Source organism: Pleurodeles waltl, chromosome 11 (genome assembly GCF_031143425.1).
Source record: "Pleurodeles waltl isolate 20211129_DDA chromosome 11, aPleWal1.hap1.20221129, whole genome shotgun sequence".
Taxonomy (NCBI): domain Eukaryota; kingdom Metazoa; phylum Chordata; class Amphibia; order Caudata; family Salamandridae; genus Pleurodeles; species Pleurodeles waltl.
Genome location: NC_090450.1, coordinates 801,943,329 through 802,207,196, shown reverse-complemented (window position 1 = coordinate 802,207,196; position 263,868 = coordinate 801,943,329). Strand labels below are relative to the sequence as shown.

The window sequence follows — 263,868 nt, the reverse complement described above, 5'->3', positions numbered from 1 at the left end:
CCTGGCGTCCACTAACGCTAATTCTTGCTGAATAGCAACCATTGCCTTATATAACCGAGGTTTACGCCCCTGATACTTCCTAGTTCTGGGTGTTAACAAATCCTGTAGTCCCTTCCCAAGATCCATTAAAGTTAAAGTCACCACATATAATATAGGGAGGGGCCCAGCCTGTTAGCTCGATAGCAAGGGTATCAACTACTACTGGATCGTCCGTGACTACCCCATATAAGGAACACAATGTAAAGCGACTATGTCCATAACTACATTCTACTATTACCCATCTTACACCCGTATCTGTCTTCAGTCGAGTAACTTTTAGTTTATTGGTTCGATCTAAAATCGCCACTCCCTTAGTTCTAGTCTCTTGTTCTGACCGAGCGATTACTTTCAAACCAAGCGAGCCAAGGATCCCAGAGTTTTTATATTCCACATGTGTCTCTTGTAGGCAGAAAATATCTGCCTTAAAGGTTTTTAATTCTTCGGCCACTCTCCTTCTTTTACGAGGGTCGTTCAGCCCACATATATTGATTGACACAATTCGAAGTCTGGTCATTACTTTTCTCTTTTTTTTTTTTTCCCTTTAGTTTCACATCTTTTCTTTTGGGACCCTTCCAGTCTGCATATTTAACTGCACCTTCTCTCGAGTTCTCTTTTCCCCCTGTTCCACTCTTCCACCTCACTTCTCTCACCTCCATTGGTCCATTCCTTTTCATTTTCTTCCCTCGGTTCACCCCCATCCCTCCCCCCCTGTACCTCACCTTTTTCCCCTCCCCATCCCCCCTTCCCCCGCCCCAGACCAGTCTCCTCTCTCCCCCTCCCCGACCCCTTCCCTCCTCCCAAGACTGGCCTCCCACCCTGTTGAGCAATCAGACCCCCAATGGCCTGAATGTTGGTGTTGTGTATGTATCGGCCCACCCACCCACCAGTACCCTAAGCACCTTTACCTTCCCTGTAATTCTATACTCTATTGTTTGACCCCCATCAAGTATTCTTTTGCCTTGATTTCTGAGGTAAAAACTTTTACTTTTCCATTCATTATTGTTTTAAGCCTAGCAGGGGCCAACAAATAAGCTTCCCCTCCTTTCTCAAAGAATGGCTTAATAAGCTGTCGGAGCCGCCACCTCCGCTCCACCGTGGCATGACAGAAATCGGGGCGGGTAAAGAAGGTAACCCCGTCAAAAGAGCGTGGGGTATTAGGAGGAGTTTTATCAGATATCTCCTGTCGTACTAAATAGTTTCCAAAATATACCAAAATCGCTCTTGGGTATTTAGAGTCTGCCCGTTGACCCCCCTCCCGTCGAATTGTCGGGAACCTATGGACCCTCTGCAGCTCATTACCCCAATCCCGGTCCCCCAGTTCTGGAAAGGCCCCACGCAAAAGGTTAGCCATATATGCCTGTATATTGTTTCCTTCTAGTCCTTCTGGTATACCCAGAAATCGAAGATTGTTCCTTCTCTGTCTATTTTCCAAATCTTCCATTTTCCACATCACATCCGTCATTTGTCCGTCTCTCGCAGCGCTCTGCTCTTTAAGAGTATCCATATCCTCCTCGACTGCCACTATCCGATCTTCCATAGAACATAGCTTAGCTTCGATTTCCGTACATGATTTAGCTACCTTACGAACCGACCCCTGCAGTCTCTTTGTAGCAATCCTTGCACGCCGACTTTCGATCCTAGTCTCAGTTTGTAGCTCTTTAATTGAATTATATATTGACTGCAGGATCCCTGCCTCGGTGCCAATCGCATGAGTGTTATCCAAATTATCAGTATCCCCAGCAGAAGCTCCCATATCACTTATATTTTTATCATTAGCGGGGCCCTGGTTGCCCGCGGTTGGGGATCTGCTAAGCCGATACCAGAGTAATCCCACCTTAGAGTCCTACCGCTCATCGATGCCGCGTTTTCAAGACCCTCTTGAGAGCCAGAGCGTGGTTTAGCGGATTTCCGTTGTCGGATCTGCCGTACTGTAAATTCACAGTTTAGAGATTTATTGCCAGCCTCGGATGTCTCACTCTCATCAGATTCACTAAAACTGCGATCGGCACTGCTGAGATCAGACTCTTCTGTCAAGGAGTAAAACTTATCACTGCTATCTTTAACCCAGTCCGTGAGTTGGGAGTTTTTTCCCCCCATACTTTTATCCCATTTTTTAGGGCTCCCTAAAAGATTGGTGGGGTCGTCCTTTTCTACTGTAGGTCCTGATGTGCTTATAGTTTCTTCCTTACTTTGATAGCCCCACTGCTCACTTTGATCCACTTGTTGTATTTGAGGCTGCCCATTTCTGGGGGGGCCATGCCCCTTCTCTCTTGTTTCCCTGTTAATGTCTTGGATCTCTGACGGGTTCTCTACGTATTGTGTAATTTTAGCACAGAGATCTTTGTTTCCAATACATAACTCTTTATCGCTAATACATAGAGGAGTAGGTTCTTTTCCTGACACATTGCTTTCAGGGGAGGGGGTTATATGTACAGAAGAGCTATCTTGTACCCCGCCTGCAAGGAAAGCCGTAATAGTAGATTGATTTTTACTTTTCAGCTTAATTTCCAACGGGGGGGTAGTGCTGTCACTCATCTTGGCATCTTTCATCAATCCTGACGTATTCTTCCCAGCCACTTTACCAGTTATTGACGCCAAGCGTTTATTTAACCCTACTGTCTCTCCTTTATCCCTGCCAATATGTGTCGTTTTAGCACCCTCACTTTTGTCTCCAAGGTTCCTGATAGTTTTGGGCGCCATATTTATTGTTATAGTATGAGATAACAGTCTGATAAATCTTGTTATGCCCGCCGCTGCCGCTAACACATCCGATATTGTTTGTTCAATCACACTCCTCGGTGGCCATGAGGGAATGAACAGATGCCAAGATGTATTACTATGTACACCCGGGAGCATTTAAGCCTCCTAAGACTCCTCCTCTTACCCCCCCTGAAAAAAAAAAAATAATAATAATTCTTTCTTTTTTTTTTTCCTTCAAAATTTTTGAGCCCCTCTCCTCTATTTTCCGGTGGTAAAAGAAAAGAGCAGGATAAAGATAGCAAAATCAGATACTGCTAGTTAATATCGTTTCTCCTGTATTTGAAGTATTTCAATTGGTTTCCAAGTGCTTAATGCCCTTCCACTAGTAATCAAAAGGGTATCCCAGGTTCCTCAGTTCCTTCCTCCCTTTAGGTGAAGGTCAGAGTAAAATCTTTTTCCCTGCTTTCTTAAACAACCACAAAGTCTAAAAATTCATCAGCTCGGGATAGCGTCCTTGTGCTTTACAAAGTTTTTCTTGTTTTGTTGCTTTTGTATTTCCCCCCCCCCCTTACCGGCGTGCAGCGCTTCGGCGTGTCCCCAATGCTGACTCAGATCTGGCCGCGTCACTCCGGCTGCAGCCGTAGACGACCAGGACGCCCCCCGCGTTCTCCACCGCGGGAGGGAAGTCCTCGTTGAGGTCGCACAGCAGCGACTGTGGCTATGCGCTGGATTCTTGGGGGGCAGTCCTCGGTTGTGGTGGCTACCGCGATGCGAGGAGCGGCGGCGGTTGCAACGACAGCGGCCGCGGAAGCAGTTATGCGCCGGTGCCCTGGGGAGAGTTCTTGTTGTAGTGGCTGCCGTGATGAGGAGGGCGGCAGCCACTATGTGCGGTGCAGCCACAGCGGCAGTGGTAACGGTTACGGCTCTACGCCATTGTCCTGAAGGTGGTTTCTCGTTACTCTGGCCGCGGCGGCAAGGGAAGCGGCAGCGGGCGAGTGCGGCGCTTAGTTCCGGTGGGCGTGGTTTGCAGGCCTCTCCATTACGCCGACACCATGTTGCCCTGGACCTCTTCTAATTCCTATTCAAAAACCTTTCCAACCGGTTTCAGCTGTCACTTTGGCTTGCTGGGTTCGGTTGGTAATGTCTGAATCAGGCATTGACATGTCCTTATATGGTGCTCATTCAACCAGGGGTGCTATGGCATAGAAGGCTTTTCTTTTGGGTTCTAGACTTGAAGATATTCTGAGAGCCGCAGATTGGTCTAGTAATTCCATGTTTAAAATGTTTATGTTAAGCCAGTATTACATGTTTTCTAATTTGGTGGTGGATCAGCTTTGAACCAGCATAATAGGAGCCTCAAGTCCTGACATAGAATACAACATTTTCTAGCTTTGCGTTAAGAATTTTAGATTCCATTAAGGACACGGAGGCAAGGATTATCCCATCCAGTAAATAAAATGAATTGCATACTTTATATTGTTATGATGGTATTTTTACCCACTCTTGAACTTACTGTTTGTAGTGTATTTGAATCTCATAATTGTTTTTTTCTTTCAGAATCTGATTCCAAACAGGGGTAAAGTTTGGTGGATCTTCCGTATTCGTTTTGGCAACAATGGACCTTCAGTCTGTAATTTTCAAGCAATCCAGGAGAGTTTTTCCGGATATGGTCGCTGAATGGTATTGCACTTTAACAAACAAAGAGGAAGTCAGACGGTGCCTCTCCAGTTTCTAGACTGTGTTGGACTACCTTTGGTGGTTATGAAGGGGCGTGGTTCATTAGTGGGCTTTCTGTGTTTACTGTTTTTTTATTGGCTACTGTTTTTTGAGTAGTAAAGACTGAGAAGCATAATCCTCGCCTCCATGTCCTTAATAGAATCTAAAATCCTTAATGGAAAGCTAGAAAGTTTTGTACTCTTCATATTTATGCAGTAGACTCACAATTTTTCTATCTATATCTTATTCTAGCTTTGTGTTTCTTAAAATTGTCACTATTCCAATCCAATGTCGAAATTAAATGGAAGTATGTATGGCCTGCGTAATTGTCTAATTATAGTCCAGGGAGTTTCGTTTTGGTAATTGGGGTTCCAAAAAAAATGCCTTTCAGTGTATTGGATTTACAATTTTAGGTTTTCGGCTTGATATTATTCTCGTGGTTCCCAACCTGTGGTCCGGGGACTCCTGGGGGTCTGCAAAGCCTCCTCAGTAGGTCCGCAACTGCTTAGAAAATTAAATATTATTAACAGATTCGGTCCCCAGCTTTTAGTAATGGCTGAGTGGGGATGAGAGGGGTCACCATATATAAAAAATAATTCAGTGGGGGTCCCCAGGTTCCAGTAGTGATAAAGTGGGGGTCCACAGAAGTCAAAACGTTAGGAACCGCTTAAGAGCGTACATGTCAACAGGCGGCATCATGCATTTTTTAAGGAAAAATTGGTTTATTTTAGCTGTCTCCAGCCTAACATTGCATCAGTGTCAATGTATGGCAATGGGTAATATACAATACCCCGATTTTGTTTTCCAAACCTCCGATTCTATGGCAGGACCGGAGGCGAGGATTATGCAGATCTTTCTTCACTCTTTATTATACAGCAGGTTCAAAGTTCAACAAAAACAAAAACTGAACCCCAAATCCCATGAGCGTTGCCATGACGACCATAGAACACCGGCTCCATTAACATATTGATATAAAATGTCCACTGCACGTCATATCCCCCTCTTTCTTCACTGCTCAGAGGACAGATAAGTGCCTTTTCTGCTCTCTGCACGCCTATGTTTGAAGTGTGATTTTGACTGTAATAGTGTGTTTTTTCCGATCGCGCTTTCCAGCGGCAGTATCCTATTAGCAACCTGGTTGCTAGGACGTGTTACCGCGGTGCGGGAGGCTCCCTTTGAAGCTTGAGCGCTTGAGTGCGGTGGCGCGTCTTTTTCTCCACGCGTTTCGTTGCGCATGAGTCGCTTTGCGGTCGGCACTTTGGGATTTCAGCATGCTAGGGGTTTAAGGGCCCAGGCTCTTCTTTTTAACCCCTCCAACCCCCCCCAATAAACACCGCTTTGCGGTCTGGCTACACACCAGAGCGGGAAGACGCTCCTGTTATTATTTTTCTCACGTGATAAGTGGGTCCTATATACATATATATATATTTTAAGGTCTTGGACCTAGTGGGCCTATTGGACAGACTTGGGGGGGGGGCTACCCTAGTATTTTTGGGTGTGATCTGTCCTTATCCTCGGGGTCCCAGTATGCAGCCCGCACCAGAGCTTGACTCTTTCCCTATCATGTCCCCTGGTGAGGGCCCTTCTCATCGCGTCCTACCCCCAGGGGTGGACATGTTGCTGTTGCAAGCAATTGCGCAGGCTCTCGCTCCCATCAAGGAGAGCGTGGCGCAGCTTGTGGAGCAAGTTTCCAGAGGGCCGGGCATGTCTGGGGCTTCGGGGGTTGCACCTGGTGCTTCTCCCAAGGTATCACGCAAGCACGGGGACAGCTTGGGGATCTTGACTCCCTTTTTGAGCTACCGTTCAAGAGTGCGCAAGCGCAAACTACTCTACCCTGCCGGGAGGGGTCTCTACCCGGAGCAAACAGTGGGAATCTCCACCATAGATTGGACCTCCTTGTGGGGTCACAACCAGGCTTAGCATGGGATTCCGAGGGAGACTCTTCCTCCGTTGAGGAAGTGGAATCTGGCCGTCCCTGGCGTCCGGGCGCCTCATTACCAGATCCTCAGGATCCAGGCGATTCGGATTCTGATATGTTTGAGCCAGAAGGAATGTATCACCCTCGCTCCTCAGAATGGCGCCCGGATGGAAAGGTGGCGGACTACGTGGCGAGCAAGATCCGCCAGCCTTTAGATAAAGAGGTTCAGGCCAGGTTGAAGGCCGAGTGTCCACGTCCTACCCTGCCTGACAAGGTGGCAGCCACCCCGGAGCTTGATCCCAAGATGTCCACCTTTTTTGCTAAATATATGAGGGATCCTAAGAAGGGGACAGACCGGTCCGGGCGGGCGTGCCAGGACAAGCTCCTAGATGTGGTAGGGCCTCTGACCCAAATCATCCAGTTGGTGGAACGCGCCAAACAGTCAAGTACACCACTTCAAACCGAGGTTGTGGCAGGATGGGCACAGAGGGCTATTTGTCTTCTTGGCAACGCCAATTGTGCCATCTCTGCGGGGAGGCGCCGCTCCTTGTTGATTAAGATAGACCCTAAGCTAGGGGAACTCTCGTCCTCGGAGGTAAGGGTGGTGGCTCAAGGCCAGTTGTTTGGAGATCCATTCGTAAAGGAGCTCGGAAAATTTGTGGCCACTTTTTCGGCCCTCGATAAGGCTTAGTCCTCCATAAAAAAAGATTTTTCCGGGCAAGGTTTTTGTCGGAGCCGGGCGAGGCAAGGGTCGCTCTTCCGGCCGCCAGCCCCAACAAGGCCCTGCGCCCTACAGGTAGTCGGGTTGGCGAGACCGCCGCCAAGGAAAACTTTTCCCCAATAGGGGAAAAGGGACAGGCAGAGCGAGCAGGATCGCCAGAGGAGCTTCCAACGCCCCAGGAGGCACTTCGGGTAAGGAGTACCCCTTTTTCCCTCTAGAATTGGGAGGGAGTTTGCGCCTGTTCAAACGGAACTGGGAACTCATAACCTCTGATGCGTGGGTGCTACAGACGCTATCAGGTTTTCACATAGAGTTTTGGGGAACTCCGGTACAGCAGGATCTTCCCAGACCTTTAAGGTTTTCAGCTTCAGAAGCCAATCTTATAGACACAGAGGTTCAGGAACTTCTGAGCAAAGGGTCCTCCCCCTACCTAGTCATAGAGTCGGATGCCAGCCTGCATGGTTGGGGAGCCCGCTGCGGGGATGTGTTCTTCGGGGGACTTTGGACCCCTCAGGAACTCGATATGCATATCAATTGCCTAGAGCTGTTAGCAGGCTCATTTGCAATCAAATCCTTGACCCGGGACCGGGTCTCCTGCGTGGTTCTCCTTCGGATGGACAATGTATCAGCAGTCCAATATATCAATCGGCTGGGGGGCACTCGGTCGAGGGCCCTAGCGGATCTGGCAAAGGATTTTTGGCACTTTTGTCTGGCACACAAGATCTCGGTCACGGCAGAGTATCTGCCTAGCTCCCAAAACGATCTTGCGGATTGGAACTCCAGATTCCTTCGGGACTCCAGTGATTGGAAGCTGGATCCGGCGGTTTTCAGGGCGATCATGGCTCGGTGGGGTCCTTGCACGGTGGACCTCTTTGCATCCAGGTGGAACACTCAACTTTCCCGGTACTTCAGCTGGCGTCCAGATCCGGGGACGGAGGCAGTGGACGCGTTCCTTCAGGACTTGAGCCAGATTCGGGGTTATGCCTTTCCCCCTTTCCTGCTGATTTCCAGGGTGTCAGTCCAAGTCCGTCGCCAGGAAGCGACCGTGATTTTAGTGATGCCCCTATGGCGCTCTCAGGCTTGGTTCCCCATTCTTCCTGAACTCTCGTGCAACTTTCCTCTTCGGCTTCCAACATCCTCTTCGATCCTTCAAGATCCGCTGGGCCAGTTCCATCCTCTGGTTCTCCAGGGCCATCTGCATCTGGTGGCCTGGAAGATTTCAGAACTCGCTGGTTTGATCTCAGACTTTCGCAGGAAGCTCACGGTTACATCGCCCAGGCCTGGGCTCCGGGGACTGGCAAACGATACAGATCGGCTTGGCCTCGATGGGCTCGCTGGTGTATGGACTGGCATACAGATCCCATGGGGGCCCACGTTACTGACACCCTAAATTTCCTAGATGAACTGGCTGCAGCTGGCATGTCTTATTGCACAGTGAATTCTTTCCGCTCGGCTATTTTGCCGGGTCACCCCCTTCTGGACAATCAGCCGGTGGGAGATCATCCCTGGGTGTGTAAACTTCTTAAAGGCATTAGGCTTTCCTGTCCACCGGAACCTAGGTATTCGGAATTATGGGATGTCAATCTGGTTTTACGCCTATTTTCATCATGGCAGGATAATCATCTTCTGTCTCGGAAGGAATTGTCAGCTAAACTAGTGATGTTGCTCTGCCTAATTTCTTGCAAAAGAGTTTCAGATGTCAGGGCTCTGGATGTGTCAGGTAGAGTGTTCTCTCCAGAGGGCGTAACCTTTACACTGGCCTGTAGGACCAAATGCAATACCAGGTCGGTATCTTATCCAGTGTTCCCTTTTGCTCCTAAACTGTTGCTTGAAGGCGTATGAGGAGATGACTGTGGGTTTTCGTCTGATGGACGAAGACCAATTGTTGATTGCGATTAAGAAGCCTTTTAAAGCGGTCTCTTCCCCTACCATTGCGCGATGGGTCCGATGGATTCTAGCAGAAGCAGGTATTGACATACATGTTTTTGGCGCCCATTCGACAAGGGGGGCCATGGCCTCCAAAGCGGTCCACGTTGGCGGTAGGTTGGAGGACATCATGAATGCGGCGGATTGGTCCTCGGAGTCGATTTTTAAAAGATTTTACTTCAAACCGATCCATGGGGCGGCTTCCTTGGTGGTGAGTAAGCTTTGAACTTGCATAATCCTCGCCTCTGGTCCTGCCATAGAATGCAAACTTTCCTAGCTAACGTGAAGGAAAGTTTCAATTCTATTAAGGACACGGAGGCAAGGATTATCCCTCCCGAAACTTATTCCGGAAGCTATGGTTTGGATTCGGTACGATGGTGGTATTCTGATTATCTTTATATGCATGCTCATGTACTGATTATTATTCATAGTACTGGTATATCCATGCTCTAATCTATTGTATTGCACTTGTAGTGATTGGTGATCTGACAAAGTTCCATTGTTGTTTCTCTTAACTGCAGTTTTGCTTACAGTGATTAAGGACAGTTTTGCCTGTTTATTGTTTCGTGGCTTCATGACTTACATTGGTATGTTTCTTATAGGAACGGGTGCAGCGGCCACGTGAAAAGTTGGAGGTCCCTTCGCAGTGAAGTTGAGGGGGATATGACGTGCAGTGGACATTTTATATCAATATGTTAATGGAGCCGGTGTTCTACAGTCGTCATGGCAACGCTCATGGGATTTGTGGTTCAGTTTTTGTTTTTGTTGAACCTGCTGTATAGTAAAGAGTGAAGAAAGATCTGCATAATCCTCACCTCTGTGTCCTTAATAGAATAAAAAAAAATCTAGTTTACACGTCAAGAATTTTCAATTCTATTAAGGACACGGAGGCGAGGATTATGCTATCTCTCTCTTTACTGACCCAAACAGCAGCTAATCAAAATACAGTATACGAAAAAACTACACATCCCATGATGCTTAACATTTAGTCACATGGTCCAATCACCAACATCAACCTTAGTCCATAAATGTCTTGACCCACGATGTCACTTCCTCTTTCTTTGGTTAACTCAGATAATGTTAAAATTGAAATCAAAACTTCTTACATAGGCTTGAAACCAGGAGTCAGGAACAGCTACTCCAACCGAACGTCACAAGAACTCAACAAGAGCCCAACCTTGTAGGGAAAAACTCCCAGGAAGAAATCGAGTAAAGGAATCCTCATCAAGAAGCAGAGGAGATTCAGGAAGTCTTCTGATCAGAACCTATAAATAACATACAACAGGTAGGTAATATCCAAATAATTGAACAAATTTAAATAAAACTGATAACCATTCAGTATAATCAAAACGGGTGGGTAATACATAGTAATCAAATACAATCAAATTAACAGATACTCTTGAGCCAACTAAACAACTCTTCCTATGGGTGGGATAATCCTCGCCTCCGTGTCCTTAATAGAATTGAAAATTCTTGACGCGTAAGCTAGAATTTTTTTTATTCTGTGTCAGGACCGGAGGCTCCGATTATGCTAGTTCAAAGCTGCTCCATTACCACAGTAGCTACATCCAACACAGGCTTGTGATAAAACTTACGAAAAGTACTTTCTGAAGACTAATCAGCAGCCTTCATAATGTCTTCTAGACGAGATCCTAAAGAATATGATTTGGAGGCCATAGCCCCTCTAACAGAATGAGCCCCAAAATGTTTGGTATCTATGCCTGCTTCATTCATTAACCATCTCATCCATCTAGATATAGTAGCTGACGTAACAGGTTTGAAAGGTTTTTGCAAGGAAATCAACAATTGACCATTAATATCTTGTATTAATTCTTCTGTAACCGCTTCATACTCCTTTAAACATTGAACCACACATAACTTTGAATTGTCTGGATACATTGGTCATGATACTGACCTGCAATTCGTTTTTGTCCTTCTGGTCACCGTAAAGGTAACCCCTTCGGGAGAATACACTCTACCAGCTAAGTCTAGACCTTTAACATCTGACACCCTCTTACAAGAAATCAGACATAATAACATGGTCAGCTTAGCTGAAATCTGTTTGCGAGACAAGTATCTATTGGCAGGCCAAGAATCTAAGAATTTTAAAATAATGTTAACATCCCATAACACAGAATACTTTGCTTGAGGAGGTTTGGATAAACGGATACCCCTCAACAGTTTACAGATCAAAGGATGTTCTCCAACAGGTTTACCCTCAATCAGAATATGGCCAGCCAAAATGGCTGATCTGATATTATTGATCTTCCGATAAGCCAAACCTGCACCTGTTAATTCTGCCAGGAAATTAACAATCAATTCTTCAGTATGGCCCTGGGACTCTAATAATGAGAAACGATTAGAGCAAGGAACCTCATATACAGTCACGCTTCCTAATAAAGGGCCAGATGTATCAAAGGATTTTACCCATTCTGTGCCTATGGGAAAAAGCTTTCGTACATACAGGGAGTGCAGAATTATTAGGCAAGTTGTATTTTTGAGGATTAATTTTATTATTGAACAACAACCATGTTCTCAATGAACCCAAAAAACTAATTAATATCAAAGCTGAATATTTTTGGAAGTAGTTTTTAGTTTGTTTTTAGTTTTAGCTATTTTAGGGGGATATCTGTGTGTGCAGGTGACTATTACTGTGCATAATTATTAGGCAACTTAACAAAAACCAAATATATACCCATTTCAATTATTTATTATTACCAGTGAAACCAATATAACATCTCAACATTCACAAATATACATGTCTGACATTCAAAAACAAAACAAAAACAAATCAGTGACCAATATAGCCACCTTTCTTTGCAAGGACACTCAAAAGCCTGCCATCCATGGATTCTGTCAGTGTTTTGATCTGTTCACCATCAACATTGCGTGCAGCAGCAACCACAGCCTCACAGACACTGTTCAGAGAGGTGTACTGTTTTCCCTCCTTGTAAATCTCACATTTGATGATGGACCACAGGTTCTCAATGGGGTTCAGATCAGGTGAACAAGGAGGCCATGTCATTAGATTTCCTTCTTTTATACCCTTTCTTGCCAGCCACGCTGTGGAGTACTTGGACGCGTGTGATGGAGCATTGTCCTGCATGAAAATCATGTTTTTCTTGAAGGATGCAGACTTCTTCCTGTACCACTGCTTGAAGAAGGTGTCTACCAGGAACTGGCAGTAGGACTGGGAGTTGAGCTTGACTCCATCCTCAACCCGAAAAGGCCCCACAAGCTCATCTTTGATGATACCAGCCCAAACCAGTACTCCACCTCCACCTTGCTGGCGTCTGAGTCGGACTGGAGCTCTCTGCCCTTTACCAATCCAGCCACGGGCCCATCCATCTGGCCCATCAAGACTCACTCTCATTTCATCAGTCCATAAAACCTTAGAAAATCAGTCTTGAGATATTTCTTGGCCCAGTCTTGACGTTTCAGCTTGTGTGTCTTGTTCAGTGGTGGTCGTCTTTCAGCCTTTCTTACCTTGGCCATGTCTCAGAGTATTGCACACCTTGTGCTTTTGGGCACTCCAGTGATGTTGCAGCTCTGAAATATGGCCAAACTGGTGGCAAGTGGCATCGTGGCAGCTGCACGCTTGACTTTTCTCAGTTCATGGGCAGTTATTTTGCGCCTTGGTTTTTCCACACGCTTCTTGCGACCCTGTTGACTATTTTGAATGAAACGCTTGATTGTTCGATGATCACGCTTCAGAAGCTTTGCAATTTTAAGAGTGCTGCATCCCTCTGCAAGATATCTCACTATTTTTGACTTTTCTGAGCCTGTCAAGTCCTTCTTTTGACCCATTTTGCCAAAGGAAAGAAAGTTGCCTAATAATTATGCACACCTGATATAGGGTGGTGATGTCATTAGACCACACCCCTTCTCATTACAGAGATGCACATCACCTAATATGCTTAATTGGTAGTAGGCTTTCGAGCCTATACAGCTTGGAGTAAGACAACATGCATAAAGAGGATGATGTGGTCAAAATACTCATTTGCCTAATAATTCTGCACTCCCTGTATGGCCCAAAGTTTCCTTCGAGCTTTCCTGGTCTCTGCATGATTCCTCATTGCTTGTGTTTGATCCTTCAATGGACCCAATGGATTATATCTCTCTGTAGAACCATGGGCATTAATAATCGGCTCTTTGCTCTTAGGATTTGCAGAACAAACACCAATGGTATCGTGGTATGTGCGCTGGCTAGATTTTTAGATGCAATTTGGCACGTAAGAGCAAAGTGCTTAGAGGTTCCCCATGAATAAGTGTATGACCGTGGGTGAAAATGGATACGCTATCTCTATAAGGAATAATTGATATTAATGTTTTAATATTGCTATATTGCTCTTATCTTTCGTTGCTTTTTTAGCCTATTGGGTGAAGATTTTTTGGCATTGTTTTTACATTGATGGATTCTTATTCTGATCATGTCTTACTAAATTTTGTATTTTATTGCTCTTTTGAATATGTATAGATAGACTGTTTTACATTATAGTGTATTGTATGGTTTTAACTCATTCTTTTTTATGTGTATTGTATGATGAGCTTTTATGGTATGTTTATTACCGAAATAAAGCTAATGATGACGAAGAACAATCAATTCAATATGTGCTTCCACTGGATTGACACCTCTTCCATCACACCAACTATTCCATCTACGCCATGCAGAGGAATATCTTTTATGGCTGCTACCGGCCCAAGCCTGTTTAATGTAGTCCGTAGCCAGTTGCGAAATGTATGGGGTACTCCATCTTGATCTGAAATCAACCAAGCCAACAGCGTTAGTTTCTCTGATGAAATCATTGAATGTTGAAGGCCCTCCGGATTCAATAGAAGATTCTGACGGGGAGGAATGAGAAGAGGAGGAGCACAAGCCAAATGCAGAGCTATTGAGAACCAAGGTTGAGCTCTCCAGAAAGGTGTCACTAGAACGATCTCTGCCTTCTGTCTCCGTACCTGAGACAGAACCCTGGCAATCATCAGAAACGGAGGAAAAGCATATCCCCGAAACTGAGACCAATCTTGGAGAAATGCATCTGTCTTCAGTACATAAGGATCTGGGCGCCAACTGTAGAATTTTGGGATCTGGAAGTTGAGCCAAGAAGCAAACAGATCCACTTCGCAACTGCCCTACTCCTTGATTATCTGAGAGAAAATCACTGGATCTAGTTTCCAGTCACTGGGATCTGTCAGGTATCTGGAATTCCAATCTGCTATTATGTTCTGGTCTCCCGGAGATATTCTGCTATGACCAGCAGATGCTGAGTTAGACAAAAATGCCAAAAATCCTTGCCAATTTCTGCCAAAATTCTGGATTTCGTCCCCCCCAGCTTGTTGACATATTTCACTGCTGAGACATTGTCCATCCGTAATAGAATGCAACAATCTGTCTTCTGCAAGGAAAGACTCTTTATGGCAAAAGAGCCCGCTAGAAGTTCCAGGCAATTGATGTGCAGGGTTTGTTCCTTTTCTGACCATCGACCTCCTGTCACTAGAGAGTTGCAACAGGCCCCCCACCCCCAGTGACTGGCATCAGACTTGATCACCACCTCTGGGTGAGAACCGAAACCGCTCTGCCGTTCCAAGCTTCCATGTGATGGAGCCACCAATGAATCTCCGATTTCACCTCGACAGTCAATGGAATCTGTTCCGAGTAACACAGACCCTGTTGAAGATGTCTGATTTTGAGTCTCTGCAGAGCACGGTAATGTAAAGGGGCTGGGAAGATTGCCTGAATAGACAAGGCTAGAAGTCCCACTACCCTGGCTATGTTCCTTAAAGATACAGGGGGTTATTACAACTTTGAAGGAGGTGTTAATCCGTCTCAAAAGTGACGGTAAAGTGACGGATATACCACCAGCCGTATTACGAGTTCCATAGGATATAATGGACTCGTAATACGGCTGGTGGTATATCCGTCACTTTACCGTCACTTTTGGGACGGATTAACACCTCCTCCAAAGTTGTAATAACCCCCACAGTCTGACTGGCCACAACAGATCTCAATTCCCTCTTGATGTTGCACATTTTTTGAGACGGAAGAATTAGTTGACATAGGACTGAGTCTATCTGGAAACCCAGGAAGTCTATCATCTGAGTCGGTTTCAATAATGACTTCCGCACATTGATAAGGAAACCTAAATCTTGCAGAAGATGGATGGTCCAGTTCAAATGAATTAGAAGGGATTGGGGAGACTGAGCCATCAGTAAAATATCGTCCAGGTATATGATCAGACGGACTCCCTTGGATCTTAACCATTCCATCACAGGTCTCAGTAGCTTCGTGAAGCACCAAGGGGCCAATGAAAGAGCAAACAGAAGAGCAAGAAACTCCAGACAATGACCTTGCCACAGGAATTGAAGAAATCTCCTGTGAGGAGGGAAAATTGGGATCGACAGATATGCATATTTTAGGTCCAGGTGGACCATCCAGTCTCCTTCTAATAGAATATCTCTCAACATGTGAATTCCCTCCATCTTGAAGTGTCTGTACAAAATCCAATGATTGAAGTCCTTTAAATTCAAGACTAGGCGATGACCTCCCCCTTTTTTGTCTACTACAAATATGGGGCTGAGGAAACCGGAAGGGTGAGGGGTGGAAAACTGTACGGCACCTTTGTCCAGTAAGGCCTGAACCTCTTTGTCTATAAAATCTTGATTTGCTAGGGAAAAACACATCTGGAGAGGAGGGTTTTGTTGCTTCGGCGTACTGATAAATTCTAGGTGAAAACCCAAAACAGTTTGGAGAACCCAAGGATCTCCAGTGATCTTCCTTCAATTTTTCAAAAACAATCCCACTCTGCCCCCAAGAGTCACTTGTGAGAAAGGAACAATGCTCACATGAGTAACTTGTGTCTTGTATTGCTTCTTGTTGTCCCCTGTGGGAACCTCTGCGGAAATGAGGACGACCTCCTCTGGGGCGTGTAGGGTAGAAGGTGGAGTCTTGCTCACCATACCAACATCCTCTGCCTCTGGGGTGATAGTTCTGAGGACCACTGAACGTTCCTCATCCGGGCATGCGTCCTCTGTAACGACCGGCCCTGACAAAAAGGCCCCGTCTACATCAGCTTTGTCCAGGGAGGAAAAAGTGGAACAGAACTTGGCCATCTCTTTAATAAAGGAAGACCCAAAAAAGAAGACCATTGGCAGAAGGTAGCTAAATCAGACAGTTTAGGGCCAATGTGCATCAGTATAGATTTCCTGCGCTCTGATGATATAGCACAGTTAGTGTTACCAAGTTGACAAATGGCTCTCTGGGCCCAGCCAATAAGAACATCTGTGTCTACAGGAGAGTCTGACTCTTTCGCCAGAAAGGCCATCTCGAGAATTTTTGTCAAAGGGCCTGTCAAGTCTAGAAGTTTGTCTTGACAATTACGCCATGATCTATCCAAACCCTTTTTAGGATCTTTTGCAAACTTTCTCATGAACGTTACCATAGCGGGATCAATCTCTGGGGTATCAGAGACCTTACCTTCTAGATCTGGTCTGGGGCATTCCGCCCGAAGGCGAGACCTTACCTCCTTGTCAAAGCTTTTCCTAATATTAGACTAGACATATTGGGCCACCTCAGGAGGAGGAACCCAATTGGTAGCTCTAGGATGCATGATTTCCGTAGGGTCAAAATCCAAAACTTGGCAAGGTAGAACCACCTTTTTTGCTGGGGCCCGGAGCATCTGAGTCATCCAAGTCATTGGAAGAAGAATCCTTATCCGAGGAGGAAGGGGAAAAGGAAGCATCGTTCTAGGAACTATCGTTGTGTTCCCCACTACATTTCTTGCACAGTTTATCAAAAGCGTCAGTGTGAACCTCACTAGAATCTGTGCGTGAGTCTTCTAAATTTTCTGCTTTAGATTTTAATTTTGTTCCTTCGGGTTGCGAGTGTTGGCCTTGAATCCAACCCTGGGAACGTGCGTAATCAAAAAGCTGACCTGAAAAGGGTCCTAAGGCTCCCACCAGGGCATCATTCATAGACTGTTGAACCCTAGTATCAAGGGCTTCCACTAGGTTAACCTCCAGTTGGTTACCTAACTCATCAGTGTAATATTCTGCCTCTTGGTCATTCCACTAAGCCATTATAGGAATGAACAAATAAAGTATAATATATTGTATAATATAAAGGACCTAAAATGTCCCCAAAAAGCAGGGGGAGTGCAAAAACCCCAAACAGACAATAATATAGCCCAATATAGAGTGTGGAGGGAGCTGCCTGTGAAGCACTCTAGGCTGGAGCCTCCTTTATTTTACAGCCCACGCTATTTCTTTATAGCTGGGCATCAGGGAGCATCCAAAAACACACCAAAACAGGGTTCCTGTCCAGTGCGTGATCTCTCAGAAGAACGAAAAACTGAGGATCGGCTCGTCTCCGACGCGCAAGGGCACGAGGGATAGAAATCGACGAAGGACTACGTGAAAAACACACGTAGTCCGCTCCTACTCCACCAAATAAAAACGGACAAATAAATCGGAAAAAAGGCCAAAAAACACACAGCGCGAGAAGCGCTTTAAAAAGGGAATACAAAGCACGCGAAATCACGTCGCTAATATAGCTATAATAAAACAATGCTATGAAAATACATGCAAAAGTCATATAAGAAAAGGAAAATATGTGTACTTATCTGCTGCGGAGCAGCAAAGAAAGAGGAAGTGACATTGTGGGTCAAGACATTTATGGACTAAGGTCGATGTTGGTGATTGGACCATGTGACTACATTTTAAGCATCATGGGATGTGTAGTTTTTTCGTTTACTGTATTTTGATTGGCTGCTGTTTGGGTCAGTAAAGAGAGAGATAGCATAATCGGAGCCTCCGGTCCTGACATAGAATTGAAACTTTCCTTCACGTTAGCTAGGAAATGAAAAATTTCCTAGCTATTGTGAAGGAAACTTTAAATTCTATTAAGGACACGGAGGCGAGGATTAGCCAGTCCTTTCTTCACTTTATTTACAACAGCAAGTTCAAAGTTCAAACAAGATCAGAACAAAATAAAACTTCAAATCCCATGATGCCCCAGTAACCATGACAACCCATAACCAATCCAATGTCCATAACGAGTAGTATATATATAACTGATTGGCGCAGTCCTTCCTCTTCTTCACTGAAGAAAGTTCACCGCCTACAAAATAAGGAAGAGATCAGACACCGGAATACACATACTTCAAAAGCAAGACACCTGCTAGAATACTCCAGATGATAATGAACAGACTAGTAACATTAGAAGCATCATAATAATAACAAGGTCATCACCAAATGGAAACGACAAAAGAATGCATAAAACCAATAACCTTCATAGATGAGACAAAATTACCACTGACCTGTAAGCAAAAAGGTCTCCCACAATGGAATAACTTAACTCGGGTGGGAAATACTGCCACAGTAAAAAGGGGGGGGACAATCCTCGCCTCCGTGTCCTTAATAGAATTGAAAGTTTCCTTCACGATAGCTAGGAAATTTTTCATTCTCTATCAGGACCGGAGGTGAGGATTATGCAAATTCAAAGCTTACTCACCACCAACGAAGCCGCTCCATGGAGTGGTTTAAAATAGAATTTCTTAAAAACCGACTCCGAGGACCAATCCGCTGAATTCATGATATCCTCCAATCTCCCACTGACCAAAATGGCCTTGGAAGCCATCGCACCTCTAGTGGAATGAGCCCCAAAACGCCGAATGTCAATGCCAGACTCTGACATGACCCAACGAACCCACCTAGCAATGGTAGGGGAAGACACAGCTTTAAACAGTTTCTTGACAGCAATCAAGAGTTGCCTCTCCCCCGGAGGTCTAACCTCTTCCATGACAGCCTCATAAGTCTGTAAACATTGTACCACACATAACTTAGGGTGAGAATCAAAACTGGGATACGAAACAAACCTGGTACCTGTTTTGGTCCGCCTAGAAATAGTGGAAGTAACCCCTTCCGGGGTGAAGACCCGGGCTGACACATCCAAAGCGCGCACGTCTGAAACACGCTTACAAGAAACAAGGCACAAAAGCATCGCCAACTTAGCGGAAATCTGCTTCCTGGATAGGAAACGATTCTCTGGCCAAGAGGAAAGGAATTTAAGAGCCTTGTTAACATCCCATAACCCAGAGTATCGAGGTTCAGGAGGTCGAGATAAAAGAGCCCCTTTTAAGAGCTTACTTACCCAGCGGTGTTCCCCAACCGCAAACATCAGCACATCAAAGCAACACAAACTTACATTACACTCATCATCATACCCACTCTCACCCCCAAGACTACACAAAGGATACAAATTCCACCCTATCTCCACCCCTACCCCCCCACTCTTCACAAACACCTACCACTAGCACCCCATCCCAGCAACCTTCATTCACTCGCCTCTCCTCCATTGCACAATTTAAAGCCTTACATCATGATCCACATGCTCCTCCACCACCCCTAACCCATACTCCATCCACACTAAACAAACGCAAACAAAATAAAAAACATGCCACTCATAGCAACCTCGCATCCCCTTGTTTGTTTCATAATAAAACTACCCTACAAAAAACACTACACTCCTCATGGCTCTCTCAGCCACCAAGTTCACCACCCACACACACAGACCCAACAAAATGCCTCCTTAACCTGCTGGAAGAGGAACACTATGTTGAAAAGCAAGACTATTGTGAGCCTCAAACAGTTAACACAACTAGCAACACTCCTGCTTCAAGCTCACATTATATTACTTACCCTTCTACTAAACAAAACAACACTACCACTAACACACCCTATCTAAACTGCCAGCTCATAAATGCTCGATCACTCTCAAAAAACAAGCACCACATCTACGACCTGCTCACAGACACACAACCTGACTTACTATTCATTACGGAAACCTGGTTGGGAGATGACATGGCACCAGTATTGCACAAAGCCCTTCCTCCAGGCTATCAAACCATCACACAAAACCGTATAGGCAAGAGGGGAGGCGGACTAGCTATTATATTCAAACAGGCAATAAACCTCAGTAAAACAGACAACATCTCCATACAAGGTTGTGAAGCCCTCCTTACCAGATGCCACCCTACTCCAACTTCTACCTGTAACTTTCTCCTCCTTTACAGACCCCCACCTAACAACTCCACTTTCCCAGATGCCTTTCTTGACACAGTCTCAAACCTTATTACACTATACTCCAATCTATGCATTCTTGGGGATCTAAACATTTGGTTTGACAAACCCAATATGCCCCATCCAAAAGCTATCACCACTGGCCTACTCGCATTGAATCTACATCAGATTGTACACAATCCCACACACATCGCTGGTCACATCCTAGATGTAATTTTTGCTAAGCCTGAACTTGTTACTATTCATAGCATCACACCAACCACCTGGTCAGACCACCATCTGATAACTTTCCGACAGACAACTCCACAAATCAACACACCCCACAACCACTTACATACATACACCTATCGACCATGGAGAAAACTCAATTTGGATCACTTAGAAACACAACTAACAGCAAACACAGATCTAGATACAATCAATTCTGTACCTAAACTTTATGAGTGGCTACAGGAAGCTTTTGATGTCCTAATACCACTCAGAAAAACTAAACATGACAAAAGAAAAACAACACCTTGGAGAAACACAGAACTTAAAAAGATTAAAAAACAAATCAGAAAGTTGCAGCGGACCTGGATCAAAACAAACAACAGTCAAGACAAACTGCAGCTACACAAACTTAACAGGATATACAAATCATCAATCAAAAAAGCTAAAAAAAGATACTACTCAGACAGAATTCTAAATGCTCAATCTACAACCAAGGAATTTTACAAAATCCTCAATGAATTTCGAAAACCCACATGCATGGAAGGAAGTCATCCCACCACTCAAGATTTCACAAACAAATTGGCAACTCACTACACAACCAAGGCAGACACATTGGACTCCTATTTAAAACAGAAGAAAACCATCAGCACCAACCCCTTTACTAAAATACCCTTAAAGAATAAACCATCCCAACCTCTACAGTCCTTCAAACACATATCCCAGGATGAATTTATGGATTTGGTCAAAGCAAGCAGACCTTCTGGTTGCCCTTCTGACCCTTGCCCACCACAGATCTTCAAGAACATCCTGCTATCTACTTCCGCTGCCACACCTGTAAGAAGAATCATCAACAACTCTTTAACTTCAGGAACTTTTCCTACAGACCTGAAAAAGGCATACATACGACCATTATTAAAGAAAACAAATCTAGACCCGCAAGACCCCAACAACTACAGACCTATCACAAATGGACCTTTCCTGGGCAAATTGATAGAAAGAGCAGCATTCGCCCAGATGTCACAATTCATTGAAGACAATTCTATACTTTCAGACTTCCAAACTGGATTCCGCCCAGGAAGAAGCACTGAATCGGCACTCATGGCAATCTGGGACGATCTTAAAAACACAGTTGACCGAAATGGAGTTGCTGCACTACTTCTCTTGGACCTCTCAGCTGCCTTTGATACGGTTGACCATGACACCCTAACTCAAAGACTCCACGAAGCCGGCATACAAGGGATTGCGCTCGACTGGATTACTTCCTATCTCCAAAAAAGAGCAAATATCATCCACTCACCCCCCTTCTCATCCGAACCCTACCTCACAAAAACAGGGGTCCCCCAAGGGTCAATCATCTCACCTTTGCTTTTTAACATCTACATGATATCTTTACCAGAACTGATCAATGATTTCCATCTCACATGCTACAACTATGCAGATGACACACAAATACTACTTCAATTAGAAGACCCCAAAAACATTGAAAACTCACAAATCTTCAGTTGCCTCAGAGCCGTTGATCAGTGGATGACCTGGAGCCATCTCAAACTAAATACCTCCAAAACTGAAATACTCACATGTGGTGACTGGAAACATTATGACCCTCTGTGCGTCTGGCCTGACGATCTCGGACCACCTCCTCAATTATCCAAGGAAGTGAAAAACCTAGGAATCACCATGGATTCCAAACTAACTATGAATACCCAAGTAGACAAATTAGCACGCACAAGCTTCATCACCTTAAAGACTTTACGACGCATTTTCCCTCACCTCGGATTTCCACACAAGGTGCAAGCTACTATCTCACTTGTATTATCCAAACTGGATTATGCCAATAGCCTCTACCATGGATCATCTCTATCTGTTATGAAAAAACTACAACGTATCCAGAATTCCGCAGCCAGGCTACTACTACATATAAAGCCGCAAGCCCACATCTCCCCTGCCTTGAGAGCACTACACTGGTTACCCGTTGCCAGAAGATGCACTTTCAAGCTGCTTTGTATCACCCACAAAGCTATACATGAAACAGGACCGCTTTTCATCAGAAAAAAAATTACCAAATACATCCAACAAAGAACCCTCCGCTCAAGACTGGCACCCCGCCTTAGAACACCACCATACAAGAAAAAGACCGTAGGTGGTACATCCTTCTCCGTCCAAGCAGCCAAACTATGGAATTCATTACCCCCAACTATAAGAGCCACAGATAACTTTCTTGTTTTCAGGAAACTACTCAAGAGTTGGCTCTTTCCTTCATAACCACCTTTTTCAAACAACTATGAACTGCATATGCCTATGTGGATAATTATTTTTTCAGATTATATGTATATTTCTATTTATTTATAGTTTCTTTGGAAACTAAAGCAAGGCTGTGCGCTCAGAGATCCCATATCAGAATAGATCTAGAATCCTTCCTGGAGGTGAACTGATGATGTACTGGAGCGTAAGCTGTATCTGACTGTGACGCGCGGTTTCTATCCTCCTCTCCTGGAGACACAGAGTAGAAGGTTCTCCCTTTATAAAGCACCTGTAAGCTCCGCCCGCTGAGCCACGCCCGTCCACCCTCGAAGTAGGTAAAGGAATTCCCGCCTTTTACCAGGATGATGGACAGCCTTCCAAAAACGACCCCAATGCGTTTTACAGCCGATTCAGGTGGTGCGTTGTTGATGCTCTGAAGCACGAGGACATCTCCACAAAGACGCACTAGTAACAATCACATTGCCAAAGGAACACAAGGTTGCTGGAGACGTTTACCCCGTGACCCATCACGTACCCTTAGGGTACAATATAAACGGGGCGTATATAAAACATGCTAGGTTACGCTTACTGACATACTCGTAGAAATACTCCAGTTGGGTAGGCCACGATGCTCATTTTTCAGAAACTAAACCTCAAAGGAAGCACTTCCAAATATAAACATAGCAGGTGCCACAGTTGAAGCTCAGCTTCTGGAAAGGACAAGCCACCCTAACTCTTGGGCTTGGCAAAGATAAAGCAAGGCTATGCGCTCATAGATCCCATAGCAGAAATGATCTAGAATCCTTCCTGGAGGTGAACTGATGATGTACTGGAGCGTAATCTGTTTCTGACTGTGACGCGCGAGTTCTATCTTCCTCTCCTGGAGATACAGAGTAGAAGGTTCTCCCTTCATAAAGCACCTGTAAGCTCCGCCCGCTGAGCCACGCCCGTCCACCCTCGAAGTAGGTAAAGGAATCCCCGCCTCTTACCAGGATGATGGACAGCTCTCCAAAACGACCCCACTGCGTTTACCGCCGATTCCGGTGGTGCGTTGTTGATGCTCAGAAGCACGAGGACATCTCCACAAAGACGCACTAGTAACAAGCACATTGCCAAAGGCACACAAGGTTGCTGGAGACGTTTACCCCGTGGCCCATCACGTACCCTTAGTGTACAATATAAACGGGGCGTATAAAACATGCTAGGTAACGCTTACTGACATACTCGTAGAAAATACCCCGGTTGGGTAGGCCACGATGCTCTTTTTACAGAAACTAAACCTCAAAGGAAGCACTTCCAAATATAAACGTAGCAGGTGCCGCAGTTGAAGCTCAGTTTCCGGAGAGGACAAGCCACCGTAACTCTTAGGCTTGGCAAAGATAAAGCAAGCCTGTGCGCTCAGAGATCCCATAGCAGGAAAAGATCTAGAATCCTTCCTGGAGGTGAACTGATGATGTACTGGAGCATAAGCTGTATCTGACTATGACGCGCGGTTTCTATCTTCCTCTCCTGGAGACACAGAGTAGAAGGTTCTCCCTTCATAAAGCACCCATAAGCTCCGCCCGCTGAGCCACGTCCCGTCCACCCTCGAAGTAGGCAAAGGAATTCCCGCCTTTTACCAGGATGATGGACAGCTTTCCAAAACGACCCCACTCCGTTTACCACCGATTCCGGTGGTGCGTTGTTGATGCTCAGAAGCACGAGGACATCTCCACAAAGACGCACTAGTAAAAATCGCATTGCCAAAGGAAAACAAGGTTTCTGGAGACGTTTTTACCCCGTGGCCCATCACGTACCCTTAGTATACAATATAAACGGGGCGTATAAAACAGGCTAGGTAACGCTTACTGACATACTCGTAGAAAATACTCCGGTTGGGTAGGCCACGATGCTCATTTTACAGAAACTAAACCTCAAAGGAAGCACTTACAATTATAATCGTAGCAGGTGCCGCAGTTAAAGCTCTGCTTCTGGAGGTGAACTGATGATGTACTGGAGCGTAATCTATATCTGACTGTGACCCGCGGGTTCTATCTTCCTCTCCTGGAGACACAGATACAATAGTATACAATATAAACGGGGCGTATAAAACATGCTAGGTAATGCTTACTGACATACTCGTAGAAAATACTCCGGTTGGGTAGGCCACGATGCTCATTTTACAGAAACTAAACCTCAAAGGATGCACTTACAATTATAATCGTAGCAGGTGCCGCAGTCGAAGCTAAATTTCTGGAGGTGAACTGATGATGTACTGAAGCGTAATCCGTATCTGACTGTGACGCGCGGTTTCTATCTTCCTCTCCGGGAGACACAGAGTAGAAGGTTCCCCCTTTATAAAGCACCTGTAAGCTCCGCCCGCTGAGCCACGCCCGTCCACCCTCGAAGTAGGTAAAGGAATTCCCGCCTCTTACCAGGATGATGGACAGCTTTCCAAAACGACCCCACTGCGTTTACCGCCGATTCCGGTGGTACGTTGTTAATGCTCAGAAGCACGAGGACATCTCCACAAAGACGCACTAGTAACTATCACATTGCCAAAGGCACACAAGGTTGCTGGAGACGTTTTTACCCCGTGGCCCATCACGTACCCTTAGTGTACAATATAAACGGGGCGTATAAAACATGCTAGGTAACGCTTACTGGCATACTCATAGAAAATACCCCGGTTTTTTGGTAGGCCACGATGCTCTTTTTACAGAAACTAAACCTCAAAGGAAGCACTTCCAAATATAAACGTAGCAGGTGCCGCAGTCGAAGCTCAGCTTCTGGAAAGGACAAGCCACCCTAACTCTTGAGCTTGGCAAAGATAAAGCAAGGCTATGTGCTCAGAGATCCCATAGCAGGAAAAGATCTACAATCCTTCCTTGAGGTGAACTGATGATGTACTGAAGCATAGGCTGTACCTGACTGTGACGCGCGGGTTCTGTCTTCCTCTGCTGGAGACACAGAGTAGAAGGTTCACCCTTTATAAAGCACCTGTAAGCTCCGCCCGCTGAGCCACGCCCCGTCCACCCTCGAAGTAGGTAAAGGAATTCCCGCCTCTTACCAGGATGATGGACAGCTTTCCAAAACGACCCCACCGCGTTTTCCGCCGATTCCGATGGTGCGTTGTTCGTGCTCAGAAGCACGGGGACATCTCCACAAAGACGTACTAGTAACAATCACATTGCCAAGGCACACAAGGTTGCTGGAGACGTTTTTACCCCGTGACCCATCACGTACCCTTAGTGTACAATATAAATGGGGCGTATAAAACATGCTAGGTAACGCCTACTGACATACTCGTAGAAAATAACCCGGTTGGGTAGGCCACGATGCTCATTTTACAGAAACTAAACCTCAAAGGAAGCACTTCCAAATATAAACGTAGCAGGTGCCGCAGTTGAAGCTCAGCTTCTGGAAAGGACAAGCCACCATAACTCTTGGGCTTGGCAAAGATAAAGCAAGGCTGTGCGCTCAGAGATCCCATAGCAAAAAAAGATCTAGAATCCTTCCTGGAGGTTGAACTGATGATGTACTGGAGCGTAATCTGTATCTGACTGTGACGCGCGGTTTCTATCTTCCTCTCCTGGAGACACAGAGTAGAAGGTTTCTCCCTTCATAAAGCACCTGTAAGCTCCGCCCGCTGAGCCACGCCCGTCCACCCTCGAAGTAGGTAAAGGAATTCCCGCCTTTTACCAGGTTGATGGACAGCTTTCCAAAACGACCCAATGCGTTTTTAACGCCGATTCCGGTGGTGCGTTGTTGATGCTCAGAAGCACGAAGACATCTCCACAAAGACGCACTAGTAACAATCGCATTGCCAAAGGAAAACAAGGTTTCTGGAGACGTTTACCCCGTGGCCCATCACGTACCCTTAGTGTACAATACAAACGGGGCGTATGAAACATGCTAGGTAACGCTTACTGACATACTCGTAGAAAATACTCCGGTTGAGTAGGCCACGATGCTCATTTTACAGAAACTAATCCTCAAAGGAAGTACTTACAATTATAATCGTAGCAGGTGCTGCAGTTGAAGCTTAGCTTCTGGAGGTGAACTGATGATGTACTGGAGCGTAATCTGTATCTGACTGTGACGCGCGGGTTCTATCTTCCTCTCCGGAGACACAGAGTAGAAGGTTCTCCCTTCATAAAGCACCTGTAAGCTCCGCCCGCTGAGCCACGCCCCGTCCACCCTCGAAGTAGGTAAAGGAATTCCCGCCTCTTACCAGGATGATGGTCATCTTTCCAAACGACCCCACTGCGTTTACCGCCGATTCACGTGGTGCGTTATTGATGCTCAGAAGCACGAGGACATCTCCACAAAGACGCACTAGTAACAATAACATTGCCAAAGGCACACAAGGTTGCTGGAGACGTTTACCCCATGGCCCATCACGTACCCCTAGTGTACAATATAAACGCAGCAGATGCCGCAGTTGAAGCTCACCTTCTGGAAAGGACAAGCCACCCTAACTCTTGGACTTGGCAAAGATAAAGCAAGGCTGTGCGCTCAGAGATCCCATAGCAGAAAAGATCTAGAATCCTTCCTGGAGGTGAACTGAGGATGTACTGGAGCGTAATCTGTATATGACTGAGACGCGCGGGTTCTATCTTCCTCTGCTGGAGACACAGAGTAGAAGGCTCTCCCTTTATAAAGCACCTATAAGCTCCGCCCGCTGAGCGACACCCCGTCCACCCTCGAAGTAGGTAAAGGAATTCCCGCCTTTTACCAGGATGATGGATGGATGACTAAGTATTTTTTACCCATGATTCTAATTATGTATTATATGTGCATATGTGTGTTGTATTCATATGTGTGTGTGTATAAATATATATATATATATATATGTATATGAAAGAAAAGATGTCCTGATCTGCGTGTTACAGCGCACTTAATTCTCCGGTGGTGCTGGTTTGAGGCAGGACAACCATATTTTCGAGGAACGGGATTCTCTTTCTGTTTTGGCGGGAGGGGGCCGCACTCTGTCGTTGTGCCACGGCGGCGGAGTGCGTTTTTTCTCTTGCTGGGGCAGGGGGAGAGTCTTGTTTTTTTAAATATATATATATATATGTGTATGTATGTGTATATGTTGTTTCTGTGCCTGGCATGTTTGTGGATCTTTGCATGGCTCCTGGTTTTTTGGGTTGTTATACTAGATATCTATGAATTTCTGCTCTCTTTTATCACACTTATCTACTCATCACTCTTACGTCATGTCTCTATCAAACTATCCTCCATTCTCACTCGGACTCATCCCAAATCCCTTCGACCACTCTCATCTCCTAAAAATCTCTGCCTAAGCTCTTCCCTCCACCTCCACATCTAACTCACCAAACCTCACTGTACCTCTGTGACCTCCCACACAACCCTACTAAATTCTCCTGCATTCATCTCACCCTCCTACTATGCTCTCCCTAACCCTTCCACATCCTCCTTCCCCTCCGCTCCCCCTTTTATTCATCTCAAGCCTTTGGATTGAGTAAATGAAGGATAAACTCCCAATTAACACTTCTGGATTTCTTTCCTCCTCCACCCCTCCATTACTCCAGTCAACCTAACTAACAAACTCTCATATCCGCAACTCAAATTAACTCATAATAATACTAAAACCGTACTCCTTATTAAATTATACTAATCCATCACTAATTCTTTTGGGTACCGGAGTAGCGTGCTACTCATCGAAAAAAGCGCTTCAACGCCTCGTCAGGGGTAGTAAGCGCTATATAAATACGATTACAATACAATACAATACAATACAATAAGTCTGTAAACATTGTACCACACATAACTTAGGGTGAGAATCAAAACTGGGATACGAAACAAACCTGGTACCTGTTTTGGTCCGCCTAGAAATAGTGGAAGTAACCCCTTCCGGGGTGAAGACCCGGGATGACACATCCAAAGCGCGCACGTCTGAAACACGCTTACAAGAAACAAGGCACAAAAGCATCGCCAACTTAGCGGAAATCTGCTTCCTGGATAGGAAACGATTCTCTGGCCAAGAGGAAAGGAATTTAAGAGCCTTGTTAACATCCCATAACCCAGAGTATCGAGGTTCAGGAGGTCGAGATAAAAGAGCCCCTTTTAAGAGCTTACTTACCCAGCGGTGTTCCCCAACCGGGACATCATTGATCGTATTATGTCCTGCTGAAATCGCAGAACGAAAAGAGTTAATGGTACAATAACTCAGACCTGAGGTAAAAAGTTCAGCCAAAAAATTGACTATGAACTCAACGGGGGCCCCCACGGGATCCACTTCCCTCTCCAGACACCAAAGAGCCTATCTGTTCCAGGCCGATCTATATCGCTTGATGGTACCTGGAGCCCACGACTGTCTGATAAGGGCTGCAGCATCCCGTGAAAGGCAGACGTTTTCCCAACGTCACCTAAAATCCTCCAAGCCATGAGATTGAGGTGGCCTTGAAGCACCAAAGGATGATGGCGACCCAGCTGGTCTTGGAGGAATCCTGGGGTACATGGTACTCTGACAGGAGCCATCCAAGACAACTCCAGAAGAGTGGGGAACCACGGTTGAGATTTCCAAATCGGAGATATCAGGATCAGTGACGCCCGCTGACGTCGGACCTGAGCTACCACTCTGGGAATTAGCAGAAACAGAGGAAAAGCATAACATTGGTCGTTCAACCAATCCTGCAAGAACGCATCCACTGTGCTTGCCCCTGGATCGGGCTTCCAAATGAAGTAAATCGGAAGCTGGGCATTCCAACGAGAGGCAAATAGGTCCACAGAATAAGGACCCCAATCAATCATCAGAGACCGAAAGGTCTCTGGGTCCAGGTGCCAATCGCTGGAATCCCTGAGATAACGGGAATTCCAATCCGCTACCTGGTTCTGAATCCCCAGGACATATTCCGCTGTAACAGAAATCTGTCTCTGGAGGCAGTAATGCCAGAAATCCTTTGCCAGATCCACCAAGACCCTGGACCGAGTGCCCCCCAGTCTGTTTATGTACTGGACTGCCGAGATATTGTCCATCCAAAGAAGGACACAGCAAGAAATCTTGCCTCGTGTCAAGGACTGAATCGCAAACGACCCTGCAAGAAGCTCTAGACAATTGATGTGAAGGTTCAGCTCCTCTGAAGTCCACTGACCCCCCATGGAGATCTGACCACACCTGGCTCCCCAGCCCAGTCTGCTGGCATCCGATTCTATCACCAGGTCGGGGAGAGAACCAAAAATGGCCTTCCCATTCAATGCATCCATGTGGCTCAACCACCATTGCATCTCCGAACGAGCCTCCGAAGAGAGCTCCACTAGAGCTGAATAGGTATGACCTTTCCGGAGATGAGAGGCTTTCAGACGTTGCAGGGCCCTGTAATGGAGGGGACCCAGAAAGATAGCCTGGATAGAAGAGGACAGAAGCCCCACAATCCTGGCAATCTACCGGAGAGAGGTCCCGTCCCTGCGGAGCACCTTGGAAATCTCCTTTTTGATTTTGGAGACCTTGTGTTCCGGAAGTTTCAGCGTTGCGGACGTCGTGTCCACCACAAAACCCAAAAATGTTGTGGATTGAGATGGGCAAAGTGAGGACTTCTCTGTGCTGATCACGAAACCCAGGTCCTGCAACGACGCAATAGTCATGTTCGCGTAACACAACAGCTGCGACTTGGACTGGTCCATCAAAAGGATGTTGTTAAAGTAAATAATCAGTCTAACACCCTGAATCCTCAGAAACTCGACCACCGGCTTCAGCAACTTTGTGAAGCACCAAGGTGCTGAAGAAAGGCCGAACAGGAGACACATGAACTCGTACATCTGGCTCCTCCATTGAAACTGCAGAAAACGGCGGTGAGGATAAATGGGGACCGTAAGATAAGCATCCTTGAGATCCAAACGGATCATCCAGTCCCCTTGACACAAAAGATCCCTGAGGAGATGGATTCCCTCCATCTTGAAATGACGATAAACCACTCATTCGTTGAACGCCTTGAGGTTTATCACCGGACAGAAACCCTTGTCCTTCTTCTCGACCAGGAAGATGCTGCTCAGCAACCCCCTCGGATGGAGAGGAGCCAAAACAACGGCCCCCTTGCCCAGAAGAAGTTGGACCTCTGAATCGATCAATTGAGAGTCCTGGACGCTGAACCGAATGGGAGGAGGGTGAACCGGTTGAACAGGGGTCCCATAGCGGAACCCCACCCTGTCTCCAAATCCCAAGGGTCGGGCGTAAGCTGTGCCCAATTTCTTGCAAAGAGAGCAATACTGCCTCCTAGATCTTGAGGGGAAAAAAGGGGGGTGCTCGCCTGTGCTTCCTCCCTGCGAATTGGAATTGCCTCTGTGGAAACGCGAGGAGCGTCCTCGGCCAGAGCCTCTGTTGGGAAAAGAAGGTCCCCTGCAGGCCATCGTTCCAACCGTTATTCCGCTTTCCCTGGGCTCTGGAGGGGCCTGACTGCTGAGAGCGGCCAGATGAGCAACCCCTTCCTTGTCCAGCCCCGGCAAAAACCTTCCCCGGGAAGATCTTGCGCATGGAAGACTGCGCTTTATCCAAGGCGGAGAATGTGGACACAAATCTCCCAAGCTCCTTCACGAAGGGGTCGCCAAAGAGATTGCCCTGGGCTATCACGCCAGCCTTAGACGCCGCCAGTTCCCCCAATTTAGGGTCGATCTTAATCAGGAGAGAATGCCGTCTCTCCGTAGAGATGGCAAAATTGGCGTTGCCCAAAAGACAAACCGCCCTTTGTGCCCATCCTGCAACCAAATCCGTCTGTAACTGCTCCCCTGAGGTCTTAGCTGAATGTGCCAATTCAATAATCTTTGTCAATGGACCCAACACATCTAAAAGTTTATCTTGGCAAGACCGCCAAGAACGATCGATCCCTTTCTTAGGATTGCGCATGTACTTCGAAAAGAAAGTGCATAGCTTAGGATCCAGCGTAGGCGTAGCTGCCACCTTGTCCCCAAGCGCAGGCCTGGGGCATTTTGCCCGCAAATGGGCCCGATCCTCCTGCTCCAAAGGATGGCAGATAGCTTTAGCCACATAGGCCGCCACCTTGGGGTTGGGGACCCATTCGGAGGACCGAGGATGTTTGATGTCCACTGGGTCGAACATATCCGAGTCCCAACCTTCTTCCTCAACACTAGAGGTGTTCGCAGATGGGCGCCAAGGTCTACCCATAATGCGACCCTCTTCCGATGAGCCCTCGTCATCGGAGTCACCCCCCCCCCCCCCAGAATGGGGTGATCCCACGAAGGGATCCAGTGCCAGGGCAGAAGTGCTACCATGCTCTCCGGGCGAAACGTCCTCCCGGCAGGGTACAGGGTATAGCGTTTGCGCACTCTTGCAGAAGGCTTCCCTTAACCGGGCGAAACCTTACAGGTGCCCCGTGTCACGCTTCCTGGAGGAAGAAGGAGTCCCAGAGGTACTAGCCCGAGGGTCCAAATCCCCCAAAACACTAGGCGAGTTGGACACCTTAAGCATGAGCTTGTCCACTCTATCTTGCAGGGGTGCCAAGGCTTTTGCCACCGCCTGCGAAACCAACCTGTCCATCCCTCAGGAAGATGGCGCTGAGGAGGCCAAACTTCCTCCGACCCCAAAGTTGGTGCGTAGGCATGATCCAGGAAAGAGTCCATTGAAGGGGTAGACGAAGACATCTCACCAAGAAAATAACAACAAACCCCAACACTAAAGGACCACAGGAGAAGGACCCAGGACCAGATCAGAACAAATATGTCACCTACCCCACCAAGGGGCGTCAATGAAAAGGGGGTGAGAGCACCAAAGAATAAACGCCCAACCTAATATAACTGCTTGTACCGCCACGCGGTGTAGGCAGGGGTTGGGAGCCGTAAAAAATCAGGAATCCCTGAGGTCGGGCTCCTGACAGGCTCAGAACGATTAGAAAACCCAGCGCGCGAAGCGCTAGGTTCTCTGATCGGTATGTGCGATATGCGCCCCCCAGTGGTGACAGGGCATCACCGCACCACACGCTCGGGCGAAACGCCTACCGCGCAAAAGTCAAATAGGCGAGGAATGCGAGGACGTTCCTCACGCCAGCAAAGCAAACAGAAATATGCCAAGAATGCGAGGGGCGTTCCTCGCACAAGCTACGCAAGCACAAATGTCACGGCTAACAGCACAAAAGCACAAGGCAATCCCCGATGCCCCGAAAGCACGAGAAGGAGCAAGGACTTAACTGACGGGCAGCAGTGAAGAAAGAGGAAGGACTGTGCCCATCAGCTATATATATATATACTACTCCTTATGGACATTGGATTGGTTGTCATGGTTACTGGGGCATCATGGGATTTGAAGTTTTATTTTGTTCTGATCTTGTTTGAACTTTGAACCTGCTGTTGTAAATAAAGTGAAGAAAGGACTGCATAATCCTCGCCTCCGGTCCTGATGTCGAATTTCGCATTTTCCAATTGTAAATTGTTAGCATGTATGCTAAATGAAGATTTCGAAAAAACGGGGATACACGTCTCAGGTTGACTTACATTGAAGTAAAATATATTTGCGAGCAGAAGAAACCTAAAATAAAGCAATTGTTTCGATAAAACCGGCAGCGTAGGTTTATGGACAGTCTACGAAGAAACTTTCATCAGCAGTGTTTATTTAAATTCACGCTCTTTAACTCCTCCTTAACCGAAAGCACTTAATCCCAAATCATGCAGTGTTTCCCAGTCTAGATCTAAAAAACAGTACTAAAGTAAAATAAATATTTTTGAGAAGTAAACACACCAGCTTCACGACTGAAAGGAACGTCTCATACATAGAGCATCAGACTGTCATGGAAAGAAAAGTAGATCCATTCTCACGCAAGTCATGGGAATGATATCGTCATTTCCTGTGACGTCTGTTGTATTGTCTACCCTAATGAGTTTACACACGTTTTTTTTGGTACTTATAATTTTCTACTGCACTTTAATCCTCTCGCCCCCTCCTCACAGCCTCCTCCTCGCCCTTGGGTCGGCATCTCTCATGGCTCCGCCCCTCACTGCTCGTCCTTCCTCGTCCAGTCTCCGCCTCTTTCTCCGCCTTTGGCCACATGATGCGGCTGCTGATCAGAGTCTGCAGTTTGTGTACACCGGCAGCTGAGAATGGAGCAGCTTTCGACCCGCTGGTGGCCAGGCTCCCAGACCATCTCTCTTTTCCTGGTGCTTCTCCTCCGCCCGGGAGCCGGGGAGCCCCCGCTCCGCTCCTCGGTGGTGCTGGACCCTTCTGGACAGCTCCGGACAGTCGCCGGCTGGGTACCAGGGGCTGTGGCCTGGGCCAATCTCACCGACCAGATCGAAGCAACGGGGTAAGGTGGAAGTTTGGGCAGACTGAGGGCATGGTAGGACCAACAGCGTGGGGTGCTGCTTAGGTACGGTGACCAGACGTCCTGGATTTCCCCGGACAGTCCCGGTTTTTTTAGAGGACTGTCCCGGTTTCTTAATTTTAAATAAACAAATGTCCGGTTTATGGGACAAAGGTCAGATCATTAAATAAATGTCCCGTTTTTTTGGACAAATGTTAGATCACCTAGGGAAGCACAAGTTAAGGACGCCTTCAAAATATGAAATCATTAAAGTAATTTATGTGTTACTGTCAGGCAACATGGTCCCCTGTCTGCTCCCAGCAGAGAGACAAGTGGGGAGCGGGTTGGGGGTGCAGGGTGGGAGGTCAAGCCATAGCTAATTTTATATATGTAATGTGTGTGTGTGTATATATATATATATATATATATGTGTGTATATATATATATATATGTGTGTGTGCAACTTTATTTTGGATGCAACATAGAACTTAAGGTTGCTCAATGGCCCTGTTTGGATATTTCGCTACTAAACTAATTAATTTTATTAAGCCCTGATGAAGTCCTTAAGAGATTAACTTCTCATGGGATGAAACACGTGTTGGCTGTTCTGTACTATACTTATGGAGAGTTCCAGACATTGAGAATAAAATCTGGACTCTGAGATGAACATGAGTCGGTGATTGATTGACTAAGACTGGATACATCAATAACTCCTAATTAGGAATACCATGAGTGCTCTGACACCTGTTCTTTTTATGTGTGTGTGTGTATGTGTGTATATATATATATATATGTGTGTGTGTGTGTGTGTGTGTATATATATATATATATATATATATATATATAAACACACGTGTATAGGCACACATTCACAAATCTACGCCAAAAAAACGGAACAGGCCAGGTATAAAAGTGAGAGTAAAGTCTTTAGTCTTTATTTTATGTCTGACCTGTCCCGGTTTTTGCTCCTCAAAATCTGATCACCCTATGCTTAGGGGGCAGTACAGCAGTAATATCCAGAGTTTGGGGGCAGGAAGATCAGGGTCCTAGTGCGACACAGTGAGGTAAATGTGTTTCTAAGTCTGGAAAGTTGTTGGAGCACGGCCAGTAAGAGGGGGTAGAAGGGTCCAGAAGGAGTGAGGGCAGAAGATTCAAAGACCGTGTGTCATGGTAGCAGGACCAAGGGATAGGGCTGGTGGCAGCAAGCCAAAGGGGAGTGGGGGGGGGGTGAGTGGTGACAGCAGGGTAAAAAAGGGGAGGTGTCAGGAGAGTGACAAGTTCAAGGTAGTGGTTGAGTGGCGGCAGAGTCAGTACTGTGGGCAATGGTTCCAGCAGAATCAAGGTGGGGTTAGTGGTTGATGGTGGTGCCGGGGTCAAGGTGGGGGCTGGTGGGTGATGGAGGCAGCAGGGTCAGGTTAGGTGACAGTGACAACAGGGCCAAGGTGAGGGTGGATGGATGATGTCAGCAGGGTAAGGGAGGGTGATGATGGTACGGCCAAACAAGAGTTCAGTGGTGGCAGCAGGGCCAAGATTAGGAGGTTAGTGAAGACATCAGGGCCAAGAAAGGTGGGTGAGTAGTGTCAGCTGGATCAAGAGGAGGGTAAGTAAGTGACGACAGCAAGGCCAAAGGGGTGCTGGTGAGTGGTGGTGGCAAGAGAGTGGGGGTGTTGACAGCAAGGGGTTGGAGTGAGTGGTAGCAGCGGGGCTAAAGGCGGAGGAGGTGAATGGTGACAGTAGGGGTCAGAGGTGGCAGTGAGTGGTGCAGCAGGGCCTTGGGAGGTGAGTAGAGGCAGCGGGATCAAGTGAGGTGGAGTTGAGTGGTGACAGTAATGCCGAGTGGGGGTGGAGTTGAGTGGTGGCAGCAGGGTCAAGTGAGGTGGAGTTGAGTGGTGACAGTAATGCCGAGTGGGGGTGGAGTTGAGTGGTGGCAGCAGTACCAAGGGAGATGACGTTGAGTGGTGATAGCTGGGCCCAGGGGTGGAGCAGTGGCAGCTGGATCCGGGGGGAGGTGAGTGATTCAGCGGTGTCCAGAAAGGTGGGTGACAGCAGCAGCTCAGGAAGAATTGGCAATGCCAATAGGTCTGGCTTATGAATGCACAGCCAAGCCAGAAATAAAAATACATTTATGTTAATGACTGCCGTATGTGCTGCTGCCAGAGAAAAACTCCATAAAATATCTAGTTATCTAAGACTCTTCAATAGCAATACAATTGTGTTTGCCTCTGAAAATTCAAGCTCAGGCGGCTAGATAAATAAACAAAATGATCACAGTTGTGTGGAGGGTACTTTGTGGAAGCACAGAACTTTTACCCAATCAGAACATGGACTCTTGGCTCCCAACATGTGGCTGGAGCCAAACCGATCTTCTGGTGATCCTCACATAATTGTCTGGCAAGGGTTGACTGTCAAACCAGACTATAAAAAGGGAGCTGGGTGTGATGGCAGCAGGTCAGTGGGGGCATAAATGAGAATAGCAGATTCCAGAGGGCTAAGCGTGTTGGCAGGGAAGGGAGTTTAATACTTTCTGATGCTTAGAGCAACAGCTTTCAGACCCCGACATGTAGAGTCACCTAGATAAAGTAGGACAGTGCATCGGGCCTCCGTCCAACACCTGTAGCACAAACACACCGTAGATTGGCCTGGAGTCTGGCTGCACAAAGAAGTTGATGGCAATCTTTTCACAGCTCCCCCAACTCTTCGTGCTGCCAGCTTCTGTATCTTGGTCTCTCTCTCTCTTACTTTTTCTCGACCTATTCCTACCTCATCTCATTTCTGCTTGCCTCTCTATCCATACCTGACTGCAGGTGACTGTACAGGGTGACCATTGAGCGTGGCCATGTAGCGCTGTAGGGACGCAGCATTCTGAGAATGTTCTTGACTGTTTCCTTGTTTGGATCTCCTTCTGTTGGCCTGTCCGCATGAATTTTTGGGGCTGCAGTTACTGGCCACCTAGAGAGGAGACAGCAGGCTGACATAGGGTGGGGCGAGGGCAACTGGACGGAGAGTAGAGGATTCAGAACCATTGTCAGGCCAAAACAGATATGTGTGTTTTGGAATAGCGTAGAACTGTGGTGTAAAGGAGTGGACGAAAATGCAAGATATGCAGGGGAGTAAAACATTTCCCTCCGACAGGCAGTTCACAAGTGGGGGTGCTTTTCTACTCTGCTGTAACCATTCGAGATATAAATTCATATTCAAAACTAGTGAAATCTAAAACTACTTTCTAATAGAAATGTTACTTTCACAGTTCGCTTGTTGTTAAATATATATTCACTGGAGTGGCTACAACACAAAACCTAAAGTGATTGATCGATCACTTTGTAAGGTCGTAGCTCAAGCATTACCACTCGCGTTCTTAAAATGTGAAGGCCAGATGCAAGTGACAGTCTGAGTGAGTGCATGAGTTTCAGTGATTGAGTGCCCAGGTTGATGGAGAGAGATAAAGTGAATTGGTAATTGTGCTATCGTTTTTTGTCTGTTCAGTATTATTTACCACAAGCTTGCAACATGGAGCACATGATCTTTAGGCTTATTTTTATGCTGATCACATGTCACAGTAAGTCATCCTTAAAGGGGAATGTAATGAGGAACAGTCTTTGACTAAGGCATTATTTAAAGGTGGTGGCTCAAGTCAGTGACAATTAATCGCCCAGTTAATGCTTGGTGCCCTAGGACGTCCAGCAGTTACTGGCCTGACCGCATTGCTAATTTTGGCTCAGCTTTGGTGGTTGCCTTTAGAGCAGCGTATTAAGTTCAAATCGTTTGTGGTCAGTAAAGTACTTTTTTATTGATGAATTCTTTTTTTGATTAATTTCCCATCCATTAAACATAGCAACAATTAACATTACATCATTTCTCATTTGTGAGTCCTCATTTCAGCCATCTCACCAGGCTGTTTATAATCAGCTGCATTAGTCATAAGTGTCTCCTGTATTGAGGGCATCTGCATCTATTTGCAACACGTATTCCGCCCTTATTCCACCCATTTCCTAGCACGTCTTATTATGGTGAAGATTCTTTAATATTATATTGAAGGTTCCTTTATCGTTCTTTCAGCTTTCCCCATCATCCCCAAATCTTGGCAAATGTCTTTGGGTTTCCTCAACCATAAAGCACCAGTCCATGTTTTCCCAGCAAGATTTGAATTCTGGCAGCACCTGCTCAGCCCACAGTATCTCTTCTTGCCATCTTCAGCCCATTTTCATATAGCTGTTTACCATATTTGGTGGGATGACATCACCACAAATCCCCAGTAATCGCAGCCATGTGCTTAAATATACTGAGTTTTCAGTCACCTTGTACATATACTTCTCTTCTCTATTACATGATATTGTAATCTGAGGGCAATTCCATATTCTGTGGAGAAAGATTCCATCCCTTCCACATCCTGTCAGACATTCACCGTTCTTGATCTTAACAAATGTTATCAGTTGCATTCATGTGTAGTAAATACAGTGCAAAGTTTTTCAATTATTCAGTCTGAATCCCATTCCTGTTGCTGGTTCCCACGGCTGTTTACACACTTGTTCTCGGTCTGCATACTTGCGTGTTTCTACATCACTTTCCAATGTGACTTGGAATCTCCCCGGCATATTAGGTATTATAAATGAGCCTTTTGTATGTGTTGGAGATCGCTTTTGTCAGCATTAGTTCTGATAACACTTTGCATTTCAGTAGAGACCTATCTGTGAGCTCTATCAATATATCTTTATAGCCGTAGAGGACATACACAACCGGTCCGCTTTGGCCCTCCTTCTCTACGGGGGTGTCGTGTTTCAATAGGCGTGGTCCCCGGCTCCAAATCCTACAGCACAAAGTTCCAATTGCGAAACTGCACACTCTCGATATTCACCGTATTTATTCCAAGAGTTTACCCAGCTCAGCAACTCTTGGGGAAAATCTTGCAACAAATAAGGCGAGTACCGCTGACCTGAGCTCACATTGTTTTGTAAATGGGAGGGAGGGGGAGGGGGAGGGGGAGAGGGGGAGAGAGAGAGAATACACGCATTTCACTGAAAAACAAGCATTGGCAAAGCCAATAGGTTGCACCTTTGTTTTTTCTTTTAATCTAACTGGATTACAAAATATTGGAAAAATGTTATAATAATCTTTGTTTTAAATTTGATAAACCGTTAATAGTTTACGTTGTGGTTTATTAATTCAACATACATCACAACTATTAATGGTTTATCAAATTTAAAACAAACATTATTATAACATTTTTCTAATATTTATAATCCAGTTAGTTAGAAAAAAGACAGAGAACACGGCCGCGAGGAAAGAAGGGCAGCGAAGAAAGACGATAGAGAAGACCGCATGCAGCGAAGAAGAAGGGCAGCGAAGTAAGAAGACAGCATGCGGCTAAGAAGAAAGAAAATGGCAGCGAAGAAAGAAGACGGCATGCGGCAAAGAAGATGGTAGTGAAGAAAGAAGACAGCAGAGACAAAAGAAGACTGCAACAAAGACTGAGAAGATGGCAGTGAAGAAAGAAAAATGGCTACGAAGAAAGAAGACAGAGAAGCTGGCATGCAGAGAAGAAGAAAGAAGACAGCAGTGAAGAAAGACGACTGAGAAGACGGCATGAGGTGAAGTAGAAAGAAGAAGGGCAGTGAAGAATAAAAACAGAAGATGGCATGCGGCAAAGACTAAAGAAGAAGGGCAGAGAAGAAAAAAGACAGAGAAGACAGCATGCAGCAAAGTAAAAAGAAGAAGAGCAGCGAAGAAAAAAGAGAAGACTGCATGCAGCAAAGAAGGCAGCGAATAAAGAGGGCGGCATGTAGAAAGAAAAAAGTACCTTCAGCATCATAGCAAGTGGAAGGACACTGGCCAGTGTCCAATGGCAAGTGACCAGAAGTAGTACTTGGTCCAGAGGAAGCATAACAGTATGAACGGCAAAAAGACAGTACAAAGTGAAGCAGATGACGTGCTGGCCAATCAGAAGCATGTAAATTAGAGCAACGTTGGACCAAGCCAATGGTAAGTTCAAGTAAGTAAGGGATGATTTCTAAGCTCCATTTAATTATTATTATTTTTTTATTAACAAAAGATTTTGCAAGCAAGGTAAACGTGATGTTATAATTGTCAATTAAAACCTAATGATTTAAACTCAGTGTGGCCACTTTCTGATACGTTGCCACCCAGGATGTCGATACTCCTTCGGCAATGTGGGGTCGGGCATAGGACCCGGTCTGCGGCCACAGCCTACACCAGCAGACAGCCAACTGCCTACCACACACAAATTTTGGCTGTGTGGCCAGGCCCTGCGGCCAGCTCCCCATGGGCTGGCAAGACCCCGTTGCTTGCAAACCCCCATGGCCTTGCAGTGCACCAAGGCCCCACGCCCTTTTATCTGTGGCACCAAGTACTACTTTGAAATTATACAGGGCAAGATGCCACAACTTTAAAAAATCCTTTTAATTGCCCCCAGAGGGTGTCCCTCAAAAACCCGCCCCCCCCCCCCCCCAAGTGCGAGGGGGCCAGGGTACCCCTGCACTGCCCCCTTAAATCCTTAGTTTTATCTTTTTTTTTTTTTTTTTTTTAAGTCAAGGGGACCAAGTCCCTGAGTCAGAAAATGGTGGCTGCCACTTTCTATTCCTGTTGCGGCCATTCAGATTGCATGTTTGGTTCTCAACGGAATGCCTGGACAGGTAAAGCATTACCAGATATACAGACGTTTTGAACATTAGTTCTCAAAATTTATTGACCAGATTTAAACAAAATCATAAAAGGCGCACTTTCTTTATAAAGATCAAGTTTTCTGCTAAAATTGGTTGAATTCTGAAGCTGTTTTTGCTGTCTCGCTGTGGAAAAAATGACGGGGAAACATGTTTTGCCCCCACCCCTTTTTTTTTTTTATGGGTCCCCACTTAATGGTCACCCATGGAAGTTTCAAGGAAGGAGCTGCATTGGCTTAATTTCTTTGTGGAAATATTGAGGAAGATTTGTCAAACGCTGCCAAAGTTATTAGCAAACAAAAATAGCACCCATTTTCTAGAGAACCCAGCCCTGATTAGACCTGTAATTACACAGCGGTGACTGCCACTGTGTAAACACAAAAAAATAATATGTATAATTGTACATTCACTCTTGCTATTTTTGCCATATTTTCGCTTTTGTCTTTTATCTGTACTATTGCATGTGGCCTTCCTCGCATTTGATTGGCCAGTGAAGTAATATACTGCCTTTATTGCCTACCTCTTGTTACCGGAGTTGTGTGCAATGGAAGTAAGCATTGGCTTCATTTTGTACAATAATTCTAAAGTTTACCTTGAAATGTAATAAATGTTGTTTGAGTCATATGTTCTGGTTTATCAGATAGTTACCTTAGTTGAACCTGTTGTCTCTTTTTCTTGGATCATCCATGCCTTTTCCAGACTTTTTTCTATATGTTTTTACCCGTCATCACTTCTTTAAAGTCTTCCTCTTTGAGGTCACTCCCTCCACTAATTCTACATTTTCCTATTAATCATTTTCAGCTTCCATCGTCGCACCCTCCAGTATCTTCCTATTCCCTCAGTTCCACACAGCTAACTTGCAGCCAGTGTGTTTCCTTATGGGCCTGGGTTTTAGCATTGACATCAGAGATTAATGATGTCAGAATCTCCTTCGCCAGATATGTTGTATCCCCAGATCTGGAGGTATCATCAAGGGACAAATAGAAAATCCAACCTTAATAAGCAGTTGCAATGCAATGGGTCTCGCGTTTGCTCGAGTTAGAGCTATTAGCGTTGTAAATTCCTAACTGGACTTTTCTTGCCACATATATTGAAAATGAAGAGTAAAACAGTTGACAGAAGCAAGTCAGTTCAAAGTGCCACAGCCGCCATGAGCGCAAGAGTTTGTTGGCTTCCTGCGTGAATGTCTTGCTCGGATGAAAGGCAAAATGAAACCACAGTAGGAGCCATTACACGCTGTAACAGGAGGAAGCATGACATAGTGTGATGGGCAACAAAAATGTTCACTTAGTGAAATCGCCTGGGAGGGAACTCGGCACACAAGGAGGGACATTTCACAAAACGCACCAATATAAATGAAGCATTTAAGACAAACACCACAAAGAATGAATAGCAAGAGTGGGTGTGATTAAAAGCCCACAGAGATAATACAATAGGCCAGAGCGCTTGCACGCTCGACCCTAAAAACGAGCTGTTAGCATTTGAGTTAAACCAGTATTGTCTGTCATCTCTATGTGACTTCCTCTAGAGGCCTACCAGGCTAAGGGCCTTGCTTCTGACATGCTTCTTTTAATCGTGCAGATTTATCAAGTAGCAATTCTGTGAAACTGTTCGACTGATGCAGATATGAAACCGTACTCATTTAATTCTTTGTGAATACCATAAAAGTCTTATTTCAAATGTGCAAAAAAATCGGACTTTTCCAGGAGTATCATCTTACATCAGGTCCTGAGAAAGGAAAGTCTCATGTATGTTCTGGATCAGAGTACGCTGAATACACCCAATTATTAAACAATTTCCATTTAGAGGTCATTTAGAATCTCTTAGTAGTGCTCCAGATAGGGGGAAAATTGACTTCATGGACATTTCTCCCCTCCGGAGCATGACAGATATTTTCAGACATCTTCATGAGTTGCAGCAGAAAAATTAGGAGCTGTCGTGGTAAAGCCCAACACATTCTAATAATCTGAAATGCTTCTGCTGCACCGTTTACTGATCAAGACAACCTGTGTAATGACCAGCAGAAAAGTTTCCTTCTGCTATTCATCAAAGACCCCACACCTGTACTGAATATTGTTGAAAAGGTTGCTGGTGATATGCAGGCCAAACTATTTCTGCAATATTTTACAGACATTTTATACTTTACAGATGTTGTTTCTCGGGGCAACGTTATTTGCAGAGTAAGAGCTTATTCCTGGTCCTGGTTTTATGTCTCATGTTTGTATTGTATTGAAACATTTATGTAGCACTCGCTGAAGCCCTTACCTGCATGAGTAGCATGCTACGCCGTGTAGGGTGTCTGGTTGGAAGGATGTTTTTGTTTTGATCCTATGTGAGAAGTGTTTCCATGCGACGCGTTATGACCAATGAGGTGCGGATGGGACAGTGTGATGGATGAAGAAGTTTGAGAGACAGATGCGCACTTTTACGATTTTCAGCTGGTAACTGTGAACAGTATTGACAAAGCATTTCTAATTTTGGATCTGGGGTTATCTTGCCTAATTTTAGAGGGCTTTATGGCACCACAAGATCACCTCACAAAGCTGGAGTGGAGTGAGCAGGAGTTGGCAAAGAGGTACCTGGATTGAGAAAAGAGGGGGTGATAAGGCAATAAGGCCAGAGGATCATGGATTGCTTCATCATACATAATTGTGCATTATGAGTAGCTGGCCCACTAGGCGGTAGGAGAAGTAGAAGAGGTTTTGGGAAGGAGGTGGTGACATGCAAATTAAAAAGATTAAAAAAAATGTTGGAGGTGGGGAATAGAGGAAAGTTGAGCTACCAGCGATGGGGCATGACTGAGTTGGAAATCATGGTACACTATTCGAAAGATACCAGGGCACTCTGTGAAAATTCCTGGGTGCCATTCCCCATCTCCTACTTCTGTGTGCTTTTATACCAACCTGAGATTAAATTTGCATAGAGGAAGGATCTAGAACACGAAACATTGCCCACTTGGCACTAGTAATCAGGAGGCAGTGTCAAATGTACTGATTATCATGAATTTGACTTGAAGCTTTTCTGCTGCTGTCGCAGCGAATAAGGAGCTTGGATTTGCAGGACAACGCAGTGGAAATTAATGAAAATCTGTTATTTTCACAACAAGTCTTACAAGAGGCCTTTCAGGTAAAACTCAGCTTCTTGGGTCTTCTTACAGGCAGCCTTAGCAGCTGGCAGGGCCTATTGTCGCTGGACACCTACACCCCGCAAGACATAGGCGAAAGGCGTAGAGGTATCTCTGTGTGCATTTATGCTGTTCTTAATAAATAGTCGTTCAATTTCACCCTAATAATTCATGTTTTATTCTTTGTTTTTAATATGTTCAATCGCAACCTGGCATGATCACTAGGGCGTGTTACGGTCTGCGTGCTGTCTCGTAGCCTTAAAACTGTGGGATCAGCCCCCCCCACCCTCCCCACCGTCCATTCAGCCTGGGAGAGGCTGCTGCCGGGCCCCCTCTTTTCACAAACCCAGTGATCAGAGAGCTCCCAACAGCCTCTCGTAATTGCTGCCGCTGGGATGCTCATTCACTCTCTCAGCGCCCTGGGCTGCACTTCATAGGCATGCTGCTTCCCATGATGCTTTGCTGCTCTGCCATACCCCCTGCAAGGCTGCGATTCGTAAAACAGGTGAGTTAGCAACTGTAAAATATGTTTCTTACCATGTACTAATCCAATTTTAGGGGTCGGTAAACATTTGCCACCGCATAAAATGGGATTGCATATGGATACCGATTCACAATTTGGAAGGGGCTTGCTTTAGGTGTCCCTTCAAATTATTAACCGGTATGAGGTGTTACCAGTGTTTTGTGACCATAATTTAGTCGCAAAACATTGAAAAATTACAGACTCCTGAGTTGAGATGGTAAGCCATTCACGAAACAGAAAGGGTCCTCAGGGCCCCCTTCTCTTGGTGAATACAAAAAAAAAAGTTTGTCGAGGAGTAACCACTGCCAGCTCTCAAACAAATAAAAAAACATAGTTTTTTTTTAACACTGCCCCATTTTCTTAGAAAAGGTTTACTTCATGTAAATGCGATCACAGACATAGTGGTCTGCGGAACCCAGCAGTACATCATCCCTGTGATGGCATCCAGTTGGAGTAAGTTGCAATTTGCCAACTAACTCATTAATATTCGTGACGAAGGCCGGATTGTGACCCACTCCAAAAGGAAATTTTCCCCACTGAGATATTAGTGCTGCTAGGCAAGGGGACCATGGGCATGGGCCGTGCAGGGCCCCACCTGTTCTCTGCCAGCCTTTTCATGGCAGTGAAACCACCATGAAAAGAGAAACCGGTTGTAATCAGCAGGCGGCGCGGAGTTCAGTGCCGCCCTGGCCGACTCCAACCTGCACCGCTGTCAGCCCGTTGGGAACATTGTTCCCGGCGGAGATGGTGGCTCGACCGCCAGACTCTTAATTTGGCGGTCGCAATGCCAAACCGGTGTCAGTCATGACCGCCACTGTAAGTCTGGCGGTCTCTTGACCGCCAGACTCATGACGAGGCTCTGTATTTTATGCAGACTTCAAAGACTGAGGACAATGTATGGTTCCTTTAGGGACGCTCGAGCTAAGCCTGCAGATACTTTCGTCTAAAGAGGGCTTTTTCACTCTTACACCGGAGGAAGTTTTGTTTTTTATTCTATTTTACAGCTTTGGAGGAGGCGCTCATCCCTTGTTTCATTACTGATTATGTTTATACTTTGGCTTGGCATGTTAAAGGTTTTATACAGTGATGCGCTTTTTTCTGTGAATAGGCTCGTGGTACAGATTTCATGCGGGTATGTTACTGGCTGCTCAATTGGTCACATTTTGGTGTGAATTTCAGGATCTTACTATATCTGTAGATGCTAGAGTTGGGTTTTGGATGTCGATTTCCTTCCATGACATAAAGTGGGTTCATGCAACCGATTCCTTGACGCTCAGACGCCGTCTCTTTTCAAAAGAAAGGGGCCGTGTTCGCAGCAGGGGGAGATGTGTCAAATAAATGGGCACTTTCAGCAGCAGAGTGAAACGTGTTCAAAGAAATGGACACTGAGCTGTTGAGAGATGTGCTCAAAGAAATGAGTTCTGTGAGATGCAGGGAGATGTGTTCAAAATTAGGCACTGAGATCAGTGGAGGGAGATGTGTTCAAAGAACTGCATACTGTAAGCAGCAGAGAGATGTGCTCAAATAAATGGGCATTGAGACCAAGGGAGAGATGTGTAAAAGAAATTAGCGTGGTGAGCAGCAGAGATGTGTTCAAAGAAATAGGCACTGAGCTGCAAAGAAAATTGTTCAAAGAAATAGGCACTGTGAGCAGTAAAGAGGCGTGTTCAAAGAAATGGGCACGGAGCTGCAGAGAGATGTGTTTAAAGAAATTGGCACTGTGAGCAGCAGAGATATGTTTTCAAAGAAATAGGCACTTTGTTAGCGGAGAGAGAGGTATTCAAATAAATGGTCACCGTGAGCAGCAGAGAGATGGGCACTGTGAGTAGCGGAGAGAGAGAGAGGTGTTCAAATAAATGGGCACTGTGAGTAGCAGAGAGAGAGGTGTTCAAATAAATGGGCACTGTGAGTAGCGGAGAGAGAGGTGTTCAAATAAATGGGAACTTTGAGCGGCAGAGAGATGGGCACTGTGAGTAGCGGAGAGAAAGGTGTGCAAATAAATGGGCACTGTGAGTAGCAGAGAGAGAGGTGTTCAAATAAATGGGCACTGTGAGTAGCAGAGAGAGAGGCGTTCAAATAAATGGGCACTGTGAGTAGCGGAGAGGGAGGCGTTCAATTAAATGGGCACTGTGAGTAGCGGAGAGAGAGGTGTTCAAATAAATGGGCACTGTGAGTAGTGGAGAGAGAGGTGTTCAAATAAATGGGCACTGTGAGTAGCAGGGAGAGAGGTGTTCAAATAAATGGGCACTCAGTAGCGGAGAGAGAGGTGTTCAAATAAATGGGCACTGTGAGTAGCAGAGAGAGAGGTGTTCAAATAAATGGGCACTGTGAGTAGCGGAGAGAGAGGTGTTCAAATAAATGGGCACTGTGAGTAGCAGGGAGAGAGGTGTTCAAATAAATGGGCACCGTGAGCAGCAGAGAGATGGGCACTGTGAGTAGCGGAGAGAGAGGTGTTCAAATAAATGGGCACTGTGAGTAGCAGAGAGAGAGGTGTTCAGATAAATGGGCACTGTGAGTAGCGGAGAGAGAGGTGTTCAAATAAATGGGCACTGTGAGTAGCAGGGAGAGAGGTGTTCAAATAAATGGGCACTCTGAGTAGCGGAGAGAGAGGTGTTCAAATAAATGGGCACTGAGCAGCAGAGAGATGGGCACTGTGAGTAGCGGAGAGAGAGAGGTGTTCAAAGAAATGGGCACTGTGAGCTGCAGAGAGATGGGCACTGTGAGTAGCGGAGAGAGAGAGAGGTTTTAAAATAAATGGGCCCTGTGAGTAGCAGAGAGAGAGGTGTTAAAATAAATGGGCACTGTGAGTAGCAGAGAGAGAGGTGTTCAAATAAATGGGCACTGTGAGTAGCGGAGAGAGAGGTGTTCAAATAAATGGGCACTGTGAGTAGCAGGGAGAGAGGTGTTCAAATAAATGGGCACCGTGAGCAGCAGAGAGATGGGCACTGTGAGTAGCGGAGAGAGAGGTGTTCAAATAAATGGGCACTGTGAGTAGCAGAGAGAGAGGTGTTCAGATAAATGGGCACTGAGTAGCGGAGAGAGAGGTGTTCAAATAAATGGGCACTGTGGGTAGCAGGGAGAGAGGTGTTCAAATAAATGGGCACTGAGCAGCAGAGAGATGGTCACTGTGAGTAGCGGAGAGAGAGAGGTGTTCAAAGAAATGGGCACTGTGAGCAGCAGAGAGATGGGCACTGTGAGTAGCGGAGAGAGAGAGAGGTGTTAAAATAAATGGGCCCTGTGAGTAGCAGAGAGAGAGGTGTTCAAATAAATGGGCACTGTGAGTAGCAGAGAGAGAGGTGTTCAAATAAATGGGCACTGTGAGCGGCAGAGAGATGGGCACTGTGAGTAGCGGAGAGAAAGGTGTGCAAATAAATGGGCACTGTGAGTAGCGGAGAGAGAGGTGTTCAAATAAATGGGCACTGTGAGTAGCGGAGAGAGAGGTGTTCAAATAAATGGGCACTGAGTAGCAGAGAGAGAGGTATTCAAATAAATGGGCACTGTGAGTAGCGGAGAGAGAGAGGTGTTCAAATAAATGGGCACTGTGAGTAGCAGGGAGAGAGGTGTTCAAATAAATGGGCACCGTGAGCAGCAGAGAGATGGGCACTGTGAGTAGCGGAGAGAGAGGTGCTCAAATAAATGGGCACTGTGAGTAGCAGAGAGAGAGGTGTTCAGATAAATGGGCACTGTGAGTAGCGGAGAGAGAGGTGTTCAAATAAATGGGCACTGTGAGTAGCAGGGAGAGAGGTGTTCAAATAAATGGGCACTGTGAGCAGCAGAGAGATGGGCACTGTGAGTAGCGGAGAGAGAGATGTTCAAATAAATGGGCACCGTGAGCAGCAGAGAGATGGGCACTGTGAGTAGCGGAGGGAAAGGTGTTTAAATAAATGGGCACTATGAGTAGCGGAGAGAGAGAGAGGTGTTCAAATAAATGGCCACCGTGAGCAGGAGAGAGACGGGCACTGAGTAGCGGAGATAGAGGTGTTCAAATAAATGGGCACTGTCAGTAGCGGAGAGATGGGCACTGTGAGTAGCAGAGAGAGAGGTGTTCAAATAAATGGGCACTGTGAGTAGCAGGGAGAGAGGTGTTCAAATAAATGGGCACTGTCAGTAGCGGAGAGATGGGCACTGTGAGTAGCGGAGAGAGAGGTGTTCAAATAAGTGGGCACTGTGAGTAGCGGAGAGAGAGGTGTTCAAATAAGTGGGCACTGTGAGTAGCGGAGAGAGAGGTGTTCAAATAAATGGGCACCGTGAGCAGCAGAGAGATGGGCACTGTGAGTAGAGGAGAGAGAGGTGTTCAAATAAATGGGCACTGTGATTGAGCGGAGAGAGAGGTGTTCAAATAAATGGGCACTGTGAGTAGCAGGGAGAGAGGTGTTCAAATAAATGGGCACTGTGAGTAGCGGAGAGAGAGGTGTTCAAATAAATGGGCACTGCGAGTAGCAGAGAAACGTCTGCTGAGAACATTATGCATTGTGAGCGTTGGGCAGGTTCTTCTCGTAAGGAAACACAAAGTAGCGCAAACGTTAACACAAACCTACTGGGCAGTATATTGCGTGTTTTGTGTACACGTGATTGTAGTTATTCGCGTTCAGCACCTCTTCCACGTTACTTTGTGTCTTTCATGCCTGTTATTTTGCAACGAAATGTAAACAAACACTTTGTGGAGCACACCTCAGATAGCTAACAAAATATTTTCAGTTCTTCTAGGTCTTGTTGGTAATATTTATTTAGTGTGAGATGGCTGGACTTTTTTTTAACCCTTGTGTCATCACAATTTCAAATTACTAATGAAATTCTGCTTTTGCTCTCAATGAAGCGCACCCAAGAACAGAGGGAGCACTTAAAAGCAGCAGAACAAGCACACACCAGTTTGTCTCTTCAAAAAAGATGCAATAAAAGTAGTTTTAATCCCATCATCGGTTGTTTTTGCACCCTCGTGTGTGAAAAATAAGTCCTTTGACTCTTTCATATGGTTCTGTTTATCCACCTCAGCTGCACAGTTGGATTTACTCATATACTGATGGCACAGAGCTGAATCTAAAAGTTCTATGGAATGGGGTGGTTTTGGGAGAAATTTGGCATCCGGCACCCAGACATCTCACTAATATGCATGTATTCCTCGCAGACTTGGACTTAACGCTGCACACCCATTTTTGAGCCAAGATATCCTTGTATCATTTAAGACCACTTCGAGGCATCACCCTCTCTTTTCAGGGTAACGGTGATCTGCAGTGAACAGACTTTGACCAGCTGCTATCATGGATGAGGTATTTTCATTTAGAATTAATAACAAATACAATATGATTAGATGTAACCACACTCGGATAATTGTATTTAGAATAAATTACTGTTAACAAAACAAGCGGCTTGTAATGACCATCACCATGACCTAGGTACGTGCATTTGGGAAACTAATTAGTAATCATAAAGAAATTAATTTGAGATTAAAACAAAACTTCATTTACACTGTGCAAACAACTGAATCTCACATTTTTCAATTGACGCTTTCTTTCTTTCCATTGACAAAGGTCTTCAGAGTAACAGAAAATTGTCACTGGCAAACTCATCCTCCAAGGAGAGTATTGCAGTGAGTACTAGCCCAATAAAGACATTGTTAAGGGAAGGTACTTCTGTATAGTTTTAAATATCAGTTGCTTCTCTCACCAGAAACCACTGTGGCTAAAGTATTCAAAGTCCTACGAGTTATTCTTTGATCTAATATAGAAACTGTTTATTGCGTTGTTCAAACCTATTCAAGAAATCTGTGGGTAATTCTTTTTCAAATTCACAAGGAGGTTATTGCCCCTCATAGCTGAGCAATCTTCTTTTTACCTGGAACATGCAGACTCTGCACAGGGCCATATTGGTTCAATTTCCTTTGTTGATGCCAGAGCTGTTGCTTCCTGTAAACCTTTATCAGTCTGCCATGCCTTTAGAAAACGTATGTGCTTCACTGAGGCTGCTGCTACGGTTCTGTTCTCACATTAGCCGGGGCACTTAAGTTTGTCATGTAAGATTCTAGAATGTGGGAAGGGTAGATGGAGGCCATGCCTGTCAAGGATTGGTTGCTGTGGGCATCTCTCTAATAATCTCCTTTTTATTATAACCAATGTGTGCCTCATTTTAAATGTGGCAGCGAGGAGGACCTCTTACTAGACTGCCTTCTCCAAGCGAACTCCAACCCCATTAATATTAACCATATTGGAAAAGTAGCTCAGTTTCCTTTGATAACGGACAAGTACTCTTGTTGGGGGTCATTCTCCCCATAGTCCATGTTGCTTGGATTTGATTTTAATTAGATTATTTTGATGTGGTATTTATTGGTCAGGCCTATCTTGTTCCCTTTACCCTTATGGGCCCAGCTGTTGCTTTGTGCTTGTGCCTCCATAGTCTGTGAGCGCTTCGCCTGCCTGCACCAGAGCACTCGATTCATGCTTCCCTGGTTGTGTGAGGCTATTCCCTTCATCTGCTTATTGTGTGACCTTGGTGTAGCCCTTGCAGTAAAGCTTACCTATTACTGAGTCTAGGAGCTCTGAGCTGTGCCCCACTTGTACCATGTGACCGGTCAGGTGTGTCTCTGATAAGCATCGTTGGCTGTGTGTCTTTAGTGTGACCTGCCCTGCTGATTCGCTAACAGGCAGAAATTTGGTACTTGACAATGTAAAAGGGCTATCTGGCTGATTATCCGCCATGAAAAAGAGAGCGCGGGCAATTTTTGGTGGCTCATCAGGGACAATGAAATGTAAAGGATTGTCCATGGTTCTATGTGTAGTGCTAAATCGCACATGGTGATGTAGATTACACCTGAGCTGGTGGAATTCCCCAGGAGGGCTTAGAAGAAGGTACATTGATGTTGAAATATGTGGGTCTTTTGGAGGTTGTGTTGGGAGGGCAATGCGCTTTATTGCTGCTTACTTCTCTATATTTCCAGAATCCTTTTTGCAGAAGATTAAGGCTTCTAATCTGGTGAGCCTCTGTAAAGTGGTACACAAGAGAAAAGGTTGTCCATGTGTGGTGAGGACTGACAACAGGACGCAGTTCGTGATGAATGAGTTTGAGGCATTCTTACTACTCGAAGGTATTAAACATCACAGCTCTGCATTGTATCGTTCATGGGAGAGCGGTCTGGTAGAGCATTTTAGCAGGGTGCTGTATGAATGCTTCTAACTTGCTCAATGCAGTGTGATGGATTGTAGGCAAAAGTGAAGAATATGTGGAACTATAGGGCCACTCCACGTTCGTTCACATGAGAGGCACCATTCCTCATGTTGAAAAGTAGGGTGCTGTCCACTACTGTTGGACCAGCTTGGATAGTAAGAGTGGGTGAGAAGGTACTTAACAAGGAGGGGACTACTGATAAATCTAAGTGCAATCAAAATCGTTGTGCTTAGGCACAATGGAAAGTTTAAAAAAAAGTGTGTTCAAGAGAGGAAAATTTGTAAACATGTGAATGCCGCTGAAAGAAAGGTTGGTCTAAATGGTCTTATCCCAAGGAGGTAATTGAAATATGATTAAAGGAGGAATGCAAAGACCTTCTTGACATGTAGTGATCTTAAAGACTAGTTCTTGTCTGAAGGTTTGAACATAAAAGTGAGAGCCAGCACATAGGTTAAAGAGAAGTCTCAGGAAGTTAAAAGATTAGCTAAATGATAGAGTTGTGTGTTGTTCTGCCTTTCTAGAGTAGTTTGTATCTTTACTTACAGTTGTCTTTTTGTTTGTTACATCTTATTAACATTGCTCCTTTTGTGTGTACCGCAGTTTCCTCTTTTTCCGTACTGTTCTTCTATTTACTTTTTTGTTTTGTCTTATTTTGTCTTTTTCAGACATATTCTTCGTTTGGGCTTTCACCATTTGTATCCTCTCTTAATGTTCTTTTAGTATATTTTTGAAGACAGGCGATATGTTATGTTCTATTCTCATGTAAGCATGTAGGGTTCTAGAATGTAAGGATGGGAGACAGAGGCTGTGCCTGCCAGTGTTTGGATGCTGTGGACTTCTCACCAGTAAACTCCTTTTTATAACCAACATGTCTCATCTTAAAAACAGCAGAATGAAGCAGGTGTAAGTCTTTACTCTGAAGCAGTTTCTGACCATATTAATTAATACTTTGTAGTATGTTGAGGCAAAACACCATGGCACCCAGAAATGTCAAGCTTTTGGTGCCAGCATTTCCACCTCATATCTTGTAAAGCCGCAGTTGACTCTAATGTCTTTGAAGGTAAATTTTCTAATTCGGTGAAGGGCTTCAATCCTGCAATATTTAGACCTTTAGAAAATATTTCTGAGTTTGATAGGTTCTGTGGGTATTCAAAACACATCATGGGTACACTGAAGACAAATAAAAATGTAACACCTGCTGGATATTAGACAAAGGTACTCTGGATCTTTACAGGACAAACCAGTTATCATTAATTTCTAGACACAGGATTAGCATTCCAAAGGGCAAATAATATTATTCTACTCAAGTAATCTTTTCTACACTGAGTGCTTGTCTTTTATGTTGAGTCTTTGTCATAACTCTGATTATTTGTACCTCAGCAGGTATTCTTAGCCTCTGTAGTTCCGTGAATGCATTTTGTAAACTTGGCATCAGTGAAATCATGAGGTTGGATAATTCCTAGGACTCGTTAGACCAGTATGAACATTGGAGTGCATACGTCTACAAGTTGCAATTAAAATATTTCTACTCATGTTCAACCTTTCTGGCATCTGAAGTACGTTCAAGTTTAAGTGATGAGTATTTTTCAGCAGCTCTAGAAAGTGTTGGGCAAGCATCTTTGACGTTTTTTCCAGTCTCGGATTATCTCTACAGTAACATTGTCCACAGTTGTACCGATTTTTTTTTTTAAACAGGACTCTGTTTTTAAAAGAATATATCCACCAATACCAAATAGTCTTTTCACAGTTACCCACTGAATTGGACTGATGAGAAATGGCAAATAGTTTAATCTCCAGTTTATTGACAATTTACTTTGGGCAGCAAAGGCCCTTTCTGTGCAATTTTTAGTCGCTAGTCAGTCAGCCTTGAAAATTGTCTAGTAGTAGTGGCTAGAATTACTTGAAATTTGAAGTACTTGAACTCTTAACTCGACCCACATGGCCAGTGAATTACTCTGTCTACAAGTGAATCCTTGTAAGCTTCTAGATATTCTGCGGGCTTTGGACCTTTGAGAGGCAGCGGAAAGGTGACTCGTTTCTGACCTTTCTTTTGTGTGAACTTTCCATGTGCTAATCAGGAAATTAAGTGGTCAGTGGTTAAAGCAAAGGAATCTACGGCTCAAAGTTGTAATTAGTGTATAATTTTAGTAATTCTTGCACTTACTTGGCAATACGTCTCACCTGTCTTGCTAGAAACAGTTTGCATTTTATTGCATATGTCTCTTCCTTTCGCAAACCTGCCTCTGAAAGCTTTGTAGTGCTAGAGGGTATTCACCTTAATTATGCGGTAAATAGTCCCATGTCAAATGCAGTATCTGCAACATATCACCTGTAAAAAATACCTAAATCCACATATGTAACAGAAAAAGGCAAAATTAAAAGTCCAAGAAGAGCTGCTGCATTAAGTTCCAGGTTGGCTGAAGTTGTCGCATAGCATGGCACCACCTGGCAGCACAACAGTCAACTATCATATTCATTCTAAAGATGGGCAATCGTGGAGCATACTGTACCATGTTATCCTTTTTTTGGGAAGTCTAGCTGGTGTGAGGTATAGCCAAGTGCATGCCAATATCACCTGTGAAGGTCTGCAGGATTGCGTATGAGCCAGTTGCATGACAGACTTGCTTCTGAAACATTGTTGGCCCAAGCTTGCTGTTAGTGTTAGATATTTAATGGCCCACTTGAGACAGTAAGTTGTATTTTGCTGGACTTTTTCAAAAACTGTGCTGTACCTCCACAGAAGAATGTCTTACGAGGAAACATGACTGAAAGTTTCTTCCCTCCCGTCCCCAAACTCAGACCTGGAAAACAATTGTATGATTGTGAAGGGAACCTGACTGAGATGAAGAGGAATCTCTGTTGATCAATACATGAGGATGAGTGGCCCCTGACCAGAAGAAGGAGGCTAATTTGTTTGACACCTGAGAGGAGGTGGTCTTGAGACTGCAAGCTTCTCTGTAATTGTGAGGTACATATAGCCCAGCTGGCCTCAGCCAATCTGAAGTCCTCTGCTTTGTAGAGGATTGCAGTTGGAATGAGTCTGCATCACCTTGACCCACCCATGCCTTTACTTAACTTTGTTGTAACCCATTTAACTGGGAGTAAAGGACATAGTGATGTTTGCTCTTCACCCACTATTTTAGGGCACGTCCTGTAGGCCAAGGCTTGACAACCTGGTTCTGAAACTAAGTGAACTACCTTTCAGGCTATGTGGCTATGGAGGTATTGTGGTTTGATAGAGTGACAGGACCCTAATCCTGCATCCCAATTGCTAATATGACCCACTTAGATCTGTGCATGCCCCATGTCCTGTGGAAGGGTGCACACCATGGAATCTAGACCGCAACCAACTTTTAACTAGAAACAGAGTAGCAAGTTCATTTCCAGCACCTGTAATTACCCCACTTTTTAAATATATCTTTATTTGCATTTTCAGAGTATCACAACATTAGACAGGGTCCTGGACATGTACAAGCTAACCAACAACCCATAAGGCAGGGAGTAAACATACTAATAGTACATCAGGGGGTCAGGTACCTAATCCGGCAAATCACCTTACAAAGAATATGAAGATGTCTCCAGCTCGGTTGAGCTGTCCCTGCAAGGGAAGTGGGTTAGTGACCTACGATCTTCAACAGGATGCCCCAACAACGAAGTTTGTACTCATGATTGTGCACATTATCCCAAAAAACAAAACAAAAAAAAAACAGCTGGGTAGCTGAGGGCGGGCACAAGATTTGTAGGTTTCCTACATGTTTCCAGGGGGAAGGGAGTAAGTGTTGAGAAGTAGGAGCAAGAAGACCATACGTGCAGAGTTGCTAGAGCATGAGCATTTGCAGACCATCACATCATGTCACCATTATTAGGAGGAGGGCAATCACTTGTTCTTCATGTATGAGGCACCCAGGTAAGTCAATTATGGGTCTCCCAGGGCCAGCCACTTTGTGACGAACCAGTGCCAGATAATCTTTGGTAGAATCTTGGCCTTCTGTCGTCGGTCCGGCAAGAGCCTCCACCTTCTCTTGTAGCCAAAGCACATATATGTCCCACATGGCCTCTGCGCCTCCCGCACCCCATATGCATGTCGTGGTCCCTAGCTTCAGCCTCAGCCGTTGCCCACCAAAGTGCTGCTTGAAGCCAGCCATTAATTGAGGACAGCTGCACTGCCTTCCATAACTATCAGGTGTTTAAAGAGGATCATAGCTATATCAGCAAGCCTTAGGTAGTGTTTGTTTTGGTTAGTGCATTTCTTAATGCCCAGGAGGCAGAGTAAGGGATCAGGCACCAACTGCACATCCACAATTGCCGAGATATGCACAATTACTTGTCCCTACACCTGGGCAAGCGGGGGGCAGTCCCACACCATGTGATGGAAAGTGGCTTCATGATACTCACATCTAGGACACACCGAGGTCGCTCCTGGAAACATTCTGGGGTGGCGATGAGGCGTCAAATAGGTGTGGTGCAGGTAATTAAACTGAGTAAATTTCAGTCAGGCATTGCGCAATACTTTCTTCACCTGTGCAAGTGCCATTCTCCATTGTTTGTCCACCAATGCCGCCCCAAGACATTTGTCCCTCTTTGGTTTGGCCAGCCTCGTCAGGTCCACACCAGCAGTTTGCAGGGCTACATCTAGGACCGTAACCATACCGTGAGTCACTACGCACTGTAAGCCATGATGGAGGGGTGGGTTCCCGATTCTGCCACCTCTGCCCGCTCCATCTCCCTCAGCAAGAAAATGCACAACTTGTCCCACTTTACCCTAAGACCCACCATATCACTGAAGAGGCCTAGGAGGGTGTAGAGTGCTGGCAGGTCCCGCCTCGGGGTTACCCAAATAAACCAGGACATCATTCACATATAGCAAAACTACGTGCCATTGGGGTTCCATCCTCACTCCCCAGTCGGGGCTCTTCGCCCACGATAAAGCAGCCAGCAGCTCCATGGCCAATGCAAAAATCACGGTGGATAGAGAGCACCCCTGTTGTATGCTCCTGCCAATATCAAACGGTCTGGAGATCTGACGTCCCATCCAGACTCTGGCCCATGGTGCAGTGCACAGCAATTTGACCCACTTTAGGAACTCTGGCCCACCACTAATGCCACCAAGACCACCGTCAGGTACGACCACCAAGGGTGTCAAATGCCTTCTACAAGTCTAAAGCGATGGCCACCGGGAATTACTCGGACCTTGCTACGCATCCATGATGTATCACAAGCGGCGTCTGTTATGTGAAGTAGCAGTTTTGGGGATAAACCCACATTGGTCTGGGTGGACCAGGGCATGGAGCATCGGGATTAATTCGTTGACCAAATCTTTGCTCTGTATTTTATAATCAATGTTAAGCATTGATAGTGGGCGATAGGAACTCACCACGTGGGGGTCCTGACCTGCCTTGGGCAATACGACTATAAGGGCCTCACATAGGGAAGCAGGGAGCCGGTCCTGCTAATGTGCCGCCTGGTATATCGCGAGCAAGCTGGGATCAAGGGTTGCGCTAAACCATGAATAGTATTCAACAGGAAACCCTTCCATACCTGGAGTTTTGTTGCTGGCCATCTGTCGTATAGCGGCCTTCATTTCATCCAGTTGTATCGGCTGCACCAGTTCCTGTAAATGGAGAGGGAGAGCGGCCCGGCAACATAACGCTGGAGGTGCTCATCGAGCGGACCAGGGGTGGGGTGCTTAGAGTTGCTCATGGTATTCAGTTGACACAATGGTGCCCGCGGATGTATGGATTGCCCATATAATGGTTCTGGGGACCGCAGTACTCAAAAGCCATGCCAGCGTGCGGCCTGGCTTGTCTCGGTCTGTGTGCCTGTGGGTCAGAGTTGCCCTTAAATCAGTATTGGGGAGTTTTCACGACTCCTTCCTGTGCTGATTCATCAGCCTGGGCAGTCGCGCCCTAGCTTCAGGTACTGTCACTGCCTCCTGCTCCGCTGCATGTATCCGCCCTTCCAGCGTTGGCACACTGCACAGGAGGGATGCACTCTTCCTCCCCCCCCCCCCCCCCCCCATGATTTCTTGATACAGTGTCCCCTCATGACCACCTTCACAGTGGCCCACTCTACTCCCAAGAAGCCTGCGGTGCCCTTATTCTCCTCAAAATAGTGGAGCAAGTGTGCGCTGATGGTGTTTCTGTACGCAGCACCTAACAGAACCTCGGTCTTGAGGTGCCAAGTCAGAATGGGAGCCCTGTCCACCCCCCATTGGAATGTTGCTTTAAAAGGGGCTGTTATCCGACAACGTCCTGCCCAGGTATTCAGAGTCTCTGATCTGGGGCCAGGGCTCTGCATTGCAAAAAAAATAGTCCAATCTGACATGGACCTGATGCCTTGGTGCATAGTAGGAATATTCAGTGTCTGCAGGATGGCCTAAGCACCATATGTCATAGAGTTGTGTTATGGACGTCCAATCCTTCACGTATTTTGTCGCTTGGTGTCCAAGGTCGTGGGGTACCAATCTGGGTGAGTTTAAGCATTAAGTTACAAAGTGCAAGGCATGTTTTGTTTTTCTGCTTCTGGGCCACTCTTTCATACTGTCATTTCCATGTGTTGGCTACAAGATACCACTAGTGTCCCTGTGCCACCTCTACTCATGCATGCTTTAAGTAGCGACTGTCCCTAAAACCTGGGGTGAACCAAAGGAACATCAGTCTCCTTGGGCTGGGTGCAGATAAATAGAAGGTCTCTTGGGGTGATAGGCTGCTTGAGGATGTTTTAGGTTCACAAACATTTTAGTCTTGAAAAGTGCATGTGCAGCTTCTCTGCTTAGGCCCCACAGAGGGTCTTGTGGATATCTTGGTAAGATGGGCTGCAAGTTTCTCATGGCTTTTTGGTGCTCACTTGTTATGACTATGTACTCATACAGTTTTACATTTAGCTTGTGCTTCTCTTTCTTTGTCAGGCACTTGCAGTTTCCTTAGAGGAAGGTACAGCACAGAATCAATATATAAGGTTTGCTCTCATTACTTGAAGAGAGCAGCAGGCAGGGCCATATCCCCCGTATAGCATCCCTAAAACTGGTTAATAGGCTTGTCTCATTCTGCACATATGCACGTTTTTGTCACCTTGGTACAGTGTTTATTACACTTTGGTAGCATTTTTGGGTATTAAAGTTTTGTAAATGTGGTCCAGATGGCTTAAGCTGATCTGAACACTTCAAGTTGGAATTCCAACTGGGCAACCTTAGTCTTCCAACCTTGCTATGTCTGTAAATCGTGTACCTTAAATTAGTTAAAAGTGTAATGTTATTTACAATGTTTAAAATGGCAGAAGAATAGTTATATAATATAACGTAACTCAGTTTCAAGCATGATTTTAGAGTAAACTGTGGGCTCTTGGGCTGTCTATCCCTGTAGTGTAACCTGGTTATCAAATGCAAGTGCATTAGTTCCCGATTTATTCAATGTAACTGACCCAATACTTTGAGAAAATGCCTCACTTGTAACCAGATTTGGACATCCCATTTGAAACTATATAATTCATGAAGAGTCTTGGGTGATGTCAGTGTTACTGCTAGATAATGTTGTAATTATTTTCTGCAATCTAAACATATAATTTAGTTTTCTGGTAAAATTGTGCTCTCTCTAGAAATATATAATTTTATGGTTTTGTTTCCTTTAAAACTGTCTTTGGTCATTTTTCCCACTGGACATTTTTTTAATGTAAAGATAGGCAAGACCTTTTTATTTTTGATTAAATGTCTGTGACAATTGTACTTGGCAGTTCAGGCTTTCAACCAGCCCTTTCTCAAACGTTAGTCTGTTCAGTTGTCATTCACATTTAGCTTCTGCCCACCACAGCTTAAAACATGGCCAGCGGGTCAATCCACTTGAGCCATTGGTTCCTTTCTCTTTGATAAATGGCATTCTGCTGTACGGATGCCATTGTCACTACAGAGCAAATAGTCCCTTTCAGTGGCAGGGATGTGTGGGCTTTAAGATCAAATATCCTTGAAAAAAGTGTGTGTGTGGGCATGTATAGCCCACGCTGTGAGGACCGGTTCAGTCCTCATAGCGTTGGTAAACACTGAAAGTTCAAGATAAACACTATCCTTGTGAGTAGGAGTGCGTTATGAGGACCGGTCCCCGTAGTGTGTGTAGGTTGTTTCAAGTGAGTGTATCAAAAAACTAAAAGTGCAGTTATATTTTCCTCGGTTGCTTTATAACTTTCCCTACTATCAAAGCACGTGTGGAGTTAAAATAGTAAATGCACTAGAGTGTGTGTGTGTGTGTGTGTGCGCGCGCGCGTGTGTGCGTGAGTGTGTATCAAAAAACTAAAAGTGCAGTTATATTTTCCTCGTCCGCTTTATAACTGTCCCTGCTATCAAAGCGCTTGTGGAGTTAGAATAGTAAATACAGTTGTGTGTGTGTGTGTGTGTGTGTGTGTTAGTTAGTTAGTTAGTTAGTTACCTACTGGCGATAGCCAGGAGGTAGTTCTAGTTTTTTCCATAGATGGAGCTTTTTTTGTTTTGACAATAACTTTTGCGCTGTTCGACAGATCAAACATTTTTCAAAATACCCACTTTAGCTGCTGTCTTGAAAGTTTTGGGGTGATCTTTCAAGTGGGAGCAGTTTTGGAGTTATTTGATGGTAAATATATATATCTATATCGTCCCTAGAGCCACCTGTGGTGGGTCCGTGGATCCGAGGGAGAAGCAAAGCCCTGATTGGCTGGCCTTAACCTGACAGAAAAGTTGCGGCCACCATTTTGTTTGTTGCATCGGCTGGGGGGGTGGGAAAAAATTACTGCAAAAACACATAAGGGGTCAGGATAATGGTATCCTGACCCAATAGAGGGGGTCCCTTAGAGGCCCCTCATGGGCAAAAAATTGCCCAATTATTTGTTTTGGGTCGATCCTTGTATCTTCTGCAGGGCTCAGCGCCACTCCCTGTGTAAATCCGTGGATCCAGAAAAGAATTGAAAAAAAAATCACCCACTGCATCCATCCAGATGCTGTGCAAAGGCTGTGCGCATCTTGGGTTTGGGTGAATGCAAGAGAGTTGGCTGCTGGGCCTTGCCATAGGCCAGGCTCTGCGGCCAAATGCCGTTCCTGGCGCTGTTTATATTAATGTGCGTGTAAAAAGTTTAAAAAAAACAAAAAAAAAAAAAAAACAATAACATAACAATTCACTGAAAAAAAACAGGGATGTTATAGTTAAGTTGAAGTTTACCTGTACAAAACCATAGAAATTCAGCAGTTATACTAATACTTATCGTTTTTTTTAATTTTTTTTTTTACATTTATTTTTGCATTTATTGATATCAACACCAACATACACATCAGTGAGGTCATTGAGTATGTACTATAGTCACAATATAAAGTAAGGAACATCAGAGTCTTATATCCATCAGATGTATAACTCAATAAGAAGGTGGACTATCGCCTTTGACTGCAGTGTTATCAAAACCGCATCAGTGAGATCTCCCTATGTGTAAAACAAAGGAAATGGAAGAGACATCAACGTAGGGAAAGCAAAGAGCAGAAAAAGGAAGCAGGCAAAGGAAAAGAGAAGGTAACAGTATGTAGCAGAAAAAGGAGGGGGGAATAAGGACATTGCAGCCGTCAGATCACCAATACAGATGCAAACAGTGGTTCAGTAGCATGGCAGGGGAGTGTGACTGTTGCGTATTTGCTGGGGAGCGATGGGCTAATGTGTGTTGTTCGGTGAACGGGTCTCCAAAAAGGAGCGAAGGAGGGCCCATATCTCTTGGTCGGAAGCCCTCCAGCATAAGGTCCCAGTATATCATTAGTTGTTCCTGACAATACGAAGCGTTATGAAACCATTCAGAGCCCTTTCCTCCTCTTGCCAGTGTGTTGCATCCACTGCGCACAGCTAGCAGTAAACGTGTTTTAAAATGGCTTTTTAATCCATTCCACAATGGTGGAGCATGCTGGGGTGGCCATCTTTGAAGGGGCTTTCAACCCATTTCATATTGGCTAACTTTGTGTGCACATGTTTGCACGCACATGGATGGAAATCTTTGATTTTTAAAAAAAAAGTTATTTATAAAAACATTCAGACACTTCGTCTTCAGCCTTTGCTGCACAGGCAGCCGTCCTTTAATACTTTAATTAAAAGTTTAATATTATTAAGAGTGTGGGCTGTACTTGTGCTTGTGAATGCATGCACTGGTTCTCTTTTTTTTTTTTTTTTTTTTTAAATTGTGAAAAAAAGAAATATTTTACAAAAACATTTAAAATCATCTTCATTGGCAAAGCCCGTAAGCTAGCAGCCAAACCCAGTGCCATCTGCTTTGCCAATACATGTTTTACTTATGTGAATTTATTTTGTTTTGGTAAGGTTACTAACTGTCTACAACTTGTAGTATTTTTTTAATGTACTACTTGTATATGTTTTATATAGTTATTATAGAAGTACTGTTGCACGTTATAGCTTCATAGTAAGTAGCATTTCAAATACTTAGGTTTGGTGAATTCCATGGTAGGATCTTTTGAGGAGGCAGTGCTGTGTTAACAACTCGTTAGAGCCGATGTGAACAGGAGGTGATTGTTTGGTTGAGTGTTTGTAGTTGCACAAATGTTTACTAAGGAGCATTACCTGGTAGTTTTATGTGGTGTTGATCCGGAACTTTTTTTTTTTTTTTTTTTTTTTTTTTATAGCTGGTCCTTCCTGGAGTTAGAAAGCAACAGCAGCTTCAATGACAGTCTCCAGGCTTATGCGGCTGGGGTGGCAGAAGCAGCAGTTACAAAAAAGGTAAGCTAGTGCCTGTCAGCCCACTATCCCCTAAAGCTCCTTAAACAACAGTCCAGGTGGTCCCTGTGCACAATCCTTGCAGCGGCAGGACTGCTTGTGCTGCCTTCTCCCCACTTTTGCAGTAATAGTTGGGGTATCTATACTGCACTGAAGGTGTGGCAGACTCCTGAATAGTGTTGTCCTCAGTGCTCAGCCAGCGGACAGCCTATATTCCTTTGTCCAACTATTCTCCATTACGAGATCTTGACATAATTCATAAATACTGAAAAGGTCACAAAATGTTAGGACCCCAGAATGCTTCACAGAAGAATCTCTTTTTTGGTAATGCATTTATAATTTGGTTAGCCTATACCTATCTTCCTAGTTATTGTATTCTTGTTTTTTTTATGATGGCAAATGACAAATTAAATCCCAGTAGTGGCGTTATAGAGACAGCAACCTCCAAACTTTCTTTCATTTTTTATACGCTTTAAGAAAGTGGGTTAATAGACTGTGTTGCCTTGCATATAGACAGCAGTTCATTTAAGTCCCCAGGTTGGACTAGCAATACTGAATGGTGCTGCTTTAGCCGTTGACTGACAGTTTGATTTTTTCTTGAAATACAGCTTTTCAGCTTACGAAGACCACTCTGCTTCTGGTTTTGTTCCAGCAATAGTGTTGTGTCAAGTAGGGATTGGGTGAGGGACAGTTTAAATTGTTTCCCAATCTTTCTTGGTTCCCACCAGCATTTTTTAATCTGCAATGTCCTGGCAGTTAGTATTTGTGCAGTGCCCTTCTTGTAACAGGAGCATCAGAGATGAATCCATGTGCTGTGCATTGATTTTTTTTTTTCAATGGCCTGTGCATTTTTTATGATTTAACAAATAATTTTCCTCAAGTAGACCTATGGATTTGAAAGTCCACTTGAGTGCTCAATCTGTCACCAAAGTAAGTTTGATTACAAAGCACAGTGTGTTTCTAAAGAGATAAACAGTCAATACTAATAAAGGTGGCTACGGCTTACTCTTACCAGGCAATGAGATGACTAACAATGGTACAGTGTATTAACACATAAGGTTATGGACCTTTTTGCCTGTAGCCCTCTTGGGAGGATGTCTCACGAGGGAGTTGAATATTGTATTGTCTTAACTGGTAAGTCTTCAGTTTGAACTGGTAAGCAAAGACAGTTTGTAGCATCTTTCCTAGAAAAGTGCGTTCCCACTTCCATCACTTATACATGAGGTTTGTTTGGTCCAAACCAATAGTACAATTTACACAGAGAGCATATGCACTTTAGCACTGGTTAGCAGTGGTAAAGTGCCCAGAGGTCAAAAGCCAACAACAACAGGTCAGAAAAAATAGGAGGAAGGAGGCAAAAAGTTTGTGGATGACCCTGTCAAAAAGCCAGGTCCAACACCTGGCCTTCAGGGAGCTTTAGCATAGGAGTAGGATGAAAGTTGAAAGATGAAACCTTAGTATATTACTAGCTACTTGTTTCCACACCCCTTCTCTTGGCAAAAAGGTTTCTTCACACCAGGGGGAAACATGCCTTTAAGTTTTAGGGATAAAAAAGGATATTAGAAAGCCTTAACAATTTTTGTTAGTAATGAACCCATTCGTATATGATTAGTAACGTCCAGGCAGTTCCGAAGATATTCAGAATATATTGTTTTAATTTGTTTTAATTGTTTTAAAATTATCTGGTGGGAACATTGTTGGGACCGTTTACATGCTGCTATTTTGATCCTTTACATATTTGAGTCTCATTTAATTTGCTCTCTGGTCCGCCACCAGCATTGCCGTTTGTTGCTGAGAGAGTCTATTACTATTTTTGCTTCCTATAACTTTTTGGGCCACTAGACCACCACTATTTTGGGCAGCTCAGCGGTCTAGATTCTGCTGGCCTCCTTGATAGATCACCAAATTTAAGCGGCTGTAGTGCGCGGATGTGCAGCAGTTGAGCACAGCAGGCGCTCCACTGGCATGCCAAAGGGGCGCGAAATGCACGCCCGTCTCTGCCTGTCCACATCGAAATAGAAGCTAACACCAGCCCCCCTGGTCGTTTTGCCCTACTTTTTTACTAAGATGTGTCAGTATAATAGAGAGCAGTTGCTGAATATTTACCCTCTAGGTAAGAGTCACCTATGTTCTATTGATCCTCTTAAACTTTTGAATCCTACAAAATGTATGGGTGGGCTGTGACATCAAGTTTGTAAATAACAGTATTAGTACTAAGACAGATACAGAGGTTCCTGGAACTAAACTACTGATAAAGCATCAGTCACTTTGCAGAGTACTTATCAATGTTAGATCATTGATTAAAAATAAGTTGGAATTTTGCAAGTTCCTACTGGCTCAGGGCCTGGATATAGCTCTTATAATTAAAACATGGGCAGATGCTGGCTCAAGTCCTGACTTCTTGTTGGCTATTCCTGAGGGATTCTCAATTTTTAGGCATTATGAAGTTGCTAAGAAGGGTGGGGGGCTTGCAGTTATTTAACACAAATATCTTTCGGGTATTTTTACTCCTGTCTTAGAAATATTTGAGTTCAAAGCATTATCTTTCAAATTTGTCACTGACAACAATTCTACTTTCAATGGGCTTTTAATCTATTGCCCACCTGGCTTCAGAGCGCAGTTTGTTCAATCCATCATCTAGTGGTTGGATAATAAGGTTGACTATGCAAACTACACCATTTTAGGGAACTTTCATTTTTATTTAGAAAATAATCAGGATAAAAAATCCGGATCCCTTATCGATCTAATGAGTAGTCTTGGGCTAGAACAGCTGGTCAGTACACCAACGCACGTGGCTGGGCACAGACTGGATGTTTTTTTTTCCAGATAACAGCTTGCTCTCCTTCAGAGATTCATTGCCGTGTACGTGATCAGATCACTATGCAGTGCTGTTTAAAATGAAATTTGCAGCTAGTCCAGAGAAATTCTAAGTACTATCTAAATCAAGGAAAATTCACCAATGGCACAAGGTAGACTCTACTAAATTAAATTAAATTAGCAGAAACTCTTACTACTTCGATACCCACTCCCTGTACCAACCTTGATCATGCCACCACCAGCTACCATTCATGCCTGTATCCAGGCCACTAAACAGTTAGCTCCTGAAAACACCCCCTTGAATAGGAGAGCCTCTCTGTCACGTTCTTGGTTTTCAGACAAACTGAGAGAATGTAAGCAGGCTTGTAGGAAACAGGAACATAAATGGAGGCGTAAATATCATAGCTGGGAAAATGAACACTATAAACGGAAAATTGGGGAATACAAAGCCTTAATTTCTAAAGAAAAATGAGAGTATTTTACACATAAAGTAAAAATGGTGAATAATTCAACCAAGGAGCTGTTTTCTACTTCAAAAAACGATCTAAAAGCGAAGTAGCCAAAGTGCCCAACAGTAACCAATCTCTGTGTGATTCAATCGGCGCCTTTTTTTGCAACTAAGGTGGAAGACATCTATAATGCTACACCAGAAAGACCATACCAGCCTCTTTATTATCTGGGTTGGATGATATAGAGCGTAAACTAGAAGACCCCTCTGCCTCTAAAGACATAATATTAGTTTGAAATTAGTATTTTTCCTTCTTTTTCTATCTTGTTAGCTGATAATGTTGTGGAACTTTTACTAACAATAAAATCAGGCTCTCCATTGGACCCCTTCCCGCCCAACATTGTGTATTAGACAATCAACTGACAATGAGATGATCAGTCAAGGCTACCTACCAAAGGCATGGAAAGTACCATTTATGCTTCCTTTTCATAAAAAATCAAATTTGCCCCTGTTAGATCATAACAATTATCGGCCAATATCCTGCCTTCTCTTTCCTGCCAAGTTTATTGAGAAGGCGTTTAACGAAGAACTGATAACAGGTCTTGAATCTAATCACTTGTTGGACCATTCACAATTTGGCTTCAGGGCCGAGCATAGCATGTAGTCTGCTCTGTTAGTGGCTTCAGACGAGATGCGGTCTACTTTGGACTCAAGATCAATGGCAGCCTTGATCCTGTTGGATATCTTGGCTGCCTTTGATATAGTCAATCATGCCATATTGATTGACCAGTTCTATTCTTTAGGCACTAGGGGTTCTGCTTTGGCTATTTTTAAATCCTTTCCCTCAGAGAGACAGCAATTTGTGGCTTTGGACAGTTTCTCTTCAAGTACCTTTTCACTTGCATTGTCCCGCAGGGCTCTTCATTGAGCCCTGTGCTTTTTAATCTCTGTTACCTCCCTGGCCAAGCTTAATAAAAAGCTTGGATTCTCAGTCGTCAGTGCAGATGACACACAGATAATAGTATCTGTGGCTGGTATCCAGAAGTTACAGCAAGCAGATTTTATAGCTGCATGCAGGAAATTAGCAAGAGCTTGATGTCCAACAACTGCTAAAAATTGTATTCCAGCAAAACTGAAGTTCTTTTGTTGGACAATAAGCTGTGCTTTTGGTCCCTTTTCTGGTGGCCTCAAGAACTTGGTGCTCTTTCTTTGCCAGCTTCCTCAGCAAAAAACATGGGTGTCATCTTTGACAACAAATTGTCCTTTGATAAAAATATCAATTCAGTAACTTCTTCAGCTTTTTTTGTGCTCAAAATCCTGAGGTCGATCTGTCCATTTATCTCTCAAGATATGCAGAAATTGGTGGTAACCGCCTTAGTGCTGTCAAAACGTGACCATTGTAACGCGGACTATATGTTAATTTACAACAAAGACTTATTAACAAACTACAAGTCTTGCAAAATTCTGCAGCACGCCTGCTACTTAAAATTCCAAGGTTTCACTCAGGCTCTCAAGCCTTAGCCTGGCTGCATTGGTTACCTATTTGTAAGCATATTGATTTCAAGGCTCTTTGAATTACATTTAAGGCATTGTCTACCCATTTCAGGAATTTCACATATCATGACCTTCCTGGAATTACATGGATTACGCTAGCGTAAATTAAATTTAGTCAAGGCATAACTATTGCTTACAGTTGACCCCAAGTGGACCAACGTTCTCTCCAGAAACTGTTTGGTTAACTGATGTTTTATCTTCTGGTTGTCTGTCCACTTTTCTGCTTTGATATTAGTACTAGATTTATTGGGTATAATCTCATTTTTGTGTTAGGAGTTTGAGTATCCCTGGGTATCCCACAATAGAAAGACTTGATATTTACTTGTAAATCTAGTTCTTCAGAGTGGAAATCATCATTAAATTCAGAGATGGTGGGTGTGCCTCCCCAAAAGTCAGATTGAAGCTTTTGTAGGGCCTCTGACACCCACCAGCTCCTGCTGTTCTGTCATTTGAAAACAGACCAGATGAATAATGGCTGTGCTTTGCCTGAGGTTTTGGCACATGGTGATGGGATCCATGGAAGTGTTGGGGTAGTGCTAACCACACTCCTTTAATCACTGTTTGCTGGCTTTCCGGACAGTCACGAGTGCCACAGAGTGGACTTGTGTAGTCAACCCTGTTGCCTTATTTGAACTACCAGCTGCTGAAACTTTGCCCTCTGGGATTGAAGGATGAGCCTTGGTGCTAAAAGATAAAGTCAATTTTTTTATCCCTGTAAATTATGGTGACGATCTGCTGACTTTTCCACTGTTTTTTTATTATTTAAAAAAAGTAAAGTTTGTCTATTGTAACTAAAGCATTATCTGTGTTGTGGTTTATGTAACTCAGTGCTTTTTCTCTCTTTTAAAATCTTTTGAGACCACATACATAGGTGGTTGCGTTAGGCTTTAAGGATTCACAAAACAGTCCAATGATGGAAGGCTAATTACAAGTAACAGTTATCTTCTGATCCCTGGTCCTTACTTATCTCTTGTGATCTACCCTCATGTGTAGAGATTTTATGTCCCCTCTCCCAAACACCTACCGCCTCCTTTCCCCTAAGATAAGCCTCTGCACAAAAGAAAATGAAGATATGTCTAAAGTTCAGAATTCTTCTTTGTATGCTTGTTTAGAGTGACTTTTGGGCAGAGTGCAATATTCTGAAAAATGTATTAGGCTTGTGTGATTATTTCCATGAAGCCACTCTGGGATTTAGTGAGTGTCTTAGACTGAAGCAACTTGCTGTGTATGTGGCTTCCTATACTTTTGTAGCCATGCCAGATGTCGTTGCCCGAGTTTTAAAATCAAGTCTCCTTTAAAAAAAAATCAAGTCTCCTTAATCATGACACTCTTCATTGACCCAATATGTAAGGGCCAACTCCAGGTAGTTCATTAATTTGTTAGGATAAGACTTTGCTCTGCGCAAGCAGTACCTGCTGACTGTCTGGGAGGAAATACAAAGGAAGGAGAACAGATTTTATTCTGTTTTACGCTTGCTGGGATGGCTTACTGGGGAACCCTTTGTGAGAATTTTTAGATCAGATGGTTGCTGCATACATTCACTTGTGTCCGTTGCACTCTCTCTACAGCTGATCTACATGCATTGGATGAATACGCTGATGGGATACTGTGGGCCATACAAGTACCAGACCCAGTATTGCGAGAAGCTGCGTGCCTATGTAAAAGACAACCTAGCATGGATGCAGGAGCAGATGCAGTCTGGAGAAGAGCCAGAGTACTGGCATCAGGTGGGTCCATTGGAAGAGAGGGAAGGTGCAAAGTGTTCACCAGGGATCAGGTTGGTCCATACCTTGTTTTCCCGACCAGCCATATTCCTTTCCTGCTGCTAATGGGCGGTGCTTTCCTGGTATTGATATGTAAATTGCCTTTTTCATGAGGAGCTGGCTCGTATGCCTTCCATGCTTCCACTTCCTCCACCACCCACTCCTTCAATACTGCCTTCCTTCTGACATATTTATTCTTTTTTTTTTTTTTTCATTTCTGACTTCTTCTGCCATTTTTAAGTACCATGGCTGCCCTGAGTTTTGCTTTGAGGTAAGTTGTTCCCTTCAGCCAGACTCCCCCACCATCACTTCGTGGCTGTACTGACTTGCTTCTAGGGCCTTTTCTTGTCATTTCCTCTCCTTTCTCTTTTTTTTACATTGCCTTTTCTATATATCTTTGGGAATTACCTTTACTATCTCACCTTCTGAATCCTTGTTACCTTTATGTTCCTTTACTACCTAATGTACCCTTAGGTAACTAATCAATCTGTTTTATCCTTCCCACAATGTTCTAAACTCTACAGTTGCAGAAATGAACAGTGAAAAAAATGCTTCAAAACCATTCCCTGCCCATTTTGGAAGCTTTGTCATTGTGTGAGTTTGTCCCGGAAATAGGCTCATTTGCTAGATGTGCAAAACCACTTCAGGAAAGGTTTTGCTCAAAAGAATTTACTCACACACTGGTTTACTCACACACTGGTAGGAATAGATCTGGTCCTTTGGGTGGGAGGGAAGTGGACACTCCAGGGTGGGAATGCACTGAATGTTTGTGGGGAAGTTTAAAGGTTTGTGGGTAATCACAAATCCATTTAACCCGTACGCACCCTTGAAAAGGGAAAAGATTTATTTCTGTAAGAACAAGAAGAAAAAGTAAACAGTTTGACAGTAAATGTGCATTGGTGCTGCAGGCGTTCTCAATTGAAAGTCTACATTTGTGAAAAAGTGTAATTCTCAAAGGTTCTTGAGAACTAGTTGAACTATTTGAAGATTTACGCTTGAGATTACGATTGACCCTCGTAACATTGACCACAGTGCGTAATGTAGAGAAAATAGTCTTGTAAGTCATAAGTTTGTTTTGAAGGCACTAAATTGTGGGCTGCCTCTTTTTGATCACAGCTTTGGCAAAGGATGGAGTAGGCATGCAGAGAGCACCTTATTGTCACTGATTTATGATCATTTGAAAGAGAGTAGTGATTAGGTTGGTATGAAGGCTGAAGTATTTTGTAACCCAATAAAATGATTCTCCCAATGAGAGATCAATAAGTAACTCTGCCTTAACACCAGTCTTTTCTGAACCTCAATTTAAATTTAGTGAGTAATAGATATAGGTGTTAGGTGAACATGAAAAATCCATCAAATATCCTTCTGTCTGATCATCCCCATCCGTCTTTTTGTGATTGATCGTGTGCTGGCTAACTGCGTATGTATTTCGTGGGACTGAATGTGTGACAGTATGTTTGTTGCCAGTGATAGTCTGTAATTGTTAGTTGTGAGACATGGGTACCTGGCTTTCATTGGCCGTTAGTGGGTTGCTAGAGTATCTTTCTAACAGCGTACCATTCCTAACTCTGTTAGACCTCTCAATTCATCACAGTTTTCATTTCTTGCTTTACTCCTTCCACCCTATCCTGCTCCTTCTGTCTCCTGCAGCGCTTTTTAGGTCGAGTATAGCAGTGCTCAAGCGCTGCTCTTCTCGACATGTTCTGATCTATTCTGTGGGCTTTAACCATGCCCATCACGTTCATTTTTTCCTGGGCCTTCCTTTAAAAAATCCATTGATGTCATTGGTAAATGTTTTACTTTGGTACCGCCTTGAGACTGGTTTGTTACCACCTTGGAGATTGACCCTGTTTCAAGGATTATTGCACGATCGGCCATATAAATTAGTGTACGGCACTATTTTTCTCTTACGTCTTCTTGTTTCTTGGAATCTTGCTGCTTCTTTGCTATGTCTGCGAAGTCTTTTTTTATGTATTTATTTGTTGCAGTTTTATGTAGCACGATCTCCACACAAAGATATTGGAGCACTTTATTTATTCTTTCTGCAGCTTTATGTAGCACGAACTTGATACAAAGTAATTGGAGCGCTTTATTTATTTTGCATTTGTATATAGCGTGAACTCAATTCAAAGGTAATACAGCGCTTTGCCTGAGCACCGGGTACATTACACAAGAACAAATTCATTTTCGGTAGCAAAGGGAGATTCAGTGATTTGGCCAGAATCACCGAATGTTGAGCCGGCGTTGAGACTCGAACCGTGTCCCCAGCTCCAAAGTCGGCAGCTCTGGCCCTTACGCCACATCCTCTCCCCTATGGTTCTTTGTCTGGTGCATTTTGGGGAAGTCTGAGAATAACTTGTTTTTTTTTTATAGCGCTTGGTAATAAAGGTCCTGCCATTGCATAGCGGTGCAAAGCAGGTGCGATTCTTTAAAAAATCGCTATAATTAATTTGCATCGACCTTGCAGAGATGAAGGGGTGAAAAAGCTATGTCAAGATTGTAATCTGTGACATTCTCGTTCAGTTAAGACCTCTGCAGTGGGTGCATTAACCAACTGTCTTGAGTAGAGCTTAACACTAGGCGATAGCACGTACTCTTGATAACCTCTGGAGGGTCACCAACCAAGCACATAAGTTAGTTGAAGGCAAGAAGATGGTGAAAGGTGCTGTCTCCAAAATGGTGGGAAAGAAGTTGTGACTCCAGACCCAAGCACTTCCCGGCCCTAGCTTGATAGCAAAAAAACATCTATCCTTTGAATGTAAATTGGGCCTCTTCAAATAGAATTCAGTTAGTAGAGGCAGCCATTTTCCTACCCCTGTAGAGCAAAGAAGCTAACACCAGGGTGCCACAGTGAGAGGAGCAGCGTATCATAGGGTACAAAAGTGGAGCAAAGTCCATCACTTCCTCCTGTCAGAATTCACTGGTGTCATGGCTTTGACAGTCCCCTCACAGCTACTGCGACCTTGCAGATGCCACTTCCTGAAGCACTGTCTAAAACAACGCTCAAATAGCACTGTTTCCTGTTTGAAGAGGCCCCACCTCGAATATCCTCAACAGACGCTGTCGCAGGCGCAGATCGCTTCCCCATCACCTTCTGAACTCCTGTTAATAATATCACAGACATTCAGTAGGAATGAGGCAAAAACACTCCCAAGATGGCGGCCATGTTGTGCCCTCTCTCCTGCAGCAACAGGCCTGGGAGAGTTGCTGTGGCACCTGCCATACATCCACTACTCTCCAAACAAAAAAAAACACATAGGTAAAAGACATTGTCATTTACAATGCCAATAACTCTCACAAATGCAAGTCATATTGCATTGCAAATGCTTGTTTCTTTTATGGTTCCTGCAACAATGTGCCTGAAATTAGCTACCATTTCCTCACTTACTGTCCCTAAATCCCTTCTTCCACTTTCTTGTCATATGCAGCACTTTGAGATGGCATTAAAGCTGCATTGAGTGAAACACATGTATCAATGTGATGTAACACATATCTGTATGTATGTGTGTGAATGTAAGCTGGTCTGTGTGTACGAGCATACTAAAGGTCTCTGAGCATAAGTGACAGTTTTTCTACTGGTTTGTGTGTATGTATTGCACAGAATTAAAACCTGTTGGTATTGCCAGTGTTTGTCTTTCATTCTCTTACTTATCATAACATTAAAGCATTATGTTTTTTTCACATCTGAAAGGCCACTCTCACCTTTTCAAACATCAAAACACACTTTAACCTTCAGTGCTCCTGAAGTCAATTGTTCATGAAAGTGGCTTTACCCTGGTTTCGGTACATAGCACCTTGGAGTGGAGGCTGGGGGTAGCATTACAATGACCGTTCCTTTCCCGGCAGTATAATGATATTTAATTTAACTTTTACAGTTTGGGGTTTGACAAACAACATTAAGAATAATTTTGATTCTGTAATCTCTGGTTGTTTTTGTTCCATATTATTTCTTTCAAAGAATGTGCGTGGTTGCATAATGCCTGCTGTGATCTTTTGTAACCTAGAAGGTATTATCCATGCATGACATTCATTAAAATAATGCTACAGTACCCCTCCATTTTAGAGAGCTCTTGTGGCCTGGGTTTGGGACTTCTGCTTTCCATCACTACTATTACCCGGCAACAGAAGATTGCACCCTTTCTCCACCATGTGAGGCCAGGACTCATTCCCTGCTCCCCCTTCTTTCTGCCTGACACCCCTGTGTTCCCACATGGATGCTCATAAGCCAAGATCCTGTTAGTTAAACATTCCTGTATGGAAGGCTGCTTCTTGCTGTACCTGTAACTACTGCAGTGTTGCAGTCATGAACATTCTAGTATGTTTCTCTTTATACAGCATACTTGTTCTTGCAGTATAGGTAACTTGCAGGTCATTTTGCAGAGCTAGGCCTAAGCAGTGGTCCCTCAAATCACCCTCCGTCCTGGCTGACCATGCTCTGAAGCACCTAGAAGCGCGTGAGTTGTGCTGTATGTTCTACACAAAACAAACCTGATATGGTGCAAATTTAGGGTAGGCTGCTAAGTGTTCATTGAGTAGTGATGTGTCTCCCTGTTAACACACACTTGCCACTACTCTTCTCCTCTTGTTCAAAACAAACATAGAAACCATGTGGGTAAATATTGGGGAGGCTGCCATTTTTTTAAATATATTTTTTACTGAGAGAGTTCCAGTAAAATAAATCATTAGAACATTACATTCATAAAACATCTTAGTCATTACTTATTAAAGTGTCATAAATCAGAATTTCACATATAGTATCACCTAAGATAAAAACAATCTGCCTCCATAAAATTAAGATATCACATATCAAAAGTTATCATTGCACCTTACCCGTCAAACTTAATTTATTCCCCCTGATGAGAGATGATCCATTATAAAATATGATTTCCTCAACTCGTTGATATTATTCCGCTCAGCGGCTGTGAGCTGGATACCTTCTTTGGCCTGCCATTCGTCCAGAGGTTTTAGATATAATATGCTGGCCTTTAGCTGTCTAAAAAGAGTAACCCAACAACTAATAGACCTAAGTGTTCTAGACTCCAGCAGATGTTCCGCTAAGTCTAGACTCTAAATTACTGTTTTTTAGTCAATTTCTTTAAAAAAATAAAAATAAACGAATTTGGATAAAAGACTGTTTTAACTTAGCGTTAAATGGCCTCAACTTCACTCCAAACCATCCAGAATTCACCTTCAATAAACTCCATCACTATGTGGAAGCCATTGCTTTCTCAATTGAAAATAATGTTTTTCTCAAGAAGGGGTTTATTCCTATTAAGTATGCCTGCCAGTTGGGTAACACCATTAATGACGGGCATTTGGTAGTGCTTAAATAATTGAGCCTTATGCTTTAACAACCACTTTAGAGTCTTATATCTCACTTCCTTAGGGGTTTTCGTGAGCCTGAGGAAATCAAAAATCTGATGGGAGGCTGCCATGTGGTCACTAGCTGTTTGCTATTCTTCGAAATACTTCTTGCTTCACATTTCTTAGCAGGGTTTGCACTAAACTCTGCTAAGAAATAAACAAAAACCCTAAATAATATTTACAAAAAAAAGATGTGCACTTGTGTCTATGGCATTTTTTATTTGCTTGGCCAAACATGCAAATTTGCAAAAATAAATTTCAAGATAGCAGTGATAAAATATATCTTTAGAAATCCTTATTAATTAATGATGTTCGCCATCATACCATATCTTAATATTGCAAAAGCATCCCAAAACTTACCTGATTAATTATTGAACTGTCAGCTAATTAAAATTAGCAGTACACCTCAATACATAAGTGATTATCATAAATAGCATAGTTATAACAAATCAAAGATTGGGCTGGACTATAGAAATGAAAAAGAAGGCATCTATACTTAATTTAGACATAAAATATTCCAAAACAGGCATAATTCGAGCTAATGCCTATTCTGAAACCGTTAATAAACATGCTAACTACATGGTTGAATTCAAAATTCACATATGTAACTCTCAGTTCCTAGACGTCAGGCCTTTTTTACTCTAAAACATAATCTAAATATAGAATACATGCTGCCACAGATGAAGAAAATCTTTGTTGATTTTTTGCCGTACATCTTATCGTTGAATGAACCTTCACTTTGGGGAAACGCAGTGGCAGGTTCCTGGAACTCTGAACAGTTGGAATCTGTATGAAACTGTGGTGTGTGTGGTATGTCGTGAACCTATGCCAAAGAAGATAATCAAACCTTATGCGATTCATGAAACTATAAAAATGGAAATGTTTATACTTACCTACTACTTTAGTCTCCACAGAATAGAGGTTTCCCTTAGCAGGACTTTACTTATAGTCTGTAGCCATCTCTCAAAAAAAACACTACTCAAGCAACAAAGGTCCCTCTCAGTGAAGTCAGTTGTCTGATCCATGTTGTTTTATTTTTTTGGCCTCAATGTTCATTAATACATGAAGCTCCTTTTGCCAGTGGTTAGGGCAAAGTTCCTCTAACATTGTTTTTGAATGTGGCCATTTTGTATTGATTCTTGCAGTTCTTTTCACCTTATCATGAATCTATCAACTGATTAATTATTGTAGCCTTTCTAACATTGATATTTAAAAAGAGATTAACTGCTTAACTGTGGTGGATGTACCATTTACGTCCACTGGAGTAACTTTAGAGTGCGGTGGATGTGAGCAGTTCGGATATTTCAGTGCTAAAGAAAATTCTTCTGGCATGTGCACAAAAACAGTTTTTATTTTTAGAAAAATGTTGGTAATTGAAGACATTAGGAAGAAGTGTGAAGATCTGGAGGATAGATCCTCTGGGGATAACATTACAATCAGCAGTGTGAGAGAGCACATGGAAGGCATTGACCTCACTAACTTTTGTTCCAGACTTTATTTCTCTATCCTAGGCCCAGAGGCTACAACTGATATTGGAATTATTTGACTACATAGGGCAGGCCCACTATGTGTAGGCTTACAGCCTATAAGTGGGATAGCTAAGATGACATCATCAGACATAAAAAACAGGATCTTAAGCTAGCAGCCCGCTGCATGAAGGACACTAAATTCAAACAATGCACCATTCATATGTTTCAAGATATCTCTCAAACTACACTGCAGAGATGAAGGGCCCTGACAGAAATAACAATGGAACTTTGAAATAGACCAATCAGATGTAGGTGGGCTTATCCCTTCGCTCTTGTTTGTGAACTTGGAGGAAGGACAAGGATGATCAAATCTCTGGAGGAGGGGAGGGAAATGTTGAACCTCCGAAAGCATCCAAAGATTTGAAAGATCCACCCCACCACAAGAGCAGTGGGAGTCCGTGAATGAATGAAACAGGAAACCAAAATAATCCAACATAAGCTGAAGGAGGAGAGCAATGATGAAATGATCGAACATCAAGATGGGGAAAGATGACAATGACAGACTCAGACACCACATCAAGTAAAGAGACTGAAAATCGTTTGGCGGGATGGTAGGATGAATCGGCTGTTGGCCAGCTGTCTACGGGTATGATTCTCCACACACCGAGAATTCGATCACCTGCTTGGGCAGCTATGTTTAGGTTAGTCTTAGTTAGCAGTTTTTTTGTTCTTACTTTATTTGTTTTTCAACCGATGGGAGGCATGGGGCGGGGAAGGAGTCCACATGCCCCTCCAAGGCTTTAGTACAATCCGGAGATGCTGTAGTCCCAGGATCTCGTGATAGTCACATGGGCCTAGGAAAAGTTGACCTTTGGGGATTAGACAAAGGTTAGAGTGATAACCTGGAAACTGAGGGTGTCTCAGTACCCCGATTAAGCATCACAAAGTATGGAGGGTAATTTGGAATGAATTCTCTGACTTTGTGTGTCTTCAGGAAATGCACTTCCTGGGAGGGACAAAAGCTGTATGTCTAATAGACTCCATCCTACACAGTAACTCGCGTCCACAGTAGATAAAAAAAAGCCTAGGGTGATGGTAGAGGTCTACAAACAATTACAGCTAGATATTTATAAAGTGCACACACCAGAGAGCCGATACATAATTATAACGTGCAAGCTCCAGGGCTGAGCTATAACAATAATAGCTCCCTATGCCACCGTCTCTAGCCAGGAAGACTTAATCAACGAAATACTAGACAAGATGCTGGCAAACAGCGACAAGAGAGAAATTATAAGTAGGAGATAGCACTGTACTAGTGAGGGATGCCCCAAACCCTTTGCGATTGTCTCTTCAACTCGTGCTGTATGGCCCTTGGAGAGATGCACCCCACAGAGGAATAGTATACTTTTTTTCCACAGTCATATTACTTTCTCAAGAATTGACCAGATATGGGGAATGCACTTTTGCTCACACAAATAGCATAGTTTGCCATTGGTCTTCTAGCCATATTAAATCATGCCCCAGTGATCCTGGAATTCAGTTGGGTTAAGGGTGCTACCCAGGGGAAGCCCTGGATATTTGACCCAATTATTTTGAAAGATAAACTATACAACACGGAGAGCAAAGGTCAAATAGAAGAATATTTCTTGATCCACAGCATACCGACCTACCGCTGGCTGTGATATAGGAAGTCTTTAAGACAGTTTTTAGGGAAAAGGCTGTAGCATTCAGAACACTCAAAAACTGGTATGGTGCCTGACAAAAAGCAAGCTAGAATTGGAACTAAAAGATTAGGAAAGACAATACAAAGACTAAAACCACTTTTAAAATACATAACAACATTTAGGGGCCAGTTAGACCTTTTATTGACTGAACAGTCTGAAAAAGACCTACTAAAATGCAAACAAATATTTTATGAAAAAGCTAACAAAGCTGACAAGCTCTTAGCAGCATGTTTGAGACATGCCAGTGATGTCACTCGCATCCTCAAATAAGGCGACCAACAGAACTCTGAGTCAGAAAGAGAGAAAACAAGAGACATGTTCCTAGACTTTTATGAACAACTCTACCGGAGCCAAAATCCTCAGTCGCAAATAGTCTCTGAGTTTTTTCCAACTCATCCACCTACCCACTCTCCGAAGGAACACAAAGTTGGAACTCGAGAAAGAAATCACAAATGAAGAAGTGAGAAAGGGAATTAAAAACTTACCAGCCTATAAAGGTCCTGGCTCAGGCTGCCTCAGTAATACATTTTTATACATTTTTTGTCTCTGAATTGATCATGGCGAAAAATGTAATTCCTTTCAAGCAACAGGAGAAATGATGCACTCTGTTTAAGAGGCTGTCATTATCCTCATACCAAACCAGTCAAGACCAATGTATTGTATAAAGACCCATCTGACTCCTTAACTCAGGCCTAAAGATAAACACAAAAGTGCGAGCAAACATAATGGAGTCAATTTCTAATAGTCCCAGACCACTCAGGTTAAAAAATCTCCAAGTGTTTGATAATATCAGTAGGGTCATGCACTTGATTGAAAAAGCATTCTGGTCTTTGGGATCGACAAAGAAAAAGTGCTCGATAGTGCAGAGGGGCATTTTTTGAAACCAGTCTTGAGGAAAATGGAGATAGCCCCCTACATGCAGCGCTACACTTTGGCAAGTATAAACTACGATGGCAAGAATCCAAATTAACAGGGACAAGACTGTTAATTTTATACTCTCCTGTAGGACTAGACAGGGGTGAGCTCTATAAAGTAAATTATCCTCTCCAAATGTATGAACTAAAAGCAGATATGACAAGGTGGTGGATGCTGTTTGTGTTGTGTCGTGGTTAGGAAGAATGGCCACGTTGAAGATAAATGTTCTCCCTCGCCACTTCTGTCTTTTTCAAGCCCTACTTGTGTCTAGCCCTGCTCAGGAAATGGCTTAACTATAAGCAACATTCACCAGATTAATCTGGCAAAACAATAAAAGTATAGTAAGTCAGGAGGGTTGGGAGCCCTGGATTTAAAAACCTACTACACAGCAGACCAACTACACATTGCCTTTGAATGATCACTGAACGAAACTGAAAAGCCCCCATGCCTGAAAAACACTAGCCAATTATGGAGAGGAATCTCATTGACAGAACACACTGTGATCTTTGTGGCTCAATAGACTTTGAGTGGTCTATGTATCATATATTACTCACCAACTGATGGATCTGTGGAACCCCCTCACCAGAAATGATAGCCTGGACCTGTCAATTATGTGATTTATTGCCTATGGAGAAGCTGATGTACAATAACCAAGACGAACACTAAAATTTGACAGGTTTTGGCAACCATTAATTGACTTTCTTCAAGGATAGACACTGGGTTTTAGGTGTCCGCAGACACGACAAGCCCCAAGATTAAACACCCTCTAAAATAAGGTGTTATATGCTGCAAGCTTATGTCACACTGATTAAAAGTGACACCATTCGGTGCCATTAATGCTAACTGTTTTCACCTAGGTGCTTAGGTGCATATTTCAGCAACCGAGCACCAATCCAAGCATGAGAGGCACTGCTGGAAAGGTCACTGTGTCTCCTTTCCAGCAGCACCTCTCCTTAGTTGATCCTTAGCAGAAATCCCAGAAGATATCAGGGAAAAACAGTAAGGTGCTAAGAGCAGCCCGTCCAGGCATCGGGCCGAGCTCTCACCCCATAACCTACTCAACAGTCTTTCTGTCAGATTGGGTTGGGGGTTAGCATGCATCACATCATAGCCCCGATGCCTAAAGCTCGGTTTCTCTGCTCCCCCCAAATATTAGAGGAGTTACCCCAATCTGCCTCAAGGATGGTGGGTCGGGGAGGGGCAGCCAAAAGCCCACCGGTTGCTAGGGATACTTTTAATAATACGGTGTGTGGTCTGTGCCTTTCTGACATCAGGTCGCACCCCCACATCTAAATCCAGAGCTGTCGACTTTGGAGCTTGGGAACACGGTTCCAGTCTCAGTGCCGGCTCAACATCCTGTGATTTTCGGCAAATCACTTAATCCCCCATGCTACCAAAAATGAATGTGTTCCGGTGCTCATTTAAAGCGTTGTAATGTCTTTGTATTGTGTTCGCACTAACTGAACTCTATTTGAAGAGGCCCTATTTACATCCAAAGGCTAGATGTTTTTTGCTATCAAGCTTGAGGCCGTGAAGTGCTTGGGTCTGGAGTCATGAGTTCTTTTCCACCAATTTGGAGACAACACCTTTCGCCATCACCTTACCTAGAACTAAACTATGTACTTGGTTGGTGACCCTCCGGAGATCATCAAGCGCAAGCTCTACTCAAGTCAGTTGGTTAATTCACCCATTGCAGAGCTCTTGACAGAACAAGAATGTCACAGATTACAATCCTGACATAGCATTTTCACCTATTCATCTCTGCAAGGTCAATGCAAATTAATTTATCGATTTTGTTCAAATAGCACCTGCTTTGCAGCGCTATGAAATGGCTGAACCTGTATTACCAAGCACTATTTAAAAGAATATAAGATATTGCCAGACTGCCCCAACAAGCACCAGACAAAGAACCATAGGGGAGAGGATGTGGCGTAGGGGCCAGAGCTGCCGATTTTGAAGCTGGGGAACACGTTCGAGTTTTGGCACCAGCTCAACATCCTGTTTTTCTGGGAAAATCACAAAATCCCCCTTTGCTACCAAAAATGAATGTGTATTGTAACCAGTGCTCATGTAAAGCATTGTATTACCTTTGTATCAAGTTCGCGCTAACTGAACTCTATTTAGAAAGGGCCAATTTACATGCAAAGACTAGATGTATTTTGCTATCAAGCTTGAGGCCGTGAAGTGTCTGGAGTCATGACTCCTTTTAAACCATTTTGGAGGCAACACCTTTCGCCATCTTCTTGCCTAAAACTAACCTATGTGCTTAGCTGCTGATCCGCTGGAGGTTATCAGGAGCACGTGCTGTTGCCTAGTGTTAAGCTCTACTCAAGTCATTTGGTTAATGCACCCACTGCAGAGGTCTAGCAAGAACAAGAATGTCACAGATTGCAAGCTTGCCATAGGTTTTTCACCTTTTCATCTCTGCAAGGTCAATGCTAATTAATTCTAGCAATTTTGTCAAGAATGGCACCTGCTTTGCAGCGCTATGAAATGGCAGAACCTGTATTACCAAGTGCCAAATTTAAAAAAACAAGTTATTCCCAGACTAGACTGCACCACCGCGCACCAGACAAAGAACCCTGTAGGAGAGGATGTGGCGCAGGGGCCAGAGCTGCTGACTTTGGAGCTGGGGAACATGGTTTGAGTCTCTGCGCCAGCTCAACATTCTGTGATTCTGGGAAATCACTTAATCTTCCCTTGCTACCAAAAATGTGTTCTGGTGTAATGTGACTGGTACTTATGTAAAGTACTGTAATACTTTTATATCGAGTTGGCGCTATATAAAACTGCGGGGGAAAAAAGAGGAGAATAAATAAAGCGCTCCAATACCTTCATGTCAAGTTCAGGCTACATTAAACTGCAACAAAAAAATGTATAGGAAAGCTCCCACAGACATTGCAAATAAACAGCAAGATGCCCGAAACCAAGTAAGACGAAGAAACAACATACCGCCATGACTGAAGTGGCGAGGCAAAAGAAAAAATAGTGCACCAAACAAAGATATCTCGATGATCGTGCAAGACATGGGGACTGGAAGGATCTGAAGCTCAGCAGACACTGTAAATACATCGAAGCAAACTACCTTCCCCTTTCCTCCCAAAAACTATATGTTTAAAAAGAGATTAACTGTGGTTAGTTCGACTAAATAAAATAATTTGTGGCATAAATCTGCAGAAATTCGGTCCTCTTCCTAGAGTGTAAGAAGGCTGGGTAGTTACTCACTATGTTTCTCTCAACCTTCCAACTTCTCTTTCTCCATTTTAGGTACGCCTGGCTTTGCTGCAACTGAAGGGCCTGGAGGACAGTTACAACGGACTTGTGTCCTTTCCTACCAAAAACTTCACACTCAACCCTTTTGGATTTCTGTGAGTTTGTACACCCTGAAATGTAGAAAGTGGGCTTTAATGGTTTCAGAAAAGCGCAAAGGAACCAAGGAATTAGCTACACAAAAGTCTGTTGTGTTGTACTTTTATGCCTTCTCCTTGTGATGTAAGCTGTGCTGCTCGTCTTAGTGAAATGCGTACTTCGTACCTCTCTTTCTATGGAATCCAGGTATAGCTCTTCCACTGTATGTGGTACATTTTGTTCTCCGACCTCTCTAGGTTGCTGAATGTGTTGTCTAAGACTCGCTGTTTGCAGTTGGAGGTGGGCCTCTATTTTTTTTCAGGATAAATGTCTTTCTTACTGCTCCGTTATTCCTCCAGGTGCTCTCATTCTATTTTTGTGTTCCATGCTTTTCCTCTCCCTTCCTTGAGAGGTCTAGAGCTCTTTGTCTAAAGCCTTTCATCTCATTTTCTTATAGCTTGTTCCAGCTTGGTGGTGATTTGGAAGACTTGGAATCTGCCTTAAATAAAACGGATTCTGCACGTGTCCTGGGTGCTGGCTCCTGCTCTGCCCTTATCAAGCTGCTGCCTGAAAACAAGGACCTACTGGTTTCCCACGATACCTGGAACACTTATCAGTCTATGCTTCGTATCATCAAAAAGTATGCCTTGCCATTCCGAACCACACCAGGAGGTGAGTTGCCTTTGCTTTTAGTAAATGCAATTATGTAATGATTGTGTGCATGTGTAGGATGCCATTTTTCCCCTTGCAGTCCCATAGGAGGATGTTTCCTGCTAACAGGTGTGCATCAGTTGACAAGTTTTTTAGCTCTGTGGAAAGCCCCTGGTCTTAATCTTTTTCCTAACGCTTGTGGAACTTTTTTCTGTGACTTGTCATTCAAGGCATTGAGCTGACCAATGAATACCTCTGGCTGTAAGTTATTTGAAGAAGCCTAGGCCCTGCTTGATGAACTCTTTGTGTTCAATACAATGGTTTTCCTTTTGTAACCATGAAGACACCGGCGTGTGACATGGTGTTACTTCAGTGTTCCAATACCAGTACTTAAATTTCAACAATATGGACATAGCCATTAATGTTTATAAGCAGTTGGCAAATTGAGAATTGTGCAAACTCTGGTAATGGAAGGAAATGTGCCTGCGGTAGACATTTTGGCCCTCATTACGACTTTGACGGGCTTCCATGAAGATCGTCAAAGCCGCGGGCACCAGGAGACCGCCAGCTGTATCACAGGTACTGCCAGATTTCCGCCACACTTTGGGCGGAAATCCGGCAGTAGTCGTGCTGGTGGGCGGAGGCTCCCTGGTGGTTCCACCACCAGCCCCGCCTCGCCAGTAGGACACCGCCCCCCATATTAGGGTGACCTGCTGGCGGGACGCTGCTGGCGGTGGAAGCGCCCCTTCCCATTCCCTGCCAGACGATCTTCTACCCAGAACGGGTAAGGTGATCGTCCAACAGGGGAGGGGGGTGGGAGGGTAGGGGGTGTTGTGTGCGAGTGTGTGATTTCTGCGTGTGTGCATGAATGTGTGTGTATGTGTGGTTGTATGCATGTCTGAATGTTGGAGTGAGTTCGTGTCTGCATGTAAGTGTGTATGTGTGTTTGGATGGGTGTGAGTATGTGTGCATGAATGTTTGTATGAATGTTGTTGTGAATGCTTGTATGAATATAGTTGTGAATGCTGTATGGATGTTGTGAATGCGTGCATAGATGCGTGTGAGTGGATGCGTGTATGTAAGTGTAGGTGAACGGGTGTATGCGTGGTGCGTGTGGGTGTCTGTGTGCATGTATGCGGGAAGGGGGGCACAGGGTCAGAAGGGGAGTGGGAGTTGGGTGGAGGGGTTGCTGTGGCTGGATGGGGGGTCTAGTGCTTGTTGAGGGGTGGCGGCAGAGCCATTTACCGGTGACAGGGAAGGAATTCCCTGTCACCGGTAGCTCTTCCACCATGGTTTTCGTGGCGGTACTACCGCGGCGGAAACCATGTCGGAAGGCTGGCTCCTAATACCTCCGGCAGGCTTCTGTGGACCGCTGGGTCGGAGATGATCATTTCCAGCCCGACGGTTCAGACCGTCAAGGCGGTATGAGTGGAGATTCTGCCAACCCGACACACTCATAATGTGGAGGTCTTCACCGCCAGCCTGTTGGCGGTGGGACCACCACATTTTACCCTGGCGGTCGGAAGACCTCCAGGGTCAAAATTACCCCCTTTGTCTTCTTTCAACAGCTAGCACAAAGTATAAAAAGCAAACTGGAAAACAATAAGCGAACACCAGAAAAATGCAAATAGAATACACTTTGGTCCTAACCTGGACAGAAACAAAAGTTTTGCTACCAAAAACCTGTAACTCAAGCAGCCCAAATGCAAACACCATTCAACAGGTTAACTAACAGGCGGACTTACAGGAACTGCATTAAATAAAACAAAGCATGGAAAATAATAAAGGAGGCTAACAAGCAGTAAAGGAAATTTGAAGTGCACAGCATAACCTGGTCAGTAACCACTCTAAAAAAATCTATAAATGCTACCAAAGAAGCCAAAAAGGTGCTATAATAACGGTTTACTTCACTGATAACCACAATAGCTCATCAAAGTACAAAGCAGACTAATCTAGAACAAAACAAAGAATTGCATTGAATTGCAGCAGGAACATGGTGATTGAGGCTCATGGGAAGATGAGACCTGGAAGCTGATCCACTACAAGCACACATGAAGCAAGGTTATGACTTGGGTTTAGGAAAAGTCAATCCATTGGTTTCCAATGGAAGGACAACATCTTGTACTGTCTTGCTAGGTCCACCACCTGTGTGTTTTAGAAATTTGTAAGGTTTTCTGGTAATCAGGTTTACGTGCTGTTGATTCTGTCTGATGGATGACTGCATTAGATTTTTTTTAGACGTTTGATGAAATTGATATTTTGCCCTATTGTGCTTCCACAGGGGATGATGTGGTTCCAGGAAGCGTCCAGTCCTTCTCTTCCTACCCAGGCTCTATATTTTCTGGGGACGACTTCTATACCCTGAGCAGCGGGCTGGTGAGTAACTGACTGAAATGTGATGGATGATTTTATGTTTTTAAATGTTAGTTCCAAGTTGGTCTTAATGAGATCCATTTGCAGCCACCACACTTAGAAATGTTGTAAAAACAAAGATCGTGCAGGGGGAACCTTTTCTAGTCCATATTTTGTGCAAAGCTGCCACGTAGTGGTGGAGTTTAGGAACTTTTTTGTTTTTGTTTTTACTTTAATACGATTTTTCAGCGTCAATTATAGGTGATGTCTGAATAACGTCTAGTGGTGGCCCATAACCCCATTTCCCTCCACTGTAGATTCTATTTTTCGTTTGTAATTTATGATAGTTGGCTCGAAAGCATGCACACCATTGAGATCAAAGAAGTGAAAAAGTGACTGGAGTTTATTAATTGATATATGGTTTTGGACTTCAAAAAACAGTGGTTGAGTACCTCTCCCAAATTTCAACATTGCATGGCTTCTAACCTTAATTTTCAGTCTCAAGAGTGGACCAAAAGGCAATGACGTTTTGCCCGAGCTCCCCTTCCACATCCTTGCATAGATCTACAGTAGATGTCCAATATGTGTTTCTGATTGATGTGTGAGGTTTGCATAAAGTTCCTTCAAAAAACTCTGAAAACGTGGACAGAAAATGTTATGAGTGTTATGTGATGGTGTCTAGACTGTAACCAGGTTGCAATCAATTTGAAAATAAGGGCCTGATTTACAGTTTGGCAGAGGGATTCCTCCGTCACAATGGTAACGGATATACCGTCCGCCAAGATGTAAATCCCATTATATCCTATGTGATTTATATTTCGGCAGACAGGGTATCCGTCACCGTTGTGATGGAGTAACCCCTCCGCCAAACTCTACATCAGGGCCCAAGTTCCTTAGAAGTGGAAATAACAAAACTCCTTATGACGGAGAATTGAATTGTAGTGTTAGGGCACAGATATGGACTCATTATACAAATTAGCTAGGTGCTTCACCTTCTTTGCAGGTGTTTGATGAAATCCTATTTAATATATCAGTTTGAGAGGGAATTAGTCCTCTGTGGTGCCACTAACCACAAAGCACTACAAATGCTAGTTTTTTATCAGTCATTTTTATCAGTTATTTGTCAGTTGGGATCTTCCACATGAAAATTATTTAAAGATCATACAGTGATGCCATTTCGGATGTATTTAATTATTTTTATATTTTAGGGCATTTGTTGAGTGCAAACCTTGTCCATGGGCTGCAAAAGAATGCAGATATCAAGAAGAGTTCAGACACAAGGGATAAAATGGGTACCTTTATGGAGTTCTCCATATAGTCCTCCTTTATCTCAGTTGTTGGAATTGGTATTCAGTCTTTTGGCCCAATACTTTTGTGAAGGGTCTTAAGGTATGCACAATATTTCTGATGTTGCAGGACATTTATCCTTGTTTCTGAGGCCAGTTTTCTTGGATTGATTGATGTGATGGTGAGAGCAGGTTACGTGTCAAAAGTAAGGATCTGCTGAGGTAAGTGCTAAGTAGGTGGCTGTAGAGGCAGAAGTTGATGGGATATGGATGTTTTTGGTCCTTTTTTGAGCTAGAAGTGAGATTGGGTGGGAGATTTTGAGTTTTAGAGTAGATCCGTTCAGAGTTGCTTGTACTGCAGGAAAATGCCTGTTTTACATTTTGAATCATTTTCGATTTATACAATGCACATTATTCCGCCATCTAGTAGTTGTGTCCAGAACCTTCACTGTTCTTTTTTTTTTTTCATTTTGGATGTCGACCAGTGGGGGCAGTGCTGTTCCCCTATGACTTCTTGTATAAGCCCACAATGCCGCAGTACGCAGCCACCATCCTCAGATTATCTTTTTCTGAGGGTCCAGAGTGCTGGGCCGAAAAGAAGCTGTAAGAGGCCAGGGCCTAGGGCGACGCACCGCAAGAATTTCAACATTGAAACAGCAGATGACATAAAGAACTTAAAAACATACAGGAGAGACATGTATTTTCTGTTGGGCTTTGACCACTTGGGATCAGAGAATGCATAACCGGGCAGTGGTAGTCCTTCCTAAGCCACCACTGACTGTAGGAAATAATGGAAACTACTTTATTTAGATTCTGCCCCAACTACCATCATAAACTGGCACATATTGACATCCACAAAGTCTGCAGTTTATGCTCACCAAAGGACCGTAAGTTGGAATTATGTAAAGCGTGTGAGGCCTTTTGACTAATTACTTTCAAAGTCAGAGAGAAACAATTGTGGGCACACTACACCATGGCCCAAGCACAGCAAGTATCCCTAAAGGACCTGGCACAGGCTGACAAAGTGGATGTCTTGGTATAAGCAGAAGTGACCCAGTTAGAATGGGTTGGTTGTTTTAGGGACCAGAGTTGTGGCTGAAAATGCACCAAAGGAAAATATGCCGATGGTGAAGAAGTACCCACCCACATTGGCTTGAGGGGTCCAAGCTGAAGTTTGCAGACTTGAAGACCCCAAAAGAACCATTGCCTCCAAGAAACTCTCAGTCCACACAAAAGACCAGAGAGCACCTGGAGTCAAAGTCAAAAGACACCAGAGTGGACAAACATTCAGAGTACGCCTGGACTCTGAAAGTAGATAGAGCTTGGAAGGGTAAAATATCTTGATACCACAGAGAAAGGGTGGATCAACGCTAAGCAACAGGTGATTGACTAGGAAGAAATGTCTCAAAGCTCAAATGACAAAGTTACTGTAAACAAGCAGTTTGGCCAATTTAGGTCTTATAGGATACCCTTTGAGGCAGATGAGAGCAAATCAATGGAAGGGGCATAGTAACAGTGCCCCCCGGTGACATCAGAACCACAGGAGGAAGACCAAGAGGAATTCTGTGAGGAATATGTACAACCCAAGGCCAAAGACAGCTGACATTGGGAGGAGAGCATACAACAGTACCTACAGACTCAATTCCCTTAGGAGGAACTTCTATCATTGAAGATGATCACCCTCGGACCTATCATTGTACAATTCAGTGCTCAAGAGGGCATAAGATACGTAATGGGTATAGCTGGAACAATAATAGGTGGAGACCTGCTCCCTGCATGAAACACTTCTGCCACTAAAGAAGTACAGGATACTGAAGTGAGAGGAAGGGATACAGTGCTCCTTAAAAAAATTGACAGGGATTTTGCTTGAAAAGAGCTACAGATTAGTCTTTAACAGTGCCATTTGGTGGACGGTAGGTATGATGGGTGGGACTGAAAACTCTGTTGTGCAAGGTTAGAAAGTATTTAGGCAAAGCGTGTCCTTCTGTCTTTCCCTGATTATTCCTTCAGTTGTCCTGATGACAGGCAGGTGCAGAAACTGCGTACATCTTTGTGCCTCTGTTGTATTTACTCCAGGTTGCAGACTGACTAGTAAGACTGAACTATGACTGTGAGAACAGAGTACACCTATCTGGTATTGATAGTCTGCACCTGAACTTTATTCATGCTACTACCTTATAATTGTTGAGGAGGGGTGTTTTGGGGGGGAGTTAGGGATAAAGTGGGGAGAGACACACTGCCGGAATAGTACTCAGAGACACTAAATTGCATTATGTCTAAGTAGCGTTTAGCATTACTTTGTAGTGTTTATTAGGGTACAATTTCGGTTTAAAAATAAGCATTGTTGTTGAGTTATTGTATGATTGTTGAACTTTGAGCTTGAGCATTTCCACACTACCTTCCTGAGAAGTCTGTGACTGCTTGCCAGTTGCTGCCACTGAGTTTTCAACTGAGAAAGGCATTGTAGTTTGAAGAGCCATAATCGGAATGTCCCCGGGGCATCAGACACAAATTACCTCAACCCTCACAGTTGAGGCCCATTAGCCCATGCTTGCCCTGTAGTCCCTGGAACGGGTTTGACTGTGACCATCACCACAGATGCATCCCGCCCAGATAGTATTCTGCATGAGAAACCTGAGAATTGGGGGGATAGTGGATATCTCCAGAGGCAGTAAATAACATTGATGTCTTGGAATTGAATACAGTTTTCCTGGCTCCCTAAGGCCTTTTACAAACATATTTGGAAGGGTAGTACAAATCTAAACTGACAACACAAATGTGAGTTGTCTCTGAACAAGCAAGGGGGGGACATGAAATCTCAAGTGCAATCCAGCCTACCGCAGAGTATCTGGAAATGGGCAATTCAGGGGTAGCTCTGATTAGTAGAGATACATCTGCCAGGGCACTGAAATGTAGGAGCAGACAGATTAACCAGACAAGAAGGGATTTCACACAAGTGGAAGCTAGACCAGTGGCTGCTTAGAACATTCACCAACTTGGGGACCCCTGTTTGCATTACATGCAAACTCAGAATACCAAAGCTTCACATCCAGATATTCTCGTTGCCTATCCCATGGAAATGCCAAGTCAATAGAATTGTAACATAGATATTTGCTATTGCCTTTCCAACGATCCTCCGCTAACAGTGGTGATAAACAGGTGCAAGCAGACAGACTTGCCACTGATCCTACTAGCCCTACAATAGGCCAGACAGGCATGATGGTTGGACCTAGTATAAGTGACAGAAAGCAAAATGATAAACATACTAGTATTTCAAAACTTCTTCACATCGCAGTAAGAGAAAGTGTGCCAGCCTCCACTTACCAGCATAGCTCTAGAAGACCTACATGTTGGAGACGGTTGTATGGACGCAGTGCGCATAGAACAAGATGCAATTTGGGACATGTATGCCCTGAGTGACAATCCGAAGAGCTTCCTGCGGGAGGCGATATCTTAGACCGCTTCAACCCCCAAATGCAGAGATACTTATCAAAAGGGGCTTCAACATGGTGAGGGATGCCTCTTGGGACCGCTCATTACAGAGGGTGGGCAAGACTGGAGCCCTGTCACGGCCAAGGTGGGTCTGTAACAGATCTGGGGCTGTACGATATCTGGAACATTTGCCACCCATGTAGCAAAGATTACATGTTCTGGTCCGCTTTGTAGCAAACATATGCCAGACTAGACTACTACTGGGGCACAGCACCAATACTGATGTGGGCCTCCCAGGTGGAAATAGGGGTTCTGCTCTATCGGACCACGCACCTGTGACTCTCGCAGTTCAAGTTCCAGACAGTCTCTGCACCAGAAACACCAGTGATTCATTGTCAGTCTACTACGCCGCTCAGACATCATGAATATTATACGAGAGCGCATCACTACCTGGACAGTTAATGAAGGCTCTATCTCACAGACGGCCACTCTGGGATGCACCTAAAGCAGTTTTGAGGAGGGAATTTATAGCTGTTGCAGCCAAACTAAACGCTGACCGCAGAGTTAAGCAATTGGTACTAGAAGAACAAGTGGGAGACCTTGAATCAGCATAAGACCTCTAGCTTCAAGAAAATTTGGAGGCAGCTTACATCTGCATGCCAAAAGCTTAAGGCACTAGATTCGGACGCCGCTGAATTTGCCCTGCTCTGCACAAACATAGATAATATGTGGGGTGTGACAAGGCAGGCAAATTACTGGCCTGCAAGCTTCGTACTAAACAACAGTGAGATAACGTGGCCCAGATTTCAACACGCATGAGGGGTGGGTTCGGTTTCCTCCTCAGAAAAGATTGTTGAAGCATTCCAGGACTATTACACAGAACTATATACCTCCAACCCAACTCCAGCCAGGGACATTCAAACCTACCCTACTAAGTGTGACTCTTACCGTCCAATCTCCTTGCTTAATATAGATGCAAAGATCTTTTCAGACATTCTAGCTCGAAGGTTGGGTCCCCGCATGCAAGACTTGGTGAATCCGGATCAAACAGGTTTTATCCCTGAAAGAGAATGTCCAGATAATACCAAACACTTACTCAATATTATTGATTAGGCCATTCATGCTAGGAATCAGACTATCCTGCTGTCCACAGATGCTGAAAAGGCTTTTGACAGGGTCCATTGGCTCGTCCTTCAAGATATTCTCTGCAGAATAGGAATGGGGCTGGGATTCTGGAACTGGGTCATGAGCGGCTACTCTCACCTGGAGGTCAGCTTGAGGGTTAACTGGGTAACGTCAGGGCCTACTCAGATACGGCCAGGGACATGCCAGGGCTGACCTCTGTCCCCACTGCTTTTCACCTGCTACATGGGGCTCCTTACAAAGACACACTGTCGCAATGCTCAGATTATTATGTTAAACTTTGGCAAAAAGAGAACAGAAAATAGCACTCTGCAGGTGAGATCCTCCTGACTGTTACTGGCCCAATGTCCACACTACCCATAGTTTTGTGAGAAGTGGAGGCCTATGGCCTGGTGTCCAGGTTTAAGGTGGATGTACATAAATCCCAGATATTGGGGATAAGGGTACCCGGGGAGATTCGGGCCACCCTGCAAGGCACATCACCTTTCCCTTGGCCACAATGGCATGTCACATACCTTGGTATAAAGCTTTGTTCCACACCAGAACACACAGCAGAACAGAATTATGCGGATCTCCTCCAAACAGCCCACAGAGATTTGCAGGTCTGGTGGAATAGGAGCCTCCCCTATTTGGGGTGTATAAGAGCGCTCAAGATTACCCTCTTAACCAAAATAATATATATATTGCACGCCCTCCCTCTACAGCCACCCATAGATAAGATACCTGCCTTACAGAAACTAAAAGAGACTTTTATCTGAAAAGAGAAGAAAGCACAACTTTCTAGTCAACACTAATACGCCCTGCTGGAGGTGGGAGAACTGAGGATACCTTGGCTTAAATAACACTGTGCAGCTGCCCAGCTCAGATATATAGTTGAATGGCACTACGCGTCATCTGAGAAACACTGGTACCAATTTGTAGCAGGCATGCATGTTTGGAAGCCTCTATGGCTTAGGGAGAAATACAGGCTGTGGGGAATCTTTAGCTCTGATAATGAGGCCTGTTATGCGGTAGCACTACGCCTAGGCATGACTTCCATGCCTTCTCCAATGACTCTGATCATAGGCAACCTAGAGTCCACACTAGCTAAAGAAAACGCAGATTTCCAAGCCTGGTAGATAGCAAATTGTAAACGGATTGGGGACCTCTTTGGGTGTGATGGGGTGCAAACATTTGAGCAGATGCATGAGGGCTATGGCTTGGAGGAGGAATTAATCCAGTATCTGCAGATCTGCTATTAAGTTATCCACCCTAATGTGTTTCACTTGGCATCATGCCCGCTAATGGCCTTCGAGAAGTGGCTGCTCATCAAATTGGGCAATGCACAGCTGGTGTCTAACCTGTGTATACTCCACTAGAAGGCGGTCCCCGTACTCCATGCAGCAAAGCAGAAGAGATGAGAGGAAGAATTGACAACCCTCCTTTTCCTGCATAAACTCACCAGAGTATTCTTGCCCATTGGGGCAGAGGAGCCCCACTGAAGTACAGTGCCTGGCCCAACCGCCTATGGCAGACTTTGGGATGGAAAAGATGACTGCCACTTTTAAGGTGAGGGAGTCAGCGTTTGAGAGGTCCTGGGGTCTATACATTGCCTTCCTAGCACAAGAATATAGGGAGCTGACTTGCCCGAAATATCTTAGGGTGTTGCGCTTAACTTTCTACCCCCTCCTAGCTTCAGAGGCCACTATGTAGTGGGTTACTGTCCTTTGAGGGGGGGCTAAAGGTGCTACTTTTGGGTGAGAGTCACGGATAAGAGACTTTAAAGATTTTGACGAGCAGCTTGAGAGTGGTGGGGTGGGTGGGGGAGGTTTTGGGGGTGACAGGCTGTCCAGGTTGGATGGCAGGTTTGTGGGCTTGGTTCATTTTTTTTTTTTATGTTAATGTCCCCACTGGCCTTTGGATGTGGGTGACATATGTTGTAAATCAATAAACAGATGTAAACCGTCAATGGTTAATCATTGATAATTGTCTGTTAGATCATATCCAGTTTGTGGTAATGTGTCCTTTTTGTTACTTGTGGATATTGTAGGTGTCTGTTGGAACACTGATTTGAAATAGATTATTTTCCCTCTAGGTGACCCTGGAGACCACAATTGGAAATAGCAACCCAGCTCTTTGGAAGTTTGTGAAACCAAAGGGCACAGTTTTTGAATGGCTGCGAAATATTGTGGCTAATCGTCTGGCGAAGAATGGGGCTGAGTGGGCCTCCATCTTCACCAAGTTCAACAGTGGCACGTAAGTCATTCAGGGTCATGTGTTCAGTGTAGATTAGTTTAATGCAGGACAAGAAGGCCTAAATTAGCTTTTTATTGATTTACATTTGTGCTCTGTGCTTGCTGCACATGGCAATGTTGTGGTTGTTGCCTGAAAATGTCAGACTACACATTACTTGCAGAGAGGAAGATAAGGAATGACCTTGTTGCTATGTGTTCTTTAGATAATAAAAAAATGTATAAAAATGCTGCAGCTAACGTTTCCCAACAATTGACAGAATTCAACGGGTTTAACTTGTATGTATCATTACAAATGTGGATCATCTTTCAGTTAGCAAGCCACGTTCTGCGTCTGAGCCACGGGAATCTTAATTTTTTTTGTCTGTTTAAATTATTCCACTGGTGCCTTTTAGTGTTCTTCCATTCTCCTCCCCACCACCAGCCCACAGTGTTAGTGGATCTTGTGCTGCCTTACACCATTAAATTTGGTACCCAAACATAATCCACCAATATTGGCTCGAAAATCCCATCAAACCTGCCCCTTATACTCTCCACATTTAATGGAAATTATTTGTCTTGTTTAGGACGGGGAGCACTCAGCGGTTGGTGCAGCCCAAATGACCGGCCATTAGCATTGTTTTGTGACTCCTCCCACTCTGTGCTTCCCCTTGGCTGGAGTGCAGGAAATGGTGGTGCGATGATGGACCACGGCGTTCTGGCTCATTTTCACCGGGGAACCACCCGGGTGCTGCTCTCAAGCTAGCCGATACATACTGGAGCATCGGGAGTTACACAGCAACTGGTCACCGCCAGTCACAGCAGAAGGAGCAAGCTGCCGATCCCACAGAGTGGAGGCTACAGTTAAACTCTCCTTGACTCATCCAGCCTCCTGAAGTAAGTGAGTGTCGGTCACAAGGAGTTGTGACCGGGAGCTCCTTATAGGTTAGGTCCCTTTGACAACCTCTGCAGTGAGACATCAGTTTATTAAGGCAGCAGTATCAGGAACAGGAGCAGTTGCATCTCAGGGGGTGGACAGATTTAATCGATTTGCAGCGCAGGGCCGACTCATGGCAATGGCCAGAAGAAGCATTAAAATGATGGAAGCAACAGAAGCAACAGAAAGGACCCTAGTATCCACTGAAGAGAATCAGCAAGTGCAAGATGGGGGTTTCCCTTGCCCCACGGACCTCGCAGTAAGTCCAGTGGCAGTTGCAGCCCAGCCTAATGGGGAGCAGCAGGATGGCCCGAATGAGAATCTTCCAGCTATTAGGGCCAGAGGGAATGCGGACATCAGGGCTAGCATGGCCAAAGGGAAGGACTACCCAGGGTTTTATAAACCAGTGACTAACTGCTCAGACAGAGGGCATAGTAAAACCACAACATGATAAAGTCTATAGTAATGAGACCAACATAAACCCACAAGTAATGGTTGCAATAGTGTCCAGGAGGGAATAGGAGGAAACAGCAACTTGTACACTGGATGAAAGCTCTCCACCAAGCCAAGTGGATAATATCGAGCTCAACCCCAGGACACAGAGGGATATGAATCAAGAAATTCCCTTTTCAGCTCTATGCTCAGAAAGATCCGGTGATAAAAACCCGGGTTGGGCCTTCATAGCCCAACCAGAGATTTGTGAGACCTTATTTGAGACAATTTTGATGGATATCTGAGACTTGAAGCAGCAACAAGCTTATGAGATAGAGATACTTAACCAAAGGTTGCCACAAATTGAGCAAAACCCATCACAAATACCGCAGAGACTGATGGAAGCAGAGCAGAGAAGCTTGGATTTAGAAGACAAGTTCTTGTCAGTGGATATAGAGGCAATAACCAGCCATAAAAGATACATTCATTAGAAAATAAGCTTATTAAAATGGAAAATCGGGCAAGACGAACACATCTTAGATTCATGGGCATACCAGAAGGTAGCGAGTTGCAGGGAAAAGCTAATGGGCTCTCTGATAAGGGAACATATTCTACCAGATGCACTTCCAGATTTAACAATTATGAAGATTCATAGAGTTCCAGGCAAAATATTCTCGGACAGTTATAGTGAAGTTCCCAGACTATAGATTGAAAGAACGGATACTGTTGATGGCTATTCAGAAAAAGTATTTTCCTCTCACTAGCAACAATCAGAGGCAAGGTTTTTTTTAATCTTTCAGCAGCTAGAAGGCAAAAGATCTTTTAGGGGATGATCCGAGAATTCCAAGTGAAAGGAGCGCAAACCTCTTTGGTGCAGCAATCAAAGCTTAAAATTATTTCTGATTGCCAATTCCAATTCCATATATTTACGTCAGTGGAAGAGGCACAGACTTTTTTGGCAAAAATTTCTAAAAAATTATTTGAGTGGCAATATGTTTCCTCTTTGAATGTTGGAGTTTTACAAATCAGCTTGAATATGTGTGTATTAGGAGCCATCAATGCTAAGGGTGCTTTGATGATGATTTTTTTTTTTAAAGTATATTCCAATTGTTAAAATATTGCACTTCTCTAAGAGGGACTCGGGGCTGGGTCACGCGAGAGGCACGTGGTGCAACAAGACGGCACCCATTGATGGTGTTACCTTGGGCGGGATAGTGGGTCAGTCCCTCAACCAAGGACAGGAGGGGAGAGGTGGGAGATACTGGGTTTAGGGATATGGGAGGAATGGGGGGATTAGTAAGCAGTAACAATGAGCAGGATGGGGTAGGGTGTTTGTTTGGTTTATTTCTTCTTGTTTATTTAGCTTTAGTTGTAAGATACAGGCAGGAAGAAGTGCGAGTTCGAAATGTAATGTATACTCAGTGAGAAAAATTAGATTTTGTAATGAGGATGCAATGTTACGATATAACCAAATATATGGGCCAACAGATTAAAATCATCACATGTAACAGGAATGGGCTGCTAAATAAGAAAAAGGCTGGGGATCTACTGAAATGGCTCACCTCATTTAATCCCAAGGTGATTTATCTACAAGAAACAAGCCTTAAAAGTAATGCACCCAAAGTGCTTATCGCTACAAATTACTCATTGGCTCTTTGTCTAAGCAGGGGTAGCAATGTTGGGGTTGACCAAACTATTTTCTAGGCGATTTCCTGGGAGTTAAAGTCTATATAAATAGATCATAAGGGGAGGTGGATCTGCGTTAAAGTAAGTTTATCAGGCGAGATTCTCAACTTCTGTAATTATTGTGGCCCCATCTCGGACGACACTGAGGCTCTGCAACAAATCTATAACGTGGTATTACAGACAGAGGGTGTCTTGGTAATAGGGGGATTTTAATTTCATTCTAAATCTGAGTCTATGTAATGGGGATTGGAGACAGATGAAGCCAAAAACTGCTAAGCTTACTAGTTTAATTAAGCAGGACCTTGCTCTGGAAGATCCCTGGCTGACGGCCTATCCCAGATTTTCTCAGTATACCCATTATTCTTCAAGGTTTTGGTCAGCTTCACGCTTAGACTTTTTTCTTTTGGTACCACTATTAAGAAAGGGTACCATTGAAATAGAAGCAAACCCTTTCTCAGACCATTCAATAGTTTCCTTACCTTTAATTTTCGATATTAAACCAAAGGCAAGGCCAAGATGGCAATTTGATAGAGCGCTGCTCTCAGATCAAGTGTGGGTGGAGGACACTAAACAGTTTATTTGGGAATTTTTTGCAAATGTGAACTCTTCTCCACTCTTTACACTTTGGGAAGCTTTTAAAGCCACATTTAGGGGGCAGGTCATTTCCTACAAAGCAAAACAATGTCGAGCTAGAGCAGGTAGGATTCAGCCACTCCACGCAGCTTTGAAAGATGCCCGTAGCCACTTTTGGGGTTCGACTTGCACCGTTCCTCTCCTACATTGTCGTCAGGCTCTCCAAGATCAAGTGCATAAGGTACAACAAGAATTAAGCAACTTTTTTCTTTTAGAGGAAATTGCAGGTAGTAGGGCGTCCCAACAGAAGCTCTACAAAGAGAGCCAACAGGTGGGGATATTTCTAGCATGGTCAGTTAAGACTCAGAGAAATAAACAATCAATAACATTTAAAAAAAAACATAGCTGGTAATTTGGAGATGAAAAGCACTGAAATTGCTGATGTCTTCTTTAAACATTATCGGCTTCTTCATAAATAGATTTATAGAGTGGCGGAAGGTGAGCTAGAGTAGTATTTTGAGGGGGCTGCAGCTTCCATAAATTTCTGATAGTGAGAAATCCAGCCTAAACAGGGGAATAAAGTTGCGTGGTATTGTTACAGCACTGAAGAACATGGCTAATTCCAAAGCTAGCGGAGGGGATGGAATCCCAAACAGAAGTATATAAAACCTTCTTAGAGGCGCTTCTCCCATTCCTTTTGCTTCTCTTCAGCAGTATAAAAGTGGGAGTTGCAATTCCCAAAAAACTTCAAAGAATCAGGGGTGATTTGTTTTATCAAGAAAGGTAAGGATCCTATGAACCCTGGTTCATACCACCTCATCCATTTCCTGAATAAGAATTCTAAATTATTTATGAAAATCTGGGCAGACAGGTTCGCCTTATGCATGCAGTCACTGTTCCATTGTTTTATTTATTAGAGCACTCTGCCCTCTAGTGGCAGAATATTCTAATAGCCTTATAGCCCTTCGTAGCTGGGCTATACCGGCAACTAAAGTCCCGCTTCCATGTTAAAGGCCCTCGCTGAACACCAGAGCGGGCCTTTAAGGGCCAGAATAGCCTGCTACGGCAGTGCTATAAGGCTATAATAGAACCCCTGGCATCCAGGATACGTTTGAATGAAACAGTTTTACCACCTATCGAAGGGATGGCCAAAATCAAATTGTTTGCCCACAATATGATTCTGTATTTAAGGGCTAACAATCTTAATATCTCAAATGATTTGAATTAAATTGGTTGTTTTACGAGAATAGGGGGCTACAAGGTAAATCAGGCCAAGACTGAACTTCTGTTATTTAATTTGCTGTGTTCTGAGCTTCCTCTGGTATTCCGGAAGGTCCCACAGCATTCTGTAAGATATCTGGGTGTTTTTGTAACAAATTATATTACGCTAATATTCCCTTTAAATTATGGGGCTTGAAATTTAGTTTAACTCTCACACCAATTCGAGCTGAATTGACAGTGAATATTTTCTCTTCTCATTGAATGGCTTAGCATGGTCCATGCTTATTCCAGCGCTGAAACTGGTCAGTGTTATTGAACTATACTTCTGTGTGTACTTCTTGTACAAGCAATCATTTTTTAACATTCTGGAAAATCTCCACAACAAGCCTGCCTCATTAATGAGTGTATTTTTTCAGTTTGTATGTTTTGCTTACTCTTACAAAAATAAAAATGATTCACAGTATGTATACAAATTTTAGAGTTTACAGCCTCCAATCATACCTCCCATTCCAAGGGTCTAGCGTACCTTCTTCCTCCTGCATCAGAGGAACAATGCCATTGGTGCTCAGGTTGTTAATACTTGGATGATGTGAATGCTTGGTAACGTCATAAACTTGTTTCTGCCAGATGGCACCGTAGGGAATGTGGTGGTGTTGTAGACATATTCAACAGCCTATACAATGTGGAATAAAATAAAAATAACTATGCAAGTACTTAAACTATATGAAGTGCAAGCAAGCCAATATAGGCAATTCTCGGGGAGCTAATTTGGACTCTGTATACTCATCTTCTTAGGGGGCCAGTTCCTGTTCTGCTTCTGTTCCTATTGTCGGTACTTGTTACCTGGGAGTAATGCAGTTTTGATCTTTCCTCAAAGATGTGAATGAGCAGACCCAAGCTAGTGTAACCAGTTCTTGGCAAACATCTAGAAATAGTAGTCTGATCTTAGATATTTCTTCCTCTCTGTTATGGTTTTGTTTGGACTGGACCTCTGTCCTGACCCAGTGGCAATCAGTGGACATTTGTGAGAGTGTTCTGCTGCTGCTCATGTTCTTTCAGTGTTCTTTGAAGATCTTCATACACATGCTCTGCATATATGCTGTACTTTTTTGCATGTTGTTGTAGCTAAGGACGTCCGGGGATAAGGGAGTATGTGTGCTTCATCCACCCAAGTTTCCTTGATGGGATCAGCAAAGTTGGGTATATTTCTCTTCCTTTGATCATGCCAACACCGAAAGAACATCAATATTCATTGTCATTATGGAGTACTGTGTCTACCTTGGTAATAGACATGTATCTAGTTCGAAAGAGTTTTCCTTCTTGCTACAATCTTAGACATAAAGAGCTTCAGCCCTTCCACTGCTGGGACATCATATGGAGGATCGACACGGCCTTCTCCAGTTGTAATAATTTCTGATGCAGTGATAACTGCTTCTGGTGATGTCGGTGCGGCAGTGGATTTACAGTTGTAGATTCTAAAACACAATTGTTTGAAGCATCCCTTAGGGCAAGCTGTGGTGTGTTCTTGTCTTTTTATCCGGTTATGTTTCAGTCTGGTGAATTGCTTAGCTGTGAATGGTGATTGCAGTGCTGTAGTCAGACACTGTTGCTCAGTGAGTTGTACGCCACAATAATATTAATGCGAGCCTACTTAACCGGCTGACCAAGTCTTGAGTTTGTCCCATATCGCATCAGTATTTGGCGGTTTGGGAGCCAACTGAATGTCTCAGTCCTTAACTAGATCTTGTATATGTCATGCGCTGGTGATCGTGGCTCCAATCACAACTGCCTTGTGCTGATGGCATACCTTCATCACACTGTTTTGTGCAAGCACCAGAATTCTTCACTTATATCCCCTAGTTTTTTAAACAAATGTGCATTGCATGTTCTTATAAGGATGCCTCGGACAGTGATTCATTTCTTAGTCTCCATGCCATTGGCTGCCACCTTTTTGACAATCTGTTGAAGGTGCTCCTGAGGGATTTGAGAGATCATCTTGGCTTACAGAAAAAAAACTAGAAGGGTTTTGGGCTGTGGCAGGAAAACAAGTGAGTAGCATAGGGTTCCCACTCTCTACCTTTACTTGTGTTGACTGGGCTAACCCTATAGGGAGGACTTTGAGTTCCGGATAGTTTGGTATGGGGATCAAGCCTCCAACAATCTTTAAACAGAGATGCTCAGTCTACTGTTGGATGAGTGTGGTTGAGTGAACCTCATCTAAGGGCTCAGAATTTCTATAGGGTGAAGGAAGTAGGATGTGCAACAAGCCGGGCTCCTTCAACAAGAGAGAAGGGGCAGTCCTCACCAAAAAACATCACTAATTTAACAGTACTTTGTTTATAAGAGTTGAATAAATACTCCTTTGTTTACTAACATTTGAGGAAATAATGATTAGTTCCAACAAGAATGCATTAATTATATTTAGTCACACATTGGTCCAAATAAACTCTGCCCTACTCTGAAACGAATCCAACCCCAGTATTCTAAGGCAGATAGCAAACAGGTAGGTCCCTTTATGTATGTGAATTGTCCCTCTCTGGAAGTGTGGACTGACCTAGCCCTTTTGGAGGAAGGTGGAAAATCTGGTTGGGTATCATCCCCTTTACCTCCTGACCTGCCAGGGCCTGATGTATACTTTATTGACTCCCCAGGGGGCTATCAGAGTGTAAGGTGCCATTAGTTCAGACAAGGACCTTGTGTGTTTCAGATGGAGGAAAATAGATTTAGTAGAGGACTGAGGATCGTTTCGGTGAAAGGAAGTACCCTTCTTGTTCAACAGGATCTATCCTTGCCACACTCAGATTTCTCTTGGCCCTAAGTACAGGTATAACAGATTAACATTCAGAGAGGGAACAAAAGACAGGTTTGTCGTAGTTAGTATCTTGCTCTAGGCAAGACTGCTGGTTTAGGGATGACAGCACTTTTGTTTGTAGGCTAATCCTACAATAAGTCGCAACTGTCGGCCCAACCCTCCTGGCTCACAAGCAGTACCTCACCAAAAACCCAAATAGTAAAAGGTGATTTCTGGCAGCCTTTATGCATGGACTCCATAGTGCGACATCTCAGGGTAGTCGTGGTTAAACGGAGATTACCCTTTTCTCACTTGGGCCACAAGTCTCAGTCACACGCAGGCAATGAAGGAGATGCAGTAATGGTTTCAATAGGTTTTATTAACAAGACTGCAATCTACTGTGAAATGCATGAGCTGCACTGATTAGGATAATGAACAATGCAAGAAACAAAATTGAAAAAAACGAGAGTCATGAATATAAAGACCCTCACCATCTTTCAACAGCATGAGATGTGAAATAGGCCCTAATACCCTAGCATGGAGAACCTAATCTCTAACCTAAAGAGACTTAGGTGTGATAAACCTAATCTGCCTGTACCATGTCCATGAGAAGAGCCCCCCAACCCTTGTTACCTTGGAATGAGGTCTTTAGATCAGACTCCGTGGTGATAAGAAGGCTGGGGCTGCAGCAAGGCATAGATATCATTGTTGACATCTGTTAGGAATCCCTCTAATAACCTTGTCTGCGTGAGATGTATTTATCCAGATCTTGTAGGACCCCTGACACTGGCATGCTTGGGGCAGAAGTTACATAAACAATTCCCTACAAAGTACATTATGTTCCTGTTACAGGTAAGTTGGAAAGGGACATGATGTGAATACCTATGTATATCCCTTGTCTTTGATGCTGATAGTGACGCCTTCACAGAGTGGAACTGATAACATGAAATCAAAACATCTGCCTAACTATAAACCTAGCAGCTATCTTGGAAGAAATAATCAAATAAATGCGCTAAAACAGCAGGCTAAGAAGGTTAAAAGTCAGTAGGTGACGGGGGCACAGGCCTGCAAGCCAGAAGTCTAAGCTAAACTCCTGATTCCCATTAAAACTAAATAGGATCCACTACACCCTCCCCATTTTCCGGAACAAGTATGACGCCATAATGATGATGCCAGCGAAGGAGCACAAACCCAGGCTAAAATGCTCTGAACTAAAAACAAACTAAAATATTATGAAAAATACTATTAAAAACAGTTTTTAAAAACAGCTAAAACGTGCAAAGAGACAAAATACCGACTGTGATGAGCACAGCAGGCCAAAGTCAATTCGGTAAAAAAAGGCATTTTTTTGACGTGTCTTTGGAATTTTAGAATAAAGCCAGTGGTCGAATTCATCTAACAATAGTCGTGAAGAATGCATCCGAAGACATCGATAGGAAGGGCATCAAGGAATCAACATAGTCATATGTCAGTCTCATGGGGCAATATTCTGGATACCAGTTCTCCAAAGTGCTGTGTGAAGTTGGTATTTAATAGGGATTGCATCTTGGCTGATGGTTTTGCTATCTGGAGAGCATACGACTCTCTAGCCGATGTCAACGCAACTTGTTGCTGGAACACTAATGCCTTTAGTTGGCTCAGCCTGTCATAAATTACATTAGTAGTATCAATGTGAGGCCGCATTTCTGCTACACTTATCTCTTGTGTGTGTGTGTGTGGGGGGGGGAATAAAACATGTCTGCAACAAATTACAATTTTGGAGAATGAAATTGCGTAGGAAATTCCCGGTCTCATACTGCAACAGCTCTGTTCGTTCAGGACCACATAACGTCTATTCGAAAGTATATGAAATGCCTGACAAATCAAAGAGACAGGAGCACCGTTCAGAAACGGGGCCAAGTTTGCAACCCCCGCATTGTAAAGACCATGAAGGACACCTGTTTGCAGATCATTGAATGACTAACAGTAGTCTCACATTCGCATCCGCTGAGAAAGACTTCTGTTTCACCGTTCAGACATTTACATTCAAAGGGCAACTCCAACTCTACTTTAATATAGCTATCTCCTAGCCGCTTGTATCTACCCACTGCGAGATGTTTTAAGCATTTCGAAAAACAAAAGGTGGAAATGGGCAGATTTATAATGCCATGGGTGAGCCATACTGTTGATGGACTTTCTCCAACAGTGAAAGGCAACTTGTCTAACTTTTGTATATGAAGCATGGGAAACTTGCTTCCCTTTTAGCCATTGTCTTTTGTTCCCTGGATAAATTAAAAGCAGCAAGTAAGTCACTTCTGTTAACGTATTTCCATGGAATGCAGACATTTTTCAGAATCTGTAGTGTCCAACCTAACTGCATGATGGAACGCAATTGACTTTGACCATGGTGTAAAAAGGACATGTCATTCTGAAAGATGTCTATCGCAGATGACAGTATATTGTTAATGGAGTATATTCTGTTGGAAAGAGTATTCATGCCATTATCGACAACAGCTAAAGCCTTTTCCAAATTTTCCTTATCAATCTTCCTTAAACATGCAGCCGCTTCCATTTGAGAAAGCTTCCAGATCTTATTGTATGTAGCATTGATAAATCTTTTAGAGCGTGGCTTTCTTAGACCTAACAAGAAGTCTTGCAAGTCTGTGCCTTCCGATAGGGTATTAAGATGTTCTTTAACTGCTGCTAAGATGTTAGTCTTTAACCATAGTTGGCACAGTTGACCCACACTGTATGTGGTAACTATACCCGAGACAAAGCGAGAGTCTGGCCGGCTAATCTTGAAACCCACTGGGGAATTAACTAAACGCGCCTGACACCTATTTGTGTCTATTGGCCAAAGTAACCACCTACCGGGACTGGAAAGTGAAGAATTATAGGCACCAGCCTGAACCTTTGCATCTAATTGTTCCTCTGTGACGTTTAGGAAGGACAACCAATTGGTGAATTTTACTGTTGTGGGACTACTAGGTGCATTAATTTCCTGCATTTTTGCTAATCCTAGACAGGATGTCTGTTGAATTGTCATTGAAAAAGATCATTTGGACAGGAATAAGGCATGCTCTAAACAAGGCTTCCCTACCCTGAATTTGCCAATATTGTGTTCCCTGTACACTTTTTACATCAATAGTGTTCTTCCAGTGTTCGTAACTTTCAACTGCAAGTCGGGGAAACAAAGGAATCAGAATAGATCCATTTTGTGTTAGCAAAATGTTCCTAATTTTTGAAGGTGGTAACTTGAAGTAGTATGATTCTGCATTCTTAATGTCATGCCCAGAAAAATATGTGACTTTATCTGAATAATGCTTTGGGCTCCCCACAGGCGTACTTGAACACTGTTCCCACTGTGTGTAATTAAATACTGATCTATGTCTGGATGCTCGGAGCGGGTAATAATGTCCCCAATTATTATAACAGAACATTTCCCTATAATTCTTTGTGTTAGTGTACACACCATCACTTTCAAATACTGTATAATCCTGCAGTTCAGCATGCATTTAATCAACTTTTGGAACATCACAGTCATCAGAAACAACACCAGGTGTAATTACATCATTCATTGAAATTTTGAAAATATATGGAATTTGAATGACCTCAGTAGGCCCGTATTAATCAAATGGAACTTTGTCCCAAACAATCCCCTCTGGAATTGGTACTGCTGAAATATTCACAAGGGACAAGTCTCTTCGAACCTTATGCGAGGAAAGATATTGAGTTAAACCTTCGTCCACTGGCTCGAATAGTTATTCTTAATCCATATGCACATCTTGCGTGGCTTTGAAACAGTTTTAGTTGTGGATACAGTTGAAGAAAAGTCCTCAAGATCAATGAAATAACCGGAAGCAGTCTCTGCAAACACGGGGGCCGGTGTGATGGATCCACTTTGCATGGAGGTTCATAGTAGTTACCATATTCCATTTGTGTTGAGTTGGAGTAGAAGACAGCCACATCTTGGACAGTCTTTGTCGGTGAATTGGTAACAGGAATCAGCAAAAGCTCATTTTCTGCCCTCCCCATGCTCGGGAAGGCATTCGTAGCATCGTTGTACATGCTGTTCTAGTCAGAAGTGTTGTTGTTTCTTCTTTGAAGAGGTATGTCCTGTTGGGTAGTGAGAGGGGACCGGGAACTACCTAAGGGACCTCTGGGTCTACTATACAGGATCGGCCACATGGTGTAGTTTGATGTTGTCAATAGAGACAAATCGGTTTACTTTGAAACCAGGCAGCCGTGGTAGGATGACAGTTCTTGTACCTTGTATTCCTCGGACATGGACCGGTGCTCTGTAGAATGGACCAAATTCCTTCTTCACAGCAATCTTCTCACAAACCAGATCCCTGACTTTAGAAATCCAGCCTGTAGAGGTTGTTGGCAAATCCTTTAATCCTAAAGTGGCAGCTCTGGTGGATGAATTATCATCTCAAAATTGCTGAAGCTCCTGTAAACAGTAAAACGTTAATTTATGTCAAAATGTGTGTCTGCTGACACCATACCGGGGCCATCTAGATCTGGGACATGCATAGGTATCCCAAAAAGAACCTTGTAAGTAGTGCGTCCTCCCAAGGACTGTCTTGGCAGATTATTCAGCTCTCTTTGGACCCATATAGGTGATGAAGCCAACTACAGCCAGAACCTAATACTGTAGCTGTTCAGGACTGCTTTAGATCTTGATTCCTCCTCTCCACAACTGAATTACCCTCGGGATGGTAGGGTGAGGAGTAATGAAGTTCAACACCCAATGTCCCCATGAATGCCTTAGAGGCAAAGGCAGGGCCCTTGTCCAAATGGAATGCTGCAAATGCATATGTACAGATAAAGATCAGCAAGTCTTTTATAACAGTTCAAGTGTCAGCCAACTGTCGAGACAGGGCCACTCACCTGAAAAGCAGGATGTTTGCAAGGGCAATGGTATGCTCCCGACCTCCTGGAACACCTCTCTGCACTTCCTGGTGGGCACAGAAACCCCGGCAGGTGTCCCAAAAGGAAAGGAAAGGGAGAGTGGAAGAGAAAGAGGCAAAACACTGCCACGTCTTGCCGGTCCTGCCACGCACCCTGTATCTTTGGGGGGCAGGTCGTTGTTGACAGAGTGATAGTAGAATTAGTGCACTCAGCTTCCTTGAAACTGAATCTCTCTTTCTGATATGGGCACAGGAGCGTTAGAAAAACACCGGGACGCTCCAGCACTTTCTTGGATAATAACTGTTGGCACAATTAGTAACACTGCATTACCAAACACCCAAACTGAGTACCATAACAATAAGTACTGCCACACTAGGGCTGGCTTCACAGAGATTCACTGTTGCACACTACAATTAGAACTGTGGTTGCACTTAACATGCACAAGAAAGACAAACAAGGGCATTAATTATATCACGTATAAATTTCCTGCATGCATAGGGTTAAACTAAAAGGAACAAAAACAATCCAGGAAATACAAATGTCTACTCTGGCTTTAAACAGTTAGGGTGGCACAGTTTGGTTTGGTTTCCCTGTGTGTGTGAAAAATCCTTCAAAAGCAAATTCCTCAAACCTGAAACACAGGCATAAATTACACAATTTAAATCCAAGAGTTATGCTATTAGAGAAAGAAAAGTCACTTAATTACTCTTTTAAAATTGCACTGTCACTTTTTGTAGTACTTGAGCTCAAGCATATTTCGTGAAGCACATTTAGGCAAGTAACTACAATAATGTAGATTGTTCAGAAATGCATTTGTCTCTTCAAGATGAGCACTCTGCCAAAATACGAGGTCTGAAATACACCAGCTGTTCTTGGAAGGCGCAGCGCTCAAAGAACAAACTCCCTGGAGAATACTAGTCACTTAGCTGTAGTCTTTTCCGGAGTGCTGGAGGAATGCCTGGTGTCAGCTGGTACAGGAACGAAGAAAAGAATTGCCTCAAAAGTCCTGAATACGAGGATGACAGCAGGGGCTGGACTGTCAAATCAGATGCTGAGATCAGGAAGCAAAACAAAGCCAAGCAGGGAGGCATACTTCACTCTGCTTTTTATAGTCAATCAGGAAAGCAGTTGAGGTTCCACATGTGAAAGAGTCACCACACCCAGTTAGAAGCACATGTCTACACCTGCTCACATTAGCAAACAAGTATTGGTAAAATAAGCATTGATAAAACCAATTGTGTAACACAGCACGTCATGTTTCCTTAGAAACACGAAGGTTTAACCAAGAACAGAGATAAGATTGAACCCTAATCCCTGGGGATCCTAACAGATAACGCAGGAGGCACCTTGGGGATTCCTGACCCCAACCGCTGAGGCCATACACACAGGAATCTAGAACAAGAATCTACAGTGACTAAGATGTATTTGTATGCATCATTGGGTTGAAGGGAACCACAATGGTCCAGGTACACACATTGCAGTGGACTGTTGGACACTAAGAAGGATGTCTGCAGAGGGCGTTTGATATTTTAGCCCTTTATTTGCTGGCAGATGTCACAGCAAAGAACATATTTCTTGGTCTGCTTGTATAGGCCCGGCCACCAGAAGCATTTCTGTAAGAGTATTATTGTGGCCGCAACGCCAGCATGTACAGAGGCGACACCCTCATGCGCTGCTTTGATTAAATCTAATCTCTGGTCTTGGTTGGGGATCACATGCTCTCCAACCCCAGGAACTGTTACAAAGACAACATTCTGTGCACTGATGTGGTATGAGTATTTTGTAGGCTTTTCTTTTGGGAGAGGCTTGCCTTCAGCCGAAGCTTTCATGGCAGCCAGTATTTCATAATCGAATCCCGTGTGAAAACAGTCACTGCAGCAACAGAAGCCATAGCTACTGCTTATTTGGCCGCTTCCTCAGCCAAAGTGTTGCCCATAACGTGTTCTCCTACACAGTGGCCCAATGTATGGAGTACATGAGCATTAGGTAGCTGATCCAGAAGATCAGCAACCCTCCCCCACAGTGTTGTATTGTGTTCTCCTCTGAGTCTCAGGACCCGTTTAATTGCCAATGATCAAGGTAATCATTGTAAGACTGAACACAGTAGTATGAATCATAGACAATCAATGTGTGTTGTCCTGGATCTGTATGTTCTAGTGCTAGGATAAGGGCTTTAAGTTCAGCCAGCTGAGCTGTACAGTCCTGCAGGGTCTGCGTGTAGGTATTGTGAGGGTGGAACATACCGTCCTTCATCACTCCGCTCACGGCTGCACAGGTGGCTGAGTACTGATGTTTAGTACCTACAGCTGGTTGTGCTGAACCATCATTGTAAATGACAGAATGGTATCTGTCAAGCAGCAAGATATCAAGAGATCCAGGAGTACTCCTGCTAGTACTGGAGAAATTCTTGTGAAGTTTTGGATCAAAGATGTAATCAACATCGGTGGCAGTCTGGGAGGTTGCCCCTTGAATCTAACATGAATGTAATGATTTAGTGTTAGGAATGCTAGCTTTGGTGACTGCCTCTAGGGTGGGCACCAGGGTAACAACAATACTGCGTTTCCCTTGGGCAAGTTTCCTCTCCTTGATGACAGCCAACTGTACTGCTGTTAGAATTTTTTATGTGGGTGCAAATCGTTGTTCTGCATTGGAATGTAAATGTGATTTATAAGCTATGGGTACCGTGTTGCCTTCGTTAAAGGTGACATAAGTGAACCCAATGGCACCAGCAATTATTCTGATGATCAAATTTATTTTGTTGTCAAGTGTGTTAGTGTTTTGCTTTTATCATGTCCTGTTGCAATCCTCTGAAGATGTGTGTGGGTTCTGCTGTCCAGTGTCTGCTAGAAAAACCTGGGTATATTAAATCATAAAGTGGCTTGATGTGTTGTGCGTAATCAGGAATGTATGTTCTGCCAAAGTTAAAGAAACCAAGTAAAGACTGTAATTCCTTGATAGTATTTGGTGGCTGGAGATGAGCACATCTTTCTAAAAAGAGCGGGGCCAGGCTCTTGCCCTCTGTGGAAGCTTATGGATGTGTTCAGGAGGCCAGTCTCTTTCGCCCAATAGGATATCACAACTAAGTTCATCCCAGAAAAGTACACTAATGGTGCTCTCTTTGTCTCCCTCAATCGGGATACTTCAATCGTAAACCCTGTCAGGTGGGAGAATGTGCCCATACGCAGTCTCGACTACAAGAAAGTCGTTAGTTGCTGTCGCATCCAGATGATCTTTCAGACTCTGGTGACGTATCATGACTTCTGCCGCAGTGTCCAGCAGGGTCACCGCCCACGTCTTGTTCTTCAGCAATGTTCTTAAGTTTGCTGGCATGATTGACAGTGCTGCCACGTTTTTCTTTTTAAATTGTGGCTTTTGTTGTGGGGATTTGTCTTCTTTCTTGTCTGAAAACCGTTGTGGGTCTTTCTTCTGTTTCACATAGTCACGACATTGCTCTGACTGGCCCACACTCTCGCTACACCTATCCAGTGCATCCTGAAAAGAACAAAATATGTGCATCAGTATATCTGTCAGGAGCTTTTATACTCTCCCTATTTCTGAGATTATATCTCCTTCCGGAGTTCTCCACGTGTGGAGAGTCTGCTCTCTGACTTTGTCTATCTTTAATTTAGTTTTGTTCATTCCAGCGCTTTTTGGAACCGCCCTGTGCTTGTTTGGTAGCTTCTTTAGAGGTGGTACTCTGTGTTTCAGGCTTTTTTCAGGCTTTTTTGGCTTGGCTCCCAAACTATCCCGTCCTATGGTGGTAGAGGTATCGGAAATTATTTTCTGTAGCTGTTTCTCCTGGTCCTTCAATGGTAATGAGTATTATTAAGGAAACCGCGTTGAAGTTACGCATTAGTTTCATCCCTAACTCTAGAGCTGGAGCAGCCCCGTGTTTGTTCTGAATTTGTTTTAACACTTCTGGTAAATTGGCAAGTGTCGGGGTATAATGTGTGGTAATACAGGGAGTGCAGAATTATTAGGCAAGTTGTATTTTTGAGGATTAATTTTATTATTGAACAACAACCATGTTCTCAATGAACCCAAAAAACTCATTATTATCAAAGCTGAATATTTTTGGAAGTAGTTTTTAGTTTGTTTTTAGTTTTAGCTATGTTAGGGGGATATCTGTGTGTGCAGGTGACTATTACTGTGCATAATTATTAGGCAACTTAACAAAAAAAAAATATATACCCATTTCAATTATTTATTATTACAAGTGAAACCAATATAACATCTCAATATTCACAAATATACATTTCTGACATTCAAAAACAAAACAAAAACAAATCAGTGACCAATATAGCCACCTTTCTTTGCAAGGACACTCAAAAGCCTGCCATCCATGGATTCTGTCAGTGTTTTGATCTGTTCACCATCAACATTGCGTGCAGCAGCAACCACAGCCTCCCAGACACTGTTCAGAGAGGTGTACTGTTTTCCCTCCTTGTAAATCTCACATTTGATGATGGACCACAGGTTCTCAATGGGGTTCAGATCAGGTGAACAAGGAGGCCATGTCATTAGATTTCCTTCTTTTATACCCTTTCTTGCCAGCCACGCTGTGGAGTACTTGGACGCGTGTGATGGAGCATTGTCCTGCATGAAAATCATGTTTTTCTTGAAGGATGCAGACTTCTTCCTGTACCACTGCTTGAAGAAGGTGTCTTCCAGGAACTGGCCGTAGGACTGGGAGTTGAGCTTGACTCCATCCTCAACCCGAAAAGGCCCCACAAGCTCATCTTTGATGATACCAGCCCAAACCAGTACTCCACCTCCAGCTTGCTGGCGTCTGAGTCGGACTGGAGCTCTCTGCCCTTTACCAATCCAGCCACGGGCCCATCCATCTGGCCCATCAAGACTCACTCTCATTTCATCAGTCCATAAAACCTTAGAAAAATCAGTCTTGAGATATTTCTTGGCCCAGTCTTGACGTTTCAGCTTGTGTGTCTTGTTCAGTGGTGGTCGTCTTTCAGCCTTTCTTACCTTGGCCATGTCTCTGAGTATTGCACACCTTGTGCTTTTGGGCACTCCAGTGATGTTGCAGCTCTGAAATATGGCCAAACTGGTGGCAAGTGGCATTGTGGCAGCTGGACGCTTGACTTTTCTCAGTTCATGGGCAGTTATTTTGCGCCTTGGTTTTTCTACACGCTTCTTGCGACCCTGTTGACTATTTTGAATGAAACGCTTGATTGTTCGATGATCACGCTTCAGAAGCTTTGCAATTTTAAGAGTGCTGCATCCCTCTGCAAGATATCTCACTATTTTTGACTTTTCTGAGCCTGTCAAGTCCTTCATTTGACCCATTTTGCCAAAGGAAAGGAAGTTGCCTAATAATTATGCACACCTGATATAGGGTGTTGATGTCATTAGACCACACCCCTTCTCATTACAGAGATGCACATCACCTAATATGCTTAATTGGTAGTAGGCTTTCGAGCCTATACAGCTTGGAGTAAGACAACATGCATAAAGAGGATGATGTGGTCAAAATACTCATTTGCCTAATAATTCTGCACTCCCTGTATAAATTGTAGCAAAAGCTGTGCCTCCTGTGGAGCAGTTATCCACTGAGGGAACCATTCTGAGGGTAAGCACATTGTGAGAATTCTATGTTTTTCCTGTGGTCCCGTTTGGGGAAACACAGCTTCGAGCTGGTTTATTTTTTGGACTATCAAGAACAGTATTTTCTCTCGTTCTGTGGGCACTTTGCCCATGATAGAATGTACTGTTTGTGGTTTAGTCCCAGTAGCGGCCAATCTGTATCCAGCAGGTACTGGACGCACTGGTATTGTGTTCAACAAACTGAACAAGTCGTCTATATAGTGTTACTAGCTAATTGTAAAGATTGCATAGGTCAATTGCCCACATGTTTTGTACTCTGGGGTGAGGTGTATATCTGGCAATCATTGACCACAATAGTCCGTCATTACCTAAAGGACCTAATCGCGCGGGTTGTATTACGTGTGGTATGGTGCCATTAAACCAGTTCTGATGTTCTTGATAAGTAATTGGTATTTCAAGATACTGGTATGCTTGGTACCGCTGCGATATGTTTGGAATTCTGTATGTATGGAATGTATATGTTCTAGGGTCTTCCTCAGGAAAGGTGACCCAGGAATAGAATGTTTCTGTTTGATAAGCTTCATTAGCTTCTACTGTGAATGTGACAACCCCACCCTCATCTCTTAAGCCATGCCCCATCAGATGTAGTGTTAATGCATGTCTAACATTCTCTGGAATATCTATGGCATTAACCATATTATGGAATGGATAAAGAGACGGAACACCAAATGGGGAGAAAGTCCTTTTATGAGTTCAAGCTCGAACAATCTACAGCCTAGTTAGGTGTTCCCTGTTCAGCTGAAGAGGATTATCCAAAAGACCACGGACGTCTCTGTATAATGGTACTTAGGGTAGCTGTTGTGTGTGAGACAGAGATACTCAGGGCATCGGTAAATCTGTGCCAAAACACATCGTTGGTGGTGTCATGTCGCAGTTGGACACTTGCTCTAGGCAAGACTGCTGGTTTAGGGATGACAGCACTTTGGTTTGTAGGCGGCTAAGCCAATCCTACAACAAGTCGCAACCATCGTCCCAATCCTCCCCGCTCACAAGCAGTACCTCACCAAAAACCCAAATTGTAAAGGTGATTTCTGACAGCCGTTACGCATGGACTCAATAGTGTGACATCTCAAGGGAGTCATGGTTAAATGGAGATTACCCTTTTCTCACATGAGCAAGTCTCAGTCACACGCAGCAATGAAGGAGATGCAGTAATTGTTTCAATACTTTTTATTAACAAGACTGCAATCTACTGTCAAATGCATGGGCTGCACTTATTAGGATAATGAACAATGCAAGAAACCGAATTGTAAAAACAAGTGTTGTGAATATAAAGACCCCCACCATCTTGCAACAAAATGAGTTGTGAATTAGGCCCTAATACGCTATCATGGAGAACTAAATCTCTAACCTAAAGAGAGCTAGGTGTGATAAACCTAATCTGCCAGCACAATGTTCTTGAAAAGAGCCCCCAACCCTCTTTACCTTGGAATGAGGTCTCTAGATCAGACTCTTTGGGGACACGAAGGCTGGGTCTGCATCATGGCGACATGTAGCATAGATAGCGTTGTTGGCATTTGGTAGGAATCCCTCTAATAACCTTGTCTGCATGAGATGTATTTATACAGATCTTGTAGGACCCCTGACACAGGTATGTTCCCAAACAATAGATAAGAAGGCATGCTTGGGGCGGCAGTTACATAAGCAATTCCCTCCAAAGTACATAATGTTTCTGTTGCACGTGAGTGGGAAAGGGATATGATGTGAATATCTACGTATATCACTTGTCATTGATGCTGATAGTGACGCCTTCACAGAGTGGCACAGATAACGTGAAACAAAACATCTTGTTAAGTATAAACGTAGCAGCCATCTTGGAAGAAATAATTAAATAAATGCGCTAAAACAGAGCAGGCAGGCTAAGGAGGTTAAAAGTCACTAGTTACAGAGGCACAGTCCTGCAAGCCAGAAGGCTAAGCTAAACTCCATATTCCCATTGAAACTAAATAGAATCCACTACAGGCTGTGTCCCACAAACACTAGTGAACCTAACGCAGAGTATTTGCGTTAGGAATGCAACATTGTCTGTCAGAGACACGGGTATTTAGGTGGACTCCCATTCCCCTTGCTCCTCAGATAACATGCACAAGATTTCGTACTATCATTTTATAATGTTTTATCAGATTTCATACGTGTGCAGAGTATATGCATGAATATTTTAGCGGATATAAAAATGAAGTGTGGTGATTATGAAAAAGCAAAGATTAAATACTGTAAATGCAGATGGTACATTACATTTTTTAAATTTCCTTTTTAGTGAATTCTAGATAATAATAATTAGTACTGAAAGGTCTGCCATTGTGAGTGGTGCTTCCGGTATGTCGCTTTCCTGAAAGCAGAGCACAGGCTGGCTTCAGTCTTTAATGTCCCGTTCACTTTGAGAATCCAGTGTCCTCCCATTCAACAACCTTGGGGAATCGAAAAGGCCAAAGTTGAAAATGCTAATCTCTTCTGACAGAGCCAAAGACACTGTTTTTATATAGATTCTCAAAGCCTTCGTGGTAACTGTCTCCGTTATTAGCGATATATTGTGAGAGAAAAATTGGTATTTTTCTGCTGTATTACACATACAGTTCATGTTGTTATGTATTCAGTCACTACCCTTTATTTACACTTGTGAAGTAAACGCACACTATCGGAGCTTATACAACACACAATATCCTACGATAATAAAATAACATAAAAGTAATCAACATTTGCAAATATAAAACAGCATGCAAGACCCTTTGGCTGTGGAGGATTAGTGGACAAGTGCTCTATGGGGTGGGCACCCGATCAAGAAATGAAAACCCATGACACCCTCAAGGGACCCCATATTCATGTTTCTCCTGTCTTTTGCAGAGAATATGTATGTCGTGGTTCTTTTATAAACTGATACAATTATCAAAAATATAGCATCAGTCATTCTTTTTCTCCCATCAGGTACAACAACCAATGGATGATTGTGGATTATAATTTGTTCCGCCCTGGGTACCCAAGCCTTACTCCGGGGCTTCTCACCGTGTTGGAGCAGATCCCGTAAGTTTACAAAGAGTGAATGTGGTTAAGGTCGACCCAGCATGGAAGAATGCTGTTAGGTTTTGGAAATCATGCATATTGTATCGTCACTTTTAGTGGACAGTTAAGCTTGCATATGAATTTGCACTCCTCTGCATTTTCTCACGCCCATGTGATCCTCCCACTTGTCATCATCTTGGATGATCAGAAAAAAGTATTTGACTTGTGATGCTTCACTCAGTTCATTTATTATTTTTTGACAGTAACTCTTGCTAATGTATGGTTACCTTTCCAGCAACTCTCTGTATTTGTTGTGCTGCATAAATCTTCTGGCATTGCCCTTTGGAGGGCCGATCCAGCCTGCATCTTTTATTGTACAGGGGTTCAGCACCAAATATGAGTTGTATCTGAGCAAGACTCAACTTTGTGTCAATAAAGAAAACTTCACTAGACTCTTGCAGTAAGGAATACAGTGGCCACATTATGGTTTTAAAAGGAACGAGATTCAGGATCGAGGAATAAATGGCTTTAAAAAGCAAGTCTTTAGGAACACAGATATTGGACTTGATTACCCAATATGCACTCTTCATTTGTGATAAAGTGATCCTTGCAACTGACCAACTGTAGGTTTCTTGAAAGAAATTTTTTAGGACGTTATTGTCGAAGCCGAAAGATAGTTAGTCACAAAGTGTTTGAGAATGGGTAAATGATTGACATGCTAACAGGGTTTGCTAATGAGTGTGAAATCAAAAATGTTTTTTGTTGTATTTAGGGGCTTCAAGAATTACTCTTGCAAAATAATCCGTTTTTAAAGCTGCTTTTCATTTTAGTCCTAATTCAGTGGTGTCGGTCAGCCCCAATTTTTCAGTTTTCCTACAATCCAGTGTAGCCTGTCGTTCTAAGAAGGCCCCAAAGGCTGTGAATGTTGCTGTATTTTCTTTTCTGGAAAGACCTTGTCGAAGGCCTGCCTAGTCCAGTTCTGGTAAGTTAAGAGGGCTCTTCCTCAACTGTATCGCCAGATAACATGGAGAATGTAGCAGCAAGGGTATCGGACAGTACCTTGTTTGGTAACAAACTATGCCCACAGAGGACTCCAAAATACTGGACTCTGGGGTTACTACTAGTAGAGGTCTTCAATCTGAGGACGCACCAGGAACAGTTTATGATGATTACATTTCTGTCTTTGAATGTGGAGAGCCTCAGTTCAGCTTCAGGAAATGCACTTCTATATACTTAAGGGCTACTTTTTCCTCGGCGCTGTTAAAAAAACAAAACAAAAAAACAATGGTACTTCATTTCTGCATTGCCAGCTTCTCCTTTTTTATTCCAGATACCAAATTGATTATGGAGGACAGAGTCCTAATTCGAAATGAACCCTAGAGGGCAATATAATGTCACCGGCAATGGTTTATTCCTCGACTAGGGACAAGATGCCTTCCTTTTGGATTTCTTACTTCGCTTATTGGCTTTTGCTGATGGCATCAGTGTCCTTTAAGGCGACACCAACTCTTTTGGGATGCACCATGAGACAGATCAGATATGAGGAAGGGATATTTTAATGCTTTCTGAAAGAAACCTTCAAATGCCGTGGCCCTCAGAGAAATTCAGAAGGAACAACATAAGCACTTTCTACTCACATGTACATAGATCTTCATTAGGATTAGAAAACTTGAAGAAATTTTACACCCGTGTAGAATCAGCAGAATTCTTTTAATTGATGAGGAGCTATCACTCCTAAATCAAGCAGATATCCAGAAGCTTACACATTCCCAAGCAGCAGTCCTAGAAGCTTCAATATCAATAGATGGAGATTTTCTAGCCTTATATTCAATCCATCCAATCAAATTGCAGATATGTCGATGTTAACACCCTCCAATAAAGTCTGAAATATGGATGATATTTAAGCCGGGGAGAACTTCCTCCTCTTCTCTTTATATAGACCAGTTGACCAACTCAACATTGATGAAGAGATATCTACAAACCCCACACACAATACATATGTGCAGAAAGGTATTGGGGGTAGCAGGTTGATGGACATTTACCTGGATGAGCAATTGGCAGGCCTCCAGCCAGCTTTAAGAAAAAGCCCTCAAATGCTGGAACCACCTCTTCTCAGTCCTTCAACCCCGTAGAGTGATTATGATAGGCACTAGACACTCTAACTATTGTTCGAGGCATACTTTGGGTGTACCTTCATCCAGCAGAGCTGTGTGTCATGTTCGGATAAGAGAGTATCGCCTCTGAGCCTGCAGATTGTTGAGGTCTCTGGGGGAAAAACATAAAACAGATCAGAAATATTAATAGAACATGGTGGCACTACTTTCCCAAGCCATACGGAGGACTTGTGTTCAAACAGTGCAAGCACCCCTTTTGTTTTAGAGCAAAGGGCATAACACGCCCCTAGCCTACAAATCCATTCCATCTATGGCCATTTCTTCTACTGTTCTTGGGGGAATTATGTTATCACATCTTCCCATGCCATTGATGGAGGTGTGTGGTGCCTCCCCAGTGGAATTCAGATGTACCTTTCTTTTTCTGGACTAGTCAGTTTTTTCCACTGGTAGTCTAATCTAGCAATATTTTACCCTTAATTGTGCTCTGGTTCTACTAGCCTGCAGAGGAGAAACTGTTTTCCTGCTTTTTTTTATTTTTTTTATTTTTATAGATCAGGGTGCATTGCTTCAGTTTATTATGTATACCATCACTGCCTTAGGTCTTTTTGTTTGGTTTTTACCCAGGCGGTTTGCCTTTTGCCAAAAGGGCAGTGCCATTTCAGATGAGAATGTGTCTTGTGTGCTGAAATAAGCTGTTTCTTTGGTGAAGTCTTGTCAGAACCTGGTATTCTTTGTGAGCGCAGCCACCTACTCAGCAGTGCTTGTGGGTGTGGTGTTGCTTGTGTCATCTGTGGTAGTGGGCTCCTATGCTTGTGTCTGCATGCTCTTTGTGGGGGAAGTCCAGGAAAGCACCCTCTTGGAGTTTTCTTCCAGGACTGAAAAATATATATATTTGTTTTCTTTACTCAGTTTAAACCTCCTCCACCCTTTTTGGCTGTCACCACTTGCTTCTCTTTACTTTCACCTTCTGTTCGTGCTTTTTTGTCTTGATCCACTTGCTTTCTGCTTGCATTTTCCCTTTTTAACCCTTCCCCTCTTTATCCTTCAGTCCATCGTTCCCTACATGTGTGCCTTCTTTTTTCTACTCACTTTCCCACATACTTGTCCTTGATATTGCCCACTCTTATTCACTTGATGTACATCCGCCTGTTCATTTTTCTTTTGATTTGATCCTCTTTCTCTCCCCTGATGCTCCTCGATATCTGTCCCTCTTTGGCTCTCTTTCTTAAGATATGGATTTGTCAATGTTCTCTTTGTTCCACAGGGGCCTTGTGGTCTCGGCAGACAAAACAGACGTGCTCTCTCAGCAGGGATACTGGGCCAGCTACAACATCCCGTAAGAATGCTTTTTATTTTCTTTTAGCTTGTTACCTATTGTGTGTGGCTGTTTCCCATCTTAGATGCACCTGAAAGTGAGAAGTGGGGCCCCACAAGAAAACACAGCAAGAAACATTCTACAGGGCAAAATAAGCTTCACTCCCTACTTTTTACAAATCCTGACTTCCTCACAAGTTCTGGAGTTTAAGTGACAGTGAGAGAGTGGCGCAGAATGTGGCTTACCTGATGGCAAGAGCTCAGTGATTGTGATTGTAAATAAAACGGGGAGGTGGACTAAGGGAGGTGGGTGTTCCTCTTTTGAAGGTTGTACTAGTTTGTGCTGTAATTGTAAGTGAATGAATGTTGGTTAATGCTTAGTAAAAGAAGATTGTGTGGGAAAGAGAAGGTACTAATTGGTTATCATTAAGGACATTTAGTGATGGTTAGTACGGGGTGCCTAATCACGAGAACCTAAACAAGCAGTGAATAAGGGGTTCAGAGTATAAATGAGCTGTGTAAAATCTGACTATGTAATGAGCTGTTCGAGCAGCTGTGCTGAATTAATTTGAAAGAGCTCTAATCTGTGGTACCTGGTGTAAAGGTCCTGTGTGCTGGGTCTTGCATAAGTACAGGGGACTAAGAGTGAATGATCCCGTTTTTCTAGTTTTTTTCTCCATTTTCTCATTGTGATTCTTGCTTTTCTTATGCCTTCTTCTTCGTGGCATTCTTTTATGTTCTTCTCCCCATGCCCCTTACTTTGCTTGACATATTTCTTCTCAGTCTATTTTCTTTCCATCTGTTTATACAAGTCATTGGTCTACCAACTGTAAGGAAATGCCTCCTTGGCATGGTTACATCCTGACTTTTTGCCTTTTGTTGATGCCAGTTATGATTGAAAGTGTGCTGGGACCCGGCTAACCAGGCCCCAGCACCAGTGTTCTTTCCCTAAACTGTACCTTTGTTCCCACAATTGGCACAGCCCTGGCACACAGATAAGTCCCTTGTAAATAGTACCCCTGCTACCAAAGGCCCTGATGCCTGGGAAGGTCTCTAAGGGCTGCAGCATGTCTTAAGGGACCCCTCACCCAGCACATGCACACTGCCTCACAGCTTCTGTTTGCTAGTGGGGAGACAATGTCTAAGTCGACATGGCACTCCCCTCAGAATGCCATGCCCACCTCACATTGCCTGTGGCATAGGTAAGTCACCCCTCTAGCAGGCCTTACAGACCTAAGGCAGGGTGCACTATACCACAGGTGAGGGAATATGTGCATGGGCACTGTGCCCCTACAGTGTCTAAGCAAAACCTTAGACATTGTAAGTGCAGGGTATCCATAAAGAGTAGATGGTCTGGGAGTTTGTCAAACACGAACTCCACAGCTCCATAATGGCTACACTGAAAACTGGGAAGTTTGGTAACAAACTTCTCAGCACAATAAATGCACACTGATGCCAGTGTGGGATTTATTGTAAAATGCACCCAGAGGGCGTCTTAGAGATGCCCCCTGAATACCAGTCCGACTCCTAGTGCTAGGCTGACCAGTTTCTGACAGCCTGCCACAACCAGACGAGTTTCTGGCCACATGGGGAGAGTGCCTTTTTCAAATTGTGTCCAGGAACATAGCCTGTACTTGGTGGAGGTGCTTCTCACCTCCCCCTGCAGGAACTGTAACACCTGGCGGTGAGCCTCAAAGGCTCATGCCTTTGTTACAGCATCCCAGCTAGTGGAGATGCCCGCCCCTCCGGCCACTGCCCCCACTTTTGGCGGCAAGGCAGGAGAGGATAATGAGAAAAACAAGGAGGAGTCACCCACCAGTCAGGACAGCCCCTAAGGTGTCCTGAGCTGAGATGACCCCTGCCTTTAAAAATCCTCCATCTTGAGTTTGGAGGATTCCCCCAATAGGATTAGGGATGTGCCCCCCTCCCCTCAGGAAGGAGGCACAAAGAGGGTGTAGCGACCCTCCAGGACAGTAGCCATTGGCTACTGCCCTCCTGACCTAAACACACTCCTAAATTCAGTATTTAGGGGCGACTCAGAGCCCAGGAAATCAGATTCCTGCAACCTACACAAAGAAGAAGGACTGCTGACCTGAAAGCCCTACAGAGACGACAACTGACTTGGCCCCAGCCCTACCGGCCTGTCTCCAGACTCAAAAAACCTGCACAGCGATGCATCCGACAGGGACCAGCGACCTCTGAGGACTCAGAGGACTGCCCTGAAACTGAAGGACCAAGAAACTCCAGAGAACAGCGGCACTGTTCACCAACAGCAACATCTTTGCAACAAAGAAGCAACTTTTAAAGAACTCACTCTTCCTGCCGGAAGTGTGAGACTTCACACTCTGCACCCGACGTCCCCAGCTCGAGCTCCAGAGAATCAACACTGCAGAGAGGACTCCCAGGTGACTGCGACCTCGTGAGTATCCTGAGACGACCCCCCTCATCCCCACAGCGACGCCTGCAGAAAGGATCCAGAGGCTCCCCCTGACCGCGACTGCCTGGTAACAAGGAACCAGATGCCTGGACCCAGCACTGCACCCGCAGCCCCCAGGACTGAGAGGAACCAAACTCCAGTGCAGGAGTGACCATCAGGCGGCCCTCTGCCTAGCCCAGTCGGTGGCTGGCCCCTAGAAGCCCCCTGTGTCCTGTGAGAAGCTCCAGTCCCTCAGATTTTCTACTGCATGTCATGCTAGAGAGTCTCCACTGAGCTCTACTCAGTTACATCTTCAAGGATCTATTTCTAGTGCTTTTCTACTAGAGAAAGAATATGTTCGATGGCATCTGTCGCTGTAGATACGCATGTTCTGCAATAGCTCGCCATCTGGTGTTGGGCCGGAGTGTTACAAGTTGTTTTTCTTCGAAGAAGTCTTTCGAGTCACGGGACCGAGTGACTCCTCCTTTTGTCTCCATTGCGCATGGGCGTCGACTCCATCTTCGATTGTTTTTTTTCCGCCATCGGGTTCGGACGTGTTCCTGTCGCTCCGAGTTTCGGAACGGAAAAAATAGTTAATTTCGGAAGATTTTCGTCGGTATTGTTGCGTTCGGGATCGGCGTACTTAGATTCAACACCGCATCGAAGATCGAAGAGCTCCGGTGCCCTTCGGGGTAGTTTTTCGATCCTCCGTCGGGGCCTGGTCGGCCCGACCGCGTGCTGAGGAACGCCGATGGAACGGACCCCGTTCCGTTTCTGCCCCAAATGCCACAATAAATACCCCTACACAGACCAACACTTGGTCTGCAACCTGTGCCTGTCACCTGAGCACAGCGAAGACACCTGCGAGGCCTGTCGTGCGTTCCGGTCCCGAAAAACACTCCGAGACCGTCGAGCCAGAAGACTTCAAATGGCGTCCGCACCGACAGCCCGACGGGAGTTCGAGGAACAGGAAGAGGAAGGTACCTTCTCGATCCAAGACTCAGACTCCGAAGGATTCGACGATACACAAACCGTGAGTAAGACGTCGAAAACCACACAAAGAAACATTTACAAGGCCCAGGGGACGCCACTGCCACCAGGCCATGGCTCCACCCATAAAATCGGTGACCGACCGTCGGCACCGAAAAAGGCCCAAACAGTGCCGAGATCGTCCGACTCCGGTCGAGACACCGGCACGCAGCCTTCTCGGGACCGAGAAAGTGCTGGAGACAAGCCTCGACACCGAGATGCCGGTGTGGACACGGCTCGACGCCGAGACAGCGGCACCGAAACAGATCGACGCCGAGAGGTTTCGGCCCCGAAAAGGAAAAAAGTCACCTCGGAGCCGAAAAAACACGCAGACAAAGTTTCGATGCCGAAACAAACTGCAAGCGACCCAGCTTCAGGCTCTTATACAGAAGAGCACTCGCTAACCTCCCAAATGCAGAAGCATAGGTTTGAGGAAGAGCTACAAGCAACTGATGCGGACCATACGCAAAAGCGTATCTTCATTCAGCAGGGGACAGGAAAAATAAGCACCCTTCCCCCCATTAGGAGAAAGAGGAGGTTGGAGTTCCAGACGGAACAAACACCACAACCAAAAGTGGTGAAAAGAGTTACACCACCACCCTCACCTCCGCCCGTGATTGACGTTTCACCAGCACAAACTCCATCACACTCCCCAGCTCACACCACCATGAGCCAGGGTGACCAAGATCAGGACGCATGGGACCTATACGACGCCCCAGTGTCAGATAACAGTCCGGAGGCATACCCTGCGAAGCCATCTCCACCAGAAGACAGCACCGCGTACTCTCAAGTGGTGGCTAGAGCAGCACAATTTCACCACGTAAGCCTCCACTCAGAACAGGTCGAGGATGATTTCTTATTCAACACACTCTCCTCCACCCACAGCTCATACCAAAGCCTGCCTATGCTCCCTGGTATGCTCCGCCACGCAAAAGACATCTTTAAGGAGCCGGTTAAAAGTAGGGCAATCACACCAAGGGTAGAAAAAAAGTATAAGCCGCCTCCGACGGACCCGGTTTTCATCACTACACAGCTGCCACCAGACTCTGTCGTTGTAGGAGCAGCTAGGAAAAGGGCCAACTCTCACACATCTGGAGATGCACCACCCCCAGATAAAGAAAGCCGCAAGTTTGATGCAGCTGGTAAAAGAGTCGCAGCACAAGCTGCAAACCAGTGGCGCATCGCGAACTCCCAGGCACTACTTGCGCGCTATGACAGAGCCCACTGGGACGAGATGCAACATCTCATTGAACATCTGCCCAAGGACTTACAAAATAGGGCAAAACAAGTGGTTGAGGAGGGACAGGCCATCTCCAACAACCAGATCCGCTCCTCCATGGACGCTGCAGATACAGCTGCACGGACAATTAATACATCTGTCACTATCAGAAGGCATGCATGGCTCCGAACGTCTGGATTTAAACCAGAGATTCAACAAGCAGTTCTCAATATGCCTTTTAATGAAAAAGAACTGTTCGGTCCAGAAGTGGACACAGCGATTGAGAAACTCAAAAAAGATACGGACACTGCCAAAGCCATGGGCGCACTCTACTCCCCGCAGAGCAGAGGGAATTACAGCTCATTCCGTAAAACGCCCTTTCGAGGGGGGTTTCGGGGTCAAAGCACACAAGCCAGCACCTCACAAGCCACACCGTCCAGTTACCAAGGACAGTATAGAGGAGGTTTTCGGGGACAATATAGAGGAGGGCAATTCCCTAGAAATAGAGGAAGATTCCAAAGCCCCAAAACCCCTACTACTAAACAGTGACTCACATGTCACTCACCCCCTCCACACAACACCAGTGGGGGGACGAATAGGTCATTATTACAGAGCATGGGAGAAAATCACTACAGACACTTGGGTTCTAGCAATTATCCAACATGGTTATTGCATAGAATTTCTACAGTTCCCTCCAAACATACCACCAAAAGCACAAAATTTAACAACACACCATTCCAATCTCCTAGAGATAGAAGTGCAGGCACTATTGCAAAAGAATGCAATCGAATTAGTGCCAAACACACAAATAAACACAGGAGTTTACTCACTGTACTTTCTGATACCAAAGAAGGACAAAACACTGAGACCAATCCTAGACCTCAGAGTAGTGAACACTTTCATCAAATCAGACCACTTCCACATGGTCACACTACAAGAAGTATTGCCATTGCTAAAGCTGCACGACTACATGGCAACTTTAGACCTCAAGGATGCTTATTTCCATATACCAATACACCCATCGCACAGGAAATACCTAAGGTTTGTATTCAAAGGAATACATTACCAATTCAAGGTACTGCCTTTCGGATTAACAACCGCACCAAGAGTCTTTACCAAATGTCTAGCGGTAGTCGCAGCACACATAAGAAGGCAGCAGATACATGTGTTCCCATATCTAGACGACTGGCTAATCAAGGCCCATTCGTTAATAGAGTGCTCAAATCACACAAATCATATCATACAAACCCTCTTCAAACTAGGGTTCACCGTCAATTTCACAAAATCCAAAATTCTGCCACGCAAGGTACAACAATACCTGGGAGCCATAATAGACACATCAAAAGGAGTAGCCACTCCAAGTCCACAAAGAATTCAAAATTTCAACACCATCATACAACGCATGTATCCAACACAAAAGATACAAGCAAAGATGGTATTACAACTCCTAGGCATGATGTCATCATGCATAGCCATTGTCCCAAACGCAAGACTGCACATGAGGCCCTTACAACAATGCCTAGCATCACAGTGGTCTCAAGCACAGGGTCACCTTCTAGATCTGGTGTTAATAGACCGCCAAACTTACCTCTCGCTTCTGTGGTGGAACAACATAAATTTAAACAAGGGGCGGCCTTTCCAAGACCCAGTGCCACAATACGTAATAACAACAGATGCTTCCATGACAGGGTGGGGAGCACACCTCGATCAACACAGCATACAAGGACAATGGAACGTACATCAAACAAAACTGCATATCAATCACCTAGAACTTCTAGCAGTTTTTCAAGCACTAAAAGCTTTCCAACCAATAATAGTTCACAAATACATTCTCGTCAAAACAGACAACATGACAACAATGTATTATCTAAACAAGCAGGGGGGGACGCACTCCACGCAGTTAAGCCTGCTAGCACAAAAAATTTGGCATTGGGCAATTCACAACCAAATTCGCCTAATTGCACAGTTTATACCAGGGATACAAAATCAACTCGCAGACAATCTCTCTCGAGATCACCAACAGGTCCACGAATGGGAAATTCACCCCCAAATTCTGAACACTTATTTCAAACTCTGGGGAACACCTCAGATAGACTTGTTTGCGACAAGGGAGAACGCAAAATGCCAAAACTTCGCATCCAGATACCCACACAAACAATCCCAAGGCAATGCCCTATGGATGAACTGGTCAGGGATATTTGCTTACGCTTTTCCTCCTCTCCCTCTCCTTCCTTACCTGGTAAACAAACTCAGTCAAAGCAAACTCAAACTCATATTGATAGCACCAACTTGGGCAAGGCAACCCTGGTACACAACGCTGCTAGACCTATCAGTGGTACCCTGCATCAAATTGCCCAACAGGCCAGATCTGTTGACACAGCACAACCAAAAGATCAGACACCCAGATCCAGCATCGCTGAATCTAGCAATCTGGCTCCTGAAATCCTAGAATTCGGGCACTTACAACTTACCCAAGAATATATGGAAGTCATAAAACAAGCCAGAAGGCCATCCACCAGGCACTGCTATGCAAGTAAATGGAAGAGGTTTGTTTGCTACTGCCATATTAATCAAATACAACCATTACACACAACTCCAGAACAGGTAGTGGGTTACTTGCTTCACTTACAAAAATCTAACCTAGCTTTCTCTTCCATTAAGATTCACCTTGCAGCAATATCTGCATACCTGCAAACTACCTATTCAACTTCCCTATATAAAATACCAGTCATTAAAGCATTCATGGAGGGCCTTAGGAGAATTATACCACCAAGAACACCACCTGTTCCTTCATGGAACCTAAATGTTGTCCTAACTAGACTTATGGGTCCACCTTTTGAACCCATGCACTCCTGCGACATACAGTTCCTAACCTGGAAGGTGGCATTTCTCATCGCCATTACTTCCCTGAGAAGAGTAAGCGAGATTCAGGCGTTTACTATACAGGAACCTTTTATACAACTACACAAAAATAAAGTCGTCCTAAGGACCAATCCTAAATTTTTGCCAAAGGTTATTTCACCGTTCCATCTAAATCAAACAGTGGAACTTCCAGTGTTCTTTCCACAGCCAGATACCGTAGCTGAAAGGGCACTACATACATTAGATGTCAAAAGAGCATTAATGTATTACATTGACAGAACAAAGAACATCAGAAAGACTAAACAACTCTTTATTGCATTTCAAAAACCTCATGCAGGAAACCCAATTTCAAAACAAGGTATAGCCAGATGGATAGTTAAATGCATCCAAATCTGCTACCTTAAAGCTAAACGACAGCTGCCCATTACACCAAGGGCACACTCAACCAGAAAGAAAGGTGCTACCATGGCCTTTCTAGGAAACATCCCAATGCAAGAAATATGTAAGGCAGCCACATGGTCTACGCCTCACACATTCACCAAGCACTACTGTGTAGACGTGTTATCCGCACAACAAGCCACAGTAGGTCAAGCTGTATTAAGGACACTATTTCAGACTACTTCCACTCCTACAGGCTGATCCACCGCTTTTGGGGAAATAACTGCTTACTAGTCTATTGCAGAACATGCGTATCTACAGCGACAGATGCCATCGAACTGAAAATGTCACTTACCCAGTGTACATCTGTTCGTGGCATCGGTCGCAGTAGATTCGCATGTGCCCGCCCGCCTCCCCGGGAGCCTGTAGCAGTTTGGAAGTTACCTTCAATTATTTATATATGTGTCATCTCAACCTTAAATAGGTGCATACTTAGTCACTCCATTGCATGGGCACTATTACTACAATTCAACTCCTACCTCACCCTCTGCGGGGAAAAACAATCGAAGATGGAGTCGACGCCCATGCGCAATGGAGACAAAAGGAGGAGTCACTCGGTCCCGTGACTCGAAAGACTTCTTCGAAGAAAAACAACTTGTAACACTCCGGCCCAACACCAGATGGCGAGCTATTGCAGAACATGCGAATCTACTGCGACCGATGCCACGAACAGATGTACACTGGGTAAGTGACATTTTCATTACTCGACAAACAAGGCTTCAACTTTATTTCCTGGTCTGGGGAAATTCTATTTTCTCAAATTTATATACATGTCTGACAAGGAAAAGAAAAGCCTCTTTAGGGCCTGCAAAACCTGTGGAAAAAAGAGACTTCATTTCGAAGATCCACACAAGGACTGCATTTATTGCCTTTATCCTGATCATGTGGCCAAGGGCTGTAAGGTATGCAGAACTTTCTCTGACAAACCCTCAAGGACAGGCAGGGCAGGCTACTGATTTGGCTACAAAAATTGAAATCCAGATCAAACCATGTTTCTGGTTCCGATAGTGAGGAGTTATCTTCATCATCAAGAAAGTTCCACAAGAGGGGCAGATCTCCTCAAGCTCATCATTCTGAGGATCCACCCAAAAAAGCTTTCAAAAAGACAAACCAAGTGTCTTCCAAAGCTTACAGCCCTTCTAGTTCTCCTCACAGGAGGTCTGTATCCTCCAAAAGAGACTCTAAAGAGCATTCTGTTTCCTCAGAACATAGAAAAAAAGCCTTTTCTGAGCCTCCAACACCACCTCCTGTGATTAAGCATACTTTTAAGAAACCATCTGGGAAAAGTACGATGACGGCACCGTCGACTGTCGGCAGCGTTGAAAGAAGTGTATACGGCCTCATCGTTGACTGCTACAACGTTGACTATCTCTACAGCATGTACTGCTTCAACGATGGTCCTCGTCAACAGGATTTTCAGTCACCTCGTCGACTATCAATGTAATTATCGCTTCGTCTTGGTCGACGAAACCACCAGTAACACCGTCGACGATGACACTGTTACCGTCGTCGACTGCCTCGTCGACAAGAGTTTCACCGTCGTTGCAGCTGACTCCATTGACGTCAACGATACCACTGACAACGATAAAAAAATATAAAAAATCTGAATTGCTTTCTTTATTGCTCACATCACCAAGTAAGGTATCATCATTGGTACCTACACATCTTTTAGAGGAGGAGGACTCGGAGGATGAGGGCCCGTTTGGGATTGCACATAGCCCTTCAGAACTGCATGTGAAGTGCCAGGACTTGGAGGAGGATAACCAGCATGATCGCCAATCCTTTTATTCACAGGCACACCAATATCCTTACCAGGAGCAAATGGTCCCTTTGCCGGGGTCCCTTATGGCGGACTTGCAATTGATGCTTGACGACTACAGAAGGCGATTTCCGCCGGCCGGAAGTACGGCAACCATCTTTGCCTTCTTCTGTACCTCTTCCTTCCACACCTATTCAACCAGGGGTACTGCCGTTGGATGTACCACCACACACGCCCATATCAGTTCCAACACAGGATCTGTCAACATCGGATGATGACAGAGAAGAAGGAGAGTTGCCGGATGCAATAACAGAGTGGGATGATAACCAAATTCCACTCCATATTCACCCTCCCCTGTCCCGATAGATTCCCCTCCGGGTGACATCGTAGGTTTTCATAGTTTGCTAGAAAGAGCTGCAAAGAGGTATGCGCTGCCCATGCCAACGAAACAAATAGATTGTTTCCTTTATGATTTTAAAGAACCTTTTCAAAAGAGTATAAAATCGATGCCAATAGTGGACTACATATGGAATGAAGGCATCAAAGTTATGAAAAATCTGGCTACCGTCACTCCTGTCCTGCCTCGTCTAGATAAAAAATATAAGGCACCCGACGACTCCCTGGCCTGCCTCACCGGGCACCCCAAATCAGACTCAGTCATTACCCAAGCAGTGCAACGCAGGTCCAGAAACCCTTCGGCACCAATATTGGCTCCACCAGACAAGGAGGGAAGAAGACTAGATAATATAGGGAAATGTTTCTCTTTGATGTTTTCTCTTATGATAAGGGCCTCTAACTCTTTGGCTGTAATTGGCAGGTACGACAGACAGTTATGGGCAGACATTGCTCCCTACTTAGATTAACTCCCAGAGAAATCAAAGAAGGAAGCGAGAAAAATCTTGCAAGAAGGGGAAAGGTCTTCCGCCAAAGTTATAGACTGTGTGATGGATATCGCTACCACGACGTTTTGGCAGCTGGCAGGTGCGGCTGTTTTAAGGTTGGCTCCGTGCACATTTTTAAACCGGAGGTTCAAAACAAGAGTCTAGACTTTCCTTTTGACGGAGAAGCCCTCTTCGGAAAACATATTGACGACACACTTCAGTCCATAAAGACCGATACGGACGCAGCTAAGTCCCTTAGCACCCTACAATTTAGACGGCAGCCCTTTCGGGGGCTAGAGGTCAGGGATATTCATCTTACAGGGGAGGTTTCCAACAATATAAATACCCTTCTGTCACTGCTACATCTCAGTCCTTTCGTCCTCAGTACTAACAGAGACAGCCTCCGCAAGCAGCATATACGAGAAGAACGCAAAGGGGAAGAGCAGGAAGACAAGCGAAGGATGCAGGCAATTACTTTCTAATGTCTCCGGCTACGTACATTTTCTCGGATACAAAAATAGGGGGAAGGATTTCCCACCATTTTCAGAATTGGCAAAAAATTACATCAGCCCAATGGGTCTTAAACCTGGTCCAATTTGGCAATACTTTGGAATTCCTACAGATCCCACCTGCAAGACCCCACCCCTTCCACGAATGGTGAAACACCTATATCTACTCAAACAGGAAGTTTAGTCAATGCTCCTCAAGGGAGCTATAGAGAGAGTTCCACATCAAGACAAAAGGAGGGGGTTTTATTCTCGGTTCTTCCTGATTCAAAAGAAGTGGAAAAATTGGCATCAAGTCTTAGATCTCAGGGATCTCAATACTTACCTCAAGAAGCAGTCAATGTGTATGATTACCTTAACAGATATCCTGTCCCTTCACAATCCGGGAGATTTTATGTCCACCCTCGATTTGCAGGATGCATACATTCATATCCCTATACACCCTTCCCACAGGAAATATCTCAGGTTTGTGGTAGCCGGAGAGCATTTCCAGTTCAAAGTACTTCTTTTCGGCCTGAAATCGGCACGATAATTTTTACCAAATGCCTGGCTCCAGTTGCAGCCTTCCTCAGTAGACCCAACCATCAGGTCTTTCTGTATTTGGACGATTGGCTCATCAAGGCCAAATCCAGATCTCAGGTGCTGAAGTTGACATGCGCCTGAGTGGAGCTTTTCACAAATCTGGGCCTAACCGTCAACTGCAACAAATCAGCTTTCCAACCTTTAAGAAGAAGAACATTTCTGGGGGCACAGTTTTGGACACATCCAACAACAAGACAACTCCTACAGGGGAGAGGCTGAAAAAGCTTATATCCCTGGCCAGGCTGCTGCAAAAAAGAAAGTCTGTTTCAGTTCGCCTCTTCAAGTCCCTGTTGGGCATGATGTCTTCCCGCATTCCCCTGGTACCATTCTGTCGTCTCAGAATGCAACCCCTCCAGGAACAACTGGACCTACAGTGGACGCAGTCCAAGGGGTCTTTCGACAATATAATCAGGATAACAAAATTCATGATAACATCTCTGGCTTGGTGGACTCAACATTCTCACTTGTCAGTGGGACTATCTATTCTCCTCCAACCAGCTCTGTGGGTGATCACTACCGATGCATCTCTCAAAGGTTGGGGAGCCTTCCTTCAGCACTTACAAGTCAGGGGCAAATGGAAGCCACATCAGAGGTCTTTTCACATCAATTACCTCGAATTGAAGGGAGTCCCCCTAGCGCTTTGCGCTTTCCTTCCAAAGATAAGGGGTATCAGTGCTCATTCGGACAGACAACACTACAACTATGCATTTTGTCAACAAGCAGGGAGGAACAAGATCTCTCCTCTTATCGAGAGAATCTCAGCGCATTTGGAACTGGTCCATCAGTCACGGAGTAAGTCTTAGAGCAGAACATGTCCTGGGCGCTCAGAACGCCATAGCGGATTCTCTGAGCAGGTCGGTGTCATCCAACAAAGAATGGGAACTGGATCAGGGGGTGTTAAATCGTGTTTTCTCCCTATGGGGAAAACCAAACCTGGATCTCTTTGCCACCCCGCAGAATGTAAAATGCTGGTTCTTTTTTTAAAGTCAGGATCCCCATCAGGGCTCTTGGTGGAATGCGTTTTCAATGGCATTGTCAGGAATTTATGCTTACGCTTTTTCTCCTATTCCCCTCATACCGTGAGTACTGGCAAAGATCAAGAACGAACGCTGCAGACTTCTCCTGATCGCTCCAGCATGGCCTCAGCAGTATTGGTATACAGAGCTGCTTTTCCTCTCAGAGAGCCACAGCACCCCTCTTCCAGTGATGCCGTCCCTCCTAACAATGAGTGAGGGTCAAATTCTCCACCCGGATCCAGCTTCACTTCACTTAACAGCCTGGCTCCTGAACACCATGAATTTGCACACCTAAATGTTCCTTCAGACTGTAGAGTCATCCTCTCCAGAGCTGTAGCTGATAGCACCAACAAATGTTATCGCCTGAAGTGGAGAAGGTTTTGCACATGATGTAAACAGGCTCAGGTACATCCTTTCTCTTCATCGCCGGAGCAGACACTACCTTATCTTCTCTATCTGGCCACATCAGGTTTGGCAAACTCTTCGATTAGAGTCCACTTAGCAGCAATTTCCCGCTATAGGCGTAAGGACAACGCTCCTCTTTTGTGGTCCGCAAGGGTCATAAAACTATTTCTTAAAGGATGTTTTCGATCTTTCGCACCAGTCAGGCCACCGCCACCATCGTGGCAGCATAACCTGGTTTTGTCCCTATTAATTTAACCTCCATTCGAACCGATTCACAAAGCAGCCTTAAAATTTTTATCCTAGAAAATTGCTCTTCTTATCGCTCTTACTCCAGCAAGAAGGGTGAGTGAGATCCAAGCATTTACTATCCAAGACCCTTTCTTACAGTTCAACACAGACAGGGTAGTCTTACGAACAAATCCAAAGTTTATACCTAAAGTTCCTTCGGATTTCCACATTAAAAGCATTTACTATCCAAGACCCTTTCTTACAGTTTAACACAGACAGGGTAGTCTTACGAACAAATCCAAAGTTTATACCTAAAGTTCCTTCGGATTTCCACATTAATCAACCTGTGGTACTAAAATCGGATTTCCCAAATCCTTCAACACCGTCTGAACAGGCTCTTCATTCATTGGACGATAAAAGGTGTCTTAAATGTTATCTGGATAGAACTAGACATTTTAGAAAATCAAATCAACTTCCCGGGGCATTCAGTGCTCCTAGAAAAGGCCAGTCGTTGTCCAAGCAGGGGATTGCAAGATGGATAGCCTCTGCTATTGATTGTCATGGAGCGGCAGGAAAACCTCTGCACAGACCAACTCATGTTCATTCAACAAAGGCAGTGGCTGCATCCCCAGCGCTCTTTGCGGGCGTGCCCATTCAAGACATTTGCAGGGCGACCACCTGGAAATCAACGTATACGTTTGCAAAGCATTTTTGTTTGGAAGAAACACTGCAGGGGGATGTAGCGGTAGGACAATCAGCATTGTGACATTTATTCCAGTAACGGTGAGCTGTTGTATTTTCTTAATTTCTTTTTCCCGCCAGCCCAGTTGTTTGCGGACATTGTATAATTTTGTATTCTTCCCTTGATAATGCACTATTCATCATTTATCATGCTACAGTGATTTTTTTTCTTCGCATATTAATTGCTTATTTAACGTTTTTTCTTCACTCATTCATGGAGATGTTTATTTCAGTACTTATGGTAATGCTTATCATACAATGTGCATCATTACTGCTTGCTATTCTGATTCAAGCATGTGAATCTATGAAAGTTCCAATACTGGAGTAAGAAAATTAGTTACTTACCTGTAACTGTAGTTCTCCAGTATTGGAATCTTTCATAGTTTCACATGCGACCCTCCCTCCTCCCCTGGGAAGCTCACCGTTATCTTTTCTCTTCAGATATTTTGGTGCTCGTGCTTTGGAAAATCTGAGGGACATGAGCTTCTCACAGGAGGGTTCTAGAGGGAGGGGAAGCCTGATTGGCTGAAACTTGAGTTTGGTCCTTTTTTCTCAAAGAGACAGGGATGGGCTACTAAGGTGGAAGCCTTTAGGCCTTTTTCCATTATAGTTGCTACTACATTGCTATCATAATGTATCTTGGACTCCCATCTTGACGAAGGGGAATGATTCAAGCATGTGAATCTATGAAAGATTCCAATACTGGAGGTCTACAGTTACAGGTAAGTAACTAATTTTGTTTTTCTGTTTTTCTCAGCTCTTTTCTTTCCAGTGTTTCTTATTGCAGTTCTCTTCACCATGTTTTTCTCTTTTTATATCTTCCCTTTCTTTCAGTTTTTGTTCCCATCCTCCACAAACCTTTTCTGTCTTGTCTCATTCACTTCCTGCCTCTCTGTTTTGCTTCCTACATTTTTAACTACTCTCCTTTCTTCAGTTTTCTTCCCTGTCCTACTATTTGCTTTTCTTTTTTTCAATGTTTTTATTAATATTTGCTAGTGATACACATAATAGAATTAAAATCAAAAGATGCTACACATCCTGAAATAATCACTCTCCCATCTTCCCCCTTAGACCCTTAAAAAAAATTACGATCATTCATTACCCAATCCCTCGCATTACCACACCCTCCACCATCCATAATTATTATACATTTTCATCTGTATTTATAGAGGCTAGCATCATCTTATCAAAGGGCTTCGACTTGTGCCCAACATCTTAATGCACTTGAGGACAGCCCCTTGATTTGCACACTGATTCCTCACTCAGAGCACAGCTACTGACGGCACAGTGAGGGGGATCTCCAGTGCATGGCTGTGTCCCTGTTGGCTACTGTTAACCCAATTCCTGCCTGCAGTCTTACCCCTTATTCCCATCCCAGACCAGCTTCACATGAAGAAGCCATAATGTGGGAGTATGCTCCAATGGAATACCAGCCTCTGTGCTCGGTATCAGAGGCGCTTGGTCCCAGTAAAGTCGTCTAATTGGACAGTTACACACTGTGTATATAAAAGTGCCTACATCTGCACCACATCTCAGGCAATCAACTTATTGCTTTCGTACCTATTCTCGTCCTTAGTCTACCTCTTTCCTTCTTCCCAGTCTCCTAAAGCTTTACTTATTTCAATGCTTACTGTGCTTGCTTCCTCAGTTACTTTGTGGACATCTTCAATGCCAGCGGTGGGCCGGACTTAGTAAGAAAGTTTGGTGACTGGTTCAGTTACGACAAAAACCCACGTGCTCAGATTTTCCGCAGAAATCAGACATTGGTTCATGACCTGCAGTCCATGATCCGGCTCATGAGGTAAGTTTGCATCCCAAGTCAAGTATAGCCTGGGGCCTCCACATCGTGACATAAGAGGTGATTGCACACTGTCAGACCCCATATTGGAGGCCATGTACCAGGTTGAGGCTACTGGGCCACATCAGTAGGATCTGCTTCTGCCGTCCAGAGTCTATCCTACAAAGGCTCTGCAAATTGGGCCATGTAAGACCTTCTTAGTACTTGACTCTCGGTGGGAGCGATGGATAGCACTCGCAGGATTCTGAGGGGAGGTTACTCGGGCTTAGCACTCAACAGTACCCTTCAGCAGCACAATAAGGTGAAGGTCCTGCCCAGCCCCTCTCTTTATAAAAGACAAGTACTATGTTATACATAAATCAAAATATACTCCACAATATTTCTAAAATACATGCTTTGTGGGTGTGAGTTTTTTATGATGCAAAGTGGGACTTGTCCTCCTCGAGGCACTGTACCCCCCCCACTTCAATGTGTTTCTGTCTTGTGTTCCCGGAGTTTCTCTCTAATATGGGTATGGCGCTCTTACCCCACCTCTCTCAGCATAAGTTCATAAAAGCAGTAGTGGGCCCATTTCAGTCTTTCAGCGTTATCGGTGATTGCGCTCTGGGGCCAGGTTGAATCTTCCCCCGGTAGTAGGTTCACTTGTGTTAGGCTGGGCCATAATAATGATCAAAATCATCGTCCTGTTACACCTCGTTCTGTTTACAAAATTTAAGAGCATACAATATTGCATTGCAGGCTGAGCCAGAATATCGAAGCATTTTAAATTAAAAAAATTAGAACCTGCTACAGCATGAGTTTCCTCAGCTATACTCATTGCACTGGATGTCAAGAAAAGGCATTTTCTAAGAACTGTGAAATGTACCACAATCAGTCTGGAAAACTATTAAATGCTTTTACTGGGTTCTTTACTATATGGGGGCTACTCAAATGTAGTCTATGTTAATATAACCAAAAGATATTAACAGTCTTCAAGTCAAAGTTCTGGGATGATAGCAACCTCTAACAGAGAGAGGTTAAAGACCAACAGAGAAGCTAACAATGTACATCTGTAACCGACTGTGGAAGAAACCTGATAGAAAATTACACTGCAGAGATGCAAGATGGGTTTCCTACACAGTTCACTGTCCTAATAAACGATTTAAAAAATATTTTCTATCAATCCTATGAAAAATTAAGTGGCATGCAATATTTATGGTGCAGCAGCACTTGGTGTATTCAGTGCCACAGGACAAACGGAGATATACATCACTTTCACTAAATCTCTCAACCAGGAATTTATGGCATTCCTACAAGTTGCTTTATGTCTGAACGCCAGTGTTTTAAATATCACACAAGAGGCCTCTTGCAGCCACTGAAATTTCATCGACCTGTGAGACATGAGCACATCTAGTAAAAGTGAGCATGATTTGGCTGGCATATTCTGTACAAGCTGAAGATTTCTTATATTAGTTTTAGAGATTCCAACTAGCATGGCTTTGTCTTTGAGCCAATAATGTCTCTTGCCACCATGGCTCAATGTGTTTCTAGGAGGAGATACCTATTTTTCTCAGCATCTCCCAATAGAAGTGTGAAACTGAGACTGCACTAAAGGTATGGCTGCCTGTGGATATTCATGAATCCAGAATGGCACCTATTATTCTGATTCCACTCACTGGTCTCACATAACTGACGACTCTAAAGGAGTTGTAAAGACCTCTGTTTATTTTCAGACAGCTGTCTGTCACACTTAGCAGGAATGCAGTCTTTGCTGCACTGAGTCTCAGCCAGTTGTGCTCCATCCATCTCTTTACTGCATAAAATATATCAGAAACCTTTTTTCCTTCCTAAATTGTATATAGCATCATGTTTAAATCAATCTTCTGCATCATTCTTAAGCTGTTCACTTAAATCTAACAGGATTTGCTGCATGGGTTGTACTTACAGATTAAAAGGTGTGGAAGACAGACTTAAACCCCTGTGGCAGCTTTTGTTCTGCCTCATAGGATCTTTATTAATAGTCATAAACATTAGAATACCTCCTCAGTGCTTTTGGGGACACCAGAGCATTCCATCAGCATTGTTTTTAGCAATATCCATTAATCCTCAGAAAGAGAGAAATATCCAGCATGTACTTTTTTGCTGATCACCTTTTGGAAACCTATGTAGGTGTGGATATTCACATTGCTGCCAGTGGAAACATGAGAAAAAGCACCTTTTCTCGAGGTTACATTGCAGCCCCGGTCTTGACCATCAGTGGGAATAAGGAAAAATGCAGCCTGATAGACTTTCATTATTAGAATTGTACTATGTGTTTAAGGCTCCAGTAGCCTCACTTCCCGTAATGCCTTTTACTGGCAGATGGACCCACAGTTCTTTTTCTAGCTCGTGTGACAGGAACTGAGACCACACTGGGTGTTTTTCATATTTTTTTTTACTGTCAGAAGTGTTTTACACAGAATTTGAACTTTTCTTGTTCTCACTTGATGCCTTAAGATCACAGCTTGAGTGTAAACCGTTTCCGAGCTTTTTTTTAGTCATGTCTCATTTAATAAATGCCATTTTTATTTGTCACCTTCCTCTCCGGTGGGAGGAAGAAAGCTGCTACAGGCTCTCATAATGTCTATGTGGTCTGCCTGCCTTCTTCTCACTCTCTCACGAAGTGGGAATTTTGCCACTGTCGAAAAAGACTCTTAAAGTCAAAGGAAGGTATTAGTCTCAGAGGCAAGCTTTAAGACATGAGAGCTGAAGATGCACCTACAGCGATCCAAGGGCAGCAATGATGACAAATACGATAAGAAACTGGATTGCCTTCATCCTCGCTACAGGCAGACCCGTATGCTTTCAGTAGCGTTAGTATCAAAGACTTTGGCACCAATATACAGTTTGTTGAAAGAATCGTTGTTGACACATCACTATTGATACCATTCTTCAATATTGCCACTATTCTGCAAGATTTCCAATGATGACATTCGAGGCTGCTATCTGCATCCTGATCGCCATCTATATAGTCCATCATGTCAGTCTCTGCACCCCTCTTCAACAGTAATACCAGATTCAAAGCCTCTCTCAACAACGCTGAATAGATAGACAATGAGAATCTCAACGTCCGAGTTTATACCATCTCCAAAAAAAGGGTTGTGTCCAGACATACCAACACCTTTACAACCTTTGAAACCACTGAGGTTTATGGTCCATTCCTGAAGATTGTCTGCAGATATCTCTGGAATCTCTCAGCCTGACGAAAGCAACTCAGATGGCATCAAGGCAGACATCAACGTGTCTACTTCAGAAGATGGCTGGCCGTTTGGAGGTCAGAGTTCACCTCCAGTTGAACGTTCTTCATGATAAACCACAAGCTCTTGGTACTCAAAGAAAAAAGGAGACTTTAAGCATCACTATCTCATTCCCAAGCTTCCTCTTCTTTATCAACTCCTTCAACATCATCCTCATATACACCCACCTCTCCAGCATCACTGACAAGTGTCTCTCTGGTGGACGACATAATTGTTCATAATAATGAAAACTGCAACCAGGAGCAAGTCTAAGACCTCTACTTCCTCCGGTGCCAGGCTTTTTTAAGCTAGTAGAAGAAACGTTTCTGTAGTCATCAACATTAAAAGTAGCTAGGCCTAGACAAATTGAAACATACAAGCCCCCTCCAGAACACCTGGAGTTTCTTATAGGTGGCCTGACTACCACCTCTAATGTGGTGTGGTGTCATATGTCAGGCTTAGAAACACTTCCGCTCCTGAAACATATGCTCCTTCAGGTCAGGAAAGCGACAACATGACACAACAGGATGGAAAATGTATGGTAGGACAGTCACTGCCTTTACATGCTAGTGACACTGCACTTCTTGGCAAATATGGTTTTGAAATGTGGGACAGACTGAAACAGTTTTACCAGATCTTCAATGAGAAGACTAAGGGAATCATGTTATTGCCATGAAGTCACACTCAGCAGATCGTCTTTGCTGAGGCTAGCATTAATAAAACCTGACGCTCAATTGAAAATGTTCAATCCATCTCTGCCCCCTTCGACAAGTCAGAGGAAATGACCAGAATGAAAAATGAAGCTGGAACGTTAAAGGCTGTAGGCTCAGGGGAACTAAAACGTTATTTCACGCCCCAGTATGAATACACAGACACATTTTCCCCATGGGATGTTCAGTACCCTTGGTGGCCCTGTCGGCAACAGCTCCAGCAACATGAACAGGGCTGTAATACCAATATCTTGAGAAAGGGTTGAAAGAAAAATAGTCTCAACCCCAGGGTTCTTCACCACAGACTGCTAATCTGTGAACTTCAGACAGTGACATCTTAACCACCCATTCTGTTTGCCACTCTAGTGGGTGGGTGAGGGGGGGCAGCTTCATACTACAAGGAAGAGTAGGGGAAATAACAGCAGGCAAATTGGTTCTGACTATCCCCAAGCATGGCTACTTGCTTTGATTCAAAGAGAAAGCCTCCAGCACCACCAAAAAACGCATTGATTTATATCTTGCCCAATTGAAAAAATAAACTGGTGTCTCATCTCCAGAAAAAGAAATGTATTCCATAAACTCTCATATCCAGAAAAAAGCCTGGAAAGCAAATGTCGACCAATATTAGATCTGCGAAACACGAACAAATGTATCAAGTGAGAGAGCTTTTGTATGTTAGCCTTCCATGAGCTGTTCTTCACAAGCAGGTAGCCTGGATGTGCACAATAGATCTCTAAGATGCATATTTCCATATACCTATCAGAAAGACACACAGTAAATATTTGAGATTTGTGGTGAGGTGAGCACCTCAGCAGTTCCTAATTCTGGTATTAGGCCTGAAATCAGCTCTTCGGATCTTTCTCAATACTTGGCAGTAGTCGCAGTCCATCTAAGACACTTTGAAATATTTGTCTACGTTTATCTTCATGACTGGCTAATAAAAGCTCCAAAGGCAAGACCAAGTTCAGCAGGGCTTCAGCACCCTAAAACCATTATTCCTGTGTCTAGCCCTGTAGATCTACCTACAAAAAGTAAAATCAACACCAACAAAAGTGATTTAATATTGAAGAGCAGTACTAGACACAATCCTAGGAAGAGAGCCATCGCTTCTTAAGGACAACCGATTCATCCTTGAGGCATATCTCTTCCATCCTGGTTGCATGACTTCTCGCATTTTTGTGCCCCAAATTTGTGTGCAAGGCTACATATAAGGCCTCTCCAGCAGTGTCAAGAAGGCCAGTGGTCACAGAAATGCAACAATTGGCGCAATAAGCTATTTCCCATGACAGTGGCAAAGCAATCCCTGTCCTGGTGGTGATGGATAGAAAACATGATTTAAGGGGTTACTACATTCCAACAGGAAATTCTGCACAAGACAGTTTTCTCACATGCCTCACTTTTGGGATGGGGTGTGCATCTGGAACCTCCAGGAATGTAAGGTTAGTGGACAAACTAGATGCCATGTACCACATCAGCTATTGAAAGTGTGAGCAATCGGTCCGACTCTCAAGGCCTTCCTGTTTGTTTCTGATGGAGAACATGGTCCTTATTCAAATGGACAGTTCTACAATGATGCACTGCCTGAACAAACCGGACGGCATGAGAACAAGCCATTTCTTCCAAGAGTCTCAAAAGATCAGGGCTTGGCACTGACCAGCAGTCTGTTTCTAAAAGCAGTCCATGAGCCAGGAACTCGCAACCAACAGACAGATTTTTGCCTTAAAGTCTGTAATGGGTTTTAAACAATGCACTCTTATAGCAAATCTTCGTAGTGTGGGGCGCTCCAGAAATAGATCCTCTTGCCATGACCGAAAATAAAATAAAAATGCTAAGCCTTCACCTTTAGGCTACTGGAGCCAGGGTCACTGGGCAATGCAATTTTGAGTCCATGGTTGTTGCTGGCCCTCGTACTGAGCCTATTCACAAGGCTTAGTCGCAACACCTATCATGGACAACTACTTTCTTCATAGCTATGACATCAGCACATGGAGTTAGCGAAGCACATGCATCAGCGTGGAATGCCTTTTTAAGCTATTTCACTGATAACAGGGTGGTTTTGAAGACATACTTTAATTTTCCCTAAGATGGTGTCTGATTTTCACAAACCATTACCCGTTTGACCTTCTTTCCCAATCCTAGCAGAACGTGCTGTGCACTTTTTCAATGTTACCTCGCTTTTATTTAGATAAGAACAAAGCATAAGGAAAGTCAAAAGAGCTATTTGTCAATTATGTTCAAATATGTCATGGTCTTGCTACCTCTAAACAAATCATCTCCAGGTGGATAGTAGCTTTCCTAGTTATATGAAATCTGCAAACAATCCTGTGCTATATAAACCATAGGCGTACTCTACCAGCAGTAAAGTGACCCACACAGCAGAGTTTTTAAAGCACCTGCTTGGAAGTAGGTGCATACGTTTACAATAAACTCTTGCCTTGATACAGATGCAAAGGCCAACTCTGTAGTTGGTCCCGCAGCTCTAAAGAATCTTTTTAATCTAGAAGATGATATATGTGACCTTCAGTATTTTTCAGTCAATTGTTGTTTTCTTATGCCCATGATCTCCTAATTGTTTTTTTCTTTTATTGGTTTGCTTTCATCTTTGTGCCCGCAGGTATAATAACTTCCACAACGACCCCATGTCCCGATGCGAGGGATGCGATCCTCCTCAAAATGGAGAGAATGCCATCTCTGCTCGATCCGACCTGAATCCTGCAAGTGGAACCTACCCATTTGGTGCCCTAGGCCAGAGGCAGCATGGTGGCACCGACATGAAGGTGAGAGTTTGGGGTACATGTATCTATAAGGTATAATGAGTGAGTGGCTTAAATCTGAGTGTAAGTAAGCATATTTTAGGGCAGTGGGCAAGCTGACCTTTCTATTGAGTAGCGACCAGAATGTAGGGTCACGTCTGTTGTGACTAGTGATATTTCCATGTATACCTAATTTGACTAATTAAATTATGTGAATGGTAGGGTTCAGCTTTGCTGGAAATATATGCATGTCGCTCAGTAAATGAGTGATACCCAGATTTAGTGACATTTATAGAATTTGATTTGTGCCTTTTAGAAGTGGGAGCATTACTTTGAAATACCTTGTTTAAAGCCTTTTTCAGAGGTAGAAAAGACCTTGATCGTTTATTTAATGGGTGTCTCTGCAAGGGGTATCAGCAGCATCATTCTCAAAAGCTTTAGGAGACACTCCTTACCTAAATAAGGACGATGCGGTTTCTGGGTCTAGGAAAGTAGTGGAACGGCTTAGCACGGCAGCAGAGATGACGGTGTGCCGCTTTACAGAAGCAGAACTCGTTGGCAGGAACCTATAGATCCCTGGTTTACCAAAAGGTTAAGGTTGCTGGGGAAAGGTTGTTGGCGACAAGAGCGCAGATGGAGGAAGCTATATGAGGATCATGACAAAAGTGTTTAGAAGAACCTCATCAAATAATATAAATTGGCTATTAGAGAAGAAATGTCTCTCTTTTGTACAAACAAAATTCAGTCTGCTAGTTCCTCCAAAGAATGTTTTAAGTTGATTCAGCAACTTGCGTTCCTTACTGCATCCTCTGAAGTTGAGGGCTCAATTGAGTTTTGTAACATGGTGGCAGGATTCTTTTAGTCTAAAGTGGTTAACATCTCCAAAGAATGTACTTCAGATAAGCAAGAGGAGCTTCCTGACTGCCACAGCTTTGCCTCGTAGCAGCTAAGTTGGCAAACTGTGAGGCAGAGAAGGCACATCCCATATCTTTACCAGAATGTCTCCCCATAACTGTGGACTAAACAGAAACTCATCTCCAGAAATAGAAGTCAGGGTCACCTTTCGAACCATGGCTCCCTAAAGCTCTCCAATTGGCTGCGAGTACAATAGCTCCGCCCTTATCTGCCATCATGAACAAAGCAACCAATCTGGGTGGTATCCATAATTGTGGAAAGAGTCAGCGGTCAGGCCACTCCTCAAGAAACCCAATCTTGATCCCAGTGAACTGAAGAACTATCGCCCAATCTTGTTGCTCCCTATCCCAGCTAAGATCCTGGACATGCATCTCAATCAGCATCTAATGATGCACGTGAAGCAACGGGGAATGTTGGGCAGCTTGCAGTTTGGGTTTAGAAGTCAACACTGCACAGAAACAACCCTGATCTTCGCAACTGACCACATTAGGTGGCTTGTGGACACTGGCCAGGCCGCAGTTCTATTCCTTTTGGATTTGTCTGCGGCCTTTGACACCTTCTCCCCCACCCTACTGATTGGGCGTTTACAGGCTCTAGGGATTGAGGGTGTGGCCTTAAAACTGTTGGCATCATTCTTAACTGATAGATCCCAATTGGCAACCAAAGGGGAATTTAGATCTGACCCCTTTTCACTGCTTTGAGGGGTGCCGCCAGGGTCCTCCTGGAGTCAGACGCTCTTTAATTTATACATCTCTCCATTGGCCAGACTGATTCCGTCATTCGAGCTTCAAGCAGTGTCATATGCTGATGATACACAGATGATTCTATGTATCTCGGAGGACTTGAAGCCACTGCGGCCAGTTTTATTAACTGCATGAAGGAAATGGCCTAATGGATGAGTAAAAACTGCCTAAGGTTGAATGGCAAAAAACGGAGGTGCTGATGTTTGGAAGGCATTCATCAATATGGAATCTGAATTGGTGGCCGGAGGAGTTAGGGATATTACCCGTCCCTACAAATTCAGCAAAAAAATGTAGTAATCTGGATGGACTCTGGACTAACTTAAGAGCGACAGGTCACCCACACGGTGGCAACCTGCTTCTGGATAATCTGAATGCTATGGAATATTTTGTCTTATGTGCCCCTTACGGCTCGGAAACATGTGGCCATTGCCGCATTTTACACAGAACTGATTATTGCAACGCTCTTTTAGTAGAAGCTAACAAGACTATCCTAGCCAAACTCCAACATCTGCAGAATGTCGTGGCAAAGCTGACATTAGAAAGCCCAAAATATGTTTATTTCCAACGAACTGAATGACCTTCATTAGCTTACAATTCATAAATGAGTGATATGCCCATTGTGCATAAGGCGCTGTATGGTGCCGCGGTGAGTGGGCTAGGGGGCATTAAAGCCATGTTTCAATAATAGCCCCCGCCCGGACCTCTGATATCAGCAAACCAGAGCCTAGTTGTTATTCCTTAAGTGCCAAGGAAGAGATGGGGGGAGGTGGGCATTTTTGGTGGCAGCTGCCAAAACTTGGAATTCCCTCCCCCGTCACCTAGCTGGGATAAAACTGCTTCTGCCTTTCAGAAAAGCCTTAAAAACCTGGCTTTTCTCTCTGTAAGGTCCTGGTTTGTGCCTGGGTTAGGAAGCTGCGACTCGTCTGTACGTCATGTTGGTTGGTCGTTTTTCTCTAGCTCCTGTATAGGTTCGGAAGATGGGACAGATTATCTCAGAGTCCGCATTCAGCGTCTAGATGCGTTAGGGCATTGTTGTGCTATATAAATTTATCATTCATTCATTTACTTCCGAGTATTGGACATGTGCTTTGATGGAAAGCTGTTTGAGCTCCCAGACGAAGAATTAAATTAGATATTCAGACTAAGTGCTGCATTCGGACCCAATGTGTTAATCCCAAGCGAGGCACCCTTCAGTCTGGCTTTCAGATTGTACATGTTAGCCAAAGTACCCTGATGACTCTCGTTCTCGGACATATCCTAGTATCTGTACCCGCCATGCTCGTACTAGGAATAGTTCCACTCATTCTGTAATGATCTCTAGTTTTTGTCTACATGTTACTCACTTTTTCACTCGATGTTGACTGTGACGCTTTTCTGTGCTTGCAACATATTATTTATGCTGCTAGGGTTGCAGAAAACTGCACCACCCAACCAGCAATCTCTGCTATGTAAAAGAGCCAGTTTGCATTGTGTCACACCAAGGCCACCTTGTGATGGAGGTCACTGGTCATTTCGCTGTCATGACTAATGCCTATGGTCACTAGTATACCGGTAACCTCTCAGTTCCAGCAGCGCCCAGCTCTTAAAAATCCTGTCGGAAGGCAGGAAGAGTTGACGCCTGGTGGATTCTGTCATGTCCCCATGAATAGACCTCGAAGTATTCATACGTTTAGGTGTTGAACCTTTTAAACTAGGGATTATACACCGTTTCACTCTCCGGATTGAAAATTTGTTGTTGTGGGAAAGGATAGACCATGGAAGGGTAATCGTGAAGTTGCTTCCTGTAATGGGTTGTGGAAGAAGTGCTTGCTTTCTGGGAACTGGGGATTGTTCTTGCCATACTCCTGGGCTCCCATTCTTACCAGTTTGCTGGTTAATTCTCCCGGTTTGCTGTTCTCATTCACTGATTCTTTCGGACAGTAAATGTACTCGCCTTCTAATCTGTGTTTTTTTCTTTATCGCCCCAGGTCACCAGCTTTAACATGGCCCAGGTGTATGGAATGGTGGCAGTGAGCGGGCCCACCTGGGATGATTTACCCCCATTCCAGTGGAGCACCTCTCCCTTCAGTGTCCTGCTTCACATGGGCCACCCCGACCTCTGGCAGTTTGATCCCGTGGAGGTGCTTTGGTGGCAGTGAGACTGCAGGCCGTGCCAGCGGCAGTTTACCTGAGCTTGACAGAGCATGTGAACTGACTTCCTCTTTTCACGTACTTGCCTCCTTCCCCACACACCATCGATTACCAGACTCCAGTACTAGAGGCTAACAAGGGTTGCTTTGCCTTTGTACCGGGATCGGTGCAAGGGCGCCTTAAAATATTGCATGGCTATTGGAATGCTGTGGAGTCTGTGAGGGCCTTACCCCACCTCTCCCCACACACGTGAACAAGCTGGCCAAGAGAGATGCCTTATGTGATGATCCAATAAAGATAAAGGGTAGAGGGGAGTCGGGCAGTGTGATCAGCCATTCCTTTTAAATAAAGGAGCTGTGGTCTTTCTAGCTTGTTAACGTGGAACATGTCCAAAGGTCTCATGGTAACCTGGGGGCTGGATTAAGTGAATGGAGGTAACAGCGTCATGAACACGCATCCTCATTTTTTTTAGTTTTTTGCTAACCCATTTTTGACATCACACTTGTGTCCACCTGTGCTTTGTGGACCTTCATCCTGTTGGTTAAAAGGTCGCCTGGTTTCCCTTGCAGGTCTGTCTCATTTCATAAAATGAAGGCCAGTATGAGACTGGACTTTCAAAGTTGTGCACAGTAGACCATGTACACAGCTGTTCGTTTTAAGTCTGTTGTGGTTCATGGCCCACAGACTCGTCTGTGGAGTAGGAATTCCTGAATTAAAGTATATCTAAATAGGTGGTGGTGTATTTCTGGGGTGTTTGATAGTACTCGGCTGACGATAGGCAAGTGAAAGCAAAGCGAAGCTTTCATTTAAAAAAAAAACATTGAAAGGGAAATTTAAAGTGCCTTCTATGCTTGTCGGGGATTTTTAGTTCAACATAAAGGGACTTCTGGGCTGCGGGGGAGGGGGTGCGGACAGTATGAGCTATATGATCCTTTTTACCAAAACCTGTATGACGGCATCTGTGCTGGAAAATATATCAACTACTTTCTGCTGGGACAAACAATGTCACCTCTTTACTGTAAGAGGTAGGATCCCCTGTACCTCGACGGACATAACCTCTTAGGTAGTGAAACAGAGGTGGTCTCCACTACATCGGAATTTGAAGTCCAAACACAGATGAGACCTTTGCACAGTCGCAGGCATCATCATGTCTCCTGCTGCAGCTACTAGTCTGTCTGTCGTCCTTGCTTCTGTACTCGAATGGTCATCATTTCTGATCATCGTCACCAGTATCAGCACGATCTTCCTATCCAGGAACTCATCTGTTTCCTCCTGTACCATGGCGGACATGGTGCCCTCTGTTCCTGTGTATGCTTCAGCAGGCATCATCCCTCCTTACTTACTAAAGGAATGATGACGGCTCTCAACTCCGAAAATCATAGTATCCTCTGACCTCCTCCTCCCTTTGCTAGGGCAAGCATGCTCTTTATAGGTAGGTGGCAGTTATATAGTTAGCGCGTGTAAGGCCCATTCATGCAGTGGAAGTCTGATCTGTTACTGCATAGTCAGCATGTTCAGGCAGGGATTAAACTTATTCAGAGATACCTCGTCCATAAGGAATTGTGTTTATGTGAAATACAATGCTTGCAATGAAGCCAAAATGCATATACACAAATCAACATATGCACTTTTACCCCCCCATTTGTGTGTGTGTGTGTGTGTGTGTGTATATATATATATATATATATAAATATATATATATATAATTCATTCACATGACTTTATGAATAAATAAGTTTGATTTGATAATAAAACGTAAAACCATGTGTTGATCTTTATTTGTATAGTACAGTATGTATGCATGCAACACAAACCTAGTTACGAAGCAAAGAAGCACTGTGCATGATGGAGGGTGGCATTGCTTTCAGAGGTTGTACAGAAGAAGAGGGATGGGCCAGAGGCAGCATCTAGGGTGATAATTCTAGTGGAGAGGGTAGCAGGCACGTGTGAAGGAGTGGCAGAGCTGCGGTTTGATGTGAGGTTCTTCAGGACTGGTCTGACATCCTGGTGGTTAGCTAGTGATGAGGTATTCCTTGAAGAGCTGGGTTTCAAGCTCCTTGCAGACATCAGAAAGGGATGAGTCCTGTTCAGTCTTGTCCGATATAGCATGGGGGGTGGGGACTGGGGAAACGTAGAGATATAAAGTGCATTGAGTGTGTGACATAAGCCTTGGGGTAAACAAGCATATGTTATTTGCCCTTGGTCAGTGGGCAACCTAGCCTTTCTGCTGAATGGTGACCAGAAGTTAAGGTCACTTCTGTTCTGACTCCCGATCTTTCAGTGTACAGCTAATTTGTGCTCATTCAATCATGTGAATGGTAGAGTTTAACTTTGCTGTTAAAAGTTGCATCTTACTTAGTAAATGAGTCATAAGCAGATTTAGGCCCTCATTACAACCCTGGCGGTCAGTGTTAAAGTGGCGGTAATACCGCCAACAGGCCAGCGGTAAAAAAAAAAAAAGGGATTTGGACCCTGCTTTAACATACCGACCGCCAGGGTGGTAACGACCGCTGGGATGGAGACTTCGGTCTCCAGCCGGGCGGCCGTCACTAGACCGCCGGCGGTAACAGGACCCCGCATACCGCCCTGGATTTTGTGGGATTTTCTAATGCTACGAAATCCATGGCTGTATGTACCATCAGTGCAGGGAATTCGTTCCCTGGCACTGATTGGGGTCTCACCCTCCCCTGAGTCCTCCCCCAACACCCACGACCCCTCACCACCCCCCAAAGGTGGTAGGATCCCCTCCCCACCCCCATGGAAACCCACACACTTACCCCCCACAACCCCTACATGCACGCTCACACCACTCACACACATACACGCGCACACACATGCACACATACATACACATTATATATCCCATACACACATTACACCCCTGCATTCATACACACACTCACTCAACCCCTTTACACACGCACACCCCCGTGCACGCACACAACACACAGCATCCCCACAACCCCCCTCCCCCAACAGACAATCACCTTACCTGTTCCGGTGATCCTCCGGAAGGGAACGGGATCCATGGGGGCTGCTCTGCCGCCAGCACCCTGTCAACAGAACACTGCCAAGCCGAATACTGCGTCGTATTACGGTGGGCGGTGTTCTGATGATGTGACGGTGGACACCTTTGGGGAGGAGCACACTCAAGAGGAGCCTCACCAGGCAGATGAGGCCCTCTCCATTCAGGACAGCTTGGACTCGGACATCCAGTCGGAAATCGAAAGCCACAAAATCACCTTGGCTCAGTGTGTGATTACCGTGGCCCCTCCCACCCTCCATAGGACAGTAAAAATTACTCTTCAATCCTTTCTTGAGATCGCCAGTTCGTCACTGCCACTAGGCCAGGGTCGGTGCCGAAAGGCTGCTTCAGATGCCCCGCCCTCCGTCTTGGCACTGAAAACATCTGGAAAGTCCAGGGCTCGGTCCTCGGCACCGACCTCCTTCTCCTCAGATTGAGAGCTCATCTGTTTTGATTCGAGGCTCAGCACCGAGCTGTCAACCAGCAGCCTCCACTTCGGTGCCAACCAAACCACACTGACCGAAATCTTTGCTGCCGAAATCATTGGAGCCAAAATTTTCAAAACATAGAGACTCGGGCCAGTCTTCCACTACCCCTTCTCCAGTGGAGCCCATATTGGAAACCATGGAAACTCGTTAGCACCACCTCTAAATACAGGAGGTTACAAGCTGGATTATTGCCACACCTTCTTCTCCTGTTCCCCTTAAGCGGAAGCTCTTTCAAGGAGGCTTTGGATGTTCCTCTACCAGCTGCAAAGAGGACCCAGGACAAGGCTACAAGTCCTCACATAGACCTTCTCTACAACCTCTTCCTCCACCTACTCCTCTGCCTCCTTCACCTCAACCTCCTTCCCATTCTCCCACTTCTCCTTTATTTGCCGTTGTGGGTTAGAAGGGACTCCTGATGACATAGACCCGTGAGACCCTTATGGTCCTGAACCTATTCCCTCTAATGACCGAACTTCTACCCTACACGTCCCTCACCACCTGAAGACACTACCTCATACCAGCAGATAGTAGCTAGGATAGCTGCGCTCCAAGACATGGAGCTGCATAAGGACCCTATTGAGCAGGATTTCCTGTTCGGAACATTGACTACCACTCAGAGGAACATACAATATCTCCCCATGCTCCCTGGCATGCGTCGCCATGCAGAGGAGATCTTTAAAGAGCCTGTCCACGCTAGGGTTATCTCGCCATGGGTGGATAAGAAATACAGTATAAGCCAGCTCCTTCTGATACTCTGTACATTAGGTCTCTGATTCCACTTGACTCTATTGTAGCTACCACAGCTCGCAAACAAGCCAATAGTCAGGACACTGGGGACTCTCCTCCCCCTGAGAAGGAGAGCAAAAAGATCAGTGCTGCTTGTTGCAAGAGAGTTGCGGCACAGGTCGCAAATCAGTGGAGTCTCGCCAACTCCCAAGCCTTGTTAGCCCGGTATGTCTGTGCTCACTGGGATGAAATGGAGGAGCTCCTCCATTTCTTACCAGATGAGCAGCATAAAAGGAGGCAACAGATAGTTGTCGAGGGGCAAGTTATTTCTAACTCAGTTCGGTGCACCCTGGACGCTGCTGATACAGCAGCTCACTGCATTAATACCAGCATCCTTCTCCGGAGGCATGCTTGGCTGTATTGCTCCTTTTTTTAACCCGAGGTCCAGCAGGCAGTCCTTAATATGCCCTTTGATAAGGAACATCTATTTGGGCCTCAAGTAGACACCACACCTAAGAAAACTTTAAAAAAGATACAGACACCAATAAGGCCATGGATGCCCTTCAGACTACCCAAAGAGTCATTTTTTGTTGCCCTGGGTTCAGCGGTTCCTACAAACCCTTCACCGCTGAAGCGTCCACCTTCCATCCTAGTTAGCCTCAATCTGCCTAGTCTAGAGATTTTTACAGAAACCCTTTTAGAGGTACTAGTAATAAGGGAAGAGGAAAGACCACCACCTCACGTGGCTCCTCCACTGCCAAGCAGTGACTACCTCCGCCTTTCTCCCTTCTCATCCTACACTTGGTGGGGGAAGACTCCAACTTTTTTACTCACACTGGGACAACATTGCGACAGACCAATGGGTCCTCTCCATTATTCAACATGGTTATTGTCTGGTGCTTACAACCACTCCTCCCAATATTCCCCCTCGAACTCACAGACTATATCAGGAACACCTGACCCTTCTCAGAGGTCCAATCCCTTTTTCTCAAAGGGACCATAGTGCCAGTTCCACATCAACAACAACAACAAGGGACATTAGTATACTCCCTATACATCCTCATCCCCAAAAAGGATGGCTTTCTCAGATGGATACTTGACCTCAGACCCTTAAACAAATACATTCTGTCAAAACACTTCCACATGGTCACTCTTCAGGATGGTATTCCACTCTTACAGTAAGGCAACTTTATGACAGCTCTAGATGTAAAGGACACCTGCTTTCATATTCCAATTCACCCTGCACATGGAAAATACTTAAGGTTCGTCATTGGAGAGAAACACTACCAGTTCAAAGGCCTTCCATTCGGAGTCATTACCGCTCCCAGAGTCTTCACAAACTACTTAGCGGTAGTTGCTGCACTCCCGAAAAGGCAAAACAGTCACGTGCTTCCCTACCTTGATGACTGGCTCATCAAAGCCAGTATGTTACACCAGTGCTGACAACACACTCCGTTGACAGTGGACCTCCATTTCAAACTGGGTTTCACTCTCAGCATTCCCAAATCTCAGCCTCTTGAGGTAAACCTTATTTAGGGGCCGTCTTGAATGCAGAGCTAGGGTTAGAATACTCCAAACCGGCTCATTTCCAGAACTTTTGGATTCTACTCCCTCAAATTCAGGAGAACCATACTTATACAGTCAGGACCATTATGCATCTACTGGGGATGATGGCATCTTGTATCATCATATTCCCCATGCCAGACTTCACATGCGTCCTCTGCAGCAATGTCTGTCTCGTCAGTAGTCGCAGTCACGGGTTCACCTGGAAGATCTAGTGTTGTTAGACTGCCAGACTCACTGCTGTCTGGAAATGTGGAATACCACAAATCTCTTCAAAGGGAGACAATTTCTAGACCCTGTGCCTCAGGTCACATTAACCACAGATGCGTCACGCAGGTTGGGGTGCTCACCTTCAAGACCACACAGTACAGGGCCTCTGGGATTCCAATCTCTAGTCCCTACACATCAGTTACCTTGAACTTCAAGCAGTATTTCTAGCCCTGAAAGCATTTCTGCCTCACTTGTCTCACAAGGTTCCTTAGTCCGCACAGACAACATTACAATCATGTATTACTAACAGAAACAGGGGGACACGCGATCATCTCAACTATCACAACGCTCTCAGACAATATGGAATTGGGCCCTCCACCACCACATTCACCTGGCGGCAGATTATCACCCTGGGACGGACAACAACTATCCAGACCTGCTCAGTAGGATGCAGCAACAAGTCCACGAGTGGGAACTCCAACCACAAGTCCTTCAGTCATACTTTGCGAAATGGGGAACTTTTAACATAGACCTGTTTGTCACATCAGAAAATGCTAAATGCCCAAGCTTCGCCTCCTGTTATTTACACCCTCTATCAAAGAGCAATGCTCTATGGATGAATTGGTTAGGGATATTTGCCTATGCTTCCGCCCCCTCCCTCTCATTCCATTTCTGGCTCGGAGGATCAGGGAAACATCTCTCACAATGATCCCTGTAGCTCCCACTTGGGCGCATCAACCATGGTTCATCACACTTCTGGACCTCTCAGTAGTCCCCCACGAGAAGCTCCCCAACGTGCTGGACCTCCTCACTTAAAAACCAAGGACAAATCAGACATCCCGATTCCAAATCACTCAACCTTGTGATATGGCTCCTGAGGTCATATAGTTTGGTTATTTAGGCTTGCCTGTGGAATGTATGGACATTCTTAGGGAAGCCCGCAATGCCACAACTAGAGCCTGTTATGTGGCAAAATGGAAACGTTTTGTTTGCTACTGTCAACCCAAACGTATTGACCCAATGAAAGTTACTGTTCAAGAGATTGTTTGTTATTTGCTCCATTTACAAAATGCAAATCTACCATCTATTCGCCTACATCTCACAGCTATATATTTCCTTGTTCAGAATTCTTATCATTAAGGCTTTCAAGGAAGGCCTTAAATGTGTCATTCCAATAAGGTTCCCTCTGCACCTTCGTGGAACCTGGACATTGTGCTCACCAGACTCATGGATCATCCATGTTCACTTCAGTACTTTCTTAGTTGCCATCACATCACTCAGACGTGTCAGAGAGCTTCAGGCATTACCTTGGCCGAAACGTTATTCCAGATTCATGGTGACAAAGTAGTCCTTCGTACTATCCCGAAGTTCCTACCTAAAGTGGTTTCTGAGTTTCACATAAACCAGTCCATTGAACTAACCGTCTTCTTTCTGCAACCCGACTCTGTTGCAGAAAGAGCCGCTCACACTGTTGAGTGAACTTCTGTTTTACATGGATTGAACCAAAGAGTTTAGAAAAACTAAACAGCTCTTTGTGGCTTTTTCACCACCTAATAAGGGCAGTCCAGTATCCAAATCTGGCATAGCCAGATGGATAGTTAAATGTGTACAAACTTGCTATGCTAAAGCCAAGAGGCCGTTACCCATTACCCCTAGATCACATTCTACTATGAAAAAAGGTGCTACTATGGCTATATACATCCCTATAGCTGATATTTGTAAGGCTACATGGTCTACACACATTCTCAAAACACTACTGTGTTGATGTGCTAGCACACCACCAAGCCAATGTAGGCCAGGCAATGCTATAAACACTTTTTCAATCAACTGCAACTCCTACAGGCTATCCACCACTTTTACCACTTTTATTGAGGGACTGCTTTACAGTCTAGGCAGAGCATGTGTATCTACAGCCACACATACTATTGAACAGATTATGTTGCTCACCCTGAAAGCATCTGTTCGTGGCTTGTAGTGCTGTAGATTCACATGTGCCCTCCTCCTCCCTTGACGTCTGTGGCCATTGCAGTTATATTATTTTCTTGTATATACACATATATCAATCAATCAAAAAATGTATAGAGTGTGCTACTCACCTGTAAGGGTCTCAAGGCGCTGGGGGGGAGGGAGGCCGATTAGTGTTCGAAAAGCCATGTCTTGAGGTCTTTCCTGAAGAGCAGGAGGTTCTGAGTCTTGCGGAGGTTGGTGGGGAGGGAGTTCCAGGATGAGGCGGGCGGCTGCGTTCTGGATCCTCTGGAGTTTTCACTTAAGCTTGAGTGTGGTGTCGGCGTAGAGGGCGTTTCCGTAGTCTAGCCTGCTGCGGATGAGTGCATGGGTGACTGTCTTTCTGGTCTCTATGGGAATCCATTTGAAGGTTTTCTTAGCATGCGCAGGGTGTTGAAACTGGAGGCGGTGATGGCGTTGAATTGATGGGTCATGGAGAGGGAAGAGCCTAGGATTATGCCGAGGTTGAGTGCGTGGTTTGCGGGCGTTGGTGGGGATCCTACGGCGGGGGGCCACCAGGAGTCGTCCCATATGGTTTTGTTGGGCCCGAAGATGATGATTTCGGTTTTGTTGGAGTTTATCTTGAGGTGGTTTGCTGTCATCCATTTAGCAGTGTCAAGGAGTCCAGCGTGGAGGTTGGTTTTAGCGGTGGTAAGGTTTCGGTGAGGGAGATGTCGAGGTGGGTGTCGTCTGCGTAGGATATGATGGTAATTCCGTGTGGTCGGAGGATGTTGGCGAGCAGGGCCATGTAAATGTTGAAAAGGGTGGGGCTGAGGGAGGACCCTTGGGGGACTCCGCAGATGATCTTGGGGGTTGTGGAGTGGAAGGGAGGGAGGCGGACTTTCTGGGTTCTTTCAGTGAGGAAGGAGGCAAGCCAGTCTAGGGCCTTTTGTCGAATACCTGCGTTGTGGAGGCGTGTGCAGAGTATTTGGTGGCAGTATCAAAGGCAGCGGAGAGGTCCAGGAGGATGAGTGCGACGGTTTCACCCTTGTCGACTCTGGTTCTGATGTTGTCAGTACAAGCGATGAGGGCGGTATCAGTGCTGTGGTTCTTGCGGAATCCAGACTGGGAGGCGTTGAGTGCGTTGCTTTTCTCTAGGAAGTGAGACAGGCGGGTGTTCACTAGTTTTTTCGCGACTTTGGCGGGGAAGGGGAGAAGCGAAATTGGGCGGTAGTTGGTGAGGTCATCAGGGTCTGCTTTGGGCTTTTTCAGGAGTGCAGTGACTTCTGCGTGCTTCCAGAAGTCTGGGAAGGTGGCGTCGTCGAAGGAGCTGTTGATTATGGCGCGAAGCTTGGGTGCGATGGTTGGGCTGGCTTTGTTGAAAATGCAGTGGGGGCAGGGGTCTGAAGGGGAGCCTGAGTGGATGGAATTAATTGTTTTTTCGGTTTCTTCGTCGTTGGTAGGGGCCCAGGTGAGAAGTAGGTTGGGTGGGTGGGTGAGTCATTGCTGATCGTATCGGTGGTGGGGGTGTCGAGTGCCTGTGGTGTGAAGCTGTTGTTTATGTCTAAGATTTTGAGGTGGAGAGGGAGTCGCAGAAGTGTTGTGTGTGAGTGGGGTCGATGTTGCTGGCTTTGGGTTTGGAGAGCTCTTTGATGATGGTAAAGAGTTCCTTGCTGTTGTGTGTTACGTCTATGCGTTCCTTGTAGTATGCCTTTTTGGTGGTGCGTATGAGTTGGTGATGTTTGCGTATGGTGGTTTTGAGGGTGGAGAAGTTGGTGGTAGAGTGTTCCTGTCTCCAAGCTTTCTCTGTTTTGCGGCATTCACGCTTGTTTGGAGGCTTGGAGTTCAGTGGTGAACCATGGGGCGTTCTTGATATTGCGGGTGGTGATGTTTTTTCTAAGAGGGGCGAGTGAGTCTGCGCAGGTTTTGATCCATTGTGTGAGGTTATGGGCGGCAATGTTGGGGTCGTCTGTGTTGGGGGGGGTTCTGTGCGAGTTGGGCGTTCAGGTGTTCTGTGGGGATCTTGTCGGGTGGTGTGTTGGTGGTGGTGTGTGGGGGTTTGGAGAAGAAGTGGACGCAGTGGTGGTCAGTCCAGTGGAGTTCGGTGGTGTGGGTGTAGGTTATGTTGTTGCTCGAGGTGAAGATTGCGTCTAGTATTTGTCCTGCTGAGTGGGTGGGTGATGTGACCAGTTGTTTGAGTCCGAGGTTCGTGAGGTTGTCTAGAAAGGATGTGGAGTTGTGGTCATGGGGGTTCTCCAGGTGGAAGTTAGTCACCAAGGAGGATGTAGTCTGTGGAAGTGAGGGCGTGTGGGCTGATGGTGTCAGCGATGGCATCACAGAATGAATATGTACATACATATTTATTTATTTATTGCATGGACCTCTTTCTCTATACTTTCAATCCGTACACTCCTTTCTCACCTGCCTGTGGAAATACAATCTAACAAAGGATTGATGCCCAGGCGGACCTAGATTACCATCAAAAAAAGAGTTGGCCCGAGCGCCTGAATCAGTGGCAAAAAGCAAGACGCCTTGCAGTTTGGTGCACTCTTAGAATGCACAATGGCTCCTGAAATCCATGCTTTGCTGCACCAGATGTCCTGACACTGATAAATATGTGACGGCTCATTGGTGGACTGTGATGAAGCTTGCCGTCGTCTCTCAGCTGGACTCCACAAGAAGCATTACACTGCTTTCAAGATTATCAGCTGCCCCATCTGAAACCTGCCTTTCTCAAGTAAAATAGTTGAAAAGGAAGTCATTAAGCATCTCAGAGAGGCATGGTGGTCAGCATAATATTCTGTGGACAACATTTAGGCTTCATACCATCGAAGGAACCAAAATATGTCTAAACAAATATCTGTTAGCACCTAACCATCCTTGATGAAGACCAGCTAGCAGCCTTTATCCTTCAGGGCCCTGTCAAGCATCTACAGAATAGTTCATAGTGATAGACTACTGGATTGATTGAACAGGATGGCTCTGGTAGTTACTTTTGCTATGTGGTAGTCAGTAGAAAGATATGAGATACTAGGGATAACATTCCCTCCCCGCTTGTGTTCAATGTATACATGCACCCGTATTTCTTGATGACCGTATAACCGAATTATACATCATTCAGTTTGAGATGGAAATGTAATTTGAAAATGATAAAATTGACCTTCTGATGGTTAGAAGACACTGAGAATCTGAACAGCGTCACCAGGGGCCAGATGTAGCAAGCAGTTTTGCCCTTTCTGTGTCTATGGGAAAATGTGTTCGTACATATGGCCCTAACTCCCTTAAGTATTTGTGTTTTTTTCTAAATCCAGGGAGTCTTATTCTGCTTAAAAAGAATAAGAGCACACTCCCCAATTCATGCCGCAAAGATCGTAACTTTCAGATAACCCACTGTTTTGCTAGCTCCCTTGAGGATCCTTGCTGCCCCTGCGCATCTTCAAGGACCTTCTGAACTCAGAAGCATGGCCACAACCACAGACCTCATTAACCGCTCCCTCATCTGTGGCTCCTCCCCCAAAAATCTAAAGACTTTCTTCATCAAATCTCAAAAAACTGCATTATCCAGTCATACCTAACAAGCTACCAGTAGCAAACTGACTCTTAGACAAGCTCATTGAAGAACAGCTTTCACAGAACTCTGCTTTTTTCCTGAGGAAACCACGTATTTTGTGAGTGCCAAAACCATTTCGACATTGTACTGAATCATCTTTAATCACCATCAGGGATAAACTCACATCAGCCCATAATCGGAATAGAGTTGCAGTGCTACTCTTACTGGACTTACCCTAGGATTTAGATACAATGCACCACCCAATGGTGGAGACGTGACAGCTTCATAATTCAAGGCGCCACACTGGGATCATAGTTTATAAAGATATGGTAAGTAATCTTTCTCCCATACCTGACCATGCCATTGTTTTGCTGATATGGTTCCAACATTGCACCTTTTCAATGAATACCTCAGCCCTCCCAAAGCTTTCAAGTTATTTACAGTATATATTTTGACAACAGTAACTAATCCTCAAACTACAAGAGCCTTTGGACATAAACTTCTGAGTTGTAGGACCCTGCTTATTCGAAGTGGATGACGGCCATCTACACTCAACTCATCCAGAATAGATATCCTCACTTGTGGAAGTTGATCCATGCGTCATCCTAGATCCTTATGGCCCATAGATAGGACTTCCACAGTGGGCTGATCATCAACCTCTCTTCCATCCCCAGTAAACCTGGTTAAAAACCTCCTTAGCCATGAGACCTTGCAATACAGCTTCTCATACCTTGGTGTCCCAGGCTACTATTGCTTTACTTCCTCCACCACCCACAATACACAATAGACTAAAGCTTGTTGCCAGTCGTTGTCGGTAGCAGATAGTAGTAATCGGAATGTGATCACCAGACTTCCACTGCTCCTTTGTTGCTGTGATCATTTCACACCCTGCCCTCTAAGCTCTTTCTTGCCCCTGGAGTATCTCTTAACACTCCTTGTATCGCACATCAAACCATCTGTGGTTCTTCCCTATTTTCCCTACAATACAAACTCCGCCTACAACCACCAAGGACCATAAGATCAACATTGGATCTGCTTTTGACCATGTCCAGAACGTCGCTTATTGATGTAGACTCCTTTGTGGCAGAGATGACCATACTCTGGGATTCTCTTGCATGATTAATCAGAACTTTTACTAGTCCCACCCCGCTGTACTGATTTGATCAGCCCTCTTACACAACACATCAGTTCAAGATTACCCTACAGAAAACACTAATGAGCCAAGTTTCACTTTAGTGTGCAGCTGGCTTGGTTAAGTTTCAACCAGGTGATCCTGGCAACCTTTTTTCACATCACTGACCAGTTGAGGCACAGTAACCGGTTCAAAACGTGTCTGGCGCCCCCTATCAGCCATCATGCTCGAAATGTGATGCTTCCCACACAAGTCAAACTATAAACATACTGTTCACTTTTCTGACAGAGCATAGAAGGCAGAATGCTAAGTGCAAGCCTATCAACCTCACTCTACGTGCCTCACTGACAAGTAGAGTGCCACATCAGCAGCACCATGTAAGGAGCACCTGTCCTGGTTCTTCATCAGTTCCCACACAAATTACACTATGAACCTGCACTGGACTAACAGAGCATACTAGGCATGGTGCAACCAAGCACAACCTAACCATTCTTTATCTTGTGCATCACTGGCATGCCTTAGCACAGGGCATAGTTCACAAAAGCTTGATTGGAGCACCCCTTCAGCCCTCACCCAATTACTTCCCACATGGATCAGATTACCAACGTAATCTGGTTCAAACATGTCAGGGTTAATGTAAACTTCACAGGTATACAACAGCGCTTTGTGGCCACATCATTGGTATGAACGTGCTACATACTTTTTGAAACACAACACAATGCATTATAATACTGTACCACCTAGGGCTTGACCTGTTTGGTCACGTAACTAGTAGCACTTGTTGTTGAGCACAACATGTCTAGGTTTAAACAGTGGCTCCTTCACAAAAGACATTGTTCCTGCCAAGCTAAAAGAGAGCACTTCTCAAAATAACCATCCATAGGTTCATGCGACTTCAGTCTTTTTGCCCCATATCCCAATTCAGTTAAATTCACCCTACTTATAAAGTGCATGGCTACCCAGTGCTAGAGAGAACAGTGAGGGAAGAAAGCAAACCAATTATGGAAAGAGGTGAGTTTTTAGCTGCTTCCTAAATGTTCAAAAAGTTGTTTTCACTTTTAAGATTAAGGGGCAAAGAGTTCCAGAGCTTGGGGAAAAAGATAGGAGAATGAGCATGTCCCAAATCTAGCTCTGACTATTCTGGGCACAACCAAACGATCAAGGTTATAAAATCTGAGAACCCTATTGGGTTGATACAGAGTGATCAACCGATGAAGAACTTTAGGACCCACCCTGTGTTTGGACCGATGTACAAGGCAAATAGCCTTAATCTGAACTCTGCTGTTTATGGGCAGTCAGTGAATGGGTTTTAGAGCTTCCCTAGCTGATTGTGATTTAGGAATACTTAGCAGTGTCTGGGCTGCAGTATTTTGAATAACTTAAAGTTTTCCTATCACTACTTTAGGACTACCTAGCTAAAGTGAATTGCCATAATCAAGGAGTGGTAGGATCAGCCCCTGGATCACTATTCTTCTTGATTCAGCTGGAAGCCATCTGAGAGTTTGTCTCAGTGATCTCAGGAAGCCGAAGCGGCTACCAGCTACCTCGTTCACCTGTGAAGCTGCGGTGAGCTGATTGTCTAAGGTAAAGCCTAAGCTCTTCATCTCCTTTTTAGGTACTGGGCGTTCCCCCAGCAATGGGGGCCAGCTAATCTCTTGCCAAAAGGATGGGTTGCCCACCACCATGACCTCTGTTTTCTCCCCATTTAAGGCGATGAGTCTTGTCAAGATGGTGTTGATATCTGGAGACAATGAAACGGCCAGTTGTGTGTCATCAGCCTATGACACCATCAAGAATCCAAAGGAGCCGATGATGTCAGATAACGGGCAGACACATATATTAAACCGTGTAGGGCTTAGTGATGAGCCTTGATGAATCCTCACTTCAGCTGGTCGGTACCAGCTACCTTACATTGTCAAGCTAATGGAGCAAGCAGTTATTCCAGATGCCGGCTTGTGCTGACATTACAAGTGTTATCAATACTATTATTGCATCTAGCAATCTACCCTGGAGTAAGTACTGAACTTGTAGTCTCATCAGTGCTGGGCGACCTCTGAGTGGAGGTGCATTGTAGGTATCACAGGTGCACTGTTCCTGCTCTATAGGTTGCGTTTGTCACTGTCGACAAGGCCCTCCTCCTCTATAGCATGACATTGGCTGGAGTAACATTTCTAACCCAGCAGTACAGTAAATCCTTCAGAAATGAAGCACAGTGGACAGAGGTCTTGCTGACAGAAATAAAAAAAAGCATCACTATGGTAACCAGGCCTTTGCCCTTCATGTGTGGACGTCCTGCAAGTGTAGTGCACAATGTGCACGTTGAATCAAGTCCAAGCCATCTCTGAATACTCCAAATGAAATTTGAAGAGTTGCTTTTGTTTAGGTTTACTGAAATGCAAACTACTTTTCAGCTGCAGCTCATCTAACTGAAGCAGTAAATCATTGTGTCCAAGTAAAACTTCATTATGGAAACCATTGTCACCAAATCTCTATTTCATGGTATTAATCATCACAATCCACAGAGCTAAAGCAGTAGGTCTAGAAAAAAATAATATACAAATGCACACTGTGTGACATAATATGCACTTCTTTTTTTATATTTTCAACTGTTGCCACAGGAGTGTGCTTGGTCCTTCTAGCCACAGAGCCCTCCGTGTGTATGCTGCCTGCTGCAGTCACTATAAGCACAGGTGTACAGTTGAAGGTCTCACAAATATTTTTCAGTTTTCTCACTTGAATCAAGATTTTACCACTGACCCCCTTAAGGCATGGTAGACAGGACACATAAAGGTGGTGATGCAGGATTTGAACTGTCTATTAACGTAAGTCACTAGATTGGCACGAATAGTATGTTACATTTTCCATTTCATTCACCAAATGGCTAGCAGCTAATCTCACTTGAAGGTTCGAATTGTTTCTAGTAGACGTCTTACTGATTTATCACTTCACCATAGGCAAGCTGTTTAGATTAAATTGACTTTGCAAGTGGACTTTTTGCAGGTAACATTTTCAAGGTGTGTGGTTCTTCACCATCGACCACCTTCTGTCTTTCACTGCTATTGCCATTTGTTTTATTGCATCTGGAGGACTGCCCCACATCTCAATCGTGCAGATCTCTTTAGAAAACTTAAAAATAAGGGGCAGCTACGGTATAGACCATTGATCTCATAAAGAAAATCTGAGAATAAAACGAGTGCAACTACGGAAACGGTGTTATTTCAACATTTGTATTACAACTATCCCAAAAAGGCATGGTTCAACTGGTTCTCGGCATGCACACAATGCACCAGCTTAATCTGCACTATCTCTCTTCACTGGCGATATGGAAAAGAGAGGTAGAAAATCAATAAAAAATAAAGGCACCCCTGTCTCAGTCATTTCGACACAGTAATGTGGGGAGTGCATTCCCGTTCCAGCCCACAATAGCCCGCAACCATATTTCCAAAGTGGGGAATTTAGTACCTACAGTAAGTCCCTCCATTAGCACAGAATCACCTTGGGATTGTCTTTAGAGCAGCCTGGCAATATTTTCAAACGCTGATCTGTGGTCGATGAATGACAAAACAGTCACCCTTCATATAGAACACTGATACTCCAAGTAGGCCCAGGGTCCATATGTGGCCCTCCTGACCTTTACATGCGCCCCCTGGTCAATGGCACCACTGCGGTTTTGTTCACCCGACTCCGCACTAACATTAAAACGATGTTAAATAACCAGGCACGCATATATTTATAGTTTAGTTGAAGATGAACAAAGGAAGTAATTAGGTTGTCCTGCATTGCTTAAGTTTAGAAACACCTTTATTAAATACATCTTGCAACAAAAGTGTAAAAAATATGATAAAGTCTCTTCAGAATTCAAAAATGGTATTTCATTAACATGTAGAAAGGTTCCACCTTAATACTTCAGATTATATCAGTTCATTGAGAAGCATTTTTTGAAAGTGATAGTTTTCGAATGTGATTTTAGAAATATTCCTTTTCCTTCTACCATGACAGCAATGCTAATAGTGAAATAAGAGGGAAGTAATTTGTTATGTGCACTCTTTGGGTGGTCTGAGTTTCTATTATACATGAACAACATAATAGTTTATTAACCCATACACAGGAGAAGGCTTTGTACAGCCCATATCCTGAAGTCATGTATTTTGAGGTCTTCTTGTATGTGATAATGAAAAAAGAGGAGGGAAGGTGAAATAAAACAATTGCCCAGTATCACACAATTTGGTAAAGTGGGTAAGCGAGGTTTAATCCCAAGTTTTCTGGTTTCACATTGTGCCATTCAGCCAGTAGATGTATATACTTCACTTCCCCAACACCCATCATACCGCACATACCCTCACTGATAAAAGCACTCACCCAGTCTCCCCCAGCCACCCTGCTGGCATCAGTGCCGCCATTCAGTACATCTTAGACAAAACGTTTGACCACAACAAAAATGTTTGCGAGTACCCATGTTCTAGACTGACACGTCTGATAAGTTGGGTGTTGCATGAGCATTTCATTGTTTTTTTTTATTATGTTTTTTTTTTTTGCCTAGGTGCAGCCTTGTATACCATACTCCAAAGAGCCAATCCTTCCTCAAGGTTGGATGGCTTTCTTGTCAATCTCAATTGCCTTGCTCATATTTGTTGCTTTCTTCTCTTTATGTGTTTGACAACCTAACAGAGCTTTTTCGTTTCGCCATAAGTGGATTCGTCATTCTTCCTGCTTCAAAAGCAGATTCGCATATGCAGCTGCTTTTAAACACCAGTTTGCCATCTTCCACTGCCACCTAGTAGTCACTAGAAAAACTGCAACTGAAATGTGAACTACATCGTTCTTGATAGACTGCTCTAAACAAGCCTTGGCAATACCAATTTGTCATTCTTGTAAGTAATGATGACCCTGATGCTTGTTTTAAATATTGTGACACAGCAGTCCACCATGAGGGGAGTGCATCACCTGCTCTAAGCATGTGAATCAACAGATTGGGTAGTGTAACATCCCAAAGTTTTCCTCTTGCTTGAACATCTATAGGGATTGCAGAAACGCCCTTCTTTTGAATTTCTAACAACTGGATCACTTGATTTAGCCAAACAAAAGCAATGGTGAATCCAATGGGTCTGGCGTTGTCCGCCAGCATTTTGCCTATGTCAATGCATGTTTTGTTTTTCCAGAACTGTATTGTTGAAGAGCTATTGAGCCATCGTCGGTCTAAAAAAATGTCTGAAAGTAAAACAATTTTTTGGTCTGTAAAAGCGCACATTGCCATAGTATCTCTGGCACTGAAGGGAGGTTTTGTGTGTGGAGGTGCTCCCTGGGAAAGGACAGAATGCTGTCAATTACAGTGAAGGCGACCAAATTTGAAGAGGGATGACCGTCTGTCCCATCCTATATGACATAGTAGGCAGAAGAAAAATGTGAATGATGCAGTAAGTAACAGCAATGGTAGAAAAAGGCTGGCTGAAAGCTCCATTAACTAAGTGTATTGAGCATATAATTTTAGTAAAATCAAAAGGTCTTGGCTATCCTCAAGAGGAGAATTTAACCTCTGCTTTATCTGCCACCACCCATATGACCGAGACCAAAAGATCCCAATTAAAGCATAATTTTTTCTGAACGACTCTGTTTGATCGGGATACACGTTTGTCACTCTCCCAACATCAAATATAGGAAAACCCAGCCCAGCCAGACCAGAAACATAAGGAGGTGAAGTATGAAGACTAGTATCCTGTGTCGTGTGAAAACAAGACATTGCTTTGGCCCAAAGACAACAAGGTGATGGAATGAATGCTTGAATTAATCTCATCCACTGGCAGTCGCTTGGGCTGCATCCCAATCTATAATTTTTCCCCCATCATGCCACGTCAGTTTAGACCCAGCCATACGCAAATCAGCATTTACCCTTTTCCAAACGCAACAGTCCAGCCCGAGCTGCCAGGACCTCCCTAACCCACAAAACAAGCAACCCAGGACCAGTTTTTTTTTCTTATTATGGGCTCATCAGCTAGCTATAGCTTGATTTCAGTGGCACAATGAGCACAGGACCCACGTCTGGGTCAAAACTGGGGTTGCATGGTTTGGGCGAAACATAATGAACTGGGAAGTGACCTGAGCGATTGCCGTGGCAGAGATTAATTCAAGCATTCTATCAATCACCTTGTTAATGGGTCAAAAACAGGAAAAAGTCACACACCCAAACCCCTGTGGCCTGAATCTCAAATAGAGTTGTCCACAAAGATAAACACCCATATCCCAAATCTTCTTGCTAAAGTTTTAGCTTTAATAAAAAGCAGCCTTGATCATAAGAGAAAGAAATTTCCTGCAGTGGTTCAGGAAGGGAGCCCCATTCAGCTCTGGAAGCACCAGCAGAAAGTCACAAAATAGAACCATAGGTTTAACTGTAGGCCATACTATTTATAATCTCCTCAAAAGAAGGGAAGCATAAACTTGTACGGTTGACAGGCTCCCCCTAAGGTCACTATACACTCAAATTAAAGAAAACTCAGCTTGCAAATATGAGGAGGACCACACCCAACTCAAATGCATCTTCAATGAAGAATAAAATAGGTAATGGGTGGCAATGTAAGGGAGAGAAATTCATGGCTTTGCAACAAGTACAGAAGTACTTCATGTTCTACTTGTATGCCCTTGGCATAGAAGGCCTCCTAGATGGTTGCCCTTTCCCCCCTATCTTTTCACACAGTACTTTGTGACCGATTGTCCTTCTTGACCAAATGGAGTCTCCCTGAAGCTGAACAAACAAGGACTGGTTCTTCATCCAAATCACATTCAGTTATCTCTGGTTCAAAGAAACACCAGCCTCAGTGACCAACCATAGAATTCACATACACAGCTTCCCAGGCTGCGTGCATTTTCCTGGTTTTTCAGGGGTTAATTTATTCTGAAACCATGTTTTTAAATTACAGGCCTGGTGGGAGTGAAGCAGGCTTTATTCAACATCAGAAACAGCAATTGCTACAGCATAGCCAATCCCACCTAAGACACGCTGCGCACCATTCTACAAAAGACACTTTAAGATCCAACTCTTAAAACACTTCAAACACAGCTCAAACATGCAACTAACTTTTCATTATGGTACACAACATCGCATGCCTCCACCAGCTACTTAACACACGTACGTCCCACCAGGCAATGGGCATGCGGGCTGACCAGCGTCCCTCTGTGTTACACTAACTCATTCAAACTACTGATAACATCTCCACAAATCGAATCAAACTCCAATCTAAAAAACACACAACCTCACAACTATTCAGAGTAATATGTGGACAATTAAAAGCGCTGTGATGCCATAGTGATTATCAGATTGTGCGCTATACAAATACCAAATCACAACAACGGATCCACTGAACCACGAGGTCTCCATATTTTGCACACATACCAGGCTAAAGTGGCCTGCAGCTACAGATTCCACGAACATGACGAAAAAGAAATGTTACCTTTGCCCGCATAAGGCCTATGGCCCACGAGACTAGAGTAACACACGTGCACAGTGCCTGTAATCTCTAAGTTAAAGTCCGAATATTTATTTGTCTTTCAACAATATGTCATCTACAATGAATTCAACACAATAAGCAATAAACGCTGACATTGAGACTATAATCTGGATAATCATTATACAAGGCGAGAGCGCCTAAGAACAATAACGATGACCATAAGATGCCTGGTTACATCAAAACTTTGAAGTACTGTGTAAATAAGAGATGTCCATACATGCATTGCAAGGTGGCTTGCAAGATGTGCCCATAAGTATCTCATGACTAAAGGATGCCATAACAAATTAGCAGAGAGCATGACCCCGAAATAGGGTGACCAGAGTTTGAGAAACAAAAACCCATAAAAGTAGCACTAAAGTATTTCATATTACTTTTATGTCTGCCTGGTCCGGTTTATGCGTAGCCATGTGAATGTAAAAAAAAAAAAAACTTTATATAAATACATACATATATTGTCACACGCATTTAGAAGACTGTTTTCTATAGCATTATCTGTAGCAGGACCTCCACCATTGGACCCCTGCCCTCCTCCCTTTGTCTCTCTTCTGCTGCGAGCAAGCAGCCGACCTCCTCCTATGCTGTCGGAAAGAAACAAATAATAAATTACATCACTTTAGAGGCATCTCTTGAAAGGAAAGCATAGTATTATTTAAGCTTTGCAGAATGACTTTATATTTGTCCCAAAAACCGGGACATGCATTGAAAATTAGGAAAACCGTCGGGGTGGGGGACAGTTCTCTGAAAACCAGGGGAAATCCGGGCCATCTGATCACCCTATGCCAAAACCTCAGAAAAGTAGATGGAGTCAGCCTGCTTCCAAAAGCAAACAAGAAAAACAACAAGCATTGGCAAAGCCAATAGGTATCACCTATGCAAGAGCTATTGGCTTTGCCAATGTGTTTTAGTCATGTTATGCGTGGCTGCTTTTGAGCATGGCTAAAAGTTAGTGGCATAGAGGAGAGTGGCATGGAGTGTCGTACAGTGGAATGGAGTAGAGTGTTGTAGAGTGGAGCGGAAGAAAGTGTTGTGCATTGGAGTGGCATAGTGTGGAGTCACGTAAGTGACATACACTGGAGTGGCATAGAGTAGAGTGGACTGGTGTAGAGTATATTAGCATAGAGTGTTGGAGAGTTTAGTGGCGTAGAGTGCAGCGGCATTGAATTCAGCAGTATACAGTGCAGCGTCTAAGAACATAGTGACGTAGATTACAGTGGTGCAAAGTGGAGCAGCGTAAAGTAGAGTGGCACAGAGTAGAGTGGCCTAGAGTAGAGTGATGCTGAGTACAATAGAGGGGTGTAAAGTGCAATGGTGTAGAGTGAAGTGTCAGAGTGGAGTGGTGCATAGTGGAGTGGCATAGAGTAGAGTCGAGTGGCATAGAGTGCAGTGGCGTAGAGTATTGCAGACTAGAGTAGCATAGAGTGGTGCAGAGTAGAATATAGTGCCTTAGAGTGCAGTGGTATAGAGTGGAGTAGTGTAGAGTAGCGCGGCGTGAAGTTCAATGGGGGACGGTGCAGTGTTGCAGGGTAAAGTGTCAGAGTATATAGAGTGCAGGAATATAGAGTGGAGTGGTGCAGAGTAGAGTGTAGTGGTGAGGGGTGGAGTGGTGCAGAGTAGAGTGGATTAGCATAGAGTGGAGTATTCATGGTGTGATATCACACTGCCATTACAGTCAGCACATTTTAAATTTAAATTACCATTACATTTGCGCAGACATACAGCCTTTTTAATAAAATTATACGCCGCACAACCGAAAATGTGTGGAAATTGCATCACCTACTTTATTGATTCATTTTGATTATATTAAAGTACTAGTTTCCAACACACTTCAGAAATAACAAAAAAGGTGCTTTATTTATGCATTTCTAATACTGATATATTCTGAAATGCTTACACTGTTCATTTAAATGTTGTGGTGTGCTACAAAAAACCTCTTTACTACCACCAGTATCCAGCAGGATTGTCCCAAACAGACCCTCGCTTTGATATCAGAGATAGAAAAGTGAACAGCAAATGTGACAGTTAAGAACAAGATTTAAAGGCCTTTTAACAGAAACCGAGTTCATTGAAGAATACAGAAAACATAGTTTAGGCAACAAAGGGAACAAACTAAACCTGAAGAGCCTAAAGCAAATAAAGCCAGGAAATGGATAGCCAGAAAGTGTGAATTACAAAGCCAATGGTAATCAATGAGCGGAGTGCATTTCTCAGTCAACTTTCTGAAAGTCCCCAAGATCTCTTTAGCAGACCAGACTACTGCGCTGTCTGGTAGGCTGCATTCTAAAAAGCGCTCTGGAGGGAGCTGCAGGCAGCGTATCAGTACCGTCACGGTGTTACTTTAAGCTTGTAAATACTGTTAAAACTGTTCCATTGACATCACACTCTGAAATGACCAGAAAGTACATTATGGAACACATGATAAATGCATAAATTATATTCCCTAGCTATTTGCTTCTATTTTGGGAGATTCCCTAAAACAGAACCCTTCTTCAATTAAGGAAGAACGTCCCAAGACTCTCAGGGGGTCACTAGAAAAGAGGCACCACCTTGCTCCTAGAAAGTAACATTACATGATTGTAGAGAAAGAGGATGGCAAAACGTTACTTAACCAAAAGGCAAGAGGTTGGGTGGGAGGTCTGACATATTTGACTGCCTAATTGTGGTAACAGGCCAAAGCAGAATATTTTATTTTTAGGTGTTCATGGAGCACAACACAGATCACACTGAACTGAAACTAAAACTGTAAAACACATCATTGGAAAGGTACTTGAAAAAGAGGGCAGATGAAGGGCTTGGCACACTCAATATAGAACATTAACATTTTTTCAGGTATTTCTTATGGGATGAGCAGGAAAGGCTTTTGCTATAAGTATGTTTCAATTGCAAGATTGATCATTCTGCATTACAGATCATTAAGTCAGAGCAACACATCTAAAGCCAAATTGTATTTTTTCTCATGACCTGCGTAATTTGTAAATGTGTACAGAAGTAGAAGTAAGCTTGTATCTGATAGAAATATCTAACCTCAGATTCCTTACCTTTGAATTTCCCCAGGCATCAGACTGGATTCGGAAGATTTTTCGTGAGCAGTAACCTTGCACACCGGTAGGTGGCTTCGTTTGGTTCTGCGTGGCATCATGCATGCCAGAAGTGACATTGCGGGTCACATATATATGTGCCATCTCGGAGCGTGGACGTCAGTTCTTTTCTTTCCATGCCAGTTAGTGCTGGTTCAGGAAAAGCTACCCCTCTGTCGATTTTTGACCACATTTTTTTGATGTTTTGTCGAATGCTTTTTTCGGTGTGTCGAGGATGTCTTCAAGGAAGACAGGGTTTAAGCTGTATGGCGTCTGTCACTCCCATGTCGGTTACAGACCCCCAGTTGGTCTGTTTATGCATAGAGTGTTGCAGAGTATAGTGGCTTAGAATGCAGTGGCATTGAATTCAGTGCCATACAATGTAGCGTCTTAGAATGCAGTGGCATAGATTAGAGTGGTGCATGGTAGAGAGCAGTGGCGCAGAGTGGAGTGGCGCAGAGTACAATAGAGTGATGTAGAGTGCAGTGATGTAGAGTGCAGTGGCGTAGAGTGAAGTAGGGTGGTTCAGAGTGGAGTGGCATAGAGTAGAGTCAAGTGGCATTGAGTGCAGAGTAGGGTCAGGTAGCATAGAGTGAAGTGGCATAGAGTAGTGCAGAGTAGAGTAGTATAGAGTAATACAGAATAGAATATAATGCCTTAGAGTACAGTGGCATCTGGTCTGTTTATTGTGTCTTGAGCGCGACCATGACTCCAAGTCGTGCTTGTACTGCCGGGCTATGGCTCCAAAGGCTTTAAGGGAGTGGTTCATGAGCCTACCAGTGGTGCGGCAGGCAAAACCGTGTCGCGTGACTCCCCAGAGGTCTCGATCCTGTTAAAGGGGAAGGTTGCGGGATGACTCCAGGAGCCCCAAGTCCTCTTCGTCCCATTCCAAGTCCTTGGGACACTCTGTGAATAGGCATAAGTAACATAAGAAGTCGGAGTGTGCTTTGCCTTCTCCTCATCCGTTGGCTGATGCGACGAGTAAGGAACATTGGCGTTCCCAGTACGGTTCTGCAGAGCCATCACCTGGGTCGACTTCCCACCTTCCCCCGTTTCCAGGAGCCCGAGTGACCCTGCTCAGGTAAAGAAGTTTTAACGAGGACATGCACCATGTATTTGAGTGGGCCGACTCCTCTGGAGCGCCTTCACCCCCCAACCGGATTGGAGGGGGCCCCCATAAGTTTCTGTGGTGGTGGCCTTGGCTCCAAAGGGACCCCATGGATCCAGTCTCAGATCTGGACTGGTGCTGGTCATGCTATCATGGCCTTCCCCAACACCGGTCTAGACACAAATGCTCCTGGCTCTGCTGGTGCCCACTGGCGGCACTAGCCCCATTCTGCTACCAGATGAGTAGGAGTCAGAACAATGTCGATCAACGCTAATTCCGGTGCCCACAGGACTCAAGGGTTATAGGTTGCCACCTGAGCCCTATTCTGAAGGGCTAGGCATGGGGGGAAGAATGGGAGGGGTCTCTGGACCCTTTAGAATATCAGTTGGAAGGACAGGAGTCAATTGACTGGTGTGAAGAACTGGGAGATGCCAGTGGAATGGACACCTCTCTAGATACTGGCTTGCTTTCTACCCCTACTGTGACTATGGGAGCAACATCTTGACGAAAGTGCTTCCTCTTCTGAGCCCCTGCTCCCCTTTAAAAAAGCACTTACAGATGCCCTGCTGAGAACCTGGTCCAAACCCAGCACAAGGGCTCCTGTGAACAGGACAATCACCCGCCGCCATCACCCATCCCCAGGGGACCCATTTTTTTCTCACCCAAAACCCCACAACCGGAATCCTTGGTGGTCCAGGCTTCCTCTTTCCATGGCTCGTTCCCGGTCGCTTCCCTAGACAGGGAATCCAAGAGGCTGAATACCTTAGGCAAGAAAATGTTTTCTTTCACCAGTGTGTCATTGCGGTTGGTGAACACCACATGCCATTTGGACTGCCACTCCCACACATTGGTGTACACAGTTGTGCAAGTGCTGCCACAGGTCCCGGAGGAGGCCCAGGCCATTCTCTCCCAAGCAATCAAGGACTGGAAGGTTGCAGCCAAGTTCGCCATTAGTTGTGTTTTGGATACAACGACTTGCTGGGCAGAGCAGGTTTATCGACGGTGGCAATTTGACATCACACCTGGCTGAGGACATTTGGTTTTTCGGTGGATGTCCTGGCAAACCTTATGGACATGCCCTTGGATGGTGCTCGTCTCTTCAGAGAGAAGGCAGACTTGGCGCTGGCATGCTTTAATGACTCGCGGGCTACGATCCTAAAAGATCATGGGTGTCCAGCTGGTGGGAGAATCCGCCATCTTCTCTACCACTGGCAGTCCATTACATCGGATAGATAGGTCTTACAGATCATTCAAAAGGGCTACTCCCTCCCCCTTCGAACCCTCCCATCCCCCTATTCCTCCAACACACGATCGGATGACTGAGGATCATTTGACCTTGCTCCATGAGGAAGTCACAGCTCTCTTGGCCAAGAAAGCCATAAAGAGGGTTACGATATCAGACGTAGGCAGTGGTTACTACTCCTGCTACTTTTTGACACCAAAAAAGAACAAGGGTCTTTGTCTTATCCTAGACCTCCGAACCCTCAATCTCTTTCTCGGAAAGGAGAAATTCAAGCTGCTCAATTTGGCTCAGGTCTTGTCTGTCCTAGACAAAGGAGACTGGATGGTAGCAGGACTTGAGGATGCGTATTTTAATATTCCTATCCTTCCTGCCCACAGAGGTTACCTTCGGTTTATAGTAGGCCATGAGTACTTTCAGTTCACAGTGCTCCCCTTTGGCCATACTAGCCAATGTGTTCACTAAGGTGGTGGTGGTGGTCGCAGCTCATCTGTGGAGATCAGGGGTGCCTGTCTTCCCCTATCTTGACGACTGGCTGTTGAAAGCAGGCCCGCCCGAGGCTGTTATCTTCCACCTCCACACTATGGCGGACCTCCTGCATTCTCTGGGGTTCATTATAAACATGCCCAGGTCACACCGGACTCCCTTTCAGATGCTCCTTTTCATCTGAACTGTTCTGGACACAGTACAGTTTCAGGCTTATCCTCACGAGCAGCAAGTCCAGGATATTCAGGTTGTGATACCAATGTTTCAGCCTCTTTCCTGAATTTTGGTGAGAATTACTCTGCTGGGGCTCATGGCCTCCAGAATCCTGCTAGCTACTTATGCCAGATGGCATATGTGGGCTCTGCAGTGGGACCTGTAGTACTAGTGGATGCAACATCAGAGGAATATCTCTGACATGGTCCAGATCTCGGAGAGAACTGCAAAAGATCTGCAGTGGTGGCGTACAAACCATGATTGGGTCAGAGGCAGATCCCTCTCCCTTCCCTTACCAGATCTCACAGTAGTGATAGATGTGTCACTCCTGGGATGGAACAACGATCTAGGAGAGGTAGAGATCAGAGGACTCTGGTCCCTGGCAGAATAAGAACTCCACATCAACTTGCTGGAGCTCCTACCAATCCGACTGGCATTGAAAGCCTTCCTACCCTCCATCAAGGGAAGGCTAGTGCAGGTGTTCACAGACAACACCACTGTGATGTGGTATTGCAGCAAACAGGGTAGGGTGGGGTCATTGACCGTTTGTCAAGAGGGCCTTTGTCTCTGGACATGGCGCGAAGAGCAGGGCATGTCCCGGGTGGTTCAACATCTGGCAGGTTCTCTGAACGCCAGATGCGACAAACTCAGCTGCCAGTGCCTAGCGAATTATTAGTGGTGTCTCCATCTGGAGGTTGGGCAAGGTCCCTATCTGCAGTGGGGAGAGCCTTAGTTAGAACTGTTTGCCTCCAAAGAGAATGTGCAATGTCAGCAGTTTTGCTCACTGGATTTTCCAGACAGCTATAGCTCGGAGACGTTTTTCATCTTCAGTAGAGCCCAGGCCTTAAGTATGCCTTTCCACCCACACCACTCCTGCACAGAGTTCTCAAGAAGATCAGTAATGACCAGGCCCAAGTCATCCTTGTGGCTCCAGACTGAGGATGGAGAATATGGTATCCTGAGCTTCTACACTTGAGTATCGATTTCCAATCAGGCTGTCCCTTCAGGAGGAGCTTCTGTGGCACCAGCAGAAGAGGATCCACCACCGAACCTGTCAACTCTCCACCTTCTTTCGTGGAGATTGAGCAGCAACAGTTGATGACCTTTGATCTTCCTCCCGAAATCTGTAATGTTATTTTGGCAGCCAGACGTCCCTCCACTAAGACAGTGTACGCCTGCGGATGGCAATACTGTAAATTATTGTACAGCAAAGTCTATCAACCCTCTTTTCCCTCTCTGATGTTCTTCTTTTCATTCTTACCCTTGCCCAGCAGGCCTCTGCTCTGTGTACTCCTAAGGGCTATCTTTCTGCTTTGTCTGGCTTTCTGCGGCTGCCTGACCAAGCATCTCTCTTTCAGATTTCTTAAAGGACTTGTCCATATGTTTTCCCTTTCACCATTCATTATGCCTTAGCAGGACCTCAGTTGGGTTCTCACCTACCTAATGTGTGCTCCATTTGAGCCTCTGCATAATTGTCCCCTCTGACTGCTTACCATCAAGACAGCCTTCGAGTGGCAATAACATCTGCCCGGAGGTTAAGTGAACTAAAGGTTTTGTCATCCAAGCCTCCATTTCTGTCTGTTTTCCCAGACAAACTGGTGCTTTGCACCAGAGCCTCTTTCCTCCCGAAAGTGGTGACTGCATTCCATGTGGGCCAGACAGTTACACTGCCCACCTTCTACTCTTCTCCACATTCCTCTATAGAAGAGGAGAAACTGCACCGTCTGGACCCAAAAAGAGCATTGCAGTTCTACCTTGACCACACAAAAGAGTTCTGGGTAGATAGCCAACTCTTCGTGGGGTATGTTAGAGCAAAGAAAGGTTGGGCAGTACAGAAGTGAACCATTTCACGCTGGGCCATACTCTGTATAAAGATCTGCTGTGCTGTGGCTAAAAAGTAGCTTCCTGAGGGCTTGAGGGCCGAAAAGCTGCACCCTCTGCATTAGCACGTGGAGTTCCGGTCCTGCGCACCTGCTAGGCAGCAACATGGGCATCCCTGTACATGTTTATAAAACATTACTAGCTGGACAGTCAGGTCTGAAGGGACGGGCATTTTGCCCATTTGATCCTGGAGGACCTCTTAATTTAGAAAATTTGTTTTCAGCCCACTGCTGGGGAGGGTATTGCTTGGGTATCTATTCAAAGCTGTACACATTTGTGAACTAGTTACTTACCTTCGGTAGTGAATTATCTGATGGAGTCAATATATAACCGTAGATTCCTTACCGACCCACCCATTCTTCTTTGCTCTGCAGACAGATTTCTAAGGTATGGGGTGATCCCTCTCAGGGCCCTAGTTCAGACACATCAGTGTCAGCGCACTTCATGTCTCTGCACTACTGGTGTGGTAAGTCACGAAAAGTAACTGACGTCCACATATGGCACATACATAGGTGACTGCGATGTCACTTCCAGTGCGTACAATGCCGACAACGTCACGTGGAGCCAAACGAAGCCAGTTACTGGCGCGCAGGGATACTGGCCACAAAAAATCTTCTGGATCCAGTCTGAGGCCTGGGGAAATTCAAAGGTAAGGAATCTGTGGCTAGATTTTGTCTCGACCAGTTAGCTTGTTACCAAAGGTAAGTAACTTTTTATTGAGCCATTTTTATGGGGCATGCACTTTTAATGCTGGCGTCAATTCTTTTTAAAACACCTTTGTCCTCCTCCTCCCACCGTCTGATCTTTTTATCACACCACCCCCTTTTTCTTTAACCAACCCCATCTCCCTCCTTCCGCTGCACATTATTTGTTCCCCGCCCTCCTCCTTCATGTTGCTTGCTAACCCCAAAGCCTCCTTCCCCATTTCCTCTTCCCCCTTTTCTCCTGCTGTTTTAAAATTTTGCACTACACGCCGCACAGCAGCACAGTCGCTAAAATTAGGGAAAAAACGCTATGACATCGTCAAAACTGGCTGCATCATAGCTCTTTTTTTCTCTCTCATTATTCTTTAAGTTGCTGTTGTGCTCTTGTCTACAATGGAAGCATTGACTCAGATATACATTTGATTGTTCCCATTCTCGCTAGCTTATGCCCCCTGGGTCTTGGTTGGTCAGGCCACAGGGAATTGTAGCAGTATCTGACACTTCAAGCATCCTTTAAAGTCTTTGGCCCTCATTACGACCTTGGTGAGCACTGCCGGGCGGCCGCCAAGGCGGCCGCACTTCCGCCGCGGCCATTTGGAGATCCCTGCCGGCCCAGCGGGGATCTCGGCCGCAACACAGGAGCCGGCTCCAAATGGAGCCGGCGGTGTTGCGGCTGTGCGACGGGTGCAGTTGCACCAAGCTGCACGGGCCCTGTCAGGGAGCCCCTGCACTGCCCTTGCCAGTGGCAAGGGCAGTGCAGGGAGCCCCAGGGGCCCCGTGACTCCCCCGTACCGCCAGCATTTTCCTGCCGGTTCAATCCACCAGGAAAAGGCTGACGGTAGGGGACTCCTAATCCCCTGGGCAGCGCTGCAAGCAGCGCTGCCCTGGCGGATTAAAACCGCCGGCCCCGGCGGTGTGACCCGGCGATTCCGCCACAGTCGTAATGCCATGGGAAGCACCGCCAGCCTGTTGGCGGTGCTTCCCTCAGAACAGCCCTGCCGGTCTTGGACCGCCAGGGTTGTAATGACCCCCTTTGTGTTTATTTCAGATTTTTTTATAGCAGTATGCTTAAACTGACCTCATTTCGGGTCGAGTTGAACGTGCATGATGTTCAAAACTGCTCGAAATAAAACTTGAGTTTACTGTAGGGCCATAATCCCACGCCATCCATTTTGCATTGCCATAAATTCTCATGGGGGGATAAGAGAAGCCGGTGACCAGAGTAAGGAAATTATGTTTATTTCATGTGCTCTTAGTCCAGAGGTTCTTTCCCAGACTGGGTTCGGCTGACGGAGTGAATACACACCTGTGGGATAATGACCTGGGAACGAAGAATGCATGGGTTGCGGTGGACGGAGCACTGACTACTCACATCAGTGGCCCCCGCAGTGCAGGGGAAGTCCCTGAGCTCCAGGGCCCCCCCTCAGCACAGTACACTGTGCACGGGCGGCACAACTCTGATTGAGTCCATGGGGAAGGGAACCCCCTCCATGTACTTTGCTGGGGGGGGGCCTCAAGTTTTGTTACGCAACTGGCTCACACTCCTATGCCTCAAGTGTGTTAAAGCTGCAAAATCTCTCTGTGCAGTGTTCCATTGATTACTGAAATGGCAATAGATTAGTTAAGAAGGGAAGTAGAATCACGCTGTAAATATTGCATTTATTTATGTATTTTGCCCAGCAACCTTATAGAAGAGTCTTCAACCACCTGTAGCAGTGACCTGAATAACGAGCGTGCAAAAAATGGCGAGTAGAAATAAGCATTTCTTTAGCTGTATGAAAAGTGACCCCTCCTTATTTTGCAAGTCAGCATGTCTTGTGTGCTGCTCAGGGGAAGCTGTACCCTTGTATTTCTAGAACACCTTTCTGCCCCCTGCTGAGGATGAGGTCACAGTCATTGTTCTACTATGCCCCTGAAGGTTTCATATTTGGAGCTAATTATGGGTTGGCTAGTGTAGGGAGCTGGGTTCTGGTTTGAGTACTGTGAGCACGTCCGGCCTTATTTAGTTTCTTAGCTTTAATTTATAAGGGTACGCATTAGAGGTTCGATGGACCTTTTGACTGTGCTTAAAGTAAATCCCACCAAAGGATTTAAATTCAATACATATCATTAACAATATCAATCAGCAGTATCAGTAATCTTTGGAGTCAGTAATATCGCGCACCATGACCCCTTTTGCCATGAATAACCACACCTTTATGTAAAAGTTAGAATTTTTATTTCCCTATTTTAACAATACTAATATCACATAGCTCAATCTCAAAATCAAATGACATATATAGAAACAACACCGGTTGACCAAACCTTCTAAAGAATCTCAATCTAACCAAAGCATGGATGGTTAGGCACTCTAGAATTACAGTACAAATCAATAGCAAGAACAATTGCACAATAGAAATCGAATACATCTAGGTTCAGCAATCTGAGTAACATCAAATATTTATTAATACCAACTTATTAGCATTTTAGGATTTCCTCTACTAACCTTCTGATTAGAATAGCATGTTTGGGCTTCATGCAAAACAATTTTGTCAACATAAATTTGTAAAAACATCTAGCTATGGCTATACCAAAATTGCGGTTGGTACCTAGAAACAAAAGACAAATTACAACAACACAATGACATTTGATTAATACCTCTCCTCGATATGGATCAGCAAGCTGTGATTGTCTTCATCAATTGGACATCGGTTCAGTCAACATCTGCATCGGACCATAAAAGCAAATGGTTCAGACGAAGGGGACTCTAAGCTATCCAAACCATTGGAAGGCAATGTCTAAGGGATCAGTATTCAGCATCAGAAGTTTAAACAATAAAGTCAAAGATAGAAATAAAGTCCTCAGGAACTGTCCAGCTCCTCAGACAGAATAAACAAGCTACTCTCTGGAGGATGTCAAAGTGGGAAAAAGCCTTCTTCTCAGTTCAGCCAAGTTAAGTTAAAATCATCTAAAATCTTCCCACGTCGCCATTGGTCAAAGAATCGTACATTTACCTTTAGTCCAATGAAGATAGACCTTTAAATCTAAGATATAACTAAACTGTCTTTCACATGTCGATGATTGGCTCCTCTTTTCCTGTTCCCGTTGTCAGGTATCAATTTTGTATCACTCCATTCTCTAGTCAGGGCATCCATTGTTAGCTCCTGGGAACATCGCTTTCTCACAAACTAAACTTTATATAGTAACAATATCTAATAAGCATATTCTAGCAAGCAGTTCTCATGAGAAAAGAAAGTGTCTACTAGCGTTTGGTCAACTCAGTGAAACAATGAAAGAATTAATTTCTCTAAACAGTCATTTTATGCAAATTATTTGAACAGTGCAACTTAACAAGAGGCTGTGCAACTAGGCCCAAGACCTCGCTAACTTAAAGCCTACACTTAATAAAGCACATACATAATACATAATCATTAATATAAGATACTACTACGTTAATCTAAACATGAGCACATCATTTTATAATAATAAGCAATTAATAAGGACACTTCATGATCATTGACAGCCACTCAAGTAGGCATATTTTCCAAATTGTGCATTATTTTCTATATTCATTTTCAATGCAAAGTCAACATTCAGAGTACAAGAATATTTATTAGTAAAAATTCAGCGTTCTCAATCCCTCCTCTGATGACTAAATATGTCATCACACTTATATCTTCCCACACAATTTTTTATTCAATTAAATTTTGCTCTTCTTAAAATTTGTATTACTTCTTTTCCTTCTCGAATTTTCCCTAAACAATTTCTCCATTTTAATTTCTTCCCTCCTCTGATCATTTTTCATCTTTCTCATTTTAATCACATGATACAAATTACATATTTCCCATGCTCCAATTATGCAAATCACAATAATCAATATCCCTTGTATTATTTTCAATATTATCACTTTCCCTCGGTTGCCAAGCCAATTTCCCACAGAAGCAAATCCTTTGCAAACATTTTCCCAAACTCCTGGTTCTTTCAGTTCTTTCACATCAGCACTATCATTAGTCAGATTGTTAATCAAGCTTCTAATTTCTCTACTATTATCAGGAATATATGAACAACAATGTTTTGAGTTCAGCATTTTGCAAACTCTGCCATCCTTTGCTAAACGAATGTTTAACGCAAGAGTCATAGATCTTACCGCATCCATTTCTGTATCCATCAGGATGATGGCTTCTGAAAAATTTATCAGCATGTTATCCACAATAGTAGACAACTTTCAAATCTTTATAGAATTTAGGATAACTCCTACTGAAGGAATTATTGCTCCAAATCTATCTCCAACTATAATAGAAGGAGACTCTCTTTTGTCTAACATGATGTAATTCAGTCATTTTTGGTAACTTATTCAAGTTCTCAAGTTGAAATATCTTTGGGAAAACTATCCCCAAGTAACATGTGCCATACCATCCTCTTGGAAGACGGTAATATGCATTTGGTCCACATATGTAATAAACTCCTGGAATTGCAGGATCCTGTCCATTCAACATGAATGCCTATTTACTCTGAAACAAAAACATGTGTACATTCACTCGTTCCCACAAACAACCTATCAGTTCTAGATTTAGGCCTATATACACACAGCTTTCCTACGTTTTGTGCATCTAAAGCTAACCTTCCTTGTATCTTTATTTCACTAAATGCATAATCATTTCTAAATGTCCTTTTCTCTAATCCCTTTTCTAATTTCTCCTTTAATGCCTTTCTTTTATCATCTGTCTGGTCTAAAAAGCTCTTTTGTATGGGTGTAAGCAAGCATTTTAAACTGTTGAGGTGTGTGTAAGCTGTACAAAAAGTCAATGTAGGTTCAAAGAACCCTCTCACTAATTCTATGCTGTTTTCCTTAGCTCCTCTACTCAGATATTAAATTATGGGACAAACAAAAATATGACATCATAATTGGAATAGAAATACTGAATGTACTCCTGGTTATAGAATCTTGTTAGTAACAGACTACAACATATCCCATAAGTAAGAGGGAAACTATGATAAGTAACTCCTTCCTCTACTGATGAAGGAATCTGTGTGCAGACCTAACAATCTCTTGCATCCATCGTCTCACCATACTCACTCAATAAGTGATCGAACACTTTAGAAGAAAGTTCTCCTTGGGTGCTATCTACATGCAAATATTTCTGATCTAACCTAAACTTCTATACTTCGGTGAGTGCAGTAGTTGTCTCTAAAGCTGATGTATGGTTGGCCACACCAGTATCAAGAAGAGTCATACTCACAATCAACATCAAACACAATATCATGCATACAATTGCAAAACCAATGCCCATGTATTTACAGCATCTATTCTTCCTACCCTGTTGGCTAAGGTTACTCATGATCTGTAAAGAATCAGAAAATAGAAGAGGACAAGCAGCAAAAGCAAAAACAAAAATCTTCAATCTTTCTTTAGCAGTTATTTACAGCTTTCACTCTTTCTTTCAGGCTCCTTTTGTCAAAAATAGGTAGCTTGTCAAAATCCATTTGGCAGCTTGTCAAATCAGGATATCAAAAGTATTTTCCATTACTTTTAATAGTCTCTTTCTCTGGCACTTTCTCAGTTTACAGTTTTTCAACAGTTCAGTTGATTGATTTCCTTCAAGTGCCAAAATATTGACCTATTGCTCTGCCATTCACTATTTGTTGCATATGCCCTTTCAGGATCTGTGTACCTTCGACTTGCAATTCTCTTCCTTTTTAATTTGCGATCTCCATTTAAGTCTTCATCGCTCAAATCTTCTCTCTTTGTCGTGTCGACTTCTTCCTCAATTGTTGTCACTTTAATTGCTTCTTTTCTCTTTGCTTGTGACTTCAGCCACTTATCTCCTTTCAGTGGACCTTTCGTTAATGCTCTCTTCAGTGATGGGCTTGTAATTTCTATTTGTTCTGCAGGATTTTCTCTTGACGTTTCTGCAACTGGTTCAGGAGGAGTCAGACCACATTGGCTTTAATCCACCTCAAATCCTCCCCCCTTGGGGGTCTGTTGTTTGCTCTTTTTGTCTCTCAAGACTGTTTGCTTCTGGGAGAGCTCTCCTCTGATTAGACTCACCTGCTGCTTCAGTTGAGGTTGGTTCATTTTCACTTTCCTGTGGGCCTTCTCCTTCGTCTCTCACAGGAGTGGCTGAACCGGTTTGTTTGCTCAGTTTCAGTCTCTGATTCGCCTTCTCCCCTCTCCAGTTCTGGAGTTGGTCTGAATGTTGTTGGTAGCCTCAACAACTCCTCTTCATTTTCCAACGTATGGCTTGCGTGGATCCAGTTCGGAACCCCAGCGTACTTCACAGCTGTAGGAGTGATCAGCACTACTTGGTAAGGAGCCTTCCACCGAGGCTCCAAACACGTCTTCCTCATGTGCTTTCTGATCACAACCCAGTCACCTGCTCATGTTGTGTCCTTGATCTTGAGACGGTTGCAGTGTGGTGGATTCCACCTGATGAGAAAAAGAGCGAACCACATCAGCCAGACCCTTGCAGTAGTCCAACACCATATCATCTGTCATGTTCACAAGAGCATTGGCAGGAACCACTTGCAACCTCATTGCTCTGCCCATGAGCATCTCATGCAGTGACAGTCCTGTTTTCCTGTCAGGTGTGTTTCTTATTGTCATCAGAACTCACTGCAGTGCATCGGGACATTTCAAACTTGTGGACACACACATTTTTGCCATTCTTGATTTTAAGTACCATTCATCTGCTCCACAAGTCATGAGGTTTCAGGGCGGTAACTACAATGCAACTTCTGCTTAATGTTTAAAGCAGAACATATTAATTTAATTACTTCGTTGTTGAAGTGACTTCCTCTATCTGATTCTAAAGAGATTGGAAACCCAAAACGTGGTATCAGTTCCCTAAGCAGTAACTTTATTACTGTAAGGCTGTCATTTCTTTGTGTAAGGTAAGCTTCAGTCCAATGACTAAAGATGCAGACAATCACCAACACATATCTCAATCCTCCACATATGGGCAACTCAATGAAATAAATCTTCATTCTGCTGAATGGACCTCCTGCTCTTCCAATGTGCCTCAAATTGGCCACTGTCTTCTTACCCATGTTCATCTGCTGACATATGACACAGCAGTGGCAAATTGCTTCGACAACCTGTCTAAACTTTTGAATGAACCAATATTGTTTAAACACTGGAATCATAGCATCCCTCCTAACGTGTGCTTGAGCATGATAATATCTAGCCATTTGAGTCAGTAAGCTATTTGGCGAAACCAACTGTCCTTCTTCTGAAACCCACAGTTCATCCTCACGTTGAAGACATTTCAATTTAATCCATGTTTTTTTTCATCCCTTTCAACATTATCCTGCAATGTTTTCAATTCTTCTAAGTTATCTATAACATGTAATGCATAATTTGGGCACATCTCGTCTTCATCAGATAACAGTTCCCATTTATCCTTGAATGATATACAGTTCAATGCGCAAAATCTTGCGACTTGATCTGCATATCCATTTCCCATTGACACAAAATCTTGTGATTTCAGGTGTGCACTGCACTTCACCACAGCAATCTTCTCTGGCATTTGAACAGCTTGTAACAATTCATGAATTATCTCACCATTTCTAACTGGTGAACCAGAAGAGGTCAGGAAACCTCTCTGTGACCACAGCTGGCCAAAATCGTGAACTATTCCAAATCCATACTGGCTGTCCATATAGATAGTAACTTTGCGCTGTGCAGAAACGTGGCATGTTCTAGTAAGGGCTACCAGTTCTGCCACTTGCGCATCATATATACTCCTCGAAGCCAAGACGTTTCAAGTATACCGGAAATTGTGCACACAGCTTATCCTGCTCTCCATGTTCCCATGTTGTCTCTTAAAAAGGAACCATCAACAAAAATAATTTGGTCATTTTATTCCAATCGGGTATCTCTAATGTCAGGTCTCGGTTTTGTGCACAAATCAGTTACTTCGAGACAATCATGTTCAACTTCTTTCAATTTGTCAATTTCAACATTATCTTTTTGGAGTAAGGTTGCTGGGTTAAGCACTGTACTCTTTTTCAGTGACACATTTGGGGACCCCAGGATGCTCGTCTCATAATTAGTCAGCCTGGCACCTGTAAAGTATTGCGTTTTTTTTCGGGTAAGTAAAACTTCAATGGAGTGAGGGACCATGACAGTTAATGGCTCATTCCAACCGCGGCTACTGAACGCAGACAGCCTGGTAAAGCTGCTGCAACTGGATCCAAAGTAGCTGAAAAATATGCTACTGGGCGGTTTACACCACCATGGACTTGAGTCAAGATAGACAATGAACATGCATCACACTCATGACAAAACAACATGAAGGGTTTTGTGTAGTCAGGCATTTCAAAAGCTGGGGCTTTGCACTGACTTTCCCTCAACTCAGAAAATGCTTTCATACAGGCTTGATCTCTTGATCTAACACTAAGGGATCAGTGACTTCTTTGTGTGTCAGCTTCTGCAATGGCTTCGAAATAACTGAAAGTTGGGAATCCACTGGCGAAAATAGCTTACTATTCCCAAAACCATCCTGACATCTCTCTGGGTTGCTGGGGGACTCATCTGCAGTATCGTTGTGACTCTCTGTCGGGAAAGTTTCCTAGTTACTTTCTCACTTCGGTGACCCAAATATTTCACTTCTATCTGACAGTACTGTAATTTTGCTGGGGACACTTTATGTCCATTCTACCCTAAATGATTCTGCAATGCAACAGTAACGTACTCTCAGGCTTCTCTAGTCTTTGATGCGAACAATAAGTCATCAATGTACTGTACCAATGTCGATTGGAAAGGCATCTCCAATGACTCCAGGTTCTTTTTCAAGAGCTGATTGAAAATAGAAGGTGACTCTGAAAACCTGTGAGGTATTCGACACCAACAGTAGACATGATCCAAAAATTTGAAACATAAAAGAAATTGACTATCCTCGTGAAGGGGTACAGAAAAGAACAATTGTGACAGGTCTACTACAGTGAAACATTCAGCATCGCATGGGATCTGAAACAAAATCACTCCTGGATTTGGCACTACGGGGCAACATTTAATCACAATCTAATTTAAAATTCTCAAATCCTGAACAATTTGAAATTTCCCACAAGGCTTTCGCAATCCCATGATCGGTGAATTACATGGACTGCTCAACACCTCTTTCAAAACTCCTTGGTTTACAAACTCTGCAATTATGGGTGCAATCCCTTCAATTGTGTCCTGTGTCATGTGGTATTGAGGGCTCTGGGGAAAAATCGCATTTGGCTTGACTGGGACCTTAACTGGCTCAACCCCTCTTATTGGACCAATGTCTTTTTCTATAAAATCCCACACTTTCATTTTAACTGTTCCCTGTAAGTTAGAAGGAAGATCTCTCACTGTGAAAACTGGAAAGAAGTTAATCAAAGGGTACTCATTCACTGTGTCACAATCTGTTTCTGGGGTTGGGTCATCTTCGTCATCACTTTCTGAATTGCAATTCCATTATAAGAGCAAGGAATTGAGCATCTGGTTTTACACTAGTCCCTTCCTAGTAAGGATATCGGACTCGAGTCACAAACTACGAATTTGTGCAATCATTTAAAGTTGTCAATCTTAACCTGAATTGGTTCTGTAATTGGGTTGGTGAAATATTGATTTGGAACTCCTACGATCTGAACTGTTTTCCCTGAAAGGGGCAGGTTTGGAACTTCTGCAGTTGTTACTTTAGAGTGTGTAGCTCCTCTGTCAACCAAGAATCAAACTTTGTGACCCATTACTTCCCCTTTACATATGGGCCTTTCTGATCTACTTCTAGTGAAGGTGCTAACACACATTCCTCTTCATCCAAACTCTCGCTCACCCAATCATTGTTTATTTTACCCTCGATCGTTCCATGTGTAAAGGGCATTGGTGCACTGTGTTATTTCTTTGATTAAACCTTTGACCTGTGACCTGTTGAGGAAGCATCACATGCTGCTGCTTCATTGGTGCTTGAAGTATTTGAATTTGCTGTCTAGGTACCATCTGAACTTGAGGTTGTATTTGCTGTGACTGGGGCATCTGCAAATGTGGCATCTGATTCATACAACTTTGAAAATGTTGTTGTGACCTCTCATTCTCGGTCCTCTCATGTTTTGAAAAGAACTGATTTCACTTGTTTGCTGAACAAACCCTCCCTGTACTAACGTCAGACACTCCCGTTTCCAATGTCCGAGCACTCCTCAAGCGTGACATGGCAACAATCTATTCATTCCCTGCACATCATTCTGAACCACCAGTGTTCAAATCAGGGCTCTGATTCACATTTCCAATTCCTCCATGACCTCTACCTCTTGCTTGATTCTGAAACACCACGTTTCCATGTTGCTGCTTTTGTGGAAAACGTTCCTGCCTTCCTGTTTGTGCCACTTTAATTTGCATCACCATTGCCTTTTCTTTCAACTTTCTCTGCTTCAACTCATTCTCGTCACTACAGTACTTCGCATACTGCAATACTTCATCAATTGGCTTTGGTTGCCAGCAAATCAAATGACTTTTAATCATCTGGTTAATTTCAGGTATCAATCCGAACACAAAATGATTAAATTCTTTCGGCTCAGTTGTTTCTGTACCACTGTAATGTTTGAATGTCTGCAACTATCTCTTGTAATAGGCATGTATTGACTCTTTTGTTTCCTGTGCTGTCCTGTCTATTCTCTGACAGTCAATATTCAAAAATGCAATCAGCTTATAGTAATATTTCATTATGTCAGGAGATGGGGCACCTGTTGCTGGATCTCTGAGGTTCTCTTGTCGGACAATCTACGCTCCTTTTGCATTCAACCCATAAGTCTGCTGGAACTAATATCTCTTAAAGGGTATTCAAATCCCCCCACAGGCATCTGTTGGTACCATTCCACTGGCTTCTCTCTCAACCTGGGATAATCATTTGTAAATTACAGAATGTCACTTCTGCTCCAGGGGACATGGACAAACTTCCCTCCTGGAATCTCTCTCATTGGTAGAATTTTCATTGGGTCTTCAACCTGCGGCACATTTGCAGTACGATTCGCGGAATCCCCTTTCTTCACCCATCTGCCTTTCCATTTGTCTAATGCTCCCCATGTTTGAATGCTCTGAATTAATTCCCTAGGGTCAATTTTCATTCCTGGGATTCTCATGTTTTCAAAATCCTTTGAATCAATGTCTAATCTGTAACTCCTCTTTAAGTGCTTTGTTTTCTCAACCTCTATGGCATATTTCTCTGCTAGATCAGCTAATTTCTGATGTACAGTTCCTGCTTTGTTAGTAATCAATGTGCACAAGTAACGCAACTCATCTTCTTTGAACATGTCAACCCTGTCTAACCCTATTGTTCCCTCAGTTAGGTCTTCTGCCTCTAGTCTTGGTCAAATTCAGTGCCCTTCCTCAGCTAGGATCTCCTTGTGTACTACTCAACTTCTCTAACCATTCAGTTAAGTGTTGACCTGTCAAACCTTGTAATGTAACATTGTTGTGACCTACACCTGGCACTCGCTGTAATGTTAAATTCTGGGTTTCTGGTGTCACCATGCTTGGATTTGGACCTATGTATGATCTCACCTCATTACTTGGAGGAGTCCTGAAAATACTTAAATCAATTAACGGACCCACTCAGTCAAATGTCAGTCTTATGGGAGTTGTCATTCTTTCATTTGCATTGTATCTCTCCCATTCTTCACTTGGGCTCAGAGTTTTCAGCTCACTGTTCCCGTTCCTTCCCTGGGCGAACAGTGGTATGCCCGGACCTATGGTAACTGATACTGACACTGTATCTGGACTTGGTCTGACATTTGTGTCTCTCGGGTATGCTATTCCTGTAGTATGACTCATTAATGCGGACATTTCCATCTGTGATCCTGCTATGGGGGTGTACCTCGGGACTGTCTGTGATAGTATCGGGGACATCAAGTTCGAGGTGGACTCTATCTGGGCCAAACTCTGCTTCTGGTAAACCTGTCCTGTTGGCACTATCAAGTTTGTTGCAGTATCTACGATTGGTACATCTGGGTAAATTCTGGGAACATTCATCTGCGACATAGTCATAGTGTTCCAGTTACTCCGGAAATTCAAAGGCCTAACCTGTATCTGGATCTGGGTCGATTCAACTGATGTCAGGGCTGTAGGATCTATGGTGCTTGAGCTTCTCTCATGTGGCATGTAGTGGGGGACAATTTCTCAATAACTGTAAAATGAATTCATCTTCATCTGATTCTTCATCGTGTGTCAAAGACTTCCTAGACCTTGTGGATTTCTGCTCTTTGTCATTAAAAGGATACAAATCCCTCTTTCTAGTGCTCTTTATAGCTTCGTTCTCACCCTCTTGTATAATTTCCGAAAACAACTTAATTCCCTGTAAAGTCTCAGTTCTCCAAAATTTCTGATCACTATCCTATCTAGCCTCTGTTAGTGTCTTTTCAGCTTTTCTCATTCTTCTCTCGAATTTCATTTGCTGTTGCTGTCTAGCTTCTAGCTCCGAAATTGCTGAAGCTTCGAACTGTGCTGGTCTCAGAGGAGGTTTCAAATCATACAGTACTCTCCTCAAATTCTCTAAGCTCCTCAAATTAAATATTCCATGGACAGGAAACGCTAAGCTCCCATCTTTCTCTGTCATTTTGCACCACTGGTTCAGCCAAAGACATGGTGCAGCACGCTGCTCTTCGAATACAATACAAGGCGGGTGTACCTTCTGGCAGTGTTATTTCTCCTATACTCGTTGGAATATACGTATCTCCCCTCAGGGCACTCTTTAAAGCTTTGAAAAATGTAATCTTTGTACTTTTACGCTACTTTCAATCAAATCAGGAAATGACTTTCGATCCCAAAATCCTTTTCCTCAACCTTCTTACCCAATTGCGCTTCACGGTTGTCCACCAATCCGTGCTCGACCCCTCTCACTAGCAGGCCTTTCCTAGTGCGGCTCTAATGACGTCACACTCACACGTACAGCGTCTGACAAAGTCTTTTGGCTTGTTCTTCTCAATTCAAACTCACGCAAACTAATGCAAAATTATTGCGAGCACTAAACAAAATCAAAACCCAATGTGGCCATTTACTACAGGTAAGGTAACACAATCGCGTCGGAAACCGTACGGATTTTTCACTGATGGCCTTTCGCTCTAGCAGCTAGTCTTTCTTTCTCAAATTCTGTGACTCGCAAGCAAAATTTGACCCGCAAATTTTAATCTCAACTTATCAGTCTGTCTGTCCTGGTGCTCATAGGACTCGCCAGATCTCAGTCGAAAACCTTTCTCTCACTTTAGCATGCACTCTCGAGTTTGTCAACCACTCCTGATTGACCTATTAAACCAGACAAAATACAACAAAACCGAGTGTCTCATACACTCTTCAGTATACTATACCAACAGCCATGTGGACAATTTTTTAGCACAAAGCGCCACACACATGTGAAGTTCGACAACTTCCCTACTCTCACACTTCGGAGTATGTAAACTCCTTCAACGTCTTCATTGAGAGTACGCAAACAATTTCATTTGGAGTATACAGACTCCCTAAACCCTCACAAACATCATAATTCACCTGCGATTTGCTTAAGCTGTGCAAGCGCAAAACCTATTCCATTCACACTGTCACTAGAACGTTGATGACATCCTCAAACAATCATTGGCAGGCTCCAAGGTTCTGGGAAAGTCCTTCAAAGTTCTTATGGACACATTTTCTCTCCACTTTGTATCATCGAATCTGAAATCTTAACCTTTACCAATTTCTCTTACCAAATCTGCTAATTACTTTGCTCTCTTTTAAGAGACTAACCATTACCCCTCTACCATTTCTGGGAAGACCAGCTATTTCTCAAGGGGAAAACTTTTATTGTGGCCTCTTAAGAAAACGTAACCATCCTACTCTCTTACCTTTTCTAGAGGGCAAGTGCAAATGACCTTATGATGATGGGCTCTTAAGGAGACAAACCATGTACTGGGTCTTATGATGGGCTCTTAAGGAGACAAACCGTCCTCTGCTACCATTTCTCTGAGCGTGTCTGCCCTTCTTTAGTTTCTTATCTTTAATTTATAAGGGGACGTGTTAGAGGCTTGATGGACCTTTTGACTGCGCTTAGTGTAAATCCCACCATAGGTCTCAATTTCAATACAAATCATTAACAATATCAATCAACAGTATCAGTAATCTTTGGAGTCAATAATCGCACGCACTGTGACCCCTTTGGCCATGAATGACTACACCTTTATGTAAAAGCTAGAATTGTTATTTCCCTATATTAACAATGCTAATATCACTTGGCTCAATCTCAAAATCAAATGGTATACATACAGAAACAAAACCGGTTGACCAAACCTTCTAAAGAATCTCAATCTAACCAAAGCATGGATGGTTAGGCACTCTAGAATTACAGTAAAAATCAATAGCAAGAACAATTGTGCAATAGAAATTGCATACATCTATGTTCAGCAATCTGAGTAACATCAATTATTTGTTAATAGCATCTTAGGATTTCCTCTACTAACCTTCTGATTAGAATAGCATGTTTGGGCTTCATGCAAAACAATTTGTAAAAACATCTAGTTATGGCTCTATCAAAATTGTGGTTGGTACCTAGAAACAAAAGGCAAATTACAACAACACAATGACATTTGATTAATACCTCTCTCCGAAATGGATCAGCAAGCTGCGAAAGGTTTGGGCCCCCGATTCCGCTTCTGGGTATGGTCCAGCTATGCCGGTCCTCTGCCTCCATCCGGATCAATGGGCTGCTGTCTCATCCTATTCCCATCTCTCATGGGACACGCCAGGGGTGCCCACTATCACCACTCTTGTTTGCTCTGTACATGGAGCCCCTAGCCGAGTAGATTCAGCAACATTCCCTTATTGAGTAGCTCCTGGATATGTAAGTATCGGAGGGCAGATGTCCCCCACTTGCCAAGAAGCAATCTTACTTGCTGATGATGGTGGGAGGGTTTGGTAACCTACACCTGGTACACTATTATCAGTTGGCCGAGTTATGCTACCTGGTGGGATGGCAGTGACCGAGTACAGTGTTTCAATGATCAGTTTATTTCAAGCATACCCATATGGAAAATCCCTTGGCTCCTTAAGAAACACCGCCCACTGGAGTCTATATATCCCTGGTGGTAAGGACTACGATGGGGACAGGGGATAAAGTCTGCACCTCTAAACGCTTCTCCACACCCATTTCTCTGCTTACATCAACTGTAGGAAACCCAGCCTTCCACTCTGCTGCTACACGATTCCTCCTTCCTACACTAGCAGGAGGCTAATTGCAAATGAGCTTGTAGTGCCTCTGGGAAGGAGACCCTCCTCAAACTAGGCCACTATTCGTACTATACACCGTTATGCATAGCAAAGTGGAAACACTGCAGTGATGGCTGCTGTTGGCGCCAATGCAACCACACAGGTACACTGACCCACCTATTATGGCATTGCCCCAAACTGCACCGTTAATGGAGAGATGTCCTAGCAGACATAGATCAGATGTTTGACACTGAATTGCCATGCTTCCCTAGTTACATATACTAGGACACTCCAATGCCTTGACCTACCCCCTGCGGTCCCCAAAAGGTGGGGGGGGTTCAATTACTTTGGCGCTATGCGCAGCTAAACAAGTCTTTTATCAAGATGGGGAATGGAGACCACACCCATGCACACAGATCTAAACTCTGGTACTATCTGGTCATGAAGAAACTGACAGCCTTTGCCAATCGCACCTTCCCCTGAGTTGAGAAAACCTGTGGTCCTTGCCTTCGATTTCTAACCCAGATCTTTTGTGAACTAACTTGTCCAGCATACCTCAGAGTGTTGCATCTCACAGCCGAGACCCCACGGTCCACTTAATGATCTGCAGATGCCCCCCCTTTCCCCTGTCTGCAAAAAACCTGAGAGACATTAAAATGTGTGATCACCATTTCCCTCCCTCTCCCCTTCCCTTTTAATCCTATCCCCAGGACTTTTTGGAACATTGGTTATATCCCTCCACCCTCCCCTCCCCTATCCTTTCTCACTGTTGTTTTTTCTGTATTGTTTCTTATTCCTCGTCGGCCAGTGGATGTAGGCGAGTGGTTCTGTTATCCATGGTTTCTGGCTCACTTTACAAAATTAATAAAATAGATTTAATCTTAAAAGTATACAGCACACACAATGAACTGTGTGAAAATGGTGTCACATATTGTATTGATTTGTTTTTGTCATCGTAAAATATTTGTTTCCACTACACATTACAAAAAAAGTTCTTCATTTGTACTTCCCTACTTCCGACATATTCTGAAAATATATGTCCAGTTCATTTACAGGCGTAAATATTGTTGTGTGCTAAAAAAGGGCCTTTTTTCCCCCACACCCAGATTGTCACATAAAGTCTCTCACTTTGAAGTGAGAGAAAGAAAAGTGAACACAAAGCTCCCTCAGAAGACAAAGTCTAACATTTGCACTATGTCCTTGAATGTGTAGCAAATGTGACAAGATAGGAACAAAATCTAAAGGCCTGTTTACAGAAAATGAGTACTCGTGGAAAAATATAAGGAGTGAGTCAGAGAGGTGGAAGACAGGCTATATTCCATGGGAGGAACAAAGACATGAGACATGCAGGACAACCTAAAACAAACAGAGCCAGCAAATAGAAAGCAAGCAAATATAAGTTACAAAACACAAAGCCAAAGGTATGCAATGGGTGTAGTGAATTTCTAGGTCAGCTTTCAGAATGTTACCAAGAAGTCTTCAGCAACCAGACAGCTTCCCTGTCTGGTAGGCTTCGACCTAAAAAGGCTTTTAAAATTAAGTTACCTTGCCTTTGCTATAGTTATGGTGTTGTTTGTATGTCAAATAGAGTTCAGATGGTATGGAAGCCCACATTATTGATGTAGATAGAAAGGAAGGACTATGTGTGAGAACATTGCATCATAGATAATTTCAGACCTCTGGCACAACTTAATGGGAGCAATGTGGCTCACTACCAACTACTATGTAAGGGCCATCCTCCCTATTTACTTTCTCTGATTTTCTCGCTAGAATAAGTTTAGATTCTATTAGATGGTGGTCCCAGGCCTGGATGCACTGCAGCTCTCATAAAATGTTTCCTCATACACATTGATGTTTCTTTTGGGACGGCGTACAGCCTCACAGGCGAATACACATGATGTTATGTTACTAACGTTGTTTTTTTCAGGTTTGGTTGAGCAAGCCCCTCTCGCTGGACCCAGTATTGGGACTTGTTATTGTTTTTGTTTATATTAGTTTGACATCTTTCCACTTGATGCATATGTATCGCTATGCTCCTTATTGGCACATGCACAAGACAACACATTGAATGGCAATGTCGTTTGTAGATCAATATAACATACTTACCTGGAACGTATGTAGTATGGGATCTATACATAAACGGCACAGAATATTAGCCCAACTACATCACCGCCAGGCACATATGGTATATGTGCAGGAAACACACTTGACCAGTCATAAGGCCCACAAACTATGTAAGAGGTGGAGGGGACAATTGTTTTACACCTCATACTCTGCGTTTGCACTGGGGGCTGTGATATGGATATGCTCTGGGTTCCCATTCACTGTCCAAGGCACCACGATAGACACAAATGGCAGACATGCCCTACTCCATGGCACATTGGACGAACTGCCAATGGTATTAGGAAGCATATACACTCCAAATACGGAACAGGATCCATTTCTGGCACACTTGCCCACAATTGTGGCAGAGTGGATACATTGCCCATGGATCGTGGCAGGGGGGTTTAATGCAGTACTAGATATACACCAAGACCGTTCACAACTTCTGCTGCCGGGTACCTGCTCTGTTAAACAAGCAAATGCCTTATAGAGCTGGGTACAGGGCTGGGCACTATCTGATGTGTGGTGCAATCGCAATGAAGGAATGCATAAATTTCTCCCCCACATATGCTACATGCATGCCTTGACTGTATTCTTTGCACCACATCTCTCTAAACCCACATAACGCGTGCAACCAATCTAGGGAAAACCTTATCAGACCAAAACCGTCTTGAGGTGACACTGTCCTGGGGATGAGGCCCCTCACCAGTACTCACTTGTTGCTTGCAGCCATGATTCCTAGAAGACACGGCATTGGGGACTCATTATCCACGGCAATAGACACTTACTTCACAGAAAATGCAGATAAAGTGTCCTCTTCGCTAATATAGTGGGAGACTTTTAAAGTGGTGATTAGGGGAACAACCATAGACTCGATTGTGGGTGCTTGACAGGTGGTCCTTCATGACCTCACCCGGGTCAAGGAAAGCCTCAGACACCAGGAGAGAGCGGCAGACCCCTCCTACTCTCCAGACTTGCAGACAGCTAGAATGTAATATGCAGAGCTTCTAGAGTATCTGCATGTCATAGACCATAGAGCGTACTTACATAGACCGCAGAGCAAGGCAGATAAATCTGGTACGCTACTAGCACAGATGATCAGGGAGATGCCTCAAAACACCCTGCTGCTTCAAATTATTACACCCCAGCATATTAGCGCTGACACACAACTGGATACCAACATAGCGTTCTGTGAGTATTATATAAACGTATACACGCCCCTCCCGCCTAGCGAGTCCTGAAAAGATTCAGCCATTCCTACAGGGACTGACCCTGTCCCTCTTACACTCTACAGATAGAGCAATTCTCATGGCCCAAGTCACTGCAGGTGAGATCCGGGAGGCCATCAAAGACCTGCCACATAATAAGTCCCCAGGAACGGATGGCCTACCAGTCGAATTTTATGCCACTTATAGTACACAGCAGGTCCCACCATTAAAGAGACTATACAAGACCTCCCTGGAGGAGGGTGTGCTACTCCCCACAACTAAACAGGCATTGATGATGTTGATACTGGTACCTGGCAAGGCCTCTACTGACATGTCCTCCTATAGACCACTGTGGTTGCTTAGGGGCATATTTATACTCCGTTTGCGCCGAATTTGCGTCGTTTTTTTCGACGCAAATTCGACGCAAAACGAACTCCATATTTATACTTTGGCGTTAGACGCGTCTAGCGCCAAAGTTCATGGAGTTAGCGTCATTTTTTGGCGTGAACACCTTCCTTGCGTTAATGAGATGCAAGGTAGGCGTTCCCGTCTAAAAAAATGACTCCCAGGCATGTGCGTGGTATTTATACTCCCGGGCAAAAATGACGCCCGGGAGTGGGCGGGGCAAAAAACCCTGCATTTGCGTCTGAATTTAACGCCTGGGTCAGGGCAGGCGTTAAGGGACCTGTGGGCTCAGAATGAGCCCAGAGGTGCCCTCCCCTGCCCCCAGGGACACCCCCTGCCACCCTTGCCCACCCCAGGAGTACACCCAAGGATGGAGGGACCCACCCCAGGGACATTAAGGTAAGTTCAGGTAAGTATTATTTTTTTTTTTTGTGGCATAGGGGGGCCTGATTTGTGCCCCCCTACATGCCACTATGCCCAATGACCATGCCCAGGGGACATAAGTCCCCCTGGGCATGGCCATTGGGCAAGGGGGCATGACTCCTGTCTTTGCTAAGACAGGAGTCATGTTAATGGGAGATGGGCGTCGTAAAAAAATGGCGCAAATCAGGTTGAGGCGATTTTTTTTTACTCAACCTGACTTGCCCCATTTTGAGACGCCCATACGCCATTTTCCCCTACGCCGGCGCTGCCTGGTGTACGTGGTTTTTTTTTCACGCACACCAGGCAGCGCCGGTCGGCTAACGCCGGCTAACGCCATTCTATAAATACGGCACCCGCATGGCGCTTCAGAATGGCGTTAGCCGGCGCTAATTTTTTTTACGCTAAACTGCGTTAGCGCAGTTTAGCGTCAAAAAGTATAAATACGGGCCTTAATGTCGAGTATAAAATCTTAAGGAAGGTATTGGCCGACAGGCTCCTCCCACTATTACCCAAACTAATTCACTTAGACTAATGTGGATTTGTTCCCAGCCGTAATACCTCCCTGAACATCTGAAGACTGTATCACATAATGGACTCTGCCTGTGACCAGTACCCATGAGCTGGTTGCCCTTCCTTGGACCTCTGCCTGGCCTTCAACACACTGGGGGGGATTATATGCTCACGACGCTTGGCAGATTTGGGGTCCCCTCCTGTCATATATACAATGGGTATGACTATTATATACCTCATCCACAGAAAAAGCATGAACCAGAGCATTCATCAGATTCCTATCCTATTTTTTTGAGGGACCCGACAGGGCTACCCACTGCCCCCTCTGCTATTTGTGCTGGCTTTAGAACCACTATCTGAGGCAGGAGGAGGGGGCTGGGGGATACCAATAGAGCAAATGGTACTCTCTATTTCTCTATATGCAGATGATATGATCCTATGCATGAAAGATCTCCACCTAAACTTGTCGGTTGTGGCCTAGATTTTTTCCGACTTTGCGTCCCTCTTGGGCCTTTGAATAAACATCAATAAATCCTATGCCTTCTCAGTCACAGAAACCACAGTGGGCGAAACTTTGCCCTTTGGTGAGGTGGAAATTCCTGTAGCACCTAATACCTTTTGTTACTTAGGAATACAAATTTACAGAACACTATTAGACTTACTACACGGAAACTTGTAGAAAGCGATAACCTCCTTCAGATCCCAAATTCACTTCTGGAACACGCAACCACTTTCTGTGGCGGCCCGCTTATAGCTCGCCAAAATGGTAATTTTGCCTCAAATACTATACTACTTTGTGAACGTGCCGGTAGTAATCCTAACCTGTGTTTTTTAAAACACTGAATACACTTCTTATAGACGTTGTGTGGGGTAACGGCAGATGATGGGTCAGCCTAGGTAAACTGCAGCTGCCCACTGAGCGTGGAGGGATGGGGGGCCCAGACTTTAAGGCCTACTGCATAGTGGGCCAACTTCAGTGGCTTTCCTACTGGCTTGAAGGGCAGTGCCTACAGGAAATAGGATACTCGCAGAATATGGGAGACAGGTATGGTTCACTGCATGATTTGCCCCAGATCCTCCATTCCCCCGCACAGAGCCCATATGGCTACATATCGCTCTGAAATGGTGGAGCAAGGCTTTTGCTGCACAGAATCGACTATATCATACGCCCCGGATGTACCTCTGGAGAGCATCCCCATGGCTGTCGGAGTACTCTCAAGTAAGAAGATGCGCTCCTGGGAGTAGGGTGGAGTGATGACGGTAGGAGAACTCTTTGGGGGCCACTCTGTTGAGCCATGCCAATTTTATATATTAATATACCGAACTCCCTCTTTCTGACACATGTTCATGTAAAACGATATATTAAACGATACTGGCCCCTGGACGGTATGGATCCTCCCACACATGAGCGTATACAAGCAATGTACATCATGGAACATGGCAGACACCTGATATACTCGCTCTACCAGCACATCCGGGAACATTTATTGATATCCATAAGACCCTTACGAACTAAGACCCGTATTTATACTTTTTTAGCGCGTATTTGCATAATTTTTCACAAACTCACAAAATATAATTGTATTTTATAAGTTTGCGCCATTTTTGCGTCAAAAAATGTCGCAAATGTGGCGCTAAAAAAGTATAAATATGGGCCTAAATAGGAAGGAAATCTGGGGCGGAGTTCCAGGAGAGGGAGTGGGTTTTCATGCTCGCATACCCCTAAAGAATATCCCGTAACTCCAAGTTGAAATTTATACAGCATTCAGTACTCCATAGAGCGCACCTTACACCACATACGCTACAGGTGATGTACCCTACGGTCACCTTGGAGTGCCCCAGGTGTAGAGCAGAGGATGTAACATTAATACATTTGCTCTGGAGCTGCCCTGCTTTATTGGAGCCATATCCAAAACATACTAGCAGACCTGACTGAAAGAGATGCCTGCCACACATTTGAAACCTGCATATTAGGGCTGTTCCCCTGACCTAGGGGACGAAAGTGATGTCACGATTAGCTGATTCATCACTATTACTGGCTAAACGCCTATTGACTGGGAGATGGAAGTCAGCAGTGGTACCTACAGTGGTGGGAGGAAGTGGAAAGGGGGGACTGGCAGAGAGCACGGCTCTACGCTGGAAGGAGTATAGGGGACTGTGGAGGAAGCCGATTGCAATGGAGTGGGGTGCACTATTGGAGTCCTTCAAACCTAAGACAATCCTAACAAAGATATCACTTAATCAATCCATACACTGGGCTCAACTGTGACTTGGTCCCACAGGGTAGCCGACATTACAATGTCAACGTGGGTAAGCAAACACGGGCTACGGAGGGTGAGGGGCCTTCTGAGTCACAAGTTATGGCCTTGTCTCCAGTACCATGACATTCCAGGGCTCTGGTGACCATATTATATATTGCCTGATGTCATAGCCACATAGTTCACAAAAAAAGTGATTATAGAAAAGATGACCAGTTGGAGGGACGTTGGGGGGAGGGAGTTGCACAGAGCTGATTGTAAGATGTAACAGACGAAATTTACTGTGGCCACAGCGGTATTGTATGTTTTACCTACTATCTTTCTTTTTGAAGCTGTGACCTAACCCTCATGGTTCCACTGTACTGAAATGGTCAACGTTTTGAACTACTGTTTCTTGTACCGAGCAGAAGGTCTGTATAACAATGGCAATACTTGTTATAAAAGACAATGTTTGTTTTAAAGAACGATAGAAATGAAAGGCTATAATGAAGCTCTTATGCCACCTAATCTTCATTTGACACAGAAACAAAACAGGACTGTATTTAAACCAAGGGAATCTTCAATATAGACACCCTTTCCTTTCTTGAACACAACAAAAATCCTGCCATTTGCGCTAATGAGAAACTGCGGAGAGGGAAACGCAGGCGGTGCGTAACAATATTGAGTGCAGGTTCGGGGACCAAGAAGAACATGCAAGGGACTAGATGAAATAACAAGGATGTGGCTGTTGAGGGGGAATGAGAGTTGGTGGGTGGGAGCTAGGATCACAAAGGGGAAAGAGTTAGGGGCAGGAGGAATGAACGAAAGGGTTAGCATATGAGGGGAGCGAGGAGCAGGTGAAGTGGACTCTCATGCAGTTCAATGCATGCAGGTCAGTGCAAGCACTTCACCGACGGTCGAAAGATGCACCTTTGTCAATAGAAACAGGTGAAGAACTACTCCTCCGAGCTAAAGCAATATGTGATTGACAGTGTTTGAAGTTAATGGCATCAAGAGGCTGGCCAAAAAACATAATGATGGAAAGAAGCAAACCTAAAGCACACTCACAAGGAGGCAGACACCAAGCCCTCAAGTATACTATAAGCAAATTGACTGTTTGACAGCTATGCGGTCAACTCAGACCTAAAAAGGGATGCGAGTGCAAGTGTGACTGTAGTTGTAGTGATTAAATGAAACTTATTTTTCCATCAAGTGCTAAATAACTATGGAGAAATAAAAGCAAAAATAAAATTTGAAAATGATATTTGGAAATGTTAGAAATAATGAAATGCAATAAAACAATGAGCCTTGTTGTGGGCGTATTTTTGCCAGAATTATGTTTAGGATGTATTTTACCCTATAGTAGAGTGCACGAGAAATCTCTTGAAAATGTGCTCTTGTGAATGTCCAGAATAGAGAGTGGAGTATGTTTAATCCATACTTTTTTATATAGCTGTGCAGCTAAAGTGATATGGATTTCCATCAGTTGTGCTGGGCAGAATAAGAATAGCAAGGAATTATTCTTGATTACTATCTGTTGCTCCTTGCCCAGTGTTTTAGCCCACTAAAACGGTCAAGCCATGCCCATCTTATGCTACTGCAATAACATCTTTACAGAATATCCAAGTATCTTATTTACAGGTGTGAAGAATTTTGGAGTGTGCGCATTCTGCAAACATGCTGGCTAAATTAGAGCTTTACATAACAATTAATATTGTACATAAGGTTGGGTGGCTCACATGCTAAATGAATAACCAGCATATTCCTGAAACACTTACACATTGCACTTCTACTTGGTATAGCTGTTAGCATATTTACACGCTGTAGCATCAGATTTTACAGTTGAGATAGGAGATGTGGGGGATTTAGCTGTTATACTGAGTGCAGGAAGAGCAGCTTTGAAAGAATGCTGAGAGTGAGAAGTAGGAATGGAGGGTAGGTTGCATTGCAAGTAAGAGGCTCTGGAAGTAGTATTTATGTATGTGTTATTTGCATTGTGCGAACGGAGCCTAAAGGCAGCAGAGCATTGTACAAGGTCTAAGCCAAGGAAACAGTCAGCAGGTGATTGGAGAGGCAACTGGTTTCTGGGAGCAGGCGTGTACGTCTACTGCAACTTAATGTAGTAAAGGTGCATCTTCAATAATTTCCTACAGTGACGGAGCCTTGTGGCAGACACATGGTTGTTGCTCCCGATCCTCAGTGCACAAATGGAAAAGGCCTGCTGCCTTGTTTTTCTCTGTTGTCAACACTTGTGTACCAAAAGCCACAGGAGATGGTGAGCTCCCATCAGCCAGATGGGCAATGGCGTTAGCCATGTTGGCTTTACCGAGGATGCAGCTGGTTTTGAGTATGGTGTCACCTGGCAAGGAGAAGAGTGGAGTTCCATCAGGGTGATGTGATCATATTAGTTCAGACTCGAAGTGAGATGAGCTGTAATGCTGTAGTTGTAAGATGCCCTTCAAGGGTGCCTGTGTGGAGTCTGGGAGGCTGTGGAGCAGGGCGTTTCCAAATGTGAGAGCACCATGGCTTAAACAGAAGTACCGCAGTCACTTTCTGGGAAGAACAGGCACAGTGCTATTTAGGAATAGGTTGGATGTCGTTTTTGCATTGTGGTTACCAGGTGAGCATCACAGAGGTGGTGTACTAGCATGTGAAGTGGCAGCAAGAAGCATTTGCATTGTGCAAAGAAGAACAGTGGGTTCATCGAAAACTGCTGTAAAATATAGGCCGGGGTAGGTATACCTGAGTTAGTGAGCTATGCCACAAAAACTGTTCCCTGATCCGATGTAAACATGGTTCTGTACGATGCATTTCATGCACTTGTTTTATGTTTTTTTGTTTTTTTTTATAATTGTAAAAAGTCTGTCGGAAAAGTAATTCAAAATCTTTAGTGATAGACATGTTGCTTTGCCTAGTTGGAAAACATTGTTTTCGCTTCAGTAGAGTTTTTTGCTGTCTGCCAAATGGTGATGTAGGTAGGTGAGGCACTGCCACTCACACCAAGTCTGAGCCAGCCCGACTGGCTCACCCAACCCTTTTCCTTCTGTTTCTAAGCAGCCTTTAGTAACTATCGGAACTACAGTAGAGGAAGCCAGAGACCATGTCAACAATCATGCACTGTTGTTGGATCTGGTTTTGAGTACCTCGACTCATAAGCCAGGTTATCTTTATGACAACAATTAAATGTGTTTTTAATGAAAAGAATACTTTTATTAAAAAAGACATTATTAACAATAGAATACATATGAAACAAACAAAAAAACTGTATTAGACTGGGTTATTTGGACTAGACATCAAGTGTAAGAGCTAGGTTTCTGGATCACTCTTCTGCAGTGGTCTGGTCGTTATGTCTTTTCTCCTGCACGGTTGCAACCAACATCAATTATTCAATGACTGAATATGAAGGAGAAGTGCCGTGGAAGTAACACATGGGACCGGTGCTGTGCTATGTCTGCATCAATGTTCTCCCGAGGTGCGTCAAGAGCCACCATGTAGGGTTGTTGCCCAATTCTTCCATTGGCTATCACTTTATTCAAGGTTCCCATCTGTCGGCTCATTCAGTCTTGTTGCAATTTAATCTCCTGGATTTTCTCATGAAACTGTCTCTCATGACCTCTGAATCTCGACCAGTTAATCTAGGACATTCGCTGAAAATCTTCAGACACATTTTCCCCAGGAAAGAGAGGATATGAAATTTGGGTGACAGCACTCACCTGAATTTTGAGTGCCACTTTGCTGGATGTGGGTGCATAAATCACAGTGTCAACCCTTCATAGGACAGTTTGGATAATGAGGTACTAACTATTCTAGGAAGAGGCGTATATGGAGAACCACCCTTGGCATCTAGGTGAGCCCTATTTGGTCTGTCTAGATTGAATTTAAACTCTTGAACAGTAAAGGTGTGATCCAACACATGAATGCATGACATTTTAAGGACTGACCCCTGATTTAACAGTGTACTTGGAGCCTTGTGCCCTAGGCCTACAGCATCTTTTGTTAAACTAGCCATAAATGGATTGAGCATGTGCCGTGACTTGGGGATGAGTAAAGATGTGATAGTACAGTACACGCTCGGAGCAGACCTTGGACAGTACAGATTGCTGAAACAGCCATAGCTGGACTGTGCAGACTCTTCAAGATTTGGGAGGTTATGAGCTAAGGGAGATTCCAGAGAGATCGAGCTAATCTGTGGTTGAACTGTACAGATTTAAGTGAGCCTGCATGGACGGCGGAGAGTATAAACCAGAAGCCTGGTAGGATAGTAGAGATAATAAGCCAAGCCCTGCTTGGCCAGTAGGGATGAGTCAAACCATTTATTGCACAAATGAACTGTGCCCTAGTTGAGTACGAATGACAGCACAGTCCCTGGATAAAACTCCAGTGGTAATTTAGGTGCACATGAAAAGGCAAGTCATGTGGATAAATGGGTCCTCTATGCCCCCTGTGTGGTGCGAATTCCTAGTTGATCTTTCAGCCTTGCCAGCTGTCCCAGGGTGATATTGTTTCCTCCACAGACCACAATCACCACAGGTCCCAGCTCAGCCTTCAGCTTTCCTTCCTTCTGCAGTCGTTGCACCACGTTGCTGTACACTGCAGCCAGGGCAGCCCCACACGCTGGCTCAACCAGAATCTTCTCATCATCTGTGAAGGAGGTAGACAACATGGAGGGAGTTAGACATCATATGGTAGTGGGAGGTTCCAGCAAGTGTCACAAGGTTGGAGGAAAATCACAGGAGAAAAAAATGGGAAGTGTACCTCAGTAAGCAAGAGAACACCAGGAAAGGAGAAAGGAGGACCAAGAGGAGCCGGGAAGAAAGAAAAGGGGAAAAGCCAAGTTGAGCAACTCTGAATGGATGGAGGCAGAAAAAAAAAACGAGAAAGTGGAAGAAAACCACTAGCTTTGGTGCATGATGTGCAGGTGACTATGGCCCTCCTTACAATTGGCCAGTAATCCAGACATTGTCATCATTTATAGGGATTACAATTTATGTGCACATTTCGCAGACAATGGTTTTTATTAACGCTAAATTTGCCATGTTAGAATGGGGGATGGTGGTATGAAAAGTAAAGGATGGAAAAAAAGAACTTGGCAATTGTACCTGGATTCTAGGATGGTGTGAATTGTTCCCTATAAATACCACATAGGTTTGTGCTGGAAGCTGTAGAGTTCAGGGTGGAGGAATATGAAATGTAACAAGAGGAAGAATGAGGACAGCACCAAAGAAATGGACTAAGAAAATGAAACGACAATCCAATAGGAAGGTCAAATGAGAGCCAGGAAAAGGTATAAGGAGCCAACAAGCCACCAAAATGAAGGTAGTCAATAGCCATAAGCATGTGGTTATCTGAGCACTGCTATGCTTCCCTGCATGTTTTTCCATATCCTAATATCAGCCACATTCCTTGTCACTTTTTAGCTTCACAGACATCTTTCTAGTTGCAGACTCCATAATGCCATCTCAAAATGAAACAGCACAAGTTCATACTATTCAATTTAGTTGAGGTTATTGAAATCCGGGTGCACCTGACAAAGCTCAAAAGGTCCTTCTCCCACATAACTCCACCTACTCCACTTACATTCGAATTTAGGTTCTGCAAGGTCTCTTTTTTGGAGGCTGGAATGTCAGATTATTCCATTATTAAAGGACTAAACAATACCCCTCTCTGATTGTACCTTGTAAATTCTGAGTGATCCAACACTTTAACAAGGCAGCCCTCAAAGGTATAGAGGGCACAAACCTTTGCATTGTTCACATAGTACAGTCCTGGTAAATGTGCAGAAAGAGACACACGCTTCCTCTCCAGAAACAATAATTATCCTCCAATTCTCCAATTCCGCCCTTAATTTATTCTGGTGTTACTACTCTCACCTTAAAGTGGTGTACAGCATTCTTATTCAAGTAATATTGCTTCTAGGTATTCTAATAAACCATACATTTAAGTGAGGTCTCCTCACTTATTTCTGTTTTGCTTCTACCTGCATCATTGCAGCCCTGCATCACCAGTGCACCCACCTACAAACCGCTCGACAGCCATGACTGCTTCCTGATCAGTCACCACCTCAGAGAACACTGGATGTGTCTGGGCCACCTTCAGCGTCTGCAGTCCCACTGTTTTTGCTCCCAGGGTTTTTGCCACACTGGAGAGAGAAGCAGAGCATGTGAGTTGCACAAACTTGAAATGTGTTCTTGGCAAGACATAGAATAGGAGGTGTGGCCGCCCAATGTCTGTTGTACAATGTTATTATGATTTGCAGTTATAGGCTGCCTTTTGGTTCAATTCTTGTGTGCAATAGTTGTGATGGGTAGGAATTAGTAGATAGGGGTGGGTTAATGATGGTGTACTTTATGTTGAATGATAGTTAGAATGAGTCTAGATTGATTAACAGCTGGGGTAGGTTTATTATATAGAATGGTGTTTGTTGCAGGACGAATTGATAAGTTTGATGGGGAGTTGGATATAGATTTGTGGGATAGGGTAGTGTATCTCGTAGGCTAGGTGGGATTTATAAGGAAGGACAGTTGAAGATGGCTTTATGTGGCACAGTTAGGGGCATATTTATACTCTGTTTGCGCCGAATGTGCGTCAAAAAGTTTGGCTCACATTTGGCGCAAACCGTGCACCATATTTAAACTTTGACGCCCGAGCCCACGGATGGCAAAATTCCTCCGTGTGAGTAATTTTTTGGATGCGGGAAACTGCCTTGCGTTAATGACATGCAAGGTAGGCGTTCCTGCCCAAAAAATGACTTTGTGGCCTGTGCGCCTTATTTATACTTCTGCGTCATTTTGACGCACAGGAGAGGGCAGGCCTTAAAAAACGGCGCGCAGCCTGATGTGCGCCGTTTTTTAACGCCTGTGTCAGGGCAGGCGTTAAGGGACCTGTGGGCTCACTTCCATGGTCTCTGACCATGGAAGGATTCCAGAGCTGCCCTTCCCTGCCCCCAGGGACACCCCCTGCAACCCTCGTCCACCCCTGGAGACCCATCCCAGGTAAGTACAGGTAAGGTGAGGTAAGTATATATATATATTTTTTAAGTGGCATAGGGGGGTCTAATTTGGGCCCCCCTACATGCCACTGTGCCCAATGACATGCCCAGGGGACAGAAGTCCCCTGGGCATGGCCATAGGACAAGGGGGCATGACTCCTGTCTTTGCTAAGACAGGAGTCATTTCAATGGGGGTTGTGTGTCAAAATATGGTGCAAGTCCGGTTTGAGGCATGATTTTTGCCTCAAACCTAACCTGCACCATTTTTTGACGCACAACCCCTATTTTCCCCTACACCGGCGCTGCCTGGTTTGATTCATTTTTTTTACTCTGACCAGTCCGCAGCGCCGGCTAACGTCATTCCTTAAATAAGGCACCTGCATGGTGCGTAGGAATGGCGTTAGCCGACGGTAAAAAAAAAATTGCGCAAACGAGCGCCGGCGCTGGTTAGCATCAAACAGTATAAATAGGGTTGGCTACGTGTCTGATGTATGATGGTATCAGTTTGGTTGAGGATGGGTGTCTGCGGTAGGATGGTTAAGAAGGTATAGAAAGACAGCTGGGAGCATATCCCTTTCATAACAATTGGTAAGATTAAAGCTGAAAATGTCATAGCATGGCTTGATGCCTCAAGCAACTGTGGTTGGGTTTCTGGATAGTTGTTAGGATTGTAAAACTTGAGCAGCTGAGGCTGGGTATCTGGTATATGATCGCAAGAAGGGATGTGTAGCTGAGAGTTTAGAGTTGGGGTGAACGGCTACGGTTGGCTGTCTGGTGTAGAATAGCAAGAAGCAGTGGAAATGTAAAGCTGAAAGGTGGCTGTCTGGTGTAGGGAACTACATAGGGGTGAGCATGGACTATTGTGGTGGCTTGCCTGGTGTAGGATTGCTGGGAAGGTGGCAATAAAATCCGTGGCCATACGTAGTAAAGGAGGTCGTTGTAACGTAGCAAGGAGAGGTGGGAAAGAGCAACTGGTGTGAGTCTCTGGTGCAGGATAGTTGGCAGTGGAGATAGGCAACTTTAGATGAATTTCAGCATGAATCAGCAGTGGAGATAGGCAACTTTGGATGAATTTCAGCATGAATCAGTAAGGGTGGGAACCTGTGATCCCATTCTGTCTGTACCACCTCAGCTTCAGATCTTTTGCCTCACCTCTTTCATTGTCCCTAAGCCCATATCCAGTCTCTCCCTTTAGATCTCACCCTTCAGTCCCTGAGCCCATCTCCCCTTGAGTCTCTGCCCATTTTTGTATCAGGTCCTGTGCCAAGATCAGCTGCTGAGTGCAACCGCTATTCTCTAAACCTACTCCCTCAGCTGCTCCGATACCCATCCACACCTATTTTCTCCATTCTTCAGTCCCTGTGCTTATGCCCCTTCTTCAGTCCCAGTGCTCATCTACATAGCTGTGCCCATCTTTTCTTCAAAATGTGTGCCCATCTTTCTTCAGTTCCTCACCTCCACCTCAGTAACTGTGCCATGTGGTGTGCATCCCCTTTCACCACTCCTTTACCATTACCTTGTGATCTCAGGTAAGGTCACCAGCTTCCCAGCTGTCACTGCTGCATTCAGGCTGTCTGCCCCTTGGGTTTCCATGGCAATAATGGGCACATCATCCCATCCCACTTCGCGAAGGCCCTGGACCACCCCGCACAGCATTCCACCTCCGCCTACTGACAGGGCGATGGCTCCAGGCTTGAAGTTGTAGACCTTCTTCAACTCTTTAACAATGGATGCGTGGCCTTCCCTGGAATAGAAACAGCAGGATCATGACTCACAGTAGACAGTCAGTGTGGACAGCACTAGAAACTTTAAAGAGAAGACGAGCCATATTGGGAGTTGTGGGTAAGACCTGGAAAGCAACCCAACAAGGAAAATGGCCCTATCTAGAGAAGTGGGTGAGGTAAGCAAATGTGGTGACCCAGAAATAGGATGCCACATAGAAGACACTGGAGAGGCCAGCAGATGAGGTGTCCCGGGAATGGTGACAATTGTTCAGCGAGTTAGACATGGATGCTTTGCTTCAAAGGCTACCTTGGATTTGGCCAGTGAGCTCTCACATTAGCTGCACCAGGGAATAGTTATGCCTGTGAAGCACTGGTTAGGCCAGCAATCCAGAGGGAAGAGTCTTAGGCCCATATTTATACTTTTTTGCACCACATTTGCATCATTTTTTGACGTAAGAGAAGCGAAAACACAAAATACAATTGTATTTTGTAAGTTTGCGCCGATTTTGCGTCAAAAAACAGCGCAAATGATGCGCAAAAAAAAGTATAAATATGGGCCTTAATTTCATATTGTCAGTGCAAAGAGAGAGATTCGGGATCTTTATGAAAACTGCAGCTTTCATTGTGCAGTACAGACTCGAAGGGCCACTGTTCACGTCTCACAGACCCTCCACCCTAGTATCCAAGCCATGCCGTTTGGTCTTTGTGTTACATTTGGACCACGCCTGAAATCATCCACCTAACTAAATTCCCAATGTAGTTCTTCTTGTGTCCATTGGGTCGTCCCTGTGGCAATCACTCCTAACATCACATCCCCTGGAAATTACCCAACTACCATGTATTTGCCCCAAGTGAGACAGCCTGAGCATTCTAGTCAATTCAGGAGCAAAGTTTGCTCAGCCAGCTACAAAAAAAATACCCCAGCCTACTCCCAAACCACCTCTCCCCATCATTCACACATGAGGTTTTCACAGGTAACCTTGGTGCACCATCTCTTTAAAAAAACATGCCACACACACATTCGACATACCAGATGAGTGGGTCATCAAAGGGTGGCACATACACCCAGCCAGGGTTGTTCTTCACCAGTTCTTTGGCATGTTCAATTGTGTCATCCAGCATCTTTAGAGGAAAGCAGACATTTACTAAATGGAGAGGTGGAGACACATTTAAGATTGCTAGCCCACCAGGCACATACACTCATAGCCAACAACAGAGGAGCACACAATCCTTGCCAGCACCAGACCCATGCATTTCCAGCCAGTATCACAGAAGTGCAATAACAGCCAACAGCTTAAACTCAGCCACTCTTAATGAGCACCTAAATTATGTGCATCGGCAACCAGCGCCGGAGACCAGAGAACATGCATTTGATATTTCTACATGGTATCCAGATCCATCCATACCTAGCCAGCAATGCACAGTCACACATCCCCAGCCCCAGCATTCAAGGTCCATAGATGCCAAGTTTGAACCTCTGCTTCAGAAGCACATTCTCCAAGTCAGCACCCCTATCTAATACCATAGATATCTGCACCACAGTATACCACTGCATTCAAAGCCAGCAGCTTCCTCCCACATTCTTCGAGATGTGCCATAGACCCGTGCAGCACCAGTGATCTCTCCAGCCCTGTACACCCCAAGTCTACACAGTAAACCACTGAGCTAAGTGGCATCACTCACCTCTCCCACCACACACACTTCTGCCCCTTCATCCTTCAGCCGGTCAATTGTGAAAGAGGGAGTCGTACTGGGTACCAGGATAGTGGCAGGGATGCCCAGTTTACGGGCCGAATAGGCAGCTGCCAGGCCAGCATTTCCACCTACAAGAAACATCAATCAGCAAGGTTAATGGAAGGGGAGCAACACATGTTTTACAGAGAAACATCTATACTGGGCAAAGAGGACGGAGGGACCACCACCAAGACCACTCAATCCACCATTGCCTTTCTGGCACCATTCTTGGTGTCTCTTTACTTGTGTTCTCAAAGTTTCTGTTTGTCTTACACTTAAAAGTATTGATTTAGACCTTAATAAAATGAAGATGCCCCTGGGATGGATGAGCAATAATGAAAGCTACAAAGAGCGCTTACTGATCTAATACCTGGAATTTAAGGTTCCTCGATGCTGGTGCATTAACTTTTACATCCTATCTGCTTTCTTTATGTGCCATAATCTGCATGTGGTGGGTCTTCATAGATCCTTTCCCAAGCAAGACCTGCAGTGTGGGGTGCTAAGGCTAGGAATCCATGCGTCACCCTTGGTATACACCGCATTCCTGCTAAACAGCGCTGCTGGGGACGCATTATAATACGCATGTGCATTAATACTGATACCTATTGTGCATCCCTGGCCTAGGTCTCCCCGTCCTAATGCATCCCTTTTGTCTTCTCCTTGCTTCTCCCTCGTTTTTACTGCATTTTCCTTGCTTTTCCCTAGTTTTTCACCGCTTTCTCCGGGAATTGCAAGCTTCTGGTCTGGATACCCTGTTGGGCGATTTGCTGTGCTTTACAATTCCTGACTGATTGAAAGACCCATGTTCTCTCAGATCTGAATAAACATTCCTACAACATTAAGGGCCAGCAGTTTTTTGACAGATTTGTTCATACCAAACTCTTGCACAGGATAGGCTCTGGTGTTTGAGGCTGCCACCCTTACCACAGCAGAGGAAGATTACTTATTAAAACAGAGGCATCTGCTTCTTGCCTGGGACCAAACTGAGCCACGTTTTGTCTCAGTGGCTTGAAAGGCTTGAAGGAATGGTAAGAAAGCAACTGGGACTTGTTTTTGGAATACAGCAGCCGGGTGAAAAAGTCAGACTTAGGGGACTTCAGCTTGTGCTGGTCCGTTGAACTGAGAAATACGGGTGTTGCTTGGAAGTGTGAGCAAGGACAAGGGGGTATTGGTGCCCCGCCTATATTTTCAGAGCCTATGGCGACACCCCCCACCCCCGTCCAAACTGCTGCACTCACCCGAGGAACAGACGAACCTCTCGCAGCCTCGGTCTGCCCACTGTGGAAAAAACAAAAGGCGGACATGAAAGGGGCAGCTTATCACCAGACCTGTGCCTCCCCTACCCCTCACCACAGCCAGCACTCTCACCCTACACTGAAACTTCCTCTCACCAATACACCCCACCCTATTCAGTGTAGTCCCACACTTTATATTTCACCCCTCTCAGCACAAGCCCTCAGCACCCACCCAATGGCTCGTCTTACTACAACTGTGCCCCCTCTCATTGTAAACAGAGCACAACGTCCCCACGACCCTCCCCACCCCCCAACCACTGGACCTGTGTGGTTTCTCAACTGTATTTTCATCAACACCTGTCTATTGCCTAACAAAACCCGTACACTTTGTCTACTTTGATGTGAAAACATTTATCAACTTCAAATGTTATTATCCACCATTGCTAATTATTCCCAAAAACATTTACAAGGCATAAGTGTGAGAAACACTTGATTGTCCACATTTTATAATTCATTCAAAAGTATGTCTATTATTTCCGCACTGTTGTTTAGCGCTTGGTGGATCTAACAACAGTCAATGCACGTTTCGGCGCTACTTTATTTAGAATGCCACCTTCCTCATGATCAAACTTAAAGGGTCTATACATCACACAGGTGGGGCTTGAGGCTTATTGGTAATATGTACCCACACTTAAACGAAAAGTCCATAGATCAAAACATACTTAACATACTAATATAGTTCTTATTCACTAATATGAGAACCACCTTGCATGGATGAACACTAATCATGGAGCTGTTGGTGCCCACCCCACCACATGGAGACCGGAGTAGATGCACCTCTAGGAATGGTCACAAAAACATCACAGATGGTAAGAATGAGACACACCAGAATTATCTGACCAGATGTTACCACTGAGACCTGGGCATGAACAATCTAATGCACAGCATATGTTGTAGTTCTATTATATGCAAACATGACTTCATGAAGTCCCCAGAAGGCTGGACGAGTACAAAAAAAGCAACCTGGCGTGAGGAATCCCAGTCAAGTAGATGAGACTGTGCTTGGTGGGTGTTGAGACTGCTGACGAATGAGTCCTGTCAGATGGTGGGTACAGCCGAGGTGTGGATGCTTAGGTAGCTAGGTTAGCATAGTACGGGAGTGTGCAGCAATCGGGTGGAAAATGAAGGTTTTGTGGGCAACTCAGTGGCGGATGGATGCTGAGACAGGTAGGTAAGATAGTGCTAAGAGATAGGGTTGGGTGGGTAGTGGTTGAGGGGGTCTCCATTTTACAACTGGGGGTTCTGGGTGCACGTTTGTGACTTGTTGTGGTGCTTGTCTGATATGTAGCTTGAACATGTTAATCGAGTCGTTTCTAAGTCTCGCTTGGCAGTGCTTCTCTCTGCTTGACATATTGTTACCATAACTGCTATGGTGTCACTTAAATATTAAAACATTAACTATAAATAAAAAAGGAAATAGAAAACAAAATTGCCCAATTTGAATCAACTTTGTCACTGAAGAGAAAGTAGTAGTTTTAAGAAGATGTGAACAATGTGCACAGCAGCACATGCTTGTGCAATAACTCACAGTAATGGAAGCCGATAGGTAAATTGGGCTGACCCGTTTCCATACTGTATGTCGAGGTGGGCTGAAGCAAAATGTGATGTACAACTTAAATAACGAGGAATTAAACTAGTTGACCAAAAGCCTCCCTAAATATACATAGAGTGGGCTCTGGCTCTACATAGGGGAATATTTATCTCGCCTCACGTTATTGGATCTTTATTGTAACCTTGTTTATTTTTTTAAAGAAGCGGTTCTTTGGTATGCGCGAGGGACTATTTTGTATTTGAGAAGTGTTCTCAGTCATCATGCAGCTTGTGACGTTGTCTTTTATCACCACGCAGACCTTGTTGCTACTTTCACCCGACAGTGGCAAAGCCAGTAGAGCAGGCTTTAATGTGATAAACAACATTGTTTCATGAATCACATGTAAAAAGCATTTGGGCAGGGCTGCGTTTGCATAGCTGGACACATTAAATACAGACATATTTGATTTGCCAATGCTTGGTGTCTCATGGCCCCAGTATTCTTTCCCTCGGTCGTTCTCGTGCCCAGAAGTCATCTACATACCGTTCTACAGAAGTGCCCGATGCCCCGGATCTTGAAGGAGCCCGTGGGCTGTGCATTGTCCAGTTTGAGGTAGATGCTGGTCCCTGCCCTCTTGGTAAGGGGCACGCTGTCCCTCAGCGGACTGTCCACGTGCAGGCTTCTTTGGCACGGCATGACCTGGCTGTGGAAAGGGGGTCAAACAAAGAATGGATTTGTGAACAGACTCGCCTGATTCCAAGAGCATACAGCGCCGGGTCGCAGACCATTACCTCACTACGGCGCCTCGTGCGCCCAACAGCGAAAACAAAACAATATAGTCAGGTACTAAAACATAGCTTCGCGATTATACTACCACTGGAGGTTGCATTGTAACAGGGGGATCAAAAACCCGGAGCGTGAGGGGAGCGGGGGGGGGCTCTACAGTACACGGCGCATAGACCAGAGTCCACAAATCCGGGATCCCTGAGACATACCATACTCCAAACCCGCACCACATATCTGAGAGACCTGTTAGAAGAACAAGCCAGAATCACGGCGCGCTTTATAAAGTAACGAGGGATGTAATCAGCTTACACAGACAGGTCAGCTCTAAGGATGCGCACCGGTTTGGACCAGGGAGGCTCGTAGCTAGAACTCTTTATGTCTTGTTCAGAAAGCACTGTCCACATATGTGCCCATGGGGAGGTAAAGGAGGGGGCGCTCTTGGTCAGGGACACGGTAACATCATGGATGTAACGCGCGCTCTTCTTACCTTGGGCAGGTTCACTCAGTGATGCTGCAGAGGCCGGTGACACGAATGTGACTGACGTTGCCGAGAGCCCGGCACCACAGCAGTGGTTTCCCCGCAGTGGCTGGTGCTGCTGCTTTCCCGGTTAAACTTTGCTGCCTTGTCTGTCCCAGTGCTATTCGATCCCTCCTGGATGTGCTGTATCCACGGCTACCTTTTGGCCTTTTCGACTTCTTGTTGTGAACGCCGGCCCCTATTGGCCTTTATAGCCCACGACCCCCTCAGAGCAGCCAATCAGCGATCAGAATGGGACACTCCTCCAACACCCCCTCCTCGTGCCCTCTGATGTAACACCCCCCTGCCCTTGCCCCTGCAAGTAAGCTGCTAGGTGATTTCAGCAGAAGCGTCGAGCGGCAGATCAACAACAATACCAAAAGGGGGGTAGTGGCGCGAGCGGGGGGAGGGGGCGGCTCAGAGGTCGCAAAAGGAAGAGGAACTATTTATGGGTCATCACTTCCTAAAGGGGGTTGGGAGAGTAGAGAGGGGGGGGGGGACAAAGGGCCTCCCGGAGGCACCATCCCCAGACCGGCTCAAACAGGCTGTGGAGCTCAGAGCGGACTTGGCAGAGAGAAACTGAAATCCCAAGCATAGCAGTCTCCTCAAACCGGTCCGGTTCAGTGCAGCCTGCTGACATTGCACGTCACAGCCTCATCTCCCGTAAAATACATCACCCTTATAAACATGTTTTCCCGAAACTGAACGAGCTCATCGAACTGTGCCCGGGACCCCTTGCACGTCATGACAAACGCTTCTCTCTCCCCTAGCCCCACGTTAACAAATCTATATGGAGAACAAATAGGACCCCATCTCGTGGAGTGTCCCCCCAAAAACATATCGTTTCTAGGTTCAAACATACCGCGCTACAATAGGAACGAACCGGCCGACTTGAGGCTTGAAGTGCACAACCCCTTAGAAAATATCACCCTCTAAACATATTTATTCTCAAATACAAACATGATAATCTTTCGTGATAACACCCCACGAGCAAAGACCACCCTTTAAACATATCTACTCTCAAGTACAAGCATTTGCAATGCAATAGGTCTCACATTTCCTTGAGTTAGAGCCATTGGCATTGTAAATTCATGACTGGACTTTTCTTGCCACATACATTTGTCAACCCTGCCTCATAATGTTGTCTTTTCCTGCCATATAGTTCCAGTGGCCCAGCATTTAACTAAAACACTTCCATTTACATTCGTCCTCTATCTTAAAACATATAGAATTATCATATAAACCTTTATCAGAAATAACGTTTTGGCATTACAGTGTAATGCTCAAAACACCATAACAAAAATATCAGTTGGGTCGGATTGGAGGGTGAAAGAGGGAGTGGGGAGTAAAGATGGAGAAGACAAGGGGTGTAGTAACGGTGTCATGGGCAGTGGAGGTTAAAGGAACATGGTTGACTGGAATTTTGGTAGGAAAATACAGCAATAATTACAGTTGAGTGAGATCTGTAGGTCTCTGGCCCCAGTGCCACTGCACCGGTTGCCCCACTGATGACTAGGCCTCAGGAGAGATAGTGGATGGGGCAGAAAAGAAGAAGCAAAAGGAATACAACAGACAAAAGGAAGAAAGAGAAGTGTTCGCAAAGAAATAAAAGATGGGAAAAAAAGAACAAGAAAATGAAAACACAACTAAGAGAAGAAACAGAGCAAATGTGTGAGACAAAAGATAAAAGGGAAGGTAGCTAGCAAATGAAAGATAAAGAAGAAAACATAAGGAAAGAAGTCTGAAGAGAAAGAGAAAAATGAACATTAGAGGAAAAAAAAGAGATATGGTGAGGGAAACAAGCAGTGAAAGAACCAGGGCATGTATGTACAACACGTGTCTCACAGACACAGAATGGGAAAACCACTTTGACATTTCGGGTCCTGAAAAGTAACTTGTGGCTTCCACATACAGACGGGAAAAAGAAAGATTTATAGTAAAACAAGAATTGACAGATAAAGATAATAAAAACACCAGAGAAAGGAAGGAAGAAAGATCTAAAAAAAAAGTGAAAGGACGCATACCGAGTGAAAGGAAAGAACAAATAAAAAAGACAAAGAAAGAATGAAGGGAAGAGAAAAATAGCGAAGGAATGAACACTTGAAGAAAAAAGAGAGGAACGAAACAAGGAAAGAAATAAACAAGTTTTTGAGAGTTTGAAAGAGGGTGTAGCAAGGGGAAGAGGGAAATAAAAAAGGGAGATGAGTATAAATAAACAGTTGAAAGAAAGAGCAAATGTGGACTTTAAGAGCTGGAAAGAGAAGAGTGGGGGAGAAAAAAAATATTAAGAGTAAACGGAGTAAATGAAAGAACGGCATGAGATAGGTGAAACAGACCTTCCCAAATAAAGATGGCAGCTAAGAATAGATTAAATTGGCTCCTACCCCGTCTTCAAATAGAAGTCAAGAGTGTGGAACAGCAGGGGTACGCAGAACAGCAGGCAGTACATTAGCAGAGTTGTATATCAGCCCCAATACAGCAATATTGAGGCGCTTCAGATCAGGATTGAGGGTATAGACAATCCTATACGGTGTCCCAGCCCAGTGCTGGAATAACAGAAAGACAGCAGGTGAGGAATGAGAAACAGAGTGCTGTGTAATTCCTGGTATTGGAAACATTTTGTGCTGTATGTTATGGTTGAGGTGCACTGACAGAGCTGTATGTGGGCTGCAGTACTGGAATAGTAACAGGCACACAAGGTCAGAAGTGAGGTATGTTAATGGAGCTATGTGTGGAACCTAGTATTGGTGTGCCAGTGTTGTTGAGTGGTAGCCTGGAGGTGCCCTGGTCAAGCTGCGAGTGGGGCCCAGCATAGGTATGGCATTGTCTCTGAACCAGAGAAGCAATGTGTCCGGAAAGGCATGTGTGTGAGCCTTAATCCTGAGAAGAATGGTGCACTGAATGTTAGAGTTGATGGATTCTGGTGGAGCTGTGATGGGTCTCATCAACAGTGCGTTGGATGTTAGACTTGAGGTGCACTGGCTGAGCTGTGTTTTGATCTTTTGGGTCCAGCATTGGCTTAGCAGTGGGACTGAATATTAGAATTGAGCTGCTGTAATGGAACTGTGTGTGAGTGGGGTCCCAATATAGGAAAGGAAGTGACCTTGCCAGGGTAGAACTGAGGTCCACTGGTGGAGCTGCGCCTGAGGTACCATAACTGGAGTAGCAGAGTGTACTGACTGGAAGAACTGAGGTGCACTGGCAGACAGCGTGTGTGGGGTTCCTGGCACTGGCACGGCTGAGGGCTCAGAGTGTGTGAACTGAGGTGCACTGATGGAGCTGCACCCGAGGTCCCAGTACTGGAGCAGCTGAGTGTACTGACTGGAAGAACTGAGGTGCTCTGGCCGAAAGTGCATGTGGTGTTCCTGGCACTGGTATGGCTGAGGGCTTGGAGTGTGTGAACTGAGGTGCGCTGATGGAGCTGCAAGTAGGATTCTAGTATGGAGCAGAAGTGGGCACTGTCACTAAGGATTGCGGAGCCCTGGCAGAGCTGGATGCCTAGGCTATAAGCAACAGGCAGGTACACTTGTTAAAGAAAATCCAAGCCAACGTAAGGTGTGAGCCAGGTAGCTGAGAGAGGATGCAGAGAGCCCACAAAGACTGAATGTGATCATGATAACAGTCTGATTTATAGCCTTGTTTACATCTAAGCTCAGATCAACAATGCTCTGCAAATGAACAGGGAAGCTTCCCTGGACAGGAGGCAGAAACAAAGTTAAAAAAAGTCCCCTACAGACCAGATAAACAGGAAAAAGCGTAATTATACGGTAGTTGATCCCTGCTCCCACACAGAAGAAGGAGGGACATAGAGACATGACTGACCACTTTGTTAGTCTCAGTGTCATTTAAAAGCAAGGATTTTTAAATTACACTGAGACTAACAAATGAAATAGCTGGAAGCCCACAGAAGAAGTATGCTCAAAAGTATACAAGAGGTTGTACACGTACGCCCGACCTAAAAATGATCATCAACCCTTTAACTATATCTGTCTCTAATTGCAAACATTAACATATCTATTCTCAACTAGAAACACAAGCATCGTTTAGTGATAAAACACCCCCACCCTGTGAAAGGACAACCATTTAAATATATCTATCTCTAAATACAAACATGCCCGTGTTTCTGAGAAAAGACCCCATGTTAATTAATGTATCCCCAGTACAAGCATATCCTCTTTCCTCAGAAAAGCCCTCCACCCTCCATAAACATATCACCCCTACTACAAACATGCCGACCTTCTTGCGGCAAGAACACATCAATATTTTAATCTTAAATTCAAACCTGAGTCCCTTACAGTGAAAATACTCATAATATATATTCATTCTGTTTATTTAGGCTCTTGATGTATAATATTATGATCCAAAGCACAGGGTGGCAGGGCTCTCTACAGAGCATTCCAAACAAATAATAGTGAACAAGCTAAACTTATGATATAAAAACAGGAGTTTCAATTCTCTGAAAGATGATAGTGCCTCTTGTGCAGGTTGAAGTGGACCAGATTCAATAGATGAGTACTGATTGTGGAGGCCTAGTAGCAAGTCCTGCTTAAGGGCCTTTTTAAAAACAGAAATCGATGTGGCCTGTTGGATATATGTCGGTAAAGCATTCTAGAGCCTGGATGCATTGCCAGAAAAATGACTGTTTCAGGGTGGAAAGCTTTCTGAGTCTCAGAGAGTTCAGCCTGAACAGAACTTTGATTTTTGAAGTTCTGTTTTTGCCAGAAAGCTGAATATTTTGAGATATGTATTCAGGTTTGTTCATTAGAATTGCCTTATAGGTTATCAATGTGGTCTTAAAAGCAGGTTGATGGTCTGTGAGAAGCCAGTCTAGTGATTTAGGCAACTCACTGAGTTGCAGAGATCTTTTTGCATTACAGACCAGATGTGCTGCAGAACGAAGGACACATCTGAGGTAAGCAAAGCAAAATTTAGAAGGTCTAATCAGTGGTGTATTTCCAAGGTGTATACAAGAAATGACTATGACCAATGCTTGTTTTGAGCTGGTGATTGCCAGTGTGGTCACAAGCACTCATTTTTGGGGACCAGCACTTACTTGTCAATTTTCCCTGAGGAGACATTTCCCAAGAGCAAGAAACGCAAAAACACACAAAGCAGAAAGACAGAGGAAGAGAAAGACAGAAAACCATCACAAAGGGAGAAAGCATGAACCTAAAAGAGTGTGATAAAAGGGCAAGGAGTGCCCTGGAGTGGATTAAAGAGGTATGAGATTGATTTAGGCCTACCATCCATGATATTCGGCGTGCCAATCTTTAATTCCACCAGCTGCAGCCTTCAGAGCAGAACTTTGGGCACAGGCATTCATTCTTTTACAAATTAGGCACTGACTAGGGCTTGGATGACCAGTTTAAGATCTTGTTTTGGAAGAGAAGGCTTGAGGCTATGGATACGTTTTAGATTAAATCTGCCATTCCAGGCCATTTCTTAGATCTGTAAATCAGCATGCCATATTTTCTCAAATTTAAAGCCAAGAGATTAAGTTAGCTTATGCCACTGAGTGTAGTACACTTTTCAACTAGAAGTTCCTGCCCTTCAATGAGAAGAGGAACAATTCAGGCTTCTGAGAGTTTAACTTTAGTTTTATGTTGATCATCCAGTTGTGAATGTCCAAAAGGAAGCAGGTGACGGTCTTGAGGCTGTTGGAGCACTCACTTTTAATGTATAGCTGGGTCTTTTCCGCCTGTTGTAATAAAGAGATACCATGTTTTCTTAGCACACTGTCTAAAGAGTTTTACATAAGGGTTGAAGGTGAGTTGCATTTCCTGAGGAATATAGAATCTGAACCAAGTTAGTACTGTACCTTCAATGCCAATTCTGCTTTTTAGGATTTTGAGAAGGGTATGGTGATCAACAGAATCAAAGGCTGATGATAGGTCAAGGTGATCTAGGAGGCAGCTATTACCTTCATGAAAGAAACACAGAGCACAAGGCACAACTTTGAGAATAGCAATTTCAGTACTGTCCTCACCGTGAAAGACAGAGTGGAAATTGCTAGTATATGGTTCTTTAACTGGGTAGCTACATGTCTTTCAAGGATCTTCGAGAGAAAGGATAGACCTTTGATGGGCCTGTAGTTTGCAAGCACATCTGGCTTGGCATTCAAGGTTTTAAGCAGGGAAACGACGTCCTATCCTGAAGGTATCTGGGAGAGGGCCTGGTTCATGGAGGATTGGTGATTTGCAGCTTGAGAGGGTGCCAGCATGTTGGCAAGAGGAGGTTGTATTGAATCTGAAACAAAATCTGGTGGCTTTGTTTTCACAATGTGTTATCAGCATATCTAGGATGATGGGAGTGAAACCATTCCTCAGATACCTTCTGATAATATAGATGTATTTTTTGAGACATGTTTTGTGACTGCAGACCTGAAGAAACAACAAAATAACATAACTAAGAGAAATCACATGGTAAAAAACAGATAGAAAGAGTATAAAGAGTGATTATGGACTTGTCCAAGAGACAGGACACCATCATTAAACCCTCTGATAAGGATGGGAATGTGGTCCTTTGGCCAAGAATAAGGGACCTACAGGACGTTTACAGACAACTGAATGACAATGAGCGTTATGAGAGGATTAATAGACAACAATATACAGACATGGTGAAAGATTACCACAGGGACCTTAAGAGTTGATATGATAGTGGCCTCCCAAATGAGGATGAGTATATGTTCCTGAAGCAGGAGCATCGCAAACTGCCTACATTTTATATGATCCAAAAAAACATGAGTATCCGGTCAAGCTACCCAGTAGGCAAATGATATCAGTGCAAGGGAGTGTATTTGAAAATACTTCTAAATATATACATAGTTTCCTTAGACCATATGTTCAAAGTCTACCATCCTACATAGAGGACACCGGTGATTTCCTAAAAAGCATCTTTAACATATCTTGGAGGGATGATTTTGTGCTAGTAACAATGGATGTGAATACACTGTACACTAGTGTTGGAAATGGCCCTCTCTCCAGGAGCACCCCAAACATTTCGCCTTTTTCCCTCCACTTTTTGCTGAATTCTTTTTTGTTGGCCTTAGGACTCTGGGTGCTTTACCACTGCAAACCAGTGCTAAAGTGCAGGTGCTCACTCCCCTAAAATATAGTAACATTGGTTTATCCACAATTGGGTTATTTAATTTACTTGTAAGTCCCAAGTAAAGTGCACTATATATGCCCAAGGGCTGTAAATGAAATGCTACTAGTGGGTCTGCAGCACTGATTGTGCTACCTACTCAAGCAGCCCTTTACGCATGTCTCAGGCCTGACACTGCACAGCCTGCATGTACAGCCCCACTGGCATGTCGACTTGGCATTTAAAACCCCTTGCCAAGCCTTAAACTCCCCTTTTATGACACATAAAACACTCCTAAGGTAGGCCCCCGGTAGCCCACAGAGCAGGTTGTAGTGTAAGTAAAAGGCAGGATATATACTTTTTAGTTTCACATGTCTTGGTAGTTAAAAACTTCCAAATTTGTTTTTCACTATTGTGGAGCTCCCCTCTCATAGGATAACATTGGGGATTCCTTAATACATGTATTAAGTGTAATTCCTGATTGAGAAGGAGTAGGGCCATTGTGTTTGATACCTATAGACTTGTAAGGATAAATCCCCAATACTGGTAAAGTTGAGTTTACGATTACAACTTAAAAAATGTCACTTTTTGAAAGCTGGCATTTTTTCTGTTCTTAGGCCCTGTGAGCCTGCTCCCTGCCTCCAATACACATCTGAGTTGCGTGACAGCTGGGCTTTGTGCATTCCCTCTAGACCAGTTGTCTCCAAACTTTTTGATGTTGACCCCCCCCAGTTGAAAAATAAAAATCATTGGCCCCCCTTCAGAACATTTCACAAATGTTTTAAAAAGATGGCAATGTTTAACTATGTCCAGACATATTTGAACATTGCAGTTAAGTACTGTTATCTTTTTAAAAATGCAATAACATGTTTCTCCTTAAAACTAAACGCTGTTATCTGTGTAATGCTTCTTTTGGCCAGAGCCTGGCGCCCGCCCTGGGATCACTTGAGCCACCCCCCTGGGGGGCCGCCCCCAGTTTGAAGACCCCTGCTCTAGACAGTCACACACAAATGAAACTGAGGTATGCCATTTACATCCTGATGGCCCGTTACCAGGCTGATTGGTCTTCCTGAACTAGATGGGAGGAAGGAGCTGACACTTGCACCCGAATAGGGCTGTTCCTGTCCCCACAGAAACAGAGGCATAATCACCTCTAGTGTGTCTGGAGCCAGAGAAGGATGGGCACAGACTTTTTGCACTTCAAAGGCCTCTCTTTGAAGTCTCCCCACTTCAAAGACACAACTGAGCATAGGCACTGGACCCCAAACCTCACAAAATCAGTACACTTCCCGACCGGAGGACATTCTGCCAGGAAAAAGGACTGCTGTGCTGCTAAAGGGGCTGTTACTCTGCTGGGAACTTTGCTGGACTTTGCAGGACTCCTGCTTTGCTGTGCCTGAGCCTGCTGCCCTCCTGGCCTTGGAGTAAGAATTACTGGACCTGAATCTCTACATCCTCAGAATCAAAGTGACTCCAAAGGCTTGCTGGCGTGCCCCCTGTTTTGAAGCCTCAGGGACATCAAAGACTTCACTCACCTCTGCTCCATCTTCTGGACTCTGCCAAGTGGTGCCAATCCAGTCGTAGGACCTTGGAAATGGGTTCTGTAGCTGTGTTCTGAAAAAACATCCAGGCATTGGCGTCACTGCATCCATCGGAACCACTGCATCTCTACTCAATGTCGATGCATCACCGATGCCACTGAGGATGATGACTTTGCATCATTGAGTGCATGGCCCAAGACGTACGCATCGCCATCAGACCCGGCACATCACCTTCCCATTGCCAGCTGAGTGGCTCCACAACAGGGCATCGCCTTTAACGTAAAGGATTTGTCACTGCCCCTCAAGGACTTCGCATTGACGCCTGCGCATCTCAATGACAACACATCCACTGACTGCGCAGATCAGAACCAAAGCATTGCCTTCACATTGTCTCCTCTGCTCTCTGCATCAGATACTTAACGTCAATGTAACCCTCCCCAAAAGGTACTATTGTCAGGGGGACAAGGTTGATCCATGTAGCGGGCTTCATCAGAGTCAGCCTTTACTTTTGAATTTTACCCAGTCTAGCACAGCCAGACAGCCCCAGTTGGTGCTTTATGCTTTTAGGCACTATAACTAGGTTTAATCTATAAAAATGTGTATTTCTACTTATTGGATTTTTGTTGTTTTGGTCTCATTTTGTTCATTAAATTAAGATTATTCTGTGTGGAGTTTTCACAATTTTTCTATATTACATTTTGCACAAATGCTTTACACATTGCCTCTTAAGTTAAGCGTGACTGCTCTGTGCCAAGCTACCAGAGGGTAGGCACAGGTTAATTTAGGGTGTGTATCTGACTTACCCTGACTAGGATCGTGGTCCCTAGTTGGACAGTTGGCATACCTCTGCCAACTAGAGACCCAATTTCTAACAACTATTATAATACATAAACAAGGGATTAGGGCATCAAAACATTTTTTGAGATTCCACCTGTTGAAAATTTACCATCATACACAAATGGTATTACAAAATGTCTGAAATTGTTTAGAACACAATATGTATATTTTTAACAACAAGATCTTCCAACAGAAAAGGGAGACAGAGATGAGAACCTGCTTTGCTCCCAGGTGTGCTAATTTGCATTTAGGCTGGTGGAAGGAGCAAATGGTCCACAAAACCGAGATGGAAAAATGGTCCAACAACATAGTATTAGGGTTAAGGTTCATTACCAACCTTTTTTTGATATGGCAGAGAACTGAGAATGAGATTGTTGAGTTTGTCAATATCATTAACACCAACACATTAAATTTGAAATTCACAGTGACTATGTGTAAAGTGGAAGGTGAACTTCTTGCTGGCGGGGTCTGGGAGGAAGCAGGGAAGATCACTCCATGCCCATAGTTTTAATTCCACTCTTTTAAAGAAAAGTGTTCATGCGGTGAACACACACATGTCAAAAGAAACTGTAGTAAGGAACAAGTGTATAGGGAGGACAGCAAGACATATTAGCTAGATTTTAAGCAAGGAGATACAGAGAGAGCACACTTACAGGGCAATATACAAAGCAGATAACACAAGTAGGCATACGATTTTATTTGGAAGGAAACAGGCAAAGCAGAGCCAGAAAGGTAGGGTATAATCTTGAAAACACTAATGCCCACAATGTAATGAGGAAACACTGGATTCTTATTAGAAATGATCCAGTATTAGGCTGAAAAGTTCCTAAGAACCATTTGATCATCGTTCATAAGTGAAATTAGTACATGAATATCTAGTAAGAAGTGAAATGTTCAATAAGAATCCATGCAAACCAGGGTTTTATAAGTGTAGGGTTTGCAAGGGTTGCAGGAATGGGGAAAATATTCAAATACTGATGACCTTTTCTCTGGATATAATAAAGCCGTGAAGGACTACCCCCACCACTCATGGCCGAAGGTTGGATTAACATAAGGTAATTTAATATAACTTAGAAACTCAATGAAAAAAGGTTACAAGGATGTTATAGTTAGGAAATATAATTTTTTTAAAAAGTTAGAAATTCACTGAAAAAAAACAAAGGTTACAGGGATGTTATAGTTAGGAAATAGAATTGAAACAAAATGTAGAAATTCACTGAAAAAAAAACAAAGGTTACAGGGATGTTATAGTTAGGTTCTGAATTTACATGCACAAAACCCGAGAAATCCAGCTGTTATAGTTAGAGTTCTTTTAAGTAACTATAACTCGTGCCCTAAGGTATCTATAATTCGTGCCCTCGCCATGTACTGCTAATTACCTCACACATTACATCAGTAATTGCATCTTCTATGACATAATGGGTAATATCATTTCAACATTTGCAGTAAAATTATTGATCTGAAAACTGTACATGATGGCGGCATGAGTTATAGGCACGATTTGTAGATACTTGAAATACCTCTATCTATAACAGCTAAATTTCTATGGTTTTGCGCGTGTAAATTCAGAATCTAACTAGAACGTCCCTGTATCCTTTATCATGTTTGACTGTCATGATTATTTGACTCCCCACAAAATTGTAAAATAATATTTGAATGTGAAAACCAGTAGGTGTACTGCTTGTGAAAGTTGAAGCAGCGCACGGCTCTTATTACCAGTTAACCCTCATATTATATATATGTCAATTTTAAGAGACCTGCGGGAACCCTCTAAAATATGGGTATGGTTAATGGCTTGAAACAGTCTGTCACATGTCAGGAGTCAGACAGTGTCAATCACACGTCAGGGCAGGCTGCCCCCTTACAGTCCAGCAGGTAGTGCAAAGGCCGCCCCCGCAGGGGGCATAAAGGGCCTGTGCCATAATGGCGGCCTTGGCCCGGAAGGGACCGGTCAAACCGTTTTTTGAGGAAGGTGCGCGCCAACTTGTTGGTGACACCCCCCTCACCCACCCTCCAATGGGGGTGAAGGGGGAAAATGCAAAAACAAGTGACCAATGGGGGGGGTCTGGAGTCATTCAAACCCCCCCAATGGCGTTCCCAATAATTTTCAAGGAGGGGGGGATTGTGAGCATTTAAGGGCGCGTTTGTCTTGAGGGGGTCAGTTCGTGACCCAGAAAACGCTCCTGTGATGCCCGAAGGAAACAAGCGGCCAATTTATCCACAACTAAAAACATTGTCAAGTGCTGTTTCTTGCATGCAGATATGCTTTATGTAACGTAAACGCGAATGCATAAATGTGGATCCATGTTGCCAGCTCTGGAGTGTGACAAGTGCGGGTGTTATTGGGCATGTGACTGACTTTGTGAGTCAGTCATACAAGTCTGTCTAAGGCAGTCACCCTGCTGGTAATCAGCATACATCTCTGGATGGAAGTCTTTTTCCTGATGGACCGAAGTGAGGGGAAAAGAAGAGATCGCGGGATAGCGTGTGTGCTGCTTGTATAACCACTCTTGCCGCGTTCGCACTCTCCGGACCCCTGTCAAAGCCCCTGTAAACTGGGGGTCAGTAGCTAGACAGACGCTGGCTCCAGCAGCGCTCGAGCCACGAACGCTTCGGCCTTGATGACGATTAGTGCCGTGGTCACTTGTTGCCTGGGCGAAGCCGAACTGGGGCGGACTCCATTCACACGTCAGCCCGCCTCTGCGCCCCACCAGTAGGCGTCCGCGACTTGGCTTTCCCATTTTCTTGCCTCTCACCTCTGGGAAATCGTAATAACAGCCTGTGATTCATTATGAGGGCGTTCAGAATTCGGGCTGGGTCTGGCAATTGTCCTATTTCAGGTAGGTAAGTGTGCGATTATGTTTCGCAATTAGCGCTACAGGTAACGTGTCATTCAAAGTCTTTTAAGAGCTGATGTCTCAAAGGTGGCCTCATCATGACCTTGCCTGTGACAATAAGCGCTCTGCGAGGTAGAGGTGGGGTGTTAATTGTCATTAATGGTCCTCTTTCAGGGCTCAAGACGCCGTGCCCCGATGGAGACATAATCCACCAAATCAGAGGCCATCACTCCTACAGAGGAGGTCGCCAGGTCACAACTTTCCAGTTCTGTGTTCCCTTCTACCAAAAATTATTATGTAGTACTTTAGACCAATGGGTTCTATTCAGGTGACAAGGAGTATACCAATCGGAATATATGGGCTTCCTCCCACTTACGCAAAAGTCCAGAACTAGAATATTGCGTAACATTTAGAGTGGGACGGTGGCGGCAGAGTGAAGGGGGATGGGGTGGGGGCGGGATTAGGGAGACTTGGGGTGCGGGGTTGTCATCTCCTGACTCCAATTGAAGACACTGCTTCATACATCTCCCCCCAGTCACATTCATCTCGGCGTCTTCTATTTCGTACCCCCCTTCTCTGCCAGAGAGCGCCACAGATCATCCAAGCATAGAAGTGAACGTCTAGCATCTCCAAACGTGTTTCTATGTTCCCATTCCTGCACCTTAGAAGGCTGGGTGCTATGGCTAAAGCAGTTTGACAAGGACACAAAACCTTCCTTGACTCACACAACGCAGGTGATGAGATAACCACACCACCCCCTCTGTGAGAGCAGATGTCAGCTCCTAGGAAGCAGACCCTCCAACCGCCCCCGTAAGAGCACATCCCAGCTCACAGGGCACAAGTACTTCATTCCTCCCTGTGAGAACATTCCACACAACTCACAGGACACAAGCACTCCATCTCTCCATCCAAGAGTACCCACAGCTCATAGGAGACAAACACTCCATCTCTCATTGTAAGAGCACGCCAAAGCTCGTGGGAGACAAGTATTGCACCCCTCACTGTAAGAGCACACTACCAGGGCCGGCTTCAGCGCTGACGCACCTTGTGCCTTGTGCGACAGTCTATTTTGGCACTAACCCCCACACCATGACCACCTCCTCGGATTTCCTCACTACCACCCGGCAAATGTGCACCTCATCTCTCCATAACCCCACTTTCACATACATTCATTTGATTGAAAGAGCTTATAAAGGCTCGCTTTACTCATCCACTCAGGTATCCACATAAAATACAGCTCTGTTCTTTGCAGCAGGCACATTAACCCTCTACGCTACTTTATGGCGAGTCAAAGCTGCCAATAGACAAATCTCTCATCTCTACCTAGCAGGAACATTAATCACAAGAGGTATCTTGACATTTTAATTGCTTCCGGAAGGCTGAAAGCACAAGGACATTTTCAGCAGGTGCTTTATATCGCAAGTTTCGTAAGTTATTGCTAACCCCAGCGCCCCCTGAGGTCAGCGCCCTCAACCTGCACACTACAGCTCACAGGAGACAGGTCTCCATCCCTCATTGTAACAGCACACTACAGCTCACAGGAGACAAACACTCCACCCCTCTAAGAGCACACTACAGCTCCCAGCAGACAAGCACTCCATTCCTCATAAGAGCACACTACAGCTGACAGGAGACACGTACACCATTCCTCTTTGTAAGAGCGCACTAGAGCTGACAGGAGACACGTACTCCATTCCTCTTTGTAAGAGCGCACTAGAGCTCACAGGAGACAAATACTCCATTCCTCTTTGTAAGAGCGCACTAGAGCTCACAGGAGACAAATACTCCATTCCTCTTTGTAAGAGCGCACTACAGATCACTGAAGACCAGCACTCCACTCCTCACGGTAGGAGTACACTACAGATCACTGGGGACTAGCACTCCACTCTTCACTGTAGGAGCGCACTACACCTCACAGGAGACAAGCACTCAATCCCTCATTGTAGGAGCGCACTACAGATCACAGGAGACCAGCACTCCATCTCTCATGAGAGCATGCTACAGCTCACAGGAGACTAGCACTCTATTCCTCACTGTAAGAGCACACTACAGCTCACAAGGAACAATCACTCCATCCCGCATTGTAAGAGCGCACTACAGCTCCAAGGAGGCAAGTCCTCCAACCCTCTCTGTAAGAGGACACCCCAGCTCACGGGCCGCAAGTGCTCCATTCCTCCCTGTAAGAACATTCCACATAACCCACAGGAGACAAGCACTCCATCCCTCATTTTTAAAAGCACATCACAGCTCACAGGACACAAGCACTCCACCCCCCATTGTAAGAGCACGCTACATCTCACAGGAGACGAGTGTTCGAGCCCTGATTGTAAAAGCTTACCTTAGCTCACGGTAGACAAACACTCCACCTCTTATCCAAAAGCAGACAGGAGACAAGCGCTTCACCCTGCCATCCAAGAGCACCTCGAGGCTCACGGGAGACAAGTGCTCCATTTCTCATTAGAACACACTGCAGCTCACCGGAAACTAGCACCCAGTCCTGACTGTAGGAGTACACTACAGTTCACCGTAGATAAGCACTCCATTCCTCATTCTAAGAGCACACCCTAACTCGCAGAGCAGTGCTTTGAATGGAAATATAGAAATGCTGGTACTCTCTATTCAGAGTACTTATTTGCTCTCGAGTAGTGCCAGTACTCTCCCAATAAATGTTTTGTGGCAGAGCTAAAACGTGCAAGCACTCTCCCTTTCGAATCAAAGAAGTGCAGGTACTCAGTACTGGACACCCCCTGCCCATTTGACGCGCTGATCACAAAAGTCGAGCACTCCAACCTTATTTTAAGAGCACACCACAGCTTACAGGAGTCTAGCCCTCATTGTGAGATCACATTTTACTGGAGACAAGCACTCCATCCATTTGTCTAAACAATCCCCTTGCAACCACCATTCCGAATATGAAAAGGTTTACTGAAAAATGAAAAATAAATAATAGTCTTGTCAGCCAGAGACACTCGGCGAGGTGGTCTCACTGAAGCCATTGCTGGAAGCAAGCTTGCTAAGTACAGGCAAGGCCCACATTTATACTCTTCCTACACATGTTTCTAATATTGTTTACTTGCCAAGACTTCACGTATGGAATACAAGCAAGTGCCCAGTTGAGCTCATGAGAACTTTAGAACTACGTTCCACAGTAACAAAAATGCAAACAGTTTTCGACTGAGAAAACCTTGTAATTATTTCTCACCATCTAGAGCTAAAAAAACATGGGGGTATATTTACAAAAAAACTTGCATCAGTCCCGATGCGCCACTTTTCTTGCGTCACCCCTGCCCCACCTAACAACACCATGGTTACGCCTTATTCACAATGATGTACACCATGGTGGTCGTTAGGACAATAGCGCCAACTTTTTTGACACTATTATGGCACTTTGCTGCACAAGCATCAAACATTTTGACACTAGTGCAGCAAAGCACAGGGAGGCCCATTGATTAAAATGGGTGCGTCATTTTAACACCTGCTCCTAACAGGCATTAAAAATGACGGAAAAAATGGTTCAGTGAAATGTTGTAAATGACGCAGGCATAATATGGCACAAGGGACTGCAAAGTGGCGCAATGCAAGCATTGCACCACTTTCTAAATACAGTGCAGGGGAAAAGCCACTTTAGAGATGCCTTAGCATTAAAAAAAATGACGCTGCGGCTGCGCAAGGTGGCGCTAGGGGCTTGTAAATTTTCCCCAAGACACCTTAACATCAGAGATGGGCACTTCCTGTAGGCAATGTTATTCTGAGACAGGAAACGTCAGAGGCCGGTTACAGTCACACTAATATGGGGAAAACACATTAAAAGTTGAGGTATTTATTTGCAGAATTCAAGACACTTCAGAGTTTGTTAATCAATACACTCTCTGCTCCACATCTCTTTCACAACATTCTACAGTACCATAATCAAACTTTCAATCATCAAGTCGTTGTCATTTTCTTGGATTGTCAATAGGTAAGGTGAGGAAGTGCCCTTGCCTCTAGCAGTGCTTGTGATTGAGGCTATACAGGCTTGGCCGAGGGTGTAAATCAGTAAGAGAGCAAAAAAAATGATGAAGACAACTTCAAAGATTTTCATAACCCATCCTCAACAGATATTTTTAAACCATGAACAATGGTCCCTGTGATAGGTTTTTTTCCAGGGAGATCACTGAGGCTTCTCCTTTTCCCTAAGAAATAGCCAATACTAGGGAGGACGATCAAAACGGCTTTTATTTGAATTTTTAAACAGTGCTCTGCTCAGTTAATATAGTCTGTGGTATATCTCTGTAAGTCCCGTCTTTCTCTTCCCCTTGGTCTGACAGTTTCTTTCATTCCTTTGTCTCTTTAGGCCGTCGGGTTTCTTCGTTATCCAGCCCTCAGGTAGCTAGCGTGAGAAGGGGAGAACAAAAGAACAAGCCATTGTCAGGTAAGTGTTTTTCTTGTTGTTCATTGCATGCACTTAGGGGTTGGGGTAGTGAGGGGATTCCTTCTGTGGGTTAGGGATAAAATGTTTACCCAAGTGAGTGCTACACACATGGAAAAAAGAGAAAAAACAAATAATGAGGTGGCAAAAACCGTGGTTCGACTGGGGGGGGGGGTGTTTTTAGTTTCTCTTCTCCTTTCATATGTATATTGTTGTGTTTCTTTTCTTTTTTTAATTATCGTGCCCGTGCTTAGTACTGATTAAGGGTGAGTGCCCAGGGTTTCCCTCAGTTTTCTCCTTTATAGTGAGTTTCTTCGTGCCTGGTTTAATCGTGAGTGCCCAGGGTTATTGTAGAGTTTCCGCCTGCGCTTTGTTCCTCCCTGCTTCCTCCAGACCTTCCCTACCAGCCTCGTAAGCTGGCTGTGCAAGCCGTCACATAACTGGTGTAGCCACATCCCTCCAGGGTCGCCGCTGGCTTCCCCGCCTATCCCACTGTTCTCTGCAGCTCATCAGCTCTTCTGCACTGGTCCGGGACTGGGTTGGGGGTGTTCCATCATGCCCCTGTCCATGCTAATTTTCCCTCTCTGTTTGCCTCCTTCATCCTCTCCGCCTTTCCTTCCTCTCCCGTGTTCCTCATCTGCGCCAGATGTTCTTCCTTCTTTGCTCGCTCTCCCTGGCGATGGATCTTTACGGATGACACAGGCATGCTCCTCCATGCATGTGTCCAGTGTTCTCATTGGAGTCCCCCTGGGGGACCCAAACATTGGGCCGGGCTTCTCTCGTTCTTGTGCTCTGCCACACTCGCTTTCCCCAGAGAGTGGCTGTTTTAGCCACGAGTCGGCAGGATGCCGTGATAAATAGTCAGCGGTGGTCAATAAGGATCCCGGGGTATGTCGTACCTGCAACATAAAAGGTTGGAGGGATAAGAACCACCTAAGAACCCTTGCATTTGTATCTTTATGTTGAGCCATCCAGGTCAAAGAGACATGATCTGTGAGAAGCAGAAGAGGTCTACCTTGCAGGTAGTATTGTAGAGCCTCAACAGCCCATTTGATAGCTAAACATTCCTTTTCCAGGGTGGAGTAGTTTTTCTCCCATGGCAATAATTTCCTGCTAATGTATACTATAGGGTGAGGATGTCCTTCCTCATCGTCCTGTGAAAGGACAGTCCCTAATCCTTGGTCGGAGGCATCTGTCTGTAGGGAAAAATGTTTGTTAAAGTCAGGACACTGTAACACAGGTTTATTAGTCAAGAGCTCCTTTAGTGTCTGATAGCTGTAATTCTGTTTTTTAGTTAACTGGGTTATTTTGTTAGGTCGGAACTTCTCTCAAAGGTGTGTTAAGGGTGCGGCCTGGGTGGAATAGTGGGGTATGAACCTACTATAATAACGCGCCATCCCTAAAAAAGCTCTTATGTTGCGTTTGCTTTACGGGACAGATATTCATCTGATTGCTTCTACTTTATCCAATTAGGGTTTAATTAGCCCTCCCTCAATGACATATCCAAGATAGTTGATGGAAGTCTTGGCTATGCTGCATTTTCTCACATTTGCGGTCAAGACTGCTTTTTGTAATGCTTGTAGAACCTTGGATAGTTGTTCCAAGTGTTGGCCCCAGGTGCGGCTATGTATAACAATATCATCCAGATATGCCTAATGGGGGTCTCAAAATTATGTCCATTAACCCTTGAAAGCTAGCAGGTGCCCCATGAAGTCTGAAAGGCAACACTGTGAATTGATATAGTCCGGATGGAGTAGCGAACACTGTTTTCTCCTTATCAGATGGATTCAGAGGTATCTGCCAGTATTCTTTAGTTAGATCTAAGGTAGTCAGATACCTGGCCTGGCCTAATCATTTGATTAATTCATCTACCCTGGGCATGGGATAGGTGTCGAAATGAGAAATAGAAATGAGTATCCGAAAATCAATGCAAAATCTGATACGCCGTTTGGTTTTGGAACCAAAACCACTGAAGAACACCACAGACTATTGGATGGCTCTGTAATACCTGCCTCTAACATGTCCCGTACTTCTTTTTCTACCAAATGTCGTCGGGCTTCGGGAAGGCGATAGGGTTTCTGTCTAGCAAACTTCCCTTCTTCCGTCCTAATTCGATGTTGTATTAAATTAGTTGTACCAGGTATTTTTGAGAATAGTTTCTTATTTCTTGAGATTGTCATCCTGCTCTGAGTTCTTTGTTCTTCGTTTAACTCTGAGTTATAAGAAGTTTCTGTTTCTTTGTCTTCTTCTGGTAAATGGAGTAATGGGATTTCTAATTTCTAAGGGTTTTGTTTTAGTAATCTTAAGGTTAGGAGTATCATCCTCTTCCCAAGTCTTCAGCAAACTAATATGATGTATTTGGCTTTTCCTAGAGTTCCCAGGGATTTCTATCCTATAGGTTACTGGGGTTACTTGTTCCATCACCCTATATGGTCTCTGCAATTTGGCTAGAGGCTTGTTGTCGTTTGTAGGTAATAGGTAATAGGATCAGGTCCTTAATATCAACAGATAAGTCTCTTAGTTTCTTTCCAACATCGTACTGTTTCTTTTGTCTTTCCTGACTCTCTTCTAGATGGGACCTTACATCCTTCCATACAGTGTGGAGGTTTTCTTTTAACTTTCTAGTATAGGTTAGTATGTCGCAGGACTTTTCTTCTATCTGTTACCACTGCTCGGCGGCCATATCTAACAGTGTCCTTGGTTGTCTCCCAAAAAGTAGTTCAAACGGACTATGTCCAGTGGGGCCTGGGCATGAGTCAGAATGGCATATAATACGAGAGGTAGCTTTTTGTCCCAGTCTCTCCCTGTCTCTGTTATGGTTTTTCTTAGCAGGGCTTTGATTGTTTTCTTATACCTCTCTACCAGCCCGTCAGTTTGTAGGTGATAAACAGAGGTACATATTTGCTTTACCCCTAGCAACTGACATACTTCAGTCATTAAGCATGACATGTACGGGGTTCCTTGGTCAGTAAGAATTTCTCTAGGAAAACCTACCCTAGAAAAAAACCCAATCATGGCCTGTGTTACGCTTTTGGTAGTCATACTAGTGAGTGGTATAGCTTCGGGGTATCTAGTGGCATAATCCACTAGGACCAATATATATTGGTAGCCTTTAGTTGTTCCTTGTCTTTGGCTCATTCTATCTCACCCTCGGAAAAAGGGGCATTGTGCAACCACAACTTCATGGAGTTTTGTGTAATTGTAGTTTCTAACAGGGATTGGAAATCAGGATAATCAGTCCCTATAATTATGTCTTCTTCTAGATTGGGAATCCCTCCAGCACGGATCTTTTCCTCCCAACCCCTCCAAATTATTGTTACCTCCGCTACAGGATATACCTTGTTGTCCTCGTGTACTCAACTGATAACCAATGTCTCTTTTCTGATCCTTGGGTAATCAATTTTTCATTAACAACACTCTGACTACACCCGGAGTCAATTAGCGCTAGTCGAGCTATCTGATTTACAGTCAACGTTGTCATATACTGAGGGGTTTGTCCTCCAGCCCACAATACTCTTTCCTTGGTCAAGCCTATTTCCATGGGTTCAGGGGTGGATGTTTATGGGGACAATTCCGAGCTATGTGTCCCCACTCAGCACAATTGTAACATTGAGGAGACTGGAGGGGTTCCTTAATCGGAAGTGTCCGGGTAGTGTTTATTCTACGGGAAACCGTGTAACAGTCTTTGGGGTTGTAGGAGGATGTAAAGGCTTTTGACCCTGTGTTATTCCTTTTCCTGGTGTCACCCTGAAGTCTGGGGCTCTGTGAAATGCGCAAGCTAATTCTATAGCAGAAGGAATGGTAATATCGGGATGTTGTCTTATCCAGTTTCGGGTGTTTACTGGTAGGGCGTCTAAATACTGTTCCAATAATATGGCCTGTAGGATTTCCTCTTTTGTGCTCTCAGTGGGTTTCAACCATTTATAACTCTCATCTTGTACACAGAAAAAGAGAGGTTTCTCTGAAGGTGTCCACTTAGTTCTACAGAACAGGAGTCGGTTTCTTTCCATATCCAGCCCTATTCTCTCTAGCTGTTCTTCCTCCTTCGCTAGATCTTCCCGGCGATGGATCTTTATAAATGACGCAGGCATGCTCCTCTGTGCATGCGTCCAGCGTTCTCGTCGGAGTCCCCCTGGGGGACCCAAACATTGGGCCGGGCTTCTCTCATTCTTGTGCCCTGCCACAATCCCATAATTCAAAACACCAAATTCCAACATGAATAATAAGTCCTTAATAGGTTAACATATTTTATCAATCTAGTGATGATTACCAATTGAGCTATATGGAATATAGGTGCAACATTCAGTGCAGATTATGATATAAATGCCTCCATTAACAGCCAGGACAAATTCCAGAGCAGTTCTGTGGGTCACTATTTGGATGGTAATCCACTCTAGGGCATTTGAAGTTGAATTTGTCACCTCTCCCAACTTCTTGATGAATCACCATATCTCAGACATACACAGTACCATTCCATAACCTGGGATCCATATTGGAAAGAATTGAGTTCAGGATAGGAGATCGATCAGGGAAATTTGTAAACTCAGGATAACAGATCCCAGACCTGTCCTTAGGAAGCAACAAAGAATGTCTGTTGCTCTACACATAGTAAGTTCCAATTTGATCAGCAGTACCATTATAGGTAAACAGAACACCATGAAGAAAGACAGACTATAGGATTTTAATGTGGGGAAAGGCTGGAAATGGAATTGGCCATATTTGGTGATGGACACAATGCAATCATGCTATTTCATGAAGCTGCTGCTGTTTCCGATTAAGCAGACCAGTCCTTCAGCAGTTGATGCATGATAAACAATAGTAAGCAAAATCTGATGGCTGGGCAAGGGCATTATCAAATCAGCAAGGATAACACTGGCAGTCTGCTTGTTGAATTAAGAAATAAACTGCCTAGTCAAAAGGAACTAGGATCATTGGCACAACCCTGGTGAAGTCACTTGGCACATGGGAGTACAGCTAACAGGATGAACGATTCATATCCTACTTGTATTGATCTAGAATTTGCAGAAAACCTATTGTTTTGTGGACTGAATGTTTGTTTTGGAAGTTGCTAGTTTGCTCTATGTTGTTGATTTCCCTTAAACCACAAACTGCCCCCTACTAGCATAGCCACACAATGACTCAACCAAGCCAGCTTGCAGCAAAGAGGGTTAGTCAAACCATTGAACGCTCAGATAGCTGAGAGGCTTCCCGTTAGTGGGTTAATGCCTTCCTCGCAGTGCACTTGCAGTAGCTGGAGCACTTCAATTAGTAGGTCTGTTATCTTTCGGTTCTATGGTCCACATACAATGTGACACGTGTATCCAGATGAACAGACCATGACATTTGTCAGCTAGTTGGTGATAAGTATGGCTTCAACTGGTTCTCAACACTTGGTGGAGTGCAGCTTTGTGCTCAAGGATCTTAATGTGGATCCCATAATCAGGCTGTAGATTATGACTGAAGTTGTTGAGGAAGTGAATCAGTTGTCTAAAGTTTTCCAGAGTAATTTCATCAGATAATTACAAATCAAGTAAAGCTGGAGATACAAGAGGCGTAGGAGGAAGAATCCTTGGCCTAGCCATTAGAGTTTTGTACATGCTTAACTTAGGGCCTGATTTAGATCTCGGTGGAGGGGTTACTCCATTGCAAGGGAATGCAAGGGCAAGACCTTGTGTAGCTCTTCATGGCATAGTAAATCTGGAGTAATGCAAGGCAGCACAAGTCTCTGCCTTGCCCTACTCTGCCCTATGGGTGGAGCATGGGTGTTCCTTCGCATCTACCCATGATTTTTGGCACATTCCCATATTTACTAACTCTAGTAAACATGAGAATGCGTCAAATTGGTATGCATTCCCATGGGAGGCGTAATGAGAAGAACAATGTTTAGGTCTCATTCTTTTCTTCTCTTCCTACATAAACTGCATTCTGCAGCACATATAGAAAGAGGTAAGAGCCTCAGCGGACTGATTTTGTGTAGGAATGTGTGCCTTGGTACACAAATACAATCTTGGCGGTAACACCAGTGCAGAGGGAGAGCAGGAATGCTCCATTTTATTAGATGTGGCACATTCCTCCCCTCTCCATTTGACACAGTGTAACAAGTTGTCTTGCTGCATTGTACCAAATATTGGTAAATATGCCCCTAGTTTCTCAGAGTTCCATTATACCTTTCGTCTTTACCCAAGGACTCAAGGTGATATGAACATTTTGTTAAACCCTTAGAACTTTACCCAGTTCCTGAATTACAGTGGAGAAAAAATGATTCTCTTTATCACTTCCGACCCTGAGCCGGAACCTGAATCTGGGAATAATGTCTTGTAGCAGACTGTTAACTATAATAATAACATCAGGTCGTGCACATAAGTAAGCTTTTATCCACCCAGGAAACATGCACACTAATATTGGAAAAACATCGAGGCATCTGAATGAAATCTATCTGTACATGGACGAATGGAACCCATAGGTTGCAGTGTGCAGCTGGGGAAGTCTGGATACCTTTCCTAACATTGTAGGTGTTGGAAATTGCCCTTCCTGTAGGGTTATCCAAAATATTTTTTGCCTTTCTCTTCCTGTTTTTCTGTATCTTTTTTTTGGCCTTAGGACTCTGAGCACTTAACCACTGCTGAACAGTGCTAAAGTGCATGTGCTTCTCCCCTAAAACATGGTAACCTTGGTGTATCAACAATTGCCATATTTAATTTACCTATAAGTTCCTTGTAAAGTGGTATACCATATACCCAGGGCCTGTAATTTAAATGCTATCAGTGGACCTGCAGAACCGATTTTGCCAGCCACTTAAGTAGCCCTGTAAACATGTCTCAGGCCTGCCACTGTATAGCCTGTGTGTGCAGTCTAACTGCCACCCTGGCTTGGCATTTAAAACCTATTGCCATCCTGTAACTCCCCTTTTCCTATATACAATTCACCTCTACAGTAGGCCCTAGGTTGCCTATAGGGCACGGTGCCTTGTAGGTAAAAGGCAAGACACATACTTTTAGGTTTTTATGTCCTGTTAATGAAAAACTCCCCAAAGTCACTTTCCTTTACTGTCATGCCTACTTCTCTCATAGGCCCGCATTAGGGATTTCTTCTAATACCTTTTCTCTGTAATTCCTGATTGGAGAGGAACAGCTGCATCATGTTTAGTACCATTGGAATGGGAAATTAATCCTCTTTACTAGTAAAGTCAGCTTCATTATTACTACATAGAAATGCCACTTTTGGAAAGAAATGATGGTGGACGGAATACTGAACAATGCAAACATTCATCCCAGCCACAAATCTGGGTTTAATTCATTGTGTTTTTTTGCCCACCACGCCACCCCAGTTTTGACTCTTTCCCTGCCCGGGCCCCAGACACACTACAAGGGGTTTGAGACTGCTTTGTGTAAGGACAGACACACCCCTATTCAGGTGTCAGTGACAGCCCCTTCCACCACTCTAGCTCAGGAAAGCAGACAGGCTTTTTTCTAAAAGTGACATTTTCGAACATGCAATTGAAAAAACAACTTCACCAAAATATGTATTTTTAAACTGTGAGTTCAGAGACCCCAAACTCCATATCTCTAGCTGTCCCCAATAGGAAATTACACTTAGAGGATATTTCAAGGCAATCCCCTAGTTACCCTGTGAAAGATATAGGCCTTGCAATAGTGAAAACCAAAATTAGTAGTATTTCACTATCAGGGCATGTAAAACACACCATCACATGTCCTACCTCTTAATACCCTGTATACTGCCCATGGGGCTAACTTGGGCATACCTTAGGGGTAACTTACAGGTAATAGCAAGGGGAGGTTTGAGCTTTGCAAGTGAGTGCACTTGCCAGGTCAACATGACATGGCAGTTTAAAACTGCACACACAGGCACTGCAATGGCAGGCCTCAGATATGTTTGCAGGGCTAATCATGTGGGTGGCATAATCAGTGCTGCAGGCCCACTAGTAGCATTTGATTTATTTACAGGCTGTGCAAAGTAATAGGGGCTTACTTGTAAATCAAATATACCAATCATGGAGAAACCAATCACCAATACTATTTAGATAGGGAGCATGTGCACTTTAACATTGGTTAGCAGTGGCAAAGTGCCAAGAGTCCTAAAGCCAACAAAAACAGGGCAGAAAAAAATAGAAGGAAGAAGGCAAAATGTTTAGGAATAACCCTTCAAAAAGGGCCAGGTCGAACACCATACATCATCTGGTCTATTTACTTTTAGAAGGTAGGTATTCCTCTGCACTCACTGCCCTGTGTACCTACAGCCCCTCTTCAATACATGCCTGGCTTGGGCTAGGTGACAGCTGCACTTGTCTATTCCCTTCAGACACCCACAACACACAGTACTCAGCTGCATGTATCTCCATTCTGATGAGTCTTCCGGAGGGGGAGGTTGGGAAGGACTCACACTTACACCTCAAAGGGTACTGTCTGCAGTCCTCACAAATGGGGCTCATTACCCCCCCACTGATAGTCTGGAACCAAGACTGACCTGTGCACTACACAATAACTCTTTGTAGTCACCCTCCACATTAAAGGCACTTTCTAGTATAAGTACTGGGTCCTTGACCCCCTAAAATCAGTACACTTCTGGACTCAAGTAAACACTGCTGGAGTAAAGACTACTGTGTGACAGGATTGCCACCCCGCCAGGATTGACTGCACTCAAAAACTGCTGCCCTGCTTAGTTGTGCCACCCTGCTACCTGCAGATCTCTTCCCCGTAGCCCAAGACTGTTCCTCCAAATCTAGAGTGACTTCAGGCGGCTGCTGCTTCCCTTTACCCCTCCCTTCCAACTTCAACCCGAGCGGCTTTTGTCAAACTTCGCGGCTCACATTTGTGACCTTCTCGGAGCAGTCCTACTTTCCTTTGCTGCTCGTTTTCAATTTTAATCTGAGTGGCTTTTGTCAAACTTCGTGGCTCGCATTTGTGACCTGCCAGGAGCGGCCCTGCTTTCCTTTACTGCTCGCTTTCAAGTTCAACCTGAGCAGCTTTTGCCAAACTTCGCCGCTCGCATCTGTGACCTGCCCAATGCGACCCTGCTTTCCTTTGGTGCTTGCTTTCAATTTCAACCTGAGCAGCTTTTGCCAAACTTCGCCGCTCGCATCTGTGACCTGCCCAGAGCAGACCTGCTTTTCTTCGCAGCTCGCTTTCAAGTTCAACCCGAGCGGCTTTTGCCAAACTTAATGGCCCATATTTGTGACTTGCCTGGAGCGGCCCTGCTTTCCTTTGCTGCTCGCTACTTTTAGGCAACCCGGACGGCTATGCCCAGGTTAGCCTCACACTGCTTCCTGAGAGGAGCACAACAAGGACAGAACCGAAGTCCATCAGGCAAACCACACCTGTGTCTAGGAGTCTCCAGCACCAACCCTTTTTTTCATCTCTATATTTTCCCATCAACCTTGAGTCATCTTTGAATCTGCAAAGCCAATACTTCACTATTTGTGAATTGGATCTATATCGTACTGGACTTAAAATTAACCAAATAAACAACTTTTATTTTTCTACATCTGTGTGAAGTCTTTTTCTGTGGTGTAACTCCCTTGAAGTTTTTGTGTATTTTGCACACATACTTTACACATTGCCTTCTAAGGTAGGCCTGCCTGCCCTACCCCAATCTACCAGAGTGTGAACACAGGCTAATTTATGTTGTGTTAATGACTTGCCTTGACTAGGATTGTGGTTCCTACTTGGACAGGGTGCATACCTCTGCCATCTACAGACCCAATTTCTAGCAGTATGCTTGACACATGGCACAACTATGTCACAGTCATTGAGCAATGAAGGGAAATAAGGTGCAACAAACTCAAAATAACCCACCTTCATTAATGGTTCCAAAATAACAGAGGGGGTCATTCTGACCCTGGCGGTCATGGACCGCCAGGGCCAACGACCGCGGGAGCACCGCCAACAGGCTGGCGGTGCTCCCATGGGCATTCTGACCGCGTCGGTGCAGCCGCGGTCAGAAACGGGAAACCGGCGGTGTCCCGCCGGTTTCCCGCTGCCCAAGGGAATCCTCTATGGCGGCGCTGCAGGCAGCGCCGCCATGGGGATTCCGACCCCCTTACCGCCAGCCTGGCTCTGGCGGTTTTGACCAATGGCATGGGCACTGCAGGGGCCCCCTAACAGGGCCCCACCAAGATTTTCAGTGTCTGCTAAGCAGACACTGAAAATCGCGACGGGTGCAACTGCACCCGTCGCACCCCTTCCACTCCGCCGGCTCCATTCGGAGCCGGCATCCTCATGGAAGGGGGTTTCCCGCTGGGCTGGCGGGCGGCCTTCTGGCGGTCGCCCGCCAGCCCAGCGGGAAACTCAGAATTACCGCGGCGGTCTTTTGACCGCGCAGCGGTATTCTGAGGGCGGGACTTTGGCGGGCGGCCTCCGCCACCCGCCAAAGTCAGAATGACCGCCAGAATCCCAAAACATAAAAAAGATAATCCATCAAGCTAAAAAGTTTCAATATACATTTATATTTATATATTTCATATCTATAATTTTATTTTACAATTTATAATTTCATTTATTTAGATACTACATTGATATGTATGATACAAAAAGTCCTATAACTCCTGGGGAACAAAATAGAATAAAAACTCACATGCACACAAACAATCATACAAATTAAAAAGCAGAATGGACAAAATATATATATAGATGACAATCTAAGGTCAGATAGGAAACTCCACCATGGAGGAGACAAAAAAAGAAAGCAGCTGCTTCTCCAACATCAATGGGGCAATCTGGTCCCTGTATAACAATACGGCTTTGTTACAAATCTTCAATATTCAGATCTTCAATATTAAGAAAATGCACTGTTTGAAAGATTCCTCTATTCCTGATTTAATACTTTTACTTCATAATGATTTCTTGTTTGTTAATTTTCATAAGCCATAACAAACTCACAAGTCGTATAGAGGGGATTTAAAGTCCAATACAGCGTCTTTGTCTTTAGCAATGGTGCCGGCGTGCGTTTCGGTGACAAGTGGCCACAAAGGGTCACTCACCTTCTTCAGGGCACACAGCAATTATACATATAGAGCCATCCCAGAAGAGGATATAGCAATAATGGACTCTATTCCTGCAATGTAAAGTAATTACCTAAAACTGATTTCTTGACGGAAGAGAAAGCAAAACAAGCAAAGAAAAAGAAAAAGAAAGAATGAAAAAAGCAGCAGTCAAAAGAATAGTATATGGTAGTTCCAACCCCACAGGTGATTCTTATTTTCAAGCAGGAAAAACCTACAGCATAAGAAAATATCCAAAAGGTGTGTGTGCATGCACATGGTCATGCATTATTAGTTATCTAGTGTCTTCACTAATCACGTAGCTTATTGCTCCTCAATGCCACATCAAAGAGCATTTCAAGGTGACTTGAACTTATTTATGTATCCAGTGATCTAGTGAAAACCGATAAATAGATATCCTAAGTGCTGCTGGCTAATTTCATTGAGATGTTCCCCTACGCCTTGAGAAAATATATATGTAATACAAATCTCTTACTACTATATGGGGGACTTGTATGGCTCCAAAAACGCTCTCACAGTAATAGGCTCCTTCCTCATTCATTGTCTTATAAAAGAAAATCCTTGTATGAATGGAAAACATATAAAAAAGAACATTTTGATCAGGCGCAATGTGAATTTAAAAGCCATGATTAAATATATAAACGGCCTCGATCAGAGAACCGAGACTCAAGAATAGCTTTCTGCACATCCTAGGATTTATTTACCTATTAGTTTCCAATGAGTAGTTTTGGAGGATGCAGAGTCTCTCAGATAACCGTCATAGCGCTCTTTTTATAGATGGCATGCACAGACAAGGAAACAAGGCATGCTGCTCGAACTGTAATGGTGGAAGGATGCCGAAAACTCACATGATAACCCAGAAGTACTTGCGGTTCTGAGCGGAACAATATTTAATAGACGATGGACTTCGCAAAAACTAGTTTACCGATGTTAGTATGTTAATGTTTTGGAAGCCGACAGGGAGGGGAGCCAGGATCCTGTATTAATTTGACACTCTGAACATTTATTTATATGAAAGAAAAACTTTGCACTGGCTGAAAGAGAACAAAGATTATCAGTCACCATTTGTGAGTATTAATTTCACAAACAGCAAAACGGAAGATGGTACCTCTTACTAAATAATAATTATCATATGGGATAATGTCCCACAATGACAAGATTAAAACAGATTGTAAAGTAAGACAACTGGAAAGGTGTCAATAATAGTGTACAGAATTGTATTCTACTGAAGAAACGAAGCATCAATAATATGCACCATATTGGGGGAGTTCCTTGATAAAAAAAACTCCATATCCTGCTGCAGAAGAATTATAAAAAGGACATCTAAACAGGCGTAAATACCTACAAGATGAAAAAACCATAAGGCACGTATACATATAATAGCTAGATCTCAAGGAAGTCAGAACTTCACAACTATCAATAAAATAAATCTCCACCACAAGATAGAGAAAGATATAAATCTAACTAAAGGTCATGAATAAACATTGCAGTATTCTCTTGGTGGGGTGATAATGAGAAGGACCAACTTGTCCATCAAAGGAACGCATTCTCCCAAGGAACTTTATCGTTAAGTTCTTGGTGCACTGTGTCTAAGAAATAAATCCAAAAGACTTGTCTTTTCCTTCTATATGTGTCTATATCTCCATGGGATGCTACAATTTTCTCAAGAATGGTCCATTTCAATTCACCTTTCTGATGGCCCTTCTCTACACAGTGATCAACTAAAGGAGCGTGAAGTGTCCGATTTTTGATTGCTGACTTATGTTCGCTAAATCGTACTCTGAATTGTCTTCTTGTCTACCTCACACAGCCTAAATGGCAAGGACACATAATACAATATATGACATTAGATCTTTGACAATTAGTCATAGTCCTTAAATGATCAGTTTTCTTATTGTACTGAAGAGTGTCAGATACCAAGGCTTGGGCTCAGGCATGGCATTCTCCACATCAATGGTCGCCTAAGACAGGATTGGTTCCTGTTATACTTTTTGAGTAAATACATTATCTCTCATGATTCTAGCTTGAACCAATTTATGCCACAGATTTTAGTTTCTCTTAAAAGCAAACATAGGTCTAGGGAGAGAGGCAAAGTCATCATTGGTGTTCAATATATTCCAATGTGTATTAATGATACCCTATGTTTTGTTGTTAGTATTGAAATGTCTGACAACACACATCATTTTAGATTGTTCATTTTTTTGGTGTGGTTCAAATAGGGTGTCAGGATCATAATATTTAGCCCTTTTGTAGGCATCCACAATTACCCTATATGGATAGCCTCTGTAGAAATGTCTCCTTTAATGTCTTGGCATTTCTGTCATATTCAGCTATGTTACTACAGTTCCTCTGTATCCCGAGGAACTGACTAAATGGGATGTTCTGTCATTGGCATCTAGGGTGGTAACTTTCAAAATGCATAGCGTGTTCCTGGCTGTAGGTTTCGTATACAGAGTCACTTGAAGATGTCCTTGTTCCTCAAAAATGAGAAAATTTCTAGGAATTCTACCTTCTGATTATTGACACTGGGGGTGAATTTAAGATTGTTGTCACATAAGTTAAGCCACTCAACAAATTTGTGGAGATGATCTCTGTCACCCTCCCAAATGAAGAAAATGTCATCAATGTAACACCCCCACTGTTTAACGTTCTCAAAGAAAGGAGCAATTTCATTGTATATGTACTTCCTTTCAAAGAGACCCATGTAAATATTTGCCACACTTGGAGCACATGTGGCTCCCATGCTTACTCCTTTGATTTGCCTATATATGTCTCCATCAAATTCAAAGAAGTTGTCCTCTAAAACTATTTTGAGACAAGGGAAATAAGGTGCAAGCCAATGGGTACCAGCAGCACAGATTATACCATTTTGACAAACATGTGCAATGCCATTAACAGGTGGCTAATTTTGTGAGCAATACTTTGTGAACAACAACTTTACCATGCTTGTCTTGCCATAATTAATTGGAATGTCTGATATTCATCCGTGACCATTGTGCTGTCATTGCTTTCCAGGGCATAGTTCTGTAAATCTGTAAAATTGTATAGGCTGGGCATGAGGGGCTCACAGTTAGTACACATACAGAAGTTCCTCACATTCAATGTCATGTTTCACTCCCTGCATTCTCATGCCCACCACCAGGGGTTCTACTGGTTTTCTAAAAAAGCTTCAGTACCTTCCACTGAATGCATATACTGTTTTCCAGGCTGTTTGACACTATTTAGAAATAATCATCCAGTTCTGATCCATGCCAGGTTTTGTGGAAGCCAGTCTGCTCATGCTAAAAATTCCATTTACAAGAATTCAATACTTCATCTCCGCGATGGCAGGTCAAGGATGGGTGGAGGAATTCAGCCCACCTGTGGCTGACAGGTGCTAGCCTGCTCACTCCTGAGGCATGTTATCACATTGAGCTCTTTTAAGCCCCAGTTTCCTTTAGTCCAGTGCTGGTCATTGTAGAATTGTCCTTGTTAGACCGGTCCTTTGTCTCCCGAGCTCCTGAGCATTTGCTAGTCCTTGTTTTGCTATCCTTGTTCCTTGATTCCTGATCTGTAGCTAATCCTTGTGCCTGAACTAGCACTGTATGTAGTTCTCCCTTGAATTCTGAGCCCGCACTATTTTGTGTACCCTTGAACTCTCTCTCTCTCTCTCTCCTTTTCCACTGAGCCTGCTTTCTTTACCTTTCTCTTTGTTCCATTTTCTAGTTTGCCACCTTCCTAATCCTGCTGTCTTCGCTTCTAGCTTCCTTGTGTGATTGGTGCTTGCTTTCTACCAAGTGTGACTGTTGTTTTCCCTTCTTTCCTGTTAAGCACTCCTCCTTGCTAGATCCTTGCCTATCTTGGCTATGTATTTAGTTCTACACCCTTGCTGTTACCACCTTGCGTGTTTCTGTTTGATCACTGGATCTGTGGGCCCAGCTAAGACCCTAGGTGGTATTTCTTGTCCACTGTATTGTCTCTGAGTTATTTTTATAACATCACAATAGGTATAAGCTCCACAGATGCTTTCTTTGTATCTGTAACAATAATTGTGGGTGAGGAACTTCCTGAGCTTCAGTCTAATCGTGTGAAGCTCCCATGTGCTTTACTACACATTCCCTTCATTGTTAATGTTCTTATATATATGCCTTGCATGTCCGTCCTGGGTGTTAGTTACTGTGAATGAGAAATTGACTCTTGAGTGCTTGTCCTTTCTTAGCTTTTATCATGTTGTTCGCTTGTGCAGAGCTTCCCATATGGAATTTTTGTCTCCTTACTCCCTTTGTGATCTTGGGATGGTTGTATACCTAATAATCTGCTTACTTTTTTTTGCCCTGTCAGCAGTCCTTGCTAAAGTTCCTGACATTCAAGAAACAAAGCTGAATTTTTAACAGCACAGTTAGCAAAAGCATTACCTTTGGACTCCTCGTTTTGAATAGTGTGGGGAAGCAGCATATTTAACAACAGCAACTTTCAGGGGCAGTTGGAAGGCATCCAGCGCACCTTTGATGAAGGACCCACTTTTCTTCAGGTCAGCGACTAGAGCAGAGTTCACTCGGGGTTAACCATGACTACAAACAGCATAACTAGCAATACTGGCCATTGATTGCTAGCCACTTATATATAGGTTGTAATGTTCTCTGGCTTAACTCGTTTGCAATGTGTCTAAAAACAGGGGTTAAATCATACATCTAATGGAGGTCAATGCAGTCTCTTGTCTATAATTGATGGAAAAGCTAATAACTATTACGTTTCTCATTCATTCCACATATTCATATAATGGACATTACAATTTCTATATAAAGGAGCAGTGAAATCATATGATATCCAATTCCTTTTTTTATTATGGAATGTTTAAGATTTGGTTTCTTATTTTTCTTCACAGCCTTGATAAAGATGGTTATCTCGTAACACCTGTTGCCTGTTTTTGAACCCTGGGCAGTTTGGATATGGAAATATAAGGATTATGTTGCAATAATCATAAATTAACTATTTTTTTAACATTTCACCAGAGTACACCGAATTTATGAATCTTGAATGGACATTCTTTCATATTCGCAAGATGCCTCCTATAAGGTAATACTCAAATTATACAAGCCCAAGACTAAGGCAGAAGAGTGCTATCAAAATAAGAAGGCAAAATAAAAAGATAGAACATCGTGTGACATAAGGTAATGTATCATAAAGGTGTTTTATGAGGTATGGATAACATACATGAGATGGGGTCACTGAAGAATGGGTAGGTAAGAGTGGGTATGCGAGGAAGATAAAATAATCTAAAGAGTCTGGGGGTAAGATAGACAGAGTGTGAGAGCAAAACCCCGAGCTATTGGTGCATTCTAACTCTCTTACCATTGTAGTTTTCCTTAGTGATTTCATCGGTTGTACCCTCCTTGTGGGCTCTGCTACCCAGAGGCCTGGCAGGGAGATAGGGAGCTTATAGAGAAAGGTTGTGGTGGTTGTCTTATACGAGCTATGTGTTGTCCTCCAACAGGTACAAGTATTGTGTTGAATTGCCCATAACATGGTGGCCTCGTACATTCGATTGTAATATGGTGGCCATTTTGGTATGGGTGGGCATGGTTGACTCCACATGCTTCTTGCGTCTCACCAGCCAAACCAGACAGAAAAACTGGGACATAGGTCCTCTGCTCTCTCCTGCAGCTGAGAGTAAGGCAGGCCCAAGGTCCTCTCCTTTATGACCATGTTTACAGCTATGGTCCTTATCAAGGAGCTCCAGGAATGTACTGGGAAAGCAAAGACACGCCCCCAGCCCTCCCTCCCTCTAGCGCTACGCGAAGATGGGATACTGATAACACCAGGCTGTTTCTTCTTTAGCCGAACTGACGAGGAGTACTGGGCCGTATATCAATAAACCAGGACTTACAAACCTGGCAAAATACCGGTAAAAACAGAGGCGGTGTCCGTGACGTCAGAGGATCAGATCGGAGGAGCAGTCCAGGCTAACCCACCTCTCCATAATTGTTTATTCTTTCAATTCTGAAAAGGGCGGATTGCCGGGCTGTAACAGATTGCAGAGCGGTCACGCCACGTTCCTTTTTGTTTTTCAACTTTTTATATAGTCTTATTTTATTTAATAACAGCACTTCTCAAATCTTAGTTTAAGCAACCTGACCCGACGTTCCATTTCTAAAAAAGTTTTACAGATTTGTAATGAAATCGATAACAAAACGAGGTTAGGAGGTGCAGTAAAATCGGTTTCATAATAGGTGTTTCTAATGAGATAGACTTTCTATCTGTATAGCATTATCAGATATAATTATGCAAAGCGCCTCAATGGCATACTTTAATACAGAGTTGCACATCTCTACCAACATCTTTCATAATATCATACTTGGAACTGTTAGATCGTGAAAATCTCAAATTTATTTAAACAACATCAGGGTCCCGAACTTTTTAAAAATTTCTCTAGACATCTCTGGCTCCTGCAAACGGTCTTTTTTAGGCCGCATAACTCGTCAACGCAATGCCGGTCGACACCACGATACCAACTATTCATGCTTGAGAAGATTCGACCACCCCAGAGTTAGTCCATATCACACAGACCACTGCTAAGTCCACACCGAGGTTTCAAATACTTTAAGGGTTGGGACATCTCCTTAAATGCCCGCATGGCCACCTTCGCTGTAATACTCAAGTCTGTGACTGCTATACTCAATAAATAGGCCTTAACTCTATCCCAGAATTGCTTCATCTGGTGGCATTCCCATAACATTTCCATAAATGAGCCTTGTTGCCCTTATTCCTTCACGCAGTTTTCATCCGACATCCTCCCAACTGTACAAAACAGCAGTCGTGTGAAGTAAATTTGCAGATGAAGAAATCATACACATACATCCCTGTTATTTGCCAAGAACAAGCAAGAAACAGAACAAATGTGGCTGAAACACACAAACCTTAATGGCATTGAACCCCAGCTTTCACTAAATGCCAGGTCACTTGGACTCACCTTGAACACCAACCTCTCCATCAAAGAAGCACATTCCTAAAAACACAAAGACACCTTGGTACCATTTCCTTAAGAAAGCAACTTCAGCACTACTGTTCCAGCCCTGTACTCTAGGATCTGAATGGTGCAACTGCACTGTTTCATCACCCCCAAACTCCACAATGGTCATCCCTCCAGGGCATCTTCCATAGTGCAGCACAGCTCATAAAGGACCTCAAGAAATATGAACACGTCACCCACATCGTTTGGAATTCAATTGGCTCCCGTTTTCCAGTTCACACCATCTTGAAAGAGCTTGAGCAAAACCAATTATACATAGGCTTGAGCAAAGCTCAGTTATGCATAACACAACATAACGTGATATATTGCAATACAACATCTGTCTTTTGTAAAGGGCGAGCTCACTTCTGGGGGTTTGTTACTGCAATTTCCAGATGTTTATCGATTTATCTACAAAGGGAAATGTATCAGGTGTGTGGGCGTACACATCGTTGTAGTGCCAACTTGTTGCAGAACATCCCTAAATGTGGACTATATATTCAATGTTCGTGCTATTGGTTTCTTAAGGATTTTGCAATATTTTGTACAATTAAAACATACCAAACTTTTGCCTGATTCTCAGAGCTCTATTACTATTCATTGTTGTACTATCATTAGTTTCACAGCTACTAACACCTAAATTATTACATTTCCGTTATCAGAATGGTACGAGATTCAGAGTCAATCACACCTTGTCTGAGCAATAGCATATGAAGATCCCATGGCACATTTAGGCCAATAAACCATGTCAGGATATTTGATGTCTTTTCTTGGGGTCCTTACACAGTTAGTGGGCCAGGTCTATGGTGGCTATTATCATTTACCACTGGTGTCTTAGGGCCTTAAGGACTGCTGAAGTACAATTGACTTGCCTGATTTATATCTAGACGGAGGGGAATACTCCGTCACAAATGCGACGGATATCGTGTCCACCGAATTACCATCCCATTATATCTCACAGAGATTGTAATACACCACACAGGATATCCGTCACATTTGTGACAGAGTATTCCATCCACCGAGAACTAATTCAGGCCCTTAGTCTCTTTGTGCACTTGATTCTCCAATGGTTGTGAAGTCAAGCAGTCAAGCCTTTCTCTAAGAAGTGGTAAAGGTCGAAAGTCAGATACAGCAGAACATAATGCAGAACATACAACCAATTAAGTATCCATTCATGTCTCTTACCAAGAAAGAAACATATCTTTATTTAAGAGGAGGGTAAATAGGATGGTAAAAATAAAGATGCACAAAAAAACCCAAAAGGTCCATAAACTTTTAGGGCCATGATATTAGCTGAGGATGAGCATTTATGGACTACGTGCTAGAAATAAACAATAGACCCAAAGGCCAATGATGACCAATGAACCAAAAACCCAACCAGTTCACCATGTCGACTGGGTCGATGTTGATTTTGAGATATTTCTAGTTAGGTATTTGTTTAAAAAGTTCAGTCCACGTGGCAGTAGAGTACAACAGAAAGATGCAATACATCAAGTAGATCTGATAGGTCTTCCCCCCGGTTTCACAGCCTTGGATTCAACGCTGGACACCACAGTGGATTTGAGTTTCTGTGGCTTGAGTTTACAAAAGTAAAGGACCCGATAACATGAAACCCATCACCCACACCAGCACAAGCATTGTTTCCAAATCCTAAAAGTTATGTAGGGCCTGGAGGACCAATTTAACAATGTCTTGGTGTCCAGTCATTATTGCTGCTGATTTTTCAGTGGGTTAGGAGCTGGAGGGTCAGTGAAGTAAGCTCAGTTATGGGAATATACCAGTTGGGAATTCAACTGGTCTAAAGCTAATGAAGTGGGATTCAATCTGGATCTGGCACCAGAACAATCATCCCCGTAGTACTAGTCTTGAGTGTCCCATGTCTATTTACTGGAAAGCCATGGTCAAGATGCTCAGGGACAACCACTGGACCCACAGGCCGGAACTGTCAAAACTAGCAACAAAATTTAGGGTCAAACACACCATTAAAATGTGTAACTCTGCAACGGTACAGCTAGAAGGAGTATCTAGACATTTAAGAAGTTCGGGCTGCATGCTACATGCAAACGGGACATTACCCCGATGCCAAAAAACAGGGAGATGAGGGAAACCCTGGTGCCAGGGATGGTATCCGGCAAGCCGGGGACCACAATCCTGGAATGTTACTCTGACCTCTCTGTGCATTTTGATGTTATTTCTTGCTTCTGGGCTGCAAAGTCCCCAAAACTCCTTGCCAGCTTAGTTCCTCCTGGCACCTTCTAAGCAGGCTTCTGTTGCCTTCCTGGTCATGGGCTTGCTCCTCTACTCACACAAAGCAGTTCAGATTCATTTTATCCAGGTCACTGCAGCAGGGCATTTCCAGAGCACAGGGTTTAGTTCAAACCCCTGGGTTTGTGCAGTGTCCATGAAGCCCAGCTGAAGAATAAGTTACTGGCTCAACTGTACACTTCTTATCCTACTGTGATGACAGATGCAGGAAACTAGGACTGAAGCTTTCTTTAAAAATCCAAACACTCCTCCTATCCAGATTGTGAGTTCATCCCAGGATTGGTGACCTTCTTCCTGACAGATAAAGGTTGGTTTCAGCTGGTAAGGGTAGAGTGCTGCACTGAGTGGGGCCATCTGGATTACAATTCTGGCAGTTATTCTTACGTTAACATTTGGTTCTGAGCTGGCTCTAGTCCCAACTGTGACATGCAGTGAGGCAACACCGGGACATATGCAAAAGCAACAGTGCATAGAGTGGTGGGTGTATTTCCATCGTTGCCTAATCCCGCCCACATCAAATCAATTAGTGGTTTTTATAAAACCTGTCCTAGTCGTAATTCTATACTCAATATTTTTAAATTACATCGATCTGCCACATCTCCAGACAGTACTCCAAGAATCTTTGGGATATTATGTCCATGCAGTGACCTATAAGAGTTTGGTACATGTATGCCAAAGTTCTTTATTATCACCACTCTCTATTTTAAAACATATTGCTCTGTAATGCTCATTTTTCCTCATCACTGCCTGTAATATTCAGAATGCATGCACGTTTCTAGTTCGCTCAGGAACTGAGGCTTGAGTACCGCTCTCTATGCAGATAATATAGTCTTCATATGGGCTATTTTCTATTTTTAACAGGGCACATACATGTTTGTTTGGATTTTGTGGTGCATCGTCTGCTTTTAGCCACTCTGGGTTAAGTCTGTTTTCAGTTATAATAGGACCTTTGTTATGCATATTTGAACATATATTGTAAGCCATGTACCTGGCAGAAAATAGGGGAATGTAGACAGATGTGTTGAAACCACTCAGAAGCATTCATTCTTTAGATGGTTTACACACGTTAGCCAATATGAATTTGAAGACAGGCCAGTCGTAAGGAAATCTTTCAAGTACCAAAGTGAGGTATGACCAATCTATTCAGTCAAAGGCTTTTTCACCTCCCAAAAAGAGAGGCATGATATATAGTACTCCCCTTGCATTGTCTTGTGTGAATCTCCGTTTATTAATCCCACATTGATCCTGAATCATATTTTTTGAAGAACATTATTGACCTGACAACTATGAATTGATATACAGCTCAGCCTCCGAATTAGACAGTGCTCTTGATCAATGAGTTAAGCATTATTTTGGAACTTCTTCTGGTATGTCAATAACAATCAAAGTGGAGCAACAATGAGTTCAAACCTGATGCAACAGTTGATGAAAGTTTTAGTTGAAAAAATATATAAAATAAAAAAGGATATCCATTTGTTCATTTGTTTTCCCATTTTGGAGGGAGGTAATCACCATTGTAAACTTGTGTTGTAAGGCCTTCTAGACGAACAACAGGCTGATGGTCGTGTTTCTTTAAGAAACTGGATGTAAACAAAAGAACAGTTTATCTCTGATGTGAAAAAGATGATTGAAATTACTTTGAAGCTCACAGCCAAACACCATCTTTCCCCGGAAACCCAATAGGATCTTTTTGCCCAAGATTAATGGAAAAATGTGGAGACTTTGAGCTTGATTTAGGTCTTGTTGGTTGCACCACCAAGCTGCGTCGGCCACGGGCCCGAGAAGACTGTCACATTGATGGTCTTCCTCCCGCCGTATTTACATGTTACCGTTCTGCAGGCGGATTGACTGGCGGTGGTTTACTGACAGGGGGGAACGGCCGTGACACTCAATGGACTTCGTACAATGGCAGGGGCTATGAAAGAGAGGCAAGTGACACACACACACACTGGCCCTTAGCCATAGGTGTACCCCCGCAGTACACACTACACAATAGAACACATTCACACAATAACCCATTGCCATTCCGACACAACACAAGCCATACATGCTGAACACACACATTGACAGACATCCATGCCACAACATACACATACTATTGACACTGCACCCACACATGACACAACCATAATACACAACATAATTACACACTCACACACATGCACAACTTCACACATATCAACAATGGCCACCACAAAACAACAACACTCACCTGAATGCTACTCATGGCACCACAACAACATTGGTCTCGCATGCTAGTGACACACATACAGACACAACCTTATCACCCACTCCCCTCACCTCAAGCAGCCAATCGCATCACATGCACACATACCTGAACTAACTCATACACACAACTCACAGCACAACATGACAGGTAAAGGTCCCCTAGCAATGTGCACACCTGGACACAGTCGACAAATGTGAATGTACCATCATTGTGGTGCCATCATTATGTGGCAGTGAATACTGGCACCATAATGACAGTTGTGTATGTGTGCGATATATGTTGTGTACTACTGTGTCCCATCCGTGTCTGACCCACTCGGGTCCCCACCATATGCATATCACAGTGATTAAAAAAAATACTGTGACATGTACATGCCTCCAGTGGCCCGACCTCCCGTGCAGTGCCCACCCAACATACCCTGGCAATGTGGCATCCCTACCTACGTGTCCATTGATGGGGAGGAGGTTGTGTTTTCTCCGTGAGTCGGTGACAGCAGCGATGGCAAGTCTTGTCCAGCTGAACACAGGATGGGTAAGTGGAAAAAAGCTGAGTTTTAGCCCCTTCCCCCCGAATACGTAAACTAAGAAGTGGTGGTCGGTCTGCCACTTTTTTCTTGGCAGTAAGGCATATCTAAATCTGCACGGCAGGAAGGCTGGCTGCAGTCCCACTGGCATCCCATTTTACCTCTCCTGCCGTTGACACGGGCGGTATTTCTTGGTGTAGGTGGCGGTTCACATGCAGTCTTTTATCTATTGGACTGGCAACATGAAAATCAGAAAGTCCCAAAAAAGACCAGGAGAACATAAAACCTTCATAGGCACTAGTCATTACTCATTTGGAGGGAAGCTGAGGGATCGTTCAGAATCTGGGCAACCTGAGAAGTAGGTAGTGCAGAAGTTCTGGTATGGCATGGGAGAGGTAGCAGAGAGTGAAGAATTGACCTGCTGTCTTTTATGGCCTGTGGTACTGATTCCAACACTATTCAACATCAATAAAATGCAACAACATCTGAGTGTAGAAGCACCTTAGTGTACAGTTTTTAAATTCTGTCTTCTACAATTTAAGTAAGAATTCAGATCCAAACCCTCAACTATTACAGGGTTTTTGTCTCTAGGCTTCGGGGCACAGGTGCGTTTTCAATAGGACCACGTACTAGGATTTGGTAGCAGCACTACCATCACATTAATCCACTAGACACCAGTGATTTCCAATTGCACCACTTGCTAGGTTGGGGTTTGGAACTAACATGACATTTATCCACTGAATACCAGCGATTGCCAATAGCATCACTTGCTAGGTTGGGGTGTGGCACTACCATGGCATTCATCGGCTAGACTGAGGCTAGCATTATTGACATTTTAGGTCAAGCATAGCAGCTCCAATGTGTTGGTATTTATGTGGGCTTTTAACCACACCCACCTCACCCCCATCACTTACACTTGTTCGCGGGATTGCCTTCTCAAAAATCCTTTGGCATCGGTAAATGTTTTACGTTTGCCCTGCCTTGGAGTGGTTTTGTTACCGCCTTGGGGACCGACCCTGTTACATGGATAATTGTACATTTGCTGATATGTTTGACTGAGAGCAAACTTCTTTTTCCTTTTGTGTCTCTCCTTCGCGCTCATGCTCATAGCGGCCTTGGAGCTTTGAATTGTCTTGCTTATGTCAACTGTTTTACGTTTCATTTTCAATTTATGTGGCAAGAAAAGTCAGTTAGGAATTTACAACACTCATAGCTCTAACTGAGCAAAAGAGAGACCTATTGCATTGCAGTTGCTTGTTTTCCAGTCTAAAGTGTTTAGTGAATGCAATGCATGTACTTAATACATAAATGTAATTTGTTGCTGACAATTTAACAGTTCTCACAATTCCCATGTAGCTAGATAAATATTAACATTTATTAAATGTTGGCATTTCAGCACTTTTTAGTTGGTACATTGGATACAAGAGTGTGTAATGGTCTGTCATCTTTTATCATCCCCACCGTTCACAGCTGATTGGTGGCTCTATGCCATGGGTGGCACATTCAGCAGATTTTGGGGGTCATTCAGACCCCGGCGGGCGTCTGAAACCCCTTCCCACGAGGACGCCGGCTCCGAATGGAGCCGGCGTAGTGGGAAGGGTGCGACGGGTGCAGTTGCACCCGTCGCGAATTTCAGTGTCTGCAATGCAGACACTGAAATTCTATGTGGGGCCCGCTTACGGGGGCCCCTGCTTACGGGGGCCCCACGACACCCCTCACCGCCATCCTGTTCCTGGCGGTCGGAACCGCCAGGAACAGGATGGCGGTGAGGGGGTCGGAATCCCCCATGGCGGCGCAGCAAGCTGCGCCGCCATGGGGGATTCCTCAGGGCATCGGAAAACCGGCGGGACACCGCCGGTTTTCCTGTTCTGACCGCGGCCAAACCGCCGCGGTCAGAATGCCCTGCGGGGCACCGCCAGCCTGTTGGCGGTGCTCCCGCCAACCAATGACCCCCTTTGTCTTTTTAGCTAAACACAGTTTGCATGCTGGCTTTGTTTAATGAAATATACATTTATTATGATAAAAGTGGAATTACAAATCCCGGAATTCAGAGTGCAGTTGGAAAAATGCCAAGATTATCAGCTGCAACATATAATATCGGTCTGTTTAGAAGCTATGTGAATAAACATTAAAATGGCACAGCAAAAATATACAACTCTGCTTTTGCTATTGACAGTTTAACTTTTCAACTCAATCTGAATTGATATGCTGGTCGAACCTGAACTTCCCACTCAATTGCTGTAGGGTTGAATGACAACGCTGCTGCTCCAAAGATCTGTGTGCGTTCTCCTGGCTGCAGTTTGCAACATCCTAACAAGGCTGTGGATGCAAAGGCATCTGTGTATCATGCAGCTTGTATGTTTAAATCACAGAAAGACAGCTCAGTGGGTTGAGTGCCTATTGCACATAACTATGTCTATGTGCATATGTATGTCACAAAAATAGGGGTGGATCATGGCACACTGGGGCTGCAGATGGCCCATAACATTTATCCCACCTACTGTGCGGACATACCTTGATAGAGCCTACTCTACAATTTTTTGACAGACATCCTCAACACTCATCTTTACTAAATTATTGCATTTCTTTCTATATTGGTGTATAACTAACGAACTGCTAGAGTATATTCAACATGCAATTTGGATATATATATTCCGGTCATTTAACAGTTACCTTTGACTTGCAGAAGAGCTCTGAAGTGGTGGAACACTCAATGAAGCTATCTTTGTGCACCCGTATGAATCTTCTTGAACTCTTAGAAGTGTAATAAGGTCCTATACTGCCTTCGAGGTATTCTGGTGACGTCATAAGTCACAAGGAGAGTGGTTAGTAAATGCCATTAGAACTACAAAATGGAACTAAGGTATTTAGTAATGCAATACACAGTTTCAGCTAAAACAAAACGCTTACTGTTATTAAAAGACACAATCTGCCTGTAGAAATCATAGATTGTTGAAGAGACTACCAACAAGGCAGAGCTAAATATGGAATGTTCAGCTTTTATTAAAATATTATTGAATAAACAACACAAAGTGATTGTGTTTAGATATTTTAATATGTAATCTTGCAATCTGGATCCATCAGTCGACCCTCATGGGTGGGTTTTGTTTAGCTTTCACAAACTGACTGCCTAAATACTGGCCAAGCTCAGACATGTTTGAAGCTTCCATGAAATATTCAGCTGACTATGGAGACTGATTGGAATTGGGACAGTGTGGTTTTGCTTCAGGTTTAATAGGGAGGTTTAATGGAGAAATTACTAATTACATAATGGGCAATTGTATAGATGTGCAAAGTGCTAACATTTATTTGGCATTATTGTGAAATATGGAAGATAATTAATGTATCTTTATGAAATATGGGTGTATATATCATTGCTGGTTCTGCAAGTAAGGCATCCTGAGATATTAGTTACAATATCATGCAGAAAGGCAGCATGTAATATTGTATTTGTTGGTTGTACGTGTTCCTATTTGGATAGGTAAGGTCAGTGAGAGGTCAGTAAGTGGCTGCGAAGTGTGTGGGTGGGGGGGAAAGGAAAAGGGGGGGGCGGGGTCCCTTTACAGACTAGGTGGTCTCACACACTATATAGTGTCATGCTTCATCATTTGACCACCTAGCCCCACCCAGGTAGGACAGTGCCACCTGGGCAGACTCAACCTTGCTGTTAAAGGAACAGGAGGGAGTGCGTAAATAAACTTTTGTTCTGGAAGGATCGGGATCCAGCTAATCTAGTGAAAAATTAAAAACACCTAAGCAGACACCTGTGAGAAGTGACAATTTTAATGATAGTGTCTGATTGGTGTGGTTAAAATAAGGGTTGGGACACCTCTGTGAGAACAAGGACTCACAGGGTCACCTAACTATCAAATAGTAGCCAACATGTTTCTGCCCTCAGGAGTGAGCCAAGGAAGGTCTCGGGGCATTCATCAGGGCCTAGGATCCCTAAGCCTCACGTTGAAGGAGGAAAACTCTACTTAAATATTAAGAGGTGTAATGTAAAAGGTCTACCTTACCCAAGGAATTACCTTGTGGCGGCCTGTAGAGGATAAACAGATAATTAGAACAATCATGACACACGCCACTGCAAAATCAAACCAACCACACACGTGTCAGGGGGATGCATTCATGCACAAAATACATCTGCTCATAGTAGGCAATATTCATGCACAAAGTGAAAAAGTAGGTAAATCTAAATAGGCAGGTAGGAAGGCCTACCACTGCAGGGAATTACATAGTCTTACCCTTTCCCTAGAGGCTACTGGCCTCTGGTATCCAGGAGGGGGAGTGTCCCCTTATAGTCAAACACTAAGGAAAAACGCAGAAGGAAACAGATAGGGAGAAAAGGTGAGGAATGCCATATATAGGGAGGGGGGGAGTATAACCCAAGGGTAGGGTAGATAAAAAGAGGAAGAGGGACAGTAGGAGAGGTTCCCACTAGGAACCCACCATCAATAATAAATGAATAAAGAGATACTGCATTGTGAGGATGGCAGTCACAAGAGATGGCTACAATTAATTGTAAAAAACAGATAATAAAAATAAGGGAAAAGGGGAGGTGGAGAAGAAGAATCTTATCTGTGCTGCCTGTGGTCCATTCAGTCACTCACTACATCAAAGGGGGCGCTCGCTGTGCGCCTATGCCGTCCTCTCCTGGGACCGCTTGGTACAAGTGGTCGAGGGGAGACAGTCCTTTTATGGCAGCTCGTGTGTGAGGCGCGCGTAATTAGCGTGATAATTGGCAATCGCCGTGTCTCAGGTGGGAAGGATCACCGCCGCAGGCCCGCGGTGCGTTTCTGGCCTCGGTATGGTTACCGGGAACGTGTGTGCCACAGCTGGGAGAAAGCGCCGGCTAAGGGCAGGCACGTGCCGAGGGAAGCCGGGGCTGGAAGCCTCTGGCTGAAGTATGGAGCCCGGAAGCACCGTGTGCCGCCCGGGCCGCTAGGAAATGTAGTTCACAGCGGTCTCGTTACGTGATGCGGTAAAGAGGAGCAAAAAGAAGAAACAAGGCAGAGAGAGAGAGGGGGGTAAGGGGGATATGGGAGACGTGGAGGAGGGCGAGGTGGGGGGTTGGGGGTGGGGGTGGGTGGTTGAGAAAAAGGGGAAGGGAAGCGGAAGGGGGTGGGGTGGGGGAAGGGAAGAAAAGAAAAGAAGAGAAAAAGGGAGGGGAATGGGGGGAATAGCCAAAGGGGGAGATGAGCAGGGGAATAGGGAACAAAAAAAATGGAGAAATGTAGACCAACAGAGGGAAGGAGGGAGAGAGAGAAGTTCAGGACAGAAAGAAAGGAAGATAAAAACTAGAGATAATACTAACTGAAGAAAGAAGAGGGACAGAAAAAAGGAGAGACAGTTTTTCGGGGGGGGAGAAGGGGGGAGAGAGAGGGAGGAGGGGAAGGAAAAAAGGAGACAAGGAGGAGGACAATGGAGAAAAAGAGGACATAAGAGGCAGCCAGGAGAAGAGTAACAGAAATACCAGTGACAGAAGACAAAGTACCCAGGAAGGGGGTGGAAAAAAGGAGACAAGGAGGAGGACAATGGAGAAAAAGTGGACATAAGAGGCGGCCAGGAGAAGAGTAACGGAAATACCAGTGACACAAGACAAAGTACACGGGGGCGAAGGGAAAAGGGGGAGGGGAAGGAGGGGAGTGGAAGTTAGAAGGAGGGGGACGAGAGGGGGAGGGGAAAGGAAGAAGAGGAAGGAGAGGGATGGGTGGGGGGGAAAACAGAAGGGTTGGTCAGTTTTGTTGCTTCTCGCTTGCAACGGATCGTGCTTCTATGTTCACAGATCCTTGTGGCGACCTTCCTGGTGGTCATTCCCACCTATTACAGTTGGTTAGGGATTTTTGTACCCATGGGGTCTTTAGGTCTAAATCTATAGTTGTAGATTTTTGGGTAAAATGACAGACACTACAATTGCCACATGGTTAGTGGCCTGTTGGTGGGGGCAGACCCCATAGTGTGGTCTGTATGGTTGGGGAATTGTTTTTTTCTTCAACCATACCTTCAGACCTAAAGACCCCATGGGTACAAAAATCTCTAACCAACTGTAATAGTAAGAATGTGATTTACCTGATCAAATGTCCCTGTAACCTCAAATATGTGGGAATGACGACCAGGAAGGTCGCCACAAGGATCTGTGAACATAAAAGCACGATCCGTTGCAAGCGAGAAGCAACAAAACTGACCAACCACTTCCTTCTGAAAAAGCATTTCTCAGATGACGTAAATTGGACGGTCATAGAGCAATTACCTCCTTCCACTCCTAATATGATACACAGACTGTTCCAGACCGAACAGCGTTGGGTCTGGAGATTACACTCAGACATTGACGGTCTGAACGACGAGATCCCTTGGTTGGCTCTTAATAAATGAGTCCTCAAGCTTTTTCTCCTTTTTCCTTCCTGGCCCCCCTTCCCCTTCTTTCTTCCTTCCCCCTTCTGTTTTCCCCCCCACCCATCCCTCCCCTTCCTCTTCTTCCTTCCCCCTCCCATCCCCCTCCTTCTAACTTCCCCTTCCCTCCTTCCCCTCCCCCTTTTCCCTTCCCCCCCTGCGTACTTTGGCTTGTGTCACTGGTATTTCTGTTACTCTTCTCCTGGCTGCCTCTTATGTCCCCTTTTTCTCCATTGCCCTCCTCCTTGTCTCCTTTTTTCCTCCCCCTTCCCCCCCACGTACTTTGTCTTGTGTCACTGGTATTTCTGCTACTCTTCTCCTGGCTGCCTCTTATGTCCTCTTTTTCTCCATTGTCCTCCTCCTTGTCTCCTTTTTTCCTTCCCCTCCTCCCTCTCTCTCCCCCCTTCCCCCCCGAGAAACTGTCGCTCCTTTTTTCTGTCCCTCTTCTTTCTTCAGTTAGTATTATGTCTAGTTTTTATCTTCCTTTCTTTCTGTCCTCCACTTCTTCTCTCTCTCCCTCCTTCCCTCTGTTGGTCTCCATTTCTCCAATTTTTTTGTTCCCTATTGCCCTGCTCATCTCCCCCCTTTGGCTATTCCCCCCTTTGGCTATTCCCCCCTTCTCCCCCTTTTTCTCTTCTTTTCTTCCCTTTCCCCACCCCCTTCCGCTTCCCTTCCCCTTTTTCTCAACCACCCCCCCTACCTCGCCTCCCATATCCCCCTTCCCCCCTCTCTCTCTCTGCCTTGTTTCTTCTTTTTCCCCCTCTTTACTGCATCGAGTAACGAGACCACTGGGAACTACATTTCCCAGCGGCCCCGGGCGGCACGCGATGCTTCCGGGCTCCATACTTCGGCCGGAGGCTTCCAGCCCTGGCTTCACTCGGCACGCGCCTACCCTTAGCCTGCGCTTTCTCCCAGCTGTGGCACACACGTCCCCGCAACTAGACCGAGGCCAGAAACGCACCGCGGGCCTGCGGCGGTGATCCTTTCCACCTGAGACACGGCGATTGCCAATTATCGCGCTAATTACGCGCGCCTCACACACCGAGCTGCCATAAAAAGACCGTCTCCCCTCGACCACTTGTACCAAGCGGCCCCGGGAGAGGACGGCATAGGCGCACGGCGAGCGCCCCCTTTGATGTAGTGAGTGACTGAATGGACCACAGGCAGCACAGATAAGATTCTTCTTCTCCTCCTCCCCTTTTCCCTTATTTTTATTATCTGTTTTTTACAATTAATTGCAGCCATCCCTTGTGACTGCCATCCTCACAATGCAGTATCTCTTTATCCATTTATTATTGATGGTGGGTTCCTAGTGGGAACCTCTCCTACTGTCCCTTTTCCTCTTTTTACCTACCCTACCATTGGGTTATACTCCCCCCCCATATTTGACATTCCTCACCTTTTCTCCCTCTCTGTTTCCTTCTGCGTTTTTCCTTAGTGTTTGACTATAAGGGGACACTCCCCCTCCTGGATACCAGAGGCCAGTAGCCTCTAGGGAAATGGTAAGACTATGTAATTCCCTGTAGTGGTAGGACTTCCTACCTGCCTATTTAGATTTACCTACTTTTTCACTTTGTGCATGAATATTGCCTACTATGAGCAGATGTATTTTGTGCATGAATGCATCCCCCTGACACGTGTGTGGTTGGTTTGATTTTGCAGTGGCGTGTGTCACGATTGTTCTAATTATCTGTTTATCCTCTACAGGCCGCCTCAAGGTAATTCCTTGGGTAAGGTAGACCTTTTACATTACACCTCTTAATATTTAAGTAGAGTTTTCCTCCTCCAACGTGAGGCTTAGGGATCCTAGGCCCTGATGAATGCCCAAGACCTTCCTTGCCTCACTCCTGAGGGCAGAAACATGTTGGCTACTATTTGATAGTTAGGTGACCCTGTGAGTCCTTGTTCTCACAGAGGTGTCCCAACCCTTATTTTAACCACACCAATCAGACACCATCATTAAAATTGTCACTTCTCACAGGTGTCTGCTTAGGTGTTTTTAATTTTTCACTAGATTAGCTGGATCCCGATCTTTCCAGAACAAAAGTTTATTTACGCACTCCCTCCTGTTCCTTTAACAGCGAGGTTGAGTCCGCCCAGGTGGCACTGTCCTACCTGGGTGGGGCTAGGTGGTCAAATGATGAAGCATGACACTATATAGTGTGTGAGACCACCTAGTCCGTAAAGGGAATCCCCCCTCCTTTTTCCTTCCCCCCCACCCACACACTTCGCAGCCACTTCCTGACCTCTCACTGACCTTACCTATCAAAATAGGAACACGTACAACCAAGGGCGACAACTGTGCCCTTAACGTCTTCCCTATAGAACCCCGTACTTCTTTGTGTGCTTTTGGTTATAGAATTAGGGAGCTAAGTACAGTTGGGTTCCTTCAAAAAACGTCCCTCCTTCTCCCTTATACTCTCTCCATGTGTATTGATATTGTATTTGTTACCATTCTATAGTGGTGGATGGGCCATGACTCAGAAAACGTGTGGCTCTTCCCCACACCTTTCACATGAATAAATATTTTTTTTAAAGTTCTGAGATTTACCTCGAAATTCAAAAGAAAAATGTTCTATGACTAATACAAAGATATTGTAATACACATGAGGCAAAGAATCATCACTTTGAGTCAGCTGTACTAAGATATAGGTTGCACAAAGTGGTTTCAAACTGTGCACCGACTTTTTGCAACCAGTATCTGAGTTTGTGAACAGATCTATGTCTGGGACAGCAGACCACCATCATTATACTTCCATTCCCAAACAGAAAACGTTTTATTTTTTAAAGCTTTTTATGCTCCTTAAAAGAATCTGTGTTGCTTTTAAAAACCACATAATTGGCTGTTTGGAAAACCATCATGGGGAGAAGGCAGTGGTGCCCTGGAACACTGGCACCTCTCCCTGAGGCTACACTCATGATTCTATTTGCAAATCAGTGACCACTCCTCTGACGTGCCATTTGCTGTGCAGAGAAGAGAAACCAGAATTGTGGTCACAAACCATTGATATACCTTACATAACGAGCTGCAATTTGGAAGGAATGCTTCTTTTACACTTCTTTCACATTGCGATTCATTACGGGTGCCAAAGTCCAATTTATAAGCCCGAAAACGCTTCTGACTCGTAGAATGGGGTTTTGTACCTTACAAAAAGAAATGTTGCTTTCATAAAACAGCGATTTTGTGAATTGCAAGATTTGTGACTGCAAACTCATCTATTAGATCTGTCCCTTTGAGTATAATCCCTGTTATCAGAGGGTAATGTATCTGAAAAATGCACATAGCACTGTCTTGAACCGGCCTCACTTCCACCCACTGCATTCTACTTCCTTATTGCTCCTGTTGCCCATGCGCACTCCTGCTCCCTCCCTCCTTGACCTATACATTGAACACCAGTGACTTCTCGACAATGCATGATCCCACCACCTACCAGGACAACAGTGTTTTGGGAAAGACAATTGTTTCCGCAGGTTCTTTCCCACAGTCATGTCTCCTGCTTATCCAGTGGTGCTAGAAGAACTTTCAGAGTGATGTTGCTCCCGTCAGTGGTACGTCACTGAAAAAAGCATAACACAAAGAACAAGTGTAGCAAATGAGACACACCCATTCAGCAAGAAAGTGGTAAGAGTGTAGTATGTAATCAGTGGTGCGATATGGATCACGTCATTTATAACCAACACATTTTTCATTCCAATGGCCCTTGCTATGCTGCCCTGCATCACAGGGAAAGGGCAATAATGTGCCCTATGTATCCAATAATGCATATTCCTGTCCTTTCCCCTGGCGTTGGCGCACAATGGGTAGCCTAGTGCCAACACAGGTACTCCTTGGACCATGGTGCAAGGGTGCCTGCGTTGCATGCAAGATTGCTTTGTGCAGGAAAGGACACCTTCCTGAACAAAAACAATCCTGAGAGGCTTTTTCCTCTTTCTATGTGTGCTGCAGAATGCAGCACAGAAAGAAAGAGAAAAAAAAATCCAATAATAAATAATAAATATATTTCTCCTCGTTACGGCTCTCCTGGGGAAGCGTATCTTCTTGGCACATTCCCTATACAGCACACAAATGATAATGTGTAGAAATATAGCTTAAGTGAATATGTATCATTTGCACATCACCAAGTAAAGTGTCTTGAGGTATTTTGATCTTAATAAAATATTTGCTTCTATCTCACGTTAGAATTACAAAAAATGTACTTCATTTGTGCATTCCGAACTGCTGATATATTTAGAAATATTTCTACAGTTCAACTTTTTTGTGTGTAAGAAAATAATTGCTAGCCTAAAGCCTTACCTTTCACACTCAGCAAGACCATCACATTACAAAACACTAATTTTGCAGTCAGAGAAAGAAAAGTAAAGACCAGTCTCCACGTCCAAAGAGATTGATCTGTCTTCCTCTCTGCCATGACCTCTATGAAAAAGATACAATTTAAAGGCAACTTTATTGCATAATCACCATCTAAATCTCAGCATGGTTATTTTGGAGGTGCTGCAGCCCCCCCCCCCGCACCTCTACATCCAGCGAATATGCAATTACCCTTCTTCCGGAGCTTCTCTTCCCACTTTCTCACTGGTCTGGGCCTCATTGTGGCATAACAAAACGCAGAAATACGAGGCTTTTGGGGCCCGAATCTCCTTTACCTCGGAGGAGTCCCCTTAAACCCCTATTCTCCGAAACTCGAGGCTACTAGTCCATACGAGTGACCCTTAATGCATAGCTGTCTATTTGAGGCGAAACAGTTTCTGAACCTGCATGTGTCTCTTGTGGCTATAGGCGTCTGGGTGAAGTCATGGGACTCTCCCTGGCCACATAGGGCTTCCCGAAACTAATCAAGTTTCCTTGCACATGTATGAGTTTCAGCGACCGGACAGTAGCCCTTTTTGACACCACGGGAATGAGTCTGCGTTTTTTTTTCTTCAACGTAACATCCTTTCTGTCAGATTAAAAAAACACTCACTCTGACACACGAGTAGTGCTCGTCGAAAAGCACTTCGACGCTTCGTCAGGCATAGTAAGCTTTATATAAATACGATCACAATTACAACTACCATGGTCGTAGAATATAGTTCATTTTAAACGTAAGAGAACGTTTTGAAAATATGAATGGGAGTTTGAGCGCTATATACATACAATTACTACAATACGATTACAGATCACGTGGGAAGTCGCCGGGAGGCTGGATGTTCTGTGATTAGAGTATATGAGTCACTGATGCTCTTCCCTTTCTGCCTCCCTGACTTACTTAGTTGGAACTATAACTAAGCGAGCGGGTGGAAAATGACAGTCCTGGCATCCCATTGGTTAATGGTCTCGTCCAATGACTTTGTGGAGGCTTGTCCGTTTTAGCTCTCTTTGGATTGGTTGGACGGGAGTCTGTTCTTCATAACATGTTATGCATTCGGATGACGCTTACACATTCCCCACCGACGTAAACAGCTTCTATAATGTACAGAAGAGCAGGTGTTATCAGGCCCCAGGCACTGCACAGTGCCAGGCAGCACAGTATGTTCCAGCGTTTACCGTATGGTATCTTAAGATATGAAGGATATGTTTGCGACCTAAAGGTGAACTTCATCAAAGAATGCACAACATTACGCTATCCACAAAAAAATTAAATATATTACGAAAAATAGACTATTCAAATCAACATGTTAATAAAGAAGCCTCTAAAACAAAAGTATGCTGTGCTTATTTAATACGAAACTGACGAAAGTGCAATTTACTTTAAAATAATAATAACATTTGAATATTTAAATGTGATTACCTGGTTACTTTTTTGATAGACGTGCTTTATCGATCGTTACAACTACATATCATCTTCCCCTGATCTGCTGTATACCTCTGCATTTTCAGGGCTGGACCTATGGCATGGCCACTGGAATTCTGCCGCAGTAGATGACCAAACAAGCATTGGCAACGCCTATAGGTATCGCTTATAGAAGAGCTATTGGCTTTGTGTTTTAGCCATGTTGTACACCAGCGTGGCTGCTGTTCAGTATGGCTAAAAGTTCGTGGTGTGGAGTGTCAGAGTGGAGTTGGTGGTAGAGTGTTGGAGAGGTGAGTAGATGGCAGTAGAATTCACTTGCTCAGTGGCAGAAAGTGTTGGACTCAGGTGGAGTGGACTGGTTTAGAGTAGAATTGGGATGCTTGTATTGGTGTAGGGAGTGGTGGATTGAGTGAAGTGGGTTGGGGTGGATTGGTGTAGGGTGTATTGGACTGAACTGGGGTGGATTGAAATAGGGTGAGGTGGATGGGATCCAGGTGGATTTGAGTGGGGTGGATGGTTTGTATTGGAATGATAGGGGTGGGGTGTGATGGATTGGACTGGGGTGGGGTGGATTAGGTTTGACCGGTGTGGGGTGGATTGGATTGGGGGGATGGATAGGATTGGGATGGGCTGGATGGATTGGAATGGGGTGGGCTGGAATGGGATGGGGTGGGTTGGGATAGAGTGGGTGGAGTGGATTAGAGTGTGGTGGATTGGAGTGAGCAGGGTGGACTGGAGTGGCATGAATTGAAGTGGGGTGGATGAAAATGTGGTAGGTTGGATTAAATTGGGGTGTGGTGGGCTGCAGTGTGATGGATTGGGGTGGGGTGTGTTGGATTGAAATGGTGTGAAGTGGATGGGATTCAGGTGGATTTGGAGGGGGTGATTGGGACGGGTGGTTTGTATTAGAGTAATGGGGCTTGGGTGGGATGGATTGGACTGGGGTGGGGTGAACTGTATTGCAGTGGTGTGGCTTAGATTGGACTGGAGTGGGGTGGATCAGATTCAACTGGAGTGGGGCAGAGTGGATTGGGGTGAGGGGAATTGGAGTGGGACAGGCTGGATGGATTGGAGTGTGGTGAACTGAACTGGGATGGGGTGGGGTGAACTGGGATTAAGTGAGCGGATTGAATTAGAGTGTGGTGGACTGGAGTGAGTGGGGTGGACTAGAGTGGCATGGATTGGAGTGTGGTGGATTAACAAATGGTGGGTTGTATTAAATTGGGGTGTGGTGGGCTGCAGTGGGATGGATTGGATTGTGGTGTGCTGGGGTGGGTTGGGATAGGGTGTGTTGGATTGGATTGGCATTGTTTGGAGAGAATTGGATTGGGGTGGACTGCATTTAGGTGGGGTGGAGTGGATGGATTAGGTTGGAGTGGGGTGGACTGAACTGGGATGGGGTGGGATGGATTGGAGTGAGGTATGCTGGATGGATTGGATTGAAGTGTGGTGGGCTGAACTGAGATGGGGTGGGGTGGATTGAGGCAGTGTGGGGTGGATTAGAGTGGAGTGGGTGGATTGCAGTGAGATGGATTGGAGTGGGGTGGAGTGGTTTGAAATAGGGTGGGTGGATTGGGGTGGTGTGGACTGGAGGGATGGATTGGAGTGGGGTGGATTGTCCTGGAGTGGACTGCATTGAGGTGAGGTGGACTGGACTGGTGTGGGATGAACTGGACTGGAGTGGGGTGGACTGGAGTGGGGTGGATCAGGGTTGGGTGGGGTGGATTGGATTGAGTGTGGTGGATTGGATTGGCATTGTTTGGAGATAATTGGATTGGGGTGGACTGCATTTAGGTGGGGTGGAGTGGATGGATTAGGTTGGAGTGGGGTGGACTGAACTGGGATGGAGTGGGATGGATTGGAGTAAGGTATGCTGGATGGATTGGATTGAAGTGTGGTGGGCTGAACTGGGATGGGGTGGGGTGGATTGAGGCAGTGTGGGGTGGATTATAGTGGAGTGGGTGGATTGCAGTGAGATGGATTGGAGTGGGGTGGAGTGGTTTGAAATAGGGTGGGTAGATTGGGGTGGTGTGGACTGGAGGGATGGATTGGAGTGGGGTGGATTGTCCTGGAGTGGACTGCATTGAGGTGAGGTGGACTGGACTGGTGTGGGTTGAACTGGACTGGAGTGGGGTGGATCAGGGTTGGGTGGGGTGGATTGGATTGAGTGTGGTGGATTGGATAGGGGTGGATTAGATAGAGGTGAAGTGGATTCGACTGGGATGGGGTGGAATGGACTGGGTGGGTTGGATTGGATTGGGGTGGATTGGAGTGGGTGGGGTGGATTGGATTGGTATGGGGTGACTTGGATTGATGTGGGATAGATTGATTGAAGAGGGGTGTACTGGATTGAAATGGGGTAGATTAAGGTGGTTTGCAGTTGGGTGGATTAATGTGGACTGGATTGGACTCAAGTGGAGTGGATTAAAGTGGATTGTATTGGAGTGGGTGGATTGGATTGGAGTGAGGTGGATTGGGAAGCGGTGGACATGACTGGAGTGGGGTGGACTGGAATGGAGTGGGCTAGGTTGGATTGGAGTAGGGTGAGCTGAATTGGAGTGGGGTGGATTAGAGTGGGGTGGATTGGACTGGACTGCAATATTTCGAACAAGTTAATCGTCATCTTTTGAGAAAAGCGCCCACAAGCAAAAACAAAAGAAAGCATGAGTGGAAAGTGAGGAAAGACAAATTGAAAAAAGAAAATAAAATAAAGTTAGTTTAAAAAAATAAAGCTTTGTAATTGTGTTTGTCCTGCTTGACACGTTTTTGACAGTCACACAAGCTTTCAGTGTGCAGGGCCCTAGAAGTTAACATAGCTGACAAGTTTTCAGCCTGCTTATGTATGACATTTCCATGCTTTCAGCATGTTTATGAGTGACATTCTATTGCCAAATGTGTGACACTTCGAATGGCTCTTTCTTGTAAGTAAAACCAATGAAGACCATGTAAAGAGATAAACATCTGAAATAACCTCTTGAGCAATGAGAGACTCTAAAAGGCCCTTGAAATGCTGCAAAACCCTGAAACAGAAGATCAGGAACTTACCTAATGGTTAATGCACTTGCTGGAGAGCT

At 44.3% G+C, this 263,868-nt stretch overlaps 2 protein-coding genes across 3 annotated transcripts; one reads left to right on the top strand and one right to left on the bottom strand.

Moving 5' to 3' along the window:
- Nucleotides 1-33,524: 33,524 nt before the first annotated feature.
- Nucleotides 33,525-144,242, top strand: PLBD2 (phospholipase B domain containing 2). Of its 2 annotated transcripts, XM_069214535.1 has the most exons (12): nt 33,527-33,799; nt 61,903-61,996; nt 68,381-68,539; nt 81,315-81,415; nt 81,853-82,067; nt 84,328-84,422; nt 92,334-92,494; nt 113,547-113,642; nt 117,000-117,071; nt 132,780-132,932; nt 139,508-139,670; nt 143,272-144,242. In XM_069214535.1, the coding sequence occupies exons 1-12, from the start codon at nt 33,597-33,599 to the stop codon at nt 143,440-143,442; spliced, it is 1,683 nt and encodes a 560-aa protein (XP_069070636.1). In that variant the 5' UTR covers nt 33,527-33,596; the 3' UTR covers nt 143,443-144,242. The 2 variants fall into 2 exon arrangements, with proteins under 2 accessions (XP_069070637.1, XP_069070636.1); XM_069214536.1 differs by lacking the exon at nt 61,903-61,996 and having other exon boundaries at nt 33,525-33,799; nt 143,272-143,589.
- Nucleotides 144,243-197,513: 53,271 nt separating this feature from the next.
- On the bottom strand, nt 197,514-209,078 carry LOC138266127 (L-serine dehydratase/L-threonine deaminase-like). Its single transcript, XM_069214534.1, has 8 exons — nt 208,875-209,078; nt 208,145-208,304; nt 206,014-206,053; nt 204,725-204,864; nt 204,072-204,163; nt 202,834-203,061; nt 200,344-200,468; nt 197,514-198,970 (listed from the first exon to the last, which is right to left on the bottom strand). The coding sequence occupies exons 2-8, from the start codon at nt 208,295-208,297 to the stop codon at nt 198,762-198,764; spliced, it is 987 nt and encodes a 328-aa protein (XP_069070635.1). The 5' UTR covers nt 208,298-208,304; nt 208,875-209,078; the 3' UTR covers nt 197,514-198,761.
- Nucleotides 209,079-263,868: the final 54,790 nt, after the last annotated feature.

Coding starts and splice junctions, on each gene's coding strand:
- PLBD2 (XM_069214535.1), top strand. CDS start 33,597: ATGGAGCAGCTTTCGACCCGCTGGTGGCCAGGCTCCCAGACCATCTCT. Junction 61,997..68,380: donor AAGCAGCAGTTACAAAAAAG/GTAAGCTAGTGC, acceptor CTCTCTCTACAG/CTGATCTACATGCATTGGAT. Junction 113,643..116,999: donor ACCGTGTTGGAGCAGATCCC/GTAAGTTTACAA, acceptor TTTGTTCCACAG/GGGCCTTGTGGTCTCGGCAG.
- LOC138266127 (XM_069214534.1), bottom strand. CDS start 208,297: ATGCCGTGCCAAAGAAGCCTGCACGTGGACAGTCCGCTGAGGGACAGC. Junction 204,164..204,724: donor AAGTGTGTGTGGTGGGAGAG/GTGAGTGATGCC, acceptor TTTCCTCTAAAG/ATGCTGGATGACACAATTGA. Junction 200,469..202,833: donor ACCTTACCTGAGATCACAAG/GTAATGGTAAAG, acceptor TTCTCTCTCCAG/TGTGGCAAAAACCCTGGGAG.